The sequence below is a fragment of the Sinohyriopsis cumingii genome, unplaced genomic scaffold (genome assembly GCF_028554795.1).
Source record: "Sinohyriopsis cumingii isolate HCF-2022 unplaced genomic scaffold, ASM2855479v2 utg003356l, whole genome shotgun sequence".
In the NCBI taxonomy this organism is placed as follows: domain Eukaryota; kingdom Metazoa; phylum Mollusca; class Bivalvia; order Unionida; family Unionidae; genus Sinohyriopsis; species Sinohyriopsis cumingii.
The window spans coordinates 1-211423 of NW_028316466.1; the positions used below are offsets into that span (position 1 = coordinate 1).

At 35.9% G+C, this 211423-nt stretch overlaps 1 protein-coding gene across 1 annotated transcript; it reads left to right on the forward strand.

The window, feature by feature from the left end:
* The first annotated feature begins 9646 nt into the window (after positions 1-9646).
* LOC149769644 (hepatocyte growth factor receptor-like) lies at positions 9647-177514 on the forward strand. The gene is made up of 27 exons (XM_089949788.1): positions 9647-10950; positions 12455-12637; positions 51274-51399; positions 54844-54938; positions 80114-80225; positions 81796-81958; positions 90096-90186; positions 95890-96001; positions 100776-100907; positions 102993-103106; positions 104126-104219; positions 111064-111230; positions 111797-111954; positions 113249-113357; positions 122388-122524; positions 125712-125876; positions 135336-135429; positions 140192-140452; positions 145283-145438; positions 145903-146122; positions 150019-150141; positions 153283-153366; positions 157261-157445; positions 157910-158019; positions 158530-158692; positions 161586-161722; positions 169686-177514. The coding sequence occupies exons 1-27, from the start codon at positions 9730-9732 to the stop codon at positions 170398-170400; spliced, it is 5427 nt and encodes a 1808-aa protein (XP_089805914.1). The 5' UTR covers positions 9647-9729; the 3' UTR covers positions 170401-177514.
* Positions 177515-211423: the final 33909 nt, after the last annotated feature.

A 211423-nucleotide genomic window follows, 5' to 3' on the forward strand; every position in this document is an offset into this window, starting at 1 on the left:
TCTTACATTAAGCGAGCTGATCCATACATATTTGACATTTAAAAACACGAACAGATATATTGATGATCTTCCGCAGAGTGTTCATAAATACAATAATACAGAACATAAATCTATCAAAATGTTACCAAACCACGCAATTACAAATCCAACACTAGCAAAGCAAAACATGTTCCTCAGACATAAATTAAGATGAGATCGAGTTCGGATTTCTCTAAGAAAGTATTTGATAAAGGGTTTACTCCAAACTGGACTGCAGTTATAGTTGATAATGTACTTTTAAGAATACCTTTAACGTGGCGTTAAAGGACGTAGCAATTGCCAGCTTTTACGATCAAGAACTACATAAAGCTGAACAAGATATATTGTTATCGAATAAGTAATCAAAAAGCGTGGCAATAAAAGCTCGTCAAGTGGCGCGGTTACAGCGATACAATTAACATTGTAAAATATTTTTTGGTACATTTCCTCATAATTGCGTATGATAGATTTACATTTTACTGGCTTATATAACGATATCAAATATCGTCGGCGATCGTCATCAGATGAAAGAGCTTAACAAATATGAAATCGAATTTAATAGTGTTATGTGGGTCGGGTATTTTGATTTTTAAAAATGGTTTTATCAGCTGCCAAAACAACTGGTTCTCATCCAAAGTAAAGTTAAACTTGATTTTCTTTTGGTGATGTGATACTTAACATGGTATCGGCCGGTTGTATGTCTTCCATAGTTGTTCTTATCCTACAACATTGTCATGGTATCAGCTTTGCTGACGTTGACATTAACGACTTCGTCGATGACGATAGCTTCTTGAACTATGTCTAAATTTGTTTCCGCTGCGTTAATGGTGTATTATAAATATATTTAAATTGTTTGAGAAGATTCATATTATAATATAAGTTTGTAAAATTTAAATAATAAAATGAAAGATAAGGTAAGATATCATAAAAAATCCAGAATTATGAATCATCTTGAGCTTAAAGAAGCTGTTCGTAGATTAGTGATCAAAATATTTATGTTACTCTTCTACTGGTAGACAACGGACCTGATCACGTTCTACTAACCTAATCGGAAAAAGAATATATGTAATTTATGATAGAGTCGCTATCATGTTATGATTTAATAGCCGCATCAGTAGAGATGAGGTTGCGAAAATGCTATGACAAATTTAATTATCATACCAAAAAGATATTCTATCAAAGAATGATTGTGATATTGCCGTATTTGTAACACCGTCCGAAACTTTCTTAACAATTGCCGGTTTTATTTTATAATATCTTGCTGCGGCTTATATTGAAGGAAATATAATTTCTTCGTTTTATAAATGTTTACTGCAATAATAGGATTAGAGGGACATTTAAAGTTGGATCCGTTACCATCTAGCCCTTTTCTAACGTTTTCTCGTTTGGTAACTAGTTCTAGATCTTGCAGACGATTGTCGGTTTTAATGCAGTTGATGTGATTAATAACCAAACCTTTTGCTATTAGTCCATTAAAGGTTTCATAAACAAACTGTGGATATAATAACTATCAAATCTATTTTTGACTCCTACAACTTTTATCCTAAGATATCCATTGTTTTGCAAATTACCTAGCACATGTTTCATTAGGTTAATTCCACAATAGTTCGCCTCGTAAAGATCAAATAATGGATGAGGTTGATATTCATTTTTTAAAAACAAGTTAGCAATATTATCATCAGTGAAGGCACATTTGACATGATATTCTCGCTGTCCTTCTGGAATTTCATCACAAAACGAGTACATTAAATCTTTCTTTAGTACTTCCGTTCGTTCAGCATTATCACCTTTAACGATACTCTTATAACCAGCTGGTGTTGCTTTACAAAACGGTTGGCTATATTTGATGTGTATCACCGACTCTAACATATTTCCCGCTTACAGGTTGTATTTGGGGTGAACATAATAATACTCTGCTCGCATGCACTTGTGATTATACAATAGGTAACTCGAATCGCTAATCGTACGTATTTTATTTTGCCCTTCGACATGTGTATAATGCGGTGCGCTATACCTGTTGAACACTCAATTAGACATTTGATAGTACAGTATATAACAATGCCTAAGTTACGTGATATAACAAAAAGAGCATCATCGGAGAACCTAAAAAAATAGCTACCGCTTTTGCTGGATTTGACAACAGTTATTGATTACATGAACAAATCTTTCTGGTAAATTTTACATCTATAAATCTTTTACTTTTGTTAGAACCAACTATAAAACCTGAACTTGAAAACTTAAGGGTTTGAAAATCCTAATGCAGTACCACATTTTATTTTATAAATTACATGTGACAGAAGAGTAGACTGACGAGAAAATTGCAGATCATTTTATTAGCGCAATACCCAAGCGTGTTTTGCTTGGAATTAATATTTCATCACTAGCATATAAAATACACCAGGATATTTGGAAAAAGATATAACAAATTCACCGAATCACGTTCTGAGTGGAAGTTTGAGATGATTACTGAAATTTTATTTCACACAATGAAATATAACGTATTACGCGGTAGCTTATATAGTGACCTGCCACAAAAAGAATAGAAAACGAAAACTGCTGTATCAAAGTCAAAAACCTTGATGAGAGATGCTTTCAGTGGGCTATTCTTTCTGAGATGTTTCCAGCAGTTACAAAACGTTGATCGTGTTGACAAGTATTTTGCTCACGTCTCAAAATAAAAGTTTGCAGGCATTGACTTTCCAAATGCAGAAAATAAAATACCACAGTTCGAAAATCAAAATAATACTTATGTTAACGTATTTGGTCTTTGCTAGCATGAAAAAGTCATCCAATATATTTTGAAACAGCCTCGCAATCGACAATAGACCAACTGTTTAATAAAAACGTTACGTATGGATAAATACTTCAACGGACTTGCTGGTAAACAGTGCATCAAACAAAAAATAAAACGCACTTCTGCTATCATTCTTTACACGGTTGCTCTAACAACTAGAAATTACAAAAGCATCTACAGTACTGCACTAATGTGCAGCGAATAACAATGCCAGGAGAGCATGAAAAATTCTTCGGTTTGTCAATCATAAACATAAATTAAAAATTCCTTTCGTTATTTACGCTGACTTGATCGGAAATATATTATAAAGATATATCTTGGCGGTCATTGGGAATGGTGACGTCAAGGCACTGGACATTATTTCAAAATTGGAACTGTTACAAGTGATTGACCTCAATCAGGCAATTAATTAGTGATAGTGTTCGAGTTGATATTAATACCCGCTATTGTAGGTAGGCATGCAACAGTTTAAGTGAAATGTTTATAAGGACAAAAGGGTTGATAGGGACAAATGGTTTGATATGGACAAAGGGGTTGATGGGAAAAACATACACTTACACAAAGAAAAATATACTTACACAACATAAAGACCAGAATATTTTGGCAATTATATATTTTCGAGAAGATTGAATAGCCCTGAAAAGAGCAGATGGTTTTTATTTTAACTTTCCCCTCAACTCGACTTCGTCTATCATCTCCTCAGTTTGTCTACGAACTTCTCTTTCTTCTTTTCTTCCATGGTGATCCAGTTTGAATTCCTCATTGCTCGAATCTTTTCCTGCACCATTATCGAATTCTCATTTAGCCAGTTAAAGCCTTCCTTTTTCTTCTTAATTTCCTTTCCTTTCTCTCTTTAGCCCCTGTTGCCCTGATTTTATTCCTTTTCTTCCTTCATACATTTTCTTATAAGACTCTTAACTTTGTTAGGGCACTCGATCCCCTTTTTGCACAGCTTAAGGGTGGATATTGCCAACAGACACAGGCATGGATCTTTTCTAAAATATCCTCAGTCGTGACCATCAAGTCAAAGGCTTGAGTTGAAAGGGCCTTCTCTGCAGTGTTCATAGATTATTAATCGTTTGCTCTTCTTCTCTTTCTCTTCAGTGGTCGAATTAATCAGTCCCCTGGCTTTATTAACGGTTGACACACGTCTTGCCGTGCACTGTAGTCTAGCTGGATATCTCCAACAGTTTTATATCTTTTCTCGATCAGTCAAAGTTAGGTAGTCTAAAGTCACTTCTCTCAAGGTGTTGGTTTCCAGAGTATGATCAAATCACGCATACAAGACGACGGTCATTGTGTGCTAAAGATATTTTGCAAACTGACTTTCCATTCGAAGTTGGCCTGATTTTGTATGGTGAAAATGTCCAATATGGCTGCCTTGGTCAGGAGAAAATCAAACGCCCATGAAGCGTAACCTCCTGCATAATAGTCATACACAATATCGTGGCTGGTGTTTTACCTAACTGTAATGTGGCTTCGTACAGGGACAAGTAAGATCTCAAGCAATTATTCGTGTAATGTTTAAGGTCAGGTTTCCAGACCACGCAAGCAGCCCGCTCCCTATTTTTGCACTTTTCCCGTACGTCAAGAGATTTTCTTGGTACACTCAGTAAGGGCGCGTATTCATGCTCTGCTGATTAGTTTGTTATTCAAGTACAAATCTACTTCGTTGGACAAGGAATGCGTGAAATAAATGACGGGAGCTACTTTCTCATCATCTTCTGTAGAATTTCCGGTCGAATAGAGAACTGTATATTTCACTTACGGTAATTGATATTAAGATCGATGTAATATTCGGTCTGTCCATTGATTTCAAATTTGATGATGGCTGAGACAGTCAAAGATGAGATGGGATTTAATTCTACCCACTGAAAATCTTGCGTCGTGATCGCATAATTTTCCTTTTTCGTTTAAATTATCAAAGATGTCAACATTTCTGGCTATCTTTCCTTTCTTAGTCTTTCTCGCAACATGTTTATGATTTTTGGAGGATTGTTGTCGTCTAATTCTACCTTGTCCTTGCTGGGGCATGAATGAGGAAGGAATGCCTTTGTCAGCAGCGAGCAGCGCATTTATAGGAGTCTCTTGACGAGCCAACAGTTTTATTCCAGTTTGAAGCAAACCATTTTGCCTGCTCTGAAGAAGGATTCTTTGGGATTTTGCTTGTAGATGATGACCTTTTGGAGAAATTATTTTTCTTACGTCAATGCGGCATGTTTCATAGCGTAGATTCCTCGCGTCACCATCGGCCTGAAGACGGGAGATGCCGAACGAAACACCGTGTCCTCGTAGTCAAACGATCCCTAGGTACACAGGATACATTGCTTAGAAGTCGCTAGAGAATCTTTCTCGAAAATATAGTTTCACCGTGACCTTTCCTTTCTAAGATGGGTCGGTTTTCAAACGGCGGTCATACTTGTGTTCCGAATTGTCACTGACTCGACATCCTTCTTGCTATAACTTAGGCGTCTTATGTATTTAGATGGTTTGGACATGCGGTAAGAATGTGCTGATGTATTTGAGGTCAAAACATTATGGATCAAGGTGACTGTGACTGAAAGAAGAAAAAAAGGTTGCAACACATTAACATAATATCTACCTCGATAATATAAGCAAGGAAGAACAATATCATTTTCCGGGGTCAAAGGTCTAGGTTACTGTGACTGAACAGAAAAAAATGTGTCTGCATAAAAACATTAGTTCTAGATTGTACACCTAGATCAATGTTGATAAACAAAAGTTCAAATGTCAAGATCACTAGGATTGCCCATTGCAATTAATTGTCTATCAAAGACTTTGATTAAATATTGTGGTTGGCTTGCAGTTGACGCAAGCAATAATCCTTGCTAGTCGGTATTAAAAGAACAAAGGTCATTGTCACTGACTTAAAGAAGAATAAGGTTTTCAGCACAATAACATTAGTTCTACGGAATAGACCTGGAGCGACGTATGTGGTTGCTTGCACCTGGATAAGGAGGAAGTCTTTAATATTGGAGTTATACGGTTAAAGGTCAAGATCGCCATGACCTAAAAACCCATCATCAGATGTTTGTGTTCATCAAAGTATGTGGATGATTTGCATGTTATGCAATACTGAATTCTCTTGATCTTTGGGTCAAAGTTTAAAGCCACTGTGACTGGAAGAAGAAACAAAATGCTTTCTACATTATAACTTTAGTTCTAGACCATACACCTTTGCCAAATTTAGTAGAGGGCTTGCACTTGCGGAACGACAGAGGGGTATATTGATTTCAGATCATAGGTCTGGGTCCTTGTCGCTGAAATTAAATTGCGTTTTGTAAATGAACTTTAGCTCTAGAATACTTTCCGTGACCAATGATTTTGGATTCGTTGCATTTAGACTAATAAAGGAACCTTTATATTCTAGTTTCTAGAAGGCATAGTCACTAACGTGGTTAGTCTAATTGAATGCAATATTTTATCCATTAATTCAGGACCGCATACAGATGAAATGTCAAGGTCATTGGGGTCCATAAGTCAAGTACCTACATAAATGGCACTTAAATATGGTGCTAGCTTTTAATGTGTCGTTCTCAGTACACCTGTTTCCAGACAGAATTGCGACGATACTTTCTCTCAAAATATTTATTTTATCATTATTGTTAATAATAATAATAATAATAATAATAATAATAATGATAATAATACTAATAATAATAATATTATTATTATTATTATTATTAATATTATTATTATTAGTAGTATAGTAGTAGTAGTTGTAGTAGTAGTAGTAGTAGTAGCAGTAGTATGCATTAACAATTGTATACACTCTCCCTCGAATGTTAACAGAACTCGTCATGTTGTGAATATTCTACAAATTATATCAGTATTGAAATCGTTTTCATAGACTTTAACGGAAGATGAGCAGCTAGTATGCCAGAATGAGGCATATATTAGAAAGAACCTTCCTCAACAGATAGTGTACATATTATGATGAAGTGCTTTTAAAAGTTATTAATCGAGTTTGGTTCTCATTGTTTCTACTATTAATATTCGCATACAAGTAATTGTTTTCGTTTCTGATCCTTTATCTCGTACACTAGCTATATTTAGACAAAAAAACTGGCTGAATTTAAATGCAAGGAAAAACACGGCAATTTGCGTTTAAATTTCCAGCAGTTTTGGAGCAAATTTCCAGTATTGTGCTTCGGATGCCAAAACGTGTATGCAAAGTTTGTTGTTGCTATAGCAAACCCGCTATAAGGTAAAGTATGATGTTATGACATTCATCCATGCGTCTGTCAATCGGTCTGTCTGAATGTCCTATTTACTACCATCTAGCATTATCGGATTGCAATTAGACTGCATTTATGGTAAGGAGTAAAGTAGTCCATTTTGAGGTCACGCAGCCAAAGGTCAATATCATTGCGACAACTCAAGGTCGAAAATAGCTTCAGGACAATTCCATTTAGTTCTACAAAAGGCTGGAACAAACTTGGTGGATGTTTTTAATTGGGGATAAGGAATAACACCGTCGATTAGAAGGAAATGGGCAACGGTCACGGTCACTATGGGTATCAAAAGTAAAATTGTTTCTGAACCAGAACTTTATTTCTGGATCATAGAAACTAAACTTTGTGGATGGCTTACACTTGAAAAAAGGTAGAATTGTATTAATTTATAGGTCTAGGGTTCTTAGGTCAAGGTCACTGATAGACAATATCTGATTTCTGCAAATATATTTTAGCTCATTACCATATGCCCTCATCAAAGTTTGTAGATGTCTTACACTTTGGGTAAGAATGAAGCCTATTGATTTTGAATCAAGAGGTCAAAATCCAATGTGATTCTGAATGAAAGAAGACAACGCTTTTTGCATAATAGCGTTAGTTCTAGAGTGTGTACCTTAACGACATTTTATGGAGGTCTTACCGTTAAGCCAAGGAAAATGATTTTAATGATGACATCAATGGTGATTGTGATTCAAAAAACAATTAATTTGCGCCATAACCTTTGTTCTTAGGCAAATACCTTCACTAAATATTTACCACGGTTTGTTCTTCGTGTAAGAAAGAACTCTACACAACTTTGTATAAATATCAGTAGTTTTTATAATGGTGCAGATGATATTAAAATATGTGCGCACATTGCTTAGTTCCAGACGTCGTACTTTGACAAAATGTCAAAATCTTTGGGACCCGTTGGTTAGTAATATTCAGGTAGACCATGTATTACTAGTGTCTACATAAATGACTATTGATCAAGTTATTGTGGGTGATAATGCTAATAGATTGATATTTCAAGCAGAATATGGATGATAATGCTCATGGTATATTGAGATTTGAAGTAAAAAGTGGATGATAATGCTCATCATACTTTCATATATGAATTCAAATACTGCTGTTAATGCTCGTGTTTGAGTCACATTTTGTGGGACAAGTCGCATTTAAAGCACGTAAACTAAAATAGAATAATATGTTAGCAACAAATATGTAAATGTCAATCATGAAATCGACCCACACGATTTAATTCCAAATGTACCGATATTGCATACCAGGTGTTGCCATTTGGAGAATGTAGAACATATAGCATTATCTCACTATAAGGCCCTAAATAATAACATCGTTCAAGTTGAAGGCGAGCGAGTTTAGTAAAAGTACATATATCATGCACTTAATTATACAACCGTCTCACTAAATCGTGGATTATTCTGTATCAATAATGAGCGTGACATTTTGGATATATTTTCGTATATTCATATGTCTTATTATGCTTGAGCTAATTTGCTATATATAACAAAACTGAAACCAGAAAAATATTCAAGGAAGAATAAGTTATACATGACATGGTATGGTGATTATACAGAGTATGGTCTTAGTTTGCGAACATGGATTATACTGTTATTCCAACTTGAATTATTGTTACAAATCTTTGAATATATACACGATTTATGAAAATTGTATGTTCGTTTTATTAGATTGTGGTGGGCCATAGTTTGGAGTTGTAAACCAATGGATTTCATGATGAAACAAATTGGTTTAAATTTTAGCAGTTGGATAGTCATAGCACATGAGATTTTTAAAGTGCGTTTTACCACATACACTTACTTGGCATAACAAGTTTATACATGCCATTGACTTGGACTACGATCTCGATCACTATTCCCTGGAATTTATCACCTATGCCATAACTTGGAAAGTAATGAGATCTTCACCCTAGCATCGCATATACAGTTACTGGGCAAGACAATACAAATGTATTAATGCAACTGGCCTTTGCCACATGTTCATCCTTACTCCTCAGGGGACTCAGTTCCTGTGTCAAAGATTGTACACTTTTGAGAACCCCATCCAATTAAATGTAGACCTTGATTGGCCATCGCAAGACACATGCAGAAATTCATTTGGAATTGTACCATGGGGGCATACTTACTCCATGTACCTACTTAAAAAACGCATACCTCTATGTGAACGCCAAAAACGTGGATACGTAGGAATGATTTCTGCACATATGTACACATATTAAGCAACGTAATATTGAGTATTACATTGTTCGTATTCTTCTAGAAAGTCAGATATGATAGTTGTAGTTAGACGTCATAGCATGCGGAAGATGTAAGACACTATATTCCGTGAAATTCGTGTGAACTGATAATATTGTATTTACCGTGTGTCGTAAAAGACGGTATGACACGCCTCTTTGTACAAATCAACTATTACAACATTGCGATGCTAGATATTTAGGAATCAATTTGATAAAAGTACATTTATTTAACATAAGACATATCTTCATTTGCCCACTATAAAGTTTTTTAGGTGTTCAGCACCACGTAATCTGTATCATTTTCATGCCTTTCTTTTTCAAGGACTCTGGTAACAAGTACAAATATCAGACAGCACATTCAAGATGGGGCTGACGTTGGTATTGTTACTAGGAACCATTGCCGTGAAAACATGGTCAACACTCTCTATAGTGCCCAGGCCTGGATATTTACTTGCATGATATCTGTTTTTCTTCTTCAGCCAATGTGGCAGCAAGTACAAATGTTGGGCAGCACATTCAAGATGGAGGTGCTATTGGTGTTGTTGCTAGGAACCATTGCCATGATAACATGGGCAAATGTCTATATAGTCAACAAGTTTGAGATCGATTCCACCAAAGGACCATTTAGTCATATGTTACTAGACACGAAAACAGGATATGTTTACGCAGGTGCAATGAACAATTTGTATCAGCTTTCATCCAACCTGACCTTGATAAAGAATGCAACAACAGGGCCAAAAGATGACAATCCCAACTGCCCGCCATTGAACATAAATGCATCATGTGATCAACCCAAAACGCGAATGAATACTTACAATAAGGCCTTGATAATAGATTACAAGAATAATAAACTAATTGCGTGTTCAAGCCTATATCATGGCATCTGTGAAAGGTACAATCTAAGTGACATTGACTGCAAGGATCCAGATATTTACGTTCCAGTAGTTGCAAATGATGCTAAAAGCACCACAGTAGCATTCATTGCACCAGGATCGACAGATAGTTCCTCCCAGTCAGAGGTTCTTTATGTTGCTGCCTCTAGAACCAATGATGGACGGTCAGAATTCCGCGATCTTGTCCCTGCATTAGCTAGCCGCAAATTAGACACTTTTGATTTGTTTTACAAAAACATAAAAACAAGCTCATCCAAAAGTATTGTGACAATGCTTATGAATATATTCCCAGTCAATTACATTTATGGGTTCAGTTTTAATAAATTTAGTTACTTTGTTACTGTTCAGAAGCAGAACCCTAGTACAATGTCATACATTTCGAAGTTGGTTCGTGTCTGTCAGAAAGATAAAGATTACTCTTCATATGCCGAAGTGCAGCTTGAATGTAAGCACAATTCGGCCCTCTACAATCTGGTCCAGGCAGCTTATGTTGCTAAGGCAGGACCAGATCTTGCCAAGAGGATGAGAATTAGTGAACATGAGGATGTTCTATTTGTTGTATGCAGTATTGGAAACCCAAACACAGCCATTCCTGGAAGTGACTCAGCGCTTTGTATGTATCCATTGAAAGAAGTTGAGCAGATATTTACTTATAACATAAAGGTCTGTTTCGATGGGATTGGATATACTGGACCATCTCATATTATAACAGAAGATGCGTGCCAGAAAATGAACAGTGTAAGTTAGTTTTTCTTATTAATCTGCATACCAGCTGAGATAAATTAAAATTAAGTATTTCTTCAAATTTGTTAAGTCTGTATAGGTATTCACGTTATCTTCATCAAAACGTTCACACATTCGGAAGAAGATTAATTACTACAGAAATTCTGATATTAAAAATAAAGGATTAAACTAGTGTACCCATTTATTGAAACATTATACGAGGTTATTATTATTATTATTATTATTATTATTATTATTATTATAAAATTCTCATATATTCATAGTCTGATCTAGTATGTAATTTTGCATTAATGGGACAAGAAAGGTAATTTATGATCCACTCATATATATAAGACTTATCAACAATGCATAGTGTCAATGGAATCGATACAAATGTTGCTTTTCTCCACACCCCTTATGCTATGTGTTCTAAATTCATCTCGGTGTCTATAATATACATTATGTTGATGAGCGTTTGAATAACTGAGAGCAATGACATGGGGTGAGGAGTTACGTTAGATCGGTTGAACTAATCCTTACTAGTGACTTTATATTTAACACAGTGATAAATTATATCCATTCTTGCTATATGCAAAGTTCTTCACAAGCGGTGTTTCATGAACATGCTCGTGACGTTTTATTTATTCGAACATTTGACCAAATTATAACATAATTAAAATGATACCATCCAGTAGAAATTGTCCTTGGTTGCTTCCCTCTCTTCCACCACTGGAACCAATTGATTGAATGTTTGGTAATAACTATGGTGAGAACATTGTGCAAGTAGAAAAGTGTACATTGTCTGTAAAAGGATAAGACAATCAAGTGAAGCAAAGGTGATTTTACAATTACACTGTATATAGATATTATTGAAGTGATTTTCATTTCCATGTCATTATATACTTCTTTACAACATTATTCAGAATGCTATTCAAAGCAATTTCCCTAAGCAAAAAGAACAAATCAGCAGTTACTACAAAAATCTAAAAAGACCATAATTATCTTAGTAAGTTTAAGTCACCTGGAGAAACATCTTACATATCTACATTAAACCTATCTCGCATAAACAACTAATTTTGCTTTAAATCGAAGGAAGGATAGTCCTTTAATTGAATGTTGGGAACATGTTGATAAAGAATGGACTTCTTAAATCATTTTTGTTATTTTTTATATTCAGTATTGTATCTTGCATAAAGTGAAATTAGTACAATGTTAATAATTTTCTTTTTCTTGTTTAAAAAATTAGACACCACACCAACTTTTCGTACGCCAAAACCTGCTCTGGACCCATTAAAAATATAACCGGGCATTGGTCCATATCCCTCAATCCTAAATTAAACCTTCAACAATTCCCTATTTTTTCATATTGCTTTCAGAGTCATTTTTCGTTATTACTTATATGGGTTATGTAAAACCTCCCGAAAATTATCGATGTGGTATCTAATTTAATATATTACGATTAACATTTCTTGATACAAATTGTCAATGTATCAGTAACTAACAATCACTATTATTACAGTCATTCATTATTGATGATAACTATTGTGGAACCTATGGCATCAACTCCCCCATTGATGGAATGTTTCCCATACAAACAAAGGCAACCATAACCTTCAATACCACAGTATCTGCGGTGGCAGTCACTACGCAATCTCAAGATACCCTTGTCTTTGTTGGGACTGTAAATGGACATATTATCAAGGTACGAAAACTGCACTCCACCTTTATTTATGTTCCAATTTATAGTTGAATACAAATAGTGTGTATGTGAATCTTGGCTCAAAGTGGAAGGGGTTAGGAGAAGAGCTGGGAGTGAATGAGCTCTTTTCAGTTGCTGGTCAATTAAAACTAAAATATTCCAAATCTTTAAAATCACTTTCAATTTAAAACTTTGTACAGTATAGCACTTTTTCTTTCAAAATTCACTATATCCTCTTTTTTGTATATGCTGGAGAAAAAAATCCACTAACAACTAGTTTTAAGAAAATCAATTTTCAAAAATGGTTCTACTTTTCTATCCTAATTTGAAATGTATAAACTGTTGTCTTATTTTTGTGATAATATAAAATGACTAAACTTAATTTTGTAATCTATCTGCAATTATGTTATATCGATTTTCTTTACACAAGGTACAAATGTTAATTTTTGTGTTATCACAAAAGGCAAGGAATTTGGTAGAGTTTATTTTAAAGGGTGAAAAGGTATAACATTTGGGTCAAAAGTGACACAAAGATGAGTTTTTGGTGCTGATTTTTTCCCCACAATTTATCACCAAAAAATGATGAAAATAGGTACATTTTGAAAAGCTGAGCAAATAAAACATGTTGGTAACAAGTACCTTAAAACAGTGTTTGTGGTCAAACGTTCTAAAGTCGGCAATAACATTTTAAAAAAGACTGATCTAGAAATAAAACATGTCCCTGATGAGCCAGGAATCCCATATACTATACTACGTATGAGCCAGGATTCCCATATACCTTACTACTTAATCCCCTTTACAAAGATCCTTTTCTTCTCAGCAACATTGTATACGTGCACGAAAAGAGGAGCATGCTATGTTGTCTATTTTTCCGTCTGACCGTTACCAATTTGGGTTTCCAAATTATGACTTTAGTTGTCCACCATCTATTATTATTAAACTTTGTGGATTACTGGCGCTTAAGAATCCTTTTGATTTTGGGTTAAAAAAACAAAGGTCAAGACACTGTGACTTAAAGAAGGAAAACGGATTCCACAGAGTAACTTGACTTCTCCATCCTTTATAGTTACGTCGCTTCGTTGGTGGGTGGTACCGATATTAAGCAAGAGTTCTAAAAACCTTCTGCTTAAATGGTGAAAGATAAGATCACCGCGCGCACGTGTGTGTGTGTGTGTGTGTGTGTGTGTGTGTGTCATATCGCAAAGATTTCTGCAGTGTGGAAGCTTATGCTTATGTCTAACCACTTAAAGCAGTCGATAACAGTGAGTGAAATGAGAAACTCTTTGGATGGATTGCATTTGGTAAAAGAAAGAATGATGTTGATTTATATATAGGAAGGATTCTATCAACGTTCTGATCAAATGGTGAAAGTCAAGATCACTACGAGTGATGTGTGATTAGGATTTTTATAGAAGCTTTAACAATGTTCAAGTCAGAGGGCTACGATGTCTGCAGTGTGTACGCTATTGTGAAGTCAAACCGCTTAGGTCACTGCAGCAATAGGTCACTCTGAGTGAAAGAAAGGAAACATGGTTTCTTCCGAATAATATGAGTTTTCCATCAACTATTCCTACCAAACTCTTTGGATTGATTTAATTTGCCAAAGGATAGAAATATCTTGATTTGTATATAGGAATAAGTATATAGATGTTGTGGTTAGAATGTCCAATGTTAAGGCAAAACAACTAATAACACTCTACTCATACTTATACATGACACTTTTTTGTATAAGGAAACACGTTGCTGAATGTAACAGAACTTATATTTTATGATTTGAGCGAGTAGAACAACATTAATCGACATTCAAAATAATATATTGGCGATGTGAATAATCTACTTTAAACACTACGTAACTCTTGTGGGAATTTTATTTTGGGCTTTTGAAAATAAAGACTTCCATCATAGTACATATCTGTTTTAGTGTTTGTTTGTGCCATAACATGATGCGTTGCATCCATAATATGTCTGTAGTCCAACAGACTCAGCCAAATGCTTCTGCGGACAGTCGAATGGTAAAATGTACAATCACAAATACAAAATCCAGAATTACAGATTAGCAGCAGACAAAAATCATACTGATTGAAATTACTGAAAACCAAGATAGTTTTCTTTCAGTATACCATTTACATCAAACTTACTTTGTACATGATATCTCTATATGCTTGAATAGTAATGATTCTCATCAAGTGATACAACTTGCGCTTTTATTTCCCATTCCGAGAGACATTACTCTATGATATTTTTTAATCATTATGTCAGCTTGAAATTATGAATGCAGGTCAGGCCCAATGTAGATTTTATTATCATGTATTATATATCACAGGTAGATCTATGACTAAAGTAAAAGAGCATAATTGCAAGAAAGGAACACAATGATTACATAGGAGAAAAAACATCAGCTAATTAATCAAAATTGGAAACTTTTCCATCCCACCCACCACACACGTGTATATATGCAATTTTTCTATTTATATTTAACATCGATCAAATAAATAAGTTGAAAAGTCTAATGTACTCTGTGTGAGAGGATATAAAAAATTTCAAAATCTAATGAAAGTTTACTGATCAAGGTTTTCAAGACGCGGCATTTGTTTTGAAAGATTCAAACTTCCGAAGTCTTAACTGATGTTTCGCAAAATTGTTTTTTTTTTCCTCAATAGAAGGTACACATATTTTCTTTTAACAGATGGATGATAGAAACGATAATGCTTTTGTTTTAGCCGAGATGTTGTATCGCACCACGGTGACATACACAGGAGAATCCAAATACAACAATATTTCTGTGCCTGGGGAAAGTATTCTTCATTTGCTTGTTTTTATTGCCAAAGGAATTGCTTTAACAAACTCGTTACAATGTCAATTCTTCGCAGGACTTATATGGTCTGTTCAATGGATGCCTTTTCTCGGTGGGGGAGGGGAGGGGTCAGGTGTATTCAGCTTTGGTACTTTCAGATTTTTTGTTGCAATGTCCTTCACAGATTGCGAGATCAAGGGTGAGCCATCATGTTATGTAATGTGATATGCAAATTGCACAACAAACATCTTAGTTGAAGAAATAAAAGCATATTCATCTTCAGGTTTAAAAATAACAAGTTAACAACCAAATACAGCATATTGAATATGTGTGCGTGTCATTGATTTTCTGGTGTGCTGATATTTGTCGGAAACCTGGATATTAGTCAGGCTTTTGTTTGTAATGTTTCTCTAGGTGTATATTATTATTGTGACCATAATTTCTTCAAATTGTCTCTGCAGTTCTATCTCACAGGAAATTTTCTTTTCCATGTTCGTTGGATCCTTTGGTTTCTGACACGACTCAAAATCTCAAAACTGAATATAATACTTTGAAAAGTACATATTTTGAGAGGCCCCGGCTGACGGAGTGGTCTAAAGAGGTTGCCTTTACCTCTCTCTGCCATCCCACATATGTATGCGTGGGTTCTAGTCTCGGGCTCGGCCAATGTTGGTATGTGATAAAGCTTTTCAGTGGCTTCTCGCTCGTTGGTGAGTCTTAACGGGGTTTTTCCGGGTTCTTCCTTCGCTAGCTATACCTGCCACTATGAATATCATTTAATCTGCTGAAAAATGGCGTTAAACCCAAAACAACTAGCCAACATATTTTGAACGGAAAGTTCATAAATGGGAACTTTTGACATCTTCACCAAACAACAAAGACAAAGTACATCGACGACTTTTTCAAGAATACAACACGTTCTTGCCACATTAATAAATCAAACTCACAGTTACGTTTGTAGTGAAATTTGTAGTAATTGGAAACTTAGTCCATATAAGCTGGTAAAGAGGCTGACATATTTAGAAGTCACTCCACAACAGTGTTATATCCAAATTTGATTTATGAATGTTGCATATCAAGGTTGCTCCTTATTCATTTCATGTGGATAATACACTTTCTGGCAACCCAGAACATGTATATGTAGTTCTTTCCAATCTTAAACAAATGTTGAACTTTGGAATCCCATTTTGTTACAATGAGCATTGTGTTACTTATACAATAGCAATGCTTTTGAGGAAGGCAATTACTGGTATATGTATGTTCCTGTGGACATTCAGAATGTGCATTTAGGTGATACCTCGCTTGAGAATATATTTGATTTTATCAATTTGATCTGAAATTCAGAAAGTAAAGAAATATGGAATTATATTGACTGGTTTATTAGACTCATTTCTATAATATGCAGATTAGAAGTCATATGAGCCATTAATTCCATAAATACAAAGAAATGGTTACGAAGACTGTTGTTATCGTACACCTAAAATATATTAAAATGCTTTAGAAATCCAGGCAAGAATTGACACAGGTCGGGTGGACATATGATGATAAATTACAACAGTCTCTGTAGCTGGAATAGGTGTCAGTAGTGAAGAGGGGCGATTCAGCGACAATAGGAATTAGCATTACAGACCCTCTGGGCCTGTTTAGCGACAAGGGAAATTTAACATGGAAAAAATCGTGGGCTTGTTTAGCGACAAGGGAAATTGTTGTTGTTGTTGTTGTTGTATGGTTTAACGCCATTTTTCGGCACAAGATAGGCTATACATGGCGGCCAGTATAATTGGTGGAGGAAGAACCCTGGAAAACCCCGGGAAGAACCACCGACCCACGAGACGCTACTGGCAGGCTTTCTCACGTACCCACGTTAGCCGAGCCTGAGACTCGAACTCACGCAGACAGAGGTGAGATGGCAGTGATCCGTAACGGTGAGCGCTTTAGACCACTCGGCCACTCGGGGCCCCGACAAGGGAAATTAATATGGGGAATAAATCATGGGCCTGTTTAGCGACAAGGGGAATTGAACATGGAAATAAATCGTGGGCCTGTTTAGCGTCAAGGGAAATTAAACAGGGTGGGTCTGTATAGCGTCAAAGGAAATGGAACAGGGTCGGGACCCTATTTTAATACGGTCCCGAACTTATGGGACTACGGAAATTGAACATGGGAACATTTCAACAGGGAGGGTCTCTATTTTTTTATAAAAAAAACGGCTAACCATGAAAATCAAGGTCTTTTCGAGACATTGAAGGGTCCCTGAAAAGGGCCTTTGGGTTTATGTTAACATACCCTATTGTTAACACAGAAGGCACCGCATTGGTCTTCTTCTTGTCCTCAAACTACGTCTGATTTCAGGGCCATAAATGAGAAGACTCTTTAGGCGTCCTTGCCTCTCCACATAAATCCTTCGTATCCATAGACTTGTTTCTGTGCTATGGACAATAGCCCACTTGGATCGGACACATATGTCCGTCCGGAACATCATCGATGAGATCAAAGTAGACGATTCAACTGTGGTCCACATGTTGGGGTGCCGATAACAGGTAAAGGAATGCAGTGAACTGCGCTTATTTATAAGGAGAGGTTGGATTGAAACGGATTGAGTTGGTTAACCAATCCAAACACGCGTTACAAAATTCAGTCATCCCACGTCCAATCCGAAGAGAGCAGTCTGTGACGTCACATGTTCTATATAGATTCGTTAGCGCCTGCTTGCAGTCAATCCATGTGACTGTTTTTCAACATAACGGAAACTCTGAAAATGATAATATTGGGGTGCACCAGCCGTGGAGACTACCCAAGGGAACCCGGACTTACTTTCAGAAGAGGTGAATTGGGATTTTGTCGATTTTCTTAGCTCGCACGAATTTGTTCCGAAACCTTCGTCACCTTCTCCTTCATTACCGTACGTGGAAAATTTTCGACAGAGACAGAAAGAAGAATTGGAGAAATGTATACAACAGCAAAAGGAAGCTGAACAAGCTTTTCTCCTCAGCAACGGCAGCAAGAAGAAGAGGTAAGAAAGAAACAAGAAGAAGAAGAAGCAGCAGCAGCAAAGAATCAAGGGTGTGAAAGTCAACCGGACACGGTACTGTCAGACATTTTAGCAGAGATAAGAAGTGTGAAAGAAATGTATCAGACTTCTTTATTACGACCGAAGAGAATACGACCTTCCCGAGCTAAACACTCCAACCCCGTGACTAAGCCTACCGTACCACCCTGACTGATTTCAACTAAATCATCATCATCATCAACAGTACGCAGTCCAGAAGTAGGCCTTGGCCTTGGCAAAAGCTTAAGACAGTTACAGTTGATTGCTTAAACTCATTCCTTCCCCCAAAGGCCCTTTTCAGGGCCACCCATGTCTCTCGAAAAGAGATAGACTTTCAATTGCCAATAACTAAAAAGAAACCAGCATTCACATTCCTAATTTCTGCGTGGCTCATCAAGCGTGTGAGAAGTGCATTCAAGAACCTATCTTCAGATTCCTTGAGGAGGTGAAAAAATCTTTCGAGGACCGAACACGCTAGCTGATTTCGCCCGATGGGTCTTAGACCCCCATGGACATGATGTGGAGCCAAGAGGACATCGAACGTTGCGGAGATTGTTATCGTCATGCCATAGTCATGGCCCACAATTTCTCGGGATACGATGGACAGTTTCTTTTGAGATACTATACGGAACAAGGCACCGAGCGTCCTAAAGTCACTTTGAACGGAGCCAAAATCATTTTCATGCAAGTGGTACAAGTACAGTTTAAAGATTCAATGAGTTACTTGACCATGCCTTTGAGTCGAATGCCTAAAACTTTTGGAATGACAGAAATTGCTAAAGGGTATTTTCCTGACTTTTTCAATGCAGGAGCCAATCAACATGTTGTTCTACCCCATTTGCCGGATGCTAAAGACTACGACCCCGACAACATGCGTACCGAACAACGAGAAGCTTTCTACGCTTGGTACCAGACCCATGCCTCGGACCCTTTCGACTTTCAGGAAGAAATATTAAAGTATTGTCGTTCAGACATGGACATTTTACGAAGTCGCTGTGGAAAATTTCGAGAACTGTCCATGGAACACGGAGGGGTCGATCCTTTGAAAGAAGCTTGCACCACTGCCAAAGCGTGTTCCTTAGTTTACCGGCAACGATTCATGCCTGAAAACATCGTGGCTGTCATCAGTCCTCAAACGACCAACTATGTCAAACGTCAATACTCGGTCAAAGCCCTACGCTGGTTACATTACTTGTGCGACAAGGAAGACAAATGTAATCAGCATGACCGCAACGGACAGGGCGAAAAGACCATCGGAACGCATTCTGTGGATGGCTGCGCCTTAGAAAATCCCAAGATAGTGTACGAGTTTAACGGTTGTTACCCTGACTGTGGCAATACAAATCAGTTTTTACAACGGACTACGGAAGACTTGTACGAGGCCACTTGTCAGCGACGCCTAAAGCTAGAACAGCAAGGATACCAAGTGGTGGAAATGTGGGAACACGAATACGATCGCCGTTTGAAAACCAATCCCGAATTTAAATGCACCGTGGAAAGCTACCAGTTCATAGACCCCCTGAATCCGAGGGATGGTTTGTACTGAGGAAGGACCAATGCCACCTGTTTGATGTACCAAGCCGACGAAGAGAAAGGAGAAGAAATTAAATACTTGTACATGTGTTCGCTGTATCCCTACTTGTGCAAATATTGTCGCTTTCCTTCAGGGCACCCACAATTGTTGACGGAGCACATCGACCTGGCCAACATTCGACAATACGAAGGCTTGATCAAGTGCAAAGTTTTGCCTCCCAACGACTTGTACCATCCCGTGCTACTTCACCATTGTCAAGACAAGCTGAAGTTTCCTTTGTGCCGTACTTGTGCCGAAACGTGTAACCGAGACCAGCCTTGTCAGCACACCCAGGAAGAACGTGCCTTAACGGGGACGTGGGTCAGCGTAGAATTGTTCAAAGATCTTGACATGGGATGCCAACTGTTAGAAGTGTTCGAATTTTTTCATTTTCACAAGACACAACAATACCACAAGGATGACCCTAAGCAGAAAGGCATTTTCGCCGACTACGTGGATGCCTTCTTGAAACTCAAGCAAGAAGCCATTGTCTTTCCTTCCTGGTGTCACACTCCCGAAGACCAAAAGACATTCAAAGAGAAGTACTAGGCACAAGAAAGCATTACTTTAGATCTCATCGAGAAAAACGAAGGTAGACGATCGTTTGCCAAAGTGATGTTAAATCGCTTGTGGGGTAAAATGGCAAAACGACCGTGTTTACCCAAGACGGAGTATTTGACAGAACCTTCCCGCCACATTCAGATGATTCACGACAAAACCAGATTCATGAAACACGTGGACATCGTTCGCGAGGATTTGATCTTAGTCAATTTCGAACAAAATCTGGACTTTGTAGAAGCCGACCCCTTTGGAAATGTCATCATTGCGGCTTACGTGACAGCTCATGAACGCTTAAAACTGTACTAAGATTTAGAACTGTTAGGGGAACGTGTCCTGTACTTTGACACGGACAGTTGCATTTACATCTATCACCCAAATCAACAGCACCCTGACATCGAATGAGACCGTTTAGGAGCCTGGACAGACGAGTACCCCGACGACAAGATTCTAAGTTTTGCAAGTGGCGGTCCTAAAATTTACGGCTATCAATACCGGGACAAACAAGGAGAAGTGCGCACGAAATGTAAAGCGAAAGGATTGACTCTGAATTATTGTACCAGTCGAGTGGTGAATTGAAAGAAGCCTTGCAGTCTGGAAAAGATGAACACTTTAAAGTGACCACCTATCAACCCAACAAGATTGTACGTTTACCCACTCACCACATCGTCAGTCGACCCTTGGAAAAAGTCTATCAAATCGTGTACCAGAAGTGAGTGCGACTTCGCAATCATTTCACGTTACCCTATGGACACGTCGATATTGGTCTTTATATAAAAAGGAACTCTAGGCAAGATCGATAGTTCATTGTGACTACCAAGTCCAAGCAAGCAAGATGAATACTTTGAGAGAAACACAAAACAAGTTCAGACAGGCACAATTCAAGTTTGGGACCTCTGAAGCATAATGCGATTGTGAGCCTTGCGATGGGAGCGATGCTGAATGTTGTGACCTTAGTGATGCCGTAAAGCATCATGGGAACTTTAGTGTCACTACCCCTATCATGGAAAGTGATGCTGTGCGTGTCAAACCTGAGGGATGCGAAAGCGATGTCACTCGTCCTCTTGGACACTTTACAGGGTTTCATTTTAAATGTGGATGTCAACTTTCACGTCTACCCTCCTACGGATGTCATCCAGCCCTGAGCAAACTCCTATCCATATCACCCTACCCTCATCGAAACGAACCTGTGAAAGACGAATATTCGTTCCCAGTGCGATTGTCTGAATACTGCGACTTTGAAAATCGTCTTCAATCGTTCAAAGGGAAAATGACCTGAGTATCTGTGAGTACCAACCTTCGAAGAATTAGCCACAGCCGGATTTTTCTACTTGGGCGAAGTGGATAAAGTCAAGTCTTTCAGTTGCGGTGTGTTACTTCACCACTGGGAACCACAAGATTCGACCTACCTAGGACATGCTCGATGGTCACCGAATTGTCATTACTTACCCTTAGTGGGACCGAGACATTGAAATAACTTACCATGTCGTTGAAGAAGAAACCAGATTGACTAGGAGTCAAATGTTGGACATCACCGAGATTAGTATTTCAACTCCATTTCAAAAACGATATTGAATCATTACCTAAAGATCTGCAAGAGAAAATTTGCAAGAAAGTTTGGCAGGGACTTGCCAGAGTGAAATCGCAATGGGTAACTGTAGAACCTTTGTGCCGAGAAATTCACAAGAGGAAAGTGAAAAAAGTCTACCAGTGTGTTAGATTTTTCTGGGTCAAGTGTGCAATCATCATATTATATCACTCTAGACCATTTACATCAAACGAGTTCAATGAGATTCTTGGACGTTAACCTGAATGGCAGTGGTCAGAAATTACTTAATATGTGGATTACGTTTGCTCTAGGAGAAGATTGTAAATTCAATTGTACTGACTGACTATTCATGGACACTTTACAAGAGAACATTAGTGCTTTGCCTGTGGAGTTGAGAGAACGCATTTACCGAGAACTGGTCAAAATACAAGCCAAACGTAAAAAACAATTGCATCCGTTACGTCACCAGATGTTTAACCACTGGTACCTGAATGTTTTAAAAGAACTGATTCGTCAGAAATTATTTCAGTGGTCAGACCTTGTTCAACACTTTGAGTTAGTGAATGATCGAAATGTTCATCATTTTGGTTACTTCGAAATTCACCTTGTGCAACGCATTGAGGAAGACGAGTAAAAGGATTACCAACATATTTTACGTGGAATCTACTTAGCGGAAGAGGACATTTCTAAACGACCTCTGAAGTTTAGATTACAGTTTGGAGCATTTAAATGTCCAACTGGAGAACGAAGATCTCTGGGAAGAAAGTACGTGTATTGCCTCCGAAGCAAAGTGACTATAAAAACAGGAATCCATGCCACGACTTTTTTCACATGTGATTGAACAGATTCCGTGGAAGGAACTCAATGACCATTTTCAAACCGTGGATCATTACCATCAATTATTACACGAACTGTTTCCGTTCAATTTGGGTCGACAAGTGGTGTGTGTCTTAGTGACTTCTTTTCTGGGATTTCGTTTACTAGCCGATTCCTTGTGGACTCTTTACGAACAGTACTTACCACCCAAATGGCCCTAAATGGTGACGAAAGACTCCTTTTGCTCAAAGTCTTGCGTTTTCATCTGGATACTTCTCGACCTCTACAGGAAAAAAGTGATTCGTCAACTTTTAGCTACCGAAGACGTGTATGACGATGTGTGTGTAGCTTGTGACTTACACCCCCATTGGACAGATGTCCGTGCCTGGAAAAAAGGGGGATTTGAGGTTTGGACCCAAGAAGTGGCCCAGTATGCACGAGAGTTGTTCAAGGAAAGAGTCACTTTTCAACCTTGTTAGTGACGTTGCCAGAAGAAGAAGTCCCCGTCACCCAGGACAGGACTATCGTGGACATGTCTGAAAGACCCTTTCGGGAGGACACTTGTGTGACCTTACCCCCTATAGAACTGGTCAGAACATGTTGTACAGACACGTGTGTTTATATTCCACGTTGATGGTTTTCATGTGCCTTTTATCGTTGTACTTAAGCCTTTGGCTTTTATGTATTCTGCTATTTCGTATTCACGTTTAAAATATTCAATAAACGTGTCCTGAAAAAAGTATAAAAAACTCTTGTCTTGTCTGTTTTCGTGTCACAAGTGACATTCCTGACACAATGGCTACTTCTGCTGTCTCTGCTCCCTCTTCCTCTACTGTCAAAGTCAATGACGAACACTTAGATCGTACCAGTTGGGAGGCTTTGTATCTTCGCCATCCCTTTAGCATGTTCATTGCTGGAGCTAGCGGTTCAGGCAAAATCGAATTTGTCAAACGTTTGATCGAACATAAACATCATTTGATCGATCGTCCACCTCAACGCATCGTGTGGTGTTACAAAGGGTGGCAATCGGCATACATCCTTTTGCGAGAAATTCAAGGCTATTCCATCGTGTTTGTGGAAGGCATTCCTAGAGAAGACGACGGCATCGTCTCTGACTCCCGTCAAACCCATTTGGTAATTTTCGATGACATGTTAGGAGAAGACGAAGAAGAAATTTAACTGGTTTACGCGCAAAGGGCATCACCGTAATGCCAGTGTCGTTTACGTCACTCAAAATTAGTTTCAACAAAGTAAAGCCCATCGCAAGATTAGTCTCAATGCGCATTACGTGGCCTTGTTTAAAAGTCCTCGAGATAAATCACAAGTGCAAGTCTTACCCAAGCAGTTAGGAACGCCTTGGCTGACACAGGCGTACGACGATGCCACTCAAACTCCACATGCTTATTTACTCGTCGATTTGAAACCTACTACCCCCGATGATTATTGATTTCGTATCCAATTGTTTCACAACTGGTGCCAAGACTGTGCACGTCTACGTCCTTGACTTAATCCCTACAAAATAAATCTATAAAAACCTCGGTCACTTATCAATTGTCTCACACAGTTTGAACATGACGTCCCTTCAGTCGCATCTTCCCGTCAAACTGATTCGTGCCTTGTATGGCATCAGTCGAGAAAACAATCCACAAACACGGGCTCGTATCTTAGATGCTAGTCTCAAAGAAATCTTACGATGGTTCACGGTGACAGCACGTCATATACTGCAAGGGATCATTCAGATTCCTCATCAAAGAAATCGCTTTTGTGATCGAAACAAAGTCGCTTTGACCCAACTGGCCGATCCCCGCATCGACACACAAATCAAAAAAACAAATGATTTTGAAACCTGTAGCGAGCTGTTCTCTAGGAGGGGTCATCATTCGCTCTCTCTTAAGATGGGATCCTAATGCTCCCAAAGTTCTCCCCAAGAAAAAAGTCAAACGAAGCTCCAAGAAGAAAAAGAGCCACGGTGTCAAGACCAGGACCCAAAGGAGACCCGTGTTTCCAAGAACTTTTCCAGCGGCGGGACCCTCCTCTTACCAGTCACCACCCCGGAAAAATACCCCCCCCCCCCGAAAAAAGAAACAGAGAAAAAGTCCCCAGAAAAAGAAAAGCTCACAGAAAACTAGTCGCAAGAGAGGTACTATGGCCAGGACACAATCTTACACTCGCAAACCACGACCTGCAACGGCAGTAGCGTCTCCGGTATCCTCAGGTTCATCCACTTCTCCGTTGATGACACCAAGAACTGAGAAGTATTTGGAGACGTTGATCACACCAATAACTTCTCCGTTGATTACCCCAAGAACTTCCCAAGTGGCAGGGCCCTCCAATTTAGCGGCAGTAGCCGCTTCTAACAAAGTACCTTCTCCAAAAATCAAAGTCCAAGAGAGATCGGGCATGTTAAAGAGTTTACTGGATTTGTTCAAGCAAGAACTGGCTCGATTTAGTCCGTTGCGTACCCCTGCACGACGCGTCATGCCTGTCCTCAAGTTGATACGACGCAAAGACAATCAGTGGCGACGCGTTCCAGTATAAAATAGGCCTGCGACCAAGTAGGGGTTTTAGTGAACTCCCAAAAGATGTCACCTCAAAGAGGTGCACACCGTCACTATCCTCAGAAAAGAAAGTGACAAAGGCAGACTCGTCATCCGACAAAGCGCTTAGCCAAGCCTTGACGTTACCCTAAGAAAAGACACAGTCGTTCCAAGAAAAAGAGGCGCCAACAAAGGGGAGGATACCTTGGCGATTTTGGGAAAAACATTGTCACCTTTATGACAAAGCGATAGTCCCCCCAAAAAGATAAAAGGGTGTGTGTTAAGTCATCGACGTTAGTGTATGTTTGGTGAATGTCCCGGAACCCACAAGCAAAGATGTCACCCTCCAGAAAACATTCTTCTTCTAAACCCCAATGAAAGAAAAGGAAAGGACTGCCTTCACGTTTAGTCAAACATGGGGACATGTTATCTGTCCTGTCCAAATGTTCTCCAACCCTGCGAGAAAAACTCATTCAAACGGCCTCCAAAGAGGTCATCGATACCGTGTACGAATGCTGTTTGAACGTGTTGAAAGGCACGATCCCTTTGTCCAAACACCAGAAACAATGCTTAGGTAAACATCGTCACGTTCTTCGCCAAATGGTTTGAAAGAAAATCATCCTTCGCCAAAAGAAGAAGATGTTGGTCCAACGTGGAGGAATTTTACCCCTCTTGCTTGGCCCATTACTGAAAGGAGTCTTGGGAACCGTGTTGGGAGGACTAGTGGGAGCAAGATAAAAAGGCCCTCTGGAGTCCAAAGATCTCAGAATTGACCCCTGACATCCCATGGAAGGACGAAAACTAGCTTTAGTGCCTTACAAACGACGGATGGAATACCATCGTTGGCAAGAACAACGCGCCCCGTATTTACCTCCCAATCCCAATTTGAGCAAGATGTCCCAGGTACAGCACGAATTGCAAACCTTGATGGATCGCCAAGATTTGTCCGAAACAGAAAAATTGCAAAAGTACGGTCAACTCTTGCAACGACTGCAACTCTTTCACCAGAAAGCTTTAGACGAAGCAGCTCTTCCCAGTCTGAAAGATTTTAAGACCTTGATGAAAAGTCCATCCCCCAAACCATCACCACCACCACTACTACCATCCTCAGGGGTCACCAGAGATGCTTCCTCACGAAGACTTGAGGAAGAAGAGATACGAGAAGTTGTTCAAACACCGTCAGCAGCTTCCATGTCTAGTAAGGTTGCAGCATCCTTGTTGACCCTGTCTTCCACACCCTAACGAGAAGAAATGAAAGCTTGGGTTAAAAAGATGATGTCCACTCCTCCTTCGACAGAAGTGAAAAAGAAAGAAGGGTACCCAGAAATGAAAAAAGGAAGAAGACCAAAGCCATTCCATTGCCACCTTCACCACTACCTTCGACTTCTACTCCCGTAGCACATCGGACACGTAAATACGTTTCCAAACCACCCTTTCGTCCCAAACAAAGTAGCATCCTCGAAGAGTGGGTGCCTTATTAAGAAACTGAAAAATGGAGAAAGTGTTAGCCAGCATTTACTACGATCCCTCCCATCCTGCAGGTTACGCAGGAGTTCAAAAATTGTATCGTGCTGCCAAAACTAGACTGAAAAGTCTCCGTTTACCTCAAGTGAAACGATGGTTGCAAGAACAAGCTACTACACTTTACACAAACCCATTCGAAGCAAGTTTTGCCAGAAGTCGCACCCGAGTGGAAGGCATCGATCATCAATGGCAAGCCGATTTAGCCGATGTCTCTCATTTAGACAGCTACAATCGTGACTGCAAATATTTGCTTTGTGTCATCGACGTCTTTTCCAAATTTGCCTGGGTCGTACCCTTTACTTCCAAACCGAGCGGTGAGTTAGTGCGAGCCCTGCAACGAGTGTTGAAACAAAGCGGTCGTCACGCTCTTCGATGTCAAACGGACAAAGGTACCGAATTTCCGAACCAAGCTTTCCAAAAAGAATTCAAGAAACGTTACATTTTTTTTTTACCACCGAGAATCTTGAAACCAAAGTCAGCATCGCGGAACGTTTTCAACGCACTTTGAAAGAACGCTTGTCGGAATATTTTACCTGGTGCAAGCGTACAACCAATCTTACCATCGAAACATTGGACGTGCCCCGCAAGAAGTGACTCCCGAGAACGAAGTGCTGGTGTCTGATCGCCTGTTTGATTCGTCCCCGACGAGAGCCGTCCCCAAGAAATGGGGAGTGTTGGTCGTAGGAGATTGGGTACGCATTGGCAAAACCAAACGCACTTTTGACAAAGGTTACTTACCTAACTGGACCACCGAATTGTTTCGTGTCACTGGACGAGTGCATGGCCGTCATCCTGCGGTCTATAAATTGGAAGACATGAACGGAGAAGTGCTCAAAGGAACGTTTTATTTGCCCAAGTTACAACGTGTCAACAAAATAGAAGACGACGTGTACGACATCGAAAGCATTCTCGAACGCAGAACCCGTAAAGTGGGTAAACGACGTGTCAAAGAAGTCAAAGTACGTTGGAAAGGATGTCCACCCAGTTTTGATTCTTGGATCGACGCTTCGCATGTCATCGACTGTAAAAAGAAGTGACCATCATGACCTTTCACACAGACGCAGCTACTGCGACCACTCCTTCACCCAGTTCTTCTCTGCAAGATTTACATAAACAGCCCTTGGGGGTGTGGTGTGGAGAACGTGTGCCTAAAACGCAAATCGTCTTTTTCTGCCAAATCTTTGTGGTGTATTGTGTCATCGGTGCAGCCATTGCTAATTTGAGTTTGCAACAAGGAGACAAACAATTGTGGATCATTTTATTGAGCAGTTGCATCGGTTACCTGCTTCCCAATCCATCCCTGAAATTCTCTTCCAACGGGAACAAAGGGAACCTTGTGTCCAGTGCCAGTGCCAGTCACCACTCCAATAACAACAACAACCACATTTTGGGAGGAGACACTCCTCTTACGTCAAGTATCCCTTCGGACAGCCACAGAACTCTGGAATTATGAACAATAACAACCAATTTTACTTAACCTTACCCAGTTAGCTCGTCGCTTCCTCATGAAATTTGACGGGGGTAAAGTGTTGTCTCTTTTATTTTGTCCTGAATTGTTCGCCATGTTGGGCGGGGACATGGAGCTAAGGAAGATAGCAGAACCAAAAAAAGACGAATTACCAGTCATTTCCGACAACGATTCTTTTGCCAAGTTATTTCGTGCCCCGATAGAACTGAACCAAGGACTGAATTTGATCTTTGTGTACTCCGATGTGGTGGAGTATAACGTAGTGGGACACACCTCCGTACCGTTACTGCGTGTCATTCTTTTCAAAGTGGATTCTGCCACGACCGCTGACGAGGAAGGTGGAAACACATATCACGTTCACCGTGAATTTGTACATCCTCATTATTTACCTGTTAGTAAGTCTTATTTGGACACAGTCAACATTGCTATGAAAGGAGATCTGGGACAAAATATTCCATTCACCAAAGGGAAAGTCACGGTGAAACTCCATTTTCGAAAACGGTTCTCTAACAACTCGTAAGTCATGTATCAAGTGTAGCGACGGGTTGCTCGACAGCGAGGATACGGTTTAGGAGATATGTTAAAATCAGCCTTTCGTTCGGTGGCCCCGTGTTGAAACCGATTTTGTCACGCGGATTGCACGCCTTGAAAGATGCAGCATTGACACACGGCAAAGAATTTCTCCAAAATATCATCATCGACAAACAAAACCCCCAAAAAAGCCTTCTTGAGGGCAGACAAAAATGTATTGTTGCAAACAGGTAAAGGCCTTTTGGGTCGACGAGAAACATCTATAAATGCCCTGCACGCTGCCGAGTCAGGCATTCCTACTTCCCTGAAGCCACAGCAAGACAAGGTAGAAGAGACGACGAAGAAAACACCCTTTCACCAGACTTCACACGTCTAAAACTAGAAAGACAAAGAAAAGAAGAACCGTTCGAGACTTAGACGTTTTCGATTATTAACGTATTGAGAAAGAGAAAGCAAAATGATGCACCGAGAGACTTGCGCTTGTTCCAAGTCGGAACTGGATCTGTTTGCCATGCTCCCACCATGATGACCATGCAAGAATCCCAGTGGGTGGAATTTCATGCCGTCTCCTCTTTGACAGCCTCAGCCCCCATCGAGTTTGAAATCAAAGGACAGCCCGAAGATTATATCGATCTGAATAGCAGTTACTCGTACCTGAAAGTCAAAGTTGTAGATAAGGACAATGCGAATCTAGAAGGTGATGAGGTAATAGCTCCCGTCAACAATTTCATGCATTCCTTGTTCAGCGGAGTGGACTTGTACTTGAATAACAAATTAGTCAGTAGCAGCATGGATACTTGTCCTTATTCAGCGTACATGGACAATCTCTTGACGTACGGAATAGACGCCAAGAACACTCATCTTAATGCCTGTGTGATATGGGAAGCTGACGATGCGGGCCAGTTTGAAGAATTGGACATTAATACAACCAAAGAACACAATGAGGGATTTGTAGAACGAAGAAACAAAATCAAAGATGGACAGAGCTTAGTACTGATGGATCGTTTGCATTTGGACATGTGGTTACAAGGCAATGTCCGCCTGAGACTGAATCGCAGTAGTACCGCTTTCCATTTGATTGCTAATACTGTTGCTGCCACTTGCAAAATTGTCATCGAGGAAGCCAGGCTCTACGTGCGACGTGTGGAAGTGTTACCTAAAGTGAGAAACGACATCAGTCAGACGTTGAGCAGAACGACCGCCAAGTATCCGATCCAACGCGTGGAAGTGAAAACGTTCACCATTCCTGCTGGACAGCGATCCATGATCGAAGATCATCTGTTCCAAGGACAGCTACCCAAACGTTTGATCCTTGGTATCGTCGAGAATACAGCCTTCAGTGGAGTTGCCGATAAAAATCCTTTCTACTTTCAATACTTTGGCGTGTTCAAGATCGAAGTCAGTCGCGATAGCAAGACTTTGTGTACCCGGCCTTTTGAACCTAACTTTGACAAGAAGAATTACTTGAGGTCGTACTTGTCCTTGTACGAAACCACAGGCCAGTTAGGAACCAACACCAGTCACGGCATTACGTACGAAGATTACGCAGGAGGCTATGCTTTGTAGGCTTTTGATTTCACCCCTCACCAGGGCAGTGACGATGGACGTTTCCACCCTATACAATCCGGCCAGATTCGTGTGGAAATTCAGTTTGCAAACCGACTCCCTGATGAAATGGTGAACGTCATCTTGTATGCAGAATTTGATAATACGATAGAAACCAACAGTTTGAGAGAAGTCATTTTAGATTATTAGAAGCCATGGAAGACTGTTATCCCTCTTTACCTGTGGAGAAACTTTGGACATGGAATGCGAGGAGACTGTGGAAGAAGAAGAATCCCAAAACGAAGACGTTCTCATGACAAAGTCAACATGGCCAGAACAAGAACCCCATTTATTTGGTCTCCTGTTTTGCTACAGTCCTAGCAGATAAAATGAAAGCATTGATCAAGGAAGAGTGATATGGATGTCACAACGATCATCCCAGTCAAATTCAACACGACAAATATCTGATGTTGAGTCAGGAAGAAAAGTTGGACGAATATCTGGACAAAGCTTGGGGTCTCATCGAGATAGAATTCGTGTTGAATGAGCGGTATAAAGGCTTGGATAAACATTCTTATCCTCCATTAACGTCTCTGGAGTGTCGTCGCATCGAATCTCTCTTTGACCAGAATAAAAAGTCGGAGCTAAACGCCTTTTACTTGTCAGACATTTTCAAGCAAAAATTCAGGATCGAATTGATTACTTATCATTACGTGTGAAGAAGAAGAAAAACAAACACTCAAACATGGATACCTGGGAACTGTATTACCTTTTCAATCGCAGTTCGTACTCTGCTTCTTGTAATCCTGTCGTCTGTGCTAAAGATGAACTCCCTCATCGCGCACCTCAAAACCATCAAGCTTATGTGATCAACACGGACGACAGTCATCTCCCAGGAACCCACAAGGTAGCCGTCTAATTTCCTCAGGAAGCTATGTGTTGAATATTTCGATTCGTATGGATTGCCTCCTTTGGAAGACGTTATCATTGACTTTATGAAAAGAAATGCTCAGACCACCCGATTCAATAATGTGAAATTACAAGGCACAGATTCCTTGGTGTGTGGACAATATTGTGTGCATTTTCTGCATCATCGCAGTCTGGGCTATTCTTTAGAACATTTAGTGACTCATTTTGATCACCGTTCTTCTTATAGAAACGATATGAAAGGAGATAAATGGTTTTATGACCATTATGCTTTTTTTGTCTCAAGCTTAAAGACTTCCAACAGTGGAAATCACAATTCCATTCACAACGTTGTCAACACTGTCCAAAAATAATGTGTTAATTGAAAAAATGTCTGTGATTTTAAAAAAATGTTTGCTGTTATATTGTTTGGGTATTGTTTGTGTTAAGTGATTTTGAATAAAATATGTTTTGAAGAAAAAATGTCTTTGTGGTTTGTTTGCTATAAGTATCCTGATTCATGCTCTTTGACTTCCCTCTATTTCTTCCATAACACTCATTGGACGTTTCGACTCGAACACCGTGTAGAGATGTTTTCCTTCACGTCCGCACTTTGACTTTAAAACTGGGGCAGTCTCCAGTCTAACCATCCATTATCGATTCATCCTCCTACGAAGATGTGCTTCAGACTAGCTAAGCTAAACGAAGCCTACGTGAATTTGCATAGGGCCAGACACAGTATGATACCGAAGCCAGAAGAGATAGAGAATGTGAGAATGATAAATGTCACTGGAGACCTGAGAGAAGAGCTCTTCAGAGAAGAAATTAACAAGGAGAAGGAAGAATGGACAGAGAAGTACAGACTTCAGAAGCAACAAGATCAGCAGCAGCAACCGCAACCTGACAGGGGCTTTGTCGACTGTCGTATCAATACCAAAGAGTTCTTCTTCTCTCTCCGAAGAAGCAGACGTTATCCTGGGAGAACGCCTATCGTCATAGGACGTCGCAATCTTAGAACCTAAAAGATTGCCATAGCTTCAACTTCACACACACAAAAACAGCCTTTTTCAGGGCTACCTCAATCTCTAGAAAAGAAATAATTATGAATATGCCGATGTGTAAAGGTAGAGTAGTGTAAATATAAATACTCTCTCTTTTCTGGTGTGATTGTATACGTTTATGTGTGTGATTGTAAGCGCTCAAGTACGTTTGTATGGGACCGCTCAGGTGGCCTAGTGGTTAGAGCGTCCGCCTCGGATGCCCGGCCGAGTCATACCAGAGACTTAAAAAATGGTACTAACAGCTGCCTCGCTTGGCCTTCAGCATTAAGAGGTTAGTGTTAGGACTAGTCGGCCTGGTGTCAGGATAATGTGAATGGGTGGGACATCATGCTACATGTCTGCGGCATGATGCCCCAGTGCTAGACATCACTATAAACTGCCACATTGCGGACATCGTAGCGATATGACTGAAAAATTGTTAAAGCTACGTTAAAAATAAAAATCACACATCACATCACATCACGTTTGTGTGGATAGTAGATTATGATAATTTTTTTTTGCTGTCTGACGTGGGTGGATAGTAGATTTTGGGTTTGGTTTATGTATGTGGATAGTATATTATTTGTTTAAGTGATTAATAAAAAGTTTTAAATTGGTAATGGATAGTAAAAAAGTGAGTGAGTGTTTCTTTTAGGTCCGCGCATTTTAGACTATAATGTAGATAATATAAGTTTAGGGTTTTATGGATGTTTTCCTTCACGTCCGCGCTTTTCGTATAAATTGAAAACCGCTAGGCAGTCTAGCTACCCTTGTTGATTGATCAACACTATAAAATGAGCAGAAGGCTAGCGAAACTTCTTGAACTTCATGTTCACCTTGAATATGCCAGGTTCATACTGAATGAGCTGGCTGTAGAGGCTATAGTGGAAGAAAGAAGGAGGAAAGAGGAGGAGAGAAGAAAAAAAGAAGAGGAGGAAAAGGAGAAAGGAATGGCTGTACCACAGTCACAACAATTAAATTTCATAATTCCAGAGACAGAAGATTGGGATTCTGAAGCCACTCATCCCGCCTCTGCACTCCCAGCGAAAAGAGTGAAAGGAGACTGGAGTAGAATATGCGTTTGCGGTGCCAGGCGGGGAGGTGCAACCATTAACAGGTGTCTGTGGAGTTGAAAACAACAGCCCTTTTCAGGGCTTCCACATACTCTAGAAAAGAAATAGCAATCGATTTGCCAATGTGTGTACGTATAGTAGTGTGAATTTAAACACTGACTCTTTTGTCCTAGTGTGAGTGTATGTGTTTGTGTTTGTAAGCGTTCACGTACGTTCGTGTGGATAGTAGATTATGGTTATGTTTTCTGATGCTTTTCGTGTTTGTGTGTGTGTGTGTGTGGATAGTAGATTATGGCTATGTTATTTGTCTAGTCATTACTGTATGAATAGTGACCGCTCCGGTGTTCTAGTGGTTAGAGCGTCCGCCTCGGATGCGAGATGTCGTGCGTTCGGTCCCCGGCCGAGTCATACCAAAAACTTACAAAAACGGTACTAACAGCTGCCTCGCTTGGCGCTCAGCATTAAGAGGTTAGTGTTAAGACTGGTCGGCCCGGTGTCAGGATAATGTGACTGGGTGGGACATCATGCTACATGTCTGCGGCATGATGCCCCAGTGCTAGACATCACTATAAACTGCCACATTGCAGACATCGTAGCGATATGACTGAAAAAGTGTTAAAGCTACGTTAAAAATCCAAATCACATCACATCACAACACTGTATGAATAGTAAATATGAGAAGAGAAAAGTAGGGGATGTTTCCGTTCACGTCCGCGCGTTTAAAGTGATGATCCAGGTAATATACCGGGACATTATAATATGGCAATGGAATGCTAGAGGGCTAATAAGTAATATCAGTGATCTCAAAGCCAAATTATAAAACTTAGAATACAAACCAGATATTATATGCATTCAAGAAACAAAAATAACAAGCAGAACCAAACAAATACCCAAACTCCCAGGATACGCCCCAGGTAACTTCAAAAATCGAACCACGGGACAAGCAGGTGGGGTTTTAGCTATATATATATATATATATATAGCAGATATCATCCCGAATGTAACAACAATAACCATAACACCAACCCCAGGTAGCAACGAAGCATTCGAAATTCAGTCCTTCATAATTCATACAGGCAAGGGTCAAATACAAATATTCAACATTTATGACCCAGGGGGAACATCAGGCACAGTCAACTTAATTACTTACAAACAAACAAATGATCACAAACTAGTAGATCAGACCGTCATCTGTGAGGATTTCAATGCCAATAATGAGCTATGGGGGCCGGTGTGACGGAAAAAAGAGGCAAATTGATTGAAGAATGGAACGCAGAATCTATCGTAACCATTTTGAAATGGTACAAAAACACGCCTTAACCCAGAAAACGGTCTCATGTCTGCCATCGACCTCACCATTTGCTCGCCATCAATAACCCAGGTAGCGGACTGCAGAGTGGACCAAACTGACCCTTTGGGCAGTGACCACTTTCCAGCAATAGTCAACCTGCAGATGACGGTTCAATACAACTCGCTAAAAAGAACCCCTAGATGGATATATTCAAAAGCAGATTGGACCACATTTAATGAAACACTAAGCAAAGTAGACATCGAAAACCTAGAAAATGGTAATATTAATAAATGTTACGAAAACCTGATTGACACCATACTAAAGGCAGCCACCACCAACATACCCAAAACTTGTGGTAACCCAAATAAACAAGCAGTCCCATGGTGGAATGATGAATGCAAACAAGCCATCAATGATAAGAAAAAAGCCCTCAATAAATTCAAATGCATTAAAAACTCGATTGATTTCACTATATATAAACAAAAGGAGACAAACCTTAAAAACATAATTAAACCGGCAAAGGAATCAACTCGGCATATTTACTGTACGAATATCAATATCACAACTAGTACCAAACAAGTCTGAGATAAGATTGGATCAATTAGAGGAAAGACAACTCCACTCCAAAAATAGCCATTAATATTAAAAAAAGGCTGACCGACTAGCTCAGCCTTTCTCAGATATGAGTAGCAACACCAACCACACCCCAGCATTTCAAATACATAGGGACAAAGTAGCAAGAAACCATAATAATCTCTTTAAAGACTTCGGTCCCAAAGTCTCGAACCTAAATAAAGGCATTACAACTTACGAATGGGACCTAGCATTGAAAACCAAAAACAAAACTAGCCCAGGGGAAGATCAAATAGGATATACAATATACAACAATATCCCAGATAACACTAAACAATAACATTAGACAAACAATTATTAAATTGCTAAACCAAATATGGACCTCAGGCAGACTACCCGATATATGGAAGCACGCAATAGTAATTCCAATACCCATGCAAGGAAAAGACCCTAACGATATTAGCTCCTACAGACCCATTTCTCTAACGAACAACATTTGTAAGATCATGGAAACCATAGTCACCAACCGACTCAATCACCACCTAGAGAGCAATAATTTAATCTCCGATAATCAATGCAGATTTAGAAACAAAAGATCCACCACGGATCAACTAGTACGATTGGAAACCTCCATCAAATTAGCGTTCAACTCCAAACGCAAAGCTGATAGGAATTTAATTGCAGTATTTATTGACCTCGAAAAGGCATTCGACCTTGTATGGACCAAAGGCTTATTAGCCCAACTCAACCACTACGCCATCACAGGTCGAATGTTTAAATTTATTGAAAGCTTCCTCTCTGACCGTAAAATATCAACCAGAGTCGGTGACACCTACTCTGAACCACACACACTTGAAAACGGTACACAACAAAGGAACGTACTCAGCCCAACCCTTTTCAACATCATAATTAATGACTTGGACACCAACTTAACATCAAAACTAATTGAACTCTCATAATGTGCTGATGATAGTGGATAATGGAGAGCAGGAAACCCCTCCAATCACAAAGTAATCAGCGATATTCAAACAAGTTTAAACAAAAGAGGGCAATGTGCTGATAAATGGGGTTTCAAATTATCCCTTGAAACAAACACAGCAGTATTATTCGCCACCAAACGTAAATGACAAATCAGTTTCCCAAACTCACCATCCAAAATAAAAAAATTAAATTCGTAAAAGTAGCACGATTTTTAATAATGCATTATGACTCCAAGCTAAACTGGGGACACCACATAAACAAACTAGTCAAAAGGTGCAATAAGGACCTTAACCTCCTTACAACCATTAAAGGAACCACCTGGGAATCCAATCAAGAAACCTTACTAGCATTATATAAATCGTTAATTAGATCTAAACTAGATTATGGATGCCAAATTTACAACTCGGCACCCCAAAATAACCGCAAGAAACTAGATAGCATACAAAGAAAGGCCCTAATTATTTGCACTGGAGCACTACCATCCACATCACTAGTGGAGCTTCAAATCTTAACTGGAGAACTGCCGCTTCACCTTAGAAGACAAGAACTCACCCTCAGATATGCAGCCAGGCAAACAACTCACCCCGACACACACCCCACACGGCTAGCTATAAATAAATGCAACATACTTTTTACAACTAAATTATCACAAAACATACCAGCAGGGAAATTAGTCCATCAATTAGTTGAACAACTTCCTATAGACAACCTCCATGCATAAATTGCAAATCACCATGACAAAGAACCGTGGATATATATCAACCCCTCAGTTAACACCCTCATTACGGAATATGGCAATAAAAACGAACAGGAACTCAAACTAAACACAATCTGTACAGAAGAAATCAACTCAAAATATTGTAACTACATTTAGATTTACACTGATGGATCCAAAATAACAGAACCACCCAGAACAGCAGCAGCTTATGTAATCCCCGAACTTAACATTACAGTAGGACGAAGACAACCTAACCTCTGCTCCATGTACACAGCTGAATTCTGGGCCATACTTGAAGCACTCAAATGGATCAAAGAGAACAAAATACTCCAAGCGGTAATAATAAGTGAGTCGCTAAACGTCATAAACTCAATACTTAATAACAACACCAAATCAAGAGAAAACTATCTTAGGCAAAGCAATTTATGGTAAAAATACTGAACAATGATAACTTGCAAGTAGAATTTATGTGGATACCATCTCATATTAACATACCAGGTAACGATATGGCAGATATAACAGCTAAACACAAACTAAACGAAACCACTCACATCAACCTAGATTATAGCATATGCGAACTCAATAGCATATATAAAACCCTCATTGATAATAAATGGCAGGAATTATGGAACACAAGCCCTCAAGGCAGGAAACTAAAAAAACATCATTAAAGAAGTCTGTATAAATAGGAAACCACCCAAAACAAAAGGCAGTGAACAAAAATTCATAAATAGAATACTCACGGGCAAAACCAAGCTGGCTAACAGCTTCGGACAGTACATAGGACCACAACCACATGACCCTAACTGCTACCACTGCAGGGTCACAGAAGACATAGAGAATAGTTTTAACAACTGCCACACACTTGAAAAAGAAAGGGCTAAGTTTAAAGTTAAACAGCATAATATTGGATCCCCTGCAACATATCCAGAATTCTTGTTGAACAAATACCCCAATATTAATCTAACATTCGAAAATATCATAAGTTTTATACAAGAATCAAATCTAATAAATAAATCTAAGAAAGCAAATCAACGACCAGTCAAAATATTACAAATCACTGTTTGGGAATTATGACGGCCGGCTCGGTCTCGTGGGTTCACAGACTGACACAGCCGTTCATAGCCCGAATAATAGAAACCACTTAAGGACGAATATTACAAAATCACTGTTTGGGAATTATGACGGCCTGCTAGGTCTCGTGGGTTCACATAATGACACGGCCGTTCATAGCCCGAATAATAAAAACCAGTTAAGGACGAATCTAATAAGAAAAAAACAATTTTTAAAAATAAGCGCTCAAAAGATATTTTTCTTAAAATTTTAATTTTCATTATTAACCAATTATGGACCATCAAACCTGTAAATACTCTATTATTTCTTCACCCATTTCTAGACTGGTTCACAGTTCTTCCGTATAATTAGTACCGTGTGTCCTAAACAGAGTGGAAAAATGGAAGGCTCTGTCTACCGGAATATGGGACTGGGAAAGGCAATTGATGATATCAAGAAAACGGGCCACTTCGTCAATGCAATCCAATACATTAATTGGCGCTCTATTATGAAGCTTAGTCAGAGATCTCCTTACGCCAGCTGACCGAGGCGGCTGAATACATCGCTAAATTTCATGGTTATGCCTTTCCAGGGGAAACTAACCAAGAGCGCAAACAGCCCAGCAATGCAGGGAAGCAGAGGACAGACGGGGAACGTTTGCCTAAAAACAAAGCCCTTCTTAGGGCTACTAAAATTGCCTGTAAATATCTAATTGGGATCCATTTTGGCTTAGTATCCCTCCTAGATCAACTAATCTTACATCTAAATTGATCTGTTTTGGCACCGCCGTTTAAATTCTCATACTTACTCTTTTACCATGCGTTACTCGATTGCCATATGTCGTTTAGACTTGACCGATTCGTTTTTAATTTCAAAAAGTATGTACACTATGTACACTAAATTCAAACTTGTTCGGAAACTTTTATTCAAAATTTATAACTCTTATGATTTGATTAATTGCAGAGGTGGCTAACACATTATTGGTATATTTTGTCAATTAGTAAAACTGGACATGATTTGAAATAAGTACCGGTAGGCGTTTTGGGGAGTCCATGACATCTATGGCTGACTTTCCGAGTACCTTTCCTCCTTTACCACGCTCCGACAACGTACACGTGGCAGTATGTGGAACGATTTCCACCTGCCACAAAACCAGGTGTCCTAATGTGACGTCATCACTGCCGACCAATCATAGCGATCGTCACATACTGCTTGGGTTGACACCTGGGACATTTCAATCCAACTAAGAAACATGTAAACAAAATAATAATACAAAATAAAAATTCCAGGCATACTGCTTGGGTTGACACCTGGGACATTTCAATACAACTAAGAAAAATGTAAACAAAATAATAATAAAAAATAAAAAATCCAAGCAATGCTGGCAGACGACCATGTTTATTAGCCTTTCAGTCAGGTTTTTAAGGATTAGTTATTCCTACGCATGAGTGGCTAAATTAAAAAGTACTCTGTGAGTGCATACAAGCCTTGGGGATGAGGCTCCTTTTCTTTCCCCCAGGAGTAATTAAAAATCACGAACTGCGTGAATAAACAAGTGGTACATGTTCAAAAGAACGAAAACCACTATAATCCAACTAACCAACCAAGCAAACGTTTTGCATCTTAGGGGGATATTTTCCTTCACTTCCGCGCTTTAACTATACAACTAACAGTGTTAGCCATTAGAACCCATTTCACGGAATAAAGACAAGGAAAATGGTGGGAGCAACAGAGTTACTGAATGATTTGATAGGTATTTATTACTGGTTAGTAGATGTTACGTTTGTCATGAAAAAGATAGAGAAAGAATTGAAGTTAGAAAAGTGTCTTGGCTGTGTTAATAGTCTGAAGGAAGCAAAAGAGAAAGTAACATGAATGATAGAAGAAGAGGAAAAGAGATTGAGAGGATTTATTGACCCGCCTTGTGTAAGAGTGGGAAGTTTAAAGGAAGCACTTGAAAATGTCATCTAAGTCAGGTGCTTCTTAGAAAAGATATTGAATTGGACGGAGTGGCGATACGTAAAATGGGGGTTCGACCAGCTGACAAAAACGGAAGAAGTAATGAGGAAAGTGATGACGGAAGAGGTAAAGAACATTAAAGAAAAGTGGACTAAGGAAAGAAAAGAAGAAAATAGAAAGAAAAGAGAAAGCTTTGAGAAACTCAACAATAACTGGATAAGAGTACAGGATAAATTCCGAGCGATAGGTCATCCTGACTGGATGCCTAAGTCAGAAATAACGAAGAAGAAGACAGGAATACTGGATACTACTACTACTACTACTCCTACTACTACTACTACTACTACTACTACTAATAATAATAATAATAATAATAATTATAATAATAATGATAATAATAATAATAATAATAATAATAATAATAATAATAATAATAATAATGTGGACTTGGCTTAGCACCTAATCTTTCGAAGTTTAAAGCGATTTACAATATTAGAAACACATAAAACACATTACGAAAACAAACAGCATGAAATTACAAAACAAAATCATGCTGACAATAGCAAGGGAAGTATATATTATTGTCTTTAGGTCTATTCCTGTACTCAAAATAGATGAGTTTTTTAGCACTCTTGAATGAGATCACAACGGCCTTTTGTCTAAGGTCAATGAGCAATTAATTCCACATTGTTAGGCCCTGATAGGCAAAAGAACATTGATCGTATGACTTCGTTTTAACAGTGGAGACAATGCGATTACGGGTTTCGGAAGAGGATCGTATATTTTAGGTCGAGTGTACACATGGGTGAGGTCTGTTAGGTATATTGAACTGGAGCCAGTCAACGAAATGTAGCATAGTGAACATATATTGTGTTTGATTCTTAATCGAACGGATAGCCAGCCGAAGTTTTAGAGCAGGGGGAAGTGAACTCCGTTCTTTATAATGTGATAATTATCCGTGCAGCTTTGTTTTGAACTTTTCGAAGTTTCTGAAGTAGATACTGAGACAAACAAGATAGAGTTGACCAACAATAGTCCAATCCCTAAAGTACTAAGGAACACAAAAGAGTTATAATGGCATCAGCCAAAAGAAAATTGCGAATGGTGCTGATACGTATCAGCTCCAGATTGCAGGTTTATGGCATTTTGGTGTAATGAGAGAATACTGTCGAGACTGACACCTATATTTCGTAATGGCTGTATGAATTTAATGTTGGCATTGCTAAGACTTATTGTTTGAGATTAAGGATGTGAGAAGGTCTTTGTTTTGGTGCCCAAGATGGCTACAGTTTCAACATCATTCATCTACAGCTCGTTACATGTCACCCATGACATCACATGGGAAATACACCTCTCCACGCCTTGGATGGTAGCCGCAACTTCGGCTAGGAAGCGGCTTCATTTGTATATTTAGTGACATCATCGTACTTTTGGTAAGACCCTGGATGTCGGTCAATGACATCCGAGAACGGCTGAGTGTACATATTTAAGAGACAGGGGCTATAAACAGAACTAAGTGGAACACCACAGCATAGATGAACTGGCCTTGGTTGTTTTCAATTTACGAATACAATTTGTGTATTGTTGACTAAATAAGACTTGAACCATTCTAAGGCTGTATCGTGAATACCCCATACATGATTGAGAGGATGACTTACTATATCATTGTCTATCAATGCCGCAGACAGGTCAAATAAGGTGAGGACTGTACTTTTCCCACTATCCATAGCGGAGAAAAGATAATTAACTACCCTCAGAAAGGTAGTTTCAGTATTATTTGGAGTGTTATATGCGAACTATACATCGCTACTAATATTATAGGAGCTCAGTTGAGATAGAATTTGGATAAAAAACATTTTCTAAGATTTTGTTTTACAGGAATTTGAGATTAGAAACAAGGAGGTAGTTCTTTAAATGTTCATAGTCTGGTCAAGCATCCGATTCTTTAACAGATGCTTTACAATGTCAGTTTTGAAAAAGAAAGCGAAGCAGCAGAGATTGTCAACCGATCTCATCTTATAAGCGTTATTTTGGTAAACTAATGTTTATACAAAAAACGAGAAAAAATTCGCTGATAACGTGAAAGCGAGGCTTCTAACTTTCAGAGAGTCTCCCTGGCGTCAGCTTCCTGTTACTTTTTTCTCGCGTCGTCGTTTTCGAAAAACATATCGTAAGTTTTACTACGATGGCGCCTCATCGTGGTCCCACACTCTCTGTTGCTCTCAATTAAAATTATTGTTATAACAAATAATGGCGCCAGCGTTGGTGTCTTACACAGCTAGATTAGTGCGAGAGCGACTAGAAGCAATTAAAAAAATTCTCCCTGTGAGAGATTCTTTCAGGAAAAAACTACAAGAACGGCGAGAATCTCAAGTTGAATACGCAGAAGACACAGAACAGTTATTTAAACCTGTCAGAGAAGTTATTGAAAAGTTCGTAACGCCCATTAAGGAGGATCTTATTCCAGTATCAAAACAAACTGCAAAAATAGCAAAAGAAACTAAAAAACAAAAATATTTTTTAAAAAAACTTCCAATTGATATAGCTGTCGCACAGCCTTTACCTGTCGATGAAGAAATACTTGAAGGTATTGATAAAGGTCGTACTGAAATTGCCGAGGTGAAACAAGATATTGCACCTAAATCTAAGCTAAGAAGAGAAAATATTGAATTAAATGAAAAGGTTAGTAAGGGTGCTATTGAAGAAATAAAAAAATAAATAAACGAAAGTGATCTCTATCGAGCTACGGTTAATAGTTTTGCTCAGAAATCTAATATTTTAAAACCTGAGTATGTTTCCATAAATAACACTACCTATGCTAAGTGGATATATCGTTTGTATCATAACAAACCTGAGGCTAGAATTAGTGATAAAAAATATAAAATATTTAGAGCAGAAATAGATAGAATATTGCTGAAGAAATTTTACAGCCTCATCAAGCACCACCGCCCTATTCACCACCTCTATTACCTTCTAAGCAAGATCCTTCCCATTAACTTCTTCCTCCACCACCACCTCCACCACCGTAACAACTAACCTCTCCTGTTGAAATGTTTAATGGTCGTACTCGACAGCGATTTGCTAATAAAGATCCAAAAATGACCAGCATTGCTGCTCTTTGGTATATATACAGATACAATTACTTAAAACCCGAATTTAACAAACCGGAGATAAAAAATCCAAAAGACTGGGTTCCTTTAGTATCTTCTGCTGCTAAAAAATTACCAAGTTGACATAACTCATCCAGAATATGACCTGTTTTTTACATTATGTGAACAATCCTCGACGAAAGCGGAGAGAATAAATACAACAAGAAAACCTTTCTCAACAGCAACAGATTTCGTCACAAAACAATTACAACTTCCTCCACCGCTGCAGCAGATAGACCAAGAGCGACAACAAAAAACAGGGCATGAGGATTTTAGTGCTAACCTGCTAAGGGAGGATGAACCTCCAAAAACGGGAAATGGTCTTGTTACTTGTCCCAACAATATTCTCGATGACGTACAACGACTAGAAGTTCTCATAGGAGGAAAACGAGCGGGTAATAATTCTCGGTAAATAATTAATGAAGCAGCTGGCATTTATCAACGATTATTCACAAGTGGTATCATGGATATCGACGAACTCGTTGACGACCTTGACTAAGTGACTAGTTGTCACCATGATTAGATAAATAGCAAGTAAAATAGGATGATAGTATATAATAGTCAACGTGGACCTGCAATTTTAGAGTAATAAACTCACGATAACCAACCAACAGAGCGGTTTACGGAGATGATTTTGGTGATGTTTTTCAGGGACTATTTAAAAGGTTAGGTCCAAAAGTAGTACCTTTTGCAAAACAATTAGTGATGAAAGCTGTTGACGTTGTTCGTGAAAAAGCTCCTGGTGTAATCGGTAACGTTGCTGATGAGTCATTCTCGACAATCAAAGAAACACTATCACGATTAATACGACGAAAACCACAACCAGTAAAATTACCAAACACTGAAGTCATGCCTGCAAATTTCAGCAAAATAATAAATCAAGCCGCAAAATAAAAAAGAACTATGGACCGTGATGGATCAGCGGGACAATGCAGCAGAAAAGAATATTGTTTCAAATTTTATATCTGGTAGCAGAGTTTCCCGAAGCCGGTAATCCTCGTGTTAGACAAAATAATTATAATAAAACTGTTTAAACGTATATCCGACACAGCATTTGATTTGGAAGCACCAGTCTTTAAAGATGAGTCTGTACGTGATTATCAATTTTATTCTTATGAAGCAAGACTACCAAATCAGCGTGGAAGAATTGAATTCCAAGTCCATGATACAAGCAAATTTTTTTTACTCGCTGATGTTTTTTTTTATTGAGGTAGAAGGAGAAATTATAAAAACCGATGATACTGAGTATGCAAATGAAGTACGAGTTGGCTTAATCAAAAACGGCATAGCGCCACTTATATGATTGATGGGAAAAGCATCGAGGAAATTAAGAAAGACGTCGACGTCGCTACAACAATAATAGGATTGACAAGAGACTCTGATGACTTAAAAAAATCAGCCGGCCCCACAATGATATTGTGAAAGACAATACTGATGCCCCCTACGACGATCATTATAATATAAGACGGCCAAGAAACTTTGCCAAGAACACTGTCGCTGATGTCGATCCGGTGGTTCATGATTCTAATCCTGAATTTAACCTAGGATTTGCAACACGCTGATCAGTGTTTGGGGGTCGTATAAATATTTCATGCGCAATTCATCTGTCAAATATCTTTGGATTTTGTAGAAATGTTAGAAAAGTTATATTTAGAGCTAAACACACAGTTGCTCTTGTGAGACAGGCTACCGACGATGACGATATCTTGAGACTTATGGGTCATGGTGGTAAAGTAATACTAAAAAACTTTCGTTGTGGATGCCGGTAATGACTCCAACGAGGGCAGAAGAACAGCGACTATTATCTTTTGTGGATACAGGTGGTACAACACTATTGTCATGGTCGACAACAACCGCGGATAGCATGCAAACTAACGTTAACGGAGTATTTACCTGGCACATAGCATCACAGCAAGTTTTTCTGCACCGCGACCTATCTGTATTGCTTTTTTAGGAGACTGCGCGATTAAACTCTTAATCTAGTACCATATGATATTTGACAGAATGGGTGTTACCCAGGTTACTTTACGGATAAATGGACGACAAGAACCGACAGAAAACATACTACAGCATTTTGAACAAAATCGTATAGCGCGTGTATAACATGGGTTAATGACATTTATGGGGCGCGATCAAAACGTCAATAACGGTTTACAGATCTCACAGATGGATTTTAAAAATCGATATCCGATCTATTACTTTTTACTGGAACATCTTGACTTATCCAGACAATCTGTCGTTGATATACACTTCATAGCAAGCGTGAATACAGACGCTGGTGATGCTAATTACAGAGGAATCGCGGTTATACTCAGAGACAAGGCAGTATTATTTGAGGGTGCTGGTGGAAAAATGCGAATTGTTGATTCACCATTAAAAGATATGTAACTAGCGGTGATTCAAAATGTCGGGTATAATCATAAAATGTCAAGATAACATCATGTTAGTGTCAGTCTGACTCCTGGTCAGATTAAGAAACTTCAAATTGCATCAGTTAAAAAAAAACAGAAACTTCAGTAATGCTTAGAAAGTGTCAGATTACAGGCGGTCAAAATAAACTATCGCTGACAGGCGGCCAACTTAAACATCCTAATAAAGCTAAACAATTCAAGACTCGAACACGACTTGAACTTTCCGCCGGTGCCATTAAAAAATAAGGTTACACTTTGAACACACATATCAATAAATAACTTGTTTAAACTTACAAAGATGCCAAACAATCACATAGAATGACACTTTAAACTCAATTATGGTCAAAGGTCATCATCATCATCATCATCATCAGTCTCATGACCTAGTGTGGTCGTTGAGGCACTGTGCTGCTGATCATCTGACCAGTTCCCTCCATTTGTCTCGATCATGTGTCAATACCTATGTCTCCGCAAAGCTTCTCCTGGTCCATTCTGTGATGTTGTCAGTCCACTTTTTTCTCTGTCTACCTCTCCTTCTGCCAACCTGCACGCTGCCCTGCAGGACTGTTGTGGATAGACTGTTGGCTCTAGTGACATGGCCATACCATTTCAGCTTTCTGTTTTTGACGGTGGTGAGCAGGTCCTCATATTGGCCCACTTCGCGCCTGATGGTGTTACGCACTTCTTCATTTGTGACGTGGTCCATGTAAGAGATGCCAATGATGGTTCTGTATCATCTCATTTCAAGTGACTGGATTCTACGTTGTAATTCTGCTGTCAGGGTCCATGCCTCACATGATTACAAACAGACTGAGATGACTAGAGCTCGCAATAGTCTGATTTTAGTTTTCAGACAGATATTCTTGTCTCTCCAGATGGGTCTTAGCTTTGACATAGCTGCCATTGTTTGTGCTACTCTTGACAAAATTTCTGCTCTTGATTCCTCTTCAGTGATTATGGAACCAAGATATTTGAACTGGCTCACTGTTTCCAATTCATGTCCTCTAACTTTAATCTTGGCTGAAATTTGTTTGCCACTATTTGTCATCAGTTTTGTCTTCTCAGCGATTATCTCCTTTGTCAAATCTGGAAGAATTTTCATCCAGGTTCCTCACTAAGGTGGCTAGCTCGTCTTCACGGCCTGCCAGTCCATCAATGTCGTATGCAAAGCGGAGGTTGGTGATGTTTCGCCTTCCAATGCTGACTGTCCCACAGTGGTTTTCCAGGGCTTCGCTCATGATGCGCTCTAAGTAGATGTTGAAAAGCGTGGGTGACAGGAGACAGCCTTGATGCACTCCCACTGTTGTCTGGAACCAGTCTCCCACAGCACCTTGAGCAATTACTGCACTGGTAGCCTTGGCGTACAGCTGCTTGTGGTATTGGTTAACTTTTGACCCCTGTTATACTTCTTCATTGTGACCCACAATGCTTCATGCCACACTCTATCAAAGGCTTTTTTGAAATATACGAACATATGATAGATGTCTTGTTGGTGTTGCGAGTACTTTTCGCACAGAACCCTGAGATTGAATATTTGTTCTGTTGTGCTTCTTCCACTCCGGAACCCGACCTGTTCTTCATCAATTATTTCTTCTGCTTGTGATTTCAGTCTGTTCAAGATGATCTTCAGCATTACCTTACTAGAATGGCTGATCAAACTGATGATTCTGTAATTTTGGCATAGCTGGAGATTGCATTATACTGGTCAAAGGTCAGCCACACAAAATAAAATCAATGTACATAATACATCAAACAAGACTAGTATTACACAAAACATATCCAGACAATACAGCCGTACACTGACTCTGGGTTGATAAGCCTTTCGATGAAAAATTACCGTATTATCTGCAGCTGTGAGTGATTTCAGCAGGAAAGGAAGATTTTAGACCAGTTTACTGCATATCATGATTCAAAAATATAACGTTAATTGTTAAAGCAATGTGTCCCCAGTTTCAAGACACTTTGAACGCTGCTGTCACGGAATAGTATAAATATATCGTTTTATTAAATACATGTACATGGGTTTCGTTTTTAATGTAGAGCGTTACCCAAGGGTGATTTATGTATATCGCATATTATTTCGAAATAGTGAGTTCGGTTGATCCTATGCTGCACGATCCAAGTGCCAAAGATGGGAAAGCCAATATTCCTCGAGCGAACAGACGAATTAGGGCTAAATAGTCGGCATATAAATTACCTCATGGCAGAGATAAAATATCACATTACGTGAAGTTTTGTCAATGAGCAGTCTACTCTAACGGTTAGCGATCTCCTGTTGTAGAGGTACGTGAATAAATATTACTTTCATTTTTGTATTATAGGATTTAATTATTCTACTACCACGTTTATCTTGTTTCATATACTGCAATGTTATAGTCTCTTTCCTAATTTACTTGCATGTGATTTGACATAAAGATTTATATTCATAATATCGTTGCATTTATTAAGAAACGTTCAGTACTGATAGAGTCTTATCGGACACAGGTTCACTTCTGAACCTGCTTTATGCTTTGTATACTTGACCCGATAATATTATTTGTATAAAAAAATTAAGTCACGTTTACAGTCCATAACGTCATTATGTTTTGTTACACACTCCCGTGACATTTATAGTCCATGGATTTTGATATATTTTCTGCTGATTTGATTGATTGACCAGTGATTCCTTAATGGTTGATTGACTGGAAGCCAAGTGTTGTAATGAAAGAGTGACTGAGTGATACGCTGTATTTCCATATTTGCACCGGATTGTATGTGTCCTTTAGCCCTGCGCGAATTTGGGTACTGTTATACCCAGTGTGCTGTTGACGGAGAGGATGCTGGCCGGAAAAAGGTTTCTGAACAAACGAATTTGCAGAGAACAAAATATTGAACAAACCTTTACTCAGACTAATAAGGGCGGACCATTGTTGATGGCTCCTCAACCTCCCGATATAGCGTTGGGGCTGAGAAGATATTTCATATTTACCATTTGAGTAATTATAGGTTACTGCATTAGTATGGGAAAATAGGAACGAGTTTTCGGAATGAATACTGCACGAACTTATGAGTGCAGTATATTCTTCCGACAAAACGAGTTCATATTTTCCCATACAAATGCAGTAACATTTTTATTATATGCTCATTTTTTTATTCAACCTAAGGTTTAATTATATAAACAAAATACACTACAAGAAGCAACGTAAATTAATGAATGCCGCATTCCAAACTAGATACACAAGCGCAAATTTGACATTACAAAATGACATCATTATTAATGCGCACATAGCTCTGCCCAGATAAATTTGAACTTAGTCGCGCGGTCGACATAACTTTCGAAAGAAAATGGAGTGTCTAGTTAAAATTGAAATTTGCAGTCATATTGTGAATGACTGGGCATTGCAACGATTTTTCCATTTGATCTGGAGTGAATATATTTTGGTATTTTGTTTCGATTCGACGAAAGTTTGTGATTTTGGACTGGATTCATCTGTGCAAATTATACATTAAATACATCGGACTGAAGTGGCGCGGGAGAAGCGTGTTTACGTCTGCAAATGTGTTTCTGTTTCTGTCACTGAATGTTTGCAATCATAACATGGAAAAATATGAAGTCTTTCAGTTGCAATTTTCAAAAAGACGCTATGGAGTTTAATGTGTATTTCATTTTAAGTGCGGTAAGGAGGATGCAATGGCACTTATAATCGAAATTACAGCACACTTTCGAAATGTGTAATCCAGATTGAAAACCTATGAATGGCTCATGTAAATCGGATTTGCAGAATTAAGAAAGAACATTTTGAGGAAATTCAGGATGTAAAACTGTAAGTATACTTTATTTTGCCATTCTTATCACCAGCTACAGAAAACAGTATATACCTTGTTATTTGTAAGGACATAATCCGTCATTTAGACAAGGTAGCTAGCCTAAATCCGTAACATTGTATCAACGCAAAATGTCAAGACAGCTGGGTTTTTTTGCAGTCCACGAAACATGTTTTAGTTCATTCAGAAACAAATAAACAACCACAACGTAAAGAGCCTCTTACGCGAGTGTACGTGATTTGTTTACAAATCAAAAGTACTGGCGTCTGCGTCCATTGTTTATTTACAAAAGAAAGTAGCTCCTTTATTCACGTGAATGCTATATGTGTATTGTCGAGCGCGTTCAGTATCGGGGAATATTGAACGATTCTGTCAATGTAAAGTTAACGGGGAAAAATAAGCATATAATAAAGCATATTATATTTCATATATTTCACTATTTGAGTAAAAGGGAACATTTTACTATTTGAGTAAAACATATATTTCATTGAACCATATCATTATTGGTATTTGTGTGAAAATTGTCGACATCTACATGGTGATGATATTACACGTTTCTGAATTATGTACATCTCATCGTTGTTATGTTGGGCATTTTGGGCATGGACTACATGAATCATTTGATTTGATTTGTATGAAATCAATTTGAATCGTAAATCTCTGTATTAAAGTTATTTACTTACAGTGTATTATATTATCTGGTTCGAGCATATTATCTTCATTGTCCAACATGTGGATCTTGTATGCGCCCGAATGGAACATAATCTTTTATCATTGAGTCATTCATAAATAAACATTGTATTTATGTTACCATCATTGGTGTTTTTCGTTATAATACGACCCCAACCCTTGTTACTACTGCATTACTTAGAAAAGAAAATCAAATGAAAAGGAGAACTTACACTTTCCAAGAATTCCACATTGCTTTTGAAGCCATGCAGTTGCACATCCAAGTCTTTATAATCAGATAATCACTTGCAGTCATGCATATTTAATTTGTGTTGTGTGCTTTACCCCTGTCCGTGATTGAGAGTAAGTTTTAACCTACCTCACATCATTTTTAAAAATATTTTTACTTTAATTCGAGTTCAGGGCCCAGTGGTGTTTATAAACTAGATTAGAAATTTGTGGGTTTATCCACAAAATATATTGCTTTCTTGGTCAATTGAAATTAATATGTAAATGAGACTAGGTAAACCAATATTCTTTCTAGTTTTAATATGTCTTTGGAAATCTATGAACAGCGGTTATAGTTTGTTCAGATATAATTTCAGATCGGTTAGTAATTATATTATTCATTGGAATTACACAGTTCTCATTGCCTTTCTGGACTAAACCACCAATTTGGAATTCTATTTGAATTCATTCAAAGACATTTTGGATTTTATCAGTGATACTTCAAGACATTCAAGACTAAAGGAATTCATTTGGAATATTCCATTTTTGGGATTTGTGATATAAATTTTAGGATTAGTTGGCATTTAATTCACAATAGTGTAAGTTCGTTTCAGATTTCCACTCTAACTTAAAATAATGAATTATTTATTGCGTTTTCTATACATGGTTTTGCTTCTTTTTGTTACAGAGTGTAAGAACATAGTGTCGCGATTTAGATAGATAGATAGAAGGATAGATGGATACATAAATAGATACAAAGATTTACACTAACCACGTAATTATGATTTCGCACCAGTCCATGTAATCGACACTATCCATGAACTGCTTTTCTTTTTTCAGGTCAACGTCATGTCTGAAAATAACACAGAAGTCGTTACAGAGATTGTGGAAGACGGAAAGAAGATTTACGCCGACATGATATTTGATTCAGACAAAAAGTACATGTATGCACATACGGATAGAAAGGTGAATATTATCATTTATGATGCGTTGGATTTATGTTGAAAATATATTCATAGCTGGGGGTCAATAAGTAATAAGGTTGATTTCGATACTCATCTTGTACTAGCATTTGCAATTTGGCATACATTGCCAAATGAGCTTGACTGGAGTCTAAGTTAAGGACACAGAATATTTACACCTGCGACAAGTATTACATTTCGCAGTGCAGTACACTGTAATGAACGCTTAGGACGCTACTTGATCATACTAAATGTTATAATTTGCAGTGCAGCAGAGTGTAATCTATGCAATGCAGGCTGTGTAAGAAATGATAAATTTCACATTCCCATATTTCCACATTGACGTAAATGACATTAGTATTAATTTTGATACCAGGATGTACTTCATGGGTTTTTAATCCATTGTTTTCAGCATATCCAGTTAAAAGGTAAATTATGACCTTCATTCCTGATGATTGTTCTTTACAAAGTTTACTGTAGCAAGAAAATTCTATGTCAGTATTGGTGTGGGTTCATTAATTTATATTCCAGTCCTTTATAAAGACTGTATAAATACATGTTTCCATTACTTGCACTGTAAAACGTGTTGCTACCTCCATTCAGAATGAAACATGAATAAACATTTGTTACATATACTTACTCCTGTGCTTCCAAATAGTTCTAACGACACAATATTAAGGAAACTGAAGAAAAAATGGAATTAATAAAAGTTATATTTGACACATTTACAAATATCAATGTGCGGAAGTCATTGACAGCATGAAAACATGAATCAGGTACAAATGTTTTTTTTTTTTTTTTTTTTTTTTTTTTTGCAGCAATTCAGGATAATATTTTGATATAATTTTGTTTGTTTATTGCATGATATCTATATCGAACATTCATTCGACAGTTATGGATGAAGCTGGATGGAGACCAAAAGCAGGAATTACATCTAAATAATTCTGAGGTCAAAGAAGCACAGTAATTCATTTATTTGTAAGGTAATATCGTTCAATAAAGATGCTGCTCAGTCTGATGAAGCAATATCGTACAATAAAGATGCTGGACAGTTTGATGACTAATGTGAAAGTTGATATCGTATAATACAGATGATGGACAATGTGATGATTAATGTGAAAGGTGATATCGTATAATACAGATGCTGTACAGTCTGATGACTAATATTTAACGGAATAGTGTATAATAAAGATGCTGGACAGTTTGCTTACTGATGTGTAAGGCAATATCTTATAATACAGATGCAGGACGGATTGATGTATAATGTGTAATGCAATATCTTATAATAGGGATGCTGTAAATATAACAGTTTGATGGTTTATCGCAGTAGGTCATCTTCATAGTAGAATAACATACATAATGCTAGCTACATAACAATTTCACTGAAAAAATAAATGATTATATTAAGAATAGGGTGGAAAAATGTACAGACCGGAAATACAAATGCATTAATGATGTATAAAGTATATCACGAATTATGGTACTGAGACGATACAAACTTGTGACATGACCGTTTGTCATAAATCAAGCTGATTATACAATTGTGTTAGGATTATTACTTTTGTCAACTTCAGATATATATTTGGTATTCAAGGTGGTTATAATAGTGTGTTCAGATTAGTTGCTTGAGTATAATGCATATGCAACTGTGACAGTGAAAACCCGACATTAATTATATTTCATTTTGGAGTGTTCAGTTCATGTTACTCCATTTACCTGACATAACTACTACACATATCTCTGCAGTTCATTGGTTAGCTGCAGTAGTTTACTTAAGTGTAGCTCTTTAGATATTGCCCGAACACAATTAAAGCCACTTTTGTAACTCTGCAGAGAGTTATACCTTGATTGGTATATGCAGCTCCAAAGCTATTTGCACTGGTGCAGCTCCGTAGCCGCTTGCACCATATTCAGTGTATTTTCCTTAGTCCATTTGTATCTTACATTTTCGCTGTATGTCTACAAGTTTGCATATTATATGCTTCTAATTTGCTGATTGTCTTCCACAGAGTTGCTCCCAAAAGTTACCAGAGCTGCAAATAAGATGTACTTATCATTTATATATCTGAAGAAATATAACGTTTAGCTTTCATTTCTTTGCATTGTGCATTGTCCACAATTAAAAAAATGGTAAGTAATTGTATCATCATCGTCATCGTCAATCCTCTAACTGAAGAGGTTGTTGGGACACCATTAATGACAACCAGTTCTCTCCATCTTTCCCTGTTCTCTACTGCCCTTTGGGAATCCTCAAATTCCATGACGGTCCACCGCTTTTCTCTGTCTGCCTCGTCTTCTGCACCCTCGTATTGTGCCTTGCAAGACTGTTTGTTGCCAGTCCAGATGATCGTAAAACATGACGGTACCACTTCAATTTGCCTTTTGGTTTCTGTGGTCCAGAGGTCTTAATAGGGTCTGATGGCTGGTTGGGTCCTTTCTTGAACCTCTTTTTTGTTTCCATGGTCAATGTATGAGATACCCAAAATCGTGCGGTATCATATCATGTCGATGGGTTGAATCATTCTTGGTGGATCTGAGGTGAGCGTCCATGTTTCACAAGCATGTAGAAAATGGAAATAACAATCACGCCTATCAGCCTTCATTTGGAACCAAGATCAATCTTGGAATCGTTCCATATTTGTCTCAACCTTGTTATAGCTGCTGTTGTCTGGGAAATCCTGCAAAGTAGTTCTGATTTGGTGCCCTCATCTGTCATAGTTGATCCCAAGTGCTTGAAGCTTGTGATTTTTTCCAGTTTCTGTCCACTGACCTTTATTTCTGTACTGATGCCATTCTCGTTGTTTGGCATCAGTGTGGTTATTTCGGTGCTAATCTGTATCCCGTATGCTTTGGATGTTGTGGAGAGGCGCTCAACCAAGTCAGCATGGTAATAATTGAAGATCATAAAATTTGCGTGGAATCAGTCAGTTCATTGTCTTGCTGTGTTATCGTTAATTTTGGTCAATCAATTTTGTAAGGGTGTGGTGGCCTTATATTTACAAATGTAATGCATAATATTACTGTTAGAAACTGAAATGGGATACAGCACTAAATCCGCCTTATAAAATCGGCGTCTTTGTTGTTCACTTGAAATCACAAGTAAAATAGAGACCCTGTTATGCTGGATCATACTTCGATCTCAGATCAGACGCGAAATTGCTCAGAATGACCCCAATAATTTAACAAGTATTTCTTTGCCTACTTATTTTGTCCTTTAGTATCCACATTTCATTGGCTGTTATCAACATTATTTTAACTTTTACTTGTGAATATATTACCGATATAAATTCGCTTTTGTTATTGTTACAAAAGAATTGTGTGGCGTTTTCTCTGCCATACTCTCTATGGATTAAGCAATACAAATATGTTGTGTCAAATGTATTACATCTGAATTATATCAAACAGGTAAAAATAAAGTTTGTCTACATTTTTCTCATTTTTCTTACAGATTTTCAAAATATATGTGGACGAATGCCAACAGTACACCACGTGTAAGTCTTGTATCACTGATCCTGACTGTTGGTGGCACAGTCCTGAGCTAAGGTGAGTATCATTCAATTTTTAGCTTTTTCTAATTTTGTTATTCTTTATTGTCTTTCAACGTTTGATTTGAAATTAGTAGTTTTATTTATCTATTATATATTATCATGTAGGGCTAATTTAATTACGGTATTGCTAGATTAAGTCACATTTTGAATACAACAACCATTCAGAGAACCACACATAAACAGTCGTTTGAAGAGGTTATTCCACAATTCTATTCTAATATTAAACTGCCCAGTCTATATAGGTGATGTGATTTTCGACCTAATCAAACTAATCCTGAGCGGCGTTAACTACAGCCCCCGCAATACAAGGACACCAACATCAGACTGCTGCAGATTGAGACGTTATATGTATATATCCACATTACTGAAGATGATAGCCTCTACGATTTGGGCAAATATACCCAGAAGCACACACTCTAGTTCACAGCCAACAGGAAGATTGTAGACAAGTTTAAAGATCAATACTCCTGCCAGACAAATTATCAATTTGCTGACCTCTGCTCCAAGATGTAGAGCATTCTAAAGACTGACAGCTTGGAGACTGTCAAGGCTACAAGCATTTCGTTGATGTTAGTACAAGCCGACCTCTGTCATTGCCTCCATCAGGCGTGACCCCAATATATAGAAGAGCTTCGGTACACTATGACTTTAGTACATAGTCAAAGACAGGTGATGTTTTTTTTCTTCCCAAAAACAAATCTAGCCTATCTCCTATGGCAACTAAGAAACTGTAAAAGACGGCATCAGAAAAAGGCTTATGATCATTATCTCAACAAGCCAATTCACTTTGTCAAAGCGTGCGATCGATTAGAATACCCGATAAGAATTCTCACAACCAACGCTTCTGCAAGGAGCAACACACAGGTAGTACACGTTGAGCGACCAAACAAATTCAGTGGTATGGAAATGTCCTCGTTTCACTTGTCAAGGGCAAGATAGGTATCGTACATGGGTTCTTGAGTCACTTGGAGGCGTAGCCCACACAGTTAGCTACCCTTCCTCTCTAGAACACATAAAGATCAGTTCATATTCTTGCAATTCAGGCAATTCTCTATAGAATGTCACAAAACACGGCTGCCCATAGGGTATCGAATAAGGTCAATCAGCACGTACTCTAGTCTGCAGTGATTGTGGAATGAAAAACACCGCAGAGAGAGAGAGATAGAGAAAGATGTACTCAAAACAGGCACGCCTATGGTAGCCATATATGTGTACTGGATGAATATTGCGTTTTTGTTAGAATTTTACTGTCTGTTAATCGGCAATCACACGATTTCTTATGTATGCTTGTAGCTGTCTGTGATCTTCCATTTCTGCCAGCACAACCTCAAAATCGGCCGTACTGATTAGTTTATCCTCATTTGCTACCGAGTACAGTTTACTCATCGTAGTGAGACTGTTATGTGGTTGCATGCAACTCGAAATAGACGCATAGTCGAGAATGGAGTCGCATCTAACTTAGCTTGCTCGCTTCACCAGAGACACCTGCTACTACTGATATAGCTCCAACACCAATACCGATTGTCTCACCTACTATTGTGGATGTTGTCGTGATTCCAGTCACACAAAGACCGACAAGTTTCGCATCATCGAGCCCGCAAATAGCATCTGCTAGCAAACATACGAGCTTGTACTTTACGATCAGTGCTGTTCTCCTGGCTATTTCATCTCGTAGCTTCGACTTTTTTCATGACGGTAAGACTGAAGGTCTGTAATAATTCTGCTATTATTAATACAATCGCCTATCTTATTTGCAAGATATATATAGCTTGTTCGGTGTCATCATCACGTCAGGTGCAATATGCACGCGCAGTTCTAGCCAGTTATTCTATTTGACTGACATAATGGTCATACAGTTATCAAAAACCTCTGCCTTGGGAATACTTATGTCTCTGGTGTTTGTGCCTTCTGATGGTTTTTCACCCCTTTCATACAAAAACGCAACGATTACGTCAGCACGTTTGTCATCGTACGATCATATTTTCCAAATATCTGTCACTCGACCAAGTGCGTCCTTATTGTATAATTTATGAGACCTTTGTTTTATTTTCTCAGTTGAGTCAATGTTATTTCTAACATTCAGTGTTAGGGTTGATACATCGGTGAATGTTACTTCGCAAATGTAGAAACAATCCCTATGTGATTTTGCATTTGTTGCTTGAGTTAATTCTTTGGCGTTCGCACGTGCACGTGCAATTTTTCCAAACAGGCCTCGATTTGCTGTGATACATCAGAATGATTACAAATGGCAATTTTTACTTGACCCTTTACAAAGCAGAATTGTTATCGATGGGTTAGCATCCGCCGCCAGCTAGTTCAGAACCCCGTCAGTAAATTCAGCAAGTTCATCACTACAGTCTGAATGAATTACTAATACATACGGATAAACTCTAATCTTAACCTCAAACACCAACGACGATTAAGTGCCCCTCAGCATAAATGCTGAGTGCTTCAGACTGAATTTCATCTCTTGTGACCAGTGATGCAGGCAACTCAACTTTCCAAACCTTTATAAACTTCACTGTCCGGCATGATAGTTCGTGATGCTAATAGAGCATGATCAAAACCTAGATACTGTTTATCATATGTCAGCATCCCTATTCCAACCCAACCATTATCACTTTCAGGTATGATAAACAAAATATGATCCAGACTCGCGCACCTTTAATATGTGACGATTTGCTCTTTCAGTAAGAGAAGTTAAAATAAGTCGGTCATTAGCTAAGGCTACGGTATGTATTCTTCTCCTTCTTTGATTAACAGTCTTGCAAATTCGCTCTATGAAATTACTATACGTGGTGTTGTGCACGTGAGCGATTTCTTCTTGAATGTACTGACATATTGCAATATTGTATGTATCGACATAGATTTTGGTAAGTGCAACCAACACGACTATGTCCCTGATTCCAATGATGTCAGTAAGCTCAATCAGATTCTTTGCCACAAAGTCGCCTTTCAACTTGACATCAGTATCTTGAGTGTCCATGGTTGTCGTATTCAGTTTGCCAAATTGATCTTCAAAAGTCACAAGTTCACCTGGATCAACACCAACAAAAACAACAAGACTGGTTGCAGGGCTGGTGAGCGTTCTCTTGCCAGCAACGCTTCAACGAAAGATAACCCCACATGGGACCATCCAACCGAGTTTGTACTGTCATATAATGAAACAACGGCTGTTCAGAATACTTGGATAAATAATTAACCATTAAAATATGATGAGGCGTTACCACTTATGCGACCCACTATGTGCCTGGGCATGTTGATTAATCCAGATTGATGATGCCAAAATAACGTGTGCGTTGCACCATTGGTGCAAGTTCATCTCACATTAGAACACCAAGGAAATGTTTGATATATTTTGTTATTTCAAGCAAATCAGTATTAGTCTAGGGTGTTGCCGGGTAATATAAGACATCTGCCTGAATGTATGTGACTTCTTGTGACTAGCCATCGAAGGCCTTTTCCTTTTGTATGCTTCCACCGACCGCTTTTGCAAAGACATTCCTGATGCAGTTCCAAAAGTCCTTAACGCCACAGCGTTTGCAATTGCTTGAGCCGCTACTGCTAACAACACTGAAATGGCTGGAAGGAATGGATATATTCCACAGGTCTTTCCATTTGTGAAGTTTAATGTTACTGAAGTATTTTTGTGTTTGACCACATTAAGTGGAGAAAGCTGCCTTTGGGTCAACCACATAATTTTATTTAATTTTGCTGCAGTCAGTTTTAATGCAACCACACAATTATGTCTGAATGAGTGTCTTAGGTTTCCCAGCAGACGTTTCGTAAGGCCGACCTTATCGTCTTAGTAGGACATTATTATTCAATTAATAATTATACGAATTTTGCATAGGTGCCTCGATCAATCTCATTTTGGCTACTAGCACGTTCCAACAACAGCGTCTTGTCACAAAGTATCACAGTATAGCATATCTAACCACTTGTAAAATAGCCTCTTATGAAAGAAAAACCTAGCGGAGTCTTGATTTTGCAACTCTACTTTTAACTGATTGGGTCTGTGGCTGAATATGAGTAATAATTGAACTCGGTATATTTCGATCAACTAACACCGGCGCTTCCATGAGAATGCTATATCAAATACTTATTTGAAGTGATCCATAGTGCATATATTATTTATTTGCTTTAATGCCGTGCAACTCCCCTCCCCATGGTCAGATTTGCAATCTCGGAATCTGAAAATCGATATTGAGTGGTTTCATTAACTTTTGTCTTCATTGCATGCGGCATTGATTCAGAAGACGATTTTTGTACTCGCGTTACAAATCGCTGTACTGGATTTCGAAGCGTCTTAGCCGCCTACGAGCCCAGTTTTTTTAAATCTTTCCACAGCGGCACCTTTGACGTTATCTACAACTCACATAATCACTTCCTTAGAGATGGGACCAGCGGGCGATGTCAGAGCTGTGAGTGCTTTGGTGCGCATGAAAATAATCCACGAATCCTCACTAAGCCCAGTTCTATAACTGGTCATGCACACAGGTGATCCTGCGTTGACGTTGTCCCTTTAGGTCTTTGGTGCAAAAGGTCCATACTTTCCAGAAGATCTTGGAGCCAACAAAGCGCAATTCTCAACAATGGCTGTCCGATGTTAAACAGATATTGTGAAGATTCAATGGTTATAATGGATCTAAGAGTTGGCTCGTATTGGCGAACGGGCCTAGTGAGATCACAAATGTGCGTGAGTCTCCGGCGGTCATTGGAGCAGGAAGAATCACACTGAATTCCGATATTGTCATTGAAATTGTAATCATCGAGGTCACGTTCTGGGCTGCATTTACAGCTACCAGTTGCGTTAAATGATACATTTCACGTAAAACAAGCACCGTCCCAACCGCTTCAGGACTCATCATCAGTGTTGTACATATGGTGCATATCTTCAACATTTTTGTGCATCACTCGTGATATGTGTCTCTGTTTATGAGCTAATTAATGAGCAATCGCTGACACATTGGCGTATCTTCAATGTTGACTGCGTAGGCATTGTTCCCACTCGAACTAATCCGATGAATTTATCCAATCGATTCTCAAGGTTGTGTTGGTCGCACAGTTTAGAAGGCTGTTTCATTTCTTGTTGAATCCATACGCCCTTGCAGTTCTTTTTCTTCATGTGTGCGTGCATATCTTTGCAGTTTTATCCGCAACCTTTGGAGTTAACTTTCTGAGCCATGGTGTTATTTGTCCATGTTCGACACATAACTAGTTTTGGGTTGCAGATCAGGAGATGTCTATTTTTCCCACTCTTCTGCTTGTCGGGAACATTTTGTTTCCTTAGCCACTTGTTAAATTGCTCTTGTGCAGGTGCAGTAGCAGATGCTTGTTCCTGGTCTTCTTCTGTATGTTCAGCAATTGGTCGAGGAGTAGTACAAATCCAGAACTTCGTATTGACCATCATTTTGGTATTGTTCTTATTTGTAGAAACTCCCTCCATAACGCATCACCTTCTACAGTTTTTCCGTCTCTAAAAGCACTATACGTTTACACAAACCGATCACACGGGGTACCCATAGCAGCTTATTTGTTTTCAGTAATCTAACTGAATAACATGTTTGTGTCATTCCCTGCTCATGTATTTACCCTCTGTCTCTGTTGGCTCTTATATCATGTTCTCTTTTCAGACAGGAGGTCTGCCAAGAGTGACACACATAGGATTTTCAAAAATCACCTGTCGAGCTATTTTGTTGAAAGGATAAGGCGGTGTTGACAACTTCGACAACGTAGCCGGGTGCTACGTCTGATATTTTGGAAAGTGGCACTCTCACGTCCTATCTAACTACCTGCGTCTGCGTACCTTTGGCTAACACACACTGGATCACTTCAAGTTCTTCAACGTCTTTTTTAACATTCTATATTGTCTCTGGCAAAGGCGCAATCATTTGGGCAGTTGATCTCGTGGTTTTGTGATATCCTTGGTGCGTTTCGCTATTTTACGAACTGGCCCAGGGGCTACCTTTGTTCCCGTGAAAACAGCCACTTGTACGGATAATGTGGTGGCCTTTTTATTTTCCTAATGACGTGTGGTAATTTATTGTGTTTAGTCAGCGGCGAAATTGTTTGTTCAAACCTCGCTTTGAGTTCTCCTCGTGCATTCTGTTGCGACAGAAACCTACATTTTACATTCTCTCGGCCTTCGATTAATTTTTGAATTAGTTCGAGCCATGCATTAGCGGCTTCATGGCGTCGTCTTTCCTTACATTATATAGTTTCGCTGTCAGATATCTTTCTATATTATAGGATTGTTTACTAAATTGACGCATCCGTGTTAGACGCATAGGCGTGAGGCACGTTCGTGTCAAGATCATAGCGATCCTTGAGTGGTTCATGAATCAAATCAGCCGAGAAAAGAAACAGGGTTCGAAGTAATCTCTGCTAGCATGTCACGAAATTCATCCCAGATGTGGTCAGCATGCACAACAAGTCCAATGAATGTTTCCAGGACCACGCGCGTCAATACCACAAAATATTATTAGCATGTAAAATTTGTATCGGATCGCTTTGGGTACATCGGAATTTCATTGCGTTAAGTATGTCACGTTCGTTTTTATTTATTCCCCGCTCTTGAAAATAATTTTGCGGTATTGACTTGATTTTCAAATGTCACATCGTCGTACTCTACCATTTTTTTTTGTTTGCGTCCAAATCGTCAACAACAAGAGCTTGGTGGAGAAGAAATCGATGGAAGCATCATTGCTGATTTTAACGCTCTTGGTCATCTTTGAGCACATTATAGCACGGTTGATCGTTGGCGGACGGTGCAAATAGGTACAACCAATCCCGAGTTTGAAAACACTGTTCCGTCGCCATTCTTGGCCGGTTTAGGCGTTGCTTGTGCGGATAAATCAATGACATTTAATAGTGGCTGTCGTTATAATACGATCATGTCTTCATATTGCGTTAGGTGTTAAACAAAATCACCTACCAGAAATCCATATACGTAATGAACGAGCAGAGATTACGTTGACTTGTACTCGTTCAGGTTTGGAGGGTATAGTTTTAAAAGTATCTGGCGGTGATATAGCGGCTGCATTAACAAAGTTACCAGAACACCGTGAAGTAAATATCCGGGCTAAAGGCATCTTCCTGGATATAATTATTATCGAGCTGGAACACGCCTGGATCTGCGATTCGATTATACTAACCAGCCAAAACCCGGCGAAATACCTGTCAATTGCGCTGATTCGGCGTGTTACCAGCATGACCCTGCATAAAATCATTCAATGATATCCGTGGACGTCAACGTGGATCTCATTTACGACCTGAATATGATTAATCCAATTGTAGGAGAACTAATCGCACGATTTGTCTTCATAGAACAGGAATAAATGCCAAGATTGCATTAAGATGCGTAGGACAAAAGTGCGTTTGTTGAAAGTTATACTTTTGTCAGTAAAAACAATGGCCACAAAGAGTCGCACATTATCCAAAATATACAAAGTTGACGTGGGTACTGGAGAGGTGAAGTAGCCAAGTAACAGTTAGTCAATGCAGCCAAGGTCACTCATCAGATGGTTCGAGCATATTTGGCCGAAATAGAGCCCTGCCAAATTTATTTATTTGTACCAAGAAAGATTTCATGGGGATGGTTCGATGTGCAAACACCTAAAGAGGTTCAACAAGCTGATTTGTTGTTTCTTACACAGTATCACCCCTGATCGACAAGGCAAGCTACACACGAACAAATACACGTTCACCATTGCTGTTGTCGCCAGCCGATACAAAGAAACTTAGCCGTTCTTGCCAACGATTCTGCCAATTTCTCAGATACACTCGAGCACATTTATGTTCGAGGGCCATTCACATGGTCACGATCATTAAAAGTTGATCCTGACACTAGGTGTTTTGGCTCTGTGGTCCCATTGTTAAACAAACACTATGTGCGAGTACGTAACTGGCACATCAGTGTGATTGTGGAACGATTCAATTGCACACTTGAAAAAAGGTTACTCGGTCATCTCTACGCAGATTAATTATTGATGAGGCCAGAGCGGTCGCAGGAATGGGCTCGACTTCCATCCATCATAACAGCCTTGAACTATGAAGTCACACGCAAGACGGGATTAGCAACCAGCTAATGCGAGTAAACACAAATCAGTCACGATTACCAAGAATACCTTTCACAGCCGGCACCGTCACATTCCCTCAGAAGCAAGCTTGTTTGACATTTGTATGCGCCTGGAGAGCTGGAAGGTGGACAACAAAGACGTGCCACTGTCCCAATTTGGTCCGTTGTGGTGTTCACCATTGCGGCTTGGATTGATACTCAAAACAACCAGTCATTTATTGTTTGCGACAGGCAGTAAGTGGAGCAATACCTACCAGCCGTGCATTTGTGCGAGAGGAATTGTGGGCTTATTTATGCAGATACGGAACTGCCGCCATGATTTGTATTGACATGCGTTTGGGCCGCATTCTCACATACTCTTTGGTTAGTTTACCCGTGCATTCAACTTTCAATAAGCCAGCCAACTTTTGTTGGCGTTACTAAATATAAAATGTTATTTCGGTCACTCGTTGATATCAAATTCGTCGACGGAGCTCTGTGTCATGTCCGCATACACATCGCTGCTGGTGATGAATATCAGGAACGGGTCAGTGTCGGTGTACAAAATATTTACGTTGGTAAAACGGCTTGATCTTATTACTGCAAAATTCGTACGTGTGCCGTTTCGGAATGTCCATAGCGAACGATCCCCCTTAGATTTGTCTTATCAGTTTGAGTTTTGAATTTTTACCGTGAGGGACAACCAGTCAGGACTCGATTTGTTGGTCCTGAACGGTCCTTTGAAGTCTGTCCTGCTAGCTATTGTAACCAACAATATCTTGGTCACACGTATACCCAGTAGCAGATACAACTTCAGATTTCTTAGGTGATGTACATACTTGTGCTTGGTTCTGAGACTTGGGCCGAGTTTTGGTTCATTCAGTGTAATTTCTGCAGGACACATCAAAAATCAATCACTGATAATGGGACAACCAAAAGTCGGGCATGATTTCAGTACAAATTATTTTCATTGAGATAAATGATGTATCTGTAGGGGTCAGCAGGATCATAAGCAGCCATTTTTGGATTGATAACTCGAGAGTATCTATGATTCGCCATGGATATTCTACGCAATATACAGATGCCTGTCAATGTCCAAAAGAATATCAGCTCGGTTTTGGGCTTAGACAAGAGTGCATCCCAGCCCATACCCGGTGACCAAAAGTAATGGGCGGGATCGAAATTGTACACGTACAGGGCGGTGTCACGAAATGCCGAAAACACAAGCAGCATCACGTCAGTGCACACTTACAGATCTAGATAGCCTCTCATACGTTTTTGCTCTTACGAAAACCAATCTTTCTTCGAATGTTAGTAGGCGGCTACGTAAATACTCTTACGCGTCAAAAATGAATAAAATGCTTCGATCGGTAGACGTTGAGTTTCGGCAAATATTTTCCAGTCGTGAATGCATTTATAAGGATTCATGCCTTTCTTCGTTATCAGGTCCGTATTGGTTGGACAGTATCGACTAATGATTTTGAAGCTCTCCGCCTCTATCTTCTCAAGGACGAGTTAAGAAACTGGATCGAATCCATGAATTGCAACTTATCAGCCGAAACCTCATGTACTGTTCGATGTTGTTGGCGATCACGCTTACCGGTGAGTCGGATGCTGTGGATACTGCTTGTATGATCAAGTGGCCATCGTTTCCACGCAAGCTACAAGGCATCACAGGAAATTTGTTGTTTTGGGAGGACAAATTCTCAGCTGTAGATTGCACGCATTGTGTGCGGAACCTCTGTACGCGCAAGTGATGTCGCAGAAGTATATAAACTATGGTATCACTGGAAGTAAAAGCTTTTTCACAAATCCTGCAATTAGTGGCTTGGGAGATAATACGAATGCTATCTACCGCAATAATTGCATCTCCTGTTGAACTGAAATGTTGTCGAATTCATTTTGGTGTGACCTCGAGGCGGAATACCTCCACTCTGCCTGGATTATCCTAAGCTCGATAAAGGACTTTCGGATATGTTTTGCTGTCACGTCGGAACAAAACATAGCAAAACTCGCATTCAAATTTTTTCTGCGATTTGCACAGTCCTGTTGAAAACAGGACGCGTTTGTATCATTTTTACTGAACTGCTTTCCACTGTTACATCCGGACATTTAAAATCTGCGTATTTACGGAACTTTCATCAATCGCTGCACTGCAGTTAATTTTGCGGTGTTTTTGCCAGTCTCGGGCATGATCGTGCTCTGTGGTTTTTAATCGCCAAAAGTAGTGAGTGGGGATACCGTAGGGCAATATGGTTTATATAAGGAAAAAAAAACAGGGGGTTTCGCTATAGGGCAATATGTTAATTTAATATGGGGAAATTCAACATGGGTTCGACGTTAGCGGGACAAGGGCAAGTTTAACATAAATTGGGACTATAGCGGAACGAAGGAAATTGATCATAGGCTGGGACTGTCTAGGGACAATGTATTGGGACTATCTAAGGAAAATGGATTGGGACAGTCTAGGGACAACAGGAATCGAATAATGGTTACGTTTCAATACTGTACACTAGCAACAATGTTGCAAGGGGCTGACCTTATTCGGGTGGAGCAATGTGGCAACGGGTTGACTTGAATAGGAGTTACTCTAGGGACAACAGAGACGTAGATATAGAGACATACAAATAGAGACGTAGTTAGAGACAAAGTTAGAAGCATATACATAGACATATATATATATATATCACACAAATACATCAATATGGCAAAGAGAAAATAGGTATATTTTCGAAGCAATGGAGTGGCCCTGAAAATGGCCTTTGGGTTTCTTCTTCTTCTTGTTCTTTTATTTTCTCCCCTATCTTCTTCTCTTCCAAAAACGTCTCATCTTCGCCATCCCCTTTTTGTCTTCTTTTTCTTCGCTATATCCTACCTCTGTTCATCCTCTTTTTCATTTTCTCATTCTTCTCTTCTTTCATTATTTTCTGATTCAGTTTGTATTTGTTATTTGTCCTATTTTTCTACCTGCTCCTCCTTTTCCTGTTTAATAAGTTTTCTTTGCCTTTCCTTGGCCTTCTTCAAAGCATTTTCTACATTTTGAGACGGTGTGGGCTATAAGCACCGTTCTCCAGCTTCAACATGATCTCCTCGACCATGCTCGCTACATTTTATATACCTTAAACACTGATGTGGAGGAAAACATCCTTTCTCACCAACTTCCCATGTCACCTACTTAACTTTTCCATAGTGAAGTGAACAAGCCTAAAATAATTGCTTTCGAAACCAATACACTAATGCCAAACTTTTTGTGTTTAAGGATATGTGTTTTTTGTTTAGGAAAGAACAAATACATACACACACACACAAACATACGCGCGCACGTACACATTTACATATACATACACAAACAGAAACGTATGCGCTCACTTACACACACACAAACAATATTCTTTGTGCTTAGGGATAAATACGTTTTTGATAAGGACAAACAAATACATACACACACAAACACACATACACACAAACAAACACATACAAACGTAGGCGCGCACACATACACACATCAGTAAAGGAGTCAGTGTTTATAGTCACACTACTCCCCATTCATACAAATTGGCAATTGATCATTCTTTCTTTTCTAGAGATCTAGTCAGGACTGTTTTGATTAAATCCAGTTGCAGCTGATTAATGCTGATACCTCTAAAGCCGGGCAGCACACACGCAACAGTGGTTCCATTCATTGTCCCACGAAATGGTGACAATTAGGAGTTATTGAGGGGGTTGATTCGCTTCATCTCACAATGCTCATTTCGAGGGACTCTGAACTCTCTTTCCACCACGACTCTGCGAACTGCCTGGGGATGTTGCCGTGGCCGCTGTGGTTCCCGCTTTACTTTTTATAGCTCCAACTCCCAATCTGCTGTTTGTGGCAGTGCGAACACTTGCGGTAGCTTCTGTAATTGTATCCTCACATGATTCACATGTAAAGAACTATGCCATTTTCTTTCTCCTTCTCTAAGGCAACATCTTCTTATTCTTCAGCCACATCCTCCATAGCTAGCTCGTCCGGGAGGCGACAAGCATTTTCCAGGTACTTCTATTATTTTCTGTGATCTGTTCATTTTCTTGAAGCTATCGAGTGGCTAGCCAAACTGACAAACGCTCCGCTTTATAGCATTTAAGCGCGGACGTGAATGAAAACAACCCCGTACACAAAAAATAACAATACCCACTCCACCATTAATAGCATGTAACTCGCGGACCTAAAATAAACAATTAAGTTCACGTTTTACCTACAAACACTTATTACCATTCATATATACAAAAAGACACAGACTATCTAATAAGTATGGGAAACGAAGTGCTTAAAGGCACATTTGTATTATTTACCTACTTACAAATATACACACTATCTTAGAAGTCAGAGAAACGATGTGTTTGTAGAGACATTTCTATTGTATTACTTGCAGACATTCACAAAGACAGACACATATTTTGGCATTTTTAATACTATATCTTTTGTAGATTGTTGATGTAGCGCTGAAAAAGACTGTCTTGTTGAGATTTTTGGCAGCCTCTTATCGTCTAACATTGTGTTCACATCTGGCTGCAAGCTTGCCGAGAGGATAGGGTCAACTTCTTCGGATAGAGGAGAACTCTTTCGTGTCTACGCGGCATTCGACAAAGCCTCTCTCTCGTCCCGAGTTTGTTGTTGCTGCTGCTGCTGCTGCTTCTCTCTCTGCTCTTTCAGAAGTCTGTACTGCTCGGACCATTCTTCTTGATCATTCTTGATTTCGTCTTTAAAGACCTCTTCTTCAAGTCTTAGTCCACTTTTAACATCCTAACATTCTCTATATTTTCTTGGTTGAGTATCAGGTTTTGCCTGACACTATGCAAATTCACGCGTGCTTCGTTCAACTTTGCTAGTCTTGAAGTGATCTTCATAGGTTGACGCATTAACAATAGATAGTCAGAGTGGAGACCGTAACACTTTATATTGCTCAAGTCCGTACGCGATAGAAAACATCCCTACTATGCATTGGGTAGGAACGCTGTAGCTAATCGCATGGTGAGGGATAGAGGAAAGTCAAGGAACATGTATAGTAATAAAAATGTTTTTAAACAAACTACCAACACCCCTTTTTCATAAAAATTGTATTCGACTAATCATTAACTTACACATAATATAACAATTCATACAAGTTTTTCAATTAATATATTTTTGACAAGGTTGATAACGTTGTGAAGTCAAGTTAGACTTCCAATGATGGAGGTCATTTGGCCACTGATGTACACTACATTTCCTAGCTAAAGACAAGGCATATCGATAACGGTCACAAAACCATCGCAATCCAAAGCAATCATTCTAGGTCAACCCTGTAATGGTTTCTGCCAGGTGATTGGCAAAACAGTAGACTAACTGTTGTTCTTGTTCTGGCCATCTGGACATAACCATCATCTCATCATCTTTGTATTTGGGTTCTACATCCACGATATCCTGCCGTTAAATTTACAAAGGGGCTCCTCCGTTCATAGAGTCATCCAATGTTTATAATAGTCTAGAATGACTTCTCTCAAAGTGTTTACTTCTAGAATGTTCTCGAATTTGGCATACAAGAGGACGTCCACAATCTCGGTTAACGCTTCTGTAAACTGAAGTTCCTTACGCAGTTGACCATATTTGAAAGGTGGAAATGTCCCCCTTGGCTGCCTTGGTTTGGAGTGAAATCAATTTCACAAAGCGTAACTTCCTGCAAAATTGTTGTACAAAATACCATGATTGCTGTTAGTCCCTAACTGTCCATTGGCTTCGTACAGAGACAAGTACGATCTCAAGTAATTCTTCTCGGTAAACTAAGGTTCTAGGGGTCTGGTCCACAAGGTGTTGTCATCGCGCCTGACTTCGATATTGGACACACTGTTGCCTTAACTCGAAATAATTGGCAGTGACGGCTCCGTTGAGGGCTTCGTTACTGACGATACCGACGATTAAACGTTTGGCTAACTATCCTTGGAATAGATGATCTTTCATCTTGGACCTGAGTCCAGCGGCAATGGCGAAGGTTTTCACTTCTATACGTCGTTTTAGATACTTGGCAGTCCTTCTGGTCAAAGTGTGACTGATGTCGTTTCCCACATTAGGTAACACTTCAACACGTCGCACGTATAGTCTGGTTTCTTGGATGATAGTCTTGTACTCGTTGGCATGGGCCATCAAATTGAAAACGGTACTGATGAGATTCAGTCACAGGAGGATATCCACTCCGTTCAGTAAATATTTTTCTTGCAACCATATGTCCAAATGCATACGATCCATCAGTACTAAACTACATCCTTGCATTATTTGTTTCGACGGTTGTTAAAGCCCATGTTGTGGGGATCGTCAGCTGGTGTCACGACTGTGTCCCTTTAACGTGTCCTCGCACGCTATGTCAGGTTTCCATACCACGCAAGGATACAGATGAGTGTTCTTGGCATCTTTTCCGTACGTCAAGATATTTTCCAGGTAGGCTCGGTAAGGGTAACTATCCATGCTGTTGATGGATAGTTTGTTATTCAAGTACAAGTAAACTTTCTCTGAACAAGGAATGATCGAAATTGTTGACGGGAGCTTCTCAAGCATCTACTCCCGCAGCAGTGTCGTACGTTTTCATCATTTGACTTTCCTGTACAAGTAACTGCTATACAGCTCAGTGTAATTTTCCGGCTATCCTTTGATTTCAAATTCCATTGGGGCTGAGGTCGTCAGAGAGGAGACGGGATGACATTATACGCATTGGGATTCTCGCATCGTCATCATAGTAGGTTGCATGGCAAACAGATCCAGTTCCGACTTGTAACATTTGCAAGACTCTATGTGCATCATTTTTCTGTTTAATGATCATAAACGGCTAATTCTGGGACGGTTCTTCTTTTCTTGGTATTTCTAGCTCTGTTTTAGTGAAGTCCTCTACAAGGGTGTCTTCTTCATCTCTTTCTATCTTGTCCTTTCTGTGGTGTCAGTGAACAGGAATGCCTGACTGGGTAGCGTCCAGGGAATTTATAGGAGTTTCTCGTCTGCCCTAAATATCTTTGCATGTTAGAAGCGAGTAATTTTTGCCTGCTCTGAAGAAGGAGTTTTGTGAATTTTGTTTGTCGATGATGTTATTTTGGGACAATTCTTTGTTAAGTCCCATCCATCCACCAAATACGTTCCAATGGTCTTGTTACCGCCTCCTTTCGCGCGTTTTGATACATTTGTCTTCCTTGGAACACAAATAATGTAGCCAGCGCAGAGCTTTCACAGAGTTTTGACGTTTGACTATATTGGTCGTTTAAGAGGCGCATGACAGTTAGGGTCTTCTCGGGCATAAATCATTTGCCATACACTACGGAACACGCTTTGGCGATGATGCTGGCGTTTTTCAAGGTGTCGATCAATCCGCGCTTCATGAATAACTCTCGAAATTTCCACAGCAACGCCGTAAAATGTCCACGTCAGATCCACAATACTTTAATATTTCTTCCTGAAAATCTCAGGAGTCCGATGCGTGAGTGAGTTACCAAGTGTAAAATGCTTCTCGTTGCTCGGTGCGCATGTTTTCGAGGTCATAGTAGTGAGCATCAGGCATGTTGATTGACTTCAGTATTTAGGCATTTGACTCAAAGGCATAGCCATGCAACTCATCGAATCTTTTAAACTGCACTTGCCTCACTTGCTTTGTTCCTTATTGTATTTCAGAAGAAAATGTTTTTCGTATCCCGAAATAGTGTGAGCCATCACCGTGGCATAACGATGACAATCTCCGTAACGTTCGATGTTACCTTGACTCCTCGTTCCGTCAATAGGGTCTAAGATCCATTGGGCAAAGTCGGCTGGCGTGTTCGGTCCCCAAAATTTTTTTCACGTTTTTTCACGTCCTCCAGGAATCTTGCAACAATAAAGGCACTGACTAAAGATAGGCTCTTAGATGCACGTCTCGCACGCTTGATGAACCAAGCAGAAATGAGGAATACGAATGCCGGTCTCTAGCATGGATACGAAATCGAAAAAGATGAAATTTCCTTTTCTTCTTTTGGTCATCTTCTTCCTCCTCCTGTGGGGTTTGGTATGTTGGTATGATACATCATTTCTTTCCTGGATTTACGTGTGCCTTGGCACTATTTGTACGTATGACTTATCAATAAGCAGAACACCATTTTAGGAGTTGACAAACACTTTTCTGCTGTGAACCTTGCATCTTCAGATATTGCTGGTAACAGGTAGGGCTGATAAAAGTGCGCTGAGAAGCTGAGCAATGCATTCCTTTTGTCCTTCGTCAAGACGCGGTTTAAAGGCCAAACATCCTGGACATTTAGATTCACAATGCTTGTGTTGCTCTCGATTGCTATACCCATAGTCACATTTCTCAAAATAATAGCCGTATTCCAGGAATGCGGTGATATTGGTAATGGCATCAAAATGTTCATCGTGATGATAGAGTGAATATATTTTCCGTCTTTGAAAGTTTTGCCTCGAAATAAAAGAGGTCCTCTCATTTCTTGAGGGTGCACTTTCAAGGTACAACGTTCAGCCAGGACCTCTTGCAATTATTTCATTTCAGGAATGTCAGCGGATGTGTCTTTGGATTGGTCGGCTTGCTGTAATAGAAGTTCTGCTTCACTTCGTTCCTTGACTCGGTCCGATTTTCTCCCAGTGTCTTGTCTATTCTACGGTGTCGTTATGTTCGGCATACGACCGTCCCACCACGATGGTATGGGTTAACACATCTCGTTTTGAGTGTTGTTAATTCGAACGATACTGTGTTTAGTGCTACGATTTTCATTCACCAATAGGACTTTTTTTGCGTCAGGTCACTTTGGGAAGAGAAACGTGTGCCATGTGCAGTGTGTCTGTTCCATCGGTGATGTAAAACTTGTTGTTGGACTGCTGAACGTGTTGAATCTTGTCGATGACTTTGGAATGTGACAATTATGATGGCCAGTTAAACGCGATCCAAACGGGTGACATCATACTGTCGTGATAAATGGAAAGTGTCAAGCGATCTTCTTCGTTGGCTCGACATTGTCGTTTCAATGTGGTTAACAAAGAATCCCACAAATCGGCGATGAATCCCTCTGCTTTCTCCAACAGTACGTCCGACTTGAAATCTTTAAATTTCACCATGTACGTGTAGCCGTGGTTATCATTTTCTGGAGGAATGTTCATTCGTCTCATGAATTTAGTAGTTCTTTCAGTGGTTACTGGGGATGGACTTTGATTTTACTTAGACACTCTGGGTCTGAATTCTGGTTCACTCATGTCCTCTTTAAAATCGCTAACATGGATTTGATAAGTCACATTTCTGCCTCTGACTCTTGCCTCATGATAGTTCTTTTCACGATGTATTTAATAGTTTTAAACGTAATAGTCCCCTTTATATCAATGTATGGTCAGTGTCCTCCATATACAAATTGTTAGTGTCTTCCCTCAAAGTATTCATTTCACTCTCAATCCTACCGGAAGGACGGAAGAGCCAACATAGATCGAACTTCTTCTCAGAACTTTGCGACGTGCCATACTAACGTTTACTTGAGAGAAGCCGAGGGACTAGTCCCCCTCATTTCGAGACAAAAGTCAAGATATTTGCTATATTTGTAAGACGAAAGGCCATTGGTCTTCATAGTGTCCACAACGTCAAAAAAAGACAAGCGTCAAAAGAGACAAGTCAATAAAACAGTTATCGTTGTCAAAAGAATTGACATTGTTATTCAGACTGCCCTAAGAAACAACAGGAGCAGGAGTAAGAGAAGGATTCCGAACAGAAAAAATAGGTACCCGCCGAAAGAAAGAACCCAGACACGTATAGAAAGAGAGGAAATGAAGAATATCAGAGAGTGAGGAAGAAGAGGAAAAACCCGTGACAGTGAACACATTCAAAAAAGAGAGAGAGTGAAATGATTAAGAGGAAGTCTATTAACTTTTTAAGGTGATGTGTTGTGAAATTGGATTGTACATTTTCACAGATATTATACTAGAAAGAAAACTTAAATTTCTTTTGGTTTTGATTGATAATTTGATTTTAATAATTAGGACTTACACTGACACACGTACATCATGGGAAAGAAAGTGATTTGTGTTTTATTTGATTTTGGCAAACATGGAGTAGTCTCTTTTCGAAAGAGCTGGGTGGCCCTGAAAAGGACCGTTGGGTATTTGGTTTTTGGTTTTTAAACGGGAGGCAATGAGCTTTAACTGCCTTATCCCTTCGCCATGGCCAAGATCTACGTCTGGATCTGTTGCTGGCGATGATTTGGTAGAAATTGCTTGGTTTGGTATCTCAGGCATAGTGGGAATGTTAACGGTATTGGAATGTTTGGCTCGGGAAGGTCTTTTTCACTTGGATCGTATTAAAGAAGTCTGATACCTTTCTTTGAGAGCCCTTAACTCTGCCAAAATGTCTAAGAGTACCGTTACCGTTTGACTTTCACCGTACACCTTCTCTCCTATACTCTATTTCTTCTCTGCTTCTTCATCTTGTTTTCTTCTTACCTATTCTTATTCTCACTGTTGCTGTCGAATGAAAAAGGCTTGTTTTGCTTCTTTCTGCTGTTGTAAAATTTTCTCTAATTCTTCTGTATGCCAAGGTACTGATACCGGAACAAATGCTTGTGAAGAGAGAAAATCTGCTAAATCCCAATTAAAATCAATCTCTTCTTGAAGTAAGACTTTGGTTGTTTTAGTAGCCGTTGCTAAGTTATCACTTCTCGTCTCCACAGCCGGTGCACCCCAATTCATCGTCTTCGTAGTTTCCGTCTTGTTCTAACTCGGACGCATTGATTCACTGCGTACAGACGCAAACTCCCCTAGATAGTGAATGTGACGGCACAGGTAGCTCTCTTCGGATTGGAAGACAAACTCCGCACTGTAACTGAATTTTGAAACGAGTGTTAGGATTGGTGAAAGAACTCATTCCGTTTCGATCCGCTCTTCCACTAAAAATGACCTTGGTTCACTTCATTCCATTCACCTGTTCTCGTCACAAGATGTGGACTAATGTAGAATCTTCCACCCTCGTATCGTCGATGGTGTTCAACCAATAATATTCCATGTGTGTTAAATCGTCATGAGCTACCACCCAGATCACGGATACGGCCTTTTGTTTACGAAGAATCTATGTGGAGAGACAATGGTGTCTGAAGAGAGTCTTAATCTAGGGTCCAGAGGTCAGACGATATTTCATGCAGATAAGATGATCCGAGCGATGCTCTCTATCTTAACTGATTGGTGTTAACAGTAAAGGCCCTTTTCAGGGTCACTCCATTGTCGATTTGTTGGTGTGATATGTTTATGTTCATACATCTATGGTTTTTTGTGTCTTATATTTATGTTCAGAAATTTATAATTTTATAATTTTTTCGGTGATAGATTTATGTTCATATATCGATGATTGTTTGTGTGATAGATTTATGTTCATAAATCTATGTTTGTGTAATATCTCTATGCTCTGTCTATGTCTCGGACCCTGTATTTAACCACGTCTTTAAGTGTATACCTCTATTGTGTCTAGAGTAACTAGTAGTCAGGTCAGCCCCTTACCATACTCTTGCAACATTCTTGCCATTATTTCCCCAGTGTCCAGTAACATGATGTCACCCTCTGCTCAATGTTTATTTGTATGTATATGTGCGCGCGTACGTTTGTGTGTGTATATGTATGTGTGCGCACGTACGTTTGTATGTGTGTGCTTGTGTGTGTTTGTTTGCATGTGTGCGCACCTACGTTTGTGTGTGTATGTATTTGTTTTTTCCTTAACAAAACATTCTTATCACTAACCACAAAAATAGTGTTTGTGTACATGTGTATGTTGCGCGCGCGTACGCTTGTGTGTATGTGTATGTGTGAGCATGTACGTTTCTGTGTGCATGTGTACGTGTGTATATTTGTATGCGTGCGCGTAAACATTTTTGTATATATTTGTTTTCCCTTAACAAAAACACTTGTCCCTAAACACAAAAAGTTGGTTTTAGTGTGTTGGCTTGTAGAATCTTTTTTTAGGTAAACTCACGTCATTATGGGGATGTTAGGTATGTGATATGGATAATTGGTGAGAGGGGGTGTTTTTATTCACGTCCATGTTTGAGGTATATAAAGTGTATCGTTCTTCATTCGTGTCATTCAACACTGAATACATGGAGATCGCTTGTAACCATATTGACAAAATGAAGACACTGGAAGGGGTAGTGGATGACCTGGGCATGGTGGAGGAGATGATTGTCAACCGGGGGTATGGTAACTGTAGCCCTCACCGTATGAAAATGGAGATCAATAATTTGAAGAAGGATAAAGAAAGGCTGAGAGAGCCCATCAAACAGGACAGGAGGAGAAGGAGGAAAAAAAGGGCATTGAACAAATGAAAACGTGAAATGAGAAAATAATGAAATAAGAGGAGAATGAGAAAAAGAAAAAAGAGGAGGAAGAGGAAAAGAAGGAGAAAGATAAGAAAATGAAGAAGACAAAACAAGTGATTAAGAAAACGAGAAGTTGGTGGAAGAGAAGAGGAGAGGATAGAAAATAGAAGAACAATAAGAAGAAATCCAAAGGCTCTTTTCATGTCTAGTATAGTGCCTCGAAAAGATATGTATTCCCTCTTTGCCATATTGATGTATTTGTGTGATATGTCTGTCTATGTCTCTAACCCTGTCTCCAACCACGCATGTATATCTATGTCTCTATTGGCTCTAGAGTAACGCATATTCAGGTCAACCCGCTGCCACACTATTCCTCCCTATTATGGTCAGCCCCTTGCAACATTGTTGCCAGTGTACAGCATCGTTACGTTACCCCTGTTCAATTCTTATTGTCTCTAGACAGTCCCAATATATTTTCCCTAGACAGTTCCAACCTATGTTCAGTCTCCCTTGTCCCGTTATAGCCCAGCCTATGTTAAACTTTCCCTTGTCCCTTATAGTCCCACCCACTGTCACACTATAGTCCAACCCACGTTAAATATCCCCATGTTAAATTCCCATATTGCCCTATAGTGCTATCCCGTTTTTCCTCATATTAACCATATTGCCCTATGCTATCCACACTCACTACTGCCGAAATAAAAATCGTGACTGGTGATTAGTTCTTTAGTGTTAAATATATGCATGCAACGTCTGCATAAATATTTGTATGCACGTGCTTAATGTGTCGGTATTTATCCATATTTAGTGCGAGACCGAGTCTGCGTCATTCGTTTCACTTAGCAGCAAAAAGTCAATTTGGGTTCGGCCATTGTGTCCATACCGGCTGTGGAAACTTTTCCTATACCCTTATATATAGAGTTAGTTTTCTCATTTCCATTTCTAGACACCCCAGATGTCTGCGTCGTTAATGCAAGTTAGTCAATTTCCTTCAAGATTTACAGTCTGTTGCAACTAAAAATGTTGCAATCGTATGGTTGGCATCTGCATTTACACCTGCCCCTCCTTTTCTAGCAATTATGAATGTCAACTTAGCTGTGCCTGGCACAATGCCATCGTTTTCGTTGGTTTTCTGATTTTCTGGTTTCTGATGCTTAACAAATTGCTTACAACAACGGTTCTGAGGATTCACTTTACACCAAACACGCATTGGAACACAACGATTAGATTATATTTCTATGTTGGGAAGACATCATGAATACAATCTACCCGATGGAGATGAACCAGATTTAGATAGCCTAAAATAGGTTATCAGCAACAATTCTGGTACTGGAAACAGCCTGGAAAACCTTCGTGTCGATGACCTGTTATCAGCTCAAAGAGAACTCATAACAAAACGGTGTATGCCTTCTTTAACACCAATGACATAAAAGACAGTTTTGTCTAAGCTGATTATGTTGTTGAAAATGTGCTAAGAGTTACAAATATAGCATAATTTCATAATGCACAGGTGGAGAGGGTGGTAGGCCATGCCCGATTTTACATCTGGGACGTAAACTTAGAAAAAGCATATACGACAAATTAAAAATACAACAACCACCACAAATAAGCCATACTAGAATTCATACATTGTTAAATGTACAAAATGAAATCAAACCCGAAACTACTTTTGGCGCGCTTACAGATCATGAGCTACTTGTTACAGAGTAATCACAGGACACACCGCTCTAGGAAGCTGCAGTACACGACCCTTACAGACTGCGAATATGAAGGATAATTGATATCAAATCATATATATCTAAAAATATTTGGCGATTTAATAAATAATGTCTCAAAACATTCAGAGGTCGACAATCACATCACTGTTGGCAAAATAGCTGACACAGGTGGAAATGACCCGAGCCAATACAGTGAAGAAATAGACGGGTAAACCAGTAGATGCTAGATTGCTTTTAAAACCTCAATCTCAACCAAGAATCTTGTAGTTAATAATTAAGGGATAGCATCAAGAGAATTGTCTAAAGGAATGCAACCCTAGTCCAGAGGCTGAAAACAATCTCCGCAAACCCTATTGTTTCAATTCGCAGCGTGCTTGGGTTCATCTAGTTTCAACATCTGAACCAGAATCCGACGGCACAAAACAATTGATAAATAATGCACTAACAATTAGCTTGCTGGGATGATAAAAATGCTGGCAGTACAAGTGGCAACATTTCTGTCCAGAATTGTGTAGTCAATAGTATAGTGCCTACTGACGAAAGCCTCCAAATCTAGCGAAGCTTGTTATCATCATAGCTGTATTATTATTCTGCGTGTAGCATGAAGTGACTGTCAGGAGAGTCTTTCTGTTCGTAACACTTTAACATGGTATATGAAATGGTTTGCCCTCTAAATGAAATGCTGTTTATTAGTCCAGTATTAAGGAGGATCGAAATGTTTACAGGATAAAACGTGTACTTAACATGGATACTTTCAGGTTGGACATTGCTCGAAACTAAGTGTTGAAAGATTATGGAGACAAACTGGATATTAAAATGAGGCCACCATGGTGAAACGTATAATTTTCTTTTCAAAATGTCAAACGACGTGATAGACTGCTGTAAAGCTGAAGTACCATGTGACAATATTCATTTCACAAGAACATTTGGTCTGCTGGCTCTATTTTGGATGAAAATATAATGGATATGATTATATAGTTAGCCAACCAGGAAAAAAGAAGTTTTCCTGCATGCTAAATGAATTACAGTCGGGAGTCATGTGTACAATGGATTAAGAAAGTTAAGGGGAAAAATGAATAATTAATATTAAGTCTCCATTTCTAAACGTTTGTTTTTAACCGTGTAGCAAGTGATGACGGCTCTACTCACCAACTTAAATGCTGACATATGCGTTGCATCTTGAGCATGTCTGTTTGGTTCTGTTTTTCAGGCATATCTAATCTAATGGGTTAGAGGTAGTCAGCTGGAGCTCTAAATGAAAGGACTTATTTTGGTCTGCGTCATTTCAAAGCTATCTTTTTATCTCATCTTTACCAACATGTGGTTCCACTTGTAAAGTTCAAATCTCTGCCGTAGTTTATACTATCCCCATTCCTACCTCTACTTTCATGTTAAAACAAACTTACCATTCTGATAATCCTTACATATCAGTAATTATTTTTCTACTACCCAACACCTAGCTGTCTCATATCCAGCACCCAGTTATAAACTATTTGTACTACTTTGCTCCTATCAACACCAAGTGGTCTACTATATACCAGCTAGGTATCTACTATCCAGTACCAGTCGTCTATTATCAGCTACCAGGTTTCTGTTATCCTCCAACCAGTGATTTACTCTCAATATTCACATGTCTACTATTCACCAATCAGTTATCCACTATCAAACACCAATTTATTTACTATCCAAAGCCTGGTAAAACACTAGCCATCATCCCGTTAAATACCATCTGCTATTGTATTGATCACTATCAATTCGCAGTTATCTTGTATCCAACGATCAATCAATTATTGTACAGTGCTATCCTCAAATCAGATATATATTATCCATCATCCTGCTATGTACTATCCAAATTATATACTCTCAACGCCTAGTGATCTGCTATCCACCAGTCATGTATGTACTATCAAATTACCCATTGCATGGTATCATTATATAGTAACCGAATAATTCAGCGCTCTGTTTTGTACTTTGCACCAACAAGTTATTAACTATCCAGCAGATACTTATCTACTATCAGAGATTAAGGATCTAATATCCAGAGCCTAGTGATCTACTATCCACCAACCTGTGCTATACTGTCCATCAGCCTATTATTTACTATCAACACAAAGTTATATACAAGCAAACCATTAACTTACTATCCACAAACCAATTACTAGTATCTGATGTCCAGTACCCAATAGTCTAATATCCACCAACCAGTTACCTAGTACAAACACTCCGTTACTATTCAACAAATAATTATGTACTATCCATTACCTGGTTAAATAATATCTATAACCCAGCGATATAATGTTCTTCAACCTGTTATTTACTAAAAAGCATCAACTAACAACACAAAGATGTATAATATCTAGCATCCAGTTACCGACGATCCAAGAAAGAGCAACATCAATATTTTGTTGACTCCCACTGTAATGTCATATCAATACTATTTTCATGTTGGAGGAACCATACGTTATAAGATTTTTTCTGACGAAAACCACATGGCAACAGGACCCTACGTTCAATATATTTAGCATTATGTCAATCATCACATTTATTTAAACCAAATAGTTACTGTGAATGCCATATAAAGAAACCAGCTCTGAGGTAGATAAAATGTATCCATTCTGCACGTTCTCTACAAATACTCCCAAATCGATGACCTATGTAATCTTTCCATTTATTTGTACCATTGTTCTTGTCATATGCCAATGCTCGCAAGAGGAAGACCTTTATACTCTTATAATTTATCTGTACAATGTTTTATCCGCACCAGGTATTCCAGGGTGTTCACATTTGTACATGTTGGTATGAAGTCACAAATCAATGCAACCAGTTATAAAAGACACTCCAGGCATTGAAATAGTTTATCCGTCAAGGGCAGTGACAAATATAATTTAAATGTCCTTTACGAACAGGTATCTGTCACATAGATACATGAGCTAAGACAGTACGATGGATAGAGATTCTCCAACACATAGACGAGTTTCAAATATCTCAATATAAAACAAATACTTTCACATAAGCCTCCGGTTGTGTTTTATCAAATAGGTCACGAGATCTGACCTGAATGTGTTATATTCTTTGTTATAGGTGCAGAGTGGCAGTTGTTTCTTTTCAAGCTGCTGAGCTAGACAATATATGTAACGCTAACAGTCACGTTTTTGCAGACAATATGCAGAAAGGACGTCAGATAATCATACAGGTAATACCTACATACGCTATTGACTCCTGCCAGAAACTTATGGAATAATCATGCACAATTTGTGCATCTTGGCATTCCATGTTTAATCTCTGGTTTCAGCATTTGCAAGGATAATAGTATGCTTGTAATTGTTCGTTCCCATACATTTAAGCATTTATTTCATTTATATGTAAAATATATTATTATTATTATTATTATTATTATTATTATTATTATTATTATTGTTATGAATTACTGGCCCTCCACATAAGATAAGGGGATCAGAATGGAAAAAAGGCTCACATGACATACGATAGTCAACGATATGATAGTACTAACGTACAATAATTTTCACCTATACATAATTCGATCCTAATGTGGTCTATCTATTTAGATTTAAATTGACCTAAGTTGTTTCAAATCCCTGCAGTAACCACACCAGCCTAACTTTATTGAAAATTATTGGACTTTGACCAAATCTGGTATGCGCTCTTTATTGATAAAATATTAAAAGGGTTAGATTTCTAGCCTTTTCTGTCCTTTTTAAAGTTCTTAAAGGAGTAATGGCCCCTGCTTTGTCCCTTTTTCTAATATTAATTTCCACATCATAACTGTACCAAGGATTGTTGGATTTTAACCAAATGATTTTATAAGCTCTACCCGACCCGACGATTTTCTGTGTTCCACAACTTCATAAGCCGGCGTTATGCCACCTGACTGCCCGTCCTCCATCATATCAAAATCGATGGCATTTGTTATTTTAGCAAACAGTTTATATGATGTAAGATCTGGGTCCATGTATCATGGTCAACATATAGATGATTAGGCCTACATATAGATGGTGCAAACTATCTGCGGATGATGGGGTTACATACGGATAATGGTGGTTTGGTAATATGGATGAATATAGCATTTATATTAATATTTACAAACAGCAGAAATTGAATATCCATCCATTTGCTTTTTCCTTTACCTATCGTGCTCTTTTTCTTATCGGTTAGTGCAGATTGTAACTTCTCTCATTATCAAGCACTCCAAAAATATTAAAGTAAACACAGTGTGAGATCTAATTATAATGTCACATAACAAAAGTGGTAGGGACATCTCTCGGTTATAGTATTTTTCTTGCAAAATGGTGGGACATTAGGCCTAACGGCAGTAATAGCAGGAATACGTTTATCCTGCCATATTCTCGTTTTAGTGCATTTTGTGGTGTGAGTGATAATGCTATTTGTTTCCATGTACATATGATTTGGTCAGATGGGTTTGAAACTCTTATAACAGTCACATTAACATGATGATTTTGCGTCAATACTTCATATGATGTCTACCAGGTTCTAAATGAGAATCTTGCAGATATGAAACTCACTCAGACCAGCATAGCAGTCTTGGTCAAAATCCATCCCTGCGTCTGCGTTGGCTCAAGAATATCAAAATGGGTTTCAACATTAAGAAAGTAGCAGACATATTCTGAATTCCTCTGTATCTTTTTTTTATCAATAGATCATGGTTGTTTATCATTAATAATAGTTATTGATTGGCGGCTATGCCACGTTTTCGGTATGCTAATATTCAATGATTTTAATTTCAGTTGAGAGCATTTTATGATGTTCAGCGCATTTCCCGGAGGTGTCAATGTGTGTTCAGCAGTAGAAATATCAGTGTCAAGACAAAACCAAAGGTGATAGATGGCCGGAAAATAACATGTAATACCCCGAATTCCAACCAACTGCCACCAGTCCAAACAGGGGAAGGTTGGTACTGATAATCATACAGTGAATGTTTCAACAGAGTGGAAGCTTGACTTTTGTTATTACAATTGTTCTTGAGGCAATGTATTGACAATTAAGTTTCAAAAAATTAAATAATTCATGCCAGCATTTATTGATACAAATGGTACAATTTCTTGACAATGTGTGGACCAAAATTGTAGTCTTTATATTTTTGGTTCGCTGTGTGGGTAGCAATTTCAGACATAGCTGAGGCAACTGAATGTTTGTAAGGAATCAATTTTAGACACCACTGATGTAACTGAATGACTGTCTTTACAGTTACAAATTAATATTAGCTCACTTCGCCTGATTTGAAGAGGACAGAACTAGTCAATGATATTTGTTTTTAAAAATCCCATGGGTCATGGGCTAGATTTAGATTTTTATATGTTAAGATCTACAATTCTTTTGCGGGGACCCATATTTTCCTACAATTTTCACACGTTTATAAATGACACATTAGCCATGTATATCATGTCCTAGACAGCTTGCAAAAAAAAAATATAGTTGTACGAGTCTCACTGTTTGAAACAAAACAATATGCTTTAAATTGTACATAGTGTTGATAATAAAAAAAATTAAAAAATGTTGTCATGATTTATGTCAATTATTTGCATGATCTAAATGCCTGATTATTTAGCTCCCTAGTGTAACTGAAGTTTTAGTCAAATTTTTCATATGCACCAATTTCTGTTTTTGTTCTACCCAAGCCAATATTTTAACTTTCGAGTCCACATTAATGGGAAACAAAACATAGTAACCACTATTGCAGCTCTGGCAGCATCATCAATAGTTTGTTAAGCTTCTTGTTCAAGATTTTGGCGTCAGTTTATATTCAAAAGATACTTGGCTTGGTTTATAATGAAGAAAATACAGTTCATTCTACACTATGATTGATCCCTCCATTGCCCTTTGGGCCAATGTCATTGAAAATGTGTATTACAGTTTTGGTTAAAGATTGGTCATTGGCTTTGAGTAAAAAAGTTAATGTGGTCAGTCATAAATAAAAATATAGTCTTTACAAATTATAACGTAAATATATATTTTCAACTTGACAGTTCATGTGAAAAGGAAATTAATTATTCATAGGTAATGAGATAATCACGTGAACAGCAAGAGACACATGCTTTGAAACGTAAGAATAATTAACAATGAAAATATGTCATTTTTGCAAATGAGACACGAAAGTGATAATTGATCATTGTCAAGTTCTAGTGAAAAATCATAAAATCCTTGAAAATCATTTTCTCGCTACACCTTATACATGGATGGTTATATCAACATGAAATGTTCAGTAAAAGATGTATTGTTGGTCCTAAAAAAAATTACCGATCAGATTTCTAATAAGGCCACCAGGGCAGCTGTCTTGACAATCTTATCTCTACTCCTCCTGAATGCATGGCTATTTCATTATTGTATTTCCACTGAAAGACTTCTTTTGATGTATGTTTAGTCCTAAATGTAAACGGTTCTGATCCACATTCAACAATACTTAATATTGTTATCATTACTGCCCTTGAAAGGAATATAAGACCAAATAAACAAAATATATATGGTTCTGATAACATTGAAAAATTGCGATTGGACGGTTTGTACGAACGTTTTTGTATTGTTTGCTTGGGTTTTTGTTGCTCTGAAACATTTCATATGAAGCATCAACTAAACAATAAACAAAAATAGGGTCGGTCGACTAAGGGCTATTGTATTTATCCTCATATCAACATGCGATTTTCACTAAACGATTTATTAGGAATGTCTAGTTATTCTCAGATGAAACATATACTAAGCTGATGTCAAATATGGCCGTCATGGGAAACAGTTTGAAAAATTGTTAATGTAACTTCTTCTGCATGGATGGATATGTCGATATGGGGTTTTCACTAAAAGACTTCTGATGATGCATAATTGACCCAAAATAAAAATGGTGTCGATCTGATGTCAAACATGGCCACCATAGGAGCCATCTTTAAAATCGCATTGCTATTTCTCCGGAATGGATGGTCACATCAAAATGGGATTTTACTAAAAGACGTTCTATGATGTCTCGCTGGTCCTAAATGAAAATGGAGCGGATTTGATTTCCAACAAGGAGACGACACTGGCCATCTTGAAACGCAGGAGCTAATTTGAAAAACTTATTATTATACAATAATATCAGATATGGTTTCAGCACTTTGCAGTTAAGATATTGAGGAAATAAGTAAAATGGAATCAGCTTGTATTCAATTGACATACAGTGCGTGTGTTTACCAGACATAGTAATTCCCCTTTTGCTCTAGTATCCTGCTAAAGAGTTTCCATTTGCTTCTACTGTTGTACCTATGTATTGTTACCAATCTATGGTCACCAACAAAACAATAGTGAAAAAGCAAAAAAAAAAACAAGTCTAGTAAAACATAATAAACAATTTAATTACAACAAATGTGACTCACTCCGAAATCGGAAACGAATCGGATTGCTTTATTCTCGCCTTATATACAATGTATATTGCGACATTATGGGTGGTTTGCTCTTCAGATAATGAAAAGGCCTATTGAAAATTTCGTTTAAAGGTCAGGGTCACTGACTGAAAACTGGTTTCCACAGCATGACATTAGTTTTACCCTAAGAAGAAGAAGAAGAAGAAGAAGAAGAAGAAAAAAGAAAAAGAAGAAGAAGAAGAAGAAGAAGAAGAAGAAGAAGAAGAAGAAAGCGATGTAATAGGAGAAATTATACTCTCTACAATGCTTTGTTTCTTGGTTTGGTTTGAGGCAGGACAGGCATGTTATGACTTTCCTTCTTGTGATCCCAAACGTAATTGATGTTTTGTGCCAAATAATTCATCATCATCATGTTCTGTTCAGTTCATTTCACAATTGCTAACTCAGTCACCTGAAAACATGGCGGGGGAACGAGTATTTTTCCATAAAAAACTTCAGCCAGTTAAGAAAGATTTTTATGTTTGTTTGAAACGCACGAGTAATTAATAAAATAGGTCTTAACCCTGATTTATGGGTTGACTAATTTTTCACCTGGCTAGTAGTTAGCAGGTGACCAATCTAAGGCCCTGTACTTTTGCATGTGGCCAGTTGCAGGCAGTGGCCAGTAGGAAGCCTTTTATTATTGCATGTGGCTTGTTGTAGGCAGTGACCAATAGAAGGCCATTTATTCATTTGTTTCAGCCATTACAAACCAACCGGTACCATCAGCACCCTTGCCCTGGATAATATCATTCACTGGTTAATTTCAAACGCAAGGCATCAGGTCCTGTCAAAACTGTGGCAATTATGCTTATCCACCTTCTAGAATACCAAATATTAAAAATATAGATATAAAAGCATAGAAGAACATTTCAAATGATTTCTCAAACATAGCTTTATAAAATTTGAATAATTTTAAGATAAAGCATTTTTTATGATGGCATTTCAAATACCGGTGTTGCGAAAAATAGAAAATGTCACATTACTTCCCAAAAAGTTCATAACGGAACTCTATGAAAGTTTACAGAAGTCATCAATGATTGAGGTTTTTCAGATATATTCACTTTACGATTATCTACTATAACAAATGCCAACTGATATTAAATCTAGACTTCCTAAAATCGTATCATCGGGATTAACGAAATTTGAAAGAAGGCATTCTGGTATGAAGGTATTAGACACTAAGTATATAACAGCCAGAGAACCATCAGCCAGTATATTACAAAAATTTAGGACTAAATATTGTGAGATGAACCTTTTGATTAGTAAATTGACTTACTTTTTTGTTTCAGTTATATATTTCGAAACGTAAATTAATGTACTATAGCGACCATTATATGTAAAGTGTGAACAAACTGTCTCCTAGTTTCCAATGGATGGATGTTTGTGTGGTATGCTAACCGAATGATACAATTATTCATTATAACATATTAGCATTTTTAACATTTCAAAATTATGTTCAGTGGAATAAGAATTAGCGGACTGAACCGTTTAGACCTTTCCGTCTATACAAATGAAACAATTTCTTCTATTAAATATGGTTACAATAAATAATTGTAAAAGTCGATATCATTTATTTTTTTTGTAAATGGATGCCTATGAGGAAAACTCATTCTAGCAGATTTTGAGCTCCCTGTCATTTCAAATAGCAATATGGCTTGCATGAAACATTTGTGACACTATCAGACAATGATTACCGAGAAACATACATTAAAATAAATTGAAGGTTTTTATCGAGAACGACTGTAAGCATTTCACTGGAGTGTGGATATGTGAATACATTAGATTTGTCTATTTTGTTAGATACATAGTGTCATTTAAACGTGAACTACATTACTAGAATGATAAGATAATATTAAAGCCGATATACTTTATTTGATATACTTATGTCAATCATACAACTATGGGACTGAAATAACAACGATATGATTACCTACAATTTGCAGACTCCTTCGTTCATTAATTCTTCGCTGACATCAGGAGATAGTGCCTTGACGACTCATATGCTCATAGGTTCTTACTCTTTTGCTTCAGTGGTAATTATATTCTAAATCAAATATATGATCTACAAGTATGGATTTTATCAGTGACCATGATTTACAATATATTTTATACTATTATTCTTTCTCAAGGGAACTAACCTCCTATAACAGGTTGATATTGAGTCTTGATACTGAAATTTTTCATGACCAATCACAAATGAAGTTACGTTTGAAAAATCGTCTCTATTTGGCTAATAGCAGAAACTCAGTTGAAGTCTCAAGCTCAAACTACAGTGTCCAGCATTTCCAGCACATATTGATACAGCAGATGTCTGGCAACACATAGAGGAGCTATTAATGTAGATCATGTGCATTTTCTATCGTGATTGTAATGTTTTGTAATATTCGTGGAAATCGGCCTTTTCTTACTGGTACGAAAATTGGATCTCATTCTCTTATGTAAAGATACAGGCAATGAATGGAGACAACTCCGTTCAGATTGTGTAAAGTCGTTGATGTAGTTACCTCCCTTGATTTCAGAAGATTGCGCAACACACACTATTTTATATTATATATTATCCAGAAAATGAATAAATTTTCAAAGCATAATTAAATTCAAGTTGGAGTGTGTATATGTGAATAAATTAGATTTGTCTATTTTGTTGGATACATAGTGTCATTTAAACGTGAAATACATTATTAGAATGATAAGATAATATTAAAGCCAATATACTTTATTTCATATACTTTTGTCAATCATACAGCTATGAAAGTGAAATAAAAATGATACGATTACCTACAATTTGCAGTCGCCTTCATTCATTAATTCTTTGCTGACATCGGTAGATAGTGCCTTAAGCAATCATAGGCCCATATGTTCTTATTGTTTTGCATCAGTGTTAATTACATTCTAAATCAAAGATATAATCTACAAGCATGGATTTTTATCAGTGACCATGATTTACAATATATTTTATACTATTATTCTTTCTCAAGGGAACTAACCTCCTATAACAGGTTGATCTTGAGTCTTGATACTGAAGTTTTTCTTGACCAATCACAAATAAAGTTGCATGTGAAAGATCGTTTTTAAGCGTCTGATAGTGGAAACACAGTTGAAGTCTCAAGCTCAAACTACAATGTCCAGCCTTTCCAGCACATCTGATACAGCAGATGTCTGGGAACACATGACATAGAGGGATTATTGTGATAGATCATATGTCTATACACGGGCTAGTATGATACAACCACATGAAATAGAGGGGCTATTATGGTAGATCATATGTCTATACACTGGCTGATATGATACACCACAGGACATACAAAGGGATATTGCGATAGATCATATGTCTATACACTGGCTAATATGGTACACCACAGGACATAGAGGGGCTATTGTGATAGATCATATGTCTATACACTGGCTAATATGGTACACCACAGGACATAGAGGGGCTATTGTGATAGATCACATGTCTATACACGGGCTATTATGGTACACCACTGGACATAAAGTGGCTATTGTGATAGATTATATGTCTATACACGGGCTTATATGGTACACCACATGACATTGATATGCCTTGAACAATGGCTGACATGGTACACATCACATAAATATGTCTTATATCATGGATGATATAGGGACAGATATGGTACATCACATGACACGGATGTGACTCATACATTGAGTGGTTTGGTACATTTCACGACATCTATATGCATTTCTTGGTATGGTACATCCCATAAACAGGAATGTCTGATATATAATGAATGTGCTTTATACAGGAGCGGATATGGTATGACATATACAACAACTGATATAATACACTATATGATATCGATGTGCATTATTCAGGGTTATTATGGTAGATCAGTTGACATATGGATATGCTCTATGCAGTAAATACGGATATATATATATATATATATATATATATATATATATATATATATATATATATATATATATATATATATATATATATATATATATATGTACAGGAGATACGGATATATATATATATATATATATATATATATATATATATATATATATATATATATATATATATATATATATATATATATATATATATATATATATATATATATATATATATATATATATATATATATATATATATATATATATATATATATATATATATATTTTATTCAGGAGATATGGATATATGTATGCATTTACCAGGCTATATGGATATATATATATATTCTATACACCAGATATGAATATAAATATAGACTGTATACAGGTGATATGGAAATATTTATGCTAGTACAGGATATATGGATATAGATATATTTTATACAGCATATATGGATCTAGATATGCTTTATATATATATATATATAGCATACAGGATATATGGACGTATATATGTGTCATGCAGGATATATGGATGTAGATATATTTTATGCATGAGATATGGACGTAAATATGCTTTATACAGGATATATGGCTATGTATATATTTTGTACAGGAGATATGGATGTAGAAATGCTTTTACAGGATATATATATATATATATATATATATATATATATATATATATATATATATATATATATATATATATTATGCATTAGATATGGACGTAAATATGCTTTATACAGGAGATATGGATATAGTTATGCTTTATACAGGTGTTATGAATATATATATATATATGCTAATGAGGTTATCTTACATCGGAATGGTAGATTCTGTCATCACTCAGGAGTCTGTATTTCTGATCCAACTTTGATCAAACGTGGAGCATATGCTTATGTCAACTTCAGTATCGGATGAGTTCAATAAACTTTATCGCAATGAAATCAGGATATTTTACAACGTTGGTTGTATAAATGATTATAGAAATGGATGTGACATAGAATTTCATTTAAACTTAGTTAGAATAAGGAATGTGAGAGAAAGAGTATTCCATGTCACTCTAATGTGTATGCTACCTATTAGTCCATGTTACCTGATAAGTATGGTTATGGTAAATATCTGTCCATATAAAACCACGTTAGAACAACACTTACACAATGTATTCTTCCATGTGATCTTAAAATAAGGTTTATGAGACAGCTTCTAAGTTTCTATATTAAGAATAATGCTTATGAGACATAGTACTGTATCCCATGTTGCACAACAATTAGCAAGGCTTCTGCGACACAATATTCCAAGTTTCCCTTTTTTGAACATAGCTTGTGAGACAGTATTTCAGTATACCCTTGTTAGAACAAAACTCATAACACAGTGTGTCATTTGATCCGTATTATAACAAGGCTTAGGAAACAATGTTTTGTATCCCGGTATGAACAAGTCCTCTTATAATTTACAGTTTTCGTGTGTCCCTAGTTTGTAAAACCTGTGAGACATGGTTTTCAAAGTTTTCCTAGTTAAAATGTTGCTTATAATACACAGTATTCAAAGTTTCCTTATTTAGAATAAGACTTGTCATGAGACAATTGCAAGTGTACCTATTTTGAATACTGCCATATCTTGTCTAATTACCTATCCGATCAGTATTCCTTATTTCTTTGGTTAGGATAAGGCTTATGTAACATTATTTTATGTTGTCTATCTAGTTAGAATACAATTTATAAGACACAATATTCGCAGATGCTCTTGTTTGAATAAAACTTGTAACTTGTCTGATTTTTCTTCAGATCATATTGTGATGAATTTTTCTCTGTTGCACATATCGAGGAGCATTTGGGACACTTTCGTCATCGTCGTCTACTGCAGTGTCCACACATCGTAAGTAGCTTTATGTCAGCTAGTTTATTTTTTTTGACCACGTCACCTTAAAAAAAAACAAAAAAACATATATGTGCCCTTTTACTAACAACAGCCCTTCTAGGCTGAGTAAATTGTTGTATTATGGGACGTGAACATAACAGATCACCTGTTTCTTACACGTGGGTGCTAACAATATATAAATTCTGGAGCGGCCATAAAAATACAGTAGCAGTGAGGATGTACACCCATACTGATTTGGGGAGTTGGAGTCATGCCCATTTTCCAGCCCTATTTATCCTGTTTGTGTTTATCCGTCCAGAAAAAGAAATTATTGTGAAGTTGTCAAAGGTAGTCCAACTATCCGCTTGCATGTGTAATATACCACAATATAATCCAGGTATATTTTGACTGCCCCTTGTGGCTAACTCTGCAGCCTTGTTTCATTTTTTCCTACTAACAGTTGCACCCAAATAGCTCTAACCCCACTCTAATGGATCTATAAGAATTCAGGTACCAAAGTGAGGACACACGCATGTATTCATGAATAGGACGAAATACCGTCGTTTAAACCAGCAAGAAACACCTATCTGTCAACATATTATGTATACAATTCATGCATGTATTCATACAAAGAATCAAATACCATTGAATAAACCAGTACTGCACACTCAACTGTCAAAATACCAAGCAGATCATCCATGCATTCATTCATGTTTTTGTGGGTCTCAAGTAAACAGCACAGTATAGGCTATACATGACGACCAATATGACTGGTGGAGTAAGAAGCTGGGGAAAACCATGGACGAACCACCGACCCGCTGCAGGTTACTAGCAAGCTTTCTCACAGTAACGCACACATGTGAAAATTTCATGCAGATAACCGTGCATGTATTCATGAGTAAGATCATATAACAGTGTGTGTACAACTCATGCTCTCCTCACTGTGGACATATCAAACAGATGCACGTGAATGCATTCATGAGCAGGGTCATACAGCATTGCCTAAAAAAAAAAACGCACAAATAATTGTGAACGTATTATGCAGATATACATGTATGAATTGTTACAATTAAATGGTCTTACATTTAATAACAGAACAGATCGGAAGCAAACCAGTTTTGTAAAATTCAAGAAATAATTTATTTTCATAGAATACAAAGTGAAAATTTACAAAGAACTAACAGTACTGCGAAATAAATCCAAGTATTTATAAACATTCTATCACAAAGAAAAAGAGTATAGATTATTCTGAAATAATTCCAGTAGTGTTCCAAATACATTCCAACCTTGAACGTTTTGATGTCCCCAAACAAATAAACTGTCAATTACGCCAAACTTCTACTCTCAATGTTGGACAAAAGACAACTATGCTATCCAAAATAAATTGCTATAGCATATAACCATGGGAAATCTAGCACACAACACCAATTCGATATGCATAACAATATTCATGAGTAGGATAATATACACCATTGTGTATACTAGTAACACACACAAAATTGTGAACATAACATGCAGATAAAACATGCAAGTATTCGAACTGCTGTAGGATTAACGACATATTTTCAGCACATAATAGGCTTTACATGTTAGCCACTATGACTGGTGGAAAGTTCCTGGGAAAACACCGGTAAGAACCACGGAGCTATAGGAAGCTACTGGCAACCTTTATCACGTACCCAATTTAGCCGAGTCAGAGTTTCAAACCCAACTGGACAGAGGCCAGATGGCAGTGATCAGTAAAAGTGAGGGCTTTATTGCACACAGCCCGGAGACCTGAATGTATTCATGAGTAAAATCATATAGAATTGTGCATATCAGTAATACATACCTAACTCTGAAGCTATCATGCATTTACACATGCATTTCTTTACGAGTAGGATCATCTACCATTGTGTATACCTAGCAGTGATCATGTTATCATACGTTACTATATGCAAATATACACGCATGTATTCGTGATTAGGGTCATATAATATTGTGTATACCAATGTAAGAACCCTATATGTCCTTAAAGTCATCTGGATATGTATAAATAAGAACGGAGAGTGTTGTGTTAGAAAACGTAAAACGAAGGTGGCCTGAGGGTGGTTATAAGAATGTTTGATAATTGTAAAATGAACAAATAAGAGCTACTGATATTGCGTACAACTCGTTTACTGTATCTCTAATAAAGTCAACTGGATTAATTAGGTGAGGGAAAGCTACCATCTCTGTCCTGATACGTCTGTTACAATCCATTTTTGAAATAAATATATTAGTCTTGTTTATTTGATATTTATCATGTGCTATTTTTAAAGAGCGAACATTTACTGACCTGATACTTTGGTTTTTTTTGGTCACTTTGAATTTTGGCTCCCACACCTATTTATAACCGTCCCGGACACTACGTGGCATAGTTCAACCAATCGATACAGACACGGTATATAATGTAACCAATTCGTATATTGTATGGTGTGCTGTGTATCGTATTGTAAACAAAACAGTTTGCATGGTATACAATGACAACATTGTAAATACATAAAATACATAAAAATAAGTATTTGACTACTAAAGGGCTTGTCTATGAAACGATTAAGAATATCTTATGAGCTCAAATTAATTTAAACTTAAAACTATTTGATGATAATTTAAGTCTCAAATAATTGAATTGCTTAGTGTTGACACTGGTTATGTACTTGACACAGATCACCGTTATTGTTGCATGAACGCATTAAGTGCATACATCTACATATCCGTATTGCAATCATATTATCACTACAACATGTACATTATTACATAATTATAGCAAACGTTTCAAAGAATTTTTGCGATGTGATGTGATTTTTATTTTTAACGTAGCTTTAGCATTTTTTCAGTTATATCACTACGATGTCTGCAGTGTGACAGTTTATAATGATGCCTAGTACTCTGGCATCATGCCGCAGACATGTAGCATGAGGTCCCATCCAGTCACATTATCCTGACACCAGGCCGACCAGTCCTAACACTAACCTCTTAATGATGGGCGCCTAGCGAGGCAGCTGTTAGTACCATATTTTAAGTCTCTGGTATGAATCGGCCAGGGATCGAACCCACGACCTCCCGCATCCGAGGCGGATGCTCTAACCACTAGGCCACCGGAGCGGTACCCAAAGAATTTGTACCACTGAATATGTGCCTCGAAAATAGGTTACATATGTAACGATCGGTTGCCAGGACCAGTTGATAGATAATTATAATTCCAATGAAATCTACAGACCTAAAGAATAACAATGTTTGCTCAATCTGCCAAGGTGTAGATAGGATTCACATATCGGAACCTTGGCTAACAAAGATACATTACACCAGGAACACACACCTAACCGTGGATATATGATGCACACACACACACGCATGTAGGATCGTGTAACATTGGGAATAGCAGTAACACACAACTGTGATAAATTCATGCTGATACTCTTGCATGCATTCATGAGTAGGATCATGGAACATTATGTATACCAGTAACACACACATTACTATGGACATATGCAAATACAGAAGAAAGATGCATGTATTCATGAGAAGGATCGCATATTATTGTGTACATCAGCAACACACACCTAACTGCGAACATATCATGCAGAAACACATGCATGTATTCACGAGAAGGACCATATACCGTTGTGCATACCTGTAACACACACGTAACTGTGAACGTATTACATCTATCCCTAGACCACTTGTGTACAACGGAATTCAGAAATATCGACCTCACTATATGTGAGGATATTCATTACCGAGATACCTCTGAAATATGAAGAAGGAATGTCATTCTGCTTAGACATCGAACAGACCTTGTACAGGGAGGTAGCAGCGCTGTTTAACGTCCGAATACTTGATTTATACTCGTATTTGATAATAGTGGCCATTGAAGAGTTTTCTATTCTGAAATTGTTCGCTTAACGATGTAAATTCCCTATATTTTCAAGATAACGAAATCTCCGAATGATCGTGAAAAACTACCACCAAGAGGATTCAACGCATCACGTACATGTGTGCCGCCTCATCAAACTCCTGCAGCTACATTATGTATAATGTCGATACTTTTCGTCAACAAAACAATTTTTTTTTTCAAAAATTGCAGACATTTCTTTCATGCAAAAATCGTTAAGCATGAAACCTGATTTTTACAATTTGTTGTATGAGTGAAATATTAAGGCATTATTTTATTGCCAGTGATAATGAACTTCTACTCATCACTGAGCAATTCTCACAGTGTCAATTGAGTAATGTATGTTAGGAACTCTCTTCTCCTTAATAATTAGTATATATCAAACATTACTTTTGCTTGGTTGTCTTGATATCTTTGAGCACAGTTACGAAGGACTACGATACTTTAATGTAGTTTAATTATTATTTGCAAAGTAATATATATAACAGTATTCAAGTGCTATATTGAAATGAGTTGACCTGGCACATGACTGTGACCGATAGCTCTTAATCAGGTAGCATTTACATGAATTTGATTTTTTCTTTATTACATTAAATTTTTTTACTTGAATAAAAAGAAATACTTACAATGATAATACAGATAAGGTATGATTTTAATTGACTATATAAGTACAACAAATGCTTCCTCAAAAAAGATATCACAACGAAAGTGGCAGTTATTGAGGCTCTGAGAACAGTGTCGGACATAGCTGAGATGGTTGATTGACATTTTTCACTTTTGAATATAAGAGGGCATCTCACATGTATGACGATTTCACTAAAACTGAATTAAAATATAACCGTTCCGTTGGTCTAGTGGTTAGAGCGTCCGGAAGGTCGTGGGTTCGATCCCCGGTCGAGTCATACCAGAGACTTACAAAAATGGTACTAACAGCTGCCTCGCTTGCGTTCAGCATTAAGAGGTTAGTGTTAGGACTGGTCGGCCTGGTGTCAGGATAATGTGACTGGGTGGGACATCATGCTACATATCTGCGGCATGATGCCCCAGTGCTAGACACAGCTATAGACTGGCACATTGCAGACATAGTAGCGATATAACTGAAAAATTGTCAAAGCTACGTTAAAAATCAAAACCACATCACATCACAATTAAAATATATGACAAAAACACGAATTTGGCTTGACAAAACTTATTTCATTGCTATTTTTTCTCAAAGTGTTGGCACTGATAGGAATTCGCAAAATTGTTTTGGGATACAAAATTTAACAATAAACATGATTTTTTATTCTGAGAGGAGAATATTATGTTATTGATTCAAATATCTGGATACTAACCGCCATTTTCAATGATAACATGAACCTATCAGGCTTTTAACCAATTTTGATCATGGGTTTCTTCTGATTCAACAAATAACGGTCAGTTCTGTTTTGACATTTGTTACGAAGAGAAAGTGGGATCCACACTCTTACTCGTGTTAGAAGGGGGTTCACGCTTTATTCAGGTACGAATTATCGCGGGTGTTAATGAAAATAGAGTCATGAATAAAATTAATATTTGTATTTATATTGTGATTAATTTGTTTTCTTTCTTCTAATACATTTTCATTTCGCAAAACAAAATGTGTTGAGCTAAAGAAGGAAGTGGTCGAACATAAGTTATATAGAACATGTTTTTACGTACCATCTATGCAAAACAAGCGGGAAACGGGGTTAGAAATGATTTCTTGTTTCTGTTTATGTCATGGGATTAATTATGATGAGTAGGTTTATTATCTTAACAAATGAACTTTTTATATATTTGTCCAGATGCACAAGCTGCACACAGAGTAATTTTCCATGCACTTGGTGCATCAACAACAACACGTGCACTTCTGACATCAATAGTTGCCTTGACAACAATCTGGTCTTGGGGAGGAAAGTAAGTCACTCTGCAATTACAGTTCTCCGGATATGTGTTAAGAGAATCGTTCCATGAGTTTTATTTAGATATCAAATGCATGATAGTTCTGTTCCATGATATCTTATATCAACGATTAACTAATCTGAGTTTAGATTACCAGTAATTTATTTGTTTTCATGATTAATCTGAGTTTAGACTACTATGAATTTATTTATTTTCTTGATTAATCTCAATGTAGACAACCACGAATTGATTTATTGTATGACTAATCTGAGTTTAAACTACCATGAAGTCACTTATCTTCATCACCTATTTCAATTTAGGCTATCATTAATTCATATATTTTCAAGACTAATCTGAGTATAGACTATCACGAATTTATTTAATGTTACGATTAATCTGAGTGTGGAATACCATGAATTCATTTTTAATGACTAAACTGTGTTTATAATATTATGAATTAATTTATTTTCAGGATTAATCTGAGTGTAGGCTACCGTAAATTAATTTATTTTCATGATTAATCTAAGTATAGAATACCATGAATTTAATTTTAATGACTAATCTGAGTTTAGACTACCATGAAGTCATTTACTCTCGTGATTAATCCGAACCTAGACTACCATGAATGTACTTATTTTTAGCATTAACGTGGATGAATTTTAATGACTAATATGAGGTTAGACTACCATGATATTACTTATATTCGTCACGCATCTCAAGTTAGGCTACCATGAATTCATACATTTTCAGGACGAATCTGAATATTGACTACTACTAATTTATTTACTGTCATGATTAATCTGAGTTTAGAATACCATGAATCCATTTATTTTCATCACTAATCTGAGATTAGACTACCATGAATTGAATACATTTACTTTCATAACTAATCTGAGTGTAGACTACCATTGATTAATTTATTTTCATAACTACTCTCAGTTTAGATTACCATGAATTCATTTATTTGCATGACTAATCTGAGATTAGACTAAAATGAATTCATTTATTTTTATCATTAATCTTTGTTTAGACTCCTATGAATTCATTTTCATTTATTTATTTTCAAGTTTCATCTGAGTGTAGGCTGAAAATAATTAATTCATTGTCCAGATTAAACTGGGTGTTGACTACCATGAATATTTTCTTTTCATTATTAATCTGGGTGTAGACTACCATGGATTTATTTCATCATTACGCTGGATGTAGACTTCCATGAATTAATGTATTGTCCTTATTAATCTGAGTCTATACTACAATGACTTCATTTATTTTCATGACTAATCTTTGTTTAGACTACCATGAATATATTTATTTTCATGATTAATCTGAGTATAGACAGCCATGAAATCAGTTATTTTTATGACTATCATGAATTATTGTATCTTTCTGACTAATCTGAGCTTAGACTATCGTGAATAAATTTATTTCCATTACTAAACTGAGTTTAGTCGACCATGAATTAATTTATTTTCATCACTAATATGAGTGTAGACTACCATGAACTAATTATTTTCATGAGTAATCTGAGTTTAGACTACTACAAATTAAGTTTTGTTCAGACTAATCTTAATTTCGACTACCATAAATTCATTTATTTGCATGAATAATATGAGTGTATGCTCCCATAAACTCATTAATTTTCAAGATTATTCTGAGTGTAGACTAACATGTGTTTGTTTATTGTCATGTTTAATCTGTGTGTAGACTACCATGAATACACGTTTTGCATGATTAATCATAATGAATTCATTTATTTTAGTAACTTATCTGAGTGCATGCTACCACGAATTTATTTATATTCATGTTTAATCTGAGTATAGACTACAAATAAATCATTTATTTTCATTATTAATCTAAGTTTAGACAACCATGAATTCATTTATTTTCATGAATAACTATTTTCATAATGTTAGAACTTCGTATTTTTCAATTCTTGAAATCATGGACTGACGAAGAAGTATAATGTATTCATGAAAATAGTATTGCTCATTTGGTCTTTCAAGAAATTTATTATATTCATGGAACAATTATTAATATTCATTAAGTCTTTCATGTGGCCTATTGTATTCGTGATATTATTATTGTTCATCAAGTCTTTTTAGAGGTCTATTGCAAGTATTTGTAGAATGACTATTATTCATCAGGTCTTTCGATAAGTCAATTGTATTCATGAAAATAGTATTGTCCACTGTGTTTGTTTTATTCTTTGAAAGGTTATTGTTGTTACTGTATTTCTAGAGGTCTTTATTATTTCAATATTTATCTTATAGCAGCCAAGAAATCCCCAACAACTAGCACCTCAAGAAAGTTATTGCAAAAACGAATACTGATTTTGTTATTCGATTATACGTAGCCTATGTACTATTCGTTATTAGATATGCATTGTCATGTCAACATTATATGTTTAATATTATCACCAGTGAGTAGGATTAGAACAGGAGCCACAGAGCCAGAATTTTAAATAAATTATGTACACATCTTTTATTTGTTCTCATTGTTGCTAAATTGCTAAGCTACATTACAATTCAGGGATAAAATAGAGTAAATGGCATAAAAAATATAACACAATTATTTTCCTGATAAATAGACCCAATCATTTCCATGGAAACTGTCATTGTTTTATTACGTAATTAAGCATTTCAATAAGACGGACGACGTCGCTTCGGATAACAATCTGTGGAGAATTCTCAAAATATGTTTCATACATTAGTGAAATAGATATATATCCCGTCTAAGCCTGATCCCGCTGATGCAAACCATTACAATTTGAGTTTATATTCGTCCGCTCGACGCAGATCTTTTTTGTCTACAAACAAGTGTATAACCAGCAAATTCCTGGACCATTAGTTTGACAAATTTGCTATTTGAAGTACTTTCATTGTAATTTCCAAGTCTCGTTCATATTTAAAGCTTGGATGTTGCGTGAAAGCTATGACAAATCAGATGACCTTTCTGAGTGAACACTGGTCATACAATTCAGAAAGTTTGTTGAATCAGCTCAGACCTGGTCCAAATGTCATATGATCATTAAAAACTAATGTTGTTCTTGTAGTGTTTATCGCCATTTTTCAGCACAAGGTCGCCTATACATGGCGGCTGGTATAAGTGATGGAGGAAGAACCCTGGAAAATCCCGGGAAGAACCACCGACTCACGAGCAACTACAGACAAGCTTTCTCACGTACAAACGTCAGCCAAGCCTGAGACTCGAACCCACGCACACAGAGGTGAGATGGCAGTGGTTCGGAACGGTGAACGCTTTAGACCACTCAGCCAATTTTCTGAGTGTGCACTTGTTTTAAAATTCAGTACGTTTGGTTTAGCCATCTCAGAACTTGCTCTAATGTTCACACGATCATTAAAACGTGCTGTAAAATGAAGGAAAACCGTAATAGTAAATTCCCTGGGAATTGAAATTATTTGCCATTGGAAACTTTAAATATTTCAAATAATGAACAAAATTGTGAAGCTCGTCAAAGATGCTAGAAAAGCAGTGGCAGTAATGTGCAATTTTGTGTGTTCGTGATAGTTATCACAACGTTTGAATTCTACCGTTTTTACTCCCTGAGCCCTGAGAACACAATTCAAAGTCTTGACAAACATCACTGACGTGTCCATGGCTTCTATTGCGTAGCAATCTTTAGAGGAACACAATGTACATACATGGTATGGTCACTAAGTGATACTACATATCCATGGGTGAAGTCAGATAACCTGCGTTAAAGGAACACAGTGTATATACACATAGTATGGTCACTAAGTGACATTACATATCCATAGGTGCTGTCAGGTAACGGGCTTTAGAAAAACACAGTGTATATATACATGGTATGGTCACTAAGTCACATTATCCATGGGTGTAGTCAGGAAACCGGCGTTAGAGTAACACAGTGTATATATGCATGGTATGGTCACTAAGTGATACTGGATATCAATTGGGCTCTCTGAGAGTTTGAGTAAGCCACACGGTACATTACACGTGGACACAATCAGAAAAAAATCATACTATGAAAATTGAAATGCTAATTTCTGATTTGAAGACATTTTCGAAAAAGTGTTTTTATTCGAGTATTCATTTCAACACTATAGACAAATATTGTCTTCACAGTATTATTTATCCCTATATATTTTTACCTGTAGTACTTAATAGCATCGTTCCATGTCGAGTTTAGCTGTATAACTTGGTACATTTTATCCTTGTTAAGCCATATTTACTATAGTACAGTAAAACATTTTGCGCCCTTCCGGAATATTCGATTAGCTGTATCAACTATTTAAAATAGGAAACTTATGCTCTGAAAAAGATAACCTTCGTGTGGAGGCCAGATTGCACAAATCTCAACATCCACTATACCAAATTAATTTTGTTGCATTTTGTCAGAATGACATACTCCAGCATATACATACATTTTTGTGTTAATGTAAAAGTTGGACAAATTGTATTCTTTTGTCATTTACCCTTACAAAAATTGTGTTTCAGCATATATATTATTATTATTTGGAATTACTATAAATGCATTACATTACGCAGTTTTCAATTTGTGTGAGTTTTTATTTATTACTAAATACATTTGAAGACCCATCATTGCTTTATGCAAATAATAGGACCCCACGAAACTATGATTTTAAATTCAAAATGAAAGTTAATTCCAGACAAAATGAAATAACGCACATAAATAAATAATCTTTTAATTTAAAGATCTGAATTTTGATTGAGGTTTGAAACTTTATGACAAAGTTTGAATTTAAGATTTTTTATTTGAAACAAACAAAAAAATATTCCATTTCAGGTGGAGCGAGAAGATCATTCGAGTCATAATATAGAGTACCAGTCTTGTCCTCATATCCAATCAAATGAAGCAGAGATACTTGTTCCATCTGAGATGGACAAGAAAATTGTGGTGACAGCATTAAACCTAATGGTAAGACTGCGAATTTTCATCATGTATCAACATAACCTGTTATAATTTAATAGAGGTAAGACAGCGCATTTTCATTCCGTATTCTAACACGGTTTTATTTGGTAGCTTCATCGAAAATGTGACAGTTTCGATTTTCAGCAGGGTTCGAGTCATATCGACAATAACTTGGAACACATAATGTACAAAATGGACTTCTACTGCCAACTATACAGTTGTTATACAAAAATAATCTCCCTTGTGGCCAACAACCATTTAAATATGTGACTAAAATTACTCTGAATCATGTCCATGTGTATGTTTTCTTGCTTTTACACACACTCAGGGATTCTCCATTTCAAACACCCAGCTCACGGATTGTCCCTATACATTTATCAGGCCAGTTACTGTCAGTATAAATTCCTCAGGTCAGGAATTATCCATATAAATTGCCCAGATCAGAGTTTGTTCACATACATTGTTCAGGTCCTTTGTAAATTCCTTAACCACCCGTCTATGTTTTCCCCTGATCCAAAACTGCTGTTGTCAGCAAGTACTCTTTGAAGCTTATAGTCAGAATGTTTGGTTTGATGTTTCCATCTTGGCAACACATGACTCTTTTCTGAGAAAATGGTCAGTTATCCCGCATTATATCGCACTTCCTTATAGTGCAGTTCCAGATAAAGCATAGTACTGTTACATACCCTGTGATCAGAAGTATTAAAATTACGTGAATGTAAAATATAAAATTGAACATTTTTTCATTCTTTAGCTGAAATATTTACATGAAAAGCATCCTTTCTGAATTTGACTGTCTAATGTAGGACAAAATGAGTTAAAGAAAACAACAGTAAATATTATATTATGTTTTTATTTACTTTCCAAACATATATTTAGAACAAATATAGAATTTACTTAGCTTAAAATCATTGCTATATGTACTTCTGATGTTTTGTTGACTGCAACATCTCTGCTTCTCCTCACATGCACTTGCTAATCAAGCCTTTAACTACTACTAATTGGTATATAATGATCTACAGCTTAGGCTTGAGTCTTGATTCCTGTTTCCCTCACCCCACTTGGCATATCGCCGACCGTCCTAAATTCGAACAAGTCCTTGGTTCTCGTCCCAAGGTTCTCTCGACCTTACGCCGCTATTTCGAGATCTCGGTATCATCAACTGGTTCAATATCTTTCGTTGACAGTTATAGTAGGTGATTAAATGATAGAAAACAAAATGGAAATGTCCCATTTAAATAATGCCATATATGCCACACGTTGTTCACATGTTGGTTTTCTTTGCCTTATTTTAGGTTTTTGTGATGGCAATGGCAAAAATGCAACATGCAGATTAAATATATCATGCATTTCTTATATAATGTAAGGATAAATGAATCTAATGAAAATTTATATAAAACGAAAAATTTCCTTCTAATATCTTAATACAGGGAAGAAATTATAATATAGCAAGAACAAATATATTAGAAATTCACTACACGTATAAAGATGAAATATATATAGTCTGAAAGAAACATAAAAAAGTCGCATACTAGTTTTTCTTTGACATTTTCGTCATCAATACTTAAAAGTGTTTAATTGCAGCTAGTATGCGCTAGAAAGAGACGAAATATATGACAGATGCAAATATTATTAACACAGGGACATCATAAATGATTAATTTATTTACCTTGACCTAATTGTCCATATTCCAATTTTATGTCACGTGACGTTTATTTCAGCATCATGAACCAGTGACTTACATCTTGGAAATAGTTAACTTTGGGCACGCTTAGAAAGATAGTAGCTGGAGAAGAACTGTAGATAGCTTTATACTATTTTCAACCAATAATAAATCAAACAGATATAGTTTCATGCTTTCTATGGCGATTTTAATAGTTTCACGCAATATTATAATATGAGTTATAATTCATGTTAAGTGCACGAACCGTGGCAGGTCGATGATATTGTTCTGGACACCAACTATCGTTTTGTTCTATCTTTTAAAACATACATTGTTACCTATAATTTGTACTTTTACATAAATTTTATAGTTTAACACCTAATTTGTTCATATTACATAAGTATGATCTCTTTCTGTGCTGATTTAAGGATTTTCAAACCTCACTCGTCTGTTACTTTGATGTGAACAATGGCACACAAGTCAATGCCAACGTGACAAGACATCCCAATGGAGAAAGCATCATTGAATGTGGACTTGTTAATGTAAGTACAATAAATAAATGTAATATTTCTTGGAACTTGATGTCTACATGAGCATGAAGAAGATTGTTTAATGAATGACTTAATGAATGAAAGAATTAGTTAATATATTGATTAATTAGTTATGACATCACATGCAAGATTATATCATACTGAGACAGTGGGGCTAAAATACTCTCTCCAGATACACCGTTTAACTGTGAAGCAGGCATGGCCTGTCCAGGATTGAAACCCTGCATTGTTGAAGTATTGATACCATATGTCTAACCACTTAGCTACTGCAGCTCAGAGGAAGAAGGACTTTAAATTATTTAGTTAAAAATACTGTTAACTAACGTCGTTGGAGGACATTCTATGAAATATAAACTTTTTATTTTATAAACATGAGCTCTTAATATATTGGTTGATAAATAAATGATGAAGACTTTAAATATTGTTTTATTTGGATGTTTATTTATAGTAAGGTCGAAAATTATCATAAAATGAACAAGATCCGACTGAACATTTTGTACATGATGGAAAAGTATCGTTCATATAAAGTTTGATAATTGTAATTCAACGAAGAAACTCAACAAAAGCTATTATCCTTTATGGATATGTATCATTCATATCATAGCTTGATAACGAACTGGAGAAAGCGCCTTAAATTATTGTCGTTTACGGACAAGACCGGTGTCCTTTGTATCCAGGTTAAACTGATAACAAAATTAAAATGATTTTAACTTCAGTCCTTCCTGAAGAAGGTCGATAATGATAATCAAAGAAAGAAAACACGCTTAAAATGCTGTCCGTTATGGATAGGTGTCTCCTACATGAAGGTATCAGTTGAAGCGTATCTGTAACATGCCGGAATAGCTAGGACTAAGCAATTAGATCGCTTGACATATGTTACAGCTGCCATCGCGCTGCAACCCTTACACATGATTGGATGCATATTTGCTAGGTGAATTACCCATTGCATAAAGGCCATATCATTTTGGCAATTAATTTCCTTTTTCAATCAAACTATAGTTTTATTTCAGTTCTCTTATGAGGGAAACAAAAGTGACATGCAAGTGCCATTCTATATTTTCTGGGCACTGAACAAAAGTCTCGACAACCCAGATAAAATAAAAGGTAACAATTTCTCTGTTCAACTATGTTCCATTCAAATTATGTTCGTAATAGTCATTAATCACAGTAGATCATAATTAAGCTATCTAGTTGTGGAACTTATTAGATGTCCTTTGGAATATGTTGATTCCTGTAATATTTTGTGTCTTTTATATAGAACAGACATATGCATATCATTCTAAAGGGTAACCGTAAACCAATCCACCTACTTTGTCAGTTCCCAGTGACAGGAGAGAATTTTTCTTAAGTGTATCCAATTCCTCTCTATGGGAAAAAGGGTCTATTATTATTATTATTATTATTATTATTATTATTATTATTATTTAAGCGAAACATAAGAAGCTTTATGTTTATACACTGCCAGAGAAACAATTGGCCATTTAATATAATCAACATTAAACTTATATTTTGATAGCAACAATACCTTAAGTCCTTAACTTTTACAGGGAGACTTGTCCACAGTCCAAGCTCAACATGCTCATTTCTAATTACTAACTGAAGAATCAGAAGCTACAAAACTCAGTATAATTCCAGTCTATTGCCTGAGTCATATCCAGCATAGAGATGATAATCATACTCAATGATTCACCATCTTTGAAGTCGTCTTCTGGCTTATTTTCAAATTTTCTGTTGTGCTCTATTTTCATTTTCTATAGTTCTATATTTGTTGTTATTGTGTTTTGTGTGTTCTTTTTCAGTTGATATCATATTCCAAGGTGTGAGTAAATAGCATACATATCCCATGTAGTTATCATGACCACATGTTTATGCACTGATGGTATCCGATGTGTCGTCTTTGGGATGATGCATTGTGGGATTAAGCTGAACGTCATCTCACTTATAAAGAAGCGATAATGATCCTGGTACCTCCTCCTTGTCACAACATAATCCCCTCTGATCCTATCATTGATCTAGCACAATTCTTATTGTAGGGATGTGGCCACCTCCGGAAAAAAAGGAAATTTATAGCTTCTTGACATTTATTTAGAAGTTACCAGCTCTAGGATATCTGACTCTTGATCCAAAGATGTCAGAGAACGTTAACAAGAGATCCTTAGTACTTCTCCGCTTGTTGGTGGAGGGCAAAGGTGATGTAGTTTAATTTGACTGACAAAACGTTAGTCAAGCATTCCCGAAGGTAGATGAGAGCCGGGTTATTGCTTGAATGGACCTCTGGATAATAAACATTTGTTGTCAGTTAAGAAACCTTTACTGAATCGTAGTTCCTCAAAATAGACATTATTCTCTCAGATTATCAGTTCTGAACCGGTCCAAGCCTATTGATTAGACACCCGATTTCAGCCACAAGGCTCCAATAACCGATCACTGGGCAGTGCTCTTCAAGTCACCATATCATGAGATAGATATGGTTGTTACCCACTCATTGATTTGTTATTTGATCTGTAAGCAAAAGTTGTGCTTTGCTCACCTGCCAAGTGAAAAAGAATGTTCATTTTGTATCTTCCCTTTCGGTTGCTATAAGATGTGCGAACCATAAAGATCTTGTAGTGAGTCATCTCTTGCTCCCACGAGTTCATTGTTGCCTTTTCCTTGGATCCAGGGTCTGTCAGATGCGTGAGTTCTTCCCTCTCTGCGCCAGCCGTAACTATGAAGAAAGAATCCGACCTCCACTATCCTCCCAGACTGTCGGGATGGGATCATATAACCCATTCTCCAAGAAAGGACGATCTTAGTCGGGTTACCTTTTCTCCCACGTCTTCATGTGTGAGGACAGGATCATGAACCCGCTTTCATAACGTCTCCTCTCCATTTGGTGTTCTCGTCATTAGTTAGATGATGGACGAAGAGGAAGTAATTGTTCATTCTCATGTCAAAGCTTTGTTTCGAGAGATGCGTGCACCTAAATTCTTTCTTTTTTGGGGAGAATTTCTAGGGTACCTTCTATATCATACCTTTTTTGTGCCCACATTATTGAGACGTGTTCATGACCCCTGGCCGACGTCAGACAAGCGAAGTCGTTGTCTGAAACATCTTACACAATTTGACCTTTTGTTTCCAAATTCTAGTTATATGATTCTACATGTTCTTATGAGTGTTTGTATTCCTTGTATTCCCATGAATTATTCAATTCTAAATATTCTAGTCAGTGCTCATATTCCTCAGGAGAGATTAATGTATACATGTCCTTTACAATTTGTGTATTCCTTGTATTCCCCAGGAATCATTTCATTCTGTGTTTTACAACTATACGGTCATAAACTAAATAACAGAAAGAAGCAAAACCAATAAGGTTTGTTAAAAGTAACAATTTAATTATCTATGTTTACATGTCAGATCGAAAATTTCCAACACCGTAAAAGAGGGAACATGATTTAACCCAATGGGAATTATCTTAAGTCTTCTCAGACACTACCTGACCTACGTGTCCGGTGGGAAAAAGGCCGAATCTTGTCAACATATTTACTAATAATGTATTATTAATAACTGTCAACACATATGCCAATATCTATTTATAGATCTTATGCACTTTTTACGTTTTATAACGTTTCAAAATAGAACACATGCACATATACCAAATCCAGGTATATATAATCAATACAATTAATAGCCTTGAACAATAATTTCAAAAATGATAGATATACCTACCACGTGTTGACTAGAGTGCTTATATCCCCTGTTTTCTCCAGGAATGATTAAATTTGAAATGTTCTGCTAAATGCTTGAATTATATGTATTCTCCAGTAATTATCAAATTCTACCTGTTCTCTAGAGTGCTTGTATTTTTTGTATTCCCCATGGTTTAACATGATTAAATTCTACATGTCCTACAAAGTGCACCTATTTCATGGATTCCACAGGAATGATTCAATGTAACGTGTTCCCTATAATGCAGTCCTTCCATATGTTCCCCAGGAATGATACAGTTATACACATTATCTACAGTGTTTGTATTACATGTGTACAAAACAATGTTTACATTCTATATTTTCTTTAAAGTGTTTGTATTCCTTGTATGATCCTGGAATTATAAAATTATACATGATCTCAATAGTGTTCTATTACTTGACTTCCCCAGCCTTTGGTTGTTGAGTGCACGCGGAGTTTCTCTTTCTTGGGGAGACTTTCTTAGGTACAGTCTAGTTCAGACCTTCTGTGTTGCCCACATTCGGCAATCTTTGGGAGCTTACTGAGATGTTTTCACAATCAAAAGAGGCCGTAAGACAGACAAAGGTGTTTCCTGACTCCTCTTCCACAATTTGACCTATTGCATACACATCTAGTTATATGATCCATTTGACTACTTGGCTCTTTAAACTCCTGTCCTGGGTTCATAGGCGTCATTTGATGATATCAGCTAGAACACATGATCACCTGTACGTCAGATTTATAGATGCTCTGGAACTTACAGCTAGTTACAATAGCTTCAAATGCCAATATGTGTCCAGCTTCCTCCTTTAGCTGCTTCCTTCATTTTCTCGAAGGAAGAGTACTTGTCCCCAGTAGATCTAACTAGACTGGCATAGGCGGCTGTTAAACTTTAATGACATTCCCTTTCGATGTGCATGACACTGTCTACAAGGATTTTGCCATTTCTGGTTGATTGTCATTCTAGTGGCCATTTCAACATATATTGGCAATATACTCCTGAGAGATTGGGTGGTATAAAAAAAAACAACGTTTTGGATAACGAGTCGAAAGGTCCAACAACTAAGCCACCATGGCTCCTATCGCATAATATATTCAGCAGATTAGCATGCATAATGTTTGCTTGAGTCATTCGTAGAACGATGGCATATCTCCAGTCTACTACTACCTTATACCATGGCAGATCTAGGTCTGCATTTGATTTAGTTATCCGTTGTATACTGAAAGTATGGATGATGTCAACCAGTATTTCTCAGGAGAATGACGCGCTCAACGTTTGAACGTTTCTGATTGGTAATGTCCATCGATTTACATTTCATAGACTGGATAATACATTTGTAATGATAGTAAAAATTTTATTCAATTTTGTCAAATTATACATCATGACGAGAACATATATCATGTACCGTAGCTATGTCCTTGATATCAAGGTCATGGTCACATCAAGATAAAATTTAATTCCCTGACTTGAAAACTTATCGATAGTTTATCGATGAACCAAGAAATATATTTTAATGAAACTTTGGTAAATTATGAATCATATATTTATGATAGGTCAAGTATATCCAACCTGCCTCAAAATTACGTGATGACAAGGGAAAAGTAATTATCAGACTTGTATCCGTTACAGGAATATAAAGTTTCAACTGCTGGCAATATCGTAATGTAACGATTGTCAGATATAAGTTTTATACTGATGGTAAATGTAACTCAGGCTTGTATGTTTTTCTTTATAACAGCTTTTGAGCCACTATGCATATATTCATGAAAATATCAAAAGTATTACACAATGACTAGGCAGTTTGTCAGCTACAATTGCTTTACTCCTGATGCCAGACCAAATCACAGCAATATAAATTATCAATTATTGACCTCAATCGGTATACTGGTCCAGCTTTTTAATGAATGCTTATATTATGATAATGTATTATATATTCACGGTCATATCGCCTTCCTGAACGTTATTGTGTAAACAGGTGATAATGCTATTCATTGGTCTGGATGTTTATGGAGGACATTTGTTTTAACCCCAACATATATTTTGATGAAACGCAAGCTATGTCCACATATTATGTTAACTCAAAAGTCAACCTTAATTGTAGGATAAAAGTATAATACATACATGTCATATATTGCTTACGTTATTCTTTTTCATATGTTATCACCCGATTTCTACTGTTTGTATAATTTTGTGTCTGTATTATGTATATATATATATATATATATATATATATATATATATATATATATATATATATATATATATATATATATATATATATATATATATATAGTATATAACAGCATTTTACAACATCTCGGTGCAATCTGTTATATTTAATGCCAATTCAAAATTAAAATCTAAACATGTGCAAATCAAAGGTGAGGAAATCATAATCATCTATCACAAATATAAAATCATTCCTTATAATGATTAAATGCTACGTGTTCTTTAGACTGTTTGTATTATTTGTATTCCCCAGAAACGTATAAACTCTCCTTGTCCTCTAAAGAGATTTATGTCTTTGATTCAACGGACTATTAAACTAAACATGTTCTATAAAGGTCTTGTAATACGTGTATTCCGTGAATTCCAATTATACCCGTTATTTAGAATGCATATAGTCCTTTTATTCCACAGGGATGAATCAGTTCTATATGCTCTCTTCATTGCTTTTATATAAATGATTCCCTGGGTCTGTGTGTAATCTAGATAATCTTTGTTCCTTAAGTTCCCAATGATTGATTAAAGTCTGCATTTTTATTAAGGAGATTGTATTCCGTGTAGTCCCTTTGCTTATTATCTTCTACAGATTCTCAATTGAGCTTATATTCCCCAGATATGATTAAATGATAATCTTCTCTTGAATGCTGAAAAGCCAATACACGAATATCTTCACTATTGCTTATATGACAAACCGAAATGTCCAATATAAAAATAACTCTGATGCGTTAACCCACTAAAGTGGAACTAACATAATCATTTTAAGATACCACATCAAAAAATGGTCCAGTTGGGTAATTACCAAATCTTGTCAAAATATTTACTAATACTTGTATTCTTAATAACTATCAACACATACGTACACATCATCCTATGCAACTGTACTTCTCATTAGCTAATCACTAAAAATTATACCATGTATAGATCCTATGCAGTTGTACTTCCTGTAATATAGTAGAATGTTACATATACACGTACAATCAATCCAGCTATAGATAATCACTAAAAATGACAGCCCAGAATACAAATTATAAACCTGAAAAATATACATAACACATGTTGACAAGAGCGCTTTCATTCCATGTTTTGTCCAGGAAGATTCTCCAAAATGCTTGTATTCCATATATTCCCTAGGAATTATCAAATTCTACCCGTTCTCTAGGGTGCTTGTATTCCCCATGATCTATCGAATTATACATACGCTAAAGAGTGCTTGTATTCAGCAGGAAGTATTAAATTATATATGTTCTACAAAGAGCTTGTATTATATGTATTTCCCAGGAATTATCAAATTCTACCTTGTCACTAGAGTGATTTTATTTTTTTTTATTCCCATGAACTAACAAATTATACGTACCCGAACGAGTGCTTGTATTCAGCAGGAATGATTAAATTATATATGTTCTACTAAGTGCATTTATTCCATGTATTTCCCATAAATGGCTTAATTCTACATGTTCTCTAAACGGCATGTATTTCGCGGATACATCATACATGATTCAATTCAGCCCTTTTATTCCATATGATCCACATGAATGATTCACTTCTTCATATTATCTGGAGTTCATATATTCCGTTTATATTCAACAATGATTGAATCTATATGTTTTCTAGAGTGCTTGTATTGTATGTATTTGACTGGAATATTTCAATAAGTGCTTGTATTCCTTGTGTTGCGGTGGTTTGATTACATTCGGAATGATCACTAGAGTGTTTTGTTCCATGTATTCTTCATAAATGTTTTAAATTTACATGTTCTCTAGAATGCTTGTATTCCAGATACAATAATTGATCGTCTACGAAACAATAAGAGGTCTGTTTTTTTCAGGATCAAATGTATTATTTAACAACCTGGGCAAGATATATAAATTTACATGTTCTCCAGAGTAATGTATATCATGTATTCCCATGGAAAATTTAATTCAGTAAGGTATCCAATGTATTTTATTAGGTTTATTCAACATGAATGATAACATTTCGCATGTTCTTTAGAGTAACCTTTATATATTATTTCAGTAATCATGTACAAATGTGACAAAATGGCAGACTCGTGTGGTGGATGCATGATTCTCAAGAATCAGTACAGATGTGGATGGTGTGATAAATACTGTACCATCAAAAGCCGATGTTCCTCCGAGTGGCCTTCCACTGCTGACACCTGCCCCAACCCTGGCATCGTACATGTATGATCACTGATATTAGAATCATGTTAATGTATTATATAATGGGAAGCCCAGTATACAATGAATGGTGCGTTTCTTAACGGTCATGCGAGTATCCAATCACTGGGGTAATGTGTAATTTGATGACCAGCAAAGAATGAAAGATATGGTATATAATGGACAGACAATTATGCAATGTGTAAGGTAATGTATAATGAAAAGTCCAGCATACAATGAATGAGGTAGAGTATAGTTGACGTGCCAGTGTATGATGCATCGTTTCGTTTTTTCAGTCATTCTAAATTTAAATATTCACATCAGAGAGGTGACCTAAAACAGCTTATACCCCTCTTGTTTGAGTATATTGGGCTTGTTGAAGAGTTTCAGAAAATATCACTTTCTTCTGTAACATTGTACATTAAACTCCACAATTAGAGCTGCAAAACATTACTAGAGCAACACGATTTCATATTAGTTTCTTTAAAATAACGTGTCCTCAAGGAAAGAAAATTCGTGCCGGGCACAAGAAGTACAAACTCCGTTATGCAGTACAAGGCATATATCTAAGAAACCTAATTTTGTTTCAGATCAAACCGACCTCAGGACCAACGGATGGAGGTACCTATCTCACTATCACAGGAAAAAACCTTGGAAAACGTGTTGAGGACATCAGTAGTGTCTATATTAAAAATCGTATTCCGGTTCAGTGCACTCCTTTGAAAGATCAGTACATTGCCCCTGTGCAGTAAGTATTCTTAAAAAATGTTAACCGCATTTTCATGGCCAATAACATGCTGAACAAGTACGTCATGGTTAACGTTCAAAAATACTGACAAATGTTTGACCTATCTTCAGTACATATAAAAAGACAATTGAGAATACAAATTGCCTCTATATGTTTCTAGTTTTGTCCAAAATATATTTAAATATATAAACGTTATTTGTAGTCAGAGCGTTCATTCTATTACTGAACTTCTTAGTATGTTACTACGCTATCTTCTTAAATTTAGTCACTGAAAAGAGTGAAAACCAACAAGTTTTGTAAACTCTACCTTATTCGTTTTCCAGAGAATAAAACGAAAAACTTTAGAACGAACTTATAGTGCTGTGAATAGAGTCCCAAATAGTCCTATACGTTTCTTAACAGGACCAAATATATAGAGCTTCAATTGAATTGCATTCGTGTTCCAAATAAACTAAAATATGTAACATATTGATGTCCATGTAGTCATGAATAGGCTAATTTGCCAAAAGCATGGGGATGTTGTAAGTCTGTTCCTGTATAACAATAATAAAATCCAAAGATTCCCCTGCTGAAATATCTTTAATACCAAATTATTGATTTAGATAAATTCGTATTAATGCACATTTTGTAATTCCAGTGAAACATTATTTGAAAGATAAGCGCAATTCAATTAAAAACTGAACACAACGATAATACTGATTTCTATTCGGATATTAGGGTAGGAATGAATAATCTTTCAAGTAAGCAGCATTGATATAAAACGATTAGAGAACGTAATTGATCAACGTTATATCTCAGTATCCTTTCTTAAGCAGTCAAACTTCTGAATAATTTTGGTAATTTCGAATTGCACAACAAACGGCCCAAACTTGAATTCAAAAAAACATGTTTAAGTCCGATACTATCGATCAAAGTATTTAACCTGTAAGTATAGAAAAATACACGCCATATACTATGTCGTTTACAGAACTAATGGCACTCGTAAGGTAGGCTTTTTTCTTGATATTGGACGAAGGTTAATATATATATATATATATATATATATATATATATATATATATATATATATATATATATATATATATATATATATACAGAGAGAGAGAGAGAGAGAGATGTACATCATATAATCATTGAGAAACTCCAAAGAACAATGCGAATAAAATATACAAAACCACTTGAGCCCTTTACCTTAACTACCCCAACCCTTTCACCATTTATTTATGTACGTAACAACATTAAATAACTAAAGTTTTAATTGTAAGATATTTGCATAAAGCGTTTTACATTTCAGGATTGTGTGTGTCACTGGCGCAAGTTCAATAATTGGTAATGGCACATTAGTTGTCACAGTCAACAGCCAGTATAATGCCACGGCCAATAATATTACATTTTCCTATGTGGTAAGTTTTATATGCAATTACATATTACTATAAAAAAATCAGACCTCTTATTATTAATAAAGCTGTTCACTAGTCTGGAATGGGTAGAACGTCGCATACAATACTTAACAATTGGGGATTTTGCCGTTAGATGTAATATGAGCATGGATATTTTTTAACTTATTCTTCAAATATGTTTTCAGATCTTCATACCTTAGCAGAACTGCTACTGACTCTCAATTGCTTTATTTACGTGCAGGTATCAAGAACTTATAAAAAAAAAACCTAATATGTGTATAATCTCGTTACTCATATGGGTGAGTTTCCATTCCAACGCCTTCTCAGAGTCAGGAATCCAAATTCCATGATTTACTTGTACAGGCGGTCTGTGGGCATTTTGCTTACAAGTAATTGACTCGTGTTGGATATTGTAGCACCTACTTTTTAAGTATATATAACGATACCTCTGTTCCTCTTACCAGAAGCTTATTATGTATAATATAGACTTTTGTGTACATTTATATAATTCCTCCGCTCTAGTCGGACAATTACATATAGCATTTCTATACGTGGTTTGCTCAGTCGCGTCTCACTTATGCATGTTTTTTTAGGCAACACTTGAATCACGATTATCTGCATAAGCATTCCATCATATTGTAAGAGCACTTAGTCATTCGTACGGTTGGCTATGCGATATCACAAGACAAGGTTGGACTGCGATGTTTATCTGAGTGCAGGTCTTTTGCCCTTCAGAAACTCCTCATATATGGAATGCTAACAATCAATTTAGTATACGAGTACATGCCCTCCCTTGACCTTCCATACAGAAACATTGGAATTGAGATCTTCTGCTATCACTTTTGTTCCAGGTAACCATTTATTGACATAGATCTGTGCCCACACTGCATTACTTGTGCAGGAATACAGATGTATACTTCACCTTACAGGTGGAGTTACCATTATATTTTACCAGTATGCTTCATTGACTTTCTGTTATCAATTTATTCACCAACTGTTTAAGATTCATCTCTTCAAGGATATTGCATTTAGCAAGACAGGTGCAGGGCTTCAGTTTTATAAGTGTTACTCATTTTGTGTTTGCGATTAGAACTAAGGGCAAAACGCAACACACGCAGCTCAGAAAAAATTATGCTGACCTTACTTCAGTATGAAATTTCTAGCGAACAATGGAAACAAATCAACTTACCCTTTAGTCACGAAGCGCATAACATTGACACACTCTCAAATAGCTATAGCACCCAGGTCATCGTCAAAATGCCCAGCATGCTGTACTACTCCCACGACCTTGACTCCTCGCGGTTAGACTTGATTCCTACTGTGGAACAGTGAGGGACGGAGCAGACAAATATCCAAGTTCCCTTTTGCTGAACAGACATAAGGACCGGTTACATGGATCAAACATTCCATAACCAGTCCCACCTGCTGATCCTAACTATAGTCTCCCCAGACTGAAGGTCAATTTCCGTATCGACCAGCTTAGGCCATATACTACGGTCACGATGGGTCAAAACTCAATAGTACGGGTTCAATCGCTAAAACACTGGTTTCCAGTGCCTCAAAACCGACGTTTGCACGTATGTGCAGCGAACAGTCTAAACCTCATACAAGTTCGGTACGATGCAATAAATAGATCATCATGCTTCAACTGATGTCGCTTCGCAATTTCTCAACACTCCGCCCTGAGATCAGACCTTTTCTCAGCGACTGAAAGTTACGGTTTCTAATCCAGGGCTTTCTTTGAATTTAGTGAGCGACATACTTCATCACTCTTTGCCGGCTAAGTCTCTAGCATTATAGGGGACCTTACCTTCATATCATGCAATGCAGATGATGTTGATTGTTGCCAAGTGCTGTCATTTGTTTTCTACTTTATGGAACGGGAAGTATCAGCTATCCGAACCTTGATTGAGGACGTTTTCTACCTTTGAAACCCGTTGTTTTGTTTTCCTTTTCCCACTAAATGAAAATCCTGGACCAGAGCTCTAACACCTCTTCAATTATTTGCTCAGTGTGTGAGAGTAAAAGACGTTCTTACCCACCTTAATCATCAGTTCATCGGCTGTTTTTCCTTTGCCACACATCATTCATTCATAAGGAAAACCAACAGTTGAGAGCGAATACAAAATTTCCACGAGAAAAAAAAAAAACAATACTGTTTTACAACTGTGATATTTTTGAAGAATATCAGTGAAAATGATCCCGTGTCTGTTTGATTGTTTCAGAGTGAACTAGATTCATAATTCATATTTTGACAAGCATGTCTGGCGTCCTTTATCGAAAAGAATCGCTCCAACACACGATGATACAAAATACGTTAAAATGAAACACCAACAGATGAAATACTCGTTAAGTGATTGATGGGTTGTTGCTCGCATTATACGACAAAACAATCAATAATGACCAACACCAAAGAATTATCTCGGCGATATATCATGGTCATGTGTCCAGTTTGGCCATGGCGGTCTCTGAACACAATATACAATTACGCCAATATAATGTCGGTTGATAATGTAGCTGCTTCTCCGGCTTCTTGGTCTCTTTGAGTGTAACTTGTACGTTGAACGATTCGGCCATTCGACACATGAAATAACAAGAGTTGCAATAAACGGACCAACATTGATCGTATTGGATTCGCGGAGATTGTATCTTTTGGTTTTGCGTGAAAACGCTAATCTGGTTATACCAATTTGGTTAGGTAGACTCTTTAACAAACATGATGCAAAAATTAATCTAAATGATTGTAGTGCCAGACAGAAGCGTGTTTGGGTTCCGAGAGTGTGATTAAGATATCTTTGAGATATTGGTATTTTTATGTCGTTAACAGTAACATCAGTGATAATTTCATACAAGCCCCCAACATATATCTAGTTATGATGCGATGACAAAGATATCTGCATATACATCATTGGTAAATTTACGCAAGGGTCATCGTCAAAAAATAAACGTCTTGGTACACGATTAGCTATGGACAATGGTCGTATCTACTTGCAACGTCCATGACAGTCAAAGCGTATTTGTGTGTGTTCCGTTTGCGTGATGTGTCAATGGCGTCATGTGGTAAAAACAAAATATCTGATGAACATTGTTGGAAGTGCCGTACACGCTCAATTGTTTTGGTAGGTGAATTTGCCATATTGCCTGTCGTGGCAAACAATCTGCCGCAACATCATTTGTGCTAATTTTGCTCCACAGGCAAGCACCATTGTAAAAATACCATCAGATCAGAAGCGCGAGTGATGAAAGTTCACGTGCGAGACAACTAAAAAAAACTTGTGTTGGAGTCCGTTAGGATTCCCGAATCTGAATCGGGAATCGGAACAGCATATGCACCGGTACCAAACGAAAGCTACCAAAACTGATAAGTTATATTGTTTGTCGTTAATCATTTCTATTATGGATGGAATGTGATATATTTGTCGTGGTGGGCCCTCACGGCCTGTCACGGGCATAAAAACTAACAGTTAATTCTTTACCGCGCGTGTCCAATAAATTATCGTCATGGTCGGTTAGGCGAAAACCTATTGGTGACAGCTATGGTTTATTTCATCGTACATAAACAGTTTGCACTGAAACAATCAAATCACTTGGCGGGATATCTGCAAAAAAGCGGTAAAGACCATAACTCTGCTGTGAAAAGACTAGATTTACAGAAATCGTCGACATGATATTGATAATGCCTGATGATATACGACAACCACCACCTGTTGTGTCGTTGTTACGTCGGGGAATATCTGGAGCGCCTCTTATTTTCGTCCATGCGACATCAACCTTTGGAAAATATTCGTCAGTTATATTATCGACATCCCGCTGTATTTTATCGATATCCAAGCCGGATAGTTTGAATGTACTCTGTTGGTCTCCGGTGAATTTAACATGATCATGAAATTCTACTGCGCATCTTACTACCCTAACATCACCCTGGTGAATTACTGTTTCTGTCATAGATTTATGGACGAAGTTTTGATCAGATTTCACCAGGTTAAGATATTCTTCTATCACCATGAATCTGAGTATATACTGCTCAAGCAGCTTTCTCATATCAAATTGCGTATATTTATGCTTCTGAGGTATTTTATTGACAAGTGTTTTATTAGAAACCTCCCTGTGTGTACGCTTCCTCCAGCTTTTATCTTCTAGAATTGTAATCACAGAGTGTTGAAATTGTTGTGTTGGGACCTATATCCGCAGCTCAATAGGTCACCCTTACAGGTTGATCGATAACTTCTGTAGACGAGGCCTTATAACTTCCGCTCGATTTGCGGGGAAATGTTTCCCTATTTGAATCCGCTCAACGATGGAATCCCATCCAGTTATATTACCTAGAAGCTGTCTCACATGTCCTAGGGCACCGGAATCGTATCTCCAGGGTACGCTGATGTACCTCTCTCCATCGTTTACATATTCTCCTAAGGTATTATGGTTGGGTAACCTATTTGAAGAATAAATAACTTTTCCTCGTAAAATATGTTTCTTCAAGAATACTTACCCAATCATAATACGCCTACACCCTTCCAGCCTTCTGGCGTTTGATCCATAGAGAGCATGCCTTCTGCTCCATCAGTATCTGATGCTTCTTAAGATTAGCCGCCTTATACATTGGGGGTATAACTCTACCCGACCGCCACATATGTCGACATACAGCTTTTAGATCCCTTTAGGTCAAAGTAATATCTTTGAGGGCTGGATTTGCGAGGTAGTAGTAGTTGTCCTAAGGTATTATGATTGGGTATATATTCTCGAAGAAACGGACTTGACTAGGAAAATGATTTAAACTCATTAATATATTATGTCTGTGCAAATGCATGATTTCAGTTGTTCGGCAGGATGAAATTTTAATGTGCAAAACTTATAATTAAGTTAGCTATTATCATTGTCAGGCTCTATTGACATCTTCCTTAATAAAATGCCACGGAGAACATAATTGTTATATTTAGAAAGTTTGTACTTACTTCAGTCAAGAAGGATATGTGTACTGGGTCATCCAGTGCACAAATTAATTTACTTTCATGTGCATAAACAATTATGTCTGTGAAAAATGAATTAGTAGTCTGATCCTTGTATGAAGAAAAATAACTACCATCCATTACAACCTACATAAAACATGAACAGATAATGACAAAAGTGTTCAAGTTGCTGTAATGGTCTATTTATATACAAATATAAAATATGGCACCTTGTCATGAGTTGCCGAAAATGTGATTGTTTTATATGAAAATCTCTTCATTCTGTACCTACAATACTGATAAATGAAGATTCCCACATGATACGTATTGGTAGAGTCATGATTTATATTTATAACAAAATATTGAAACTTTCTACTATTTCTATTTGAAAAATCACATTTTCAGTTGTTTATACACAGTATATATATATATATATATATATATATATATATATATATATATATATATATATATATATACTGGAATTCATGGCAATATGTTATATCGTTACAGCACAAAATACAGACTTGATGGCATAACCTATTTGTGAAGTATTTTTAATTTGCATTGTTTTACCTTTTTCCATAATTTTGGGTAGAGATTGGGCCTACCTGAAAAATACCTTTTGTACATAGCTATTTTGTTTTGTCTTTGCCTGTAGATTGGATAGTAAGATTATTATGTTGTGCAGGTAAACATATTTATTTTAATCTGCGTTCAGGACATTTGTATTCTTTGCAAAAAAACTAGCGTACCAAATGCTTTGCATATTCTTTACTAAATTTTTAGTAAGAGACCTAACATTGATCACATCTTAGAAGGTTCTGAAAATGAGTTTAATGGGAACATGGCCCTCGTCTCTGTATCAGTATTGTGTCTTCGTTGTCTATATAAGAGTTAACTAAACATACATTGTTCATTCCTATTTTAACATTTAACTAGTGGAATCAGTCTTTTAGTTATATTAAGTTCTTAATTTGAGATGACTTGTTTATTTAAATTATTTACTGCAACTACACGGTTTTAAATAATAATGTGTGAATCATTCACTTTTTCGGAATGATGGTGGCTTCATTCAAGGGCAATATGCATTATATGATGATGATACATCATGACTGCTTGAACATCAACACTATTTTAGGTCATTGGTACATCTGAGCATTCAAAATCAGAATTCATTCGGAACACCATTACAATTATTTTGGAATATTATATACCTTTGGGCTTTGACAGAACTGTTAGGACTCTTTGGGATATAATTCACAATAATGTAAGTCAGTTTTAAATTATTTTCTTTGGAAACTATATTTTATGTTGAATTGCACAAACTTTGCTCGTTTTCATTCTTTTCTCCTAGTTTAAAACAATAAAGTTATATCACAATCATGTAATTTAGAAAAAGAATCTTTTGGACATTGCCATCCTCTTCATGAAACTCTGTCCATTGTTTTGTTTCCATGTTGTTAGGCGTATCAATATCTAGGATGGCATTGAGTTTTCTTCATACTAACGAACTATTGCTCATATAAAAAAATAGCAACTTACACAGAAGTGTTTATTTAAGAAGGAAAATATCTAGAATTTTGCATATGGATTGGAATTTGGTTCCATGAAAGGTGGGATTTGTGGGTTTGAAGAGTGATCTACCGCTTTGTAATAGCTCGTTACTGTGTATGTGAGTGTATAGACAAATTAATATAAGCCTCATAAGTGTCATGCTGAATACTGCATATGCAAAGAATAATCTGTCAAGTGCATATCATATCATTATGCCCTGTATTCCATCATGGATTTCCTCTTTTTATTGCTACCATAACCTAATAGTGCAAGCCACAACCAGCGTATTTACTGAATTAACAACAATCCTTGGGTTTATTGGAATATTTTTTAACAAATTAAGGACAAAATAGGTGTTGTTTTCGAAACATAAATTTAACAATGACAACAAGCTTCCCAAAAGATTGCCCAAATTTCAAACTGCCTAATAGATCGAACTACAATATGCATTTGCTTTAGTTCAGAAATTGGCAGTTAACCGTTCTTTAATATGACTGGTTATTATAAAATCACATCTTTGGTATAGGAATCTGACTACACTTTTTTAATTCATTAGGATACTAGTTTCAAGGTGGGGATGCCATACCTCATATTTGGAGATCAGGCCAATAGCATTAATATCGATATGAACTTTTGATTTTAGTTTTATTGACATAACATAATTTTGATATGGTGACGAGTATGTGTTGTGCCCGTGGTGTTGGACCATTATAAAGATAGATTGAGATGGACAAACATATACAGAGTGAAACAATTTGAAAACATAAATCCATATATTTGTTTAAGAGACTCGTGGCACTGGCTCGATTTCAAATCTCCAAACAAAATTTGTTTTCAGCTTTTAACAAGTTGTCAGTTATAAATGCAGAAGATTACCTTTATGAATTTTCTAATGCAAAATGTACTTGCTACTTGTCATTATTGATATCCTTAACATTGTCAGCCATTTGTTTCACTTGGTATTGATATGCTGTCATGTGTACGTGTGTTACTGCTGTTATTTTTTTATATTGGAGATTATGATTTTTCTTTAAAGTTATGTTGATAATGAATGATACAAATAAAAGTTAAAAAAAATGTCTAAAACATACATTTTCATTAAGGGTTTATATCCTCCCAAAATAGAAAGAAATGCATCTGATAGCGCATTGTTTAATATGTCTTTGTAAAACTTTCCAGGGTAGCATACTGTATTGTACGCATATATTCATTTCTCTGCCACTCAGAGGTTTAGAGATATAGCTCACTGGGCTACGGACCAGAAGAGTTTATGGGATGATATATTGTTAATTGTCCGAGTCCGTCCGTTACCGCGAATTTCCTATCAGTTTTCATCATTGTTCCTCCGAAACTACATGAATGATCACCATCAAACATTTTGTACAGATTCGCTGCATGGACTGTTTGCTCGTAGATGAAAATAAATACAGCCCAGAATGTAATACATCCTTCAAGTTGTCCGTCCTTAAAATCTTGTTATTCTTCTTCTGAACAAATGCTCAGATCAATATGGGGATTTCACTAAGATGCGTATTTCGTCAGCTTGATTCTAAACGAATATGGGCCCAATTTGATTTCCAGGATAGCTGTCACAGTGGCTATCTGTAACTTTTGTTGCAACACGCAATTTATCCTATACCGTTTGTCATATCATCGTTGTGCTTTCACCAAGAATCATATGTGTATGTCTAGTTGTTACTAAATAATGTCAATCTGATCGTGTCACCATGGTATCCATCTTCAAAATCTTGTTATCATTTCGCCTCCAAAATGAAAAGTCTTATACATCTAAGGTTTACATCAAACGACCTATATGATGGTTTGTTAGTTCTAAACGAAAATGGCACCAAGCTGCCATGCAATCAGTCCACCACAGCAACTTATTTGAAAATACTGTCCTCGCCGAAGACTATCAAAGATGATTTCGACACAACAGATTTAAACGAAAACGAAATAATGGTTTTGTCTTGAACGTTATAGAAAGAAATTCTTTTCAGCCAGTAGATTATCAGTGACTCAGTTTTGTTCTGTAGAATTGGCATCTCAGGAGATCACTGTCTTATATAATTTGCATGACAGTTTTTGAATGAAAAAGTCAATAGATAATATTTCCCAAATTCATTAATATATTATCCTCATACTTTTCATCACACATGATTTATATTATGACATATTCACCTTGCAGGTCAATGTTTGTCATAGAAACTTTGTCAAGGCTTTAGTTAGTTTTAAATTTCTTTACATATTCTAGACACCTTAATAGATTTTGTTCATGCATGGAATAAATCATTAAAACGCCACAACCGTTTGACATTCTGTCACGGTTACACCTTTTCAACAATACTTAGATCATGGGCTCCAAATAAGGGCCCTGGCAACTTTGTTTTTGGTTTGTGGCAAATTAGAACCTTTCAGACAGAAATTATTGAAAACAAAATTCCTTGTTTTGACATTCAGTTATCAATCTAGACCGTTTCGCTGATAAATACATTTGACATGTCAACATCATTCTGCTAAATTGATATTTCAGAATCCTGTGGTTGCGAAGATCAGCCCATCCCGAGGTCCTAAGTCAGGAGGGACTCTTTTGACCCTCAATGGGTATGATATGAATGCAGGAACCAATAGGACAATCTGGATTGGGAATAGAAGTTGTGAAGTCAAAAGGTAAAGAGCATCACCTTGACTCCAGCCACACCTATTCCTCTTTGTCACCTCCAGCTTTCACCCCTTGCCTCTAGACACACTTCGATTTGGCTGCTTTTGCCTTTATAAGTCATGTTTGTTCAAATGTAGGTTTGTGCTTAATAAAACATAAAACTAATATAGGTTACATAGTACCGGGACAATTGGAGCAAAGTACATATCCCAAGGACACAGCATTATAGCTGATCCAGGATGTTCCGATGTTAGGATTCGAACTTGTACCCTTTCCGTTGGGAGTCCAGTATGCTAACTGATGTGCCACCACAGCTCTGTGTTTGTTAGATATTAAGTCAAATTGTGTAAACTGAAAGTACCTTTTTCTAAAGTTCAAGCGTGAAGAGATCATATTTGATCATTATAACAGGCATTGATGGTTTTCTCATGGTGCCCATTGTATTTACAGTTATGCATCACCTTCTTACATAGCCCAGACGATCCATTTATATACAGTGTGTACGTGCTGATGTTGAAAAAACGTCAAAACTCGACGAGCAAGCAGGTTGGGTATAAGCTTCATGACCCATAATTTGCAGCACAAGTTCGTTTTGAAACTTGATTGATAATACACACCAAAGATTACCGTGAACTTTTGCATACACATTCATGCCATTGTGTACTTTATTCTACCTAAACATGGTGAAACTCAGATATTTATTATGGCCCATCAAAACAGATCTATTGAAATGTATGTTATTATAACTTCTACTAAATAGATGGTCATATATGTGTCAGCATAACATTTTTACTAAAAGCTGTATTGTTATGTGTAGTTGTTCCTAAATAAAAATGGTGCTAATCTGACATCCACCCTGGCCACAAAAGCTATCATGAAAATGCATCTTATTGCTGCTTCTCGGAAGAATGTTATAATAAAATGTTGTTTTTGTTTTCACAAGAAGATTTCTTATAATGTCCAGTTCGTCTTCAATCAATAGTTCTGTACGGTGTTTCCACTGAAAGACTTGTTATTTTGTTTAGTTGGGAGTAAATGAAAATTGCACCGATTTGACCCCCAGTATGGCCACCGCCATTGTGAAAATTTCATTATCACTACTTCTCCTAGATGATTGGTCAAACGAAAGATTTCACCAGAATACTTTTAATGATAGCTAGTGGATCTTAAATATTGTTGTAAATTTAACACCAATTTTTAACTCACGATAGACTATACATGGTGAACAGTACACAGGCAAATTGACCCTTAATATGGCCATCACGGCACCAATGTGAGAATAGTATTATATCGGTTCCTAAGACATTGATGGTATATTACCTTGGGATTTAATCAAATGACATCTTATCATATATAGTTGTTTTAAAATAAACTGGTGCCATTTATACATTAAATATGGAAGTCATGATGTAAGGCTTGCAAATGTTAGCTTTGTATAGCCCCTAGATGCAGTATCTTATGTAAATCCAGTTCTCATTAATAAAACTCTAATGTAATTACTTGTTTCTATATGAAACTTATGTCAATCTGACATCCAGTATGTTCGTCAGAAAAAGCTAATTTAATAACCTTGCTATTGCTGAAGAATATCAGTGAGCGTTTCAACAATGGGCAGTTGAAAGACAGAAATGGTCTATGGAAATTCGTTTCCCCCAATATAGCAATAATCCCTTCAAGATACCCTTGTTTTTTTCCGAACTGGATCACTTATCATATAGCAGAATTTCGACTAATGTTGCAAGTTTAGCACCATTTTTCAAAACATGATATACTAAACATGGTGACCAGTTCATATGGTAGAGGAAGAACCACGGAAACCCCCTTTAACAGCTACTGACCATCGGGAAGCTACTGACATGCATTATTTCTCAAATACCCATATTGGCCTTTCCCAACACTCGAAGGTACATGTAAAATGGCAGTCATGAGAGCCCCAGTCGTCAGTGGAAACAATATGCATCTGTTTTACATTATGAACCGCTCCGGTGGTCTTGTGGTTAGAGCGGCCGCCTCGGATGCGGGAGGTCGTGCGTTTGATCCCCGGCCGAGTCATACCAAAGACTTACAAAAATGGTACTAACAGCTGCTTTGCTTGGCGCTCAGCATTAAGAGGTTAGTGTTAGGACTAGTCGACCCGGTGTCAGGATAATGTGACAGGGTGGGACATCATGCTACATGTCTGCGGCATGATGCCCCCTTGCTAGACATCACTGTAAACTGCCACATTGCAGACATCGTAGCGATATGACTGGAAATTTGTTAAAGCTACGTTAAAAGTCCAAATCACATCACATATGATCACAGTGGCAGCCATCTTGAAATCTTGTTATTGTTACTACTCTAAATTGGAACGCCATATCAACACGGGGTTTCATCAGAATATTTTTTATAATATTTTGTTGGTTCTAAGGTAAATGATGCCGATCTGACATGCAATATGTCGACCATCTTGGCAAGAGTTCTTAAAGTGTTGACTTGTTACCAAATGAATGTAAAGGCAAATTTGTCTTCAATATGGCCACTACGATACCACTTTGAAAACAATATTATATGTTCTCCTTAAACATTGATTATATATCAACTTAGCCATTTAACCAGTTGTTGTCCTATTACATATAACTATTTGCTTTTTTAAATAAGAAAGTGTCATTCATACATTAAATATGGTTATCGTTATGGGAATCTTAGAAATTTCTTTTGTCTATTCCTCTAAATGCTGTGTCATACTTATATCCCGTTCTCACTAAAAGATCTCAAATGCATGTACTTGTTTCAAAATGAAAATTGTGTCAATCTGACATCCAGTATATTCACCAGATTAGCTAATTTAATAACCTTGCTATTGTTTAAAAATATTAGGGAACGTTTCAACATTGAGCATTTTAAATGCAGAAATGGTCTTGCCTTTAAATCGTGTAAATTCTTTTCACCGAGTAGAGCAATAGTCCGTTCGAGATTACCCTGTTTTTCTTGTGGTTTTACTTGTCATGTAGTGGGATTTTGAGTAATGTCGTCTAACTAGCCTTAAGAAGCAGCCTTCTTTAAATTTAGTAAACTGACCTTCGATTTCAAAATGACTTTCATAAAGTCTGTCTGAATATTTCTTTATGCTTCTCTTTCTAGTTAGTTTTTGTCAGAAGTGCTTTTAGTCAACTTTGACTGTGTGTTAACTATATGTGCATGAATTGATTTCAGTTTCAATAGCACAATGCTCACATGTGTCACCAGCATGGCATCTGACATAAAGGTGGAGGAACTCGGTGCACAGTTTGACAATCAGATGATGAAAAGCGAAATCACTTACGAGTACACCACCGATCCCACCATTATCAAAACTGACCCAAAAGTAGCTATTGTCAGGTAATTAGCATCATATTGTCCATTTTCCCTTCTTTCATTGCTCTCTTGCCGTCATGAACATCTTGAAAGAATTCCTATATTTAATGTCCACTGCTACCTGTTGAAAATATAAACACTTTACTGGGAGAATCTAAAACATAATTACCTCCCAGGGATGGGGATCGTAGTAGTTGTATGGGACGATGAGAAAATAACATTAGCCCATAATTGTATACTCTTGGTCGCAATCGGGAAAAGTGGAAGTCCTATGTTAGAAGTACACATTTTTTTTCATTGGAAGGTAATTCTGGGTACAAGGAAAAATTAAGATTTACTTTCCCCTAAACTGCCTTTGAAATTGAGATCAGATGGGTCACTCTGCAAACAAGGGAGAATACAATGTTAAAATTGTTGGTTTAGGTTTGTATACATGTTTATACATGGGTGAGGGAGTGGCTGTGGATACATTTACCAACACAAACACACAGCTTAGCCAACAAACACACCTTTTATAATGGAAGATGATTTTTTAGTTTTAGATCGGTAAAGAAAAAGACGAAAAAACAAATACTTAAACATAGACAAAGATACCTTTTTTAAACAATGATTGGTTAGGTTCACTGAAAAAATTATTATATCCATAATTATATCCCCAGTCATAGACTAACAACATATTAAACATGAACATATTTACAAGTTGCAAATGTTGAGGACTCAAACTCTAAGGCACTGTCACTTTACAATTAATAACATCATGTTTTCGATGTTAAAGAAGAGACTTAGCCATAATATTCACAAACCTATCTTTATATGTACTCATTGTTTCTAGACTTCTCACGACCAAAACAAGTTACTAAATGTTGTGATATCGAAGATTTCATTAATGAAGAAAATACAGAAAGTATTACCCACGTATCATGGAATCCAGTCTTTCTTCTTCTTTCCCCGTTCTTTTCCTGAACATGTTTATGAGCTCTGAAGGGACATCGACTTAACATTCTGTTTCATCATAGCTGTGTCACAGAAGAGGAATTGATGCCTTGGTTAGAAGTGAGCGAGCAAAATGTCTCATCCAGTTTCAAGCAAATACATTATTTCATATTCTCATGAAGGTTTGTTTTGTACAGTGGTTGTCCATGAGAACATAATGTCACTGTATCAAAACTGCATCATTTAAAGCATGCAATTCTCAAATCGCTATCAGTTTTAGGATGGGTGTTACAATACTAAAACCTGAATTAGCATACATTATAAACTATGTCCTAGTTATAGAACGGCTCCATGGTACACAGGATACATTTTACAATTCGCTTACGAAACGTTTCCATATATGTAGTTTCAACATGAAATTACCTGCAGAGACAAGTTTATACAAGATCAGGAGTACTAATTTCCTGATAGGAAAATAAGGATAATGTACAAATGCATGATACACATGTTATACGCTCCCACCTTCCTTGCAAGTAGCAATGACATAATTCACATTTATATGAATGGCTCCGAGTAAGGAACTGTTGTGTTTTCAATAATGTTTTACTTGACCACATCCGAGTTAACAAAAAATAAACTCTTTCTTTCATTAAATTCAACATGACCATTCGTGTGAATATCCTTCAACAGAGTGAAAGTAATGTATCCACTGTCCGGAATTACATTATTTTATTTATTAAATATATGTACTCCGGTTTCGCATTTTTGTGTGTGTACAACGATACCCGATGGCCATTTATGTATATTGTGTCATGCTTAAAAATAGTGAGATCGGTTCACCCCATGCCACACGTACGAATTGCTCTCAATTGGACGAACTGAATGCCTATAATGCATAGGCTATGTCTGTGTATAAATAGCTCACCGTACGAAAATCTCTTTACAATACGGATTGTCTTGACAGCCAGCAGTGTGCTTTAAAGACGTGCATATTTCAGTTGTAGAGGTATGTAAGTTTACTAATTTCTAGTCTATAAGTTATAACTACTGAATTACCAGGTTAACTTTTGTATGTTTGGTATGTAACTTTAGTGTACGCAGTATAATGCACCTATTTATATTCTTGTTTTCGACGTTGCAAGGGATTTATACTAGTAATTTAAAGCTACATTTTTAAGACTGTTTAATATAGTAGGATTCTTATTTTTGTGAACCTGTCATTTTGAAATAAGTGTGCTGATAATGTAATTTATATAACTTACCGTGTATAACGTCATTACGTTATTATGCTCGTGTCATGTATAGTACACAGTATTGGATATATTTTCAGCTGTCTAATGTCTGGGATGTTAGGAGTGTCTAATGTACATGGTATCCGGATGTTATAATGTCCGAAGTGTCCGGAGGGTCTAATGTCTGGAGTGTCCAAAATATCTAGGGTGTATAGAGTAACCAGAGTGACCCGATCGTTCCAAGTTATGTGATCCGGGTCGACGTGTTGCAAGCTGTAAAGCCAACCACAGAAATTAATCGTAGCAGCTGTGAAGCTGAACTGTAGCAGCCATGGAGCTGAAATAAAGTGTACTGATGACGGAGTGTATTCCTTACAAGTAATGTTAGTCGTGAGCTGATTTTGGGGTTCGTAAAACCCAGTGTATTTTTGCGGGACTGTAAAGATACGTTATATATATGTCCCTCTTTTAATCACCATAATTTCACTACCTGAGTAAACTGATTTTACTGCATGAGTAAAATTCGAAATCGCTTGCTACCTGAGTAAACTATATCCATCGTTTCATTGTCAAATCGTTGTGGACCATTCACCCCTTGTCTTTGTATTTGTTAAAATAATTTATTTGCATTTTTATCATTAAGTCTGTGCGTTCTTATGTTAATTAAATCCAATATTTAGATTATATATATATATATATATATATATATATATATATATATATATATATATATATATATATATATATATATATATATATATATATATATATATATATATATATATATATACACGCACATATACACGCACATATTCATAATTAATTGCTCATTCAAGTCATCCTTTATTAAACATTGTAGTTATATCATCGTCAAAAGTGTTCTGATGTGAATCCCACCCAGAATAAGAAACCAACCAAAACAACAAGAATCTGAATTATTTTGCTATCAGAAAATGCTTCTTAGGACGATGAGCATCTTTGGCACTCAATCAGTACAATTTTGCTAGCTTTCTCATGGACCAATCTGATCGTTTCAGTTATATGCAATTGTTTTGTTAATGCTGACTATTAAAATAATACCTCATAAGAATTATTATGGTATATGACTCCATTGGATGATTGGTTGGTAATACTAACCAGAATCATTTTGTCCAAGAGTTTGTGAAATTGTTTGTTCAGGACATCCACAATTAAATCGTTTTGATTGTAGCTATTCTTCAGAGCTTGAGTAGGATGAATGATTTGTACCACAACACCTTTCCAATCAACTCCATAATCCAGTATTATAGCTTGGGATGATTTTTGGTCGTAAAGCAGAAAAGAAACACATCGATATGAATGTCCGTCGGCAAAGTTCAATCAAATGAGCCCTTCATAGTATGATGATTTCGGTTTACGGTAAACCAACTGATGCTAAAAGAAAATGAATATCCAAATGTTTGAAAATATGGTTGCTGTTGTTGTGACTGGAATAATTGTTGTGTTGACCAGCGTTGGCAGCAAGGCTAACATTGTTGTTGTTGGTGCTTTTTCGGTCATTTGCGTTGTTGCTGTCACAATCCTCCACAAATATTTGGCCAAAAGAAACCACTAATATAGCGAAACCTTCTCTATATCACACCAACATAGATTGTTTGTTTAGTTCTTGAAGAGACGAATTATAAAGGCATGATACATTACTTTTAACACTCCACAGTTCTTGCCTTCCAATTTACGGACAGGGCGACCACGTCCACACAATACTACAGTGACATTAAGCACGTTGTGTTAAGTAAAGTATCTTGGTCAAAATTGCAGTTGGTGTTTCCTGTGCGAACCTAAAGTCCGGTTTGTATCAATTCTTTCTCTTAGGTGTATGTGTAGCTCCAAACAATCGATTAAACACCATCTTATCATGCTCATGGGTCTTTTTATTTCATTGTGTTTATGTCAAATGCAATGATGATACAATTGATTCTACGCTTTAACAAGTGTTGGTAACATGTAGATGTATTTAAGTGTGCGCTGATGTGTAAACTATTTCCAAATACATTCTTTCTATGTACTCAAACTTCTAAGACACTTAGTTTTGTTTCAATATATAAGTAGTGAAACGTTTAGTGTATTTCTATATTTCTTCTTAAAAGCTTCTTTTCAAAATTCGGTGCCTATTTCTGTTTACCTGATAAGGATGTTTAAATATCGTTCTAAAATTAGTTTCAAATCTCGCAATGTTTCTTAACATGTTTTAGAAGATAAGGGAAAAACTAAAGATAATTGAAAGTTGCGTTTAAAGCTGTCATTAACTCTCCGGTTGTTTTAGAAGTCAAATTATTATTATTACACGTCGATAATATAAAAGCAATATTTGTAATCACAGTTAGCCCCTGCCAAATTAGTGACATAAGATGAATCCGATTGTCATTGATGATCGATGGCAGTGTCTCTGGTCTCATTTCAAGGAAAATTTTATTGAAAGGGTTTGTGTAACGTGCACTTAATTATTCTTGTAATCTTTGTTCCACTCTTGCAAAACATACACTTCGAAGGATCGTTTTAGCAGCACGATACCATTGTTGAAGTCCGCAGTAACAAGACATCACAGCCGCTATATGCGGACTTGCAGGATGAACCAGTTTTTACCTCGAAAATTTACAAAAACCCTGGATGCGACCACCAAACCCACCCAAACCAGCACAACTCTTACCTTTGTTGGATTTGTCAGTGAATTATGGATGCTAAGAAGATTTCAGTAATTCCATTCCTAACCTAATTGTACAGTCACTGTTTATGTGACCCAATGCAGCGTTGCTTGAGGTGGGAGAGCGGGTTAGCATTTAAAAAGGGAATCCAACTTTCTTCCTTAGAGGAATACTCGCGGATTATGTAAGATGGTCAGCATACCCTCCTACTATGAGCAGTTCTCGTAATGAGAATTTGATCTAGGAATGTATTTGAAGCAGAAAGCAAATTTATCATTAAATTATGTTTTTTATTGCGCAGCAATAACACTAGCGACAACTGGTGGTAGCAAGGTAGATAATTGGCAAGAGTCATTAACATAGACTGAAAAAACGAATCATTGTCTTTTCAAAACTCCTGGGTTCGAGAGGTAAGAAGCTGATATAGATAAAGTTAATGTGATCATATTAGTTTTTTTTGAGAAACATAATTAGCTTAAGAATTTGCTTTCCTAACCGTTGTTTCGGAATCTTGAACAAACATACCACTCCTTCTAAACAAAGAAACAACATTCGCACACGTTATCGATGATTTATTTGGGTGTTTGTAAAAGATTTGTTGAAGACTCGAAGGATTCCATTATGTCTGTACTGCCAAGATATCACAATATTTATCTAACAGAGGAGATAATAAAGATGTGTCTTCGGAGGTTTAGGAGAGTGGTTGTGTGCACTTCTTAGTGACATTGTTTGCCTCAAAAGCATGACACTAAAGCGAATCATTTATTACATTATTGTTCATGCTCGAATTAATAGCCATTGAGTTTCAACACATCGTATACCTTCATTTGTGGCCGCTCTCGACGATGGATTTGAAACGGATTACGTGCAGTAAATTTGGAACACTTGTTCCTGTGCTTTGTATATTTTGAGAGACAAGCAGCAGTCGACGAAGCAGTAGAAGAACGCATCGTTGCTGAAATATAAGCTCATTTGGAAGTTTGTTTCCATTTTGTCATCAAATTATGAAACACGGATCTTAAATCAGGTTTGACAGGAATCATCGTGAATGGCGAAAAGTAGAAGTGGATCTAACTGGAAGAGGTACCATTACCGAACGGATTGTTTTTTGTGGGATATATCTATTAAAGCGACAGGATCTCACTTTCTTGGAAGATGTTTTCTACTTTTCATTTTTCTTCTTAGGACTTTTCGTTTTCTTATGTAAACTTGTTGCTCCACCAGTCAGATACTATTCCATCATCTTTGCATGGACGATCTCCAACAAACGAAACAGATTCGCCTTGACTTTGTCGATGTCATGTGTATGTCAATTGCATTGTAGATTGATGACAAAGATAAAACTCCTCGGATCTGTGATAACCTAACACCTCGTCAATCACTTTCAGATCGGACGATAATGGTACTGAAAATTCTGAGATTACCATCAAAGTCACATGAAATATTTTTAATCTGATACTAATATTGTTGTTTTTAAGAACAGTAATCAAACAATCATGTTTGTGTTTGAGTGTACAAGAATTAAGACAATAAACATTTAAAGATTTTGCTTTCATATGTAAGCCATATTTCAAAATTCTTTGTAAGTCACTTTGTGCATCTCTCTGTGTAAACATTATCTCCGTGTGCTACTACACAGCACACACGCATCAACAAGTTTTAAAATAGGCAAGAACAATATAAGACGATGAAGACGAATTCATGCCAGTAAAGACATTCTAAAAAGGACAGAATGTGAAAGAAAAAAGAAGAAAATGGATCTTTGCTATGTGTTACGAAATGTCACTGTGATACTAATTCAGCAAGAATGTACCCAAGTAAGAAACGTGCCTCCGTGTCTCAAATTGTTTTGATAGTATGGATGCGATATTTACACACTATCATACATATACACACCACATAATCATTGGAAGAGATTTAAAATCTACTTGATTTTGCAATCACTGAATTGTTGTACTCCTCATGTTGCTGCCTATAATGCTGTGTCGGTAATGGTTGTAACTGCTGCTGCTGGCAACTCGGTGACCGAGAAGTCTATGTAGCGATGGAATGATTAGGAATCTTGGTATGTAAAAGTTCCATTACTTTTAGGTTGTGTTACATATGTGTAGTACATTTGTCACAGATATTTAAACTTCTTCAAAATTTATTGTAACAAACTTACCATTCAATTTTGAATCCCTTCCTTTTCTTCACAGTACAATGTTTTCCTATGTTCTTGTCATTGCCGTCCTCTTTCCTTTTCTAGCTCTTGTTGAATAAACGTTTATTCTGCTTCTTTCTATTTTTGCAACAAATGCTCAAATGCTTTCATCTATTTCTTTCTTCAATTATCCATCAGTGATTATTATTAAAGAAGGTGCTGACGTTCATAGAACAGTAGCAGACAAACATTGTTGCGGAGATGACAGAAGATCAGCCAAAGCAAAATTGTAATCATCCAATTCTAGAACAAGAACAATGTTTGCAAGCGCATTGGTTATCATAGTCAACGTACTATCGCTCCAAATATCTGAGCTTTTAACAGCAGGCACACCCAATAGATTGTCTTCTTGTACAGCCAATGATTTGTACATGAACTATTCCAATATTCAACAAGGGTAAACTGTATGAAACCTGGTGTACTTATTTAATGAAAGCGACCTCACATATCAGTTCTCTTTTGAACGGCAGATCCCACGCTCTGACTAAATTTAACACGTGTTATGATTGTTGGAATATTTCAATACCTTTCGATCCGGTCTCAGGACCCATCATTCTTTCTCTCTATTATTCCTCTATGATATGACCTGTTTTCAAGGCAACTGTAACAAGCTGTGGGTAAAACTAATCCCATCAATCATATTTCCGACACGCATTTTAACCCATACTATGTAGCCCATGTGAAGGAATGACGGACCATCACCAGAATATCGGACATGACCAATTTTAGCAAAAGAGTCAAAGCGGAAAATCAGGAATGTCTGAAGAGAATATTGTGGCATGGACTGGCAGTGCAAATAAGTTTGGAAAGTAGAACAGTGAAGATGTGTGGTATGTGTTGATCCTCTTATTTTGTTACCAAACGACAATGACCCTTACCAGTTATCAAACCCCAATGGCCCTATGTAAGTTGACACAGATCACAAGCAATGAGGGATATTAATCATATTCCGAAACGTTGTGTTTTATGTATTGTGTATATTTTGCTATGTGTTTGTTTTGTATATCTTTGCCTTTCAGAAAACCTAACACTTTCAATCCATTACCCTTACCATTTTACGTGTATGTGTTGTGTGCAATTGTTGAGCAGTGTCTATAAACACTTTCTACCAGTGTGTGTGATCCACTGAAGTATAATGTTTGAGTGTGTGTTTATATTTCATCACCTTCTTTTAAATCTTACCACTCTTATGTGACTCTGTATTTGTATGTATGTCATGATAGCGTTTGGGTATAAACAATCCAACCATTTTTGTTGAATTAAAGTTTGTATGTTTTTACTGTCATACAAACTGTGTTTTTGTATAGTACGGTGTGTGATTGTAGATGGATAATAGGGAGTGTATCTGAATTGTAACAAAAATGGGGGTATTGGGTTGTAGGGTGTGTGTTTTTGTATCGAAATCAAATCGCAAATGTTTGTATAGTATAATTGGTGTGTTGCCTTCTAATCATAAATAAGTTGCTCGATAACAGGTATATGGGTTGGGTTGTCAAAATGTGTGCAGGATTGTAGCTGACAATTTTAACATTGCAATTTACCCTTGTCTTTAGAATCACCCATCAGACCGCAGTTTCTAGAGCAACCTAGGGACTATATAAATTCTATGAAACTTTTATGTCCCAAAATGTCCAATCGGACTCACAATTTCGGGATGCAACATAAATCCCATGTTAAATTCCCTGTCTAATGCGTGACCCATGAAACACAATTTATGGAACAAGATCAGTCCTATTTTAAATTCACCTTATCCCGAGAGTGACCCACCCATGTAAACGTATGGACAATTTTAACAAAAGAAATTCCCTTGTCCCCAGAGTGATCTGCAATGTAAACCTATTGGCTAATATCAAATTTCCCATTGTCTCTCGACATCCCTATACTGCTACTCATCTTGAACTGTATTTCGGATATTTTACATTACATATAAATGCGATTACATCAACTATTGCAACAGAAAACCACACATTTATTCCCCATCGAGCGGTCTAATTACATACTGAATTGAAAAGTTCTTTATTAACAAGTTATTAGTTTGAAAATATGTAACATTTATTTTTAGCTTTGAAGTGATGTTTTTTCTTTATTTTTTTATTTTATTTGATAGCATGTGTCTAATATATCAGCGATATAAAATAAATACTACCTCATTGTTAGCGTTAACATCAAGGAAGTTATGTCACATACTAGAAAATATCATATAATTATACTGAAGGTATTTATTAATCAGGGATGTAATCATCATTAAATATAAACAGGTGTATATAAACATTGAAAAATATTTAGTCTAGCAACATTCATTCCAGCACATATAAATGTGCAAAGAGGTTTTGATGAATTTTGCAGACTAATATTCTGCTAAAATAATCATCGATTTTTATTGCTATATTTGGACAATAAAGATTACCAGTTAAAGAGTGTGTGTATATTACAGTGGCGGGATTCTGATTGATGTGACAGGTAAAATGCTGGACATAATTCAGGAGCCCAAAATGGTTATCTGGCATGGTGACAAGAAATATGAAGGGGTAAGTTGTATTGATGAACCAGTCTAGAGTATAAAATGATGACATAAAAGATTATATGATAACCTGTTGACTGTACTCCGTCATGTCACATACTACAATTTGTTAGCACACATTTGTTATCGCTAATCCTAAACTACACGAGCACATAACTTAGCCTCAAATTCGTCGTGTTCTTAAGCACAAACGGTAGTGCTGAGACATGTATAATGGCCACAGAGGCCATTTGTGAACTGTTATTATTACTACCAATGATTGGATTATCATTTCAACACAGGGTCTGTATAAAAATCTTTAGGATCTCTGAATGGTTCTGGTTGAATATTCTGTCCAATACACTATATAAAATCGTATTGTTGCTGAAAAGAATATCATATCATCATGAGATATTCCCCGATTCTTATAACTTTAGTTTGTTTTAAATGAAAATGGTGCTGTCAGGACATCAAATATGTGCAATTTCGAATGTCTTATTTTCATTACTGCACATGAATGGACGGTCACTTTGACATGAGATTTTGCAAAATGAATTTGTTTGATGTCAGATTGGGACAAAATGAAAACAATGCCAATTTGAAATGCAATATGTCCACCCCATCATCCAACGTAGAAATTATGTTGATGCTACTCATACTGAACAAAAATTATATTGAGATGGTTTTATTTTCTGGAAGAGGTATGTTCAACATAGTAGCCATCTTGAAAAATCTTTTATCACAATTGAAAGTGGAACTGGGTACCAAGAATACATGTTGTAGTGCGTTATAACACGATAATTTGGAACGTACCGTGACACGTACCATTGTATACATCAATTATATTAAGGTCCAACAATTCAATGTTATCAGGCAGGGGCATGACATTTTCTGTTCAGTTTCCGTTATTCAACATCTGCACAAAGTATCTTGCTCTGATTTATAGCAAACGAACACCATGCTATGTTAATAATACGATAGCAAACAAACACCATGTTATATCCATTATATTATAGCAAGCAAACACCATGCTATATCCATTATGTTATATTGCGACAAAAGTATGAAACATCTTGAGACTAAGGAACATAACATATTTCAGCTCAATAGATAATCACAATGCCAGTCCACCCCGGTATTTCAATGTGAGTAGCATATGGTATATGAGTTTGATATATGTATGTTGATTGTTGTATAAGTTGCAATCTAAGGTTGTAACTAAAGTGGGGTGATTAAGCTATCACTGTAGTTAATACCGGGAAAGACATCATCCTGACATTAGGGAGCCTATTGTTACATATTTTTGATTTAATTTATATTTTATTTGTATTTTATTTGATTTGCTTTTGATTTAGGAATCGTTTTATTTTTTTACATGTCAGTATAATGTAATTTTGTTTGCTAGGAATTTGATATTTTCCATAGAATTCAGTTTGTCCTGAGTTTTATTTAGATACGTAATACTAGAAACAATTGTTTATATTTTTTATTTAGTTCCTGGCTTTGATTGATGGTCAAGTAAACGATATTTTTTGAGGATAAAACTGACTGGTTCTTATCAAGGACATACAGGATTTGTACATGTAAACAAGATCACGTCATCATGTAATTCGCAATATTTTTCGCAATTAGGCTTTTACGAAATTGCGAAATGCTTAGTAGTAATAGTGTTGTTTAGAGAAAGAGAGATTTCAGGGTCCTGGTCCTGGAAACACTTGATGTCAGTTGTTTGATTCTGTTGTGACCAGAAATGAACTTTTTAATTTTGAGTTCTTAGTTAATTAATTAGTTTCTCTGGAAATATTATTGTATTCATACATAAATTTTGAACAAGGATAATTATTGAAAATTCTGTTTGGATCTCCAAGACCGGAAGATAAATTATTGTGCTTGTACAAAGAACTGTGGACGTCAAAACAGTACAGGCTACAGCATACGTCATCGCCTTCCATGTTGGATTCTTCGTCGAGACTCGAACTTGGAATCATTAGAACATTTCAATGTTATAACATCAAAAATTTTATTGGTGGTTTATTCTTGTATAAATTATTGATTTGATTCTGGAAACCGTAAGGTATTATGTTTTTTCATTTTTACAGTATTTTCCAAGGAAATAAATTATTTGTTATATTTTATCAATGCTTGTTATTATAACTCTTTCTTGGGTTACTGTTTACTCGGACCTAAAAATGTAACGTCAGACTATTTATAAGAATACGAAATAAGTAATTTGATATGATCAACTTTATGAAGAACTGAGGGCACCCGTGAATTGTGGGAGAATTTTAAATGTATTGAGCGAAGAGATCATAGCAACTGAACATAATATATCAGATCAGGTGAAAGTAAATAAATAATATAACCAACGTTTTAAGGCAGTTAAATAAAGCAGTTAATTTGTTGTCAGTCGTTAAAATAGCAATACAGGTGAATGGTGCCCTACGCCAACTCTTTTGACCACAATGCCATTGACAACATCAGGACCGCCACTCGAATTTACATCAGCAAAAACATTTAAAGGATAGTCTTATTTCAAAGTGTTTTCAGTGTAAGCAGCTTTATTTTAACGTGTTTATTTTCCATGCTTAAATAATTCAATCTAATTTATTAGAACCTTAAAATATACTACTATCGATTGTGTAAAGGGAATGTTGTGTAGTTTAGGCATGGTGTCATTGAATCCGGAAACCTTTATGGGAGAGATAGACGGAATGTAGCATTTTCTGTCTTCGATAATGGTTCTTACTCTGTATTCTAGCCTTAATACTATTTTTACTAGGAAATCTTACGATATTGGTGAACATACACCTCTTTATTTAGTGAAGATTGTATACCAAGTCTTTCATCTGTATTTATTTCCGTCGGCTTGAATATATTTCAAATGTTATCTTTGTGGTAAAAAGGAAATTTCAAGTGATCATAACTTTCATGACGTAGGCAAAATGGTTGCACGGTCATACGAATCTAAACAACTGTTTCTTTAATAGCAGTGTTACCAGATGGCGAACAGAAATCGTGGGACCAGTTAACACCTTACAACTTTAGTTATATAATGTTGTATCATCTGACAGCCGTTTTCATGTTTGGCACTATTGGTTCAATAAATATAACCCCACCTCCATACAATGCAGGAATGCCTCCATTCGTTTCATAAGGTTGATAATTTGCCTATCGTGTTTTGCACAGTTCTCAATATTGTTTTATCATGGGTGTTGATTATATGTGTGCTTCTTTACATTTTCTGTTGCAGCGTTGTTCCATTTTACCTTACTGTAGCCATGCTTATCTTTGCTTCACTTAAACGTTAATTTCATTTTGCGCTTGCTTGTTTTATTTGTGTTTTTTTTTTTTTGTTGATTTTGACATTTGTATGTTTCGTTTGTGCATCCTTTGTTTTACATGAGTATTGATTTTTTTATTGTAGATTCTGTTTTTTCGTTTGGCGTTATCATTGTTTTATTTGCTTTCTATATTTGCCTGTTTCTTCTGTACATCGTTTGTTTTTGATAGGTTATTATCGATTCATTGTCTGAATGTTAATTGGTTTTATTTATGATAAGACATAATTGTTTAATATCAGTGTTTTAACGTATTTGGTTTGAATTTTATACTTTCGGCGGATATTGCCTTTCATACCACAGTGATGGCATACATGATACATGTCAAACATGTGATTAAAGTAAATAATAAATGTAATTATATTTGTAATAGTCCAGATAATTAGTAGCAGGAAAACCGTGTTGTATAAAAAGTTACTTTTTTGAACTAATGAGTCAATAATGATGAAAACACACTATTAATATCGTTATAATCATGACAAGATTGCTCATCAATATCGATACATTCTATACAAACAAAGAATATAAACACGCCGGTACAGTGAAAAAGTACCACGATTCGTACCAACGGAATGCTATATCACAGTAAACCGTTATACTAGAAATATCTCGTACCTCTAATTGATGGCAATATCGGAAAAGAATTTTCACCAACAGGCTTCTCAGAATGTTTATTTGGTACAAAACGAAAATTGTGACAATATTATGTCTAATATGGTCATTTGCTAACTTGCTAATTAGAAAATCATAATATCTAGAATATCAGATATGATTCCAGCGATCAGCATTTTAAAGAAGAAATTGTCACATCTTTAATTACTGGAAAGTCCTTTCAGAAAGTAACACAATTGTAACATCGAGCAATTCTTGATTTCCATAATACGCGGTATATACATTGTATCATTTAGGTTTCCACAAATGTCTATCATAATTATTAACCATGAGAATCTAGGAATGTAGAAAAAAAGAAACACACAATCATTTCTTAAGGATAGTGATTGCAGGCATTTAAATATAATGTGATGCAATTGTCTGCCAGTTGGACATTTTCAGATTTTGTATTCCAATTTTTTATCATGAAATAGAATCAACAAGCAACTAACACATGAAGACTAGGCACATAAAATACTGATCAATTATTGTGAGTGGTTAAACATTACGAATTTCTGAATGTTTGTTTCTTCTTTACATTTGTTTTTCTTTATATATGGATATCTCTGTACTTCTGTTTGGTTAGATTTTTCATGATTTGTGTAGTCTCTTGGAACTTTGCTGTATGTCAAATATATTATATTTTGCCTGATTACACGTTCATGATTGTTTTATTTTAATTCATAACGATCATTATGAAAATAATCCGAGAAAAAAACTTCCAACATATATATTGTATTATACAAAGCTTCACAAGTTAAAATAAAAGTGTGCCATGAAACTTTTTTCTTGGTGTCACAGGACTGTACGACTAAGAATGCAACTTTCATGAGTTGCTATTCCCCGCAAATGAAGGCCGGTAAAAGAGGCGACAACACCAGCCTAAGCACAGAAGAATTGTACAGCTATGGATTTATTTTGGACAATGTCACAGAAGTTTTAAATCTAACAGGGAAAAACAAAGGAATCTTCAATATCGTACATGACCCAATTTTTCAACCACTTACGAGCAATTTGGACAAGATCTACCAGTATGAACCAAATAATGTTTTAACAATCTATGTAAGTATACTTTGATCATTTTTTGCTTCACCACAAATGTTGCAGTGATTTATAGCGTCACCCTTGTGTGTCCATCCATGTTTATTTAATCCTTTTAAAGTTTATTTGATGTTGGCTTCTAATATATGTGTGTTTCATTATTTGACGTGATTGGTAATGTCCATGTGTTTATGTTTTATATGGTGATGGTTAATATTTATGTTTGCTTATTTCATGCTGATTTGTAATAATTGTTTATTTTATGTTGGTAGTAACTATTTATGTGTTTGTTTATTTGATTTTTGGTAATATTTATGTCCGACTTATTGACGTTGGTTGGTAATAGTTCTATATTCGTTTATTTGATATCGATTGGTAATACATGGTGTTGGTTGTTAATATGCAAGCTATGCAAATATGTTAGTTATGACACTCTTACAATGGATCTCACTTCTAAGAATGGTGATTGAATTTCGTTTTGTTTTCAGATGACTAGAATAACGATCTTCTTTACAGTCCAGAAAATATTAATTTTCTTGCTTTATCGTGCTAAAGCATAAGAAGGAGAATAACATTGATACAGCAACAAACTTGGCACATACAATAATATGTTAGCACTGTGGTAAAACATGCAAAATTTACTATATCTGCATGCGCGGTAAAAAAAAACACAAAAACAATGCTTATGTGATCGTTTTATTTGTACCTGTCAATCCACCTGCAAAATGCAGCCATACCTGCTTTAAAGATATGACTTTATGTGTTTGAATCGTCATCTTAATAATATCCAATTAGTCTCAGCTATAACAGTTTCGTTCGTGAAAGTATACAATACAGAAGTACTTGGATTTCATCACCGTGTATGAAAGAAGAGAATGTATAGTCAAAATATTTTATTGTATATTATGTATTGCAAGTAATAATTGTTTCTGCAAAGTCCTTTTTACTGTTCTAACAAAAGACGTTTGGTGTTTATATGTTTCCGCCTCCTGCTTTACTTCAATAATGCCCTCATTCTTCATAAATGCCTTGATGAGAGGTCGATTATTTTCGCCATCACAGGTATACACAATCCCCTTAAAGAAAGTCAAGAAAAGATGTGGTAGTCTTAAAACGAGAAAATGTACTAGAACTGTTTAACATTAGTTAACCTATAAATGTGCAACAGAGCTAATACTATCATTTCATACGATTCTTTCCTTCCCTGTCACATAGTTCCTTAAACAGTGAAGACAAACAAGTTCTAGTTATTTATCGCAAGTAATTGTTTTTGCAAATCCCTTGTTATTTTTATGAATATTACTTAGATCAAACTTGTGAAAAGTCTTAGCTTATGTCAAATCTTCTGTTATTAAGATTATTTGCAAGGAACAGCCTTCTTTGAAAACAGCTGATGCAACAGCAGTTATGTAAAAATATGTCGTGAATTTAATGTATCATGTCCCGATTGTACTAAAACTGTTTCAGCCATCTATCAATCTTTCATACAGCTTCTTATTATTATAATTAATTAGTTCTAGATGAAAACCCTCAGCTTGTCCTGAAATTGCCAGCAAATGACAAAATCTGAAAATACTTTATCGCTGCTACCAGTCATTTTAGATAATATATTAAACTATTTATTCAACGAACCGTAGATAAAAACAGGAGAGTAACCTGTTTAATCGTTAATAAACTGGTATATATTTCTAAAGGATAACGAATGCACAAGTATTCAAAGTCTGGGTTTACATTTGAAGTGTCAATCGTTTGCAGGAACATTTTCTTGTGAGTAATGATGACATTATGAAACGTATTATTACCAAAGATTCTAAGAATGAAGGTATTGTTACCTCAGGGACACAAAAGGGATTAATTGATAATGACATAACAGCTTTATCAGAATTCCTTATTTTGAAGCAATCTCATGATATAGTCATTGTGACTAAGGAGAGGGTCTGTCCTAGCGGATGAAATTGATCAATGGGTGGAAGTGTCAGTAGTTTTTGTGTCTTGCAAGTCTAATGGAAAGAGAAATAAAGCATGACAAGACTAAGGGATACCAGAACTGCTATGCCCACTGTACAACACGCAAAGTGGTTTAGTAACATTATCAGTAACCATTTAATAAATAGTTTGCCAATTAAAGGAGGAAAATGTACGGATCGACCCAGGCCATGAGAAAGGAAAGGCATACATTTTAAAAGACCTGGCTTTGGAAACCATCACATGAACTTCCTTGATTGATGGTTTAATCTGGTTGCAAATCTCTTTGTACAGTTTTGAAACATTCCTCTCTTTAGCATTGATTCTGTGAGAAAGATTAGCAACAAATATCTTTCAGTCTTTTATGTTTACCAGCAGTATAGACTACGGATATAAATATATACAGTTTCAAGCACCATTCTCAGATCTGCCTAGCTAACTATCTAGTGATTTATTGGAAGGTTAGACTCAATCTGTGTCCCTCTACTAGATATTCACCTTTCTGAACAAATATCATACGCTCCTATTCTAAAGAGACTGCATCACTTTAAATAGTTTCAGCAATCATTTCTTATCTGATAAATGTTCCATTCTTGTCTGCAACAATAAGATACCACCGTTCCTGGTTAGTATGTTTAGAATGTTGTATTATATCATTAAAATATGTTCCATACACGCGTAGTGGGATTCCAGGATTGCATCAATGACACTTGTGAGCATACAGTTAAATGCTGCCAACTCCCCTACTATAACATATTTATTTTATCAGAATGTTTCTTGGCGAGCTAATACATTTTTTCCACTTTCTCTTCAGTAAGAAAATCCTTAAGCTGCATGGAGTCCACTGTAAAACCAATAGAGACAAACCTGCTAGATGGAACAAGCACCAACCTTTTCACATTTGTTGTGAAACGTCAATATTAAGTGTTTCCATATATTTCATACATTTTGTGAACACTGACTGCCACCTTAAAACATTAATGAGTTATAAATAAAGTAAGAACACCCAATGCTTTGTTTTCCGAACCACGGGTTTAAGGATCTTAGTCAATACTGTTGAAGCAGCGGTAAGCCCAAATGGTAAACAAACATATTTCCCATTCTAAGTAAACCCCAGTAACGTGAGAAAGTATCTAAATATTGCAGTACAAAGTAAGCATGCTTCAACGTATTAGAATTAAATAAAACATTTTTTTTTAAAATGGTCTAAAACAAGTGTAAATGTTTCTAGTACAATTTATTTATGTGTTTCAGGTTGACAATTGTTCAGAAATGCCAATTAGGTTTTGGCACAACAAAAAATGTTAAAAAACAAATCTGTTACTCTGAGTCTCGCATATGGATGAAACTATAGATCCTTTGGAAATAAATCCACTGACCTATTTGCAAATAACGGTTATCTGTTCATCAGAAAAAGGGATTTCATTTGGAAAAAGTGAATGAAAAGGCATAGAATCAAACTTTACTATGAAATTGTGGCAGTATGTAAAATCTGCCGATCACCTGTAAAACTGTTCCCTACAATAATAAGCTACTTCGGCTTCCCCACAAGACTTACCTGCACAACTTTGTTATTTTCCTATTGTAAAACTAGTGTAACATCTATTGACGTCTCTAGCAGAATCACCCCAAAAATAGCACATATGATATGGGGATATTACTATTGCAAAGATTAGAGTATTTTTGCTTTAAGTGTGGATGTATCATATACCTAATTCTAAGACATAAATGGTATTGCACATGCACCGTTAGAATAACAACGTCAGACATGAAGATTTTGCTTCAGCATTTCTGCAATTTGTGACCGTAACAAGTCTGCTAAGTTGACAATAAACATAATCCCAGATGCAAAATGGTGCTGCAGATCCCTACAGAGACGGGAATGCGATATTTCTCAAACATGCCAAGGATTTAGAAATGGGAGGGCATTTTGGGGGACATTTAATTAGGCAACTGTCACATGCTACGACCATTACTTGTACAAGGACCATTGTCTTCTGGCCCTAAGCCATCAAACAATGCTCCATTTATTTTGCCACTCTAACATCCTTGCTTAAGTGGTCTGCTTTTGGTCAATGTAGCTATGATTAATGTTGAACTTATAGATGTATTTCTGATACTTTCACTAAACATTCTATCGATGTCCTGCTTCTTATGTGGCTATTAAAAAATTACCTTTTCTTTGAATAGTACATGCTTTCAGCAATGACATAATAACATCATATATATCTTTATATATATATATATATATATATATATATATATATATATATATATATGTGTATATGTATATATATATGTATATATATATGTATATATATATATGTATATATATATATGTATAAATATATATGTATATATATATGGATATATATGTGTATATATATATATATTTATGTATATATATTTATGTATATATATGTATATGTATATGTATATGTATATATATATATGTATATGTATGTATGTATATACATGTGAGGATGAATGCTATAGGAGAAATAATGTATTTATTAATAGTATTAAGTGCGTATTCGCAACTAATTAAATTATTCTTGATCGATGTCTAATTGTCAGTAAACAACTGAAATATTTACTAGCAAATGAGATACAAGGTCACCTAAGTTTATGTCCATATTTTATTATAGATTTTCATCCTGAAAATTAGAAATGTTGGTCCAAAATGATATATTTTGCTCCAAAACTACAGACTGTTTGTTTTTATGTCAGATTTGTATCACAGACACTTGCAAACTAATGTGAATGCTATTAAAACTGAAATATTTACACTGTCAATTAAACTTATTTAAGCGAAAGACAGGGCTGACATGGATCTCTTGGTGAGTGAAGATCAGCTTGTTTCTTATAATGAATCCTACATTTCAGGCCGAGTCTCTGAGTGGAGTGTATGAACGAGATGTGATAGTCAAGATTGGAAATGGGTTATGCACCGAAATATCTGTGGCAACAAACAAAGTCATTTGTAAACCACCAAAAGATCAGCCCAAATCCTTACAGGGGAGCGCCAATCCAGAAGTGATCGTACGTATTTAATCGAAATGGTAGTGTATATGGATTCCAATCTCATTATGGGGAAATTATTATGGTTAAACACATATATAGCTTCAGGTTCAAATTTTGGTCACAACATGGCATGTAAGTATGTGTTGTAATTGGAATCCAATGGCAGTGTCATGTTCCTTTGATGATCTGTTTTACTCATCTTAAAACTACCTTATTATTAGACCACCAAACTTTGAAAGAATACTTAACCTTAGAGGCAATATCTTGTTATGTATACAGTAAATACATATCGCAATAGCACCACTGTGTAAATCTAATCTGATATCGTATATGTTGTTCTGCACACCTGTAGTTTCAAGACATTCTAGCCACGATAAACTGAACAAATGTTTAATTGATGCAGTACATATATAATGTTGCAAAAGGAATATACTATGTATCATTCACTTTCATTTGAGATGATTTCTGATATTTGTATCCAGGTCTATGTTGGTCGTAATTTCTCGCAGCCGGTTGGATATTTGCGTTATCAAGAGGTCCCTATCCCAACAATAATTGGCGTGACAGTGGGTGTTGTGGTCCTAGTCATTATTTTCTTTGTGGTATTCCTAGTCATCAAGAAGCGTGAGAAGAACTTGAAGAAGAATTGGCAGATACAAATGGATGTTCTGGAATCAAAGGTCGCCAAGGAATGTAAAGAAGGTATTTACTCTTTTCTAGGTCACAAAATGAATGTAACGGATATATTTATGCTATTCTAGGTCAAAAATAAATTAGCGAAGGTATTTTTATCTTAGTATAGGTCGACAAGAAATTAGCGAAAGTATTTACGCTATTCTAGGTCAACGAGGAATGCAAAGTTGGTATTTATGCTATTATAGGTCAACAAGGAATTAAAGAAGGTATTTGTGATATCCATGGTTGCAAAAGAATGTAAAGATAGTAGTTATCTTAGTCTAGGTCAACATGGAATAAAAAATTATATATTATAGTCATGGTTGCCAAACAATGTAAAACAATATTTATTCTATTCACTGTTGCGAAACAATGTAATGAAGATAGTTATGCTATTCATAGGGGCTAAGTGGTTTGCATATTCTGGACTAGTCAAAAGACGGTTATGGTCTCAAAGCTTGTCCAGGCCAAGCCGTGTCAGATGCTGTCATGTATTTATGAGCAAGAATCCAGGCTATTCATAGATTGATAAATAGTGAAGTCTATGTATAATTGTCAATCCATGCTTGAATCTCCAGAAAGCCTCAGTATCTGAAATAAAATGAGCAAATTACGTCTTTTAAGTGATTTAGTTATTCAGATTACACAGATCATATGAAAAGGCCTGGAAACAACAGTATCTGGTTTGACAGGGCTTTAATGTATACGATTATTCACAATATTATCTGCATCTATTGAAATCTGTTTTAATAAACTTTAGTAAACCAGTGAAATATTTGTTTTATCAAGAATTATAATCAAAATTATATTTATGCATTATTTCCTTTTCACGTCATTGTATATGGATGCCACAGAGTATACCAATTTTTGGTCAGACTGCCTTATAATGAAGTACACGATACAGTACTCCCTCATTATAACACTGTAAGTGTGATTCATGGGGTAAAATATGTATTTGTACGACACCTTTATACTGAAGTCCTCGATATAGTACTCTCTCAAAAACAACACTGACATTAGGAGCTTTTAAGACTTATAATGCTGACTATGATAATTTAATTTTACTAGCACTCCATGACCTCACTTACCTAATAACATAAACTGTGTTATTAATGAAGAGTCTGATATTTTCTTCAATTATGCATTTCATCTGTATTACATTCATGTTTGCATTTCAGCTCTCATCTTGATTATTTGCATTCATCGCTTCCTTTCATTGTTTCATTTCAATTCCGTTCATGTGCATTTACCAAATTCTAGATTTCCGAACTGGCTTGAAGTTACAGAAAGAAAAACTATTGCATTCATATCTTGTCTTATTAAAAGTAGGCTTAAATAAAAATAGAAGTTGCATAACATTTAAAAACAGCATTCAATTTATTATTGAAAAATATAGCTGCAACCACAATAAATGGAAAATTATAGTTGTGTACAAATTTTCATCAATTTTATTTCTTATCTCATTTTATTCAATTTGGTTAGACACAGTTACTTGTAATGCCATCAATACAGTGATGTCAATACAATAACACAGCTTTTAGGTAGTAAAAAAATTGCTTTTCTCTGTTAAGACAATTTCAAAAGTCAAGGACACTGTAGTTGACAAAAAGAAATGTTTCTGCACAATATCTCGGGTGCTCCACAGCTCCCATGCTCTTTATAGATAGCCTGCACTTAGGGTAGAAAAGTAACCGATTGCTGTTTTGTTGCTAAAAGTCACGGTAACTGGCTTTAACAAGAAACATGGTTTGTGCCTCCTAACATGGGTTCTGTGCCATCTTTGGTTTTTAAACGTTGTGATTTTCTTGTGCTTGGTACAAAAAGTACTGTATTGATTTGAGGGTAAAAGGTCAAAGGATCAGAGTCATGTAACTGAAAGAATAAAAATGTAGCTTATATGCAATTATGTTAGTTCTACATAATCCTCAACCAGCGTCTATCACAGGCATGATCATGGGTCAAACTATCAAAGGATAAGGTCACTGGTTGAATGAAAAATTTAATTTCACACAACATCATTAGTTATTCATCACAGACCGGACCCAGCCATTGTGGATGACTTGCAATCAGGATGAACTAAAGCTATAAATTTCAGGGTCAAAAGGACAAAGGTCATAGTCACTCTTATTTAAAGAAAACATTGTTCATGTCCCGAAATTGCAGCTATATACGTAAACATCTACTATTCGTACCTCATGAGCTATAACTGTCTTTAAAGAAATGTTAGAATATTTTAATATACGACAGTACTTATGCAGATTTAAGAACAGTGAAATATGATATCAGAATTTCATAATAAAAAATGAAGACGTAATTGAATGATGTATGTTCTAAAACGGCAGTGTTAGCTAACCCTTTTTATGTATTCTGCATACTGTGTGTCAGCCATTTTTTGTGCTCTAGTACATGTATTCTTTATAAACATGTATGTGTTCTGCTGTATGTTCTGAGTCATTGCGTCTTACCTTTTACCTCTTTGGCACATCACAAGATGACTAGTCATTTGATTGGTCAGTATTTTCTAGTTGTTTTACAAGTTAAGAAGAATTTCGAATCTTCCAATACAATATTTAGAAAAATAAGAATCGTAGCTTTTTGTAACTTTCTTCATTTTCTGCAATAATTTGGTTAATGATCATCAAACTCATCCTAAGCAACATATGTGACAGCAGTAGGTAGTACTCTATTAAGAAATTGCAAACTGAGTGGCTTCACTGAAATTAGAATTGCTACATTTAACGAGAAGAGATCTTGGAGGAATTCCTATCTCAGTCTGTTAAAAGCATGTTCACACATCTGGTGACATTCCTGACAACTGCAGTGGCTAGGGTGACATTAACAATTTTTTAAATTCTCATCTGGCCCTATCCAATACATGACATCAGTTTTGTTAGGTGGTGATGATATATATCAATATATTCAGGCAATAGAATATTGTTTGAGCTTTGGGTAGAAGTGTGGTACCAGAATGAACCCAGCATTGACAAAAGTTGTGAACAACTATCTCGGAGCTATACTGTCCTATGCGAAAATGACAACAATCATTTCAGACCACAACATTTTAATCAGTTAGTTGTCTGCAAAGTCAATCAGAAAAGTTTGGGGTAGTAGAAAAGGAAACCAAACTCAATAACCTGATAATATAATGAGCTCAAAGTGTGCCAACTTAAGCAGCTCGTGTATATATCCACTCTAAAGACTGACCAACCAGATTGCTAGTCATCAAGTCTTTAGAGTGGGTGGATACGTGAACATAAGGGTCACACTAGAGTGGGCTGAACAGGCCTGCAATCATACTCATGTTGTAACCAATATTTATAGGTGAGAGGATACCGTAGATGGACATATCCATGTTGTCAGAGGCACCACTTAAGAGAAATAAACAGAGAATACCCATGTTTTAGAGGGACAGCAAAATTATGAGGTTATCAGTACGTATAGGTTTGGGACAATGTAGATTGACATACTCATGTTCTTATGGGATAGCAGTATGATGAGGTTAAATATTTATATTGGTGCAGAGACACTGTATATTGTCATATCCATGTTATGTGGAGATATAAATGTACTGTGTGTATAGTTACCCTTATGAATACGAGGTGAGACACTGGAAATTGACATACCGATGTTGTTTAGGGGTTAGCAGTATAAGAGGCTACCAGTATTTGTAGGTGATGGGACAATGTAGATTGATATACACATGCTGTGTGGGGTAAAGCAATATAATGATGTTAGCAGTACGAATCGGTAAGGGAACCATGTAAACTTTTGGACCCATAGAATTCCATGTCTGGACTTTTTGACAAATGCACTCTTAAAGAAATATTTTTAATGTACTATTTAAAATAGCTCATCAGTCCCGGTGCAGAAATTACGAATTCTCCTTCTATTAAAGAATTTGCAATTGTGTTTTACTTTTACAGATAATGCTGTTACCAGTAGGGCAAGTGGATCAGTTACTGACAAAAGCACACTTAGTGTACTGAAAGATGCCAAGTTGATAATTAACAGAAATCGGTTGCGTCTTGGAGATATTATCGGAAAAGGTTTGTGCTGAATATTATTATATTTATATAAGCATATAGTAGCCGGTCTCGAGATACCATTCTTCAACAGAGTGTCTTGTCTAGGCAGGCGCTATATCTGTTGATATTATGCTGCACATTCAGATTGGGGCCTGGAGTTAAGATCTTTACACAATCATCCAAATAGAGTGTTTGCTGATATCTTACAATTAACCCATAATGTACACAAAGGGTCCAATGGTTTTCGTGTAGTCACTTGCCCGTTATACCAGTGTTCTTGAGAATGACGAGGAAAAAATGCTGAAGATAACGTTTTGATTGAATTTACAGATTAGAAGGAGAGACAGCTAACAAGTTAGGATATGTATTAGTTAGTCATATTCTTTCCAGCTGCATCAACATCTACCCTCTCAGTAAGATGCAATTAATTATTTTGTTATTCAGTCATTTCCACGTTAGCTAAAATTGCATGTATGTATAACATCTAAAGGTACAATGACTGAGAGGATGGATTATTTCATTATATTAAACAAAATGCCTGTTCTTTATTTCTTTGCCACTTTCTTCTGCTTCAACACAATTCATCCTTTCAAACCAGGCTTTAAGATAGAAGGTATGTATGCATGTATGTATGTTTGTATATATGTATGTATGTATGTATGTATGTATGTAGGGATGTATGTATGTATGTATGTATGTATATATGTATGTATGTATGTATGTATGTATGTATCTATGTCTGTATGTATCTATGTGTGTGTGTGGGTATGTATGTATGTATGTATGTACACATGTGTGCGTGTGCGTGCGTGCGTGATTGCGTGCGTGCGTGCGTGTATGTATATATGTATGTATGTATGTATGTATGTATGTATGTATAGTGTTACGACTCAAGTGTTTGAAATATGTAACAGAAAGTGAAGCCGACAAACTCAAATAAAATCAAAAAGCAATTTAAAAACTTCAAAAGACCCTTACAATATTGTGAATTAAATTCCAAACAATCATATGTGTCATCGCACAAGTCCAACGATATGAAATGTTCTAAATGAGTTCCAACAGTCGTGAATGTCCTGACATAACACAATCATGCAATCTAGAATTTCTTTGAATGAATCACAAAAATCAAAATCAGTGTATTAATCCAAATACTTTAGTAATTTAAATGAATATTTTTAATTAAAAACTTCTCAAATCATCTGATTTAATAAGCATAACTATAAACAAACTCTGATCACAAATGAACTTTTGGAGCTTGCTCATTTTTTTAGGAAAACGGCACAATGGATGATTCACACCATTTGAATCTCCTTGAATTACTCCACCATCCACCACGTCACTTGCATCAACAGACATTTTAAACAATTGTGTGCAATGTGCTGCTTGAAGAACTGGTGCACAGTTTAGTATGGTTTTTATTTTGTTAAATGATTATACAGGTTCAATTTCAACGTGACTCACACATGTCCTAAAAAATGCGAGACAAGCACAGCCAAATTGATTTTTAGCTAAATTGCCGTCAGATTTATATAAGTGAGTCGATTGAAAACATTCCCAATGATTCCAGGTAAAATTCCCAGGTGGCGTAGATGATAACATCGACAATAAAGTAATTCTGTTGCTAGAATGTTTTCGTTCAGAATAGTATCGCTTTACATTACTTTAAACTGATAAAGTCCATTTGGGGTCATAAATGCCAACATTTCTTTTGCTCTTTTATGAAGTGGAATTAATTACAATAATTTTAGATGGTCACATTTGGTGACATATTTTGCAGTTCCATTTTTTGTCAGTGCAATCATTTATTTTTGGCATTGGAAATGAGCCTGCTTTGGTGACACTGTTTGCCCAAAACAAATGTTTTTCTCTCTAAAAATATATAAGTAAAACATAAACACGTCTGCCGACTAACAACAGAAACGCAAGAAATATGATAATAGGAATGAATCTGACTGAGCAGTTCTTTCCTTTTGTACACTTTATATTTCGGCTCTTTTTCGCAACATATCTCACCTGACAGATCATACTACTCAATATTTTCCGAAATTCGCCTATTCATGTGTTTTAGCCCATCCAATGAGGAGTTACTTAATTCTTCTAAGACCATCTAAACCCCATCAGCCAATGATAAATTAACCCAAAATCATCATGACGTCTTATGATCAAGATTATTATTTGTAATTGTCAACACATACATTAACATCTGTTTATAGATTGTTTACTTGAATGCTCTGAATAGACCAAGATCACGAAGGCAAAATCTAACTGACGATACAATTTACAACCTTGAATAAATATTAGAAAATGGGATACAATCATGTACCAGGAGTTAATGAATATAGATAAACATAACAAAATAGTCCATTACGATCAATGGCGTAGTTTAAAATAGCTTTTGATTTTGAAATATATTGCTGAAAATTTTCTCAGAATATTTCCATCCGAAAAACATAATTTTCTTGACAAATTCATTTTTAAAAACAGCTTTTGTATAATTTCTCGTATGGTAGAAACATAATCTGCAATATATGTTATATTTTGTGCTTGAGCACTTAATTAACACCTATAAGATATGGCAAATTGATATTCGCTAAATATTAGTTCTTTTCGTTTTTGATGTCTTACAGAAAAATAAGCCCATTCTATTATCACTTGTAATCATTTTATTGACTTTTTCAGCTGACATTTTTCTGTAGTATTCAGCATCATAACATTGCTTTTTGAGTTTATGACATCATATAGTGATGGTTATGCGCTTTCAACATCGATTGGTGTTGGTCATTAATTTGTGACATCATGGTATCGGTTGTGAACTTATGACACTAGATGATGGTGGTTATGCACTATAGCATCAGATGGTTCCGGTAATGCACTATAAGATCAGATGGTGTTGCCTGTGTGCTTACGGCATCATATTGGATTGAAAATGCACTGACATAATATGGTGTTTGTTATGTGCTATGACACCATATCGTGCTGGTTATGCACTATGACATAAGATGGTGTTGGATATGCATTATGACATATAGTGTTGCCTAATTCAATATCTGCTGTTCATTTTAGGCTCTTCCAACTATTTTCAATCCAACATTTTTTCTTTATTAATGTATCTGTTTTGACCCCCCCCAAAAAATAAACGTTATCTGATATTCCTCGTTTCAGGTCATTTTGGCTGTGTCTTGAAAGGATACATAACTCTGCCTGGCGGTAAAGTGGACATCCTTGTGGCCATTAAAACTCTTCATAGTAAGTACTCTATAATCTTTTCGCATAGGGTCATTATTCCCCCGTCAATAAATTTCAATTATAATGCCCATTACTAGAAAATAAAGATATACGGTAACCACTATCCTCCCTTATTTTGGAGAAGTGTTACTTCCCTATTTGGCCAGCAGCTGAAAGCACCGTTTCACATCATTTTCATAGCAATTAGCTTCATAGTTTTATATGGATCATATTTAGTAATAGGGTTGACATTACCATAATAAATCAATGTATTCTCACAACGTACGTATGAGTTATTGACCATTGTGTTGTGTTGCTGAATTTTGGTGATAACCGACTGTATCTTGCGAATGTAATTAGTCTCGCATGTTTGTTTTTTTTTTTTTGTTGCTGTTGGATCCCTTTGAAAATTAATAGATATTGCAGTCTTCATTAAGGATGTTAATACCGATAAATCACATTACTCATCCAGTATTTATTAGAGTTAATGCCACATGTGACATAGAGCTGGATATAGCGGATGATATAATCTTGTAACTTCGTTAGTTTCAGTTTATTTTACAGTGATATTTTTTCATATCATAATCGCAATTAGAAGATGATAAACACTGTTACCTATGCAATATTTGTTGTCAAGCAGCATTAAGCGATGGATGATCAAATCGTGTGAATGTAGCTTGTTTCTTCTCTTGATACAACTCTGAGAAACTTGGTACTTTATTTCGCAGTTATATGGAATTGCGCATACTGACAAATAACGTGTCTCCATCACTTGTATACATTATTGTTCTTTATTCACATATAGCAGGGTACAATGTAAGACAGATATTTGTGAAAACTACACTTGCAGGTTTCAATGGATTGCTCTGACCCTTATTACATCAATGATCATCGTCGTCAGATTTGCATGATGACCACACATTTTGGAAGCTACTTGTTTAAAATTAGTTATAGTTGGATGCAATATATTACACACTAATTGGACTTTTCTTAGATTTAGCTCTACCGTCAAAAACCAAAGAGCTTGATGGATGGCATGATGTTTGTTTTCAATCATGTAGTACAAGATTGCTATCGCTATTAAAACTAAACTACCTAGAGATTGCCATAAGACTTTATAAGCATATTCGTCTTTCCTTCCTGAATGGAGGGTTATATCACCATAGGATATTCACTATAATATTTGTATAATGTCTTGTCCGATCTTAAAGGAAATGGTACTGATTTAATGCCCTTTATAACTTTCTATGCAACAGTCTTTATAATTGTATTATCTACTGGATACTTCATGGTTAAATATGATTCACGAGAGTACATCTTGTAATACCTAGTTCGTCCTAGATGCAAATATTGCCAATCTTATACCAAATATGGCTGTAATGATGATCGTGCTATTGAAGAACCTGCTATTGCTACTCATCCTTAACGTTGGCATGGGGTTATAGTCATTAGACTCACCTCATTAATTAGTTAGTCTCACCATTAGTCATAATTGAAACAGTGCATTAGATTCAGCTCTATACTTAGCTTGTTTCACCGTTAGTTTTGATAAAACTGAACAATAGACCCATCCCCATCATTAGATATTCTGACCTTTGTGATTCAAACTACACTTTTATATTCTTGGCCAACATATAGCATAATACTTGAAAAATAATGCATATCTTTTATCAGGCATTGCTAAAGATACAACAAATGTCGAAGCAGTTAAGCAATTACTTAAATAAAGTTTCATATTGTCTCCATAAACTATCCTACTGAGCCAGATTTGATAGATATCTGCACTCACGTTTGGCTATTAGGGACATGTCAGCACTTACATTTGACTATTAGGGAGATATCGGCAGCTTGACATCTCAGACCTTCTTGAACCACTTGTTTCAAGAGTTCTATTGACACTTTGACAGGCAGCTCAATATAATTTGTAACAGTATACTTTGAATTCTGACATTGTTAATATCAAAGTGTCATGAAAAATCCCAATTAAACAGGGATCATTAGCTGAAAATGTGTACTTGGATAGATAGGTATTTTTACATAATTGTTATTGGCAGCTCTTGCAACACTTTGTACATATCATATTCATCATCTGATAATATCCGTATATATTAATAATCTTACCATGTAATTTGTTTGCCCCAACTGTGATAATAGGGAGCAACTTGTTTGGCTGCGGTCTGTCCATACCTTGGTAAGTATGAAGTTTGTGTTTGTGTGTGTATGTGTGTGTGTGTGTGTGTGTCCACCAATATGTTGGTACCATAGTCTTTTTACCATAAGTAAAAGAAAAGAGTTAGAAGCAACAAACTTTTCAAAATTCAACAAGTAATTTATTCCCAAAAAACAAAGCGAAAATGTAGAGAAAACAACATACGTTACTGCAAATTAAATCCGAAATAATTATAGAATTTCAGAAAAAGTCCTAATAGTTATATATATATGTATATATATATATATATATATATATATATATATATATATATATATATATATATATATATATATATATATATATAGAGAGAGAGAGAGAGAGAGAGAGAGAGAGAGAGAGAGAGACAAACAGACAGACAGAAAATAATGATTATCAGAGGCAGTTGGTTGAATATTTCATGAATTCTCAAAAACGTTTAGAAGTACGCAAACTCTGAGACATGAAATGTTTGTTTCACATGATATGTATTTAGGGGAATAAAGGTATTTCCTTATGTTTATAAACAAGGATAATGATTGTCAATACATCACAATTTGATTAATTCTGCTTAGTATATCATAATATGTGAATCCCCCAGTTATCAGTGCGTATAACATATTTGTTTTGTGGGTTTTTTCCTTTTGTTTGATAAGTCAGTTTCTTGTATCCAATATTCATCCAATTATATTGGTCAAGACACATAAGCTAAATTGTCATTTGAAGTTCAACATTAAATGACATGTTTTCTCGTTTCCTGCCCTCAAATTGTATCAACTCTATAGATGGATTAAATTTAAGAAAGTTCGTTATAAAAACTGATCAATATGTCAAAGGTTAGGATTACCAGATGTGAAACTGTAAATGAATGGCAATAGTACATTGGTAATAGTTGTAGTTAACTGGTGGCTTAGCATTTGTTTTGAGGGCTATTTTTGGATTTGCGCTATGGCCTACGACCAATTATAACAATTACAAATGATTATTATTTGAATATGTGCATATCGGTCAGTCGCTGTACTCGCACTATATTAGTAAGAGTTATTGCTCTTTTTTATGTAGAGACGACTGTACTCTATGACACAATCGCTTGATTGCAATTAATTTTCAAGTTACTCGTGGATTTTAGTGATAATTAGTTCATGCTAAGGTTTCTTTCTGATTTTCGTAACAGTTATTCCTCCTTGTAACTTGCAGCTAGAGGCATTATTAGTTGTAATTGTTTTAAATTGTAGCTGCACTATATTGGGTAGGAGCGGATGTGTACACGTATTTACATGTAACAAACGACTCACAGTTTTATAAAATACGTTACCCAAAAGTTGTATAAAATACTGAGTAATTTTAAAAATATTTTATTTTAAATGTACATCATATAACAAGCAATTGTGGCTGTTTTAAATCTTTACATAAGTACTATTTGCTAATTCATTTTAATTGTTTCATATTACTGTTTTACATCATAGTAGAAAGAAAAAGAATGCCACTAATGTAGTTGAAAGCTTGATTGTGTGGTTGTTTTATTTCATTGAATGACTTGTAAATTATACATGATTTGTGCGTGTTTCGGTACTAAATAGTAAATTTGGTCTAAGTACTACTTTAGATCCCGTGACTCATAAATGTATTTATGGAACCATTATGTGTAGGTCATGTTATGCAGAATTAAACGATTCATAACATATAGTCATTTGTCCATTTATTCATTTTGTTTGCACGTTTCACAGAAAAAAATCTACGTGATATCGACGTCGATGCATTCCTAAGGGAAATTATGATAATGAAAGAGTTCCACCACCCCAATGTGCTACAACTTTATGGGATATGCCTAGGACGGAATGATATACCGCTAATGGTCCTTCCTTTTATGGAGCATGGTGACCTCCTGTCCTACATCAGGGATGATACAAATGTAAGCTTTTCGCCTTAACCATAGATTTGTCTTGCGTGGGTAAAGTTTATTGCTTCCTCTTATATATTTCTAGTTTTTGCTGAATTTATTTTGTTTTGGCACTATCTACAGAGACATGTTTTAAGATCACCTTCTAAAATATGCAGCATCTTTGATATCTGCCAGGTCAATTCTTTTATCTATGACAATTTTTTCAGTCATTGCCAAATAAAAATAAACAACTGCCCCATATAATATCAATTTTTGTTTTGTGTCTTTTGATATTTACCAAGCATAATATCACGCATTTACTTTTGAAAATTGGCTTGATTGGATTCTGAAAGGTTCACTCCGTTGTTCCTACGACAGTCTAAAAATCAATACTTTCAGCAATGATACAACTTTATTTTCTGTATTGTGTTGAAAAGAGTCAAACCGTTAAATATAGTTACAAGTTTGAATTTATATATATTTTTGTCTTTCAGATACCAACTGTTAAAGAGCTAATTTACTTTGGGATCGGCATTGCGGAAGGAATGGGATACCTATCAGATCACAAGTTTGTCCACAGAGACTTAGCTGCCAGAAACTGCATGTAAGTCCCACTATACAACCTGTACTTCTTATACAACCATTAAGCGGTTTTTGCTTTATGCTTTTAAAACAACGTAAGAGATTACAACCTGTTAAAAAAGATGATTACATTAAAAGGGTTTTACATCACACCAGTACAATCCCAACTATATAGTGCTAATTGAACGTTGAACTCTAAGAATATAACAAACATTAAAAAACAATGGTAAAAGCTTTGAGATGTACATAGAACTTTGTAGTCTTTCAAGGTGATATGCACTGATTTTAAAAGAGTTGGAAAAATGTTAAAGATGAAAAAATGCAAATCAACTGGAGATGATACTGCCGTTCTTAATTCTCAGAAAATAACGTAACCTTCTTTTATTTTTTCTTCATTGATTAGATAATATAGTAAATAGCATGACTAATGTTGCTTCTTTGCTCTACAGCTTGGATTATAACTAAAAAGTCATTGTAATATATTTTAATTATGCTTTTTTGATTTTTCTGTGGGAATGATTTTATTTAAAAGGTTGGATAAAGAATTAAACGTGAAGGTAGCAGATTTTGGACTATCCAGGGAAATTTACGAGAGGGAGTACTACAGCAGTGACAACAAGCAAACCAAACTCCCCATAAGGTGGATGGCACCAGAGAGTATGGAAAAAGGAACATACAGCTCAAAGTCAGATGTGGTACAAATATTAATTACCTACGAGTAAACGTATACCATAAAGTAATAGGAAATTTTAGCAACAAGCCAATATGCTTATATAAAGGTCTTTGCTAGGAATGAAAATGGGATGTTCATCCCAAACTTATTAAATATATTTCAGAAAAACGTTTAGCTAATATTGATAAGAGAAAACACGAAATATATTATAAGGGCAGATAATTGCAAGGTACCAGTCAGAGATCAAGTCAAAAGATATTATAAGTGCAAATAATTGCAAGGTACCATTTAGAGATTAGGTGTAAAAAATATTATAAGGGTTGATATTTACACGGTACCAGTCAAATATCAGGTGTAATGATTTTATAAGGGCAGATAATTGCAAGGTACCAGTCAGAGATCAGGTGTGTTATTTTGGCTAGCATGTTCTGCGTTTTAAGAAATAAAGGAAGAGACAATGCTTTAGCTTTATACTTCTGAATCTGAAAGGGTCGAGAAACAGTTATCAGAGGTATGTTTTGGGTTACCAACAGAAATCACTGATGGGATTAAATTTTTAATTTCATGTGATTAATATATATTTCAATTTAGGTGCATAATATTAAGTATTTTAATGCCGTTTGACCTCTTTAATCAGAAAATATCATTTTGGTCAACATCTGTCATCAATTTATTAAATTTATTTTCGCCTATGTTTGAAATCAATTTAATATATTGACCTGCATTATTTTCTCAAATTAGCCCTTACCAATTTGCCATCTTGACCTGGGTTATTTTCAACCGCGAGATAATTATGCTAGTTTGGTGATATTGTGTTTTAAAATGCAATGTACAAGATGATGAGTCATCACAACCTGTTCTAATGAACAGGTTATATTGGCACCTGAGGTGGTTGTACTAAAGAATTCAATCCTAAAATGTGTCCCGAAGAAAATTTAAGTCAAAATGAACTAAAGTTGAGTAAAAAAAGCAAACGAAACATCACTGTAACGAAAATATAATCAGTTTTTCTAGATACAAAAACAAAAACAAAATATGAAGTCCTAAATTCGTTTGTCTGTCTGAGATTATATTGCTTAACCATGTTAACAATATTTATGTCAAAAACACCTAAGTTCCAAAACTTTAAAATATTGGTAGAAAAGCTTAACAAATTGCATTAATGGCTTCAAAAACATGTCAAGTATGGCTCTGAAAGTCAATTCAATTATGCCTATGGAACATTATATCAAGTATGCCTAACGAAAATCAAGTCAAATATTCCTACTGAAGATCAATTCAAGTATGCCCCCTCAAAATCAATTAAAGCATGCCTGCTAAAATCAATTCAAGTATGTTTTACACATTTCATTTGTTTTTCATTGTTTCGTTAATAGCGTTAAAACTGTCAAGAAAATTACAAATATTATACACATTTGAAATATTACTGTAGTGTCTGAAAATCTAAATATGCCATATTTTAATAACCATAATAAACTGTTCAAAGATTACTCTCTGCAACAATTAATAAACTCTGCAACGTTTATGTCTTTAAATGTAATGTTCTTGTGCTATTGTACTTAAATAGGTTACGGAAGGACAAATTCATAGTGAGTAGCATGCACACCATGCAACCACTTGGGGGCAAAATATTTAAAATACTGAAATTGAGGCATTTTAAAGGACAAATGTATTTGTTTAGTATAAATCGGATTTACACATAAAGGCACTTCCAGATTTATATGTGTATCAGTTATCAACCATACATTTAAACCAGGGAGGAAATTGAAACTGAATCAACACATTTTGAACACTAGTATAATTTGTGAAAAGCTTGCATTGATGTATCTTTAACAATTTTTGGAGTTTGGATCCAGAAAGGAAGTGGGAACGTTAATTGACAAACAGACAAAAACACAAAGCATCCTAATATGATAGTAGAGTAATCCCCCAGTTATATTAGAATTGTTCAAATGACTCTTGCCAATGTATCTTTCGGCATTAATGGCATCTGAATATTTAAGACATACACTGGGATAATTTTGAAGTAAAAATTTTCAGTGGGTTTATATTATGGATTGAGGTAGTTATCATCTCATTTACGGTTCAAATTCAGCATGATAGGTTGATGAGGGATTTTAAAAATTCCTGAATGTGTTATTATACTGTAACGTTGTTTTCTTTAAGCCTCTCACCAAATATCAAAAGCGCCGACTAGAAAACAGAATTAAGGCGAAACTAGTTTGAATTAAAAAAGACAAGCAGAAACCTCAACTATTTCGAATAAGTCCGACTGTCAATTTGTTTTATTTGAATGATTGTTTCGATGCAAAAGGTCTGATCGTCCTGGTACCTGCTCATACATTTGCTAGAGTCACTGGACATTTATACTGCAAAGTTGTTTTCTTTATGCCTCTCATCAAATATCAACAGAGCCGACTAGAAATGTTTAAATGAACTTGTTCCAGTTGATGGAACATGCAATTCAGGCGAAACAAGTTTGAATTGGAAAAGACTAGCAGAGACCTCAATAATTTATATGTAGTCGGACTGTCTATTTGTTTTATTTGCATTATTGTTTCGACGCAAAATGTCTGACCGTCCTGGTACCTGCTAATACATTTGCTAGAGTTACTGGAGATGTTAATACCTCTAAAATGTTGCCATATATTCTGCAATACTGCCAGCTTATCTGTTATTCAATGGTATCCAAGCGTTATCCAGTGCACTAATATTAAGAATTTTGTAATACCTTAGTGTGTATTGCCTTTCATTTGTACCACAATATTTATATACGTACAGATTTGCCTTCTTGGAAATCATCTTCATTGCTATTTGTTCAATTGATACTGACTGACATGTTCATAAGTATTACCCACATATTCCTAAAGTAAAACAACGATAATGGTGTAATTTGTATTTTCTGTTCTTTATAGTGGTCTTATGGGATCGTTCTTTGGGAATTGGTGACAAGAGGATTAACTCCATATTATGAAGTTGACAACTGGGACATCGTGCTGTACTTGCAGAAAGGGAGAAGACTTTCTCAGACTCAGTACTGTCCAGACAAACTGTACGAAACTATACCAATTTTTATATTTTGTCTTTTATTCCATAGTCAATAATGCAGCATACAAATGTGTTTCAATATAAAGGCATAATATATTTAGTGAAGCTGCAGCTTGTGGAAAGGATGCCTCTATATTTACATTCAATTTTCACCAGGAACTCAATAAAGTAGAACTTAACATTAATATCAGTCAATGTCATGTAACCGGCTCTTCCACGGTCACGTAGAGGAAATTAGTAAATAGGCCACGAAAGAGGTAAATCTTGGACAAGCCCAATATCTTAGAGCTCATTGATAGTTGCAAAATAAAAACTAGATATCCAAGCAGTAAAACGGTCAAACAACCCCTTATTCTAGAAGCATATGCTTTCAAAGTGATGCTGATGATAGAAGGTAGATAAATAAGGATCGGTTCAGTTGCAGTTATAATATTCATTATTGATCAGCCCTCAAAGACAATGCAGCCATGCTCACAATACCCTTGAAAATGATGCCATGTTCATCCTTACTACATATTAAGTCTTTGCACTGAAGTGTTATTGTCTTACAAATTGTCTTCAAGCGCATCCAGGTGATATTACGTGTCCTTTCCCCATTGTAAAGAGCTGTCATTGTTACTTGCATCCAAGGAGACCAACTCAGAGATGTGTATTTAAAGGAACTGCAAGCAACCCATTCAGAGCTGTCTATGTTAAAGGCATCGCAGGGGACCTATTTAGAGATGTCATTGTTACAGGTGTGCTATGTGACTCATTAAGAGCTTTCATTGTTACAAGCATCCCGGGATCCATTCAGGAGACCCAATAATTGTTGACTTTTTACGGACATTCCAACTGATTTATTCAGAGCTGTCATTGTTACAGTCATCCCAAGTCACCCATGTAGAAATGGCATTGTTACAGTCATCCCAGGGGACCCATTCAAAGCTGTCCTTATTATAGGCAACACAGTGGCTCCATTCAGTGATGTATTTTGTAGGGTGTCCAGTTAGAACTGTCTTTGTTACTGACATCGCAAGAGATCCATTAAGAGCCGTCTTTGTTACCGGCATCATGGGGGACAAATTCAGAGTTGTTTTGCAGCAAGGTATATACCTCTTCATCAGCTATAGGGCAGTAGAGACATCTTAAAATGTATACTCGCCAGGCATTAGCTCTATACTTATCTTGGTGATAATGCCTAGTAGCATACTTTGACCAGACAATATTCTAATATCTCTCAAATATTTGATTCAGGCACCATAGGTTCAGAATGGAAGCATTTGATACTCAACATCATTAGGGAAGAAATTTCCCTATTAGCTTTGATCTTAAAGGTGTGAAACATCCATGTTCCAATCCATAAGTGCCTGAGGAAATGTCTGAGGTTCGCATGTAATGATACAGTATACCAATTAAGGCCATCCTCGCATGGTATTAACATCAGTCCCAGTGTTAGTGTCAAAGTTATGGACATAGTTATGTTGAACGTCAGAGCCACCTACATCTTCTGAGAATTCCTACTACCTGGATAACATTCTGCAAAAGCATCGCATCAAGTTTTATATACCAGATCATGACACGAAATCCTGTGATTCACTTCGGCTTCAAAAGGTTCAGTTTGATTTAGTGGGGTTTAGAGCAGGAGTATAGCCTACATTCCCGGGTCGTGCAGCATTATCACAATGCAGCCACTAAAGTTTCGTTGGATTATTGGGGAATGCTCATTAGTTTCTAGGACGTTTCACAATGTCACTTGGTCACCATCTTTTCAGTGTAATTCTTCGTAGACTAGTTATATTGTTATCTATGGATTTTATGATGAAGTGAATTAGAATAAAAAATCCAATCTGTTAACCGCACAATTGTCGGCCGATTGCAAAGTAAATCTCGTTGAGGGTATCAAACACTGTTTCCTTACAACCAATCTTCTCATATACATATTTTCTATTTTCGAATGTGAATATATGTTATGCACATTACTCAGCTGAATCATATTAATTAATTATAGTGGAGAGACACTGGCATTGCTTTACCAGTAGTAGTTCGCATGGTCTCTACTCAAAAACCACTAAACAAATAACAACCAAATCGGAAAGAATTTTTACTGAACGAGTTTCTAAACTGATACAACATCATGCCAATCCTCCATTAAATTTTGTTGATGTTACTAAAATATAACACCTTTAATTCATCATCCCAAGGGGCATTGAAAGTTTCTCACTAAACCCTTATACTCCTCACTAATTTCTAATCGAACCAAAGCGCCTCTTTGCAAGATACACCTCAACATGTAACTTCATACGAACCTCTTTGCAAGATACACCTCAACATGTAACTTCATGCTAAGCAGCATCAAAATATTAACGAAGTTCCACAATGCATTTGAAGCAAATGAGTGTTAATATATGTTGGCCAAAAAATGATAACGATTTTCACGTCATCTGGTTGACAAAATAGTAACCGAACAATGTATAACCTTATACATATGACATGCACAAGAAATGGGACATCAGTATGACAGTTCTAATGAAAATGATTAAATATCTCGATGTACAAACCAAGGAAAATATTAATATGATAAGCCTAATAAAAGCAGATATGTCAATATGATAAGCTAAATGAAAATGAAAAAACTGTCTCGAATGTGTTAACAGTAAAACAAAAACTTATCAGGGAAAATAATTATGCACCCACTAGTGAAAGACATGGTTATCACTTGCATTGATGGTTATAAACAATTTTTATTTTACAGATTTTATTGACACCGCAATATTCATACTAATTATCCCTGGTATTTTGCCACGTCTCAGATGACATCGCAACCTAACTGAGTGACTGACTGTAGATGAATGTCGACTTTACATAAATTGCTCTCTTTGGACTTCTCATATGTGTTCACAGCTATGTTGATATGTGTGAGAAGATGATTTATCCAAAGGAATATAGATGCTGTACAGACAACTCTGGTATACACACCCCACTGGTAATGCTAAGTGGAAGTATGCTGATAATATAAATAGGGAATTTAACAATCAACAAATGACATACGCTGACAGTATAGCTGAATAATGTTGTTTGTGCGTAACGTATACATAGATTAGTATGGCAGTGTATGTGTGAAGTATCGCCTCTCCTGCTGCTGAAACAAGAATATCTACAGAAAATAAATAAGAACAGGAATGTAATTAATTTTAACTAAAGTGGACTAGCAAACATTCTGCCATGAAGTCATTTCAGACATACAAAAAGATGCCAATCTGCCTTCAATAAACATTTAAAGAAACTTAATTAAAAAAACTGATGAGAAGAAGAGGGCCAAATTTGACAGACATTTGGGTGCCTTTCAGACGGTTACACATGCTGCCAATATCCTATCAAATAAGCCACCATTTTAAGTAATATTCATATTATACACCACACAATATAATGTGACCACACTTGATAGAAGAAATTTAGACATTTGTTGACTTTGTTTGATCGCCATAAAACGCAGCAAATGATGCTAAAATTACCAGAATAATTAATGTTTTCTTGCCAACAACCATTCAAAAGCATTGGACCATCTTTTCAGAAATTATCATAGCTTAAAGGATTTTTATCTGTACACAGTTAGTCCAATGTTAGTTATGTAAGGCCACAATTTCTAGCGAGAAAAATATTATAATAACTTTATACAATGTTTCCGACAAAATAGACCAACTTTAACAGAAAGCTGATAACTGATGATGTGTTATCAAACATTGATGAAGTTAAAACAATTGAAAAGCCCTCAACACAATTCGCTTATGAGATATGCAAATGCGAACACTGGTGGAAATGTATATAGACCTAATTTATTAATCAAGAAATATTTCATTTGGTTGTCAGGCAAATGTCAGCTAGTTCAACAGTCTCAAGCCTTATTGTGATATTTGTTTTAAAATGTATTATTTAATCCAGAAAGGTTGGCATGCATGCACCGTACCAATAGTTTTATGATGAAGCCACATGGAGCCAACTGCAACACCTGAACCAGAAGGTGGTGTTGCAATATCAAAACTATTTGGACAACATCTACATGGAAGTACTTGATGTCGCCAACGATGTACAAATGTGTTTACCAGGTGGTCACAATAGAAAAGAAAAACATGATGTTTTACCATGATGAGATAAATGACCTTCGCATCAGTGCATTAGTCATATATTACCTAGAACTACTAAGTGACACCCATGTGCAAACTGAATTGCACTTCACATCATATCCTCAGTCACCTGTTACATATAACTACTTAGTGACACCAATGTGCAAACTGAATGGCCCTTCACATCAATACATCAGTCACGTGTTACATTGAACAACTTAGTGACACCCATGTGCAAAATGAATGGCACTTAACATCAATGCATCAGTCATTTATTACCTAGAAGTACTTAGTGACACTTATGTCCAACCTAAACTACAGGGTGGCCCATATCATGAGGATAAGTATTAACCTTACCATGGCAAAGGACCAGCCTTTAAGGACTATGCACATAATGGTCTTCTGGAACCAATACGTTTAAAGTGTGGGACAGAGATTCAGTCATCATGTGGTATTATTAGTCAGGAATACCTGCAAGTACATACTGTCAAGGACCATAGCAACTGCATACATGATGTTAGCTACATAAATCCACATGGTAACATAACTGATGGTGTAGTAACTAATCTATCAGTTGGTACAATATAAAGAGAGGCCATGACAATGGCGGAAAGATTTAAATGGCATTCATCAAAGTCAAGAGACAAAAACCTTCACAGTTGTTATCTGGTAGCCCCATTGTTGGACATAATTATAACCTACACCAATTATGTAAATACAATTTTCAATATTTTTCATGTACAACTTATTATTATATTTAGTAGTAGTAGTAGTGATAGTAGCAGTAATAGTAGTAGAAGTAGTAGTAGAGTATACACAGCTTAGGTATAAACCTATACAGCGATATTATTAAAGAAGTCATTTGCAAACAAAGACATAAATAAGCAGTTAGATGCCATATTCAGCCTTGGATTACTCAACACTATTCGTGTGAAAGAAAAGATTGGCATACTTTTGTTAGCTTGATGCTTGCTAGCAATGCAATTTGTTATCTGATTTAAAACAGCCATTTTGTATAGCATATCACCATCATTTGCGTACAATTGCAAAACATTTATACCAGGATGCATTCTTTCCAATTTTGTAAAATATTATTCAGGTTGGTTGGTTAGTATGCTTCCTAAAAGGCTTTTAATGATTTTTATATATTTTGTTATGCTACCCAAAGTTGATGGCTGATTAAGATTGTTTATTAATAACATATGAAGTAATCATCTCATTGTGTTCTTAGTCAAAGTTGAATAAATTATATCTTGCAGATGTCGCCAAAGCTGCAATATTTGATACAAGATCACCATAATTTATTCAAACTTGAGATGGTTTAGGTCAGGACATTTACTTTCAAAAATGGTCAAATGTATTTCAGCACATTTAAAATAGTCATCTAAAGGTGTTTCAATTAATTGTTTAGATCATAGTGGTTTGTGTAGGATTTCTATTTTTAGTAATGGTCACTATATTTGTCGCAGGATCGGTGTAATTTATATATGCTGATAAGACTTGTATGCCGGGAATTTTGCCTTCGAGTTGTCATGTGTCACTCAAACACCAGTCTCAGGGTCATACAATAATCGAAATTGGACATATGGCCGAGGGAGCTATACATAATTATTTGATGTGCAGAGCACATTTCCTTTCTTTAGTCCCTGTTGAAATCAACAGTAAAAAGTGTATAATTTAGGTTATTTAGCCCTATGACCATGTGAGCTAAAAATGAGTTTGGCTGCACAGAACGAATTTGGTTTGTTTGGCACATAGTGTCATTATATACATGTTCAAACATACATCTGTGGAGGAAAGTCTGACAATCAGTTTCTCTATGTAAAAATCAATGGCTAAAGGGTCATTTCTTCGCAATACAATAATGGTGTGGAAGTTTTACTGTGATAAATACGTATAGAATCAATAATGTATGTCATGAACTCCTTTGAAATGCGACTAAAGTTCTATATATTGAATCGATGCTCATGATTATTCCACCTAGTGCATTACAAAAGTGGTGACATTTTGTATTTCAATTAATAATGTTTAATCAACTATTCGTTAAATTTATACTAAATATGTCGAATCCACTTACATCGATACTTTTATTGTATCCTCAGTATCTTGGATCCATTTACAAAAATACGTTTTAGTATATCCTCAGTATCTTCGATCCATATATACTCTGTACTCTTTTTGTGTTATCAACATATTGTATCCAGATACACCTATAAACTTGAAAATAATATGCAGTTAATATTCATGCACACTATTTTGATCGTAGAAAAATGAAATCATTGTTAGTTAACTTTTTGATTTGAGTATTCACTATGTATGTAAATCAATCTTGTTTTATTTCGCCTTACTATTGTATATTAATACAGTGAGGTGAAAAATATTTCCTGGAACATTATCACTAGTATATTCTAAAATCTGTACGGCGAATGTATTGTTGTTAAGTTTCATGAAAACTACCTTGATGAACCGTTGAAGTTGCCACCACCATATACCATTACTACCAGAAGACACTTACAACATTGTGTTCATTGTAGACAGTTCCGAAGATATCTTGCCTTTAGTGATTTGTCCCTCTCCAGTGCAAAATCAGATAAAGGATTGTGTCTTCGCATAGGATACTGACTATATGATAAGCAAGTTATCTGGCCTAAACAAACGTATATCAGTATTTGAGTGTTAAGAAGCATAGCAGGATAATTATGTCTGACACACTGTCGGTATCATGCTCTATGTTCCCAATGTGTGACATGTTAGTAACGTGTGCTGTGTTAGCAATGTGTGCTAATGTTAGTAATGTGTTCTAATGTTTTTGAACCAGCCTAGGCCAATCATATTACTTACAATCATCAAGATCTTAGTTTTAATCATTAACTCTGTATGACACATGGGATGAATTTACTTGCTACTGCTAATTTTAGCTGGATCGCATGGCATGCATTTCTAATTGAAATCGTAAGAGATTCGAACCACACCATGGCAGCCAATCAGGGATTGTCCTGGCAAGATCCAAACCCACACGTTTCTGTTCAAGACTCCTGCATGCTTGCCAATGAAACCATTCCACCGCATAGCATGGGTGCCATCAATAAACGATGATACTTCTCAATGAATCTTGACAAAATGCAATAGTAAATATTCAATTGTAAAGCCTCTCAAAATCTGTAAAATAGATTCTTGTCAGCAATAAAATAATACAGCCGTTAGTAAAGCTAGAGACAATGAAAACAAATTCTACTAACAACAAAACTGCTGAACAAATTCTGACCAAAATAATATAAAAACTATACGGCCAAAAGTGCCCTTTCAGAGAAACAATTGATGCTGATCTGGGATCAAATATGGACCAAACTGCTGTTAACATAGACCAACATACATATAGATAATGTTTAATACACCATTTAATGGAATACGTTTACAAATGCACATGTGCAAACACATTTGGTTAATGATATTACTTATCAACAACTGCTCGATGGTCTCTTAAAATGTAAAGAGTAATTGAAATTCGTCATCATATATCGCCATCATTAAGAACAGAAGAAAAGCATTTAAACAACTCGTTCTCAAAAACTTGCCAACAGAATTCGACCAACTTTGACAGAAAGCATTCGGCGATATGGCCCTTCAGAATGACAAATACTTAAGATGTGGCGTCTCATATGGATGCAAATTTATAAAACAAACTGACGAAAAAAAAACAATTTTGATAATGACATTTGCCATGAAAACACTGGAATAAATGTATACAGCCTATGGTTTAGTTTAGCGAAATTTAGGAAAATGTCATTCAGTTGAGTAATATCCGATCTGATTGCGCCTCTTGCTTTTAAAATCAATCTGTTTAAAAACATATATCTTTTTCAGGTATAATATTATGCAGAAATGTTGGCTAGTTGAACCACAAGATCGACCTACCTTCAGTGTCTTAGCAAGCGAGATAACAGATATTGTGTCTGTTGCGGAACATGACGTGCAGCAAGGTTTGCTGAGAATAGACATTCATTGTGCTCAGTTTAATCAAGTCGACTCCGCAAAGTACCATTCCGCATATAAGGACACCGATCTGGAACTGTCTACAAAACCTGAACCTATAGGTGGCGCTAATTGTGGCAACGACTACATGGCAGTATTTGATGCCACCAATGATGTGCACATTCATCCAACGGATGGTGCTAATGGCAACAACAAAACTGAGCCTTACCATTACGCATATGATGACACCTTCTTGGAGCCGCATACAAAATCTGAACCAAAAGGTAGTGATGATGGTGGCAACGACTACGTGGAAGTACCTGATGCAACCAATGACGTGCAGATTTATGCAATGGGTGATGCTAATGGAAACAACAACAGTGTGCCTCACAATGATGCATATGATGACATCAACCTGGAGCCACCGACAAAAGATGCACCATTGGCTGGGGCTGCAAACAACTACATGGAAGCATATGATGACGTAAACGATGAGCAAATTTGTCCGCCCGGTGGAACTAATAGCAGCAACAAACATGAACCTTGCCATGACCAGTTAGTGTCCATTGACGTCGATGCACCAGGCAAGTTACCTGAAAGTACTTAGAGACACTCACGTGCGAACAGGGCAGTTTGGTAGCACAAATATTGGAGGAAACACCGACCCAGAGCAATGAAACAGCCCTAAAAAAATGAACTTATTATTTACACAGGAATAGCAAATGCGGTTAACTTGACATACTCTTTGCAGTACAAGTGGTGGTGAAGAAAATGCCAAGATCAGGAAGAGGATTCAAGATTTAAACGGTATTCATCAAAGTCAGGATACATTAATCTTCACAATTGTTGTAAATTTTGAAAAGTATGGAGTTATTCTAATAATCCCATTTTTGAAAAACAATATTTTACGTGCAATGTATCATACACTGTTTGATATTCAATCAATCGTTATTATTATTATTATTATTATTATTATTATTATTATTATTTTCAGCTACTTTTTGCTTATTAAAATAAACAAAATTTTATTGTGAAAACATTTATCTTTGAAATATCAAAATGCAAAATTATAGCTAAAGACCATAGTGAGCATAAAATCTCTTACCTTGCCAACATCTTTATAAAAGATTAATACAAGACTGGTTGGCATATAAATTTGGTTAGTAAGATACTTGCTGGTGATGAAACCTTTTTCTGTTAAGTAATAACTTCCATATTTGACAACAAACTGGATTGGTATTCATTTTGGGAAAAATGTTGTTTATCGTAGTTTTCTTCCAAATTTTTACAAGTCATTTATAAGATTTTATAATTATTTTTTTAATGGCAACCACACTTGATGACGGATTGAATTTTTTTTTTTGGTATAAACTTGAGACACCATCATATCGGGATTCTTCCTGTCAGATTTCATCCAATTCTAATTTGCGTCTTTTAGGATAGGTCATTTTAATGTTTTTCTATTTTGTAAGCAGCAACTGCAATATTTTGCATTGGATCTGCATCATTTGTTATAACTAGAACATACTTTATGCCCGGATATTCCTTTTGAATTTTGGCAAATTTTAAAAAATCTTTTTTTCTGAAAAATTATTTTTTTAAAAGTTTTAGTATAGTTGTACAAAATTAAAGTATCTGTATTTGTGAAAACGCCCTATCTCAAAATCTCTTCAGACGTATTGACAGTTGTTTCTGAGAATAAATGTATGATAAGATGTTTCTATTTTTAGTAACGGTTGCCATTTTTGTAAGCAGATCCGTACCAGTTGTAGTAACCTCTTACGCTTTCATTGCACAATAGGTTCTGTCAAGTTGGCATACAACACAACACTTATACAGAACCATTGCATCATCTCACTTGGCCGGATGGCCATGTGAGCAAAAAGTGATAGTTATGTGGGTAGAACAACGTTCCTTTGTTTGGCACTTATCATCATTGAATACATATTTAGCCATCATTAGAAAATAGTGATAGAGCCTTTTAGTTCCTAGCAACAATCAGCAGTCAACACATAATGTCTTCCCACTAGATTGTATGTATGATTGTCAAGGATCGTTTATTCAACGTTAACATTGATATGAATACAGTTCACATGAAAAATAAATCGTTTAGCTTTTAATACGTGACCATTAGCATGCTTATCTCCTTGACAACATATGTTAATTCTATACTTAAGAGCACATTCCTCACACTGTCAATGCAAAGATGAAGTCATATCTCCTTACTATGTCAATAAAGTCTAGCTAAAGTTACCTAGCCTAGGCTACGTGGTGCATGTATGAATGTCAAGATTTTTGTATTCATAATTCACATTATATATGTTGCATGTGGCACATCTACTTGGTAACTACATTTTGAATCGAAATTGTAATAGCTACAGAACACGCCATGGTGCCCAATCTTGATCTTTCCAGGAAGGATACAATGTCATTTCCTACTAGTATTCTTAAAAGATGCTACTATTACTAAAAAATAAATATTTTTACAAAAGCTTACTTCCAATCACATAACATAATTGGACCGAACATGTACTATGATCGCATCTTCGCTGATGCAGATCAAGATCCAAAAATCGATGCTATTAACTAACTAATTATAAAAAGATTCACATCACTATTGCACCTGTCAAATTTCGACAGAAAGCATCCCCCTCTAAATGCTCTAATTTCTTTATTTTGAGAATCATACTTGTCCACCCTTAAATATGGCAACAAATGCAAACTCTCTCAACCACTGTTCAACTCTACTTGACAAAATTTGAAAGAAAACATCAAATTTAACTAAAATCTTTGGAACTATTACTCATACGGTGTCATTTCTAAATTTGCAAAAACAAACTGTAATGATCCACACTCCAAAATAGAATGTTTTCAACAACGTCTTCTTAAATACAAAATAGATATCAATTTTCAGCATTTATTTAATTATGTATTTACTTGAGTATGTTATCGCGCTGGTGGGCTAGTGGTAAGAGCATCCGACTCGGAAGCGGGAGGTTATGGTTCAAACTCCGATAGAGTCGTACCAAAGACTTACAAAAATGGTACTGATGCTGCTTTTTTGGTGCTCGGCATTAAGAGGCTAGTATTACGAATGGTCTGCCTAGTGTCATGATAATGTGACTGGGTGCGACATCATGCTGCGAAATGATGCTCCAGTGCTAGATATCACTATAAAATGCCACAATTCAGATATCGTAGCGATATGATTGAAAAAAGTTAATGCTACGTTAAAAATCCTCATCACAAAGGCACGCATACACTTATTTATGTAACAACTGATGCCGATGTGTCCAATATGGCCATCACTACTAAATGTAGAACACAACATTTTACATTTTGTTCTCAAAATAATTGAAGATAAATTGAACCAATGAAACTAAAATGTACCTTAAGAATTTGAAAAATAATTCCAAACTTTCATCCAGTATGGATGATGGTTTTAAAAATAGAATCTAACTGGAATTGACCTCTCAAAGATATCCCATCACAATATAACCGAAATTTACAGAACACATCCTGGTGTAAAGCCCTTTGAATTTGATACGAATGTTGCTAATCTGTCATGTATTTGCCCTTACCAGTTATTGTTTCCTATACAATTTCAATTTATTTTTGCATTAAACTTTAAGTTATTCCAAACAAGATCTTTGTTAACCTAATTTATGAAACAGGTCTTAATCTTAAGCTTTATACAGGAATATGTTACCTAATGTAGGGGATTTTTTATGAAACGTTTAAATTGTTTTAAAATTCAATGGCAACCTTCTATTTAAGTAGAGAACTAATCACATCTTTACAATTTTGTTTCTATTTTCATACTGAGATACGTTAAAGATTGACATGTCAAACGAGCTGAACCCTGTCATAAAAACAACCACATATAGCAGATGAACCAATGATAAATTGATATTGGTAATGGTACTTTGTCAGTGGCCTAAAATAAGAATAAGTATGTTTTAGCATTTAGTCAAGGGAAAATACAATGGAGCTAACATATTTTAACTAGAAAAAAGCAAAGGAGAGAATAACAGTTAAACAAATTATTGCTCTTTATTAAAAACACCATAAAGATAAGTGCATACGATTATTGTATTCAGCTGACATAACCCAGATAAATGTTTAAAAGGAATTAATGTTTATGCAATTAGGATGCATATGTCAGACAATACTGACACGAATTTACTTTTGTAAAGCATAATTTGTACAATCAGTAAGGAAATTAGTCACATGTTCAACTGCAGTAGAAAGGCACGTTTTACATTACCTCTTCGAATTTTAGAACATGTATATCTACCAGTCTCAGTTTTTAGTACATGTAAGCTTGCATCAAATTTAGTTAGAATATATCTTTTAAACATGTCATTGATACATATTCCATACAATAGTGGTCTTAAATTAGGAATAAGAGAAAATTCTCCTATGGTGAGGAACTGTCTGTTTTCTATTTATTTACTTCTATTTATTTACAGCAAAATGACCTATATCATGATTTCTATGTCATGTGTTTTTGAGGTTTTTTGTGTATTCTTTTGCTCTTATGGAAAAGCTACTTTATGTAATAATAAAAATATCTGTTTCTAGCAAGTTAAAAGGGTGAGTTAAGGTATGCCAGTATTATATTTCTTACAAAAATGTCCAAAAATTAAAACATAAGAGCAAAGTGGGAAATATAGTTTCCTACACCCAATATATACTTTGCGAAACGGATATGTTGGAAGGGAAGACACATAGATGTTTAGACGAAAATATATCATCACGTTTATAGGGCAGAACGATCCAAAGTTTAAGCTGAAGACACTTTTTGGATTGATTTGGATTTGTGATCAAAAGAGTGAAGACGTGTTATTAAACTCTTCATAAGCTGAAAAGTTGATGGTTTCGTTTCAATGGCTTACATATAAATAGTTGTCAGCTGTAAGTATAATAGCAGATTAGATGAAAGTTTGAGTTTAGAAGCAGTTCAAATAAATAACATTGGTTTGTGTGTTGTGTATTGCAAACCATAACATGCCAAAAAATTTGATAAATACTGCAGACTAATAATATAAGATCATTTATTGTCCAGTTCAATGATCAAAGTTGAATTTTGTAAATACTTTTTCATTTTAATTTGTTATTGTTTTTATATTTTATTTTGCTATTAAATTTTCTCATTCATTGCATATTATATTCCAAAATAATGCGTAGTATTAGCTACACTAGTCATGGAATAAAATAAATTGTGCCAGGTTTGAGTTCATAGACAGTTTCACTTAGTACAGTTCAGTGATCAAAATTGGAATTTGTAATTTACCTTTAGTACACTTTTTCAATTAATTTGTTATTCTTTTCATATTCTGTTTTGTTATTTAATTTTAACACAGGTTCCATAGTATATAAGTTTAATTCTACTGGTCTTGGATCAAAACAAGCCTATGCAATACCCTATATAATTGTCCATTGTCTAGAGGATTCTCGTGAAACTGTACAGAACATCCCAATTTCACATTCACCCCAAACAGAATTAGAGATGCATCGACATAAAATAAGGGAGCAATATTACCAACACAGCAAACATTTTACGAATATTTGTATAGCTGAAGAATACATACCACAAACCATCATATGTTTAATGAGCATAATTTTACCGTATTACTTCTGCTATTGTGGACAAATTAATTATTTCTATACTTGGTAATATATTTTGTCCAAATAATGTAACATATGTTTGACTAAGGGACTTATATTGTCATTGGTCGTACTAATGCCATAGTTAGGTCTTAGCAGTAGAAGTACTACACTATCAGTCATTATCTTTTAGCTATTCCATAATATTTCTACTTATATCGAATATAGACCTTCATTTAGTTTTATTCTTATATCCAATGTAATCGCTATTATCATTAAATTTTACATGTCGCCGTTTTGCATGCTTTTGTTGAATATTTTGTTTTCAACTGTAGATTAATATTAGTTTACAGGATTGAATTTGCTGTCAGAATTTTGTAAAAGATAACTTTATATTCTTGATATGTAAAACAAGCTAGCAAAACCTAGCCAAGACAATTATATTTTGTACCAATTTGTATGCATGCATTTCTTTTGAAACTGTTTTAATAAAGAGAAGCAAATTAATACACTGATTATAAATATCATCTTGTGTAAGACTGCAACACTTACATGTGTAAAGAGATGTGTTTACTGTAAATATTTACAAAGATCTGAATCCGTGCAAAAACTAACATGCCTTTTGATGTTAGTGATGCAGGAACTACCAATCATTCTAATGATATGATATAAAACATCTTGCCGTAAAAGTACATGATAAACATTTTTTCAACATAAGTTTTGATAAGTAGCATCCTAATTCAATCAAACAAGTTTGCATGACACTGCATAGTTTCTTAGTCTGTATGTTTTCTACAAAAGCGTCCTACGCATGTGTCATGGCAGTTTGTCTGGTTGCATTATCCATTGTGTTCACCATTTACGTGTCTGTAGCAGTATGAAGCAATATGATGTTGATCTTAAGGTTGCTTGAAGTACATTGTCAACAAACGAAATGAGTCATGTCATAATACGAAGCAAAAGACACACAGCCTGTGAAACCATTGCAAGTTGATATAGGTATGGCGCCCCATCGGTGGCTTATACAAATAATAATATGTTATTAATTTGTCAGAGATCCACAAAGGACAAAAGAATGGAGCTAATACCTCCTACCTACAAAACAAACAAATCAGAGAATATCGATTACACCAATAAATGCCTCTTGTATTACAAGCATCCGGTGCATAATTGCATAAATTTAATGTCAAATCGTCAGCTGACATAATTTAGATAAATGTTTAAAATGAATTAATTAAAATTAGGATAAATACTACAGACAATGCTGCAAAAATATCACTTTCTGCAACATAATATGTACAACCATTAAGTAGATGAGTTAGTCGTCAATGCATAATATGTACAATCATTAAGAAGATGAATTAGTCGTCAATAGCATTAGCATAGCACTATCCATACAATCTCTCAGAGTGTTACGAAATGTAAATATTCCAGTCTCAGACTTTAAATCATATTTTCTGAGTAGAACAACAACATTCAATTATCTGCGGTGTATTAATAGTACTTAAATTTATAAAAATGATGAAATACATGTAAATTTACCTCTTTTATTTCGTAATGTCTATCCATTTTTAAAGCATTAGACGGGTGCGTTCTTAAGGGAGTGCACATATTTGATTTCTTACCAAAAGTGTCCATGAACAAGGATGTCTAACTCAAACATAACATCCAAATTGGAACTATAGTAACTTACACCCAATATCTATTTCGCAATAAGGATGTGTAATTCATCGTCAGGGAAGAATAGATGTAAATGTGTCATCAACCCGTTATGGAACAGCATGGGCCCAGAGTTCAGGAACACAAAAGATTTGGTTTGATAATGTAATCAAAAAGGTGGAGACTTGTTATACTCGACGTAAGCTGACAACTTGACTTTTCTATATGAATAACTTACATATAAATAGCTGCAAGTTATAAACCTAGCATGCAGTTTGGGAGATGGACTGAGTTTAAATTGGTTCCATTAAATGGCGTTGGTTTGGTTATTGTAAAACATAGGTTTAGAAATTTTATAAATGTTGCAGCCTTAAAACATAGTTAATTTACTGTTCAATTCAGTAATCAAATGTAATTTTGTAAATTATGCTTATTAAAACTTTTCAATATAATTTGTTATTGTTTTTCTATTTCATTTTGGTATTATCACTTCAGTTCTATTGCATAGTATATTCGGAACAGTATTCAACTATATTCCAAGTCACAAGGGTCAGGTAAGCATTCAGTGTCGATTATTTCAGTAATGGGTGTGATTTGTAAGAATTTGATTCTACATACCTATACGTCGCAAGTATTCACTTCATTTAGATTCGAACACACCCATATTCCTTTGGAAAGTCATTGTTTATACGCCCTGAGAGATGCATACGCCAAAATTAATATTAAAGTATACATTTATGGACAAATTGAACATAAAGGTGTTATCCAGCTTAATCTGGATTGAATGTCGCACGCTGTGATGTCCCTATGAAAGCTACGCATATTGATAAACAAATTCGTAATATTAGTACATGACCACTATTGTAAAGGTCCATAGTAATAGGTAGTTTTCATCTGGAAGTTTCTTGCTGACAGTTAAGGTGCAGATAATTGAATAATCTGGATTGAATAGACTTTGCTTACAGAAAAATATGTTAGATTTTGAAAGAACAATTTATATGTAATTTAAAAAATAAATGCGCATGCTTGGCTCATGTGACTTGTACTATAGTAAAGGATCGTAAAACCTTATGCAACATCCTATTCAATCATCCATCATCCAGATGATTCCCATGAAATTGTACACCCACATCCCTGGATCTCATAGGTCCTAACTAAAACTGGTTCTGCTAGGACATCCAATATGGGTGCAAGGGTGGTTATCTTGATGATCTTGTTATCGCTTTTAAACGTATGGTCATTGGACTTTCACCAACATACTGGTCATAGTGTTTTGCTGGCCATAGATGAAATTGTTACTGACCTAACACCCAATATGGACACCTTGGAAGTCATATGTCTAATTTATACAGCTCATCCTTGTTACTTGATGGTCATATAAATGGTATATATGATGAGTGTCTGACCTCTAATGTTTGGTAAATTAAAATGCTACTGATACCCAATAACTGGAAACATTGCTACTCAATGCTCCGTAATGGATGGTGATATCAACATTGCTTCTCAATGATCCGTAATGGACGGTGATATCAACATTGCTACTCAATGCTTCTTAATGGATGGTGATATCAACATGGATTTCAAATAAGAGATAAAATAAAATGCTGCCTGTCTGACATTTTCCAAGATGTTTTTTTATCAATAATGGATGGAGATAATGATATGTCGTTTTAAACAAAATACATCACATCTAGTTTGTCTATGAAAACCGGTACAGTTCTGACATTCAAAAAGGCTGCCAAAGTGGCCACATTGAGCTATTAATGTTACTTCTCCTGAATGTACTGTCATATTGACATGGGGTTTTCTATAAAAGCCCCCTATCTTATATTAATGGTTCTAAATAAAACGAGTGTTAATCTGACCTCCAAATTAGGCTGCCATTGTTGTTATCTTGAAAATATTGGAATCGCTTACCATTTGTAATATATGGTCATATTTACTTGGTGTTTGCACTAAACATTGGTCCTCAGGTAAACAACATTACTAACCTGATATCAAATATGTCCACCATGGTAGTAATCTTGAAACTATCAATACAGCTATTCCTGAATCGATGGTCATATTGAAATTTGGTTTACACTAAAATACTTCTTATGACCTTTAGATGGTCATTAAAAAAAAAACGTTGCTGATAAGATTTTCAATATGGCTTTATGTGATCATATTAATCAGACTTTCAATATGGCTTTATGTGATCATATTGATCAGATTTTTAATATGGCTTGAAGTGATCATATTGGTTAGATTTTCAATATGGCTTTATGTGGTGATATCGATCAAACTTTCAATATGGCTTTATGGATCATATGGATCAGACTTTCAATATGGCTTTATGTGAACATGGTCGTAAAGCTACTAATCGCTGATGGGTGGTCATATCAGCATGGGATTTTCAACAAATGACATCCTATGGTGCCTAATTGGTCCCCGTGTCACCAAGAGAACCGTCATGAAAATCTTCTTCATGTTTCTCCTCCGAAATGATGATTATATCGGCATGGCAGTTTCATCAAAAGACAACTTATGATTTCATGTTCTTCCTGAATCCAATGTGACTAGCAATATTTTATCTTGAAAAATATTGCTATTGCAATTCCTCCGCAATTGTAGTCCATTGTATATAAGGTTTTAACCAGTAAACTGCTTATGATGTCGAATTGGTCAATAATTAAAAAATGGTGCTGGTTTAACATCCAGTGTGGGAACAACACAGGTAATCCTCTTTCATGGATGGACCTACATACTTGTGAGTCCTACTAAAAGATTTTAATGACATCTAGTTCACCTTAAACGAAAATGATGCCAATTGGATAGCTATTCTATCTTCTACAATGAACATCTTTTATATATATTGTTATCGCTATTGATGGTGTACCATCTAATACAGTGGCCATACCAGCCAACCTGAAAATCGTCTTATCGCTACCCATGGGGAGTTTATACTATAAAGATTCCTATGACATCTTGTTGGTCATAAATAAGAAAGGTGCTGATTTGATTTAAAATGTTGTCACTATATGGGCATCTTGAAAAAATTTGTATTGCTACTCATTAACAGATTTGTATTGTCATAGGTTGTTTACTAAATGACTTCTTATTAGGTGTAGTTGAGTCTAAATTAAAATGATTTTAACTTAATAAACATCCAATACGGCTGACATTGTCAATCTGAGAATTTTGTTATTGCATCTCTTCTTGAATGGATAGCCATGGGATTTTCACCACAAGAATTGTAAAATAGCTTGATGGTCTTAAATGAAAATTGTGCCACTCAGACATCCTATATGGTTACCACTCTGACCATCTTGAAAATCTTTAACTTACAACTACTGATAAAGATATGTCATGTCAACATGAAATTTTCACTAAGAGACTTTATATGATGTCTAGCTCGTCTCAAATGAAAATAATGTCGACCTTTGCAGCCATCTTGAAAACATTATTATCGCTATTCCTCGTTACTACATTGCTATGTGGCCGTTGAGTCGTCGCCAATAGACTTCCTAGCGATCTAGCTGGTAGAAAATTAAACTGCTACCCATCTGCCATCTGCCGTTGCTTCAGGTTGCAGTTGAAATGTCACTATTACTGCTTCTGAACATATTGTTATGTGTATATTGTTCAACCAAACGACTTTCTGCGATGCTAAGTTGAACCGGAATGGAATTATGCCATTCCGACATTCAATATGGCTTCCAGGTGGCCATAGTGAAAATCATGTCAACTTCTCTCACCCTCTTGAGATGGGTACAGGGGCATAGGGTTTTCTACATAAGACCATCATGTCTAGGTGGTCTGGAACGAAAATAGTGCCAACCTAATGTCCAATATGATGAACCTTATTGCAATTAGTATTGCCATTACTCTTGCATTGGAAGTGATATATAGCTTCGTTGATCCAAAGTTAAAAGATCTTTAATCTGGCATGCAACATGGCCACCATGGAAGCTTCATGAAAATTATGTTGTAGCTTCTCCTATATGGATTGTCAAATTTACATGGCTTTTCCATTCAATTTACATGGTTAATCCATTCGAGACTTGATATGTCTTGTTGACCTAATAAAAATGGTGACAATTTGATGACGAATATGGCCAGCACAATGACTCCTTAGCATAGTATTATCGCTTCCGCTCCGTTAAAAAGGTGTCCTATTTGGTCCTAAAGGAAAATGGTAGCCATCAGGAAACCAAGACGTTCAACATCACTGTCAAGGTATATTTGTATCCATTGTTGCATATTTTATATGATAGCATGTCAACATTGTTTGTTTGACATTTTTCGTCCGTGTGAAGAAATTAAACTTTTATGCAGGGAGCATTTATCTGGTTCGCTTATGTAATTTGTAGGTAGTTTGGTCACCTAACCTGTCCTTAAATTCAGAATGTTTTATTTTTATTTTGTTTCCTTTAATTTGACAATACAAGTGATTGATGTTTATGAAATTAACTGTACTTTCAAGATCGTATATCACAGTGCTTGGTAAATAATGTTTCCTTTTGTGTTTTTTATTTTTTTGTTCTGCACTGTCTTTAACGTCTGCCATTTATAACTGCATTAAACATCCAAACAGTTTGTTATGCTTGATAAGTTTTCCATGGGCATGACAAACAAACAAAAATAATCTCCTTCTACATGCCACAGACATGTTGCATCGTGTCCCACCCACTCACATTATCCTGACACTAGGTCGACCAGTCCTAGCACTAGGTCTTAATGCTGAGCGTCAAGCGAGACAGATACAAGTACCATTTTTATAAGTATTTGGTATGACTCTGCTGGGGCTCGATCCTGCAACCTCCCTCATGTGAGGCGGACACCCGAACCACTAGGCAGTTTTATCTGCAATTCCACAACGAAATAATGCATTCTTTAACACTTTTTAGAGGACAGTGTCAACATATGTTTCAAAGCCTAGCAGATATATATATACATATATTTGTCAATTTTATCGAAATGTTTAGTGCAATCGTTAATAATGCAACATATATGTGTTTCACAGTTGTGCCATTTCAGGAGGTCATGTTGGTTGTCAGATATGATAGAAAAGTATCCAAGTACTTCGTAATATTACAATATACAATATGTTGAGACACTGTACACAAACACGATCTAATGAGACTGGGCAGTAATGACTGGCCATTGTGCTAAAACGTTTTGGTAGTTGTTTTGTCTTTTTTGAAGAGTGGGCATATATTTGCTGCAGGTTAATCCTTCCTGGTGTTGCTGATGTCAGACAAATATCAAAAGAGTTTTGTGTAAGCATTGCTACAAACCCTGAAGCAAGTTCCTTAAATATTTTGGATTTATGTCACCAGGACCAATCTTTGAAGATTTTACTCCATGCAGCAACTCTTGACCCCTCGTAAACTTTATTATTCATTTTTGGCACTTGTGGACACATGCATTGCGAAACAACGTCACACGAGTTAGCACGTCATACAAATGAACAAACTAATGGGACCAAGTGTTTTGAACCATTTTGTTACTCTTAACATTCAAATGTGACCTATTAGGTGGTCGGCATAGGAATAATGTCCAAAACTGGATAGCAAATCGCAAGATTGTAGGGACTCATTGAATGGAGTCGATGGTACAACGTGCAGTTAATGATGGTGGGGTACACTGTTCTTGATAATGCCTCTCAAGAAGTTATAGTCGGAATCTTTTCGTCTCTTTTGACGCGAATAACGTTTTCTAACACATGCTTAAAAAGGCTGAGGATATTCCGACTGAATCTCAGTTTCTCCTCCATCATAAAATATGAATATATTCCAAATGTCGTAACCTAGTCCGAATGGAACATTGCTCGGCTAGGTGAAATTACCTTAGAAGTTTTTGGACTCGTGTCACAATTCATTTTCCTAAGTAGTACCTACATTGGCTACTATAGTGGAGTAATAACCCAGTTACCAGTTATATTAGAATTGTTCATGTTACTCTTACCAATGTATCTTTCGGCATTAATGGCAGCTGAAATTTTAAGAAATACGCTGGGAGAAGTTTGAAGTGAAAATCTACAGTGGGTTTGTATTATGGATTGAGGTAGTTATAATCTCATTTATGGTTCAAATTCAACATGATAGGTTGATGAGGAATATTTGAAAAGTTCTGAATGTGTTCTTATACTGTAACGTTGTTTTCTTTATGCCTCTCACCAAGTATCAAAAAAGCCGACTAGAAATGTTTAAATGAAATTGTCCCAGTTGATGAAACACGCATTTCACTGTTTGAACACAGAATTAATGCGAAAATAGTTTTAATTGTACAAGACTAGATGAGACCTCAAATATTTCGATGTAGTCGGACTGTCAATTCGTTGTATCTGCATTATTGTTTCGATGCAAAATGTCTGGTTGTCCTGGTACCTTCTCATAAATTTGCTAGAGTCACTGGTCATTTTAATGCCTCTAAAAGTGTTGTCATATAGTGTGTAAATCTGCCAGCTTATCTGTTATTCACTGGTACCCAAGTGTTATCCAGTGCACTAATATTCAGAATTGTGTAATACCTTATTGTATATTCTCTTGCATTTGTACCATAATATTTATCCATGTACAGATTTTCCTTCTTGGAAATCATCTTCATTGCTAGTTGTGTACTTGATACTGACTTACATATTTATAAATATTACCGACATATTTCTAAAGTAAAACAATGATAATGGTGTAAATTCTATTTTCTGTTCTTTGCAGTGGTCTTATGGGATTGTTATTTGGGAATTGATGACAAGGGGGGTAACCCCATATTATGAAGTTGACAACTGGGGCATCGTGCGGTACTTGCAGAAAGGGAGACGACTTCCTCAGTCTCAGTACTGTCCAGACAAACTGTACGAAAATGAACCAATTTTTATATTTTGTTTTGCCCATTGTTAATAATGCAGTATAAAAATGCGTTTTAATAGAGAGGCAGCATATATTTAGTTAAGATTGCAGCTTGTGGAAACGGGCGCCTCTATATTTATATTCAACTTCCGCCAGGAACTCCATAAAGTAGAACTTAACATTAATTTCAGTCAATGTCATGTAACCCGCTTTTTCACGGCCACGTAGAGGACAATCTTACACAAGCCCGCTATCTTAGAGATCAGTGATAGTTGTAGAATAAAAACTAGATATCCAAATAGTAAAACTGTCAAACATCCCATTTTTATATTGAAGTGTATGTTTTCAAAGTGATACTGATGACAGAAGGTGGGGACATAAAGATCAGTTCAGTTGCAGTTACGCTATCCATTATTGGTCAACCCACAAAGAAAATGCTGCTATGCTCACAACACCCTTGAAAATGATGCCATGTTCATGATGCCTTTCTCACTTGTCAGTATTGGGGAAGAACACTTAAACTCCTTACTAGAGAGGAAATATTTGCACTGAAGTCTCATTGTCTTACAAATTGTCTTCAAGCGCCTCCATGTGATAGTATGCACCCCTTTCCCCATTGTAAAGAGCTGGCATTGTCACTTGCATCCCAGGGGACCAACTCAGAGCTGTCTATTTAAAGGAATTACAGACAACCCATCCAGAGCTCTCTATGTTACAGACATCGCAGGGACCTATTTAGAGCTGTCATTGTTACAGGTGTGCTAAGTGACTCATTAAAACCTGTCATTGTGACAAAGCATCCCGGGGGACCCATTCGGAGTTTTCATTGCTACAGGCCATCCAAGGGATCCATTCAGGAGGCCCAGCAAGAGTTGACCTTTTACAGACATGCCAAGTGATTTATTCAGAGCTGTCTTTGTCACAGCAATCTCGGAGGATCTATTCAGAGCTGTCATTGTTACAGTCATCCCAAATCACCCATTTAGAGATGTCGTTGTTACAGGCATCCCATGGGACCCATTCAAAGCTGTCCTTATTATAGACAACACAGTGGCTCCAGTCAGTGCCGTCATTTGTACGTATATATTAGAGTATCCATTCAGAACTGCCTTTGTTACTGACATCGCAAGGGATCCATTAAGAGCCGTCTTTGTTGCAATCATCCTGGGGGACAAATTCAGAGTTGATGTTATACTCTTCATCTACTATAGTGCAGTAGAGATATCTTAAAATGAATACTCGCCAGGCTCTTACTCCGTACTTATCTTGATGCTAATGCCTAATAGCATACTTTGACCAAAAGGTAATCTACTATATCTCAAATGTTTGATTCAGGCACCATAGGTTCAGAATGGATGCATTTGATACTCAACATCATTTGGGAAGAAATTTCCTTATTAGTTTTGATTTTAAAGGTGTGAAACATCCATGTTCCAATCCATAAGTCCCAGAGGAAATGTCTGAGGTTCGCATTTAATGATACCGACCCTGCAGACCGCCCCATAACAGCAGCAAAATTGTGCTCCCTTGCTGTCGCCTCAAGCACCAGACGGCGCAGAGAGGATTGATTGATTGATTGATTGATACCAATTAAGGCATTCTTCGCTTGGTCTTAATATTAGTCCCAATGTTATTGTCAAAGTTATGGACATATTTATGTTGAACGTCAGAGCCACCTACATCTCTGAGAATTCCTACTACCAGGATGACATTCTGCGAAAACATCTCATCAGGTTTTATATACCAGATCATGACACGAAGTCCTGTGATTCACTTCTGCTTCAAAAGGTTCAGTTTGATTTGGTGGGGTTTAGAGCAGCAATAGAGACTACATTCCCGGGTCGTGAAGCATTATCACAATGCAGCCACTCGATTTTCGTTGGATTATTGGGAAATGTTCATTAGTTTCTAGGACGTTTAACACTGTCAGGTGGTCACCATATTCTCAAGGTGATTCTTCGCAGACTAGTTATATTGTTAGGTTGTAACCAAGCTATGAATTGTATGATGAAGTGTATGATGAAGTGAATTAGAACAGAAAAACCTATATGTTAACCACACAATTGTCGGCATTTTGGAAAGGTAAATATCGTATAGCTGAATACTGTTGTTTGTGCGTAACGTTTACATAGATCATTACGGCAGCATATGTGTAAAGTATCGCCTCTCCTGCTGCTGATACACAAATATCTACAGAAAATAAATAAGAACATGATTCTAATTAATTTTAACTAAACTGGCCTAGTAATCATTCTGCCATTAAGTCATTTCAGACATACAAAAAGATGCCACTATGCCTTCAAAAAAATATTTAAACAAACTTAATTAAAAAACTGATGAGAAGAAGAGAACCAAATATGACAGAAATTTGAGTGACTTTTAGGCAGTTACACATGCTGCCAATATGTTATCGGAAAAGCCATCATTTTAAATAATATGAAATGACTTCATCTTATGCACCACACAAAACAATGTGACTACACTTGACAGAAGGAATTTAGACATTTTTTGACAAAGCTTGATCAACCATAAGATGCAGCAAAATATGCTAAAAGTAGCACAAGGTTTAACATTTTATTTTCAACCACTCAACAGCCTTAGACCATCTTTCAAGAAATTATCATAGCTTGAAGATTTTATAACTGTACACAGTTATTCCAATGTTAATTCATGTATGGTCACCATTTCTAGCGATACAAGTATTAAAATAACTGTATACAATATTTCCGAATTAGACCAACTTTAACAGATTGCATTCTGGAATAAAGCATTTCACTATGCTAATTGATGATGTGTTATCAAACATTGATGAAGTTAAAACAATTGAAAAGCCCTCATACAGATTCACTTATGAGATATGCATATGCAAGCACTGGTGGAAATGTGTATATACCTAATTTATTAATCAAGAGCTATTTCATTTGGATGTTAGGCAAATGTCAGCTAGTTCAACAGTCTCAAGCCTTAATCTGATATTTGTTTTAAAAGGTATGATATAATCCAGAAATGATGGCAAGCATGCTCCTTACCAATATTTGTATGCTGAAACCACATGGAGCCAACTACATCACCTTATCCAGAAGGTGGTGTTGTAATAGCAAAACAATTTGGACAACATCTGCATGGAAATACTTGATGTCACCAACGATGTACAGATGTGTTTACCAGGTGTTCCTAATAGCAAAGTAAAACATGAGTCTTACCATGATGAGAGAATGGCCCTTCACAGTAATGCATCAGTCATCTATTACCTAGAACTACTTAGTGATACTTATGTTCAAACTAAACTACAGGGTGGCCCATATCATGAGGATATGTAATAACCTAACCATGTAAAAGGACCAGCCCTTAAGGACTATGCACACAACGGTCTCCTTGAACATAAACGTTTAAAGTGTGGGTCAGAGATTCAGTCATCATGTGGTGTTATTAGTCAGGAATACCTGCACGCACATACTGTCAAGGAGCATAGCAACTGCATACGTGACGTTAGCTACATAAATCCACATGGTGACATAACTGGTGGTGTAGTAACTAATCTATCAGTTGGTACAGTAAAGTATTTATTAGTGTCATATACAGTAATAGCAAATATACTGCACTTACCAAATAACCACATAAAAGCAGATGCTTGGAGCAAGTCTGCAATGCAGACGGTGATTAAGAAGGTTATAGACATTAGAAAGGGGGAAAGATTGAAATAGCATTCATCGAATTCAAAAGACAAAAGTAATCACAGTTGTTATCTAGTAGCCCAGTGTTGGACATAAATATAACCTAAACGAATTATTTGAATACACTTTTCAATATGTTTCATGTACAACTTATTATTATTTTTAGTAGCATGAGTAGTAGTGGTAGTAGCAGTAATAGTAGTAGTATTAGTAGTAGAGTATATACTGCTTTGGTATAAAGATATGCAGCTATATTAATAAAGATTAATTTGCAAACAAAAACGTAAATAAGCATTAAGATGCCTAATTCAGCCTTGGATTACTCAACAGGCGGACATTTGTGTGAAAGCAAAAGATCAGCATAATTTATTTAGTTTGATGCTTGCTAGCAATACGATTTGTTATCTGATTTAAAGCGGCCATTTTTTTATAGCATATCACCATCATTTGTATAAAATTGCAAAATAGTTATACCAGGATGCATTCTTTCCAATTTAGTAAAATTGTGTTCAGGTTGGATGGTTATTATTCTTTCCAAAATGCATTCAAAGATTGTTATATCTTTTGTAATGGTACCCAAAGTTGATGGCTGATTTAGAATATTTATTAACAACATATGAAGTCATCATGTCAGGTTATTTTATGTTTAACTTGATTCAATTATATGTTGTTGTTGTTATATAAATACCATTTTAAGGTTTTCGGTGGTGTTTAGTTTTTGGGTGTCGCCAAATCAGCAATATTTGATACAAGATCACAATATTTTATTCAAACTTGAGATGGTTTAGGTCAGAACATTTTCTTTTAAAGTCGGTCAGATTTATTTCAGCACATTTTAAATAGCCATTTAAAGGTGTTTTATATTAATTGTTTAGAGCATAGTGGTTTTTGAAGAATTTCTATTTTTATAATTGGGCACTATATTTGTTACGGCATCGGCACCTTCTATATAAGCTGATAAGACTTGCATGCCAAGATACTTTGCCTTCGAGTATCACTCAAACACCAGTCTCAGGGTCATACAATAACCGAAACTGGCTATATGGCTGAGGGAGCTTTAAATAATTATTTGATGTGCAGAGCACATTTTCTTTCTTTAGTCCATGTGAGAAATAAACAGTAACAAGGATATAACTTAGCTCATTTAGCCCTATGACCATGTGAGCAAAAAATGAGTTTTGGCATTACAGAATGAATTTGGTATGTTTGGCACATATTGTCATTATATACATGTTCAAACATACATCTGTGGAACAAAGTCTAACAGTCAGTTTCTCCATGTAAACATCAACTGTTAAAGGTTCATTTCTTCGGAATACAATAATGGTCTGGAAGGTTTACTAGAATCAATAATGTATCTTATGAACTCCTTTTGAATAGATGCACATGATTATTCCACCTTATGCATTACAAAAGTGGTGTCTTTTTAACATTTCAATGAATCCTTTTTAATCAACAATTCGTTAATTGTATAATAAATATGTCGAATCCATTTACACCGGTATTTGTTATTGTATCCTCAGTATCTTCGATACATTTACACCGATACTTGTATTATATCCTCAGTATCTTCGATCCACGTATACAATGTACTCTTATTGCGTTATCAATATATTGTATCCAGATACACCTATAATCTTGAAATTAATATACAGTTAATATTCTTGCACGATATTTTCAACATAGAAAAATGAAGTAATTGTCAGCTAACTTGTATGTTGAGTACACGCTATGTATGTAAATCATTCTTTTGTTCCTTTGCCTCACTATTGTATATTAATACAGTGGAGTGAAAAACATTTCCTGGAACATTATGCTTGGAAGACTATTACTTTCTAAAATCTGTAAGGCGAATGCATGTTTGTTAAGTGTTTGTGCCTTTTGAAGTTTCATGAAAACTACCTTGATGAACCGTTGAAGTTGCCACCATCATATACCATTACTACCAGAAGACACTTGCAACATTGTGTTCATTGTAGACAGTTCCGAAGATATCTTGCCTTTAGTGATTTGTCCCTCTCCAGTGTTAAATCAGATAAAGGATTGTGTCTTCGCATAGGATACTGACTATATGATAAGCAAGTTATCTGGCCTAAACAAACGTATATCAGTATTTGAGTGTTAAGAAGCATAGCAGGATAATTATGTCTGACACACTGTCGGTATCATGCTCTATGTTACCAATGTGTGATATGTTAGTAACGTGTGCTGTGTTAGCAATATGTGTTGTCTTAGCAATGGGTGCTGTGTTTGCACTGTGTGCTAATGTCAGTAATGTGTTCTAATGTTCTTGAACCAACCTAGGCCAATCATATTACTTACTATCATCAAGATCTTGGTTTTAATCATTAACTCTGTATGTCACTTGAGATGAATCTACTTGATATTGGTAATTTTAGTTGGCTCTCATGGTATGCAGTTCTAATTTGAATCGTAAGAGATTCGAAACACACCATGGCATCCAATCAGGAATTGTCCTGGCAAGATCCAAACCCACACGTTTCTGTTCAAGACTCCTGCATGCTTGCAAATGAAGCCAGTCCACCACATAGCATGGGTGCCATCAATAAACGATGATACAGCTCAATGAATCTTGACAAAAATTCAATAGTAAATATTCACTTGTAAAGCCTCTCAAAATCTTTAAAATAGATTATTGTCTGCAATAAAATAATACCGCCGTTAGTAAAGCTATTGGCAATAAAAACACATTCTACTAAACACCAAAACTGCTGGCAAAATCTGACCAAAATAATATAGAAACTATACTGCCAAAAGTTCCCTTTTCAGAGAATCAACTGATGCTGATCTGGGTTCAAATATGGACCAAACTGCCATCAACATAGAACAACATATAGATAATGTTTAATACACCATTTAATGGAATGCGTTTACAAATGCCAATGCGCAAATAGATTTGGTTAATGATGTAACAAAAACGTTTCTTATCAACAACTGCTCGATGGCCTTTTAAAATGTAAAGAGTAATTTAAATTCGTCATCATATATGGCCATCATTACGAAAAGAAGAAAAGCATTTAAACAACTCGTTCTCAAAAAGTTGCCAACATAATTCGACCACATTTCACAAAAAGCATTCGGCGGTAAGGCCCTTTGGATTAACAAATACTTATGATGTGGCGTCTCACATGGATGAAAATGTTCATAAAAAACTGACGAAATAGAACAATTTTGATGATGTTATTTGCCATAAAATCACTAGAAGAAATTTATACAGCCTATGGTTTAGTATAGCCAAATTATGGAAAATGTCATTCAGTTGAGTAATATCGGATCTGCTGGCGCCTCTTGCTTTCAAAATCAATTTTATTTTTAAAAATATCTCTTTTTCAGGTATGATATTATGCAGAAATGTTGGCTAGTTGAACCACAGGATCGACCTACTTTCAGTGTCTTAGCAAGGGAGATAACAGATATTGTGTCTGTTGCGGAACATGACGTGCAGCAAGGTTTGCTGAGAATAGACATTCATTGTGCTCAGTTTAATCCAACGGATGGTGCTAATGGTAACAACAAAACTGAGCCTTACCATTACGCATATGATGACACCTTCTTGGAGCCGCCTACAAAATCTGAACCAAAAGGTAGTGATGATGGTGGCAACGACTACGTGGAAGTGCCTGATGCAACCAATGAAGTGCAGATTTATGCAATGGGTGATGCTAATGGAAACAACAACAATGAGCCTCACCATAATGCATATGATGACAGCAACCTGGAGCCACCGACAAAAGCTGAACCATTAGCTGGTGCTGCAAACGACTACATGGAAACATATGATGACGCAAACGATGAGCAAATTTATCCAGCCGGTGGAACTAATAGTAGCAGAAACTTGAACCTTACCATGACCAGTTAGTGTCCATTGACGTCGAGGCACCAGGCAAGTTACCTGAAAGTACTTAGAGACACTCACGTGCAAACAGGGCGGTTTGGCAACAAAATATTGGAGGAAACGCCTAGCCATAGCAATGAAACAGCCCTATAAGACTGAACATAATATTTACACAGGAATAGCAAATGCGGTTACCTTGACAAATTCTTTGCAGTAATAGTGGTGGTGAAGAAAATGCCAAGATCAGGAAGATGATTCAATATGTAAACGGCATTCACCAAAGTCAGGACAAATTAATCTTCACAATTGTTGTAAATTTTGAAAAGTATGGAGTTATTCTAAAAATCCCACTTTTGAAAAACAATGATTTACATGCAATGTATCATACACTGTTTGATATTCAATTAATCTTTATTGTTATTATATTAGTATTATTATTATTATTAGTAGTAGTAGTAGTAGTAGTAGTAGTAGTAGTAGTATCAGTATTGTATTATTATTATTAATATTATTATTATTATTATTATTATTATTTTCAGCTACTTCTTGCCTATAAAAATAAGCAAAGCTATATTGTGGAAAAGTTATCTTTGAAATATAAAAATGCAGAATAATAGCAAAAGACCATAGTGGGCATAAAATCTCTCACCTTGCCAACATCTTTATAAAAGATTCATACAAGACTGGTTGGGACATAAATATTGGTTAGTAAGATACTGCTGGTGATACAAACTTTTTCTGTTAAGAAATAACTTCCATATTTGACAACAAACTGGATTGGTATTCACGATTTTGGGAAAAATGCTGTTAATCGTAGTTTTCTTATTAATTTTTACAAGTCATTTGCAAGATTTTATAATTATATTTTAATGGCAACCACACTTGTTGACGGATTGTATATGTTTGTATAAATTTGAGACGCCATCTTATCGGGATTCTTCCTGTCAGATTTCATCCAATTCAATTCTAATTTGCGTCTTTTAGGATAGGTCATTTGAAGGTTTTTCAGTTTTTTAGCAGCAACTGCAATATTGTGCATTGTGTCTGCATCATTTGGTGTAACTTGAATATAATTTATGCCCGGATATTCCTTTTGAATTTTGGCAATTTTTAAAAATCTTTTTTTCTGAAAAGTTAAATTATTTTTAAGTTTTAGTAAAGTTTGTACAAAATTAAAGTATCTGTATTTGTGAAAACGCCCTATCTCAAAATCTCCTCAGACGTATTGATAGTTGCTTATGAGAATAACTGTATGTTAAGATGTTTCTATTTTTAGCAACGGTTGCCATTTTTGTTAGCTGATCCGTATCAGTTGTACAAACCTCTTACGCCTTCATGCCACAATAGGTTCTGTCAAAGTTGGCATACAACACAACACTGATGCAGAAACATCACATAATCTCACTTGGCCATATGGCCATGTGAGCAAACAGTGATAGTTAGGTGGGTAGAACAACGTTCCTTTGTTCGGCAGTTATCATCATTGAACACATATATAGCCGTCATTAGAAAATAGTGATAGAGTGATAGAGCCTTTTAGTTCCTGGCACCAATCAGCAGTCAACATATCATTTTTTTCCCAAGAGATTGTATGTATGATTGTCAAGGATCGTTTATTTAACGTTAACATTGATATGTATGCAGGTCACATGACAAATAAATCGTTTGGCTTTTAATATTAATATTTGAGTATTTGCATGCTTATCTCCTTGACATCATATGTTAATCATATACTTAAATGCACATCCCTCACACTGTCAATACAAAGGTGAAATTATATCTCCTTACTATGTCAATAAAGTCTAGCTAAAGTTATCTAACCTAGGCTACATGGTGCATGTATGATTATCAAGGTCTTTGTATTCAAAATTCACATTTTATATGTTGCATGTGGCAAATCTACTTGGTAACTGCATTTCAAATCGAAATTGTAACAGCTACAGAACACGCCATGGTGCCAAATCTTGATCTTTCCTGGAAGGATAGAATCTCATTTCCTTCTAGTATTCTTAAAATTTGCTACTATTCATAAAAAAAGAATATTTTTACAACAGCTTACTTCCAATCACATAACATAATTGGACCGAACATGTACTAAGACCGCATCTTCGCTGATGCAGATCAATATCCCAAATCAATGTCATTAACTACATAATTATGAAAAGATTCACGTCACTATTGCATCTGTCAAATTTCGACCGAAAGCATCTCAGTCTAAAAGATCTAATTTCTTCTTTTTGAGAATCATACCTTTCCACCTTTAAATATGGCAACAAATGCAATCTCTCTCAAGCACTGTTCAACTATACTTGACAAACTTTGAAAGAAAACAGCAATTTAACCAAAATCTTTGGAACTATTATTCATATGGTATCATTTCCAAATTAAAAAAAAAAATAATCTGAAATGGCTAATTCTCAAATACCACTTAAAGGAAGTTAACCAAATTGTAATGCAACCATCCAAGCATAAAGGCAGTTCATGATCCACACACCAAAATAGAAAGCTTTCAACAACATCTTCTGAAATACAAAACAGTCAGCACATTTTCAGCATTTATTTAATTATGTATTTATTTATTTATGTTACCGCACTGGTGGCCTAATGGTACGAGCATCCGTCTCGGAAGAGGGAGGACATGGGTTCAAACGTCGACCGAGGCATACCAAAGACTTACAACAATGTGACTAACAACTGCCTTATTTGGTGCTCAGCATTAAGAGGTTAGTGTTAGGACTGGTCGGCCAGGTGTCAGCATAATGTGACTGGGTGGGACATCATGCTACATGTCTGCGGCATGATGCCCCAGTGCTAGATATCACCATAAACTGCCACAATGTAATTGTTTCCTATAACATTTTAATTTATTTTTGCATTAAACATTAAATTATTCCAAACATGATCTTTGTTAACCTAATGTATGTAACAGGTTTTAATCTTATATTTTAGAAAGGATAATGTTACCTAATGCAAGGGACTTTTTGTGTGAAAATTGTAAATTATTTCAAAATTAAATGACTACATTCTATTCAAGTAGACAGCAACCCACATCTTTACAATTTTCTTTCTTTTTTCATAGTGAGATGTGTTAAAGATTGACATGTCAAACCAGCTGATTCCTGTCATAATAACAACTATATATGACAAATGAACCAATGGTAATTGATATTGGTATGGTACCTTGTCAGTGGCCTAAAATAAAAATAAGTATGTTTCCTTATTTATTTAAGGGAAAATAAAATGGAGCTAATATATAATAAACTAGAAAACCAGCAAAGGAGAGAATGTCAGCTAAACGAATTATTGTTCTTTATTAAAAACACCCTAAAGACAAGTGTGTATGTTTATTGTCTTCAGCTGACATAACCCAGATAAATGTTTAAAATGAATTAATGTTTATGGAATTAGGATGCATATGTCAGACAATACTGCCAAGAATGTACTTTTCAAAAGCAGAATATGTAGAATCAGTAAGGACATTAATCACATGTTCAACTTTAGTAGAAAGGCATGTTTTACATTACCTCTCCGAATTTTATAACATGTATATCTACCAGTCTCAGTTTTTAGTACATGTAAGACTGTGTCAAATTTAGTTAGAATATTTCTTTTAAAAACGTCATTGATACATAATCCATACAATAGTGGTCTTAAAGTGGGAATAACAGCAACATTTTCCTGTCTCAATGAACTGTTTTCTATTTATTTACAGCAAAATGACCTAAATCATGGTTTTTTATGTAATGTGTTTTTGAGGATTTGTGTGTATTCCTTTGCTGTTGTGTAAAAGTCACTTTATGTAATAATAAGAATATCCGTTTCTAGAAAGTTAAAAGGCTCAGTTAAGGTATGCCAATATTATATTTCTTTCAAAAGTGTCATACAAGTAAGACATAACAGCAAAGACGGAAATATAGTTTCTTACACGCAATGTATACGTTGCAAAATGGATATGTTGGAAATGAGACACGTAGATGTTTAGACGAAACTATATCATCACATGTATAGGGCAGAACGGGTCAAAGTTTAAGCTGCACACATTTTTGGGATTGTTTCTGTGATCAAAAGAGTGAAGATGTGTTGTTAAACTCTTCATCAGCTGAATAATCGATGGTTTTGTTTGAATGGCTTGCATACAAATAGTTGTCAGCTGTAAGTATAATAACAAATTAGATGAAAGTTTGAATTTAGAATCAGTTCCAATAAAGTACATTGGTTTGTGCATTGCAAACCATAACATTCCAAAACATTGATAAATAGTGCAGACTAATAAGATGAGATCATTTATTGTCCAGTTCAATGATTAAAGTTGAATTTTGTAAATACTTTTTCCGTTTTAATTTGTTATTGATTTTATATTTTATTTTGCTATTACATTTTCGCATGCATTGCATATCATATTCCAAAACAATGCGTAGTATTGACTACGCTAGACATGGACCAAAATAACCTATGCAAGGCTTCAGTTCATAGTTTCATTTAGTCCAGTTCAGTGATCAAACTGTAATTTGTAATTTACTTTTAATACACTGTTTTAAAGTACGTTGTCATTCTTTTCATATTCTATTTTGTTATTTAAGTTTTACACCGGTTCCATAGTATGTAATTTTAAATCTGCTGGTCTTTGATCCAAACAAGGCCGTACAATACCCTATTTAAGTATGCATTGTCCAGAGGATTCTGTTGAAACTGTACAGACCATCCCAATTTCTTATTCGCCCCAAACAGAATTACAGACGTTTCGACATACAATATGGGAGTATTATTACCAACACAGCAAACATTTTACAAATATTTGTATAGCTTAAGAATACCTGCCACAAACCATCATCTGTTTAATGAGCATAATTTTACCGTAATACTTCTGATATTGTGGACAAATTAATTATGTCTATACTTGGTAATATATTTTGTCCAAATAATGTAATACATGTTTGAACAAGGGACTTATATTGGCATTGCTCGTAATAATGCCTTTGTTAGGTCTTAGTAGTAGAAGTGCTACACTATCAGTCATTATCTTTTTAGCTATTCCATAATTTTCTACTTATATCGAATATAGACCTTCATATAGTTTTGTTCCTATATCCCATGCAATCGGTATTATCATTACATTTTACATTTAGCCTTTTTACATGTTTTTGTTTAATGTTGTCTTTACAACTGTAGATTAATTTTAGTTTTCATAATCGAATTTGCTCTCAGTATTTTTTAAAAGATAACTTTATAGTCTTAATATGTAAAATACGCTAGCAAAACCTAGCCAAGACAATTATATTTTGTACCAATTTGTATGCATGCATTTCTTTTTAAACTTTTTTATATAATTATTTATGTTCTGATATTAGAAGAGAAGCAAACTGATGCATTGTTTATAAATATTAGCTTGTGTAAGGCTGCAACACCTAGATTTTTAAATGGATTTGTTTGCAGTAAATATTTACAAAGCTCTGAATCTGTGCCAACAAACATGAAGATTGATGTTAGTTATGCAGGAACTACCAGTCATTCCAATGAAATTATATAAAAATGCCCTTTGATGACAGTGATGCACGAGCTACGAGCCATTCTAATGAAATGATATGAAAAATCTTGGCGTAAGAGGACCTTTGGTAAACATTCTTTTCAACCTAAACTTTGATAAGTGGCATCCTAATTCAATCAAACAAGTTTGCATGACACTGCATAGTTTCTTAGTCGGTATGTTTTCTACAAAAGCGTCCTATGCATGTGTTATGGCAGTTTGTCTGGTTACATTATCCATTGTTTTCACCATTGACGTGTCTGTAGCAGTATGAAGCAATATGATGTTGATCTTAAGGTTGCTTGAAGTACATTGTCAGCAAGACATGTCAAACGAAATGAGCCATATCATAATAAGAAGCAAAATACACACAGCAGATGAAACCATTGCATGTTGTTATATGTATGACACATTGTATGTGGCTTATAAAAAAAGTAAAAGTTATTAGTTAGTTAACAATCGGAAAGGACAATACAGTGGGAGTGAATACCTCCTACCTAAGAAACAAACTAATCAGAGAATATCAATTAAATAAATAAATGCCTCTTGTATTACAAGCATCCAGTGGATAAGTGCATATATTTAATATCAAATCGTCGGCTGACATAATCAAGATGCATGGTTCACGTGAATTAATTAAAGTTAGGATAAATACTACAGATAACGCTGAAAAAATCACGTTCTGCAACATATTTTTTAAAATCAATAAGTTGACGAGTTAGTCTTCAGTAGGGATAGCATAGTAGTATTCATACAATCTCTCAGATTATTAAGAAATGTAATTGTTCCCGACTCAGACTTTAAATCATATTTTCTGAGTAGAACAACAGCTGTTACTCATCTGTGGTGCATTAGCAGTACTTGAATGTATAACAATGATGAAATTCATGTTTTATGTGATAATGTCTATCCAATTGTTTAAAGTCAGAACGGTGAGTTCATAAGGCAGTGCACATCTTTGATTTCTTACCAAAAGTGTCCATCATTAACGATGTCAAACTCAAACATGACATCAGCATTGGAATTATAGTAGCTTACACCCTATATCTATTTCTCAAACTGGATCTGGAATTCATCGGCAAGGCAGAATAGATGTAAATGTGTCATGAACTCATTATTGAGCAGCATGGGCCCAGAGTTCAGGAACACAAAAGCTTTGGTTTGATAATGTAATCAAAAAGGTGGAGACTTGTTATACTCGACGTAAACTGACAACTTGACTTTTATATCGGGATAGCCTACATATAAATACTGCAAGTTGTAAACCTAACATGAAGGTTGGGAGAGGGGTTGAGTTTAAACTGGTTCCATTAAATGGCATTAGTTTGGTTGTTGTAAAACATTACAGGGTTAAAAATTTTGATAAATGTTGCAACCTTACAAAATAGGTAATTTAATGTTCAATTCAGTAATCAAAATGTAATTTTGTAAATTATGCTTAATAAAACTTTTCAAGATAATTTGTTATTGTGATCCTATTTCGTATTTGTATAAAGACTCCACTTATATTGCACAATATATTCTAAACCGTATTCAACTCACAAGTCACATGGGTCAGGTAGGCATTCAATGTCGATTATTTCAGTAATGGGTGTCATTTATAAGAATTTGATTCTACATACCTTTAAGTGGCAAGTATTCACTTCACTTGGATTCGTATACATCCATATTCCTTTGGAAAGTCAAAGGTTATAAGCCCTGAGAGACGCATACGACAAAAGCAATATTAAAGTATACATTTATGGACAAAATGAGCATTAAGGTGTTCTTATCCAGTTTAATCTGGATTGAATGTCGCACGCTGTGATGTTCCAATGACACTTACGCATATTGATAAACACATTCGTAATACAATCGTTTGTGACGATTCAGCTTGACGAGCTTTTGTGTTGACCCAAGTTTAGTAAATGGCCACTTTTATAAAATTCAATAGTGATATATAATTTTTATCTGGAAGTTTCGTGCTGAAAGTTAAGGTACATAGCATTATTTATTCTGGATTTAATAGACTTTACTTACAGAAAATTATATTTCATTAAAACAACAAATGAGTGTGTATGTTTCATGTGACTTGTACTATATTCACGGACCATCAAACCTTATTCAACATCCTATTCAATATTCCATCATCCAGATGATTCCCATGAAATTGTACACATACATACCTGTATCCCATAGGTCCTAAATAAACTGGTTCTGCTAGGACACCCTATATGGAAGCAAAGGTGGTCATCTTGACGATTTTGTTATCGTTTTTAAACTTATGGTCATTGGAATTTCACCAACAGACTGGTCATAGTGTCTAGTTGGTCATAGATGAAATTGTTACTAACCTAACACCCAATATGGACAACTTGGAAGTCATATGTCAAATTTATACAGCTCATGCTTGTTACTTGATGGTCTTAGATATGGTATATATGATTCTAGCTGCTTCAAAATAAAAACAGTGTCTGATTTCTAATGTTGTAGTAAAGGAAAATGCCATTGATGCCCAATAACTAAATCTTTGTTACTGATAATCCTCCGTAATGGCTGGGTGACAGCAAGATGGGTTTACAGTAAGAGATGTGTTTTTATCAAAATATGTTACGTGTAATTCGTCTATGAAAACCCGGTTCTGTTCTGACGTTAAAACAGACTGCCACAGTGGCCATCTTGAAAATCTTAATGTTACTTGTCCTGAATGTGATGTTGATTGGGGAATTTTGATAAGAAGCTTCCTATCATATATTAATGGTCCTAAATAAAACGAGGGCTAATCTGAACTTGTCTGTCATTGAGGTCAACTTGAATTTTTTTAATCGCTTACCATTTGTAATTTATAATCATCTTTATATGATGTTTTCACTAAACATTAGTCCTCAGGTAATAAACAGTTATAATCTATATCAGATATGTCCGCCATGGATGTAATCTTGAAACAATTAATGTAGCTATTCCTGAATCGATGGTCATATTGAAATGGAGGCTTAAACTAAAAGAATATTTATTGTCGTTAGTTGGTCTTAAAAAGAAATTGTGCTGATCATATTTTCATTATGGCTTTATGTGATCATATTGAATAGACTTTCAATATGGCTTTATGTGATCATATTGATCAGACTTTCAGTATGGCTTTATGTGATGATATTGATCAGACTTTCAATATGGCTTTGTGTGATGATATTGAACATGGTCTTATATATACTTCTCGTTGATGAGTGGTCATATCTACATGTAATTTTCAATAAAAGACATCCTATAGTGCCTATTTGGTCCCAGTGCCACCAAGAGAACCATCTTGAAAATCTTGTTCATGTTTCTCCTCCGCACTGATGATCATATCGGCATGGCAGTTTGATCAAAAGACAACTTATGATTTCATGTTCTTCCTGCATCCAATGTGACGTGCACTGTTATCTTGAAAACTATTGCTATTGCAATTCCTCTGTACTGGCAGTCAAATGAACATAAGGGTTGCACCAACAGACTGCTTATGTCTAATTTGTCCGTAATTAAAACAATGGTGCTGATTTCATATCCAATATTTCCACAACACAGCTACTCCTCCTTTATGGATTGACATACATTCTTGTGATACCTACTAAAAGATTTTAATGACATCTAGTTCGCCCTAAATGAAAATGGTTCCAATCGGATAGCCATTATATCTGCTACACTGAACATATTTTATATATTGTTATAGGAATGATGATGTTAAATTAAAATATACCATCTAATACAGTGGCCATAACATCCAACCTGAAAATCGTCTCATCTCTACCCATGTGGAGTTTATAGTATAAAGATTCCTTTGACATCTTGTTGCTCATAAATAAGAAAGGTGCTGATTTGATTTACAATGTTGTCACTATATGGTCATCTTGAAAAAATTTGTATTGCTACTCATTAACAGATTTGTATTGGCATAGGTTGTTTACTAAATGACTTCTTATTATGTCTAGTTGAGTCTAAATTAAGAAGATTATAACTAAACAATCATCCAATATGGTTGAAATTATCAATCTGAGAATTTTGTTATTGCAACTTTTCTTGAATGTATAGCCATGGGATTTTCACCACAAGAATTGTAAGATGTCTTTATGGTCTTAAATGAAAATGGTGCCACTCAGATATCGAATATGGCCACCACTAAAACCATCTTGAAAATCTTTAACTTGCAACTACTGATAAAGAGATGTCATGTCAACATGCAAGTTTCACTAAGAGACTTTGTATGATGTCTATGTGGTCTCAAATGAAATAATTTTGAACTGATATCAACTATTGACACATTTGCAGCTATCTTCAAAATATTATCACTAGTACTCGTTACTATATGGCGGTGGAGTCTTTACCAAAAGACTTCCTATGCCATCTAGCTGGTAGAAAATGAAACTGCTACCCATCTGACATTATTTCAGGTTGCAGCCTTATTGAAATGTCACTATTACTGCCTCTGAACAGATTATCATATGTTCCTTGTTCAACCAAAGGACATCCTACGATGTTTAGTTGGACCTTAATGAAATGCTGCCAATCCGATATTCAATATGGCTTCATGGTAGCCATAGTAAAAATCATGTCATCTTATCTCGTATTCTGGTGATGGGCACATGTACATACGGTTTTCACCATAAGACAATTTAATCATGTCTAGGTGGTCTGGAACGAAAATAGTACCAACTTTATGTCCAATATGATCAACCTTATTGCAATTATTATTGCAATTACTCTTTCATGACTAGTGATATACCGTTTGGTTCATCGAAAGTTAAAAAAAAAACATAATCTGGCATGCAGCATGGCTACCATGGAAGCTTCATGAAAATTATTGTATAGCTTCTCCTATAGGGATTGTCAAATTTTCATGCCTTTTCCATTCAATTTACATGTTTTTTTCTATTCAACACTTCATATCATTGTCTTGTTGCCTTGATACAAATGACACAGATTTACATCGTTAAATTCGTTTACTTTGTTAATTATGGTGAGCTAGCCAATGAATGTGCTCAATTAAGTTATGGAACAGGAGTAAGGAGTTGTAATGGTTAGGATTTTTTAAAGGTCTGGTGTTTGTTGTTTCATTTTTTAATATATAAAGTCCATAATTTAGCACCAACTATGTATATCCTATATTTAATTCTTTTTCAGATGGGCATGCAATTCGTTGTTTATTTCGATCTCCATACGTCATACCCTCCACTGTACAACCATACTAATTTTGTTTGTTTTACAAAATCTCTGCATTTCTGGTCAATTGTCATTTATTTTTCATTTCCTTAACCGGGTTTCCATTATAATTATTTTGACATTTCACAATTATTGCTACATCTAATTGTCACATTTATTTCAGCGGCCCAGTTAAGTTGTTATTCAATATATGTAGAAAGGATATATTCAAATATGTGTATATCCTCACACCATGAAAGATGTTCTGGTTTTGATGGTGTCTATTCTAATCCGAAATCAACTCATCTGTGTTGTTTCGTACCTTTTTGTGATGGGCAAAGCTTGTTCTTGGTAAATATTCGATGCAAGGAAAAATGCATAGTTGTTTATTGAGTCGATTTAATTCCCTTGAATACAAAGTGAGAATGAAAACAGTATATTATTTTTATGAGCTCTCGGTATTTCAAGAGAAAAAATCATTGAATTAAATAATTTTAAGAAAAAAAATCCAGCCTAAATGAACTTCTGGACACAACACTAATACTAAATTGATTCTGCTAGGTCTTAAAGCACGAACAAATAACTTTTCCATTTACAATAATATATAGTCTTCTACTTGATCTAATCTTACAATGAGCATCTTCTAAAAATTATAATTACCTAATGAAAAATAGCCTTCTACTTAATGTGTACAAAATAATATGTATGTTACTTAAAGTATAATGCTGGAGTATGTCAGGTTCGCCAGGGGAATCCGAATAACCTAGACCCAGACCAAATAAACATGATTTACTTCTTTGAATAATAATCCTAATATTAAACCCATACACGTAGCGAATATTTTATCTATGTATTGTCTGTTTAAAATTTTTGTATAATTAATAATATTGGTCAAGTAGAAAATAAACTTGATTGGGGCCAGATCACAATCTTACATTTCAGCATCATATACTGATATATATATATATATATATATATATATATATATATATATATATATATATATATATATATATATATATATATATATATATATATATATATATATATATATATATATATATATATATATATATATATATATATATATATATATAACCTAGCTAACAAATCAAATATACATAACACAGTCTTTGTTCTCAGGAAACAGAAACTAAATTTGTAACTATATATTCATACATAGTGTACAAGGTATGTATATTCATTCTGAATTTTACTGGTTATTTTTGGTTTATATTAAACATTAGTTAAGCCTACATTTTGTGCCCATAGTCCTAGTATATTGCCGTCAGTTTTAGTATCTTGATATTCTTGTGCGTTGTGATTGACCTGTAGCAAACATAGTCAACTGTATAGAAGCAAATTTCTTAATCAATGTCAAAGATGATGTCATTAATGTGCATGAAGAAAAGCACTGCTTCAATTGTTGTGCCTTAACCCCCCTTGAACCAATCATGTTTGGAACCATTTACCACCACATCATGCTAAAGAAAATCTCCAAAACATAGAGCCTATCCGGTCTAGAGTTTTATATGCAGTTTCTTTATAAAATGGTTTACTCTTTAACAATTTATATGGGCCAGTGTAAACAGCTTTCTCAAAGTCTAGTACAAACATTTATATTTGACATTGTTATGTTACATGCATAGCTAAATCAATAAAAGTACAACACGTACATTTGTGCCACAGCTGTGTCATTTCAGAAAGGAATGCTGCTTGTCAGACATGATAAAATAATACCTAGGTGCTTCGGGATGTTACAACATACAATATGCTGAGACGCTTCACTATGAGACTGGGCGGTAATTATTGGCCATTGCGCAAAAACGTGTTTTATTGTTTTCTTGTCTTTGGGGGCTTTTCTCGCTACAGATGTATTCTTAGGTTAGCTGAAAATGTCCCAAAAATTGGTATCCGATTTGTGTAAGCATTGGTACAAATTCTGAAGCGAGTTCTCTAAATATTTTGGATTTATATCACCAAGACCAAGCTTTTTAAGATTGTAAATGATGTAGTAACGTTTAAATTCTCCAAACATGTTACTATAATGCTATTTATTTTTGATACCTTTGGACACATTCTTAGAGAAACACTTCAGAAATGTGAGTAAAACCGCTGGAGAATAGGATCCTCAGATTTTTTGCCCTTTTCTGCTTTTGTTTCTCCTAAGCTGGTGTCTGTGAAGAAATGTCCCTCAAATCTTTTTGTGTGGTTCTTCGGGATCTGGTTTTAAATCCGAGGTTACGTTTTCAGTCAAGTTGCTGATGTAGTTATTGCGTGATTATGTTTAACACTTTCTTTCATTCTCGCTCTTAAATGATTCCATTTAGTCACCAATTATTTACTGCCAGTGCGTTCTGTTTTATACAACGAGCTGTGAATCTGCTACAAACTAATTTCTAATTTTGTAACATTCCAGGGCCTCAACACAAATGATGAATTCAATTTCGAAGGTACATTTTTTCAACTATAGTAGTTAGAAATTTAAAGTTTTCCATTTTGCTGCAGTATCTCTCTTTCTTTCAAAAACGCTCACTTCTATTTAGGTATTGTGAGACTGAGAATTGCATGAATGATTTACTTGCCTCCGAAAATGAAAAGCTTAGTACATTCAACATTTAATAACCTCAGTAACTAAAATGCTTAACAACATGTGAACAATATGCACCACCAGAAAATAAAGATTTGAAAATGAAATGCTCCAATATGCATGGGCAACGTTACATTGTGCAACATCACATGTTAACAGATTATGTTTACAAGGACTTGAACTTGGATGATGTGTTACAATCAAGAGATATGTTGATAATTTTAAGATTCGCGCTACAACAGGTCTGCTACCCGGTCCCGGTAGGGGAAACATTTGATTTACTCAGGTCTTACCTTCTATCTTGCCTTACAAGTGTCTAATTTCGTCATCATAGAGTTTCTTAGAATGGATTTTCGAAAATCTTGGGAATACATTTCAACATGTTATTGGTAAAACATATTTAGTTTTAAAATAAAAATAGGAATATGAAAGGAATGTCTTCGCTATTAAATAAAAAGGTCTCAAAGGATAAATAATGAGTCAGTAACCTACTCCAATGAGTCAGATAGCGGTGTTTGATTGGTTGAACGCCAGGGATGATGTCGTCTCCAAATTATCAATTAGAATGACCTTAGCACATCATAATGATAAGCAACTAAGTTGCTTGGAACTATTTTGTTACTCTTAACCTCTGAGTTTTTCGGTTTAGGATAATATCCACAATTGTATAGTAAATCGCCAGAGAGTAGAGATGCATTGTATAGCGTCGATGATGCAGATTACATACATCTAGATGCATACATAGCGTCGATGATGCAGAGTGCGCTTAAACATTGTCATCATCTAGTTGATGATGGTGGGATGAACTGTCCTTCATAATGTCTCTCAAGCAATAATGCCATAATCTCAGTAAATTACTTTTACTAGCATGCGCTTGAAAACACCTAAGATATTCCGATTGAATCTAAGTAATTTTCGTATCATGTAAAGATGAAGAGATTATGATTGTCGTAACATAAACCGATGAAATTACCTAGGAAGTTATTGGACTCGTGTGACAATTATTTTTTCTATATAATATCTACATGTCTTACTCAGTACTAGTCATTCCACTGTGTCTAAATCATAATAAATTTTATCTTATTCTAATATACCTTCAAAGATGAATTCAAGGTAAAGTTATTGTCATAGGCTCTGTTTTACGGACTTTTTTGGGTTTTGTTTTTGGTGGTATTAGGAATGGATCGTGGAGGTATGAGAGGCTCTTGGCTCTAAACAAAGCACTGTGCCATACGTCAATGATATCACTTCTGGGTTAGCATCAATGCTTTATTACTCACAGTGCACTTTCGCCAAAATGTACACAGATAATCGTACCACAATTATTAAATTCTAGAGAATAAACTATTACCTTTATATCAGTACCAAACATTGCGAACTCTTACTCTTGTATCATCACTAAAACGAGAGAGAAAATAATGCTATACAATTAGACTCATACTTCCTTTATCGGTTCAGTACCCGGAAATAATAATCCCGTAGTAGAAATACACATTCAGTTGATGAGTTTGCTCATTTGCCACTGGCAGAGTAAACCACACATAGTTAGACAGCAAATACCAATTGCATTCCGATTGTAACTTTGTCGCCTTACATCACCATATTGTTCTATGTTAACAAAAGTACTTCAAAAATAGTTCTCAATGGTGACGAATTACATCCAATCTTCTTCCCTCTCTTGGGGAAATGGCAGAGACAGTTTACATACAGCCGGCTTTTTCTCGCGATGTGATTGACCTGTTTCGTCAAAAAATGAGGTACTCTTTTGAATCAAGAAAAAAGAACAGTCTCAAAAATGTTTGTACCTCTAACTACTAGGCCGCTCTGATGTCTATCTGAAATTGGGATATGACTTGCTGAGATTTCTTGTGAGATCATTTAGTTTATTTTTGGGAAATTACTAACTCCAGATGACCAAACTCTCTATATATGGAATGTGATTTGCAAGCCACAAGGTTGTGAAAACCATTATTACTAATGTCAACCCATGTGACCGGTATGTTCTAGTCCTACCATGTAGAAAGTCTCCCTCTTATTATCAGGGAGACGTCTTACATTGTCAGACTACAATACGGCATATTACAGGGGTACATCTATTTTACTCATTGTCAGACTACAGTGCGGATTATTTCAGGGGTATATCTATTTTACTCATTGTCAGACTACAGTACAGATTATTTCAGGGGTACATCTATTTCACTCATTGTCAGACTACAGTACGGCATGTTACAGGGGTACATATATTGCACTCATTGTCAGATTACAGTAAGGCCTGTTACAGTGGTACAACTCGTTTACTCATTGTCAGACTATAGTACGGCCTATTAAAAAGGTACATATATTTTTCTCATTGTCAGACTACAGTACAGCCTATTACAAGGGTACATCTATTTTACTCACTGTCAGATTACTGTACGGCCTATTACAGGTGTACATCTAGTTTGCTCAAATATGCCATTTAGACTGGTTATGTCCATTTTGTTATTGGTGTATTGCAAATGTTTTTATTTTTCTAAGAAATATTCAAGAATTTACATTTTTTTTAAATCTATGAATCGCAAATTGCTTTGCAGACTGCATAAACCAAGAAATTAATTACACATTGACATCTAAGATTAACTTTATGTGTATGCCCCTCCTATATCATACATTCATGCATAAGTGACACAATAGGCTGCGTTAATCTGGAGTGATAAAGAAAAGAATGCGTGCCGCCTCCTTTTTCCTCTCTTTCTCTCTCTCATTCAGAATTAGGATAGTATCATAGTAGTTAATATGTGATAAGAGTGCAGAGCCATATATATATATGTGGGTGACGTTGTATAACCGTGTATGAAGAGACTACATAATTGTGCTCAAGTCTCTTGTTTACCATAGATGTGGCATATGTTTACTAGTGGCAGTGTCACATCTGTTGGAAAAATGATTGATGTTGAGCATGGTATTGTTGAATGGCATATGATGACTGAAGTAGTCTTGGAACTATTGCACCATTTTGATTTATGCTGCAATTACATATGCATTCACTGTTGTTAAATTACATTGATGTAATAATGTCATATTTCTCTTCAGAAAGCTTTCTCTAGACAAAAGATACACGGGATACGCACCGAAAATATATCACCTGGCAACGAGGATTTGCGATAAAGTTGCCATACCTACAAATAGCAAATCAATGAAAGTGGTAACTCTATGAAAGTGGTACATCTATGAAAGTGGTAAATCTATGAAAGTGGTAAATCTATAAAAGTGATATAAAATCTTCAGTGAGCAGCACCTCCACCTCACTAGGGCAGTTGTTGAATATTATCCCAGGCATTTCAAATTGAGCCATCTGATGAGAACAAAATATGTGGCCTCTACAGGTGAGACGTGATTATCATAACATGAAATTTGACTTAGAAAAAGTGTTTCAGTTTTTACAGAGAAAGATGTAAGCCTTAGAAATGTATCTTTAATTTTCCAGCACTAAATAAGACTTTGAATTTTTATTAAGACAAAACATGTTTAGAACTTTTACTTTAAGGGGCGACTGTTGGTAAACCAATTATCTTAGGATGTGAGATACAGCCTCAAAGATTTATGATTATTGCATCTGTATCTAAATTATCTATTAAACATAGATATGCCTTTTAAATATTTGATCTTTTAGTTCTGGGTTTGATTTAGTTATTGTCCTTTTTCTCATCCATTTTAAATCTCCATTATATCAAATCCTTATAACAAGCATGGCCAAGGAACCATTCAGTATACCTATCTCTCTCGATAACTCGCATACGACTGGGACCTCTAAGAAAAAGTGAATTCATTCCCGAAGGATATCGAGAAAATTGCGAGACAGGATGGTGGGGAGCACATTTTCTGCTTAATGGCTCGTAACTTGTTTTACATTAGCATCTATAATACTTGTCAATAAAGCGTTTTTTCTAATGAAGTTTGTTATTCTATAAGTTTTCCTGTACACTTTCATTAAGTATTGTTCTATTTAAACACCTTGAAAAAGGAACTTCATATACAGTTGCATGCTTTACTTGTATAGAGTTTCATGTTTCAGAATATTGTGTCACTGATTTGTGTGCTCGTATGCAACTGAGGTTTCCCATATGTGGTGAATACAACTGTAGCAAAATGCAGCCTAAATGATGCAGTGGATAGGTCCATAGTTTAAGTATGTATTGGATAGTGTATAGCTAGCCTAATCCCGCAGTGAAAATGTTTATAGTTAGCTTAATGATGTATTGGATAGGTCTATAGCTATTGTAACGATGCATTGAACAGGTGCATAGCGAGCTTAATGCTGCAGTGGATCGGTCCATAGCAAGCTTTATTTTGTGACGACAAGGAAATACAGTCACGTATTATTTAAGATTCACAAACTTGAGACATTTCCTTAAAGTAGCACTATACAATTTCAAAAGATTGATCGCTATGTAAAAGATTTATTGAAAATAGACAAATGAGGAGGATTCTAGTGCAGTAAGAATAAGGAAAAAAACAATTCTCGATTAAGTTTAGTCATACAATGTGCAATGTGAGTAACTGTCTATTTCCTCATGGCTCTGCTGCTATGCAGTTACGAAAGTTTTCATAGTAAATGACTATGTGACAGATACATCCATTAATTGCCCAATTTCATTCTCATTAAAGTAATGTTTAGGAGGCAGTTGTTACTGCCTTACACATGCACTATCTCCAGTTTTATTTTGTATCGGTTCATTTGGTGTAGAATATAGTTTTAGGAATTTTCATAGCAGCGTGAAGTATAATTGGTAAAACTCTAACGGCGGTAGGAAGGAGCAAATGTGCCATGCCAAACCGTTTAGTGATTCCGTTTGTCCATTCTCTGAGGAGTGTGATATTGTATACATGTTGATGTTTATACTTTTAATTTGACATCGGGTGGCATCAGGGGTACATATGTTCTATTTAAGTTCGGCGGTTTATTCAAAAGTCAAATATATTCTCCTGTTTTTATTGTCAGGGATTATGTTCTCATGGTAATACGTAAATGTGGGCGCGGCTACCATCATACTGATTTTGTTGTTGTACGTACATACGATGTCCGAGATCGCAGTTAACAAGCTAACAACAGTCAACAAGCATATTATATCAACATGAACATTATTTACAGCAGCTAACAAACATTAATATCATATCAGCAACACTATTTTCAGCAACCAGCCAACAATATTTGATCCCGAGTAACAGGTCATTTGCACATAATTATGAAACGGGGACAAGGTCAGATACGAAACATTAACCATTCTCAAAACATTATGTATCATTTTATTTTGGGTCTTGCAACCCATCATTCCAATAGCCATGCCATACTTTATCACATGACTTTGTCTGGTAACCATCTATCGTTGAGAAGAACATATACCCGTCCGGGTGTACGATGATTGATAAATGGGCATGGTACGGGGGATAGGAAATAATGCATTGTACATTGAAAGGGAATGGTGTTTTGTGCTAAAACAAATACACGGTACAAGTTTACATTTCAGAGTAGGTTAGAATATTCCCGATGATATGTCTTGGACAGTGATAAACACAGAAATTCCTACAGTGTGATTTGAAATCTACAACAAGCACCAAATATTTTTTTTTCTATATTATGTCTCAATGGCCTTAAAATAAAAAAGATTGAAAAGCAAAACGTTTTGTAAAATTCAACAAATAATTTATTTCCGTAGAATACAAAAGTGAGAAGGTAAGAAAAGGAACTTTGGGTATTGCAAATTAAATCGCAAATAATCCTAGAATTACAGACACAATTCCTAATACTACAAGTTCGGACTAAACTTGAGCCGAAATGAAAATTAAATCCAACGCTGAACGTGTTGCTGTGTTTTGGTGGCCTGTATTGTGGTGTTGTACCAACAGTCTTTTCTTGAATCACATTAATATAATAGTATTTTTGAATTCACTATAAATCCCAGTGACTGTCAAGTTCCAATAATACTATTTGTTATCAGCACTTTGTATTTTCAGAGAAAAATCACTTGAATTAAATAATTGGAAGAGCGGTTGGAAAAACCATATTTAAAAACCACTTAATATTTAAAGATAGGTTAAGTGTTTAACAGGTAGGGGTTAGGTTAGGGATTATTTGATAAGGACGTCGACTGACTGTAATATATTGAAAAAATGTTTATATGTTAATGTTGTGCCTCTCACATTATTTGAATATCATGTTGAACTTCATGAGAACTAGCGCAGACTTCGATGAAATATCACATGTAATTTTAAGCACTTTTGTACTCTTTGTAATATAGTTAAAGTACTCTAAGATTTTGTCACGTTATCGCAGTGGTTATAAAAAGACTTGGATGAAGTTTGCTCCGCTTGGCCACTTTCTTCACTTCGCAACAAGTACGTGGGAGATTCTGCGAATGATTGTCACATCGCAGAATACATATGCTCTTTTTTATTTTGTTGATTTATATTTTTCAAGTAGTAAATGAAATGTTAAAATAGGATGCAGGTAATTAAGTCAGGCATGACAATTTTTCAAATGACCAGTTTTTGAAATATAGTCATCTGTCATTATGTATTCACGATTTTCATAATTATTAAACTCGTCTTTTAAGTTTACTAATAACAAAAAGGATAATTTCAGCGATGTTGTTTGGGAAGATCAGTTGGCCTTGACTTAGCTTATCTCGCCAATTTCAATATAGAAATCAATTATATTTACGTAACGAGTATGATTCATATAGGTCAATAATTA

Bases quoted from the DNA above. Each gene is read 5' to 3' on its own strand.
- LOC149769644 (XM_089949788.1), top strand. From the start codon at position 9,730: ATGGTCAACACTCTCTATAGTGCCCAGGCCTGGATATTTACTTGCATG. The intron at 54,939-80,113 runs GTGAGTATCATT...TCTTTGTTATAG, and splicing joins TGGCACAGTCCTGAGCTAAG to GTGCAGAGTGGCAGTTGTTT. The intron at 158,020-158,529 runs GTAAGTCCCACT...TTTATTTAAAAG, and splicing joins TTAGCTGCCAGAAACTGCAT to GTTGGATAAAGAATTAAACG.